The 244,267-nt window shown below is 46.0% G+C and overlaps 1 protein-coding gene across 1 annotated transcript; it reads right to left on the reverse strand.

Annotated features, from left to right (window-relative positions):
* Window positions 1-9,499: 9,499 nt before the first annotated feature.
* On the reverse strand, window positions 9,500-213,346 carry STK11 (serine/threonine kinase 11). The gene is given in 11 exon segments (XM_030218559.1): window positions 9,500-10,031; window positions 25,884-26,001; window positions 26,004-26,096; window positions 79,569-79,759; window positions 93,533-93,590; window positions 120,863-120,990; window positions 122,755-122,891; window positions 123,001-123,133; window positions 149,669-149,758; window positions 150,191-150,274; window positions 212,788-213,346. Coding segments are annotated over 10 exon segments (1,311 nt in total). The 5' UTR covers window positions 213,078-213,346; the 3' UTR covers window positions 9,500-10,031; window positions 25,884-25,894.
* Window positions 213,347-244,267: the final 30,921 nt, after the last annotated feature.

Raw genomic sequence — 244,267 nt, forward strand, 5'->3', positions numbered from 1 at the left:
CCCAGGCATTTCTAGTCCTTCTATTTCACTGTGTCACAAACTGCAGGGAATAAACACTATCTCCAGCCAATTGTATGACACCTTAGCTCCAAAAATCATAAATATTCATCAAGAGTAATAAACAGCAACTGCACCACTGGGAATGCAAATGGCGGCAAATGCATAGTTCATAAACCTTTCCCGATTATAAGTTTTTGTCCTATTCTTATAAACAGACTTTGCAGACTGTCAAAAAAGACTTTCTATGTGAAGAAAATCAGCCAAACATCTCACTTGGGGAAACTTTACAGTATTCTGTGACAGCTCACCACCTCATCCCCTCAGACTAGCCCTACTTCTCACACTACAGCCAATTCATTTTCACAGTTTTTCTCGACCAAGATTCAGAAGTTGCAATCATTTTTTTATCCCTCATCAGGCTTTTCAAGTCCAACATCTGAACAATAAAATAACAGAAGTTCAATAAGTAGCTCTTTTTCAACATTTATTTTACCATCTCCTATCACAGTTCAAAAGACTACAGGGCTCATTTTCAAAGCACTTAGACTTACAAAGTACCATAGGTTACTATCAGGCTTATTTTCGAAAGAGAAGGGCGCCCATCTTCCGACACAAATCGGGAGATGAGTGTCCTCTCAGGGTTGCCCACATCGGCATAATCGAAAGCCGATTTTGGGCGCCCTCAACTGCTTTCCATTGCGGGGATGACCAAAGTTCACGGGGGCATGTCGGCAGCGTAGTGAAGGCGGGACTGGGGCATGCTTAAGAGATGGGCGTCCTCGTCCGATAATGGAAAAAAGAAGGTGTCCCTGACGAGCACTTGGCTGACTTTACTCGGTCCATTTTTTCTTGTGACCAAGCCTCAAAAAGGTGCCTGAACTGACAAGATGACCACCGGAGGGAATCGGGGATGACCTCCCCTTACTCCCCCAGTGGTCACCAACCCCCTCCCACTCTTAAAAAAAACGTAAATTTTTTTTTTTGCCAACCTCAAATGTCATACCCAGCTCCATGACAGCAGTATGCAGGTCTTTTAGTGGGTGCAGTGCACTTCAAGCAGGCGGACCCAGGCCCATTCCCCCCCCCCCCCCTGTTACACTTGTGGTGGAAAATGTGAGTCCTTCAAAACCCACCATAAACCCACATCTAGGTTCCCCCCTTCACCCCTTAGGGCTATGGTAGTGGTGTACAGTTGTGGGGAGTGGGCTTTTGGGGGGGGTTGGGGGGCTCAGGAGCTATGCACCTGGGAGCAATTTCTGAAGTCCACTGCAGTGCCCCCTAGGGTGCCCGGTTGGTGTCCTGGCATGTGAGGGGGACCAGTGCACTACGAATGCTGGCTCCTCCCACGACCAAAGGGCTTGGATTTGGTCGTTTCTGAGATAGGCATCCTCGGTTTCCATTATCACCGAAAACCGGAGACGACCATCTCTAAGGTCAACCTAAATGTTGAGATTTGGGCGTCCCCGACCGTATTATCGAAATGAAAGATGGACGCCCATCTTGTTTCGATAATACAGGTTTCCCTGCCCCTTCACGGAGCCGTCCTGCGAGGATGGCCCCAGGAAAACATGGGCACCTCGTTTGATTATGCCCCTCCACGCAACTTTGTAAGTCTAAGTGCTTTGAAAATATGCATCATTACAAACTATCCATGTTACTACAGCTCCAAATTACCTGATTCCTGCTAAGTTTCTGAAAAGGTTCAAGGAAATTTAACTTCCATTTCTTTTTGAGATTGTCTTCAATATAGGATGATGCCTGCATTATAGAAGGAATCTGTTATCTGCCCATGGATCAGAAGTTATGTTATGTGCCACTGTTATATTTTAATTATTCATTCTTGTATCCCACTCTTATCCAAAAGCAAGTTTCAGTTCAAAGTGGCTTACAGTTTATAATTATTGAAATTAGATTGATCTGTGTGGTTTAGAATTTTCAATTAGGTGGTGTTACGTGCATTATGATTACAGAGTTATGTAGAACATCGATAACGCATATGGTTACCCATAGAATTTCTTGAAAAGGTATGTCTTTAGTTCTTTTCTGAACTGGAGATAGTTTGTGATGCTTCTCGTGATCTTGGGTATTGAGTTCCACCGTTTAGATCCCAGATAGCTAAATCCAGCTATGTAGATGGATTTGTATGTTATGTTTCTGCAGTTTGGTAGGTGAGGTAGTAGGTAGCTTCTGGTTACTGGATTTGCATTTCTTGGGGATAGTTCAATCAGGTCTAGCATGTAGTCTGGGGCCATGCTGAATAGTATTTTGAACCTAAGAGTGCTTGCTTTGATGAATAGTCTTGCCTTGATTGGGAGCCAGTATCTAATTATCGCCCAGTAGCAAATCTCCCTTTATCTAAAATATTGAATCTTTGGTGGTTGACCAATTACATGATTTTGCAGTAAAAACTTACACTCAAATCAATTAGGCTTTCATAAATCATAGAGCAGGAGATTGTACTGCTTGCCCTAACATACCTGGTGTCTGGAAGAAAAAAAAAAAAAAAGGACCAAATAACCTAAAAATGTTTTATTGCAACAGAAACTTCTGCCTGAATTTCAGACATTTCTAAGTACTTTATTTTTAAGCAGGCTGGAGCTCCAGCACATTGAGCTTGCAAAACAGTTGAGCTCTTAATTAATGAAACCCTACAGTTCACTGAGCCAACAGCTCAGTGGCATTAAAGACTTTGGGAATGTGTCAAGTTTGAAGCAGTGGCATAGCTAGACAGCCAATTGTGGGTGGGCACAAAATGAAGATCCCCAAACTCTGTCAGCTGAAGACTTCCTCCAAAGGCAACCAGAACTCCCAAGTTTGGCAGGCAGCAGCAATGTTCGTGAACCACTGATGCTGGCATCCCATGCATGCTTAGTTGTTGGTGGCTCAAGGATGATGCCACTGACTGCAGAGCTTGGTAGAAGGGAGTTCTGGCCACCTCTGGAGGAGGTCCTCATCTGGGGATGCCTGGGGATCCCCACCAGTTACAGCAAGGATTAGAGCTCCTATTAGACATGCTACGGCCCAGGTCAGAAAATAAAAGGGGGACCCTGATCCCCTCTACTCCCTGTCTTCCCTCCAATCTCCTCACTTGCCATTACTATCACACCAACAGACCCTCTCCAAATACAGAACAAGGGATCACAAATTAGAAATAAAAATATGTAGACAAAAATTGAACTGGGATCCCCATGAGAAGTTAAAATTTGGCATGTATTGCAGCACTGGAGAAATAAAAACAGCACACCATGGGCCATCACTTCAGCCCATGGCTTATTTCTATAGCCACAACTCCAACTAGAGCCTTCTGGATCTCAGCAGGCAGTCCCTTCTTCAAAATATGATTAAAAAACCACATGGGTCCCACCCACATCCCAGCATTCTCCAACGTCCTGCAACCATAATTCCTAAAGTATGAATGTGCTCACCCGGAGCCATTTTACCAAAATGACGGGTGTCCCTAAATCTGTAAGTACCCACCCTATGTCTCCCCTTACCTGGCCAAAAGTCACCCCCAATTTAGTCAGCAGAAATCTCCCCAGCAAATTAACAGGGGAGTCAGGTGCATACAAAAATTTGGCTTCTATCTGTTCACCACCTAACTAAATTCAAAGGCACAGTGTAGCTTAACTCTTGGGACTGACCTGAAAATCCTAGCGTATTAGTAGTCTCTGAGGAAAGGGGAAAAGGACATGTGTTTCTGACCTGACCCTCTGGTGGATATAGTGGCCCCAGTGTCGATCAGAAATTGAACCGGCAATGTAGCCACCCTGCCCTCCACCACTGGGTCTTCAAGCCCAATTTTCATCCTCAGAACTTGCTGGTTGATTAGTCATTGGGGATTCGGACCACCATGTGGTCCGTTCCATGGGGGTCAGAAATTCCCACCTTCCTGTGGCTGATATCCTGGTGCTTGACGTATATAATGCATTTCCTTTTTTACTGAACAAAATTCAAATACATCTGCTATGCTCATTTTCCAAAGCTAACACATCCATTTAATAAATTAAAAATAAAAATGTTTCTACCTTTGTTGTCTGGACATTTTATTTTCCATTTCCATTATGTTGGTTCCAGTTTCTCTTTTCTGCTTTCCAGTCTGTTTTGCAAAGTCTTCTTCAAGTGTCTGCTATCCATTTGTCTTTTCTCCTCTCTCCCGTCTTGTTGCATCCCCTCTCTACACCTGCCTCCAACATACTAATTGTTCCTTTTTAGCTCTTTCCTCTTTCTTTTCTGCCTTTGTCCACTCAAATTTCACCTTCTCACTCTTCTCCTTTTTATTTTTCTGCTACCTATCAAATTTCCATCTCCTTCTCTTACTCACTAGCTCTCCCATTCCCCATCTCATTCCTTTCACAGTCTTCCATTCCTTTTTATCTTTAATCTACTCTTCACCACATTTCTATCCTCCCCCTCCTGGACTCTCCCACATTATTCCATCATTCCCAGCATCTTCTTCCCTTTATCCTTCTAACCCAGAATCTTCTCCCTTTTTCTCCCCTCCCGATATCTCCCTGTCCCTTCTCTCTTCCCTCCCCTATGGTCCAACATTTCTCCTCCTCTCTTCCCTCATTCCCATTGTCCAGCATTTGTCCCTGCCACACTTCTGCCCCTGGATCCAACATCTTTCTCTTTCTGTCCCTTCCTCTCCTCCACTCCCATGTCCAAAATCTGTCTCTCCTTCCCTTGTGTCCTGAGGTCCAACATCTTCCTCCCCCCCATACAGCATCTCTTTCTCTCTCCCTTTACACCATGTCCAATATGTCTCCCTCTGCCCCCTCCATGCTCATTTCCAACATTTCTCCATCTCTCCTCCCCCCAGGCATCTCTCCCTCCCTCCTCTCCACCCATGTCCAACATTTCTCCCTCTCTTGCCCCTCGCTGCTACATGCATCTCTCCCTCCCTTCCCTCCACCCCATTTATATTTCTCCCTTTCTCAGCTCTCCACCTGTGCTGCATCTTTCTTTCTCCCCTCCACCTCTGTGTCCAACAATTTCCTCTCTCTCTTGCCTCTCTGCCCCACCCTGTGGAGCATCTCTCCTTCCCCCCTCCAACCTCATGTCCAACAATTCTCCGTCTTCCCGTCTTCCTTCCCATTGTCCAGCACTTATCTGGATCTTCCCCCCCATCTACCTTGACAAGCATCTCTCTCTTGAAAGGGTTGCCGGCAGTGATTCCTACATGCTGCCTGCCACTAATCTAGAAGCCTTCCTTTTGCCGTGTTCTTCCCAGGCAGCAGGCAGAAACAGCCAATGCATGAGAAGCACTGCCATTGCTAGCGACCCATTCAAGGGAGATACAGGACCATGACAGCCTCCATGCCAGTGCTGTCAGGGGTGCACCGCTGCTGGGTGGGCCTGGGTTGAAGGAGGACACTTTGAACACAAGTTATGAATTAACTATGGAAAAAAAAACATTATGCTAATGTCTTTTCAAAGGTCACCCTAAACATTTAAACAATTACAAAGTATTTTGAAACTATGCAAGAGGTCCTGCTTTTTACAGACACCATATATGTACTAACTCATACTGATCAAGGCAAAACTGTTTGATCTTTATGCAGCTTTCGATCTAGTGGATTCATAGTTATTGATACAAAGACAAGCTGACCGGCATCTCTGGTACTGTTTTAGAGGTTTTTTTAACATCATATTTAACAGATCAAAAGTATATGGTTTTGCATAATGTTTCTTTTTCTGCATCTTACACACCTGCTTGTGGAGTACCTCAAGGTTCCTTATTAACACCTATGCTTTTCAGTATCTTCGTGGCCCCCCCCCCTTGCTTGAATTGATCCAGTCGCTTGACCTTACAGTCTTTACATACACTGATGACTTTCAGATTTTGACAACTTTAGATCTTCAAGATACTCAAGAAATTATTTAATGATAAGCTTGAAAGGATTGCTACTTGGATGAAACTGAATATTGAAAAAAATGATAATATTCAACAGGCAAGGTCTACATGCCTATAGTCCATCAATGCTAGTATCCAGTTCCCTAAGCACATTGGTTTTGATCTTGAAAATTTTAGGCAGAATTATCTTTTAGACAGCACATCTCTCATGTTGCCAAGTAATGCGTTTTCAAACTATATGTGATTTGCTCTGTTAAATCTGTTTTCCCAAATACACATTGAGAATATTACTTCATTTTACTGCCATGGGCACTACTGATTAGTGCAACTCTCTACACAAAGTAGTCCGTTCCTCAGATCTTTGCCAACTTTGTCCTTCAGTACACAGCAGTAAAATGGCTTAAAGGCATGTATAAATGAGCTCGTTACCCCTTTGTTGACAGAAGAACATTAGCTCCCTGTGTCCCATATGATAGTATTTAAAATCCTAATTCTAGTATTTAAGATACACACTATACCAGTCTTCCACTCACTTTATCTTATCATCTTACTCCATACTTAGCTTCCAGGACTGCACTCTTCCCAGCAAAAACTTTTAGTAGTACTATTTTTTTGATATAAACATTTAGATACAGTTCAGTACTCAGTCATTAGTGTAGCAGCACCTTTGCTGTGGAATCATTTACCACAATTTTTATGAATTTGTCTTTCAAGAAAAGCCTTGAGGCTTTCTTGTTTAGAGACGCTTATGGAAACTATTAACAGTATGGCAGTGGAGGGGTTAAGATGGAGCCAGTCACAGACTTGGAACACCTGGAAGCAGCCATTTTTTTTTTTCTAAATAATTTATTGATTTAGATTTGAAATGTACTTTTTTTTCATCTTTTCTCTCTTTTATCATTTCCTTCCTATTGATAGTTTATAAATACTTGACGTTGTAAATTGCTATGACATTTTACCAAATGGCTGTATATCAAATGTTGCCACAAACTGTTCTATCCATTTTATCTCACTGCCTTACACAGTACAGGGGGGGAAAACTTGTTTTCCCCCATCTCTTCTATCTCACTGTATCACACAGTGCAGGGGATAAAGATCATCCCCAGGCATTTCTAGTCCCTCTATCTCAAGGTATCACATAGTGCAGTGAATAAACATCATTTCTAAACATTTCTTATCCCTTCTAGCTCACAGAATGACAGTGTAGGGGAGAAAACATTTGTAGCCATTTGTATTCAGAGCTCAACTGCACACCTCACCTGGATTTCCTTAGTAACAGAAAAAATGTGTGAAAAGACCACAGCAGAGCCTGTTGAACTTATGCCTCCTTTCAGTTGGTGCTATAAGCCACAGAAAGTGAATACTAGAAGTACACAGTGAAGGGCAGGGCCACTGAGAGACAAAGCCAGGGCTGGGGCAGGGCGGCTGGGCCTGGGGCCTGGGCCCCTCCCCCCAGTCTACAATTTGACAAATCAGTTTGCCCTCCGTTCACTGCATCTGCTGTCACCTTTGGTCTGTCTCTCTCCTGCTCCTAATGTGCCAGGATCCAGGTTATTACATTAACACAAGCTTTGCCATCACATGTCCTACCACCTATGTAGAGAAAGGAAGTACTTCACACAGGAGGACGCAGGACAAGGCAGGAAGAAGCCTGTGCCGGCAGAGCTGCAGTAACGTGACAACCTGGGTGCCGGCACACAGGAAGAGTGAGCAGACGCAGTAAATGACGGTCAAACTGCATTCCAACCTTCTGCCCGTGTGTCAGCCTGCCTGTCTGCCTTTCTCCGCTGGCACTGGGCCCAGGGGGAATCTCACCCCCTCTCTCATGGGCCCTGGTGAAGGGAAAAGCTGCAGGCAGCAACACAACCTATACCACAGTACTTATTATTGGGATTGGGTTTGGTGCTGCCATTTTAAATGTAGGGTTGCTGATCTTCATAAGCTACAGTGTCTATCCATCTTTTGCTATCATAACCAGAGTGAGATAGTGCCTAAGACTAAAATAGCAGAAACTCCCCTTCTACCACTTTCTTCACAGTTGACTACACATCTTAGCAGAACTGTGAAAACTATTCTATATAATGAGGCAGGGTGTGTAAAAGAAGAGAACTGCATCTACAATGGGAATGTAAAAAGATAAAACTGTATCTGACCCCCTCCCCCACTACAAATGGAAGTACAGATTTTTGAAGTAGTTAATGTGTATCCGCTGCTACTCTATCTGACAAATAAGACAGTGGTAGAGCCAACGGGGTGCTGGGGGTAGGAGGGGGAACCAGCAGTGCAAATATAGCAGGGCCCAAACAATAAAGGGGCCCTGCTTATGCCATTCTTGCAAAGTGGCAGAAGTAGGGTTACCATTTTTTGTCCTTAAAAAAAGGAGGACACTTACCCCGCCCATACCCCATTTCATGCTCTCACCCCACCCCTTTCACACCCTTGCCACGCCCCCAGTGCATTTTCCCCTCCCCTTGGTCACCCCCTCACCTCACCACCCCCTGCCCTCGTCACCACCTCTCCCCTGACTCACGATCTTCCCTGGTGGTCTACTGACTTCAGGGCAGGAAAGAGCCCCCTCTTTCCTGCCCGGCGCGCTGCTCTGCATCCTGTATGCTGCCTGTGACAGTCTCGGCGAGATTCAAAATGGCCACCGAGAATTGAGGCGGCCTCGCAAGACTTCAATTCTCGGCGGCCATTTTGAATCTCACCGAGACAGTCACAGGCAGCATACAGGATGCAGAGCAGTGCGCCGGGCAGGAAAGAAGGGGCTCTTTCCTGCCCCGGTCACTAGACCACCAGGGAAGATCATCAGTAAGGGGAGGGGAGGTCCGCCGCCCGCACGCATGTACGTCCAGAAATCCGGAGAAATGGGCAGTCTGGCCAAAACCCGTCCGGACATGTCTCAAAAAGAGGACATGTCCGGGTAAATCCGGATGTATGGTAACCCTAGGCAGAAGGAACCACATCAAGGCCTAAACATCAGTGCTCTGCCAATGAAATGAAACTCCAAAACAGACACATGGTTTCAGGGAATAAACCTGGGAGAATACCACACGGGGTTAAAAATTTACAGTAACTTCAGGACATTTCAGACTCTCTTGTCTTGACCCCAGACTTCAGGCAAAAATGGCAAGAACAGGTGGGTTTATTGATTTAAGTGTCAGCAGTTGGCTCCAGTGACTTTTGTAGCTCATTTCCATGCCATACACCGCAATCCTATTGTTTTTGTGTGTGTGTGAGAGAAAAGTGTGGCACCGAGAGTGAGCATATGAAGCTTGCACTGCTGCCTGTGCTGTACCTGTTCTATGGTGAAGCAGTGAGTGTGAGTGACTGTGTGAGTGATTTTACCGGGGATGGATGTGCAAGTGAAGCTTATACGGCTGGTGCATGTTGTTATCTCTTCACTACCAGGGATGTGTAACTTGTCTTGCTGCTACCTGTAGTGGACTGCGACATGTCTGTGTTGTATTTGTTCCATGGTGGGAGTTCTAAGTGCATGCAATTTGAACAGTTGGTGCCAGTGCTATACGTGATGTGGAAGCGGACAGAACGTAGTGAGCAAGAGGTAAAGTTCCAGCTTGCCCTCTTCTGATCTCTGTTCCCCCACCCAGCTGAAAATCTGACATGTTTTAGAACAGGAAAGGGTTAAAGCCACCTGTCATTTTTATTGTTTTTTTTTTTATAAAAATGCAATCCATTCCCTTTATTTGAGCCCTTTCCCGCCATGCAGGTTCAGTAGGGATGTAACACTGGTTTGTTCCAGTCCATATTTTTATGAGGTTCAGCTCTGTGTGCAAATATCAGTCACACTTCACTAGGTGCATCTCTAATGCAAACAGAAATCAAAAGAAAATCTGCAGAACAGGAGTCAAAAAGTGCATCCAGCCAGCCACCCATCCAGCATGTAGACCGCTTGCTGCTCTGCTCCAGCTCCAGCACCAGGGCCAGGGCCACCAGACAGCACAATCCGAAATTCGATGTACTGACTGGGGCTTCAGCAGCAGTCACACCAAGAGCTGCTCATCCCAGCATCTTCTCTCCTTCAGCCTCTGGACCCAGGCGTCTTTCCACCTCTTCCTCTCAGTCATGGCTTCCTGCACAAAGCGTCATGGGGTCCAGAAAATGGAAGATAGAGAGAACAGGATGACACAGGCTGCTCAGTAGGGTCCCAGTGAGACTACAAGAAGAGAAAAGAAAAGCCACATCAGTACTAACAGAATGATACAGGAAAATGTATGCATGCAGCCATGGCCTGCTCCCACAAAGCGCACGAGCAGGGGAACCTACAAGTGTGGGGTAGGGTTGCAAACTAGACCCAGATGTGCTCAACAGGCTTGATCCAGTCCTGGGTTTACCATATTGCATGCAGGGACTGAGCCTTGTTTTACATAGAGAATGCAATGGGAAAATCAAAACTACAAGTTCCTGCATGCAGTGGGGTAATTCTAGGAATGGCTCATCCCTATCAGGCAAATCTGAATCCAGCTAGAAACCTTAGTTGGGGGTGGGGGGGGGGGGGGGGGGGGGAGTGGTGAGGTTGGTACTGGACTAGGAGGGAACGCTGCAGAAGAGGCATGAAGTGCATCGGCTAAGCTGTGTGCATAGGTCTATAGTACTGGAATAACAGAATTCTGGTTTATTTAACAGCAGCAAAATATTTACATATATACATATTGATAAAGCATCCGTCTCAGCCCGACCAAAAACTGGAGCATGGGGGGCCCCACTGCAAGAAAAGTAGAAATCACTGCATGCAGCAGTGTTCCTGATAGACAAAGATGAGAAAGATTCAAAACATCAAACGTGCTACATTAACAGAAAAGCTGAAATTCATGTGCTCCAACAGTCAATTGCACTTAATAGCAGTGGCAGCACAAAAAATGCAGCAATCTGGAGAGAGAGAGATCAAAATGTTTCAAGCTTCATATTTGATATATTGCCAAAATAAAATCTAAGTGGTTTACTGTTCAAAATCAGAGGAATAAACAGAGAAACAGATTAAGACAGAAAAACAAGGAATAAAATGGGGTGGACTAAAAGGAAAGCAACGGAAAAGAGCATCAGGCCAGTGAAAACCACCAACTAAAATGAAAAACCACAAAAGTGGAGAAACTGGATCCACTACAAGGGGAAGCACAGAAACAGAGGAGTAGTGTGATCAACAGGACGCTTCCAAAAAACCAAGGAGACAAAGAATAAGTAGTAAAAATGTCCTTTAATAATCTAATATAATAATTTGCTGCTCCAACATTTCAATGTGTCTCACTGGGATCATAACCACCTGCTGACGTCACTCCTCCAACGTTCTCTGTCACCCCTCCCTCCCAGTTCCATGGGACCCTGGAAATGGGAGGGAGGGACAGAGGGAGGGGGGGACCCTGGAAATGGGAGGGAGGGAGGGGGACACTAGAACTCGGAGGGGGGAGGGGAGAGATGCTGCACATTGGATGGAGGGGGGCAGGGCACTGAGGATATTGCCTGCATATGGATGAATGCAGGGGAGACAGCACAATGCAGGGGAGGGAGGGGACCCTGAAACTCGGAGGGAGGGGGGACATGACCCTGGAACTCGGAGGGAGGGGGGGACGACCCTGGAACTCGGGAGGGGGAGGGGGGACGACCCTGGAACTCGGAGGGAGGGGGGCCCTGGCACACACTCATGCTCACAGACACACTTGCACCCGGTCTCTCTCTCTGTCACACACACACACACACTCGCACATTCATTCACTCTCTCTCACACAGTCACTGTCACATAACTCTCTCAAACATACACACTCCGAGGAAAACCTTGCTAGCGCCCGTTTCATTTGTGTCAGAAACGGGCCTTTTTTACTAGTAGAAAATAAGACTCGCAGGTATTTTTTGCCAAAACACGGTGCCATGTCCTCAGGAGTCTGTATATGGTAAACGCCAGTGATATTTTTATGGACACAATTCTCCTTTTAGCTTTGCTTGTGCTTTTTACCAACATATCCTGTATATCTACCAATCATTAGTCTTTTTAAAAGCTTGATTTGGTTTAGCTCCACTCACTGGTGTTTACTCTATACAGACTCCTGAGGCGAAACACAGTACCCTGTCGAGTCTTATTTCCTACTATTAAAGGACGTTTTTACTACTTATTCTTTGTCTCCTTGTTTTTTTGGAAGCGTCCTGTTGATCACCAACTAAAATGAAACAGAAAGGTTTTGAAGAGCACAACCGAGACACAGAATGGCAACCCGGGCTGATGAGAGAATATAGAGAATGCAAACAAAGTCATGCAACGGTCTGAATTATTGATGAAAGAGTTGGAAAGCAAGTTAAAAAGGAGCCAGCACCAAAGAACACCACAACATTTCACCAAAACATAGCAAGCCACTAAAATCAATCCATCAGGTAGCCAGAATTAACATAATGGCTAATAATAGGAAGAATACTTCTTCTCAACGGAGATCTAGTAACATCCTTAAAATTACAGACCCAGAACCTATCTGCAGTCTATAAGCTGCTCACTGCAATAGATGCTGACAGAACACATGATCATATAAATTCCAATAACATTATGGTGATAAGACAGAAGGGCAATACTGCCCTGATTCACCAAAACACAGTAACTGTTGAGAATGTAAATAAGTAAAAAAATAATAATAATAAATCTCCATGATATAATTATTGACCAAAATTAATACAGTACTGTGCTCTGGCTTAACATCTGTTGTCTCATTTATCAAGAGATACTGTGTTTTGGACTTTTTCTATAGGCTTGAAAATGAATCCAAATGTTAAATGGCTTCCATATTAAGAAATACAGAGTAGGATATCTGGTTTTGACAAACATTTGAGTTTCTGTGTTCTAGCTTTTCAGGGCAGAATAAGAGGAGCTTATGGAACCCAAGACCAGTTAATGCTGAATAAAGCCATCATGACCAATGTTAAGAAAAACAATTTCAGGATAGCATGGATTGACTATATGAAAGCCCTTGATAGCATCCCACACTCTTGGATCATTATTATTTATTAGGATTTATTAACCACTTTTATGAAGTGATTCATCCAATAATAAAGTGCCTTGAAATGTAGAAAAAAAAATATAGACTGAGTACACCAAGTTCACCATGGAAATGTGGCAGACCCCAGTCTATCTGGAATGGATTTGAGGCATTATGCTGGTGGCCTGTTGATGGTATTTATTTTGCGTACTGTTGAGCACCTATATCTACAATTGAGTCCCTATTTTGTGGTGTGGATCTTTCAGAAGGTATTAATACCAGATCACCTATTAGTTAATTAAGTGTATGGTGATCTGTATTGTCTAGTGGAATCAGAGGTGGGCAACCATAGTCCAAGGACCTCAACGCAGTCAGGGTTTCAAGCTTTACACAATTAATATGCATACAGTGGAAGCAGTACATGCAAATCAATCTCATGCATATTCAGTGTGGAAATCTTGAAAACCCAACTGTATTGTGGCCCTCAAGGACCACGGTTATCCACCCCCAAGACAGAACATTCTTTGGATTATCACTGATGCAGCCACTTGGCAAACATAGCCATTCTGGGTTTTATCTTTTTTTGAAATTTTAAAAATTAACTTATAAAAGACCTTTTATATCACACATTCCCTTGTGTTTTCCTTGCTGTTCTTCTCTTGTAAGAAGACTGTACATCCCTAGAGCTGAAGGAGGAATGGGCCTCGTAAAAACACATCAAATGCACAGATACTTAGCCTCAAGAGACCCAAATACACACAAAAAATGAAGTATGAAAGTAAATGTCCAGAACCTCCATTATTATGCTTGGACAAGCATTTCCATGAGTAGAAGGAACGAGTGAGAAACCACCAGCGCACCCAGGAAAGGAAGCAACTGGATTACAAAGAGAAAAATAAAAACCTGTGAAGAATTAGATCAGCAAACAAGAAAAAGCAAGTGGTGAATGCGTAAGTACAGCAGGACATGCAAAAAGCATCACTCCCGGAACAACTCACTGATCAAAACTGGACACGAACAATTAAAGAGGTGAACTGAAACCCAAGGATGACTGATGGACAGTTGCAGCCCAGGACAGTGGATTACAGATGAGATCGTTCACAGCAAGCATACAAAACACCAATACACCCAGCTCTGCCAGTGCATCACAGTCCTGCCCTACAGCACCCCCTGCTATCCAGTACTGAGATCCTCAGGCACACATACAGGTCTGCCAGTGTACCTCACTCCTGCTCTGCAGCAGCCCCTCCCATTCCATTAGCGAGACTCCCTTTCCCCCCACTGTGCACATAAGTGCCTGTGCACCTCACTTTTATCCTGCAGCACCTCCTACTGGTTCCAGAATTGACAGCCTCCACGCACAGTTGTGCCCTGTAGCCCTCCCTGCTATTCCAGTACAGACACCTTCTACATTTGCACATAACTGTCCATGCACCTCATCCACAAGTAGCAAAAAAAAAAAAAAAGTGAGAGGGAATCCTATGAAGAAACAACATAGATCCATGTTTCGCATAATGCTGTTTCAAGGTAGTCCCCTATAGGAATGGAATCATAACGATCTTATGATTCATTCCTATAGGGGACTACCTTGAAACAGCATTATGCGAAACATATCTATGTTGGTGATATCGGTCTCCACCGCATACCAACGTTGACTGCTGAAAAGCTAAGTATTAAATTTGAACTCAAAGACAGAACAGAAAAGTCTAATAGAAATGAGATAAGTAACTGCAACTATGAAAAAAAAAACTAAAAATCTTAAAAATTTGGGACTAATGAGGATTTCGTTACCGCCTCTCCTTCAAATGCTTGGTACGGTAATTTGATGTTCCTATAACAGCACCTTGTTGTCTATTACTAATAAGGTTATAACTGAATATTATTGAAGCTGAGTATATTTATGAGTAATTCAAATAGGTATGGCCATTCCATCCTATCAAATGCTTTCTCTGCATCAATAGCTACCCAGAGGGTTTTTTCACGTCTTTTAGCAATAATATCAATTAAGTTTATGTCCTGTCTAATGTTATCCCCAAGTTGCCTTCCTCGCACAAACCCGGTTTGATCACTGTGAATCAATTTAGGAGAACACTATCCGATTTGCTGGCTAGGATCTTTGCAACATTTTTCATATCAATATTTAGCAGTGCTATTGGTCTATAACAACCTGATTGACCTCCCAATTAGAAATAGAACAATGTCATCGCAAACATACCTCAATCTACACCTCCCAAACTGCAAAGGTGTCAAGTACAAAACATACTATGCATCCAGTTTCTCCTTTCTGGGTAGTCAACTTTGGAATGCTCTCCCAAGATCCATCTGAGCTATTAATAACTATTTACCTTTCAGGAAAATTTTTTTCAAGCAAGTTTACCCTAATGGACCAGCTTAATTCCACCAGATCACCTACGATACTCCTGCTAAGACGTCGACGCTTACTCTGACCCCAATGTTATACTCAATCCCTCATCTTCTTCCCTCCATCCTTTACCATTTCCCTCCCATTCTCCTTCCCTTTCACCTATCATATCCTTGTCTACCTTCCCTATTGTAGTTCATTACGTTCTTTTCACATGTCCTTTGTAATGCCTTTCATAATGTAAGTAGTTATGATCATCACAATTTATAATACTGTTCCTACATTTCCTTGTTTTTACTGTATTCTTTACCATGTAAGATGCTTTCTTTTACTATGTAAGCCGCACTGGACCTGCTGTATGTGGGAAAGAGCGGGGTACAAATGTAATAAATAAATAAATAAATATAACTAGCACATGACAATAGATATTTTTCTGGCTTCAGGAGGACAATCACATTCAGGGCCGGTTTTAGCAATTGTGGGGCCCCTAGTCCCTTGCCTAGCCACACCCCTTGCCCAATTTCACCCTGCCCCCCCATGACAATAACCTTTTAAAACTGTTTTAATTTAAGATCTATGGTCATACATGCAAAACAGAGCCTCATTAAATATGAAATAAGGGACCACAGGTCAGTCATAGAGATATGAAGGTAAAAAACTATAAACCTCAAGTCAGACTTTCATATATAGCAATACTAGAGAAACAGAAACTGAAATGCAAGATATCAGAGATACTGATTTCCCAAAGCTGACATGTTCCAATTAACACATTCAAAATAAAATACTTTTTTCTACCTTTGTAGTCTGAGCATTTTATTTTTCCATTCGATTTGATCCAAGTGTCTCTTCTGCTTTTCTGTTCTTTCCTCTTTCCAGGTCTCCTGTACATTTGACACTTCTTTCTCCATGAGACTATCTGTCCTGTCCAGGATCTCTCCTCTGTGTCCTTTTTTCTATCCTCCCACATATGTTCAGCATCTGACGTCTTGGTGTCCCCTTTCCTCAATTTATGTTTAGCATCACCCCTCTCTCTCCCTATCCTATGCTTACTCCATGCCCAGCTTCAATTCTCTGTACCCTGTCTCTCCCCTTTTTTCTTCCTTTCCTCCTGCATCCCCACCCTGGGTCCATCATTTCTCCCCTTCTCTCTCTCTCTCGTATTCCCCCCCCCCACACCCATACACACATTGTGGCATAGCTCTTGCTTTCTCTCCATGGATCTTGTGCCTCTCCTTCTGTGGTCTCTTCCCTCTGCCCCCCCTCCCTGGATCTAGCATCTTTCCTCTCTCTTCCCCTCCCCTCTAGTCCCAATGGCCAGTACACACCTCTCTCTCTAACCACACAAATGGGTTCCCATCTCCACCCCCGAGTCCAGCGCCCTTCTCCCTTGAACCCTCACTAGCGAGTCCACTCCACCTGTCACCTCCCTTGATGCTCCCATCTGACCCGATCAGTGGCAGCACTGCTGCTGTGATCATGGCAGACCGCCCCTGCTGACATCAGGATTTTCCCTGTAGGATGTCCCACCTGCGCGGAAACAGGAAGTTGAGTGATAGGAGGTGGAGCACTACAAAGGGAACACTCTATTGGCGGCCAGGGCACTGGAAGAGGCAGTCTATCACAATCACACAACCGCTGACAGCGATCAAGCCAGGAGGAAGGACCCAGGGAATCGATACACAGACTAGACCTGCCCGGGGGGGGGGGGGGGGGGGGGGGAGGTTGTGGAACAAGGTAAAGAAGCGTCACTGAACTCAGGGAAAAAAGGGAAGAGAATTGGGAAGCTGCCGAGCGGAAGATGACTGCGAAAGCAGGAATCTCCCGCTGAATGCGAGATATTTGGTCTGATGTCGGGGTCAGTAGCGCGGGGCCTCTGGGAGCGCAAGGCCTTGTGCAGCCGCACCGGTCGCCCCTGCCTAAGACCAGCCCTGTCCACATTTGCCTTATTCATAGATTTGGGAAGTTGGGCACCTTGTAGATCATCATTAAATAAATTAGCAAGCACTCCTGATACTTTATGACTCATTACTTTATAGTATTCCGTGGCAAACCCGTCTTTTCCCATTGCTTTACCAGAAGACCCTGGATCACCTGAACTACTTCTTGCTCTAAGATAGGAGAATTCAAGGTAGCATGAGCTTTGTCATCTATCTTGGGGAGACCCAATTCTTCCACGTCTGAATTTCTTCTCTGGCATAAAGTTCTGAGGTGTATAATTGTTCATAAAAACATCTAAACTCTTTAGCAATGTCTTCATGAGAAGTTTTACCCTCCCCCATTTTAGAAATTGTTCTATTAACCCACTTATTATTTCTTTGTTGCTTTTGGGTCATTTCTGTGATAGTTTTGGACTAGGGTTTCAACTGTTTTTATTTAATTGTAAGTTCTAAATGCTCTTGTTTGAGTTGTCTTTCCTATCATAATGGAATTCTGTTCTGTGTCTTTTTCATTAAAAATTTTGTTTTTTTTTGTAAACTGCCCTGACCTGTCTGTTCAGAAAGGGCAGTATAGCAAATTTTAATATACATAAACATCAAATTTGTTGCTTTTTCAGTTGCCATGCTAATAATTTCCCCGATTTATTACCAAGTTCTAAATAATTTCTTTTGGTCCTCTGCATCAGATATTTTTTCTTACTAGCATCAAGTTTGTCAGTCTTGTGCTTAAGGGTTTTTACTCGCTTCAAAAGCTTTAGTGAGGGACGTCTCTCATGCACTCGTTGAAGAAGTGCTAAACTTTCTACTAGGGCCTTTTTTGCATTTGCGCTCTCCGAGCTCTGGAGGCTTGTTAGATTAATATACCTAATAATAATAATAAAAAAAATCTTTTTTCCCATCAGTAAAGAATGATCAGGATTACAATTAAACATTAATTTTAAAAACTTGGAACCTCAACTGCCCAAGAGGGGGCAATACTGCTCTCCATCCCCATAAAGAGCAATCATAGGTTCCTACAGAAATTGGAAAAAAAAAGAGTGGTAAGAAACAACTCATGTATACATGAGAAAAAGTTATCACTCCCAAAAACCCGGCGATATATATTTAAAGTGCCATCAAGATCATAACTCACTGAAACAGCACAAAACAATTTTCAATGCAAAGGCTTTTAAGCGGTTGGAGCTGAAAAGAACATCAAAAGCAGAGTACCCAAAGACAGCTGTGCACAGCATTTCACAAAAAAAAGTTTTAAAGACTTAGCTGTTAACTTGACTGAAATCCTCTGTTAGTGTAATGAATTCTTACAAACCCACTCTTCATCCTGAAGACACTTATAAAGCTGAAGCACAGATTGTGAACTCTCCAAACATCTTCCAAGGCATATTGTTTAAGGTAGCTTTTTAAATGATTCCCCTCCCAAATTTCATCTATACCCCTTTCTTTTTGATCTGTCTAATTTCTTCAGAGTCACATTCATATCCCTCCAATAATCACATCCCCTCTCCATTTCTATTTAATAATTTTTAACAAATAAGAAATAAAAAGAACCCTTGGTACCCGCTGGAGCACAAATATTCATTAATGTAAATTCCTACTGATCAATTCTGCTCACCAACCAGACATATCTTCCCATAACATCCTTCCCAGTATCATAATCCACTAAAGGAATATTTTTATCTATATGGCAACTCCCCTTGTTTTGGAGCCGCCTGAGGAGTAGTGCATTCTAGTCCAATTTTTATCTTTTAGTTTTGCATTTCCCATGGGTCCAATCTGAGTTCTTGCAGTAGGGCGATATCCAATTGCTTATCCTGCAAACAGTTCAGTATCCACTTCCTCTTAAATCAAATTATTTACCCCTCCTCCATTCCAGGTTACCAACTTACATGAGCTTCCCACCTTTGATTTTAAGTAATAGTATTACGGAAGAAACCCAGCACAGACCAATCTACCCTGTACTTCACCTGTTCCCAATAAAAGCTTTCTCCCAAGCCTACCCCCCCCCCCCCCCCAATTCTCCTTCCACCTTAAAACTCAACCTCCTGCCTCCCCCTGGTTCCCTCAGCCACCACACCAACGTACTTTACTTCCCCCTCAGTCAATAAGTAACCACTATATGGCACCACCACCAGTCTTGAGAGTATCACAATATTAGTCTCGAAACATTGGTGCTCAATCCATAGCATCCACCGGCTTAAGCTGAGAATCCAGAATGGTAGCATCCCCATCCTCCCTCACTTTGGAGTCTGAACCAGTTCCCGCATGGGATACTTGGAATCCATCCTCCTTCTCCATTGTGTCATCCAACTGCAAAACTGTGTCCGAGGAAAGTAGAGCTGGACGGTTTTCCCCAGTCTGCTTCAGGGGAGCTTCCAACCTTGAAAACATATCTTTAGCAGCTCGATGCTTTATAGAGCGTAATCAGGTCAGAGCCTTTTGTTTAGTTCTTAAAATCCCTAGTGTAGAACTCAGATTGTACATGGTTTTGAGCTGCACTTTTTTAAATCTCACTGGTGTTGACACAGTTGGTGTCTATATTGGTTCTTTTGATTTTTTTATTTAATCCAGCGACTTAATAAAACATTTGATTTCTGGGATCAATTGAAAGAATCTGCATTTCCCTTCTTGAATTACCACCAGCTTGGCAGGGCGCCACACCACCACTTGAATTCCATGTGCTGCCAATGCTTGCTTATACTCCCAAAGGTCTGTTTCCACATAGTCACCATGCTCAGACCAGGAAAAATCCAAATATTCCAGTTTTCAAATTGACAAGTTTTAAGCTGCCTGGCCATTTTAAAAGCATAATCCACTTCAGTGAAACGAAGTAACTTTACAATGAAAGCCTGTGGTGGAAGATTAGGATTGGGCCGTGGACGCAGTTCTCCGCCCTCTCAGTCTCCTATCTCAGAGATACAGGTGATTCTGGGAAGCTCAGTATTCTATAGATGAACTGCCTGAGCTAACAGCCTTCCATTCCTTCAGGTATGCCTAAGGTTTGACCGTCTAAACACCCAGTGTACCTGAATGTAACCCTTGTGCTACTACAGAAAAAGGTGTGAGCAAAATCCAAATAAAAAAATATTCTGTTTTACCAAGTCCTCGAGCTTGCACATCAGCAGCTCAGTTGTTTATGACACACCACAACTTGCTCCATTTTTTTTGTTGTTTTACAATCGTCATACAAAGCAGAAAAAAATACAATCAGCACAATATACTAACACTTACTGTACAGGAGCAATAACAAAAAGTGCCCCTGTCTCGTAACTTAAAACCATGAATAGCTCTGCATTGACTTTTCATAAAGAGAATCCCCCTCCCCCCCACATCCCTACATATACATCCCCGCCGCACGTACACCCACATTCCATATCCTCAACATTCATCCTCCAAATCCTCTCCACCATTGCTCCATGTCTTTCTCCTGGCTCACCTCCACTGTGTGCATGTCAGCAATCTCCGTTGTAGCTGATCTCAATTCTTGAAGAATAAGTGCAAGTACATCCTCTGATTTTTCTTCTCCGGGTCTGGAAGGGTCTGCGAATCCCTCAAGGAAGCACTTCCAACAGACCTTTTTCCAACTAGAGCCCCAGGTTTCGGGGCCTTGCTCATGTATAGTTTTCTAATAGTAGGAGTGCTCTTTGTTTTAAGCACCCTCAGCATTCTAGTAGCTCCCAAGATAGTGCCTTACTCTTCCAGTCTTTTTCCAACTCCGTCGGGTGGCAGCAGCACCAAAAACCAAGGGTGAACAACAGGGGGAATGGAACAATCTTACATGGAGGTTCAACCACAAGTCAAAACATTTTTTGATATGTATTTTAATATATGATCTGATAATTTAACAAATGATCTTTGCATTGTATTATATTGTAACTTGCTTGGATTCCTTGTTGACAAACAGGTTATAAACACCAAAAATAGAACAGAATAGATGGAAAGTGTGCATACAATTTCACAGATGAGTCCTTTATCTGCATATAATAGATTCCATCTAGATTCTGGGAACCCTGAAAGAGGCAGTTCTTGACGAAACACAGATCTGTATCGAGTCAAAATGATTGTTTTCTTTTTGGTGGATATTTGCATCCATTATTGGATTTTGTGTGGATTTCTCGCAAACAGATTTGTTTGACACAATCTTGGACCCTCAGGATTTTCTTTTGGAAGGTGCCTGGTCCGCCCCTGTGCCTTTGTTTTTAACCTCACCCAGCAGCACCCTATGTTATTCTAGTACAGAGACTCTCCAATAAACTAAACTAAAGCTAAACTACACAACTTCTGCCCGTGCACCTCTTACCCTGCAACACCTCCTGCTGTTCTAATACTGAAAGCCTCCACACACACACAGCTCTGCTGATGCACCACAGTTCTGCCCAGTAGCACCTCTTGCTATTCCAGTACCGAAACCCTCCACATGTGTACATAACTCTTCCGGTGCACCTCTTATCTTGTAGCACCCCCTGCTGTTCTAATACAGAGACTCTCCAATAAACTAGACTAAAGCTGAACTACACAACCTCTGCTCATGCATCTCTCTTACCCTGTACCATCCACTCTGCATTTAACTCCCAATACTGGAACAGTAGGGGTGTGCTACAGGATGCAGAGAAGTGCACAGTGAGTGGTCTCAGTAGTAGAACAGGAAGTGCTGCAGGGTAAGAACTTGATGCATGGGCAGAGTTATATATAGAGTATGGGGGGGGGGGGGGAGAGAAGGGGTCTTGGTACTGAAATAGATTGGGATGCTGTAGGGCAGGAGTGAGGTAAACCAACAGAGCTGTGTGTGTGGAGCTCAATACTGGAACAGAAAGGGGGGCTATAGGGTAGGAGTAACATACATGGGGAGATTAGTACACATGTGAGGGGATCCCGATACTGGAATAGCAGGGAGTGTTGTAGGGTAGGAATGAGGTGCACTGGCAGAGCTGTGTGTGAATTCTCAGTATTGGAATAGCAGTGGGTTCTGTAAAGAAGTCTCATTTCTGGAGCGAGACAAAATCCCTTACATTTATATTCACCAGTTGGCACCTGACTCCACCGCCCCCCCCCCCCCCCAAAAAAAAAAAAACCATTGAAAAAAGAGGAAGAACCATTTAATCTAATAATTTTTTAGGGTTGGGGAAGGCATAAGAACTTTTTTTTTGTAGGAAGCAGTAATTGCTTTGCTATCGGCATCACTCACAACCAGGGTGAGTCACTCAGCTCATGAATTAAACATTTCCATAGAAAAATATGTATACACTTGAGAGAAATGAGTTACAACAGGCTGAGTGAGAAGAGTGCACACCTTTATTTCTCACAATTTTCTACAGTGCAGCTTTTCTTCAACAGATAAGCAAACAGACATGAGTGACAGACCCGAGTGACAGACCAGAGACTAAGAAAGGAGGGACTGAGGGAGAACAGACAGGGCAGAAGGGAAATTGGAGCACCAAGCCAGACAAGAGAGACAGAGAACAAAGGAGATAACAAGTGTGAGAAAAAAGATGGGAGGGGGAGAAGGAGCAACAGACAAGAATGAGCAAAGAGATGTGAAGGTGAAAGAGAAGGAAATTATCTGAAGATCACATACAGGGAGACAAAGATTTACCAAGGAGAGAAGGGAATCACACTCATTCTCACATTCAAGGCACATCTCACACCCAACAACACAAGAGCTGGAGGCGGAGAGGATGTGGGCGTGAAATCTAAAGGAAAGCTGTAGAGTACAAAGCTGAGGGGGAGAGAAGATTTTATACAATGACTCATCTGCTTCTTGTGGCCCAAGAGACAGAAGAAGCTCACGCTCTTATCATTCAGCTTCTGTATTTTCATCCACCCACACCAACCACGGACATCCTCTCTCTCGTCTCCCCCTCCCCCTCCAATCAGAGCTGTCCTCCCTCACACACATCAGCAGTTCAAATCCAGCCATGAATATTCAGATGTAACTCGCAATTGGGCACTCATGAGATGTAGCATCTGTACCAAATACCTGCACAGTGTCAGACAGACAAGTCCCTGCCGTCCCCAATCCTCCTGTACAGGCTAAGAGCCCGGTCCCTGCCATCCCCCTCCCCATCCCTCCTATACACCTGTACAGTCTATGAGTCCCCATCCCTCATATACACCTGTACAGGCAACAGCCCCCATTTCAGGCACTTCCACCCCAAGCCTCCTATATAGGATAAGAACCCCCCATCCCTACCATCCCACTCCCTAATCTGCTCATGAACCTATAGAGGAACCTACTTCTTCTACTGCCCATTTTCTGCCATCCGGGTACCAAAGGAGGAAAAGCTTGCCTTTTTGCAGATGAGATGAGGATAGCCACTAGAGTAGAAACCCCAGAGACAGCAGAAACCATGAGATGAGATCTATCTTGGGGTGATGGTATCTGAGGATCTCAAGGTGACAAAACAATGTGACAAGGCGGTGAATACAGCCAGAAGGATGCTAGGCTGCGCAGAAAGGGGTATAACCAGCAGAATAAAGGTGCTGTTGATGCCATGTATAAGTCATTAGTGAGGCCCCACTGAGTACTGTGTTCAGTTTTGGAGGCCATATCTTGCTAAGGATGTAAAAAGGGAAAGGGAAATGGGACTTGATATACCGCCTTTCTGAGGTTTTTGCAACTACATTCAAAGCGGTTTACATATATTCAGGTACTTATTTTTGTACCAAGATGAAGCTGTTCAGAGAAGAGAGACAAAAATGTTATGGGGTTTGCATTACAAGATGTATGAGGGAAGATTTGAGGACCTGAACATGTATACCTTGGAGGAAAGGACAGAGGGGTGTGTAATACCTTTCAAATATTTGAATGTCTGTATCGTGATCTTAAAACAAACCTTTTTCAGAAACAGGAAGGTGGCAGAACTAGAGGACACGAATTGAAGTTGCAGGAGGGCCAACTCAGAAATAATGTCAGGAAGTACTTTTTCATGGAGAGGGTGGTAGATACCTGGAATGCCCTCCCGCAGGAGGTGGAGGAGATGAAAATGGTAACGGAATACAAAAACATGTGGGATAGACACATAGGAATCTTGTATAGAAGTCATGGAACCAAAGTGGTGATTAGATGGCAACACTAGTAATTGGGAAGCAAAGCTAGTGCTGGGCAGACTCCTACTGTCTGTGCCCTGATCATGGCTGGACAGATCAGGGCCGCTGAGAAGGGGGCACAAGAGGGGCAAGATTCCCTGGGCCCGGCACCAACAAGACTTTGAAGGAGCAGAAGCTTCTTCCTGCTTGCCTGCTTCCAGGCTTGTCTCCTGCTTCTGTTTGCCAGGACCTGGATAATTGCGTTAACACAATAACCCAGGTCTTGCTACATAGGAGCAGGAGACGACAGACCAAGGGAGAGGCAGACAGGTAATGGGGCAGGGCGGTGGCCCGAATGTGTGTGTGAGGGAGGGGGCCGTCCTACCCCGGGCCTGGCTGTGTATCTTGGCAGCCTAGGACAGATTCAGCTTCAGTAGCTGGAGAACAAGGTCAGTGCCGAGCACACTGTTACGGTCTTGTGCCCTGAAAATGGCAAGTCCCATCTGTTTCAACAATAACACGTACATTCAAAATATCTACGAATCGCTAATTTTTATGGTAATGTTTTAATAATTTTTTTAAGTGCTCACAGATACAGACCGACTTTGTTTTAGATTGTCCACAGGCTACTAATCATTTCACATTTTATCTTCTATGTGTGCCATTACGTGCAACCTTATACACAAGCCCAGCTCAATAAAATGCCACTTAACATGGTCCATGTCGGGACTCTGGACCATTTAAGTTAAGTGGCATTTTATTGAGCTGGTTTTGTGTATAAGGTTGCATGTAATGGCACACATAGAAGATAAAATGTGAAATGATTAGTAGCCTGTGGACAATCTAAGACCAAGTCGGTCTGTGCTGGTCCTTAAGAAAATCTGTGAGCACTTAAAAAAATTATCAAAACATTACCATAAAAATTAGTGATTTGTAGATATTTTGAATGTAGTTATTATTGAAACAGATAGGATTTGTATAAGGTGACTTTTTGTTATCCCACAATTTCAAAATTTTTTTTCCTGAAAATGGCAAGGCCAAATCAAGATCAAGTATACAGATGTAGTATCACGTTATACCTTATGCTAGACTGGATGGATCATACAGGTCTTTTATCTGCCATCATCTACTATGCTATTATGTTTCCAGCTACTTATGCCATCCTCTCTAAATATGGTAAGATTTCTCCCCTTCCCAGCTCTAGTCCATCTCTAGTCCAAATATGACATGTGGAGGCGTATTTTCAAAGCACTTAGACTTACAAAGTTTCATAGTAACCTATGGAACTTTGTAAGTCTAAGTACTTTGAAAATGAGTCCCATAGCATATATAGACTGAAAATGAAACAGAACAGAGCTCTGCCCTTCTGCAATAATCCTCATACTAAACTTCACCTTCAAGCTAATGTCATCCGTCTGTACTCAGCAGGAGGCAGAGCTACTCTGCTACTACTCGCCAATGTTACAAGTATATTATTAGATGTGACAGGTAATGAACATCATCACCCTCCTATGCCTCAGGTACAAATTTATATTGTAAGCCCTCTAGGAAGGAACCAACGTACAGTACCTGAATTTGCATTATTGCCTTCAGATCACATTTGGAAAAGCAAGTAATTCAATGCAAGCCCTAACTTGGTCCATGCCATCTTGTTCCCAGTCCTCCAACACACCTGTACAGCGCGGAGACCGTCCCCCAGCCCCTGCTGTCTCATTCTCAATCCTTCCACATACCTGTAGTGTGCTCACTGCTGCTTGCAAGTAGAGAGCTTACGGATCTTGCTGCTGGCAGAGATGGCTTTGCGTGAGGACGAGGTACTGGCTCTCCTTTCTGCCCTGCTTTTGGTGGAAGTTGTACAGTCTCTGTGCCATTCATACACACAGGCTTGTTAGCGCCTCGGCTGCGATTTTGGGCTGTGTGTGCTGCCTCCTCTTCAGTTAACTGCCCTGCAAGGACAAGAAGGAAATAAAGGTAGATGCAAATCCTGCCATGTTTGCAGAAAGAGGACACAGTAGGACTGTTCTTCTAAATAAACTAGACAGAACACATCAAATAATGGTCAAATCTTGTAATGTAAATGTACTGTGGGAGATGCAAGTAGGAGCTCATCGAATGGCTCCTTTGTCTGGACATGCTGGATCTCGTAAAGTATTTCAGAAAAAACATTAAAGAGTGAACCGCTCAGTGTGGCTCTGACCTTTGCAGGTGGCTTCAAGCTCAGCCCATCAGGTAACAGGTATAAATATGAGACAAGCCCAAAGTGTCTGGCTGAACTCTAGGCCACACATGTGCAAGGTTTCAGAATGGCAGCAGATCACCAAAATAAAGTCTAAAAGCAACTTTATTGTTGCAAACTATTGAAGGAATAAAACACCCAACATGGCCATGTTTCACCCAGGGATGGACTGCATCAGGGGCTCACCAGAAGGAAAGTACTGAGCAGCACTTCCTTCTGGAGGTAACATTAAAAGGGCATTTAGCCACAGTCTCCCTGTAGATCAGCTCTGCATTTTGGTGATCTGATGCCATTTTGCACTCTTTCACGTTATGCAGATCATAGCTTCTTGTTTATACCCCACACGTGCAATGTACAGCAGGTGTTTCTGCGATGCTGTGTAGCCACTTGGGTCAGTGGGTCAGACTCCTATAGACAGTAAAAGCAGCAACATTGAGAGCACTCTATATGCGACTGGTATAGCCTATAGCGTTATGGACAAATAATCCCCTCTCCACTGTAAAACTGCTACCAAAATTATTTCATATTACCATTCAACCAATCTTCTCATATGAGTGTTTATCACTAACCCCAAATTATACCAAACAGGACAGATCCCCTAGTGGAAGCTTTGCATCTTTAGTTCTACGGGTACTCTATATCCATAAAACACCCCGAGTAACGGATGCAGCTTCCTGCTACTGCTCACAGTACAAAAAAATAAAAATAAAAATGCTGGGGTCATCTCAACAACAAAATTCTTTCTGCTACCACTTTGTAAAGCAACACAAAAAACATGAATACACACACATTCAGCACCTACAGTGGGGGAAATAAGTATTTGATCCCTTGCTGATTTTGTAAGTTTGCCCACTGACAAAGACATGAGCAGCCCATAATTGAAGGGTAGGTTATTGGTAACAGTGAGAGATAGCACATTACAAATTAAATCCGGAAAATCACATTGTGGAAAGTATATGAATTTATTTGCATTCGCAGAGGGAAATAAGTATTGATCCCCCACCAACCAGTAAGAGATCTGGCCCCTACAGACCAGGTAGATGCTCCCAAATCAACTCGTTACCTGCATGACAGACAGCTGTCGGCAATGGTCACCTGTATGAAAGACACCTGTCCACAGACTCAGTGAATCAGTCAGACTCTAACCTCTACAAAATGGCCAAGAGCAAGGAGCTGTCTAAGGATGTCAGGGACAAGATCATACACCTGCACAAGGCTGGAATGGGCTACAAAACCATCAGTAAGACGCTGGGCGAGAAGGAGACAACTGTTGGTGCCATAGTAAGAAAATGGAAGAAGTACAAAATGACTGTCAATCGACAAAGATCTGGGGCTCCACGCAAAATCTCACCTCGTGGGGTATCCTTGATCATGAGGAAGGTTAGAAATCAGCCTACAACTACAAGGGGGGAACTTGTCAATGATCTCAAGGCAGCTGGGACCACTGTCACCACGAAAACCATTGGTAACACATTACGACATAACAGATTGCAATCCTGCAGTGCCCGCAAGGTCCCCCTGCTCCGGAAGGCACATGTGACGGCCCGTCTGAAGTTTGCCAGTGAACACCTGGATGATGCCGAGAGTGATTGGGAGAAGGTGCTGTGGTCAGATGAGACAAAAATTGAGCTCTTGGCATGAACTCAACTCGCCGTGTTTGGAGGAAGAGAAATGCTGCCTATGACCCAAAGAACACCGTCCCCACTGTCAAGCATGGAGGTGGAAATGTTATGTTTTGGGGGTGTTTCTCTGCTAAGGGCACAGGACTACTTCACCGCATCAATGGGAGAATGGATGGGGCCATGTACCGTACAATTCTGAGTGACAACCTCCTTCCCTCCGCCAGGGCCTTAAAAATGGGTCGTGGCTGGGTCTTCCAGCACGACAATGACCCAAAACATACAGCCAAGGCAACAAAGGAGTGGCTCAGGAAGAAGCACATTAGGGTCATGGAGTGGCCTAGCCAGTCACCAGACCTTAATCTCATTGAAAACTTATGGAGGGAGCTGAAGATGCGAGTTGCCAAGCGACAGCCCAGAACTCTTAATGATTTAGAGATGATCTGCAAAGAGGAGTGGACCAAAATTCCTCCTGACATGTGTGCAAACCTCATCATCAACTACAGAAGACGTCTGACCGCTGTGCTTGCCAACAAGGGTTTTGCCACCAAGTATTAGGTCTTGTTTGCCAGAGGGATTAAATACTTATTTCCCTCTGCAGAATGCAAATAAATTCATATACTTTCCACAATGTGATTTTCCGGATTTAATTTGTGATGTGCTATCTCTCACTGTTACCAATAACCTACCCTTCAATTATGGGCTGCTCATGTCTTTGTCAGTGGGCAAACTTACAAAATCAGCAAGGGATCAAATACTTATTTCCCCCACTGTACGTAGCAAACCTGCCAAACTCAAAACCGCTACAAAAGCTGGCAATAAAAACATTTGCAAAATAGAAGGTTCTGGAAGCCAAACATATTTTTAGGTAGAAAAGTTGAAATCCATAATTTCCAGGGTAGCTTTCTCAGAAATGTTCCCCCTGCTATGCACAGGACCCAGGAGACAGGCAGAACTCTATAGTCTCAATGTATGAATGAGATAATGGTGATGGGAAGATAAATTTAGGTTGTTAGGAACCACGTAACCCTTTTGGGGAAAGGGAAGCCTATTCTCAAAGGATAGGCTCTACCTTACCCAGGGTAGAGAACCAGGCTGCTGCACTAAACTTTAAAAAGGAGAGCCATTTTTAAACTAGAACACTGCGCAAAGCCAACGGTCACTCACAAGCACATGATAAAGGGCAAACAGAGTTGAGAGACTTTGAATGATCCCTGTCAACTGCTAGACAAGTGATAGGCAATGGCAAGTTAGATGCAAACACTGATCAGACAGGCAAAGAGACATTACATCATACATCATTCTTATATTCTGCAAAACCTACGCGAGGTCCATGTGGAGCACAAAGAAAACCCGAAACATAATTCAGGAAATACAATCTAAAACAAAAAAAAATTTTACAAAAATTGGTAGTTTAGCAGCTGAAGGGTGGTACTAGTCCCTCTTTCTGCTTTTAGGTATTGAGGGGGTTTGGGGAGGGGGTGGGCCCACTGCTAGCCTACCAGGATGTCCTCGGGTGGGTGGAAGGTCAGGTCTGGCAATAGTCCCACTGGACCATCACGTTTTTATATATTTTTTGTGGGGGTGAGGGGTATTTATGTGTTTGGGGGGGGGGGAGGGCTCTTGAGCACATGCCAGGCACAATTCTCCTACGGAACTGGAAACAGCTCCCTAATGTTCAGCGCCAACATTGCGCCTAAATTTGCATGTCATTAGTGCTGACATTAGAAAGCTGTTTGCAGTGCTAACTGCATTTCCCAAATGACCCTTCATTTGCATCTACAGCACAGACAGGTGCAGAAAAACACTGGGACCGAGGGCAGTGCAAGTTAACGCAGCACAGAGCTGAAACCATGAATGACAAACTGCTTTGCATTAATAATGGCGAGGGCAGCTTTGAAGTTGTGGCTTGAGGATGATATGGCACCAGAAAATATTTCATCAACAGTGAATAAGGATTGTTTACGATTTTAGTGTTTGACTGGGACTGGGTGTTTGCTCTTTCCTACTGGCCAATGACATTCTTTTCTACTTTTTATTTTCTGTTTTATAGCAAACCGCTTCATTTTGCCTGTTAGGAAAGCAATATAGTAAATAAATAGATAAATGATAAAATGAACATTAAGGATGCTGAACTATTAACGGTTCAGTTGAGCCTCAAGTTGTTTATTTGTTATGTTAGTAAAACATATATAACCAACTTAGGTTATTAATGTCTGGCAGTTTGGGGACCTCCAAGATTCACTGCTGGATCTGTGGTGGACACATACTCCCTTTGGAGGTTATGTTAGACTACTTCTTTTTAGGAAAATCAAGAGAGGTGAAAGCAGTGGCAGATCATGTTGGTCAGCTGGAATGAACTGCCATAACCCTCATGGAAAAAAAAAACAACAACCCAAAAACAGAACACAAGAACCACCACACTCCATAGACCGCCAAGATGGAAAAGGGAAACAGAAACAGTCAAAGGGAGTGGATCTGGATACCACAGGAACTACAAGTATAGAAGAAATTTAACACACTGACCCGACAAGTGTGAGCAAGTGCAAGGTGATGCATGTGGGAAAAAAGAACCCGAATTATAGCTATGTCATGCAAGGTTCCACGTTAGGAGTTACGGACCAAAAAAGGGATCTGGGTGTCATCGTCGATAATACACTGAAACCTTCTGCTCAGTGTGCTGCTGCAGCTCAGAAAGCGAATAGAATGTTGGGTATTATTAGGAAAGGAATGGAAAACAGGTGTGAGGATGTTATAATGCTGTTATATTGCTCCATGGTGCGACCGCACCTTGAGTATTGGGTTCAATTCTGGTCGCCGCATCTCAAGAAAGATATAGTGGAACTGGAAAAGGTGCAGCGAAGGGCAACTAAAATGATAGCGGGGATGGGACGACTTCCCTATGAAGAAAGACTAAAGAGGCTAGGGCTTTTTAGCTTGGAGAAGAGACGGCTGAGGGGAGACATGATAGATAAAATAATGAGAGGAATGGAACAGGTGGATGTGAAGCGTCTGTTCACGCTTTCCAAAAATACTAGGACTAGGGGGCATGTGATGAAACTACAGTGTAGTAAATTTAAAACAAATCGGAGAAAATGTTTCTTCACCCAATGCGTAATTAAACTCTGGAATTCATTTGCCGGAGAACGTGGTGAAGGCGGTTAGCTTGGCAGAGTTTAAAAAGGGGTTAGACGGTTTCCTAAGGGAAAGTCCATAAACTGCTACTAAATGGACTTGGGAAAAATCCACAATTCCAGGAATAACATGTATAGAATGTTTATATGTTTGGGAAGCTTGCCAGGTGCCCTTGACCTGGATTGGCCGCTGTCGTGGACAGGATGCTGGGCTCGATGGACCCTTGGTCTTTTTCCAGTGTGGCATTACTTATGTACTTATGACACTGCCGTGTTTCAGCATGTGCCTGTGTCGCTATGCTGTTTAAAACACATTACAGCCATCAAATTCATAGGCCCCCTCACAATAAACTTGTCACAATGCCAATACTCACAGCACCAAAATTAATCCTTGAAAAAAAATCACCCTACTAGAAGGGAAACTGCTATACTGAGGAATGTAAAAACCGCTTCTAGAAGAGTAAATATGTATATTTCCAATAAAGGGCAATTACAATTCATTCGAGAAATGCTACAATATTTAAGAGGAGGGACAATTGTTGTTACTGTTTGGAGGGGGGGAACCAGACTTGGTTACTGGATGAGGGAATGGATAGGCAGGGGGGTAGGGAAGGGACACTGAGGAAGAGGGGGGGGGGGTCTAAAAGATATTTTACAAGAGTATGTTTATTTATTGGCCAGGAACAAAATAAGTACCTGTATATAATGTGTAAACTGCTTTGATTGTAACTACAGTAGAGGAGTGTGGTAGCCGTGTTAGTCCACTCTTAAGGTTATCAATAGAAATCAAACAAAATAAAACATGGAAAAGAAAATAAGATACCACCTTTTTTATTGGAGATAACTTAATACATTTCTTGATTAGCTTTCGAAGGTTGCCCTTCTTCGTCAGATCGGAAATAAGCAAATGTGCTAGCTGACAGTGTATATAAGTGAAAACCTTCAAGCATTACTATGACAGTCTGACAGGGTGGGAGGATGGGGGTGGGTCGGAGGTATGCATGGGGACATCAAAGCATATCATTGATATTCTAACAGGATGGGTGTGGATAGGTGAGGGGTGAGACATACAGCTTTATGGTTTATAATGGGCTAGGGTTCTCTGTTGATCACCCCACCCCTCCCCTATCCACACCCATCCTGTTAGAATATCAATGATATGCTTTGATGTCCCCATGCATACCTCCGACCCACCCCATCCTCCCACCCTGTCAGACTGTCATAGTAATGCTTGAAGGTTTTCACTTATATACACTGTCAGCTAGCACATTTGCTTATTTCCGATCTGACGAAGAAGGGCAACCTTCGAAAGCTAATCAAGAAATGTATTAAGTTATGTCCAATAAAAAAGGTATCATCTTATTTTCTTTTCCATGTTTTATTTTGTTTGATTTCTATTGTAACTACAGAAAGACGGTATATCAAATCCCATCCCCTTTCCCTATTAATGGTTCATTTATGGCAAAATGGCCACTCTTTTAGAAGAGACTATAGATATTTTTCTCACCCCAAAACTGACTACGTGCCTATAAGCCTAGATTTACTCTCCCAAGATACAAGACTATGAAATTGGCTTGTTAGCTCAGATCACGACCCAGTACATCTTAACATAAGGTGGGTGGGGTCTACCAAGAGCGTGAGGCAGGGGTCGTGGCATATGAATACTTCACTGCTGTCCACCAAGTATACTATCCTAGAACTGAAGCTCTACATTAGGGATTATTCATAATACCATGACATGGGGTAATCTGGGGTCTCTACATTGTGGGAAAACAACCAAAATGGTAGCATGGGGGCAAGATTAAAGAGAGCTCACAATGATAAGTGGATAAAGTATCACAAAGGATTTAACTAGGTTAGAAAGGGAACACAAAAGAGAAGGGGTAGGGGGCCCTCAAATCAACTGGCAGTAATGGTGCAGCTGAATAAAATATGGCAAGGGAAGCAGAACTCAAAGACGAGAAACTAGGGCAGCAATTCATGAATTACTAGCTGCACAGCTCAGAGTGATGCAAACCTAAAATGGAGGGGGGGGGGGGTGGGGGTGAGGAAGCTGTGCATTGAAGGTGGAGGAAACTTCTACGCTTTTTGTAGATGACTACAGAAACTGTATGGTCCAAAGCAGCACAGAGCTCTCTTGGTCAGATCTCGCATTTTTGTCAGTGATGCAGGGTGCACAGCTCAAGGAGCAGCAGCAAAAGTTTCTAGATACTCCTCTTGATGGGATGGAACTCTGGAAGGTGCTTAGGTCTAACCCAGCGATTCCCAAACCTGTCATGGAGGAACCCCAGCAGTCATGTTGTCAGGAGGTAGACTTGATTACCAAGGAGACAGGACAGTGTATACAAATTAATCTCATGAATATTCTTTGAGAATATCCTGAAAACCTGACTGGCCAGGGTTCTCCCGGGACAGGTTTGAAAATTACTGGTCTACCTCATCAGAGAGGACAGCAGAACAGACAGGTTTCCAGATTTCTATTAAAAATGTTGATCAATGTCATCACCAGTGATGTTAAAACTATTAATATTGTTTTGCTAACAGATGCAGCCCCATCATCCTTTACTCAAACTGTGAGGCAAGTAATGAATATAATAGGTCATGTGACCAAAGCAGACAGAGGTCAGGTACTTTTTCTGGCATTAGACGCAGAAAAGAAGGCCTTTGACAGGTGAATGGAATTTTCTGTTTTGCCCTGTTGAGGACCTCAAATTTTGGTCCTTTTTTTTTTGTCAGTCATTATGGCATTAGAAACAAGTGATTATAGCCATTTGTGAAGGGTCATCTATGTAGAGCGGTCTGTGGCAGTTGAGGTTTCATTTATTAAACTGTGTTTTGGGTAATTCCGTTTTCTTTCTTCAATGTTTTTGAACAAAATAGTTTTTTATTTACTTTGATATTTTGTTCATACAACTTTTATATTTGTGATTGTGAAGGTCCCACACAGTCAGGTTAAGTATAAATGGTAGTCAATTGGCTAGAGGTACGAGGTACAAGGCAAAGCCCCCTCTGTCTCCCCTCTTGTTCACTCTGTTGTTGGAACTCTTTGTGCAAGCCATCTGGGCTCATGGGGATATCAGAGAAACAGAAAGGGCATATGATATAAGCTGGCCTTATATGGGGATGATGCACTACTATTCTTGTAAGACCCTGAACTCTCTCTCAATGCAAGGAATACAGGCTGATATCAGAATATAAACTACATGTAGGGAAATCTATTAAGCTCCCAATAACAGCATCAGCTCTGACAGAGTCGAAATTGAGACCCTTCTACCCATTTCAGTGGCAAACAAAAATAAGGAGCGATTAAACAAGTTGGGGGTGTTTAACTGTTGTCATTAATCACTAAAATTAAACCTAGGATGTCATTGGAAATTATTATAGACTGTTATTACGATATCTCTATTATGTACGGCATGACAGATGTGGCCAACTTTTGATATGTTTATTCGTCAATAAAAAAAAATGTTTTAACAATAATCACTAGAATTAGCATGATTAAGCTGAATATTTTGCTGAGGCTGTTATTTCTTTTTGCAATGCTACTCTGCACAATTCCAGATGACTTATTTGGAACAATGTGGTTTTGCAACTGCATTCAAGCAGTTTACATAGTATATGCAGGTACTTGTTTGTAGCTGGGGAAATAGAGGGTTAAGTGCCTTGTCCAGAGTCATAAGGAGCTGCAGAGGGAATCAAACCCAGTTCTCCAGGATCAAAGTCCGCTGCACTAACCACTAGGCTACTCTCCACACCAAATAGCATTAAAAGTATTAAAATATAGCAGGGATGAAAGAAGGGGGAGGCTAACTTCTCCACCTTAAAAGAAATTACTGGATGGCCCAGCTGTGTACTGCTTACTCATAGGTACTACAGAATTTGGTTCTTCCACAAATAAAGGCTGTGCTATATAAAAGGATAGGACAACCTCAAGCTGAGTGGAAGAAGCCTTATTGGGTCAGTTTGGAACTATGGTTTCAAGCAACATAGGTATGCCGGGTTTGACCTATATACTTCTCCACTTAAGGCAATTTTATGGGATGAGACTTTAGTCCAAGGGAGATGCACCCAAGATGCTTTAAATGGATGTCTAGGAATAAGCTAGTACGAGTTCAAGACTGTATATCAAAAGGCTCAAGGAGAGATTCTGGCTAAATGCCAAGAGACACCCCTGGTTTTTTTCTTTACTACAACTTCAGCACTCTCTCAGGGTTAACTGTAAACATTTGAGCGCGCTAACTTCATTGAAGGCTATTTGCTCAAAAAAGAGATATGAGGTCTTCTTTCTAGGCTAGTGCTTCCCAATCTTTTTGTGGATTGTGACCTCATAGATTACTGCCAAATAAAATTGTTACACCCCCCCCCCCCCACCAAAGGTGCAAAATGCACCTATGGAGAACCCACCTAGATCACGACCCCTAAAGGCAGATTTTGAAACCCCATTTGGGGTTCTGACCAACAGTTTGGGTTAGCTCTTTCTAGGCTATACAAATTGGTGAATAGAAATCAGGATTAAAGATGTACACCCATACCAGCATCAGTGGAAAAGGAATAATGGAAGTGTCTGGAAAAAGGAACAATGGAAAACCGTATGGGAGAACATGGACAAAGAAACAGTGGAAAACAGTGTGGGAGAACACAAAGTCTGAATTTGCATGAATCATTTAGATATGCAGTGTAGAGAATGACACGGGGATGGGACCCGCAGTAACCGTGAGGATAGGGACAGGGACAAACTTTGTCCCCGTGACATTAGCTACTTTGAAGCTGTTAATGAACTGGATTGTTATTTATGTTTGAGTGATGCCTACAACGATATTTTGATTTTTTGGAAAAACAAGCATGCTGGCCATAACTAGCAAAATTTGCATGGGGGATCCCGTACATCCTGCTACCAACATATCTTCTAAGAAGACATCTTCTATTGCAGGAAGGACTGTGGAAGACAGGAGAGCTAGACTGAATCCTGAGTTTGTTGATGTCTTCTTATTCATCCACAGATTAAAAAACCATAACAGTGCTTCATAGGGCATATTTTTTCCCCTCTAGGGCATACAGAATGGGTTGTATTTTATACCTCTGGACATTTTAACAGTGTGAATTAGGCCTCCTTGGTGTAGTAGAAATCAGCTATTGTTGGGGTTGGAAGGGTAGAGGGTGGTGGTGGGATGAAGGAGAGTTATTATAGCCGCTCGTTATTATTGTTTTCTATTTATAATTTATACAGAACAGTTGCACAGCATATTGTTCCTTTTTATACATTAATAAAAACATTAAAATATAAAATCATAAGTGTTCAAGGCTTCTGCGGATGAGGACAGAGGCCACGGGGACGGAACAAACTTTGTCCCCGTGTCATTCTCTAACGCAGTGTAAGATTTTATTCTAGCAGAGTGTTCAAACCTCTGTTGTAGGGGCTGAGGGAGGAAGAAGGGAGACTTTAGACCTATCTGGTGGAAGTGCCACAAAATCCAGTGCCTCTGGCTTGAGGTTCATAGAGGTGAAAAAGCTGACCTTGTAAAACTACCTCTGAGCAGCACCTTGGGTTATATGGCTGAGCCACAGCTCATTGTAGTGGACAGAAAAGATATATAGATATATAGATATAGATATTTTTTTTTTGGCAGCATGTACGGTAATAGCAGCTCACTGGAGAATGATAAAGGCCCGTTAAACAGGAGGAATGGTGGGTTAAAATGTGGAAGATTATAGAAATGGAACAATATGTGGTAATAGCAAATAAAAAGGGTTATTTGAGGGGAGAAGATGAAAAGCAAAAACATATGAGAAATCAGATCCCTATAGGATGGGATGGGCAGAGAGGATCTCACACAAATATGACAAAGAAAGTTTTCCAACAACACAACACATTTAAAAGATTATAATGTTAAAATGTTTAAAGGAAATAGTCAAATTGTTGTTGGTTAGTGGCTACTTCCAATTATATACTCAGTCTACAGGAACTCGGAATGCACAGTATGGGTAAGGGTGGATGCAGCTGAGTTTTTGGAGATAGGGAGGGTCAGGAGTCTACGTAGTAGTTTCACTCGCACTCGTATGTGAATGGACATGCTGTAAATCCCAATAAAGGCAATTGTGGAGGTATGCAGAATGTGTATAATTGTTTTTCAAAAGTTAAGTAAAAATAAGTGAAAAAGAAAAGATAGTGGAATTAGAAAAGTACAGAGGACAACCAACATGATTAAGAGAATGGAATGACTAAAGAGGTTAGAGCTCTTGAACCTCGCTAAGGGGAGATATAAAATATGAGTGGAATAGAGCAGATAAACACTAAATTAATTGTCTACTACGATCTTCAGGTGCTGTCATCAGGTGGCACTAATGGTGTGGTTGCTATACCACACCTACAGGACTCCATTATTTTATTATCAACATATGGGAGCCATATCAGACTTGTGTTGGAGAGAATGTGGCACAAGGGTGATTATTTTCATATGTAAGCCTGCCCAGGTCTGGTGAAATTAGGACAATTTTGGGCAGATCTGTGAATCTTACTCCTTTTTATTGGCTGTTGGGCTGGAACTCCTCTCATATTAGGAAAGGCTAAACAGGTTAGGGCGCTTCAGCTTTGAAAAGAGACAGCTGAAGGGAGATAATTGAGGTCTATAAAATCCTGAGTGCAGTAGAATGAGTAAAAGTTAATTTTTTACTCTTTCAAAAAGTACAAAGATTAGGGGACACTCAATAAAGCTACATGGAAATAAACAAATAGGAGGAAATATTTTTCACTCAACAACTAGCTAAGCTCTGAAACTCGTTGCCCATAGGCGCCGGTATAAGAGGCTTGGAGAGGCTAAGCCTCCCCCTGCTGCAACAGAATGGATCAGCTCTGGAGTCCAGCTGCTCTGAGGGATTAAATTGTTGATTTACCTCCATCCTCACAGCAGGAGCTGCAGTGAAAGCCCTCTAGCAGTTGTAGAAATTGGTTTATGGTTTGTTTACCTTACTGCTGGGAAAGCAGGGGAGGTTGGCTGGAGGTGTCCTGGGTTGCCAGGGAGATATTTAACGAGGATGACTTCCTGACCTGCACTGAGGACAGATAGCAGCAGAACGGATACTGGGCCAGCATGAGATCAGAAAAAGTCACCAGACAACAAAGGTAGAAAAGATCATTTTATTTTCATTATAGTGTGGAATATGTCCACTTTGAGAATCAGGTGCTCAACATTAAAAGTTTATATTTATTTACTTATTTATGGCATTTTATCCCACATTAAACATGAATTAGGGTGTTTGTGTCTCTACATGAGAATTGTGATGATATGATCCCTTGTTTCATATTGTTGACGGTCTGCATTTTCCGTATGGGTGGTTTATTGGTGTATTAGGTCTGCCCTGTGTAATATTTATGGTACAGTAAGATTCAGAGTGTGTTTTTGGACAAACTTGTGCATAGTGTTTTGCACTTGAGCGATTGTGGTTAGAATATGCTTTGAGCAACCATTTTATTCTTTGACATATGATACATATCTAATATCTAAATTTAATAAAAGGTATTAATGTGACTTATTTTTATTTTTTCTGCATGTTATTAGACAATTATGGATTTAAGCTCCACCCCTAACCCCTCCCCCTTTAGCATCCCCAAACAGTTAGGCCACCGACTGCCTATGTCGTTGCCAGAGGATGTGAAACAGAAGTTAGTGTATCTGTTTAAAAAAAGGTTTGAACAAGTTCCTGGAGGAAAAGTCCATAGTCTGCTATTGAGATAGACATGGGAAAATCACTGCTTTGCCCTGGGATTGGTAGCATGGAATGCTGCTATTATTTGGGTTTCAGGTACTTGTGACCTGGCTTGGCCACCGTTGGAAACAGGATACTAGGCTGGATGGACCATTGGTCTGACCCAGTATGGCTATTCTTAGATTCTTATATAAGATGGATATGGCCTCCAAAAAGGGATAATTGTGAGATGCTCACTTATTTAATACATGCTAGAAAGCATACTATTGCTACTTTTTGGAAGACACCATCTTTGGCTCACTGGGCCACACAAGTAGCAGAGGTTATCTCTATTAAAAAATTTGATGTTTATAATAAGGTCTGGGGGAAATACTGGAAGAATCGGGAGAATGGTGCTATGATTTAATGTGGTTTTGGTATGTTTCTTCCTTTTTGTGGGAGGTGGGGTTTTCTTTGTTTAACCTATTATTTGTGCAGAAGATTATGATTTTGAAGTGCATCTTCATATAATGTGATTTGTCTGTCTTGTAAAAACAATCAATCGTCTATTCTTAAGTACAAAGTCTAAGGGACACATCATTAGGTTATTAAGGGGTTGATATTCAAAGTGATTTAAACCACACGATTAAATCGTTTGTGCAGGGCTATCCACTGATACTCAAGCCAACATAGAGGGACTGACTATACACTCATTCTGCACCTGGACTAGCTTGCTACACAAACTGTAACTCTTCGACAGTTCCTTATGCTCTTGCTTAACTATACAAAGGAACTTGTCTTGATTTTAGCTAACCATCAATTATCCCAACTAACTGTGTACCACGCATCTTGTTCCACATCATATCTGGTTCTTGGTCCCTCAGCTATATAGTAAGCCATATTGAAGAAAATCTTAGCATCATATCTACGTAGTTGAATGCTCTAATGCATGGGTTCCTAAACTTCTTCGGGCTCATGGCACCCTAGTGTCTGAGCAAATTTCCGCAGCAACCCCTCCCCCGGCCACATGGGTCTCTGCAACCCCACCCCCCCCCCCAAGCCACATGGGTCTCCTTTCCCTGCAGCCCTTCTTCCCAGAAAGTCCAGCACACCATTCCCTGCAGCCACCTCTCCTCCCATAAATCCAGCACCCTCTGCCTTCCCCAAATCCAGCATTGCTAGCTACCTTCCTTCCTGCAGGTTCAGGATCACTGCCACTTCCTTCTCCTTCCCCGCTGCCACTGCAGTGCTTGCAGCTTACATTTTGGGCCGTCCATGATTCACATAGGCAGGCACTCCAGGCCTTCCCAGTCTGCCGCATCCGGCCCTCTCTGATGGCAACTTCCTGTTGTGAGGGCCGGACGCAGCAGGGGGAAGTTCCTGTGTGAATCGCGGACAGCCTGAAAATGTAGCTGTAAGCACTACAGCAGCGGTGAGGTGAGAAGCAGGAAGCAGCAGATTCCAGACCTGCGGGACGGGAAAGTAGGGAGCGATGCTGGATTGTGGGCAGCAGGTGGTCAAGAAATGCCCCTGAGAAGTTCGCTGCAGCGCACAGTTGGGAAACACTGCTCTAATGCATGCTTATTAGGTGTATCATTGGTATTATGCTAACATTGTGTATTAGGAACGGCAACATCCTACTCACCCCCATACCAAAAGATACCAAGAAACAAACGATGATCTCACCAATTACCGCCAAGTAGCATCTATTCCACTAACAGTCAAGCTGATGGAAAGTATGGTAACCAAACAGCTTACGATTGCATACACAAATTCTCTATACATCATGAATCACAATCAGGATTTTGCCCCCACCAAGCACCGAAACAGTGTTAACCACCCTCCTGGCCAAATTCAAGCAGCAATTAGCAACAGCAATAGCATACTTCCCCTCCAATTCGACATGGTAAGCCATAACATACTATTAAGACTCCTAGACTACTTCGGGACTGGTGGATATGTACTCAGTTGGATCAAGGGTTTCCTAACCACCAGAACTATACCAGTGAAATCAAATTCAAATGTATCATTGCCATGGAAATCAGACTGTGGAGTACCTCAGGGATCACCACTATCACCGATCCTTTTCAACCTAATGACCCCATTAGCCAATCCTTATCCACTCAGGGCCTCAACCCATTATTTATGCAGACAATGTCACTATATACATCCCTTTCAAACTTGATTTGACAGAAATCTCCAACAAACTCAACCTCGGCTTGCATACCCATGAACTCATGGACAAATGCATTCCAACTAAAACTCAATACAGAGAACACACACTGCCTCATCCTGTCATCCCAATACAATACAAACATACCCACAAACTTATTCACCTCATACTATGCCCCTCCCTATTTCAGATAACCTGAAAGTCCTCGGTGTCACAATCGACAGACACCTTACACTCGAGAGTCAAGTTAACTCTACAATCAAGAAAATGTTCCACTCTATGTGGAAACTTAAAACGCATGAAACCATTCTTCCCGAGGGCAACATTTCGCAACCTGATACAATCAATGGTTCTAAGCCATGCTGACTACTGCAACGGAATTTATGCGGGATTCAATGGAACACTCATTAAGAAGCTACAGACTGCTCAAACACGGCAGCCAGACTTATATTTGGAAAATCGCGATTCGAAAGAGCCAAACCCTTCAAGAAAAAACTACACTGGCTCCCAATTAAAGAATGTATTACTTTCAAAATCTGCACACTGGTCCACAAAATTATCTATGCGATTGCCCCAGGATATATGATGACCTAACAGATCTGCCAACCAAAAACTCAACCAGATCATCACGAACATACCTAAATCTTCACCACCCTAGATGTAAAGGACTCAAGTACAAATCAATTTATGGATCCAGCTTCTTCCTATATAAAGCACAGAACTCTGGAATGTACTAACCAAAAACCGTAAAAACAACGTACAACCATTCTCAACTTCCAGAAATCTCTAAAGACCAAACCTGTTCGCAAAGGCATACCCTACTGACCCACTTAAAATGCCTGAACCCAGCAACACAATGAAGCCAAACTGGTATTGAACACGAACACTATGTACTCCTCTTCTCTGCGATTCCCTAATGTGTCTGTAACACATTTATCTTATGACAATATCATCACCGGAGGTGGCTAACGTCCTTACAGTACTATGTAAGCCACACTGAGCCTGCAAATAGGTGGGAAAATGTGGGGTACAAATGTAACAAATAAATACATAAGTATATCTGATATTTGAATTCCACTGCTGTTAAATGTGTAAATTTTTGATACTGTTTCACTGTAGTTCTATAAGATTTCAATTTACTGTTTTCAAGTTACCTCATTTATTGTATTTATGTTTATTCTTGGTTATTTTACTATTGTTATGCCATTAACAAAATTGGTGAGTTTTATGTTAAAATGTACCTGCTGTACACTACCTTGGGGGAATCTCTTCATAAAGGCGGTTAATAAGTCCCAATACATAAAATATATATTCAGCGGCACTTAACTAGTGCTGCTGAATATCAGCGCTAACCTGAAACCAGGAATTTTGTGGAATGTCCAGCGATGGAGTCGGAACATATGTGGTTAAGGGTCGATATTCAGCACTTCTCCTCCTAAGTTAATCAGACAGTTAAGTGCTAAATATTGAACTTAGGGGGTCTTTTGCAAAGTGGCAGTAAGCCCAACCGGACTACCGCTCGCTAATCCGGTGTTGCATGGCCCAAAGGAAATTGTTGGCTACTTTAAAGGTAATCAGACACAATCACCCCCAAGTCTTGCTCTTCCTTTGTACACAGAAGCACTTCACCCCCTATATTGTACCATTCACTTGTGTCACAAGAATCCAGGAATGGTACAATATAAGGGGTGAAGTACTTCTGTGTACAAAGGAAGAGCAAGACTTGGGGTGACTGATGACATTTAAAGTGGTCAAACAGGTAGAAAAAGCGACAAGTCAAGTCAGAAGGATGCTTAGAAGCAGAATGAAAGGGATGACCAACAGGAAAAAAAAAAAAGAGGTGATCCCTTGTATAAGTCTCTCGTGAGGCCCCATTTAGAGTACTGTGTGCAATTCTGAAGACCCAACCTACGTAAAGATATAAAACAAAATGGAGTCTGTCCAGAGGGCTGCTATAAACTTGGTAAGCAGTCTTGGACATAAAACATATAAGGACAAGCTTATGAACTCAACATGTATACACTGGAAGAGAGGGGATATGACAGAAACATTTTATTTCAGGGGCATTAATGTACAGGAAAGAGCCTTTTTCAAATGAAGAAAACTCTGAATGAGGGGACATACAATAAACTTAAGAAGAAATAGGCTTAGGAGCTATCTAAGAACGTATTCATTTATGGAAAGGGTGGTGGAAGCGTGGAATGGTCTCCTGGTGGAGGTTGTGGAGACGAGGACTATGTTAGAGTTAAATGGGATCCCTTAGGAAAAGGAGGAGTTAAAGGTTATGGAGGATGGGTAGACTGGATTGGCCATTTGGCCTTTATCTGCCATCATATTTCTAACACTGAAACTGCTACAGACACCAGAATATTCACCAGCTCCTGCTACCACTTCAAAGCTGCATCCAGAGTGATGTCGGATGACTCTCTGTTGCAGTCAGGACACAGCTCCTCTTTCCCTACTTCTCACAGTTCAGGGCCCCCCCCCCCCCCCCCAGAATCCCAACCACATGAGAAACAGTTTCTAATATGTGCCTTACCCCTGGACCACAAGCTGTAAAAACTAGTAAGGAGAAAATGGCTGCCTGTTAGCCCACTGCTTGGGGCCATCTTCAGTATTTGAACTGTGTGGGAACTGTCGAGTGGAGGGAGAAACTAAGCTTAATACGTATACACCAGGAGCAGAGGGACACCAGGTGAATCACTGCTGCTTCCTGATATCTATGGCTAGTGCAGAATTCTGCAATGCACAGTGGCACAGAATCCCCTCTCTCCCAATAGGTGTACATGTGGTAAAAGCAATTAGCATAGCTGAGTTTAAAAAAGGCTTGGATAAGTTCCTGGAGGAAAAAGTCCATAAACAAGATCATTCTGGAGAAAGTCACTGCTTATCCCTGGTTGGGGGCACACAGCAAAATGGAATCTTGCTACTTTTTGGGATCCTGCCAGGTACCTGTGGCCTGGGTCGCCCACTGTTGGAACAGGATGGGCTTGATGGACCTTTGCTCTGACCCAAATATGACAGTTCTTATGTTTTAGAACACCAATAACTGTTCTATGGAGAAAGCAGTTTCTCTCATTCCGGTCACACATGGAATACATTGCTCAGCACAAAACAAGTGACCACAAATCAGAAACAGGCCAGCACAAACTGAAAACTCTGCCTGAAGCGCAACACTGGAGGAATAAACAATTGCTTTCCTCCCGTACTTTGCAAACAGAAAGATATCAGAGATGACCAGGGGCAATGTGGACCAGCACCAGAACCTGGGGCTTGTTCTTGTCCTGTCAGGCTGATATTGAGCTGCCTTTTTTTTTTTTTAATTGGCTGTGGTAGTTTGGTTAAAAAAAAAAAAAAAGTTCCGAAATATTCTGCATCAGCATCCAGACTGCAGCCGACACCGAATATCTGGATGGAACGGAGAGCAGCTGTGATATTCAAACCACCTGTCCAGACAGGTAGCCAATGGAGTCAGGACGGCAGTTTTCCTGTCCCATCCGATTAGCAGTCTGAATATTTCCACAACCAGGCAACTGCCAACTCCACCCAGGTACTATCCAGATCTTTTTGCTGGAAATCACTGAACAGCCCTGGACTGAGGCTCTGAATATTGACACGTGTAATTTATTTTGCTGCTATGATTACTCATTTTCTAAAATTTTCCACTTCCTATTTTAATCACAGGCAGATAATTCTATAACAGGTTGCCCACTAAAGGTAGATGCTGATTTTGCCACCTATTTAAACCTATTTTATAAAGAAAAGCAGACACCTACTTTTCTTTATAGGATGGTAGCAAACAGCCAAATCCATGCATACATTATGACACAAACACTTATATCAGCCCTATACCTAGTGTAAATGCTGGCATCTGGATGTTAGCATGTATACATGCAAATGATGGAATTCTATACACATGTACCTGTTCCCATACTTTACCCATGCACACGACCGCAAGGATATGCCATACTTTCCATTTACATGCCTTCTGGCCACCTAAAACTAAGCTGTTCCTTATACAATTACTCCCTTTATTGTAGTAACTTAATAATACATGCCCTGCACATTAAAGTTAGCAGGAAAGGGATCAGGTAGGGATGAAAGGGAAGTTTACATCACCACTCCAATCTCGGGGTAAGATTCATAAGTTTCCAGGCATACTCTCATCCCCTACTCTGCACACACAAGTGCCACATCTTCCATCTCTTTCTGCATGTACACACACACACATATACCCCCAAGCTGGGGGGTATACCTCTTCTGGTCCCCTCTGCATACACACACACACACTCTCTCTCTCTCTCTTCTGTCTCCCCTCCTCTGCACACACATACATACACACTTGATCCCTTCTGTCCTCTTCCCCTGCAAGCATGCACACACACTGAGGGGCACTTCCGTTTCAACAAGGCAGTCATTCAGTAGCTCTGAAAATAGTTGTAGCCCTTCTTCTGCATTGCCTCTCACAGGAGCCAACCAGTGCCCATGCAGCTGAAAGTCACCTCTGCACTAGCCTCTCTCACTACTAGCCATTTCCAGACTATCCTGGCAGCCAGTGCAGACCTCAGTCAGTCAGCCATCTATCAGTGCATTATCCAGCTCCTCATGGTCTTTCTCACACACACCACTGACTAGATAGCATTTCCCCAGCCCCAGAAGCAGAGATAACATACAATGAACCAATTCTACAAGGTAGCCCATTTCTCTTCAGTCCTCAATGTCATTGACCACACCCATTCAGGTCCCTCAAAGAAAGCAAGCCCACCTACTGCAACAGAACAGCTGTGGCCTCTCTCAGTATGCAAATAATGTGCAACACACAGGGGATCACAGATGCCTTCCCATGAGTTCCTAGTCCTGCCATGACTCATACATCCTGGTGCACTTGAGGATACATGCCCAGTTCAAGAACCAAGAGATCACTGGTGGCTGGCTCATAGGTATGATGCACACGTATTGACAGACGACATCAACACAACACTAGAAGTCCATGACTGAGCCTAGCTCACACCAACAATAAGCAGGCAGCTGGGGCATCATTACCCCACCTCATGTTTCCTGGTCTCCCACCTACCCATTGTCCATTCTTTCCTCTCCTCCATCTCACATAAGTGATTGGGACTATCCACAGATGAAGTGGCTAATGACCTCCGTGATTACACCCAGCGATAAGGCTGAGAAGCAGAACAAAAAGGGCACACTGGCAAACCAGGCCCATTATCAAATGCACCTTTGGACTGCTCAAGACCCAATTCAGGTGCCTAGATCGATCCAGCTGTCTACAAACCCGAATAAGTCTGTAAGACATTCATAGCCTGCTCTAACCTGCACAACCTGGCAGTAAAGTGCAGACTACCACTTTCTGAAGGACTAGAGCCACGGAACAAGGATCAGGCACCACTAGCACACACATCAACAGCAGGGCATAAGGAACCAAATTTATATACCGCTCATGTCTGTGAAGGTATATCTTCAATATCTGACAAGCGAGATGTGTACAAAATGTATCCCACATCAATTAAGCCTTTCCTCTTTCCCACCCCCATCAGTGCTAACTCCCCAGTACCACCCGTGTGCTATGACCAAGGAATACTAAATGTGTTGTTCTAATGACCTTCATGTCCATTTTTTCTCTCTGTCCCTGAGACCACAACACAAGGAAGTGCAATGGAGGATCTCTGGAAAGACGTCCGCATGCAGTACCGGACAGCTTGGGACTGTCTCCATTATATGGACTTATTGGTTTCAGAGGTGGGCATGGGAATAGATTGGGGTGTGAGGAATGTGTTTAAACCTTTGTACGTAGTTTTAGTTGTTTGGTGAGGGGAACTGTTGCATGTGGATAGGTGTATATGGGGGAGGGGTAGCTTCTTTAAACTTCTGTATAGTTTAGCTGTTTAGTGAGGAGAAAACTGCTGTATGTAGTTGTGGGGGGGGGGGGGGGGGATGCTTTTATCCTTTTGTATCTTGCTTTTGCTGTTTGGTGAGGTAACACTGCTGCATGTGGAGGTCCTAAAGACAAGGTGGCCTGTTTCTGAATTAAGAAAGCATGGGACAGGCCTGTGGATCTCTTAGGGAAAGGAGAAGCTAGTAATTACTGATGTTGGCCAGACTGAATGGGCCATTTGGCCCTATCTGCCATCATGGTTTCTATATATGTGTGGGGGGGGGGGGGGGGGCAGGATTTAACCCTTTGAACAGTTTTAGCAGTTTGGTGATAGGTGTAGATGGGAGAGGAGCATTTATCCCTTGTATATAGTTTTACCTGTTATGATGAGGGAAATCCTGCTGTATGTTGTGGTGTGTGTGTGTGGAGGGGGGGGGGATTTTTAACCCTTTCACCAATTTTAGCAGTTTGGTGAGGGGAACCCTGCTGCATGTGGGTTGGTGTACAAAGGAGGGATGAAGAGGTCTGAGCTACAAGACTGCAGCAGATCAGTGTTCTCTAAATGACATGAAACTTTTAAACAATGTTCTGTGTACAAACAATGGAACTTGCATTGGTCACATTCACAAATGAATATGAAAGCTTTGCTCATTTGCTATCATGGGGGAGGGAGGAAGGCTGTTCTGTACTGCTTGCAGTTTAGCTGCATGCACTAGGGAGGGGGGCCTATTGGAGGTGACACCTAATTTTTCAGGCACCCTTAAGGCTATTGGGTGTCAGAGCTTGGGGTGGGGGCCCTGAGATACATGTCCTAAACTGCCTCATGGTCTCTGTGAATCTCTTCATAAAAGTGGTTAAAAAATCCCAATAAATAAATAAAATACCTCAGCTCTCACCATCAAAATCGTGGTGACCATGAGGCCCATGATGCAGTGGATGTACATGAAGGCCAGCAGCAGATCCTCTCTTAGGGACTCCAACTGCTGCTGGAATTCACCCTGGCTCATAAGCCTCATTGCCAGAACCATGGGCCTTGGGCTGGGGAGGCTGCCGGCTTCAGTGGGCCATCAGCTGCAGAGGCAACCTGGCACAGTCCAGCCCTTGCAGTTGATGTCTACCAGGCTCCCCCGTTTGCCCTTTTCGTGTTCAGATGGGCTCAAGTGGTGGCATAGGGCCGAATGAACTCCTCACCCCAGCCTCTCCTTCCTCCTTTCCCACAGGCTCCAGCGATGGAAGAGGAGAGGGCCTCCTCTTTCTCCTGCAGTTCCAGCTCTGATGTTGAGTCTCTTCCAGTTCCTCCCCATCAACCACCTTTACACATCAGTTGTGGGAGGAAGCAGCTCAGGTTAATCTTTGGTATAGAGTGCATGGCACAATTCAGCAATGCTTAGAGGGCGCAACCCTGGTTTTGATGATCTAGCCATCTACGTTCCTGTACCTCCTTCCTAGCCCTCTACCACCCATATGGGTCTGACCTGTCTCTCCCTAGGACCTCTTGCTATGCATTTATTCTCAAATTAGTGTTGCCTATATATATCAGCATAGCAGGTTTGGATACCCACATAGGCAACCAGTCTGGGGACTCAGATTGCAGAGATCAGTGATGTAACTGCCGTAAAAGAAACTCTGCTTTAGCAGACCACAAAAAAAGAGTTTGATTTTCTGTCAAAATGCCACTTTGAATGGTCTAACAGCATTTTGTTGGATTGAGTGATTATATGAGTCTCTAACGTTTGTGAACAGTGTATTTATTTACATTGAAAAACAAGGACCCCTGACACAGGCAATTACTGAAACACAGCTCTGTCAGATCAACAATAAAATGTAATAACCTGAGTGTGGCTCCAGTGACATCATTCAACTACATCACTTTGTATTTGTTTCTCTACCGGAGTTGGCGAACACCTTCATAGTACTATGTAAGCCACATTGAGCCTGCAAATAGGTTGGATACAAATGTAACAAATAAATAAATCATTATCCCTCAGCGCCTTTGCTTTTTGCTGTTTCTGTTTCCTGCAGAGCATTTTTGTTCTTCTCCTGTTTTCTCTTCCAAAAGAAAACAAGTCACATCACTGACCTCTGCAATCTGAGTCCCAGGTATCTGGGCAGAGGCTAGGCATTCACCTCAGACAGCTGAAGTGTGTAAGAAGGGGCTGGTACGCCAGAGGGTCCTACAACAGCTCTTTGGCTTTGGTGAGTTAGGAGGGAGATGACACCAGCTTTATTCCAGTATTGCTGCAGATATCTGTACAACAGTTACTCCTAGCACAGTTTCATGATCTTCCTGCACAGAGGCCAACCAGCTGCCCCGTTATCTTCAGGATCTGTGGGGGCTGGTAGGTGCTATATGGGAATGTGTACATTATGGGATGCTCCCTGCTGCTGGGGCATGCACTTGGGAGTTGGGTGATGTTTACACTCATGTCAACCAACAGAACAGATGATAGCTTGGTCTGGGAGATAACACTAATTGTTTGGTTCAGGGGGATGATGGGAGTGTGGCTTGAGAACTATACATCACAGGCAGGCCACCTAGAGCAGGTCCAGGTGTGTGGCCATGGCCGCTGTGCTGCATGTGAGCAGTGTAAATTTGTACTGGCTACATGACACTGTACTGTACCCTCTAAGGTCTGCAGCTGGGTTACACATGCTGTCAGTATCTTCCTAGCAGAGTGGCTTTGCAGGGTCTCACATAGGTGTGGAGGCTTGTTGGTAGTGTACATCCTTACCTTGCTAAGGTCTGCTAGATCTACTCCCAGACCCTTCTTACTCATGCTTGTGGGACCCTGCTACCTACAGAGGCATTTCTCATTCTGTAGCACCATGAGTGCAGGTAGCTTTCAGCTCTGAGAAACTGTGCTCACTCCTGGCCTCCAATCTTGCAGGTGCATGGCTGTGGTCGCCACCTTATGGCTGCACTGGACATTGCCAGGAAAGCCATCTACATGTCACGTGAATCCTAAGATTTATCGCTGGATGGATGACGCTGTACACCTACCACTGCACATGTATGGCCACTGTATTGGTAGCACTGCACATTATCACCTCTATACGGCTAGCACCACATGTTTATTGCTGCCACTGAATCCCAGCTCACGTTTTTCCCTGCAGGCACTACACAGGCAGCTTCTCTGGCAATGAGTCCTTGTGGCTACTGAATATTGTACATATGGGCTCAGCATACGTTTATTTATTTAGTTACATTTGTACCCTGCGCTTTCCCACTCATGGCAGGCTCAATGCGGCTTACATGGGGCAATGGAGGGTTAAGTGACTTTTGGCCAGAGTCACAAGGAGCTGCCTGTGCCTGAAGTGGGATCGAACTCAGTTCCTCAGGACCAAGTCCACCACCCTAACCACTAGGCCACTTTGCCTGTGGATCTGCTTTCTGCCCCTTTACGCCCCATCTAGATACATGTACCATGGTTGTATTTTGTGAGATCCACATCTATCTCCTATACATTTATTCCACTTGTAATAAGTCTTTGATTTGGGGGGGGGGGGGGGGGGTAGAGATAAAAATCAATCTATTTGGCACATACATGCACAACCCTAGTCTTGCACAGTATGTACCATATGCTGCAGGTTTTTGTAAACACATTCATGTTCACATGTCCATGACCTATCCAAATAACGCTGCACTTAAAACATTATTTATTAAAGTACCAATTATCTTTTTATGAATGCTATTGGTTAAAATATTTGCTATCTGACACTGTTATTTGGCAACCAAAAGAAGCAGATCACAATAAGAAAGGCTCCCTTCAAATCTTTATTCTTTTGAGGTCTGAAAATAAAACCAAACAAGCCTGACACTGGCTATGGATACAAGGGCTGCGTCAGGGGCTAGGTAATACCAAATGGGTGCAAAAACACCTCACCACCTTGGTTCAGAGCAACTCTCTCCAACAGATGGCAGAATCATTGCTGTTGGATCACTGGGTGAGACTGTCATCTGCTGGAGAAAGTTACTCTGAACCAAGGTGTGTGGTGAGGTGTTTGTCACACACCACTTACTATTACCTAGCCCCTGATGCAGAAACACGGCCAGTGTCAGGATTATTTGGTTTTAGTTTCAGAACTCACAAAAATAAGATTTGAACAGAACCTCTCTCATTGGATCTGCTCCTTTTTGTTGCCATCTTGGATTTGCAGATCGCCTGTCGTTTCCTTTGACGTTATTTGTACATATGTCCCAGTTGTTCTTTGAATTGAGACATTGTATTTGTAATTGAGTGTCCCTTCTTTATGCTTGGCCTAATATTTGTTTGTTGACTTTTATCTCAAGAAACAAATAGGAAATAAGGAAGCCTGGCCCTTAGCTCAGTCTCACTGCAAGCATTAGAGCACCATTTTAAAGGCACACATCCTTCAATTTCCCCTCCCCCGCAAAGCCCTGTACGTGGATTACAGAAGGGTCAAGCCAGCCCAGCCAGCTCCCAGTAGTGTTCTGGCTGTAGACTGGAGCCTCCAAACTGGATTAGGCTCTCCATCTGCCTGTCTAATTACTCATAAACTGAGAAGCAACTTTTAAACAGCAGGGTTGAAAGATCTCCAAGGACAGTGACTCATTCACTGCAGGCAGCAACCTTCAAATCTGAAAATGCCACTACCTGTTCTTCCAAGGACATGACCAGAAGCACCCACCCTATCCAGGACCCCATCTCCACAAAGCGTACGATACTTACCTGTAGCAGGTATTCACCGAGGACAGCAGGCTGATTGTTATCACATGTGGGTCGACGTCCGTACCAGCCCAGGAATTGACATTTTGCAAGCAAATAAAAACAAAGTTTTGCCAGAGTCTCTGGCCCGAGTGCAGCGCGCACTGTGCATGTGCGGAAGGATTTCCCACCCCTCGTGTGCACGTCTCGCAGTTAATCAAAAAGCATAAAAGAAATAAATAACAACTCAAAGGGGAGGAGGGCAGGTTTGTGAGAACAATCCGCCTGCTGTCCTCGGAGAATACCTGCTACAGGTAAATATCTTCGCTTCTCCGAGGAAAAGAGGCTGCTTGTTCTCACATGTGGGATATCCCTAGCACCCAAACAATGAACATTGGTCAATTGGGCCTCGCAAGATGAGGACAGCAAATAACATAGATTGACCTGAAACTATAAACAAAAAGGTGTGAGCAAAATCTAATAAAATAAACTAACTGACAGTGTAGCCTGGAACAGAACAAAAATGGGTCTAGGGGGGAGTTGGAGTTGGATTCTAAACCCCGAACAGATTCTGTAGCATTGACTGCCCCAAACTGACTGTTGCATCGGGTATCCTGCTGAAGGCAGTAGTGAGATGTAGCCAACTGGAGAATTGCGTTTTCCGACGGCGACTCCCCTCCTGTTGGAATCAAAGGAAACAAACAACTAGGCGGACTGTCTGAAGGGCTTTGTCCGCACCACTTTAAAAGGCCAATGCTCTCTTGCAGTCCAAGATATGCAAATTGCTTTCGCCAGGGCGGGTACGAGGACGGGGGAAAGAATGTTGGCAAGACAATAGACTGATTCAGATGGAACTCAGACACCACCTTTGGCAGAAACTTAGGGTGCTTGTGGAGGACTACTCTGTTGTGATGAAACTTGATATAAAGTGCATGCACTACCAGGGCCTAAACCTCAATGACTCTACAAGCTGAAGTAACAGCCACCCAAGAAAATGACCTTCCAGGTCAAGTACTTCAGATGGCAGGAATTCAGTGGCTCAAAAGGAGCTTTCATCAGCTGGGTGAGAACGACATTGAGATCTCATGACACTGGTAGAGATTTGAATGGGGGCTTTGACAAAAGCAAACCTCTCATGAAGCGACAACTAAAGGCTGATCAGAGATAGGCTTACACTCTACACAGCGATGATAGGCACTAATCGCACTAAGATGAACCCTTACTGAGTGGTTTGAGGCCAGACTCTGATGTGTAGAAAGTATTCAAGCAGGGTCTGTGTAGGAGAAGAAGAGGATATAGGGCCTTGCGGTCACAACAGACAGGCAACCTCCTCCATTTTGAAAGAGTAACACCTCTTCGTGGAATCTTTCTGGAAGCAAGCAGACTTGGAGGACACCCTCTGAAAGACCCAAGGAGACGAATTCTAAGCTCTCGACATCCAGGCCGTGAGAGCCAGAGACTGGAGGTTGGGATGTAGAAGCGACCCCTCGTTCTGGGTGATGAGGGTTGGAAAACATTCCAATCTCCACGGTTCCTCGGAGGACAATTCCAGAAGAAGAGGGAACCAAATCTGACACGGCAGAAGGGTGCAAATCAGGATCATGGTTCCACAGTCTTGCTTGAGTTTCAGCAAATTCTTCCCCACTGGAGATATGGGAGGATACGCATACAGAAGGGCCTGTCCCCCAATGCAGGAGAAAGGCATTTGACGCTAGTCTATTGTGGGCCTGAAGCCTGGAACAGAACTGAGGGACCTTGTGATTGATCTGAGTGGCAAAAAAACCACACTTGGAAGATCTTGCGGACTAAGCCCATGTTCAGTGACCACTCGTGAGGTTGCATAATCCTGCTCAACCTGTCGGCCAGACTGTTGTTTATGCCTGCCAGATAAGTGGCTTGGAGAAACATGCCGTGACGGCGCGCCCAAAGCCACATCTGGACGGCTTCCTGACACAGAGGGCGAGATCCAGTGCCCCCCCTGCTTGTTGGTGTAATACATGGCAACCTGATTGTCTGTCTGATTCAAAATGATTTGGTTGGATAGTCGATCTCTGAAAGCCTTTAGAGCATTCCAGATCGATCGCAATTCCAGGAGGTTGATCTGAAGCAGGGCCGCCGAGAGGGGGCCCGGCACCACCGTAGTTCGGGCCGCCCGCGTCTGTCGCTCCCGGAAGTAATTGGAACTAACCTTAAATGCCTCCTTTCACCACCTTCGCAGCAAGCAGCAACAGGGCAGGCCACTCCTTCCTTTCGTGTCCCGCCCTCGCCTGACGTAACATCCGCGAGGGCAGGGCGCGGAAGGAAGGAAGGAGAGGTCTTTCCTGCTGCTGCTTGCTGCGAAGGTGGTGAAAGAAGGCGTTTAATGTTAGTTCAGGGGCCCGGCCTGGTAGTGGGTGGAGGGGGGCCCGGCGGCGACGACGAGACTTCGGGGGGGGGGGGGCCCAGGGGCGGCCTTGTCCCGGGCCTGGATCTGGCTCTCGGCGGCCCTGATCTGAAGACCTTTTTCCTGAAAGGGCCAAGCTCCTTGAGTGTGAAGCCCTTCTACGTGAGCTCCCCACCCCAGGAGGGATGCATCAGTTGTCAGCACTTTTTATGATAGAGGAATTGGACTGGGCATCCCAAAGTCAAACTGGATCGAATCACCCACCACTGAAGAGAATTCTGAAAATTGGTGGACAGTTGGATCACATCCTCTAGATCCCCCGCAGCTTGACACCACTGGGAAGCTAGGGTCCATTGAGCTGGTCTCATGTGTAGACATGCCATGGGAGTTACATGAACTGTGGAGGCCATGTGCCCCAGGAGTTTCAACATCCGCCAAGCTGTGATCTGTTGAGACGCTCGCACTATGGACACTAGGGACAGGAGGTTGTCTGCTCTTGCGCGGGAAGATAAGCACGAGCTATCTTTGTGTTGAACAGAGCTCCAATGAATTCCAATTTCTTGAACTGGGGTGAGATGGGACTTAGAATAATTTATCACGAACCCCAGTAGCCTCTAGCATCTGAATAGTCATCCGCATGGACTGTAGCGCACCTGCCTCCGAGGTGCTCTTCACCATCCAATTGTCGAGATAAGGAACACATGCACTCCAGTCTGCGTAGCGATGCTGCGACTACCGCTAGGCATTTGTGAAGACTCTGGGCATAGACGCCAGGCCAAAGGGCAGTACACGGTACTGAAACTGCTGTGTCCCTAGCCGAAATCGAAGATACCGCCTGTGAGCTGGAAGTATCAAGATGTGTGTTTAAGCATCCTTTAAGTCCAGAGAGCACAGCCAATTGTTTTTCCTGAATCATGGGAAGAAGGGTGCCCAGTGAAACCATCCTGAACCTTTCTTCGGACTAGAAATTTGTTCAGGGCCCTTAGGTCTAGGATGGGACACATCCCCACTGTTTCTTTTGCACAAGGAAGTACCTGAAATAGACTCTCAGCCCTTCTTCCCCTGGTGGACCGGGTTCGACCGCTTGGGCCTTTAGAAGGACAGAGAGTTCCTCTGCAAGTACCTGCTTGTGCTGGGAACTGTAAGAATGAGCTCCCGGTGGGCAATATGGAGGTTTGGATTCTAGATTGAGGGTGTATCCTAACTGACTATTTGAAGCACCCACCGGTCGGTTATGAGAGGCCACCTTTGGTGAAAAAACATCAACCTCCCCCCCTACTGGCAAGTCATCCGGTATGGACCACTTTTACTGAGGCTATGCTGAACTGGAGCCAGTCAAAAGCTCGTACCTTGCTTTTGCTGGGGAGTAGAATGGGCCTTGTCGAATGATGTTGACAACGAGAGCGCTGGGGCTGAGCCTCGGCAGGCTGCCGAGAAGCAGGAGTGTACCTACGCCTAGCATAGGAATAGGGAGCACTCCTCTTCCCTCCAAAAAAAAAAACCTCCTAGATGAGGAGGTAGTAGCAGAAGACGCCTGGCAAGAGAGAGAATCCATAGCATCATTATGCTTCTTGATCTGGTCAACTAAATCCTCTACTTTCTCACCAAAAAGGTTATCCCCCCAACAAGGAACGTCCGCCATCCGCTGCTGGGACTGAATGATCCAGGTCAGAGGACACGCAGCCATGAGAGTCTGCGCATCACTATACCTTGGGCAACAATCCTGGATGCTACATCAAATGTGTTGAACGTAACCCTGGCCAAGAATTTTCAACACGCCTTCTGCTGCCTGACCACCTGGCAAAAAGGCTCGGCCTGCTCCGTAGAGAGTGCATCAACCAAGCTGGACAGTTGCCTCAGCAAGTTCCGCAAGTGGACGCTTGTGAAGAGCTGATATGTTTGGATCTTGGTGGCGAGCATAGTGGCCTGATACGTCTTCCTCCCAAAAGAGTCCAAGGTTCTAGATTCTCTGCCTGGGGGCACCGAGGCATAGTCCCCTAGTGCTCTTGGCTCTTGAGAGCACAGTCCACCACCATGGAATTGTGAGTAGCTGAGACCTCATCAATCCAGGTTCACCGATATTGGGATTCAGCTTTTTTCGGGATCACGGGATTAGACAGAGGGAACGACTAGTTTCGCATTAGGACTTCTTTCTGTACGTTATTATAAAGGAGCCACTGCAGCCTCTTTAGCAGAGAAGGATACTCCAGGACCTTGAGCATCTCAGCCCTGGCTCATCCTCAACCTCCATAAGGAAAGGAATAGCCGCAGCCATTTCCCTGACAAAGGAGGTAAAGGATAGACTCTCCGGTGGAGAAAGTCTCCTTTCTGGTGGAGTGGAAGGATCAGAGGGAATCCCATAGGACTTGTCAGAAGAAAAGAACCTGGATCTTCCTCTTCCTCCCACAACGCTCATCTTCAGTATTGGACAAGACTTCCCTCAGAGCACACCGAAACTGAGCTCGCCTCGACGCGAGGAACAACGTCCTCGATGGCGGTGCCAAGAAGTCAACCACCCGCCTGGACTGCGGTGAAGCTTCCTCCACCGAAGTTGAAGGCGCAGGTGGCACCGAGGCCGGGGACCTCACCACAGGCAAAGAACCAGATACTGCCTGCAGCAGATGGTACGGAAGGCGCAAGCACCCCTGACACCGAAGCAGACTGGTGCAGCAATCCTTCCAGAAGCTCTGGAAGCAGGGCCCTGATGCGCTCGTCGAGAGCCGCTGGACAAGGCTGCGGGGTCGGTAAAAGAGCCAGTGGCAGAATCTGTCGAGGCTTCGGGAGCAGGTATCGGCTGCCAGAAGACAACGCATCAGCACCTCCTGTATAGCGGTGGAGCGATCCTCTCGGCGCCGACGCTTCTCGGGTTGCCGATTCCCTCTACGCCCGGAGCTCCAGCACCGTGTGTCGAAGGAGAACAATGATGGTGCTTCTTCGCCTTTGCTCGGTACCGATGAGGGAAGACGTGGAATCCTCACGTCTCCTAGGGGCTGGTCCGACAAAGGCCGGTCCCAGGGGGCCTGCATAACAGGAGGCCTCGAAACAGGTGGAGACCCACTCGATGCCTCACTGCTCCCAGCACTAGTTGGTCTTTCAGCAGAAGAAAATATGACTCGAAGACTTTTCCTGGGCCAGAGAGGAGCGCAGAAAAACCACCACACCTCAACGTGAAGAAAACTGATGAGACGTGTTCATGCGACGGGCAGGAACTCAGTCCACGCGCACCAGACTCTGGCAAACTGTTTTTATTTTGCTTGCAAAATGCTGATTCCTGGGCCGACGCGGACGTCGACCCCACATGTGAGAACAAGCAGCCTGCTTGTCCTCTGAGACATACTTTTTTCCAATAGTACCCACTGTACTTCATGCCCCACTTCCTCCAACATTCTCTGCAGCAGCACCTGTGTCCCATTTCCACTAACACCCTCTCCAGCAGCACCTGACAAATCCCACACCCCATTTCCACAAATACTTACTCCAGCAGTGCCCACTGTACTCCACCTGTTTCTACCCAATACTCTCCAGCAGCACCCACTCTATCCCATGCACCATCACCACCAGCATCCACCATACCCTACACTCCATTTCCAACTAACACTCTCTCCAGCAACACCCACATACAGTCTCCACCCAACACTTTCCTCAACAGCACCCACTGTACTCTGCACAGTGTCTCTATCCAGCACTCTTTCTATCCAGCAGTGTTTCCACAAATGCTCTCTCCAGCAGCACCCACTGTACCCCACACCACATCTCTAACCTACTCTCTCTCTCTCTCTCTCGCAGCACCCACTGCACCCAGACCTCCATCTTCTTCCAGCAACACAACCAGCAGTGGCATCCTGCATATTCACCTAAAACTCTCTAGAGCACCACCACCATACCCCGTACTTAGTCTCCACTCAGCACTTTCCAATAATACCCACACAGCAGCATAGAAATAGTAACATAGTACATGACAGCAGATAAAGACCTGTACGGTCCATCCAGTCTGCCCAACAAGATAAACTCATTTACATGGTATGTGGTACTTTATATGTATACCCGAGTTTGATTTGTCCTTGCCTTTCTCAGGGCACAGACCGTAGAAGTCTGCCCAGTATTGTTCTTGTACTAAGTTCTGAGCTAACAACGAAGCCCTTCAAAATTTACAATCCAGCCCATCCCTATCTTTTCTGTCACGATCAGGGCGTAGACCGTAGAAGTCTGCCCAGCTCCTGTTTTGTTTCCAATTACTTGCGTTGACACCCAATCTCCGCTAAGATTCCACGGAACCATTCCTTCTAAACATGATTCCTTTGTGTTTATCCTACGCAGTTTGAATTCCATTACCGTTTTCATCTCCACCACCTCGATTATAGTCTCAATTATCCGATCTTTAATAATCTGACCATACAGCATATCCCCCTTCAATTTCAACAATCCCAGATCTTATTCTTCCAACCTCCTTTCTTCACACATTACAGTTTTTCAATAATCTTCAAAACTTTTAGATCTTGCCTCAGTAGTGCAAAATTGCCAAAACTTAATTTTATGGCAATTCTAAACTGCACTAAGATCCTCATCGGCTTCTATTGTTTATATATCATCTTAAAGCACTTATCTTAAATACATTCGGACTGGGGGCTCAGATGTGTCCGACATGCATGTTTCGCCTCCTGGCTGTATCAAGGACCTCCCCCTTACGCCGATCTAGCGCTAGCTTGACCCATTTATCAAAGGAACAATTGCTTCACACACTGCAAGGAAGCCATGTTTGATCTGCTGTTGGTTAGTGTTAATAAACACTTTTAAATACAGATACCCTATGCCTGTTCTTTATGAATAAAGTATGTTTTCAGTGCATTTTTAAGGGGTTACCATTGTTTTCCTGTATTATCAGATTTTTTTCATTTATCCGACAACGGCTCAGTCCCATTTACATTGGATAATCGAGGCTGTACTGTACACATTACATATTTATAAACCACATTGTTTTGCCTGTCATGCCAGAGAGTATAACAAATGAATAAACTATATGACAAAGGAAAAGACCAAACGGCCCATGAAGTCTGCCCAGCTACATCACACTACAAAGATGTGATAACTGTTTTGTTTTTTTGTACCATTTTGGACAATATGTTTGTGACAAGGAAGCTGGGGTTTATTTATTAACAATTATAAGCCAACTGTAAGCTACATGAGCAGACACTTGCAGGATATCACTCCCTATCTATGTCAGTTCTCCTCCTCTGTGATTCTCTACTGTCCTGGGTACATGAGCATAAAAAAATGTTCATTCTTAATCCAATATCTTGAATCCCTTCCATTTCCCCAGTTTCTTACAACCAAGTTTTGCAATAACTCAGCCGCCAACAAAACTAGCCTGGCCAGACAATATCTGGTCACCATAATTTTTCACCACCACCCAGGTTGTTTCTGTTGGTATAAATCCAGCTACTCATTGCCTACTTTATCACCAAGGTATTCCTTTATTTGGCCCATCGTTTTCCACCTTATTACCTCTTGTCTCTGCTATTGACACAAGAAAAGCCATGCTGAATCAAAACAAAGCTGATCAAGTTCAGCATCCTGCCTCCCAAGTCAGCCAGACTAGGGGCTAGATGCACTAAAGTCCTCAGAAGAGCCGTTCCCTTACCGATTCCATAGCGAATCGGTAGGGAACGGCCATGCATCAAGGAAATGGAATGCAAATGAGCTGCTCATTGTAGTTCACTTGCATTCTCTATTCCCTCGGAAACCAGTCGGCCGGTCGAGCATGTGCAGAGCAGCCAAGCATTATGCTGGCTGCTCTGCGCATGCCAAAGATGTCCAAAAAGGACGTCCCTGACGAGCACCTGTCAAAGCTGCGGGCCGGAGCACAAGCTGCAGCCGCCGGTACAGCTGGTGATCCCTGCCACCCACTCTCGGAAGGGTGGATTGCAGCTGACCGAGCAGACCCTTTCTCCCTTGGAACGCGCGGCTCTGGGGGCGATGGGGGGGTGAGATTTGCACCAAATTACCACCGCCGGCACCGGGACGTGCGGAGGACGTCCAAAAAAACTATTTGGATTTCCCTTTCAATTATGCCCCCCTCCAGGTCTCTCTCTGCCAATCACAGCGTGTTTAGCTGACACCGGGTGACAGCTAAATGCGCTGTGATTGGCGGGGAGAGACCTGGAGGGGGCATAATCGAAAGGGACATCCAAATAGTTTTTTTATTTGGACGTCCTCATAGAAGAACACAAAAAATCTGGGGAAAAATGTCCAATTGCTCATCAGGGCCGTCCTTTTTTTTTTTCCCCCCATGTTTCAGTGAAGGACGTCCATGTTAGGCGCTTTAGAAGGACGTCCCTGACGAGCACTTAGACGTTTTTTTTCCCCAATTTTTTTTTATCTTTACATTTATTGAAGTTTTTAGAGGCTGCACAGCCCCAAAGAGAGGTACAGACCTCCGTTAGATTTTCCACGGTTAGGCAATCGGAAAAACGGTAGTGCATCTCATTACAATACGATTTATACACATTGGGGCACTAATTTGCTCATCTGCATTCCATTTTCGTTAGCTGCTACCTTGATCAGAAAATGGCTTGGAGAAACATTTAGTGTATGCCACGGTTTACTACTTGCTCATTAATGGCTCGTTAAGTTTAGTGCATCTGGTCCTCGGTCACAAGTAGCCAGCAGATCCCAAAATATGCATACACTTACACTGCTTCTACATTGCTCCTAGTACAAAATAAGTACCTGAATATATGTAAACCCGCTTTGAATGTAGTTGCAAAAACCTCAGAGAGGCGGTATATCAAGTCCCATTTCCCTTTCCCCTCCCTAAATAAAACAAATTGAAGTGGTTTCCAGATTAGATCTATTCTCATAGCTCATTTCCAGAGACAAGAAATAGATCTCCCAAGTGTACCTGGCTAATAAATTTTTTTATGGACTTTTCCTCCAGGAACTTGTCTAACTAGGGATCGGCGGAAACATCACTAAGTGGATAAAACGTTTTATCACCACCAGATCATATCAGGTCAAATCAACCTCATCAATATCGCCTGCGTGGTCATCAAAATGCGGAGTTCCCCAAGGCTCACCTCTATCCCCGATCCTCTTCAACCTTATGATGATTCCTCTGGCCAAATCCCTATCCAAATGTGGCCTTAACCCAGTGGCGTCACGAGGGCAGCTGACACCCGGGGCGGGTCGCCGCTGCACACCCCCCCCCCCCGGGTGCAGCGCGACGCACCCTCCCCCCTCCGTAGCGCAACACCCCACCCCCCGCCCGCAAGAACATACCTGGAAGGCGGTGAGGGGCGGGTGGGAGGGTCAATCCGCCGAGAGCACGCCGCTGGGGGGGTGTCGGCGCCTCGCTGGTTCCTTGCTCTCTCTGCCCGAAACAGGAAGTAAACCTGTTCTGGGGCAGAGAGAGCAAGGAACCAGCGAGGCGCCGACACCCCCCAGCGGCGTGCACCCGGGACGGACCGCCCCACCCCTTCCTACGCCACTGCCTTAACCCCTTCATCTATGCTGATGACGTCACAATATTCATCCCTTTCCAATCCAACCTTACAGAAATCTCGGAGAAAATAATCACTGCCATGAACATCCTATCATCCTATGCCAACGCTTTCAAGATGAAATTGAACAAAGAAAAAACTCAATGCCTAATCCTTTCATCACAACACGCTACTCTACTCCCAACCACCCTGACCACCCTGACGTTACAATCCCAATATCTGACAATCTAAAAATCCTAGGAGTGACATTACGCAACCACTAACTCTGGAAACTCATACAAAAGCCACGACGACGAAGATGTTCAACATGATGTGGGTACTGAAAGAGTAAAACCATTCCTCCCACAGAAAACTTTCCGCAACCTAGTACAATCCACAGTACTAGTGGCTGGTGGTTGGGCGGCGGGGATAGTGCTGGGCAGACTTATACAGTCTGTGCCAGAGTCGGTGGCGGGACTAGTGCTGGGCAGACTTATACGGTCTGTGCCAGAGTCGGTGGTGGGAGGCAGGGATAGTGCTGGGCAGACTTATAGGGTCTCTGCCAGAGCTGGTGGTTGGGAGGCGGGGATAGGGCTAGCCAGACTTATACGGTGTGTGCACTGAAGAGGACAGTACAAATAAAAAAGTAGCACATATGAATTTATCTTCTTGGGCAGACTGGATGGACCGTGCAGGTCTTTTTCTGCCGTCAAATACTATGTTACAGTACTCATCCATGCCGACTACTGTAACAGCATCTTCATCGGTTGCAAAGCCCAAATCATGAAAAAACTCCAAACCGCCCAAAACACAGCAGCCAGACTCATTTTTGGCAAATCACGATTTGAAAGTGCAACAACCACTTCGTGAAAAACTTCACTGGCTCCCTATCAAGGAACTCATAAACTTCAAAGTCCACACAATGATCCACAAGATCCTCCATGGCGAATCTCCAAGCTACATGACCAACTTGATCAATCTTCCAGCCAGGAATGGGTCCAAATCCTCACGTAAATATCTCAATCTTCATCTCCCCAATTGCAAAGGCCTCAAATACAAAACCTACTATGCACCCAACTTCTCCGTTATAGGCAGCCAACTCTGGAACGCAATACCTCGACACATCCGAACCACCAACGAACACCTACCCTTCCAAAAGCTGCTGAAAACTTACCTCTTCAAACAAGCTTACCCAAACAACTCAACTTAATTCTCGAACTTAAGCCACACTGAACCCGCAAAAGATGGGAAAATGTGCGATACAAATGCAATAAATAAATAAAAATAACTAAAAATCCACGCCAATAGCACTACCCATATTCCAATCCTCTCCCCCACATCTCTCCCTACTGTCCTACTCTTTATAACTAGATCATCTCTTGATACTCTGTACCATACTTTGTGCTACCTCAGTGATACTTCGTACCATACCTGTACCATACTTGGTCATCTCTGTGATACTTGTACCATACCTTGTAAGCCGCACTGAACCTGCTATCGAGCGGGAAAGAGCGGGGTATAAATGCTATAAATAATCTTCTGAATCCAGCCATACCCTCTGGAAACAAATTCTATAAGCATTGTGAGATGTATATCCTTATTTATGTTTTAAACTGATTATAGGTGTGTTATGTTTATGGGTCATGTAATGCTGCCTCTGACACGGGCATTTAGGATACTAAAACATGTTCAAACTTTAGATGGTAATATGCTCAATAACACTTGGTCATACCTTTTAACAGACAAAGTCCCTTTTTAAAAAAAATAAAGTACATATTTCCATATGGCTACTGGCTTATGTGGCTGCTTTTTTTTTTTTTTTTTTTTTGGGGGGGGGGGGGGGGGGGGGATTTGTGGACTGATGCAGTTGTTTAATGAATCAGAACACGGTGGTTTAATAAGTAGCCAAAAAGAGGCAATAATCTCAAATGGCTGTATATCATAAGTACATGCCATAATGGGAAAGACCAAAGGTCCATCAAGCCCAGCATCCTGTTTCCAACAGTGGCTAATCCAGGTCATAAATACCTGGCAAGATCCCAAAAATGTACAAAACATTTTATACTGCTTATCCCAGAAATAGTGGATTTTCCCCAAGTCCATTTAATAACGATCTATGGACTTTTCCTTTAGGAAGCTGTCCAACCTTTTTAAAACTCCGCTAAGCTAATTGCCTTTACCACATTCTCTGACAACGAATTCCAGAGTTTAATTACACGTTGAGTGAAGAAAAATTTTCTCAGATTCGTTTTAAATTTACTACATTGTAGCTTCATTGCATGCCCCCTAGTCCTAGTATTTTGGAAAGCTGTGAACAGACTCTTCACATCTACCTGTTCAATTCCACTCATTTTATAGACCTCTATCATATCTCCCCTCTCAGCCGCCTTTTCTCCAAGCTAAAGAGCCCTAGCCGCTTTAGCCTTTCCTCATAGGGAAGTCCATCCCATCCCCTTTATCATTTTCGTCGCCCTTCTCTGCACCTTTTCTAATTCCACTATATCTTGAGATGCGGCGACCAGAGTTGAACACAATATTCGAGGTGAAGTCGCACCATGGAGCGATACAAAGGCATTATAATATAGTAACATAGTAACATAGTAGGTGACGGCAGAAAAAGACCTGCACGGTCCATCCAGTCTGCCCAACAAGATGACTCATATGTGCTACTTTTTGAGTATACCCTACTTTGATTTGTACCAGCCCCGCCTCCCACCACCGGCTCTGGCACAGACTGTATAAGTCTGCCCAGCACTATCCCCGCCTCCCAACCACCAGTCCCGCCTCCCACCACAGCTCTGGCACAGACCATATAAGTCTGCCCAGCACTATCCCAGCCTCCCTACCACCAGCTCTGGCACAGACCATATAAGTCTGCCCAGCACTATCCCCGCCCCCCACCACCGGCTCTGCCACCCAATCTCGGCTAAGCTCCTAATATCCTCATTTTTGTTTTCCATTCCTTTCCTAATAATACCTAACATTCTATTTGCTTTCTTAGCCGCAGCAGCACACTGAGCAGAAGGTTTCAACGTATCATCAAGACGACACCTAGATCCCTTTTTTGGTCCGTGACTTCTAACGTGGAACCTTGCATTACGTATATATATATTTCGGGTTCATCTTGTCCACATGCATCACTTTGCACTTGTTCACATTAAACGTCATCTGCCATTTAGAGGCCAAGTCTCCTAGTCTCGTAAGGTCCTCTTGTAATTTTTCACAACCCTCTGGCGATTTAACGACTTTGAATAACTTTGTGTTGTCAGCAAATTTAATTACCTCTCTAGTACTCCCATCTCTAGGTCATTTATAAATATGTTAAAAAGCAGCGGGTCCCAGCACAGAGCCTGGGGAACCCCACTAACTACCCTTCTCCATTGAGAATACTGACCATTTAACCCTACTCTCTGTTTTCTACCTTTTAACCAGTTTTTAATTCACAATAGAACACTACCTCCTATCCCACGACTCTCCAATTTCCTCTGGAGTCTTTCATGAGGTACTTTGTCAAATGCCTTCTGAAAATCCAGATACACAATATCAACCGGCTCCCCTTTTAGCCACGTTTGTTCACCCCTTCAAAGAAATGTAGTTAGACTGGTGAGGCAAGATTTCCCTTCACTAAATCCATGTTGACTTTGTCTCATTAATCCATGCTTTTGAATATGCTCTGTAATTTTGTTCTTAATAATAGTCTCTACCATTTTGCCCGGCACCAACGTCAGACTCACTGGTCTATAATTTCCCGGATCTCCCCTGGAACCTTTTTTAAAAATCGGCGTTACATTGGCCACCCTCCAATCTTCCGGTACCTCGCTCGATTTAAGGATAAATTACATATTTCTAATAGCTCTGCAAGCTCATTTTTCAGTTCTATCAGTACTCTGAGATGAATACCAATCCGGTCCAGGAGATTTGCTACTCTTCAGTTGTAGAACTGACCCATTACATCCTCCAGGTTTACAGAGAATTCATTAAGTTTCTCCGACTCGTCAGCTTCGAATACCATTTCGGCACCAGTATCCCACCCCAAATCTTCCTCGGTGAAGACTGAAACAAAAAATTCATTTAATCTCTCCGCTACGGCTTTGTCTTCCCTGACCGCCCCCTTTCACTCCTCTGTCATCTAGCGGGCCAACTGATTCTTTTGCTGGCTTCCTGCTTTTAATATACCTAAAAAAATTTTACTATGTGTTTTTGCCTCAAACGCAATCTTTTTTTTTTAGAAGTCCCTCTTAGCTTTCCTTATCAGCGCTTTGCATTTGACTTGACATTCCTTATGCTGTTTCTTATTATTTTCAGTCGGTTCCTTCTTCCATTTTCTGAAGGACTATCAAATACTGATGAATAAATGGCCACAATACATTAGGACTGGAGGGTGGCCAATATAGTGTCAGTTTTTAAAAGGTCTCCCCATGGTATGGTCCAAGAAACTATAATTTCCATTGAGCCAGACGTTGGTGCTTGATAAAATGGTGAAGCTGTACTTAAAAAAAAAAAAAAAAAAAAAAGATAGATATAGATTTAGGGGAATAAATCTTAGGCAAGTCTTCTTTTACCAATTAGTTAGATTTTTTTTTTTAAAGGTGTAAATAGTGATCTGGTTTACAATAGTGTATTTGGATTTTTCTCCACAGACAAGCAGGACTATAGAACTCACACGCAAATTACCGTAACCGGCGGAGACCCAGAGCGGATACTGCCCAGCATTTTTAGCTTCTGGAAGCTTCATGCTTTGAGTGAAGACTAGCCTGTGTCATTCAGGTCTACAGCCTGAAGCAGCTGGAGTTTAATACCTTGCGAAACATGGTCGGTGTAGGCAGTGAATCTGGAGACCTGATTTAAAAGCTAAGTATCTAAACAACTTTTAATTATTTTGAAAATATGTGTGAGAGTTAGTAAGTTGTTCACAGAATAAGTAGCCTGATATAAAAGTTTTCTTTGACCGATGAGGAAACAGGCGAGTCATGAGCAGTTTGCTCATGTGAAGAGAGTCCTCGCTGATATGGATAAAAGTTTACTGAATGAGTGCTGAGCAACTTCCTTTTACCAACAACCCTGAGAAGACTTTTCCCTTTCCGCTGCTGTCCTGGTTATCCTGGCTTCCCCTTTTAATGTGTCCTGGTTATCTTGGCTTCCCCTTTTAATGTGTCCTGGTTATCTTGGCTTCCCCTTTTAATGTGTCCTGGTTATCTTGGCTTCCCCTTTTAATGTCCTGTCCTGCTTCTTTCAGCTTTACCTCAAGTCTGCCCTGGGCTTCTTTTCTATTCAATTTTTCAGCCACTTCCTTGGTAAACCAAACCAACCTTTCCTCTCTTATTTACATTTCTTAGTGCCTTCTAGTTTAGTCCATAAAACATTTCCTTCAAGGAGCTTCTGAAGGTCATGTACTGTAACATCTTTCCATGAAAAAGAGCATTATAACCTATGAAGAATTCAACATTTTCTAGAATCAACATAACTACAAGATTTTTATAACATCAGTAACAAAACTCGTACAAAGAGACATGCTGAAAAGCAAATGTTTGAATGAACAGAAATAGGAGACATTCAACCGCTTTGACTGTAACCATAGAAAGGAGGTATAGCAAATGCCATCCCCTTTCCGTTTCTAAAGATGCACTCAGAAATGCAAGTATATAGTACATGTACATATGTGCAAAGAAGGAAGAATCTTTGTCAAGTCTTCCTTCTTTGCACATATGACCACCCTTAGACCACCCTTGTGCTTTATTCCTTGCCATCTGGCTCTCAGCTGGACTTCATCCTCTGCTCTATCTTCTTTACTCTTGCACACTGCTCTTCCTAGTAATTCCCTTTCCACTTTCTGCAAAGGAGAAATAGTGTTTCTCTAAAACCTCTGGAGCTGAAAATTGTGTACTCTCCTCCTCCATACAAATCTTGCTCTGCAGGTTCTAAGAGTTTAATGAGGACACACTGTCCAGATTCACTGCCACTTCCTATGGGTCTGGTTAGTGCAGCTGAAGGGTGTACAGCAGCAAGGAGGGTGGCTGAGATGTGCAGTATTGGATTCAAGAGGACAGCATTGCAACTGAAATATGTATACCAGCAGGGAGAAGAATGGGGTGATGGGGGAGGGATGCAGTACTGGATTCCAGGGACAGCTCTGCAGTTGAAGCATGTATACCAGCAGGGGTGGGGTAGGGTGGGGTAGGGGGCAGAAGATAGTATTGATTCCTGGGACAACTCTGCAAGCTGGAGTGGGATTGGGAATATAGGGTACTGGATTCTAGGGATAGCTTTTCTATGGTTCTCCATAATTTGCTTTCTCATCTTATCCTTATTTTCTTAGCTCGTGATTTAGATTGGACAAGAGGAACAGTGTCCTTTCCTGGCAGAGTTAAATAAAACTTTACAGGGGGCTGCTTAGCATTGAAGAGACCTCTTTAATGTAAACAAATGCTCAGAACATTACAAACAGAAGTGTGAAATGAACAAAAATAAACAAATTAAAAAAAAAAAAAAAAAAAAAGCAAAACAAAACAAAATAAATACCACACCAGGCAATGGCACAGCTTCTTAGTCAGGTACAGAGATCCCATTCAGTCAGATATTAAGCCTAGCCTCACATGGTGTGGGCTTACAGGGCCCTATAGTTACCAACCCAGTCTAGTCACATGACATTCAGGTACAGGAGCCCAGAGTAAGATACCCAGTATAGTCTAATGACACTCACTGGCAAGAGGTTTGGGATGAGATAGACCAACCCTCTTCCCCCCCCCCCCCCCCCCCCTCCAATATCTAAGACAGTGGTATTATAGGGCCTAGAGTTTACATCCAGTCTAGCTAGCAGTACAATGCTTCTCCATTGTGCTGAAACCTGTGGTACCTCTGTTTATTCTCTCTCTCTCAATTCAGGATGTGTCATGATGTGAAGCATGTCTGGTGTCTCACTGGTATAGTGAAACCCTTTAGCAGGGTCTGCTAACATAGGAGGAGGAGGGATAGACAGGGGCTTGTTTTACAATATCAGAACTAGGCACACTAAGTGCACAGAGGAACTGCACTATAAGAATGCTTCCAGGGCAGAACAGATGCTGTCTGCTCATGCTAAAGCCAGACAAGCATTGGGGTGCTGGGCTGCCTTCATCTTCCTGTTAATGAAGAAGCAGACAACAGACTCATTTAATGTTATGGGAACAGTATCCCTAGAATTAAATTTGATGGCAAGTTTAAGACCCTTCATCTTCCTGTGAGATCTCTCCCTTTGCTACAGCAGACAGCAAGCTCTTTTCCCTTGCTATAGCTGACCGTAGGCTTTCTCTCTTGCTACAGCAGACTGTGGGCTCTCTCTTCTCTCTGTGCCCTGTCTCTGTCTCATCCTGTAGAACACCTGAAAGGTGTCAAGGAAAGTAGAAAAGCAAATAAAAAGCATTAGAAGCAGATCCTGAGACATAACAACAGACTATTACAGGGTCTGCAGGGTAAAGTGAATTCTCCATGGACAGTCAGGAAGAGTCAGCCACATTCTGGTGTTGTCATTATGGCCAAATGAGCTCTTGAGTTCAGAAAAACCTAGAAAGGTCTTTCTAAGCATGTGTTAGACACCCACCACCAAAGTGCCCACCCATTTCCTCTACTATCTGGCCTGTCAGAGAGATCTTCCTGCTCTCCTCTGTTCCCTAGAACCACTTTTCCTCTTCTACCTTGCTTTTGTCTTTTTTTTTTTTTTTTGTCTTCCCAACTCTTCTCTCTCACACTCTGGTCCCTAATGCCTTTCTCTGGATAAAGGATGCAGCAATGCTTTGGCCATGCATGTCCTCAGACTCCTTGCTTGCAGCGAAAATCAGGCAGAGGGAAATCCCAGAAACAGGTGCTGCCATGGAGCCCATAAGATCAGGAAGCACCTGTGTGCCAAAGTACTGGCACCCTGCTGCCAAACATCAGCACAGACTGGGAAACAGCTAAGCACAATGGTGCTGTCAAGATTCTGCACTTCACTACATGGAGGAAAGTTGAATCATTGGCACTAATCACCCTTAAAGCACTAGTTTATGGAGACATGCAAACCTGAATGGTACTCAATTCAGTGCCAAGGACTTTGAAGGAGAGGAGCTTTCTACTTTGTGGTATGGATGGTCCGAGGTATGGGGAGTGGGGATCTGCACCAGTACTCAAAAGTGGGGGCATACACAAGCCTGCTGCACAATCTTCCAAGTCCAGGCAAGCTCCTTTATGGAGCACTTCTACTACTGCAGTGCATCAATCATCAGGTTCCACGGAACCAACTCACTGCCACCAGATTCTCCATTGTGCTAATGTTGAACAGCTCCTTGAAAGGTAAGGCCTTGACCCTAACCACACAAATTAGCAGCTTAAGGCCCGTCTCAGTGGTGCTCACTGCACTGGCAGGCCATTCTTTCCATCACTCCAGACAGCATTTCAGTACAGACACTGCTACTCAAACCATCAGTGCCAAATCCACATTCCTGTGTAGGCTGCAGAGCCTCTTGCACCTCTCAGCACAGGGTTCAGGAACCCAGACCACAAGTTAAATCAGAAGCTACCTCCAGCTGTAGCAGTTACAGCCAATCCCCAAATTGTTATTAAAAAATTTTAAAATAATCCTATTTGCAGCATCCTGGTTTCTGTTTCCCAGTTGTGTGCTTTGCGCTCCTCAACCAAATATTTCTGTTTCTGCCATGGATCAAAATAAGAGGAAGCCTAAGGCAGACTGCCTTCTGAAGAGAGATGGCCATCAGTTTACATCCAATTCTGCTAAAACCACAAGAACCTTGAGCTCTGTATCATGCCTCCAACTACACTTAGTCCAATTACCTGTGCCAGCACATGCCAATAAATTTAGACCTATTTCCTCGTACCGCTGTACAGGAATATGTCAGCATTGCGCATGAGCGGCTCTGTGCTGTTTCTTTCAACCATCTTCTGTCTTAACCCTAAACAATTTTTCCTCTTTTTCCACAATGTCCTGGAAAGGGATGTACGAGGAGGCTACTCTTCAGAAGAGATGGCCACTCACTCTCTCCTGCTCTAAAGCAACCACAAGAACAAGCAAGCGGCATCAGGCCAAGGTCCATCAATCCCTGCATGATGCCCTCCACAATGTTTGATCCTGCATCATAAGCCCCGACAGGCCAAGAACCCCCCCCCCCCCCCCCCCCCAAAAAAAAAAAAAAAAAAACCTAATGCCATTGGGAGGAGCTGAGAAATATCAACTGTTCTGAAATGTAGCTGGATTCAGCAAAACACAAGGACAACAAGGGAATTTAAGTAAAAATTAAATTTCACACCCACACAATTCAAAGAAACAGACCCAGAATCCACAGCAAAGCTCACACATCACAACAAATGGATGCACAGCTCTCACGCCAGATACATTCCCTAGAGTTTTCAGTCCCTTCTAGGAGTATATGCAAGTAAGGTCCCCAAATCCAGCACCAAGAAGGGGGTTAGCATATGCAGTACTCTCCAACCCAGTGAAGTCGCAGACTATCTACACATCACCATTCCATTTTTTCATTCCTTCTCACACACATCATTCACACATCTCAGTTTACAACTCCTCTTATAATATTTGGCAAAGAGGTCTCCACCAGTTCACATACCGCTGCTTGCTTCACTCCCAGTCCACCATAAAACTGTTAAACCATTTGTCTCCTCAAAAAATGTTCACCAACTTCAGGTAAGGGACCACATTTTGGTCACCTGCACATTTGTGGTTGATGGTCCAATGAGGAACATGCTCCTGTTTCAGACACCTGCCCTGCCCCTGTGGTTACAACAAAAAGTCCTTACTTGTCCCCTTTGGGGAAAATATCTGGTTTCGGGGAAAATATCTGGTTTCGGGCAAAGGGACCACCAAACGTGCATATATCGCCATGTCTCTCTAGATCACTTTCTTGCCTCATAGCCACAGTCACTTTGCTGACGATCTCAAAGATCTACAATCCCAATACAAGTGCCGCATATATTGCATATGGACTCACCTCTTTCATTCTACCATGCAGTCCTCCTTCAGGCAGAATGCCTCCACCAACAATCATTCCGTTGCTTTCCAATCTCACCAATCCTTATGACTTTTTTTTCAAGATTTCACAAACAAAGAGCCCTATTATCCTTAGTTTTCTATTGACCAAGGCAACTCTCCTTTTCCCTCTCTCTGAGACCAAGAAGTGAAATCAGCAGGTCCCTACAACTCTACACTTTACTTTTCACCAAAAAGCCTGAACCATGATACAGAGCAATAGGTAAATATACCCACCCAGATACTGGAAAAAACCATTACACTCAAGTCTAAGGGTCTACTATCTTCTATAATTCACCTAGCAAAAACTAATTATCTTGCAAAGGAAACATTTGACTTGCAGGTCCCATGCTTTCTAAGTGGATAAGCTTTTCTCTTCAGTACTTCCAAGCATTCACACAGCATTTATTTGCTTCAGTGCCATCCCTGGCCTTCACGACCCAACAGATTCAGTTTCCTCTCCATCACCTGCTATTAAAATCAGGGCTTCCTACACAAATATGGTCCTTTCCTCTATAAAGCGAATGCTACATACCTGTAGAAGGTATTCTCCGAGGACAGCAGGCTGATTGTTCTCACTGATGGGTGACGTCCACGGCAGCCCCTCCAATCGGAATCTTCACTAGCAAAGTCCTTTGCTAGCCCTCGCGCGCCCGCGCGCACCGCGCATGCGCGGCCGTCTTCCCGCCCGAAACCGGCTCGAGCCGGCCAGTCCAGTATGTAGCAAGACAAACTCTTAAGGGAAGACACAACTCCAAAGGGGAGGCGGGCGGGTTTGTGAGAACAATCAGCCTGCTGTCCTCGGAGAATACCTTCTACAGGTATGTAGCATTCGCTTTCTCCGAGGACAAGCAGGCTGCTTGTTCTCACTGATGGGGTATCCCTAGCCCCAGGCTCACTCAAAACAACAACCATGGTCAATTGGGCCTCGCAACGGCGAGGACATAACAGAAATTGACCTAAAAAAATTTACCAACTAACTGAGAGTGTAGCCTGGAACAGAACAAACAGGGCCCTCGGGGGGTGGAGTTGGATCCTAAAGCCCAAACAGGTTCTGAAGAACTGACTGCCCGAACCCGACTGTCGCGTCGGGTATCCTGCTGCAGGCAGTAATGGGATGTGAATGTGTGGACAGAAGCCCACGTCGCAGCTTTGCAAATTTCTTCAATGGAGGCTGACTTCAAGTGGGCTACCGACGCAGCCATGGCTCTAACATTATGAGCCGTGACATGACCCTCAAGAGCCAGCCCCGCCTGGGCGTAAGTGAAGGAAATGCAATCTGCTAGCCAATTGGAATGGTGCGTTTCCCTACAGCCACTCCCCTCCTATTGGGATCAAAAGAAACAAACAATTGGGCGGACTGTCTGTGGGGCTGTGTCCGCTCCAGGTAGAAGGCCAATGCTCTCTTGCAGTCCAATGTGTGCAGCTGACGTTCAGCAGGGCAGGAATGAGGACGGGGAAAGAATGTTGGCAAGACAATTGACTGGTTCAGATGGAACTCCGACACGACCTTTGGCAGGAACTTAGGGTGAGTGCGGAGGACTACTCTGTTATGATGAAATTTGGTGTAAGGGGCCTGGGCTACCAGGGCCTGAAGCTCACTGACTCTACGAGCTGAAGTAACTGCCACCAAGAAAATGACCTTCCAGGTCAAGTACTTCAGATGGCAGGAATTCAGTGGCTCAAAAGGAGGTTTCATCAGCTGGGTGAGAACGACATTGAGATCCCATGACACTGTAGGAGGCTTGACAGGGGGCTTTGACAAAGCAAACCTCTCATGAAGCGAACAACTAAAGGCTGTCCTGAGATCGGCTTACCTTCCACTTGGTAATGGTATGCACTGATTGCACTAAGATGAACCCTTACGGAGTTGGTCTTAAGACCAGACTCAGACAAGTGCAGAAGGTATTCAAGCAGGGTCTGTGTAGGACAAGAGCGAGGATCTAGGGCCTTGCTGTCACACCCAGACGGCAAACCTCCTCCAATGAAAGAAGTAACTTCTCTTAGTGGAGTCTTTCCTGGAAGCAAGCAAGATACGGGAGACACCCTCTGGCAGACCCAAAGAGGCAAAATCTACGCCCTCAACATCCAGGCCGTGAGAGCCAGGGACCGGAGGTTGGGATGCAGAAGAGCCCCTTCGTCCTGCGTGATGAGGGTCGGAAAACACTCCAATCTCCACGGTTCTTCGGAGGATAACTCCAGAAGAAGAGGGAACCAGATCTGACGCGGCCAAAAAGGAGCAATCAGGATCATGGTGCCTCGGTCTTGCTTGAGTTTCAACAAAGTCTTCCCCACCAGAGGAATGGGAGGATAAGCATACAGCAGGCCCTCCCCCCAATCGAGGAGGAAGGCATCCGACGCCAGTCTGCCGGTGGCCTGAAGCCTGGAACAGAACTGAGGGACTTTGTGGTTTGCTCGAGATGCGAAGAGATCCACCAAGGGGGTGCCCCACGCTTGGAAGATCTGGCGCACCACCTCGGGAGCTGAGCGACCACTCGTGAGGTTGCATAATCCTGCTCAATCTGTCGGCCAGACTGTTGTTTACGCCTGCCAGATATGTGGCTTGGAGCACCATGCCGTACCGGCGAGCCCAGGTCCACATGCTGACGGCTTCCTGACACAGGGGGCGAGATCCGGTGCCCCCCTGCTTGTTTACATAGTACATGGCAACCTGGTTGTCTGTCTGAATTTGAATAATTTGGTGGGATAGCCGATCTCTGAAAGCCTTCAGAGCGTTCCAGATCGCTCGTAACTCCAGAAGATTGATCTGTAGATCGCGTTCTTGGAGGGACCAGCTTCCTTGGGTGTGAAGCCCATCGACATGAGCTCCCCATCCCAGGAGAGACGCATCCGTGGTCAGCACTTTTTGTGGCTGAGGAATTTGGAAGGGACGTCCCAGAGTCAAATTGGTCCAAATCGTCCACCAATACAGGGATTCGAGAAAACTCGTGGACAGGTGGATCACGTCTAGACCTCCAGCGGCCTGATACCACTGGGAGGCTAGGGTCCATTGAGCAGATCTCATGTGAAGGCGGGCCATGGGAGTCACGTGAACTGTGGAGGCCATATGCCCCAGCAATCTCAACATCTGCCGAGCTGTGATCTGCTGGGACGCCCGCACCCGGGAGACGAGGGACAACAAGTTGTTGGCTCTCGTCTCTGGGAGATAGGCGCGAGCCGTCGAGAATCCAGCAGGGCTCCTATGAATTCGAGGTTCTGCACTGGAAGAAGATGGGACTTTGGGTAATTTATCCACAAACCCCAGTAGCTCCAGAAGGCGAATAGTCATCTGCATGGACTGCAGGGCTCCTGCCTCGGACGTGTTCTTTACCAGCCAATCGTCGAGATATGGGAACACGTGTACTCCCAGCCTGCGAAGTGCCGCTGCTACCACAGCTAGGCACTTTGTGAACACCCTGGGCGCAGAGGCGAGCCCAAGGGTAGCACACAGTAATGGAAGTGGCGTCGTGCCCAACTGAAATCGCAGATACTGTCTGTGAGCTGGCAGTATCGGGATATGTGTGTAGGCATCCTTCAAGTCCAGAGAGCATAGCCAATCGTTTTGCTGAATCATGGGGAGAAGGGTGCCCAGGGAAAGCATCCTGAACTTTTCTTTTACGAGATATTTGTTCAGGGCCCTTAGGTCTAGGATGGGACGCATCCCCCCTGTTTTCTTTTCCACAAGGAAGTACCTGGAATAGAATCCCAGCCCTTCTTGCCCGGATGGCACGGGCTCGACCGCATTGGCGCTGAGAAGGGCGGAGTGTTCCTCTGCAAGTACCCTCTTGTGCTGGAAGCTGTAAGACTGAGCTCCCGGTGGACAATTTGGAGGTTTTGAGGTCAAATTGAGGGTGTACCCCTGCCGGACTATTTGCAGAACCCACTGATCGGAGGTTATGAGAGGCCACCTTCGGTGAAAAGCTTTCAACCTCCCTCCGACCGGCAGGTCGCCCGGCACGGACACTTGGATGTCGGCTATGCTCTGCTGGAGCCAGTCAAAAGCTCGCCCCTTGCTTTTGCTGGGGCGCCGCGGGGCCTTGCTGAGTCGCACGCTGCTGACGAGAGCGAGCGCGCTGGGGCTTAGCCTGGGCCGCAGGCTGTCGGGGAAGGAGGATTGTACCTACGCTTGCCAGAAGAGTAGGGAACAGTCTTTCTTCCCCCGAAAAATCGTCTACCTGTAGAGGTAGAAGCTGAAGGCTGCCGGCGGGCGAATTTGTCGAATGCGGTGTCCCGCTGGTGGAGAGACTCTACCACCTGTTCGACTTTTTCGCCAAAAATGTTGTCCGCACGGCAAGGCGAGTCCGCAATCCGCTGCTGGATTCTATTCTCCAGGTCGGCGGCGCGCAGCCATGAGAGCCTGCGCATCACCACACCTTGAGCAGCGGCCCTGGACGCAACATCAAAAGTGTCATAAACTCCTCTGGCCAGGAATTTTCTGCACGCCTTCAGCTGCCTGACCACCTCCTGAAAAGGCTTGGCTTGCTCAGGGGGAAGAGCATCAACCAAGCCCGCCAACTGCCGCACATTGTTCCGCATGTGTATGCTCGTGTAGAGCTGGTAAGACTGGATCTTGGACACGAGCATAGAGGAATGGTAGGCCTTCCTCCCAAAGGAGTCTAAGGTTCTAGCGTCCTTGCCCGGGGGCGCCGAAGCATGTTCCCTAGAACTCTTAGCCTTCTTTAGGGCCAAATCCACAACTCCAGAGTCGTGAGGCAACTGAGTGCGCATCAGCTCTGGTCCCCATGGATCCGGTACTGGGACTCGATCTTCTTGGGAATGTGGGGATTAGTTAAGGGTTTCGTCCAGTTCGCAAGCAATGTCTTTTTTAGGACATGGTGCAAGGGAACGGTGGACGCTTCCTTAGGTGGAGAAGGATAGTCCAGGAGCTCAAACATTTCAGCCCTGGGCTCGTCCTCCACAACCACCGGGAAGGGGATGGCCGTAGACATCTCCCGGACAAAGGAAGCAAAAGACAGACTCTCGGGAGGAGAAAGCTGTCTTTCAGGAGAGGGAGTGGGATCAGAAGGAAGACCCTCAGACTCCTCGTCAGAGAAATATCTAGGATCTTCCTCTTCCTCCCACGAGGCCTCACCCTCGGTGTCAGACACAAGTTCACGAACCTGTGTCTGCAACCTCGCCCTGCTCGACTCAGTGGAGCCACATCCACGATGGGGGCGTCGAGAGGTAGACTCCCTCGCCCGCATCGGCGAAGCTCCCTCCGCCGACGTAGTCGGGGAGCCTTCCTGGGAGGTGGCCGCTGCCGGTACCGCACGCGGGTACCGACGTCGGGGACCTCAACCTGGGCGATGGGCCAGCCGGCGCCACGCTCGACGGTACCGGAGGCGCAAGCACCGCCGGTACCGGAGGGGTAGGGCGCAACAGCTCTCCCAGAATCTCTGGGAGAACGGCCCGGAGGCTCTCGTTTAGAGCGGCTGCAGAGAAAGGCTGTGAGGTCGATGCAGGCGTCGACGTCAGGACCTGTTCCGGGCGAGGAGGCTGTTCCGGGCAGAGTGGAGCGCATCGACACCTCTTGGACAGAGGGTGAGCGGTCCTCTCGGTGCCGATGCCTGCTGGGTGCCGAATCCCTCGGCGACCCAGAGCTCTCGGTGCCGACGCGGGGAGGAGACCGGTGTCGATGCTTCTTCGACTTCTTCCGAAGCATGTCACCGGAGCTCCCCGGCACCGACGAGGAGGACGTAGAATCCATCCGTCGCTTCCTTGGGGCCGAGGCCGAAGAAGGTCGGTCTCGGGGGGGCTGTACCGCAGGAGCCCTCAGGGTGGGAGGAGACCCACCCGAAGGCTCACCGCCACCAGCAGGGGAATGGACAGCCCTCACCTGCACTCCTGACGATGCACCACCGTCCGACGACATCAGCAGACGAGGTCCCGGTACCACCGACGTCGATGCAGCTATCCGATGTCTCGGCGCCGATGCAGAGGCCCGATGCCTCGATGCACTCGATGCAAGGGCGGCCGAGGAAGATGGTCTGGACGCTGACGACGTCGATGCACTCGAAGATCCCGGTGCCGATGCCGACGAAGAGCCCGAGAACAAAACGTTCCACTGGGCTAGTCTCGCTACCTGAGTCCGCCTTTGAAGCAGGGAACACAGACTACAGTTCTGAGGGCGGTGCTCGGCCCCCAGACACTGAAGACACGACGAGTGTCGATCAGTGAGCGAGATAACCCGGGCGCACTGGGTGCACTTCTTGAAGCCGCTGGAAGGCTTCGATGTCATGGGCGGAAAAATCACGCCGGCGAAATCAAAGTCCGAAATGACGGAAAAAGAGCACCAAAAACTTTAGAGGGAGAAAATCTCGACCGAGGCCGAAAAGAGGCCTACCCCGACGACGAAAGAAAACTTATCGGGGCCAAAAGCTGGAAATACGGGGAGGATTGAAACGAAACCCGGTGGAGGGGTTCCGGAGCACTTCCCGAGTACAAGGAAAGCTTTTATGAAGAAAAAACACGTTCAACAATATGGACGCGCGAGGTCGACTCTCCGGGGCTCGACACGGCAAAAATACGACCGTACCGAGTGCGGACAAAAGAAGACTGGCCGGCTCGAGCCGGTTTCGGGCGGGAAGACGGCCGCGCGGGCGCGCGAGGGCTAGCAAAGGACTTTGCTAGTGAAGATTCCGATTGGAGGGGCTGCCGTGGACGTCACCCATCAGTGAGAACAAGCAGCCTGCTTGTCCTCGGAGAACCCTATTTACTGTATCATGCACCTCTGCAATTTGGACCAGCAAGCTTTAAAATAGGAGTACCTTATGCTTCATGCACTGTATGTCAGCTGGACAGTGTGGTTGGTTGAATGCTGATCTGAAGCACTTGCTGTTGGCAGCCAAGGGGTTGGTCTTCATCCTTTGATAACAATTATCATATTTCTTTTCTGGTTTATGGTGCTGCTTTCTCACCAACTCCACACATCTTACAATAATATAGAGCTGAATCCCTATACTGCTGAAACAGCTTTAAAGGAGCCCTCACCTTCCATCTCAATGAAATCACACACTTCTGGAAGTCTCCAGTTGGTGTCCCTCTGGCCTTGTCATATCAAGCTACTCTCTTTGCTATCTGGCTTCTGGGATGCATTTCTTCTCCACTTACAAGCAGGAAAGATGGACATCAAAAACCCACCAAAATCTGAGCATACCCCAAACAGCAAAGGAGTTCTCATCTCTCATTTAGAAGTAACCAAACACCATATGGATCTTCTGAACTCATCTGCCCCCTATAATTCAAATTCCCTGGTCACTGCCATAGCCTGTACTTTCAATAACTGGATCCTGGAATGTATTTATTCTCCGCCTACAAGCAGATGGGCTGCTCCTGTGACAACGGTCCTGCATTCTTGCCCCCTATGATTCAAATTCCCTGGTCACTACCATAGCTTACTGTACTTTCGATAACTGGATCCTGGAATGTATTTATTCTGTGACTACAAGCAAACAAGCTGCTCCTGTGACAACGGTCCTGCATTCTTGTCATAGACATATCACCGATCCTGGCATTGTCCTGAAGTCGTGCCTCCAGCAGTTCTCTTAATTCAATAGTAGACACACTGGTCATCATCGTCATCATTTAATCTCGTGTTTGGCCTCCTCTTAGCACAGCATACTACATTTGCTGTAAAGGGTGAACACACACTTGCTTACATAAGACTGTTTGGCTGACTCATCTTGCTTGTCCATAGAAAAAAAAGAGAGGTTACTTACATGTAATGGTGCAGTCTCCATGGCCAGCAGAATAAGTCAGCCACATGAATCTGCCCAACTTCTCCCTTATGATAAACCTGCATACAGCTGGAGAATGCATTAGAGAGGAAATGGGTGGGCATGATGGTTGTGCGGGGGGGGGGGGGGGGGGGGGGGGGGGGGTTGCTAACAATGCTCAGAAATGTATATCTAAACTTTTCTGAGCTTTAGGAAAGCTAATCCATCCATGGTGCCATCAGATGATATCACCACCAGTGTGCAGATGAGTTATCCTGCTGTCCATGAAAAACTCCGTTACAGGTAAGTAATCTCACTAAAACCACAAGTATTAATTATTTTTGCTACAAGTTACTTTACATGTATAAGAGCTGGGTATGGCGAGTGTAAAGGATGAGAGCAGAGCATGCAGGCAGGCCTACATGCTCCCTGCTTACCTGGTACTGTGAAGTTCTGAGTGTAAATGATCTCATCTTCTATGTTGTACAAGTCCTCATCATCCTCACTGTAGCCATGGAGATCCTCCAGGTAAGGCACCACCGTCATACTGCGCCACCTGTCCTTTGTGTCTGGACTGGGGGGGATGGGCACCCATGGTTCCGTCTGCGGGTGCTTCTTACGAAACCAGCTGCAAAAGAAAAGAGAAGAGTACCAGTACGGCCCAAGACACCACCTGCCAGAGGTACCCATGCCCATTCATATGGCACCACAATCAGCTGATCTAGTATTCTCTGCCCTATCCAAAGGGCTGACAGAACTGCTGGGGTGGGGGAAGAGATTTTTTTTTTTAAGTCAGTAGCTAGAAGGAACCAGAGGCAGATTTCTAGTGGAACACCCTATCCCATGCCTGCTGTCCTCAAAGGCCAGCTCATCCCTGCACCATGATTTTGTACCCATGGACATTTCAGAAAAGGCAAAGAACATGCACATGTACCCTTTGTAAACTAACAGTATAAAGTAATTCCTCTGAACCTTGCACCTAGAAGGGAACTAGAGCACTGCCCCAGAGCTAGATACAACAAAATACCTCAAAAGGTATAAATAAAGCAAAAGGAGGAAAAAGTGGAACAAGAGGCCATGATGGAAGGCTCAGGAATGGGGGATGGATGCCGTGGAGACAAAAGTCTGAGCCCTCATTCCTGAGCCCTCATTATGAAAGGATGGTCTGACAGCAATTTAAGAGAAAGTAAATACAACATCCTAGGGGCAAGCTGTATTAATGCATTTTTACCTATCCAGTCTATGAGAAACACTATATACATCTGTTCCATCTACATGTTCCTTATTTTCCATCATAGTCTGTATTTTTTTTTTTTTTAACTCATAGCCTCCCTCCCCTCACAGCACATCAAATATAGAAGGAATGAGCCTTGTGAACCACATGCGTATACACCACCCACGCACTATTCTCCAGACATAAAAGCCTATTAAGATGACAGTACTAGAGAAAGCTTCACACAGCAAAACACTGCAGGACTACCAGAATTTAAAATACCAAACCTCTGGCACTGCTGCTTCCTACCACCCTACACCAATACGGCCAGGAGCTATTCAACTGTAATGCGCAACCCACTCTGGTGTTTTGTTGTTTCTATCAGTCTGGCTAGGAGGTCCCTAGTCAGGTTGCCTAGTTACCCCCAAGGATATGACCCAGCTGCCAGCCACATAATTTTATTACTGCTTATCAGGTGTTCTCATATCTAATCCCACACACAGAATGATCAGAGCCCTCGAGCGCGTGAAAGAACGCACAAGAGGGCTCTGAACGCAACTAGCATGCAAATGCATGCTAAACAGGGCTAAACATGATCAGCGGCCAGCGCGCCAAAGATTGGGTCGCTGGCTGTGGCAAACCCTACACCAGCTCCGAGCTGGCGTTAGGGTTTGCAGATCATTGGGGAGGAATGGTGAGCCCTGTCCAGCATGCATTTGCATGCTGGTAGGCCCCAATTCCCCCCAAGAGCAAACCTGCCAGCGACAGGGGGCTGGAGGTCTGGCGGACCTCCGGTCCCCCCCCCCAGGTCAGGGGGGGCTGCAGATCCGGTGGGTCTCCAGCCCCCCCCTAAATCCCCCAGCAAAAGGTTCCTGGTGGCCTAGTGGGTGACCAACCAAACCCCCCCCCCCCCCCGGACTTCCGGCCCCCCCCCCCCCCCCCAGGTTTAGGGAGGGCTGAAGATCCGGTGGGTCTCCAGTCCACTCCTAGTCCTCCACCAAGGGGTCCCTGGTGGTCCAGTCCTCCCTACCTCCCACCTACCCCCCCCCCCCCGCAAAATGGGGGTGCCCAGCCCTGCCCAGTGGGACCACCAGGGACCCCTTGCTGGGGGACTGGAGACCCACTGGATCTCCAGCCCTCCCTGAAACTGGGGGGGGGGGGGGGGGGGGGGGGATCATCAGGGGGGACCACAGGTCCAGCGGACCTCCAGCCCCCCTGTCGCTGGGGGGGGGGGGGGGGGGGGGCGGGGTTGGTGGTCGCCCACTAGGCCACCAGGGACCCTTTGCTGGGGAAGTTGGGGGGGGGGGCTGGAGACCCACCGGAACTCCAGCCCTCTCTGAACCTTGGGGGGGGGGGGGGGGGCGGTATCGTCGGAGGGACCTCCATCCCCTGTGTTTGACAGATTTGGGCTTTTGACAGCCTAGACCTGTCAAACAAGTGCGGGAGGATTGTGCTGTGCTCAGGCACAATTCTCCCACACTTCTATCCCATGATCAGAGATAATTGCATGCAAATTTAAGCACGCAATTATCTCTGATCATAGGTCTAATAACGCCCCGCGCTGTTCCAGCACTATTTTTGGCGCGCTTGTTTGGAACAGTGCGGGGTTTTGATCATCTGTCTGTGAGCTCCTTAGCTCTTTAAGAAGGGGCAGAAATGGCTAGCCCTGTCCCATGGGACTGACTACACAATTTTGTGCAAAGCAAGGCAAGGACACACCCCAGTCCTCTGCTGCCCTCAGGGTCCTGCAGACACAAGTGCTCCTGGTCTCATTATCATCTCCTGCAATCCAATCATCTATACACATTCAGAGACACAAGTCTGGGGAAAAGGCAAGAGAGTTTCTATGGAAACTGAACTACTGCAGTTTATAAGCATTAAAAGCCTTCAGTAGAGGCCAATCGCATTTCATTTTCGGTTTTGGTTACAGCAGAGAAACTGATCCAAAACCCTTTTTCTGCCCCCTGTAAGTTTGGGTCGAAAGGTTATTACATTTTTAGGGCATATTTCAGTTTCGGCAGATAATGACAGTGTGTTGTTCTCAGTGGAAGCCAAAACTCAGTGCTTTGTTCTATTTGTCTCTCTCCTTCCCCCTGAACAGGATTGCAGTCCCCTTCCCAGATCACCCCTCCCCTGAGTGCCTCATTATCCACTGCCCCCCCCCCCCCCCCCCCCCCCCCCCATTTTACAATCTGTGGTGGTTTAAGAATGTAGTTGGGGCAGGAGCAATCCCAGTTACTTCTGCCCATTCCAATTGTGCTCTCAAAATGGCTGCCATGACCACAGCATCACTCCTTTCCTGACTACACCACTAGACTACCAGGAATTGTAAAATGGTGCTGTAGGGTGGAGGCTACTCTTTGTTTTCTTTTTTTTGTACTGCAATTGCAAGTAATGCAGTTATGATCTTGCACAATAGGTTATGTGGTAAATAGAGTATTCCAAATAAATGCTTTGATATGAAATTTTAGCAGGAATTTAAATCTTTAAATGTCAGGTTCTCAGATTCAGAGCCCGCGGGGCTGGGCTCTGGAGCAAACGTGAGCCCTTGGGCTGCTGACGAGGAGCGACAGCAGCAGGCAAAACCCACCAACCAACGCTGGGTAAGCACCACCGGCAGGGACTGCAGGCACTGCCCAGCGAACCGGAACACAAGGACTGGAATCCACCCGGACTGGAGGACCCAGGACTGGAACACTGGACTGCAATCCCCAGACTGGAGGACACAGGACTGGAACCACACACCGGACCAGAACACACTGGACTGGAGCGCACCAGACTGGAACACACTGGACTGGAGCACACTGGACTGGTCCGCACAGCTTCACCTGCACTTAGCTACTAAGCCCCCCAGGAGTTGAGCTCCTGGGTTCGAGTAGCCGACAGGACTTACTGGATACCGGATGACATAGGGACCAGGACTGGAAACAGAAGTGCTCCTAACCCTAAACTGATCTACGTGCTCCCAAGCCCTAAACCAGCAGGAGTGTTCCTAACAGTAAACTGACAAAAGGACTTCTAAGCCCTATACTAAACAGGAGCTCCGAAGCCCTGCTCCAGAAAGGGACTTCCTAAGCCCTAAACTAACAGAGCAGGGAACTAAACACAAAGCTAACACAGGTGCTACTAAGCACCAAGCTACAAGCAGAGCTCTACACTAATATGCTAAACACAAAACTAACAAGCTACCTAAGCACTGCTCTAGCAAGCTAGATACAACTAACACGGTGCTTCCCAAGCACTACTCTAGCAAGCAACCAGAAGAGCTCCTAGCACTAAAAGGGAAGACAGGGGAGCCACAAGGAAAAAGAAGGGAAGCTAACACATAAGTCAAAAGTGATTCTAAATCACCAAACACCAACAGCAAAGACTGCAATGCTCCCAATAGCACAAACACCAGAAGTACTTCTAACAGCGAACTCTGCAGTGTTCCTAACACCACCAAACCCTGAAGTACTTCTATCAGCAACAGAGCTTCCAAAGCCCTACACATAGCAATGCTTCCAACACCAAGAGGGAAAAGCAGGGGAACCATAAGGGAAAAGCAGGAAAGCCAAACACACAGTCACCAGTGCACACTGCACTAACTCTAACCTGGCCCTTAACAAAAGCAAGCAGGGAAACTAGACACAAAGTCAGAAGTGCACACTGCACTACCCTACCTAAAGCAAACACCACTGTTGCAAAGGCTCTGAAGGAAACAACACCACTTCCTTATCAAGGCCCTCCCTGATGATGTCACACTCCCTAGACCTAGGCAAAAGCACACTGACCCAGAGAGGCCCAACCCACACCAATGCAACACTGTGAAGCACTTGAAGCCAGTACACCCAAAGAGAGGTAGAGCAACTCAGGCAACACACACACAGGTGCAGTATAGTGAAACAATTAGAGCCATGCTGCTGGAAGCTGCCAGCTCAGAAAGGACAGAGAAAAGAAACAGAAGCCAGCTAAGAAGCTGACCCCCAGGAAAGAGGTAAGTTTGAGAGGGGTTCAGACCCCAATCATAACATTAAATTTGGAATAATTTAATAAATGATTGCTTCTTGCTGCATCTGGTCCAAGAACCAACAAGAGGGGGAGCTATTTTAGATCTAGTCCTTCTAGTCTATCTTTATTAATTTTAAAATTATGTTAGTTACAAGATATACAGGAAATTCTTGAACAATCTTGAACATAACAAGAAACAATAAATCTGAGAAGAACAACAGCAGCATATATTATATATCAAAGCAGATTAAGAGTTACATGGGTTGAGAAGACATCAGGATGAGTTGTCAACATTTTTTTAAATAATGAGAAAGTGCAGACCACTTCTTAGAAACTCTAGATGAGAGAGCAGATTTTTTAGCAATGTACATTTCAAATTTATATGTAGAACATATTAAAATTCCACCAATGATCACAGTGCTCCAAATGTAGGGACCTCCAAGAGGCAAATATAGATCTTAGTGCGATATCAATCAGAGTAGTAAGCAAGTTACAATCATGTTCATTTAAAGAAGTTATGAAACAGATACCTTTATATAAAATATGCTTAAAAGTCAAAGGTACTGAAATTTTGAGTATATTGCAGACAGTTTTCCAAACTGTGGAACAAAAGCATTGTAATTTAGAACATTCAAACAGCAATCAAACCAATCTTTTGGTTACAGGACCAACATAATTTGGTATAGGAAGGATCAATAAAGTGAGAACGTATGAGGGTCCAATGTGCCCTATGCATAAAAAAGTATGAGGACTGAGATATTGAAGAGGACCTAGTTGATTTAAATAATGAGGTCCAGATATGTTCCCAATCAGATTCAGAAACAGGACCTGCAATATCCTCTTCCCACAATTTACGTAGCCCAAAAAAAGTTTAGGGGATGATAAATATTTGAAGGATTTATAAAGGTATGAGGCTGTGTATCCAATACTATGTAAAGTGGAACATATGTTAAATCAGGTGAAGGAGACAAGAAGTGAAAGAAATGTTACTTTTCTTTAAAGCTGACTAACTGAAGCCATTGAAAAACATGGAATCAATCTGAAATGTAGATTGCATTTCTGCAAATGTTTTCCACGTTTAAAATGAAGTAATAATGGAACCTAAATCCCATATATTTAAAGATTGCCAATTAGACCATGAGATTGTTTTTTTTTTTCATCATTAAGCACTGAAGGGTTATTCCATAAAGAGTAAAAGGTAGATTTAGCCAAGGTACTTTACTTAAACATGACTCTTGTTCTTTAAAGTAAATGTGCTCTTAATAACTGGATTATCAAAAGAGGATTTGGGGTCGGAGCATTCCAATAATTCTGTTGAGGGATAGGGGTTTAAAAAGTAAAGATTCAAAAATCATCCATCAAGGGTGGGATAGAGGGTCTGAAGGAAAAATCCACTCCAGAGTGTCTGAGAATAAAGGCTTTATGATAAAGAAATAAATCAGGAAAATTTACCCCACCATGAGATTTCAAGGCAACGTCAAAAGTGTCATAAGCACCCCTGGACAGGAATTTACGACACGCCTTCAGCTGCCTGACCACCTCCTGAAAAGGCTTGGCCTGCTCTGAAGGGAGCTGATCGACCAAGTCCACCAGTTGCTTCACATTATTCCGCATATGAATGCTCGTGTAGAGCTGGTAGGACTGGATCTTGGCCGCGAGCATAGCGGAATGATAGGCCTTCCTCCCAAAAGAGGCGTAATCCCTAGAACTCTTGGCTCTCTTGAGAGCGGAATCCACAATCCCAGAGTCATGAGGAAACTGGGTCTTCATCAACTCCGGGTCCCCGTGAATCCAGTACTGGGACTCAACTTTTTTTAGGGATGGTGTGATTAGTTAATGGCTTCATCCAGTTCGCCATCAATGTCTGCTTAAGGACATTATGTAGAGGAACAGTGGATGACTCCTTAGGTGGTGAAGGATAGTCCAGGACCTCGAACATCTCAGCCCGGGGCTCATCCTCAGTGACCACTGGGAAGGGAATGGCCGTAGACATTTCCCAGACAAAAGACGAGAAAGACAAACTCTCGGGGGGAGAAAGCTTTCTCTCTGGCGAAGGGGTAGGATCAGAAGGGAGACCACAAGACTCCTCATCCAAGAAATATCTTGGGTCTTCCTCTACCTCCCACGAGGCCTCTCCCTCGATATCAGACACGATCTCTCGGACCGCAATCTGAAGCCCGGCCCGTCTCAACGCCGAGGAGCGATGTCCTCGATGACAGTGTCGAGAAGTAGACTCCCGTGCCGACGGCGATGAAGCTCCTTCCACCGACGGGGAAACCACTTGGGTGGCCGCTGATGCCAACACCGCAAGCGGCACCGACGCCGAAGGCCTCACCACAGATGGGGAGCCAGCCGCCGCATCTATTGACGGTACCGTAGGCACAAGCACCGCCGGTACTGGAAAAGGCAGTTGCAGCAGCCTTTCCAGGATCCCTGGAAGAATGGCTTGAGGCGCTCGTCAAGAGTGGCTGTGGAGAAAGGCTGGGGAGTCGGTGCAGGAGTCGAAGCCCGAATCTGCTGAGGCGGTGGAGGCGGTACTGGGCTGTCCGTAGTTCATATCGACACCTCCTGAATGGAGGGTGAGTGGTCCTCCCGGTGTTGACACTTCATGGGTGCCAAATCCTTCGGCGTCCCAGAGCTCTCGGTACCGTGACGGGAGGGCGACAGATGACGGTGCTTCTTCGCCTTCGCTCGAAGCACGGTCTCGGTACCCCCCCGGTACAGACGAGGAAGACGTGGAATCCAAATGTCTCCTCGGGGTCGGGTCCGAAGAGGGTTGGTCCCGATGGGCCTGCACCGCAGGAGCCCTCGAGGCAGGTGGAGACCCACTCGATGGCCCACTGCTGCCAGCGTGAGATGAGCGTGAGATGGTCTCTGGACAGCCATTACCTGCATTCCGGACGTTGATGCACTGTCCGGTGCCGACATCGACACCGCCGATCTCAGTACCGCTGCCGACGTCAATGCCGAAGAACTGGGCGAAACGTGGAACAGGCGCTCCCACTGAGCTAATCTCGACGCTTGAGTCTGCTTTTTAAGACCGCGGCACAAAGTACAAGCGTCGGGGCGATGACTGACCCCAACACACTGAATACACGAAGCGTGTGGATCAGTGACTGAGATTGCCTGGCTGCACCGAGTGCACTTCTTGAAGCCGCTGGCGATCTTCGATGACATTGACGGAAAAATCGCGGTGGCAAAATCAAAAGATGCGATGGCGCCAAAAAAGGGGAAAAAACAAAAACCCCACACGAGCAGCTTACAGGGCCGCACACGAAAAGAAAACAAAAAAAACTTCCGACAAACTAGAATAGGAAGGTGAAGTCGTCTTTTTTTTTTTTTTTTTTTTTTTAAGAGCAAGCGAGCGGACTCGCAAAAAACGAAGAACAGGGGAAAAAAGCGAAAAATCGCAAAGGGCTCTCTCCTGAGGCGCAAAGTGACCGTAAAACAGCCGCCCTGACCGCGGGGAAAAAAATGACTGAGGGGCATGTTCGCGCGACGGGCGGGAAGACGGCCACGCATGCGCGGTGCGCGTACTCGTACACACGAGGGCTCTAGCAAACTTTGTTGCTAGGAAGAATTCCGGACCTGGGGCTGCCGTCGGACGTCAACCCATCAGTGAGAACAAGCAGCCTGCTTGCCCTTGGAGAAAAATGATTTACACAAATGATCTGGAAATCAGAACGAGTGAGGTGCTTAAATCTGCAGATGACACAAAACTATTCAAGTTGTCAAAACACATGTGGATTGTGAAAAATTGGAGGAAGACCTTAGGAAACTGGAAGACCAGGCATCCAAATGGCAGATGAAATTTAATACAGACAAATGCAAAGTGATGCACAATTGGGAAGAACAAATCATAGTTACCTGATGCTAGGATCCACCTTAGAAGTTAGCACTCAATAAAAACATCCAAGTATCATTGTAGACAATACAATGAAATCTACAGCCCAGTGTATGGCGGTGGCAGCAGCAGCAGCAGCAAACAAAAAAGCAGACAGGATGCTAGGAATTATTAGGAAAGGGATACAAATAAGACCAAGAATATTATGTCTCTATATCGCTTCATGGTACAACCTCACCTTGAGTATTGCATTCAGTTCTGGATGCAGTATCTCAAAAAAAGATATAGCAAAATTAGAAAAGGTTCAAAGAAGAGTGACCAAAATGATAAAGGGGATGGAACTCCTTTCATATGAGGAAAGGCTAAAGGGGATGGGACTTTATATACCACCTTTCTGTGGTTACAATCAAAGTGGTTTACATATTATATACAGGTACTTATTTCGTGCCTGGGGCAATAAGAGATTAGGGCTCTTCAACTTGGAAAAAGAGATGGCTGGGTGGGGGGGGGGGGGGGGGACGTATGATTGAGGTCTGTAAAAGTGAATCAACTTTTCACTCTTTCAAAAAGTACAAAGACCAGGAGCAGTGGCGTAGTGAGGGGGGGGGGGGGGGGGGCTGCCACCCAGGGCAGTTCGCCGTTGCACCCCCCCCCCCCCGGTTGCAGCACGACATAACCCCCCCCTTGGCGCATCGACACCCCCCCCCCGACCCAGTGCCCACCCTCTTCCGTCTAACCAGCTCCCTACCTTTAAAAAAAATATCAGAATCCGAAGCGAGGCGCAGCGCCTCACACCTGCATGTAAAAGAAATGTGCACCGTCTCATCGGGCCTTCCCTCGCTCTGTTTGTCCCGCCCTCCGCTGACGCAACTTCCTATTTCCGCAAGGGCGGGACAGAGCGAGAGAAGGCCTGATGAGATGGTGCACACTTCTTTTACGTGCAGGTGCGAGGCGCTGCGCCTCGCTTCGGATTCGATATTTTTTTAAAGGTAGGGAGCTGGTTGGACGGAGGAGGGTGGGCACTGTGGGGGGGGGGGGTGTCGATGCGCCGAGAGGGGAGGAGCTGGCAGGGAGCACCCCCCCTCCGAGCTGACACCCGGGGCGGACCCCCCCTCCCTTGCTACGCCACTGACCAGGAGACACTCAATGAAATTACATGGAAATTCAAGGAGGAATATTTTTTCACAAAGAATAGTTAAGATCTGGAACTCACTGCCGGAAGATGTGGTAACAGTGGTCAGCATATCTAGGTTTAAAAAAAGTCTTTATGTAGAGGATATTTTGGAGGTAAAATACGGTCTTTCATTATTTAAATTATTATTTGGAGGTAAAATACAGTCTTTTGTTATGGACTGGATACTGTGGGCTTAGCAGAGGTATGATGAAGACTGCAAGCTCTGACAATCCCCAGCAGCCTTACTGATCCACATTCACACAACCAAATAAGTTTCCAGTTTCAGCTGAAACCAGGTGGCGAGTGTCCACTACACTTTCGGTTTTGACCTAAAACTTTCAGACAGTTTCATTTTCAGACTAAACTGAAAAAAAAAAAAAAAAAAAAAAAAAAGGAGTTTCATTTGGCCTCTAGTCGTCAGTAATGAGCTGTCCAGGTACAACATCAGACACTGGGGAAACAGGGATCATCTCAGTTATAACAGACACAGGAAAGACACCCAGTGATATGACCTTCACTGTAACACACAGTTCTGCCAGTGCACTGACCCTCATATACACACACAGCTCTGTCAGTGCACCTCACTACAGCTATGCCAGTGCACAGACCCTCATATATGTTTATTAAAATTTATATACCACCAAGCCAATTGTGGATCTAAGCAGTTTACAATAATAGTAATTACATAAATAGAAAAGAACTGCAGAAAAATGATAGAAAAGACTTAACAATCAGATCCAAAACATACATTCTATTGTTACCTGCATCGTACCTCTCAGGAAACCTAATATACCTTATCCTTCTCACATACAGCTCTGCCAGCACACCTCACTTCTGCTATTTCAGTACCAAGACCCTCATATACATACACAGTACTGCAGCGCACCTCACTCATGCCCTGCATTTCCACACTATGCATGACAGATTTGGGACCTACAAAGATCATTCAGCTATCCTCAGGTTATGCATTCTGAAAATTATCAGTTAAACCAGACACTGGGTTCAGTTATCAAATGGGTTGTGGGTTTTCTGGCATAAGGCGATTTCATGCTTTCTGAAGAAAAAAAAAAAAAAAACATGTCTGCTCTGCCTACATGGCGTCTCTGAGCAAAATATACCTTTTATTCCCCTGAAATCAGAAAATGCTGACCCAAACCCTTCTGCCAGGGAAAAGGAATTTGAATAAAGTTATAAATCAGGAGAGGGAAGGAGAGACTAACTAGCTCAGATACCCAGCAGCTAACAACATAAAAGTGAGGACACCCACAGTCACATCTAAGGCTACAGGAAAGAACCCCCACTCTTTCCTTCCTGCACACTGGGCTGACAAAAGTCCATGCAGAATCTCATTTCCCAGGACAGCAAGCTGTCCTAATAATGCATAGTCTGTGCTTGACAGCTATTGACATATAACAAAAGGCAGAATGACAGGGAAGAGAGAAACCTCAATGGTCTAACTGCAGGGGAGGATAAGGGAAAGAAACGGGGGGGGGGGGGGGGGAAATGATGTCTGGGAAATAACACAATTAAAGAACACTTTTCCAAAACTCATTCAGTACATTTTTTCTCAGTTTTGAGTTATGCAATTAATTTTGTTCATCAAAGAAAGATTTATTGTAAGTTTATTCCTGTGCCAAAACACATTAAGTCTAAAGTATTTTAATTAATTTTGTGTGGAGTACTGTAGGCGAAACTCACTCAGTACAAAAGCTGCTACCTATTTTCAGAGCCGCGGGTGGGGGGGGGGGGGGGGGGGCAAGATTCCCCCGCTCCCCCGGGCCCAGCCTCCAAGGGGGGATCCAGTGCTGACAGCCTAGGTGACATGCCAGTGTCTTTTCCTTCCTTCCAATCTCACCCCCATGTCCTCTATTTCCCTGGAGTCATTGAATAGCAGGCAGCAATGAACAACAGAGAATGCTCTGCTGGCCATGGGTCCTTCTTCCCACTGCATCCTACCTATGTGGAAACAGGAAGTTATTTCACAGGAGGTGGAATAATTGACCTAACAAACCATGTAAATTACATGCTACAAAATGGACTCTTCCCAAAAGAAAAAGGAAAAATCTTACTCACCCCAATTCCTAAAGACACAAAGAAAAACTTAAGCGAAATTACCAACTACAGGCCAGTAGCATCCATACCACTAACAACCAAGATAACCGAAGGAATGGTAACCAAACAACTCACAAACTATCTAAACAAACACTCAATACTGCATGATGCCCAATCCGGATTCCGGTCAAACCATAGCACAGAAACGGTACTAGTCATCCTTATGACCAAATTTAAACAAATAATAGCAACCGGGAACAATATACTCCTCCTACAATTTGACATGTCAAGCGCCTTCGACATGGTCGACCACGAAATCCTACTACACATACTTGAATACTTCGGCATTGGAGGAAATGTCCTGAACTGGCTCAAGGGGTTCCTAACCCTGCGCTCGTATCAAGTTACATCACACTCAACCACGTCCAAGGCATGGACACCTGAATGTGGAGTTCCACAAGGATCACCTCTCTCACCAACTATTTTCAACCTAATGATGATCCCTTTAGCAAAACTCCTATCAAACCATAACCTCAACCCACATATATACGCCGATGATGTGACAATATACATCCCTTTCAAACAAGACATCAAAGAAATCTTCAACGAAATCAATCAAAGTCTACTACTACTACACATCATGAACACATGGGCAGACACATTCCATCTGAAATTAAATACTGAAAAAACTCAATGCCTGGTACTCACCTCCCAATACAACACTAACAAATTCAAAGTGATAAATACACCAAACCTAAACCTTCCAATCTCAAAAACGCTAAAAATCCTTGGTGTCACTATCGACCGCCACATAACACTTGAAACCCATGCAAACAACACAACTAAGAAGATGTTCTACTGCATGTGGAAACTGAAAAGGATAAGACCATTCTTCCCAAGATTCGTCTTTCGTAACCTAGTACAATCCCTCATCCTCAGCCATCTGGATTACTGCAACTCATTATACGCAGGCTGCAAAGAGCAAACACTGAGGAAACTTCAAACAGCCCAGAACACAGCAGCCAGACTCATCTTCGGAAAACCAAAGTATGAAAGGGCAACACCACTACGAGAAAAACTACACTGGCTTCCACTTAAGGAACGCATCACTTTTAAGGTATGCACACTAGTCCACAAGATCATTCACGGCGAAGCCCCAGCCTACATGTCCGAGTTGATTGACTTACCACCCAGAAATGCTAGGAGATCTTCCCGAACATACCTCAACCTCCATTTCCCTACTTGCAAGGGCGTGAAATACAAGACGCTACACGCGTCAACCTTTTCTCACACGAGCACGCAGCTTTGGAGCACACTGCCACGCAACTTAAGAGCGATCCACGAACAAGCATCCTTCCGCAGACTACTGAAGACCCATCTAACTGAAGACCCATCTATTTGAATCAATTTACGGAAAGAACCAAAACACATAGAGTCCACACTCACTGTTCATCAATGCATCATACATCCACTTATGATCTCCCATCCCCTATAACTCAACACTACTCATACACTTACTCACAGAAATATGTACACCATATGCCTTTGTGTCTTAACACTGCCCTTAAGCCTCATGTTGACATCCCATTGTGATATTCCTAATGATAATTCGATTATCTCGCATAATTTGTACAATATAACCCATAACCAAGTTATAACAAAAGTATTTTCATTATTCTTATCTTATTGTAAGCCACACTGAGCCCGCAAAGAGGTGGGAAAATGTGGGATATAAATAAATAAATAAATGTGGCACCTGTTAGTCAATGACTGTAGGCAGGTAGAGGATTTGGGGGGGGGGAGAGGGGTTAACATTTTTTTTTGCCCAGGGCCTGGATATGTCTCTTGGCAGCCCTGCCTATTTTTCTCAAAACTGCTGTTGATGGACTGAGCTTTTTCAACTGCTGTTCCATAGACCCAACCTGAGAGGCATCTGTCTCTAGGAGGCACTCTGAGACAGTGCGCAGATGAGCTAAGTGCACAAAGCACCCAGAGATGGATATAAAGGGAGAATCTGCAGTGCTGATCCTGGGAGATGTTTTCAGGCTCACAGTTACCACCTTTGGTTTTAAACAGGATGAAAATATCTATAAAATAATGAGAAAATCTAATCTTACAAGACACTTACTTGTGCTCTCTGATCTGCTGGATTGAAAACCTCTTTGCTGGATCATATGCAAGCATTCCTTAAAAAAAAAAAAAAAAAAAAAAGTTTTATATAGCCTCTGACTCATAGCATCACAATCCAAACTACTAGAACAAGGCACCTGTAAAAGACCAAAACACTTAGGGCCTGATGCACAAAGGCAGCCGTAAAATATGGCTACCTCGGTAAAATTGTGAGAGGCACAAACAGCGAAGAGATCACATGCAAATAAGCTGCACAGATCCCCCTTTGTGCTTCAGTTGCTGTTTGCAACTGTGAGCTGTCAAATGAATTTGACAACTCCTGATGCAGACCCGACCATACAGACACCCCCCTGCACCCCCAAGGAACAAATACTTGGTGTTCCAGTGGACCCCTTACTCCTCTCCTACCCACACGAAGAAAGGCCCTGGTAGTCTAGTGACTCCCAACCCCCCCCACCACCACCCCCTTCCCAGCCCCCCAAAACAACAATGGTCCTGTTGGTCTGGTTACCCCTCCCCTCCCCCCATACCTGTAAAACTGCTGTTTCCTTCCTACCGCCCTGCTTCACCTATTCCTCCTTCCATGGAGGCTCAATACTGACCCTAAAAGTTGTTAACAGCCCTATGATGAACCCTTCTCCCCCAATACCCATATCTTTCCACTTGCTCCCTCACATGACCCCCCTCCCAATACCACAACTCTCCCCTTTCACCCTGAGATGGACCCTGATACCCACACACGCCTTTTGTGCCCTCATGTGAACCCCCCCCCCCCCCCCCATACCCAGACCTTTCCCCTCATGCCGAGGTGGACTCCGATACACACCTCTCCTCTCTCCAAGAACAGTGTAGTAAGGTTTTACCATGAGAACCATAACTAAACTTCCATTACCTGTTCTGCCTTAATGTTTGCTATGTGACAGCAGCAGTATGAAGGCACAACAGGCACTCATTTTCATATTTAAATATCGAGATAAGCAGTTACACTTCCAATTAAAGCCCAATTAGTCCAAGATATTCCTCACAACTGGGTGATAATGCAGATCTGAAAGAGCCCCACAAAGTGCACAGATAGCACACAATCTTATTTTTAAATAATACTGTATATGAGAAATCTACAGGTACATATTCACATTCTTAAACCTTTAAGACTTCAATACAGTTTTCCTTAACACACGTTTAAAAACCCTTTTTTTTTTTTTAAACGTAAAATTACCGTTAATTACCAAGTCAGCAAGGAAAAGGGAGAGGGAAAGAGTAAGTACAGAAGAATGTAAGCCCTCTCTCCATATTCAAAATCTACTAAATACATGGCCAAATCTTTACCCATCTTTAAACATAAACATCTTCTATGAACAAGAGCCTAAACTATAGCTTAGTGTGAAATTGTGTGGTGCTATAGCAGAGGAGATCCAGGATGGGAAACAGTTTCTCTGTGAAATGCACAAGGAATCACAGGAGGGTAATGTGCTTGGTTTCTACTACTACTACTACTATTTAGCATTTCTATAGCGCTACAAGGCATACGCAGCGCTGCACAAACATAGAAGAAAGACAGTCCCTGCTCAAAGAGCTTACAATCTAATAGACAGCCCCGAGGTTATTTTGTAATTTATTCTAAGTATTTGAAAGAGAAACTCCACAGTAGCAAGGCATCATCCAAGGGTTAGGGAGTGAAGAAGAGGAATTCTGCTTCATTGTTTTGCCCCAAACATGTCAACCTCCCCGTGCCTGTGGCCACTGAACCAAACAGCACAGTGCTAAACTTAGCTGGCAGAGGCCACCAAATTAAATCATGGGCTCTGAATCATCGCTTCTTAGAAGCATCACACCTTAGGCCAGCTCTCTCTTCTGCCAAGTTATTCTGAGCAGCAACAAGGATAAAAACATAACCATGACATATAATAAGAGACAGAGGAGGAAAGGAAACATTGTCTTACCTGATAATGTTCTTTCCTTTAGCCATAGCAGACTATCAAGAGACTTGTGGGTTATGACCATTTACCAGCAGGTGGAGATAAAGAGTACCAAACTGAACTCTGTCACATAGAATGGTATGCTACTTGGTCAGTCAGTATTTCTCGTACCAAAGCAGAAGTAATAAGGCAAACATTTCTCACCGCAAGAAACCTAAGCAGAGAAACAGACAAATGATAGTGTCAATTCTGTGAAAGAGTGGGACTCTGATTTGTCTGCAGTGACTAAAAGAAAGAAAATCATCAGGTAAAAATTTTCCTTCCTCATCATCAACAGAAGACAAATCCAGAGACTTGTGGGATGTAGCAAAGCAGTCCATAAGTAGGGTGGGAACCAGACACAGCCGCGGAAAGAACCAATGCCACAAAGGATGCCTCAGACCTTGCCAAAACCATCAACCGACATGGTCTGGAAAACATGTGTCACAAGGACCATGTAGGGGCCCTTCATAGAGAATGAAGAGGAGACATGCCCAGAGGACATACGCACAAGCAATAGGCACTCAACTCCAGAAAGCTATGGCTGCACATAAGGCTGCACTGCCCCAACTGCGGCGCACTAATAGCAGGAAGGGAGACTACACCCAGACATCCACTGGTGGCCTGAAGGCATCAGAAAGGCCCATAGCAACTGCGATATAAAGCAGCAGATGGAAACTACCAGGATGATTTTCCTCTCAAAGAATGAAGGAAACAACGGCTGATTAATGGAAATGGAAATGTGGATACTGCCACAGGCAACAATGGTGGGACTGTGCCAAGAGTCACCCTTGATTCAGACACACAGAACTCTGCGGCACGTCTCATATTCCGCCAAAACCGATTTACTCATATCACCCCTCTCCTCAGGTCACTTCACTGGCTTCCAATCAGATACCGCATTCAATTCAAGCTTCTCCTTCTTACCTACAAATGCATTCAGTCTGCTGCCCCTCACTACCTCTCCTCCCTCATCTACCCCTATGTTTCCGCCTGTAACCTCCGTTCACAGGACAAATCCTTCCTCTCTGTACCCTTCTCCAACACCGCCAACTCTAGGCTCCGCTCATTCTGCCTCGCCTCACCCTATGCTTGGAACAACCTTCCTGAGCCCTTACGCCAAGCCCCCTCCCTGCCCATCTTCAAGTCTTTGCTTAAAACCCACCACTTCAATGCTGCATTCGGCACCTAACTCTTACCGTTCACTAAATCCAGACTGCCCCAATTTGACCGCCCCTATTGGACTGTCTGTTCACTTGTCTCTTAGATTGTAAGCTCCTTGAGCAGGGACCGTCACTCTATGTTAAATTGTACAGCACTGCGTAACCCTAGTAGCGCTTTAGAAATGTTAAGTAGTAGTAGTAGATCTGCACAGAAGACTGTGGAGGAGTAACCTAATGGTTAGTGCATCAGGCTTCGATCCTAGCAATCTGGGTTCAATTCTCCTTATGACCTTAGACATAAGACAAGCATCACCACATTGGGACAGACCAAAGGTCCATCTAGCCCAGCACCCTGTCTCCGACAGTGGCCAATCCAGGTCACAATCACCTGACAAGATCCACGGAGCAAGCATTTTGTACTGCTTGTCCCAGGAATAGTAGATTTTTCCCTGCGTTCCTTTAACAACACTCTATGGCCTTTTCCTTCAGGAAGCCATCCAAACCTTTCTTAAACTCTGCTAAGCTTGGGCAAGTTACTTAACCCTCCATTGCCCCAGGTGCAAAAATCTTAGATTGTGAGCCCTCTAGGGACAGAGAAAGTACCTGCATATAATGTGTACAGTGCTGCGTATGTCTAATAGTACTACAGAAATGATTAGTATTAGTAGATTTGAAATTAGTGAAGGAACCAAGCAAAAAAATGCCAAGCTGCAGTCATGATGACCAGAGATGGAGCCAGTTCGAGCCTGAAGGCACACAGGAGAACTCTGACAAAAGATGGGGAGGATCCTGTTGCACAACAGGGCTGAAGCACAAGATAAGGTAAGACTGCACCCCAGGCTCGGAACCAAACAAAACCCTATAGACATAGGATAAGCTGAAACACTTCGCCAGCTAGCAATATTTCACACAGAAGGGGCCAAGCTGTGCACTACAGAACACCAGCTAGAACAGATTCCCCAACAAAGTGGGAAAGTCAGAGATGACAAGGATGAGACCAGTCTGAGAGTCAGATATGGAACAGTGTCAAAGCTGCTGGGCATGTTCAGAAACGGGTGCCCTTCCAGCTCCATGACAGCACAGTATTCCACATCCAGAGATGAAGCTGTACCCAGATCCAGAGCTGAACTCCAGAGCAAGACAAGGAGCAGTGCTCTGTAATCAGAGTTGGAACAAACTATTAACTGACATTTTGGAAAATTCAGAAGTTATAGATAGAGTTATTATTAGTGACTTTCGTCTTTGATTTAGATAGGAACAATGTTTTGAAATTGTATTTCCGATACATGGTTGATAGTTTTTTGGGTTCAAAGATGCATATATTTCCTGACACATCAAGGGAATCGCAGACTGGGAGGTGTGAGGTCTTGGCTTTTAAGCCAGGAATCATTGCCCTAGGTGGGACCTTCCTAGCGCGATTCCCTTGTAAGTGTTTTATTTCCTTATTACTTATTTGTTTGAACCTAAGAAATTATAAGAGTTTGTGGAAACAGATGAAGAATCCTCTGCAGCAACTTCCTTCAGTTACCACTGTACTGGCTGCAATAACCGATTAACCTTCCTCCCTCAGAAAATGTGAAGTGTAAAATTAACCATTTTGAGTTTTTCTTATTTTCTTTGATTGTTTTCCTGATCTTAGATCTTCCAATTGTGGACAATTATGTAAATATATATTGTTGAGAGAAAATGTTTTCCTTTTTATATTAATTTCTGTATTTCCTTACATTTATGTGATAAATGTGAATGTAATTAAGTAAAATGATAAATAAAATAAAAAAAAAAAAAGAGTTGGAACAAACTACACATCCAGAGAAATCTTTAGACAACTCCAAGAATGACGCTATGAGGCATAACCAGAGGAAGAAGGCAATCCACTTCCTTAAATGAAGCCTCACCTCAGAGATGGAGTTGGGCATATATGCAGAGGAGCCGCCATGCCCCAAAACCCATAAGGAAGCTGTGTCCCACAGAGATGGTGCCAATGGAGACAACTGTACTTGAGTGATACAGAAGAAGCAGAGATGAAGCCATGCTCTGCACCCCGAGATATTGCTATGATCCATATTCATAGATGGAGCCTTGCTGATTATCCCAGACAGAGCTACACTCTCCACTGCCCCAGATGGAACAGTGTACTAAATTCAGATACGGAGCTGCGTCCAGTCATCAGAAATGGGACTGTGCCCCATAAAAGAAGCCTCTGCCACCAGGCACAGGCAGCCATGTTCAGAGTGCCCCCCGCTCCCACTCCCCCTTCACTCTCTCCTCAATCACTGGCTGACTACTTCCGCGACAAGGTGCAAAAGATCAACCTTGAGTTCACTACCAAGCCACCACCTCCTCTTCAGCCTCTAGCCCCATCCATCCAACAACCAACCAACCATGGCCTCTTTCTCCTCCTTTCCTGAGATCACCGAGGATGAAACCTCCCGCCTTCTTTCCTCCTTGAAATGCACCACCTGTTCCTCCGATCCCATCCCCACCAACCTACTTAACACCATCTCTCATACTGTCACCCCCTCCATCTGTCGCATCCTTAACCTTTCTCTCTCCACTGCAACTGTCCCTGACACCTTCAAGCACGCCGTAGTCACACCACTCCTAAAAAAAAACATCACTTGACCCTACCTGCCCCTCCAACTACTGCCCCATCTCTCTCCTACCCTTCCTCTCCAAAATACTTGAGCGCGCCATTCACAGTCGCTACCTTGATTTTCTCTCCTCTCATGCCATCCTCGATTCACTTCAATCCGGTTTTCGCCCTCTACACTCGACAGAAATAGCACTCTCTAAAGTCTGCAACGACCTGCTCCTCGCCAAATCCAGAGGCCACTATTCCATCCTCATCCTCCTCGATCTATCCGCTGCGTTTGACACTGTCAATCATGATTTACTTCTTGCCACACTGTCCTCTTTTGGGTTCCAAGGCTCTGTCCTCTCCTGGTTCTCCTCTTATCTCTCCCACCGCACCTTCAGGGTACACTCTCATGGATCTTCCTCCACTCCCATCCTGCTATCTGTTGGAGTTCCCCAGGGATCTGTCCTTGGACCCCTTCTCTTCTCAATCTACACCTCTTCCCTAGGCTCACTGATCTCATCTCATAGTTTTCAGTATCATCTTTATGCTGATGACACCCAGCTATATCTCTCCACACCAGTCATCACCGCGGAGACCCAGGCCAAGGTATCGGCCTGCTTATCCGACATTGCTGCCTGGATGTCCAACCGCCACCTGAAGCTGAACATGTCCAAAACCGAGCTCCTCGTCTTTCCACCTAAACCCACTTCTCCTCTTCATTCTCTATCTCAGTTGATAACACCCACATCCTCCCCGTCCCATCTGCCCGCAACCTCGGAGTCATCTTCGACTCCTCCCTCTCCTTCTCTGCGCATATCCAACAGACTGCCAAGACCTGTCGCTTCTTCCTCTTCAACATCAGCAAAATTCGCCCCTTCCTCTCTGAGCACACCACACGAACTCTCGTCCACGCTCTCATTACCTCTCCCCTTGACTACTGCAACTTACTCCTCACCGGCCTCCCACTTAGCCATCTATCCCCCCTTCAATCCATTCAGAACGCTGCCGCATGTCTTATATTCCGCCAGAACCAATATACTCATATCACCCCTCTCCTCAAGTCACTTCATTGGCTTCCGATCAGATACCGCATACAATTCAAGCTTCTCCTCCTTACCTACAAATGCACCCGGTCTGCGGCTCCTCACTACCTCTCTACCCTCATCTCCCCCTATGTTCCCGCCCGTAACCTCCGCTCTCAGGACAAATCCCTCCTTTCAGTACCCTTCTCCACCACTGCCAACTCCAGGCTCCGCTCATTCTGCCTTGCCTCACCCTATGCCTGGAACAATCTTCCTCAACCCCTATGCCAAGCCCCCTCCCTACTCATCTTCAAAATCTCTGCTTAAAACTCACCTCTTCAATGCTGCTTTCGGTACCTAACCTTTCGAGAAATATAGTATGCCCTATCAGATTGACTCTACACTTGTCTTTTAGATTGTACACTTGTCTTTAGGTTGTACACCTGTCTTTTAGATTGTAAGCTCCTTGAGCAGGGACTGTCCTTCCATGTTAAATTGTACAGCGCTGCGTAACCCTAATAGCGCTTTAGAAATGTTAAGTAATAGTAGTAGTAGAGTCAGGACTAGGGCTGTATTCCACAGAAAAAAAGGAGGGGTTTCCTCCCCATTCAGATATGGAACCATTCCAATCGACAGAGAAGAAACTGGGAACAGCATCCCAAGACAGAACTGAACCAAGACTATGAGTGAACTATGCTAAATATGTTGATGTGGCCCCCAGGTGCAGCCAGAACTGTGTTCCACAGTCAAATACTGAGCAGTGCAGCATGTGGAAAGGGGAAAACTGTGCTGGACAGACATTGATGGAGCCACGCTCCACATGTACCAACAGAAAAAGCTCAACAGCCATAAAAGAGCCAAATTCTGTCCATGAACTAGCCAAGCAGCCATAGCCGTGCACTGAGGCAAAGGCCACCAACAGCCACAGGAAATGCCAGATGACAACACAGCTACAGTTGCTAACAGTGAAGGAGTGCCTATAGAAGCAAAAAGACAAACACCACCACCTGCCCAGCGGGAGAGAAGGCACTCGAGACAGCAAGAACCTGACAATATGCACTGGGCAGTGAGGCCAGGCACACTGTGTAGCCCCCAACATGAGGGTCTCAGAACAGTGGTCATGAAGAGACTGGTGAAGGTGCCGCAAACGGTCTTCCACCAATCAGCAGCAAAAAAAAACAGAAGGCTGCAACCTGTCAGGTGCCCAGGGGGAATCCTACCCAGAGCCTACTTCATAGTGCAAGCGCTAAATAATCTGAATGTAACGGCCCCAAGATGGCTAAAGGCACAGAGAGCTGCAAGGTAGAAATGCTGCCATATGCTGAAGTCAAAGTCTGTGAATGCAGTTGGGAGTTGAAGGCCGACAATGCCACAAGGGACCGAAAAACAGGTCAGACAACTGGGAGTCTAAAGCTCCCGACACCACATGGGATTGCCGCCTTAGGGAGGCCATGCTGGGATGGCCGATGTGCCCAGAAGGTGGTCGCTGCAACAGCTCACCACTAGCGGCTCATGTGGATATGGGCTGCCAGCATCCCTTGCATCAGAGAGAAGAAAAAAGGCCATGACTCAGGAAGAAGGAAAAAAAAAACCAAAAACCACAGTCCAAGTGGCATAGAGCTACAGCTACCAAAACAAGGAATCCTGCAATCCAATACCTGGAGTAAATGCAGCAGAGGGCAGTAAAAGCCCCTGCAAGCACTGATATAAGTCAAAGGCTGCCTACACAGTTGGGAAAGTACACAGCTGGGAAAGAGCAGGCCAGGCAACTGTGAGGAGAGGCTGCCCCTTAGCTCGAGGCAAGAAGGAAATGTACCCCCCCCCCCCCCAGGAAAAGAGGACAGCCCACACCAGCATAACCAAGGCCTCAGAAAGAGAAGTGAGCTGCAGACTGAAAATGCAACCAGGAGTGGCCTGGAGAAGGCTGCAAAGGCAGCTCAGAAGCAGCATGGTCAAAGCTTTTTCTATGTGGGAATTCACCGTGCGAGGAGCCAAGACCCAAAATCACAAAGGCAGACAAAAAACCTCAGTCAATCAAGGGAACTACTGCTGCCCGCAACAGCCTGAAAGCTGCGAAGAGATAAGAGGAGAAAAAGCAATCCATTCTTGCAGCCTGTGACACAGACTGTCAGGAGTCCGGAGTAGTGAGCCCTTGGGCCACTGCCAGTGACCGGCAGCAGCAGGTGTACCACCCAAACAGGAAGCGAGGCTGAACACAGACAGGCTGGTACAAGCAGGACCAGAACCGGATTCTGGAACGGGCTTGGCTGGAACCGGATGCTGGAACGGACTTGGCTTGGCTGGAACCTTATCCTGGAACGAGCTTGGCTGGAACCGAATTCAGGATTCTCAAACAGGCTTGGCTGGAACCGGATTCAGGATTCTCAAACAGGCTTGGCTGGAACAGGATTCAGGATTCTCAAACAGGCTTGGCTGGAACAGGATTCAGGATTCTCAAACAGGCTTGGCTGGAATGGAAGCTGAAAGCAGACAGGGTTGGAACAAACAGTGGAGGAACTGAAGCTGAAGACAAACAGGGCAGACACAAGCAGGATTAGAATTGAAGCTGAAGGCTTGCAGGGCTGGAACAAGCAGGGTTGGAGTAGAAGTTGAAGACTGGCAAGACAAGAACTAGCAGGGCTGGAACTGCAACAAAACCTCATCTGAAGCCCTCTGTTGCAAAGGCAAGCCTGAAAGTTCCCAGGTGCTTAATAAAGGCAATTACAGATGAGATCACAAGTAACAGTGAGACTTGGCAGCAAAAATACCAGAGCACGGTTTGGCTGCAAGAACACCACAGCGAGGCTTGGCAGCAGGAACACCAGGGCGAGGCTTGGTTGCAAGAGCACCAAAGTGAGGCTTGGCTGCAAGAACCCCAAAGCAAGTCTGGAATGCTGGAACATCAGAATAGGACTGGAATGAATGGGAAACAGGAAGAACACAGTCCATAGCAGCCATAGGGCCTGGTCACCAGGAGGCGAGGTGAGTGTACGCATGGGATACAGACACAACCGTGACAGCCTGTGACTAAAATGGCTGCCAACTGAAGAGAGGTACTGTAAAAAAGTACGTCAAAATCACTCCTGCGCTGCCCCAATAGTACTGTCCCAAAAACATAGCTAAACCCCCACACAGGCTGCCCAAAAATAAAGCGTACCGCCACTGGCGCACTAACACGACAGAGAATGAAAGCCCACATTCACAATTTTGACTGCTTTATCAGTACCCATAGGCTTCAACTTTGATCAGGTGGCTGAATCCAAACTGCAGACACACCCCCTCCCCTCCAGAATGCCATATAAGCAGAAATCTGCTCTCTTCCAGCATTATTTTCCCCCCAGTTCTGTAAGGAGAAAGAAGAAGGAAGAAAAGACATGGAAGGGGAGGGGGGGGGGGGGGGGGAAGGAAAGACATGGAAGGGGAGGGGGGGAGGGAACTGGCTCCACCAGGTGCACCCCAAGTCAGGTACTTCTACAGGCCCAGACACCCCAAGCTCAAATGAACCAAGGAACCTGGAATAAGAGCCACAAAAGCAGGAGAAACCAGGAGCTTGTGAGATATTGCCCACTGGCTGCTGGAGATACAGAAAACTGACTGACCAAAGAACATTACTGTCCTATGTGGCAGAGTTCAATTTGGTACTCGCTATTTCCACCTGTTGGTAGATGTCATAACCCACAAGTCTCTGGATTCATCTGCTGCTGACCAGGAAACAAATATATTCACATACAGAAGAGACCGAGAGAGGCATATACACCTACTAAATGGAAAGAGACATCACACCCCTAAACTAAAAAGGGGACCAAAACAGATATACACAAACCGGTAAGGAAAAAAAAAAGTGACACATGCACCAAGGGCTTAACCATCTGGATCAGGTGGTCTCCTAGAGTGGCAAACAGCAGCCATTCAAACCTCAAAGAGCCATCCAGAGCTACTTTTATCAGCAGGATTATTTTCAAACTGCCAATTTCCCTGAGTAAGAGCTTATGGAAATTCTCCTTATCATGCATATTTTATACATATACAAAGTAAAAACTTAAACAGTATGCTTCTACTTATTAATTTTTACAAGATTGCTGTGGGAGGGTAGGGCTGGGGTCATCATAATTGCTAACAATCTCAGGAAGGAAGGGTGGGCTAATGTTTGAAAGTTAATTGAGGGGGGCAAAAGGCTAAAGGTTTGTCTAGGATAATACCTTTGACTGACCCTGTATACCCCCCCCCCCCTTAAAGGGGAGAATTTGTGCAAGACATTTCCTTATACTGAAAAAGGGAGACATGCCCCCACTCCCACACTAAAAGGAGAGAGGGAATGGGAAAGAGGGACATACACACTAATTCTGGACTCTGCTGTTGACAAGAACCCTGTTTTCATTACCACTGAGACTTGTGGAACAAATAAAACCTGGTAATCTATAATAACCCTTGTGTCTACTGTGGATATCTGAGTATCCAATATCAAGACCCCAATGGACAAAAAGGGCGACCAGTAAGCCAACAAACTGTGGTCTTACCTGGATTTAAGACTAGCCAATGTTGCTGAAGCCCAAGTAGGTACTGACTTCAAGCAGACTTGTAAAGGGGCGAAATCAATCTTATCCTAATCAACGGAGACAAAATACTAGCTATCCTGACCTCCCTTAATCTGGCTAACAATCTATGGATTAATAAGATCAAATGCAGCCAATAGATCTAAAGAAACTGCTAAACAAAAGAAAAACCTGTAACATCAAGCTTTGCATGAACATCACCAACTACTGATAACGATATAACTGTATCCATGCTACGATTAGAACAGAAACCCGGTGGTCAAGGATGAAACACTACAACTTGCTCAGTATGAGCAGATAACCGAGTATGCACTAGAGAGCTGCACGGGACGGGGATTCCCATGGGTATGGAAGAAGTTGCCATGGGATGCCTTGCCTTGATTTTCTCTCCTCACATGCTATTCTTGACCCATTACAATCTGGTTTTCGCCCTCTCCACTCAACCGAAACTGTGCTTACTAAAGTCTCCAATGACCTGTTACTGGCTAAATCCAGAGGTCAATATTCCATCCTCATTCTTCTTGATCTTTCCGCTGCTTTTGACACTGTCGATCACAGCATACTTCTCGATACCCTGTCCTCACTTGGATTCCAGGGCTCTGTCCTTTCCTGGTTCTCTTCCTACCTCTCCCTCCGCACCTTTAGTGTTCACTCTGGTGGATCCTCTTCTACTTCTATCCCTCTGCCTGTCGGCGTACCTCAGGGTTCTGTTCTTGGTCTCCTCCTCTTTTCTATCTACACTTCTTCCCTTGGTTCATTAATCTCATCCCATGGCTTTTCCTACCATCTCTATGCTGACTACTCCCAAATCTACCTTTCTACCCCTGATATCTCACCTTGCATCCAAACCAAAGTTTCAGCGTGCTTGTCTGACATTGCTGCCTGGATGTCTCAACGCCACCTGAAATTAAATATGACCAAAACCGAGCTTCTCATTTCCCCCCCCAAACCCACCTCCCCGCTCCCCCGTTTTCTATTTCTGTTGATGGCTCTCTCATTCTCCCTGTCTCCTCAGCTCGAAACCTTGGGGTCATCTTTGACTCTTCTCTCTCCTTCTCTGCTCATATCCAGCAGACCGCCAAGACCTGTCGTTTCTTTCTTTACAACATACGTAAAATCCGCCCCTTTCTTTCCGAGCACTCTACCAAAACCCTCATCCACACCCTTGTCACCTCTCGTTTAGACTACTGCAATCTGCTTCTTGCTGGCCTCCCACTTAGTCACCTCTCCCCCCTCCAGTCGGTTCAAAACTCTGCTGCCCGTCTCGTCTTCCGCCAGGGTTGCTTTACTTATACTACCCCTCTCCTCAAGACCCTTCACTGGCTCCCTATCCGTTTTCGCATCCTGTTCAAACTTCTACTACTAACCTATAAATGTATTCACTCTGCTGCTCCCCAGTATCTCTCCACACTCGTCCTTCCCTACACCCCTTCCCGTGCACTCCGCTCCATGGATAAATCCTTCTTATCTGTTCCCTTCTCCACTACTGCCAACTCCAGACTTCGCGCCTTCTGTCTCGCTGCACCCTACGCCTGGAATAAACTTCCTGAGGCCCTACGTCTTGCCCCATCCTTGGCCACCTTTAAATCTAGACTGAAAGCCCACCTCTTTAACATTGCTTCTGACTCGTAACCACTTGTAACCACTCGCCTCCACCTACCCTCCTCTCTTCCTTCCCGTTCACATTAATTGATTTGATTTGCTTACTTTATTTATTTTTTGTCTATTAGATTGTAAGCTCTTTGAGCAGGGACTGTCTTTCTTCTATGTTTGTGCAGCGCTGCGTATGCCTTGTAGCGCTATAGAAATGCTAAATAGTAGTAGTAGTAGTAGATTCCCACAGAAATGAAAGACGTTGCAGTGGGATTCCAATGGGGATGGAAGAAGTATCGTGGAACTCCCATAGGAGTGTTGTCAAAAATCTCTGGAGACTCCAGAATGAGGCTTGGAATGCCCAGAGGGGCAGCTAAATACCAGACAGACTTAAAATACTAAATGGTTGAATAGTGAACATAATAATAAAAAAAAAAAAAAACTACGGGAGGCTGGTGGGGTTGGGAGGAAAGAGGCCTGTGAGCAAGTAAATAAACAGTTGACACCTTCGGGTATGCATGGGGATGGAATGGATCTAAGTGGATACGGGTGGGTATGGGTTTGATTCCATTGGAGATGAGCAGAGAAGGGCGAAATTTCTGTCCCCATGCAACTTTCTAGCATGTTTGACACAGGTCAATAATGAAAGGGGAACAAAAAAATAAACATTTATAAACGGGTAAACCACCTGGTATAATTTGATAATTTTCTATTATTTAATGTTATGCCGAAAGGAGAAAAGAAAAAGGAGGGTCCGTACAGCTTCCACAAATAGCCAGAGCATAAAACAAAGGAGGAAGGGAAGAACAGTCCAAACAACCAGGCAAACGAGAGGTAAGAGCTTCTAAAATATTTGCCCAAAGGTAGTAGTCCGCAGTGTAGTAAAGAGGTAACCGAAGTGACCCTACACGGGTCATGATTTGGCTAAAAAGCCTTCCTCAGATTGCCTTGTAACGTACAGAAGGAATCTTGGACTAAATACATCAAGTTCCTCATGAAAATGTGACAACTATATGCCATCTGAAGTAGGAATGGCACATTCATCTTCATAACAACTATGTTTTGTCAGTCTGGTACTAAACCCACCGAGTGTGTTATTAACTCACTGGAAAGCAAAACACCTGGAAAATATTGGCTCAGTACTTTAAAATGGAGTAAATCCATACAATCCTCCAAAATACAAAAACCTACTATCAAAGATAAGCTAAATGTATGATTTGCGTACGTTATTTTTATTAGACGCTCAGAAGTAAAGCCCTTAAAAGCTTATTTCTTTCAACGGGCAAAATATTCCTCATTGATCCAATTAAAAAAAAAATAAGCTTCACAGTGCATATCTTCAAATCATTACTTCTCAATGACATGACCAAATAGTGTTGTCTTATGGTGGTATTTTGAACTGTCTGAAGGTGCTTAAGCAGAGAGAGATTGATCCCAGAATATACTTTATTATAATAATGTAGTCTTGAGAAAATAAGAGCATAAAGCAAAGTCAGCTGAGAGAGACCATCCACGTAATATGCACCATGCAAAACCAGTACAAAGCCAAAAAATTGCTCATCAATACTGCACTGACTTGGCAATCAAAGGGAAAGTTGACGATCAAGGATGATACCTAAGTACCTAAAATGATTAATGAGAGAACATGTCTGCAAATACTACTGACTGAAATCGATTTTGAAAAGCACTTTAACAGTGTGGAATAAGATACAAGCCATCAAACTGCTTGCAATTCCTGCACTCACACTGTGTGGAATTGCAGAATGGCCTCAAAGACCTTGAAAAACTGGATGCAATTCCTGCACTCACACTGTGTGGAATTGCAGAATGGCCTCAAAGACCTTGAAAAACTGGATGCAAGAACGAAAAAACTCTGCCATGGCCATGAAGTAATATGCAAGAAGCAGTGGTATGCACAATATCTGCATAAAAGTGTTGAAGAAGTAGAGCAACTATCATAGGTCTCCCAGCATATGGTACCTAACAAAAAAGCCCAAATACTCAAAAAGTGTTGAAGTACCAAAGTGAACAGCCACAGTCACTCCGTCCTTAAACTTAGAGAGAAGGCCTGAGTGACAATTCACTAGCACATAGAGGAAAGAAGTAACAATTTGCAATTAAAAAACAAACAAAAAAAAAAACCACAATTCTTTAAGAATGAGATCAGTAAACAAAGAAAAATGATTACACACAATAATACAACAGGAACTACAGAGTTACTTCAGAAACCCCAAGCAGATCAAAACCAGACACAGAGACTAAAAGTTATAGCACAGTACAGTAAACTACAGACAAGATGGTTCTTGACCACAATGACTAACTGGAGGGGACACAAAGATGGCGCATACCAGACAAGCTCAGTGTAGGGGCTGAAAGTAGTTTGTAAGCATTTTACAATAAGCGTAAGACAAAGAAGGCTGAGAAGGCTAGCATTCCAAGCATCATGCAGGCTAGACCCTAAACATCTTGAAATCCTCCGTCCTGTCCTTAAAGATTTAAGCATGTGATGTATGGCTGCAGAGCATGCCCTAAAGGGCATGGACTGTCCCTTAAGAGCTCTGCTGGACAGAACTGGAGTGTGCTGGACTCTTAGCAACCCCCCCCCCTCCTAAAAAAAATCCTGCCAAATTTATTTCAGTGCATTTATACCCCCCATTTTGCCACAGTGTTGCGGCCCCAAAGCGGCTTACAATGAACTAATTGAAAATAAATAAAAACAAATACATTGCAGTTACATTTTAGTAAATTAGAGTGGGAAAACAGGGAAGAAAGGGAAAAGATAAAGGGAGACAGAGATGACCGACGAAAGTCCAGCAAAATGATCCCCATTCCGGAACGCTGCAGGGCCCAGGTGTAACAAATGAAGCTGGAGACGGACAACCAAGGCGACAGAGTCATCAGAGCAGGGAACAAGATGGCAGACCAACGGTCATCCTCCGCAGCCTCAACCATCGGGGCACTCCAGCCAGGGACCACCACCACTGCAATTCCATCAATTCGGCCGAAGAAGAGCCAGGAAATTAATCCTGCCGGCTGCCAGAAGATCGCGAAGGCAGCAAACAGTCCAACAGTTAAGATGACGGGGAGGAGACAACAGCAGGGCATCCGGAAGACAGCAGTCGAGCAGCAGCGCCAGGAGCTCCAGCAGAGCGCCGCGGGCAGCCCCGCCAAGCAGTGGCGAAACTGGCAGCTTGACCGGATCAAGAGGAGCCCGAAACAATGAGATCGCGAGCCTGCACTGAAGCAGCCCCGCAGACGCCCCGACAAAGCGGGAATTCTGTACGCTGACTCAGAGCAAATGAATATATGGTTCTCTTATTTTCGTATGTCTGCCATGAGAAAGCAGAAGATAAAGCCCCATGAAATTTCTGCTTGGTCTCTGGGTATTAAGGGCCTGATGAACTAGCATTTTCTCCCTGTGTCTGTTCCTGCGCTTGTCACCTCCTCTCGTCCAGCTCAGGAAGGGATGGATATGTTATCTTTGAGCTCAGTGGAACAAATGCCTTTACCATTGCCAGCTGCATCTCCCTTGGTTATATCTGATTTAACTGTGGATGGTGCCTTCACCCACATGACTGTTTTCTTCTATTCCCTTGGCTGTTGTATTGGCTACTTCTCAGAAATATTGTGGGTTTGGACTCTACCGAAAATATACCAATTTCCTTATCTGATATTTTACAAGCTATTAATGGACCAGAGAGAGTACACTCTGCAATCCAGTTCAGTTATGCTCTTTTTCAAAGAAGGCAGTAACCACATTTACTAATGTTGAGTCTAGTTTGAATATATGTGCGCATCATCTGTTCATGTCATTCAACTTCTTCCATTAGGGATTCATCATCCCTGCATTTTATTTATTCCTTAATTCTAAACTTTCTATACTTCCTTGACTGTCAAGCAGGGCAAAGTGGTTTACAATCTAACAAAAAGAGGAAAAGAACTACAATAAAAATAGGAAAGAAAGAAAAACAAACAAACATTCAACATCACTAACACCTGAGCCAAAACCTCCTCCTCCTCCCCCTCCCAATTCAAAGTAGCTGGTGGCATATGTCTGTTCAAAAAGCCAGGTCTTCAGCAACGATTTAAACTTTAAGGAGAGTTCACTATGCAAGGAATTCCACAACGATGGTGTAACAAAAAAAGAAAGCACTATACTGAGTGCTTTCCATCTGGGTCACACGAGGCCCAGGCAGATTCAAACGATGGTCATTTAGAGATCTCAGAACCCACATTGGTGAGTGAAAAATTGTCAGTGTAGAAAGGTATAGTTGAGTGCCCTGACAGAAAGCTCAGAAAGCCAAATGAAGAATTTTGAATTCAATACAAAAACTGATAGGTAACCAATGATGACTTTTTAAGTACAACAAAAAAGTGGTATGTCTTGTGCAGGTGGCAAAGAAGGCTGATAGCCATGTTTTGAAGCATCTGAAGTCGTTCAAGCACAGATTTAGATATTCCTAAATAAATGCTATTACAGTAATCAAGACTGGTCATGAACAGTGCTAGAATCAAAGAGTGAAAGGCCGCATGATTAAAAAAAAAAAAAAAGTACATACAGTACATAGCTGTCACTGAAGGAAGAAACCAGTCCTGAATGGTCGCCTAGATCAGCCCCTACACTTTCCTGCTTTTTATTAGCACCATCCAACATCATCCATACAATTACCTGTTTAATCTTGCCTGCGATTCTGAGTGATCTCCTTGGCAGCCATGAGCAAGGCTCCATCGTCTGGGCATAAGGAAGGGGCACACCGGCCAGCTCGCCAGTCTGGTAAAGGCTCGCATCGCCACCTGTCACTGGTACCCCCTTCTCCTTCTGACTCGGTTATATCTTTGGCCAACGTGCATGCACCGCCATTAAAATGGGGCTTCTCAAAGACTCTGCAGCAATACCTGGCATATATTCGGGCTGAAATAAAAAAAACTAACAAAATAATTCTAGACCGGATTGACGCCATTAGTGTAGATCTTCGAAAATTTGGGGGCGGGGGGTGCGTAGAAGATTTGGAGGACCAGGCTGAGGAACACTCAGAACAGCTGACTCATGCAGACTCCAGCTTCCTTCAGCTCACGGTGCAAATGGATGATTTTCAATACAAAATGGACAATTTGGAGAACTGGGGGCACCGGAAGAATTCAGTGTGTCCCAGAATTGGGCAACTCAGAATGACTCCACTATTGTTTGCCTTCTCTGTGAGAAATTGCTGGGAGAGAATGCTGGAATAGAAGAAACTGCACTGGAGAGAGCACACAGAGCTCTGCAGAACAAGCAGAAAACCAGCCTATAGACATGGTCCGATTTGTCAAGTTCAATGACAAGGAACATCTTTTACATAGGGCCCGGCAGATTTCTAGTGTGGAATACAACAAAGTGAAGATTATGGTATCCCAGGACTTGTCTCAGTTTACACTGTCGTGGAGACGAGGAATGAAACCGGTGTTAGACTTTATCAAGGGAAAGGTTTGCGTATTGCTGAGCTCTTCCTTTTGCTCTTTGTTTTGCTGTTCAGGGAAAGTTGCACAGGGCTTGTCAGCTGGCAGAAGCTTGGAAGATTCTGCAAAAAGCTGGTATCACGACTTCTCCAACGCCTCCAGCTGTGGTAGCTCCTGTAACTACAGCACAACTTCAGCAGTGGCAGTGAGTATCTACCAAGAACAAGAATTCTAAGCCTGATTGTTTTCTTTCCCTTTACCAGTTGCCTGTCTGGTGTTTGCTCTGAGTAGCTGAGGATTTTAATGAAATGTTGGGCATTTGAGTGAGCTTATTTGGGAACATTTCTTTAGTACAATTCACCTTTTTCTGGAATGCATAGTGGGAGGTCAGGTGGGCTGTTATGGAGGGTGGGAGGTGGGTGAGTGTGGGGATGGTTTAGGTGGTGTATTTGGTGCTGTGGGTTAGGTTATTTATTTCCCATTCAGAGGTCCTTGTGGATGTCTGTTTGGTGGTGGTGGAAGGGGAAGAAGGGGGACGGGGTGGGTGTAGGTGGAACTTGGGTAGGGGACTTCTTTCTACGCTGATGTCATTGGGTCTACATTAATGCCTTATTAGCTGCACTTTTGTATTACTGTTTTACCGTGTGTACTAATTTGAAAGTTTTAACTTACAATGTCAAGGGACTAAACTCGCCACAGAAATGCCTCAAGTTGTTTAAAGAGGTTCTGCATTTTGGACCTAGTGGTGTTTCTGCAAGAGACCCACTTCAAAAGAGAACATGAGAGATTCCTATCTCATCCACAATATCCTCATGTGTACTGTTTCTCTGCGGGTGATGGCTCTAAGAAGCCTGGAGTCGGTATTCTGCTTCACTCTTCCCATCAGGTACAAGTTGTTCAAATAAGAGACTCAGTTGGTCGATTCTTGCTCTTGAATCTGCCTCTTGATAATTTGGCTGTAACATCTGCATCTGTTTATGCCCCAAATGAGTCACAGGAGGGGTTTTTTTGACACTCTTCATTCGGTCTTTCTATACTATACCACTGGTCACATAGTAAGAGGGGACTTTAACACTACTCTCCATCCAGCCATTGACCGATCCAGCTCCCCTGTGGCTAACGACTACGACTTCCAAGGCTTTTGTTGATCTTGCCCGGGATCTAGGTTTGTGCGATCCACGGCATCTGCAGCCTATGGTTCATGATTATACTTTTTACTTCCACTCTCATGAGTCTTACTCTCAGATTGACTATGTCTTAGCGGACACTTGTTTAGTGAAGGGGAGGGGGTTACATCAGCTATAGGCCTTTTCACTATCCCAGACCACGCACCTGTTTGGGCTATCACTACCTCCCTTTGTGAAGAGGACAAAGAGAAGATATGGACCCTGAACACTACTCTGTTGAGGGAGAAGGAGATTGTGGCGGGCTACAGGACTATATTTCAGACTACTTGGAAGTTAATTTACATTCGGTCTCTTCTTTAGGGGTGGTATGGCACACTTTAAAGGCCATATCCTGGGGTTATTTCCTGCAGAAAGCTAGTCACAGGGCACGTACTCAATGTGCGGCGGTGGCCAAGAGCCTTTCTCCTCTTTGTTGTTTGGAAGAGAATCAGTTTTGCGGGAAATACAGGCAACCTTTTGCACTTAGATAGTATTTATTCGGACCAGCTCCAATTTTTGTCACCTTAATCAACAAAATCACTATGATCATAGTAATAAACCGGGTTGCTCCCTGGCTCTTAAATTCAGACAGCAGAAGGTAGATCGCACTATTCTTAAAGTAGGGGATGGTGTCGCGAAATGCCTAGCCACCTGCCTGGGGTTACCCCATGGCCACTTAGAGAGTCTATCCCCAGTCAGCTCGTGCCACTTGTGCTCTACACTAGCGCCCTACCCCCACCAACTGGGTTACAACCGCCTCTGGGCGAGTCTCCCACTCTCCAATTATCCCGTGATTTCTAAGTTACTGGAGCCACACTCCCAGTGGTCTCAGAGTTCCCAGAAAGCATTCACAGAACCAACACGCAAAGCACCAGGATTCTTTACCAGTCCAGACAAGCAGAACAAACAAATTGTGTTTATTCTCATAAAAATATTGAGCAGTGGAACAAAAATGTACAAACAGTAACGGGCTTAAAACACACTGTTTCTTCACAGATGGCAAGGACAATTTTTTTTTTTACTAAATCTCATAAGATTTGCCAATGTACTCAAGCTTTTTATCAGTCTTTATATACAGCAGACTCCTCCATTTCTCCTGAGGCTATTGATACTTATCCATCGGCTCACTCACTTCCTACTTTGACTCCGGCCCAATGTCCATGTCTTGAGAGGCCTATTACTCTAGAAGAGGTTCATAAGGTCAAACAGCTCCCAACAGGTAAATCTCCAGGGCTCGGTGGCTTTCCTAATGAGTTCTATTAAGCATTTGCCAGCGAACTGGCCCCCTTAACAGTCCTCCTTAATGAGATTTGTGTTTGGTTCATACTTTCAGGGTTGGATCCAGACTCTTTATGCATCCCCCAGGGCTTGGGTCCGTATCAGTGGGGGTAATTCTTCTATGTTCCCCTTGACCAGGGGTACTCAGCAGGCTTGCCCCTTGTCACCTATGGTTTTTGCCCTGGTCATGGAACCTAAAGTTATATGTGCCAACCCAAATATTTCAGGTGTTGACATGGGGGGGGGGGGGGGGGGGGTCGAGAATATAAGTTGACATTATTTCCTGACAATGTCTTGCTCTCCTTGACTAAGCTGTTGAGCTCTTTCTCTAACCTTCTACACGTCCTAAATGAATATTCTTCCGTTTTGGAGTTTAAACTTAATATGCGCAAGATGGAAGTTCAGGCGCTTGGAATTCCCTTACAATTGAAGATGTCACTTCAACATACATTTCCATTTCATTGGGTCTCCAAGGGGCTTAAATATCTTGGGGTTGTCTTGGTGACTCTTTTTTTGTGCCTGTTTTCAGCAAAATATCCCCCCATCACCACCATGAGTGACATAATCGAGATTTAGAATGCTGGGACCACTCAGAGCTCTCGTGGTTGGTCAGATTGCTACGCTGAAAATGAATATTCTTCCTCATCTGATATACCTTTTTCAAGTTCTCCCTCTTCAGTTATCTCAGAGTTTCCTTTCTGGTTTACAGAATCGTTTGAACCACTATTTGGCATAGAAAGCACCCCCGCTTGCCTCGCTCTCTTCTGTATATATATTCTAGGAAGGGTGGTCTGACTCTGGGTGTACCTAATGTTGTACGGTACTATCTAGTTGCACAGGCATGGGCAGCTCTATAGTGGTTTCAGGCTTATTCACAAACTGTGGGTACATCTGAACAGATTGCTGTGGTACCTCCTCCCCTCCATTCCATCATGTGGCTTCCGCATAAACATCACAGACTACCACTCGGCATCTGTCCTTCTGTACACACCATCTTTTATTATTGGGATGGGTTGATTTCCAAGCCTGATCTAGTGGTCTCTCGTTTAACACCTATAGCTTTTAATCCACTTTTTCCTCTGGGACTTGTCCCAGAGCCCATTATTTGTTGGGCTTTGCTGGGTCTCAACACTTGGGGTCAGTTGTTCAAGGATGACGCTTTGAAACCTTTTGCTACTTTGGCTGCAGAGTATCCGATCTTACCCCATGAGCAGTTTGCGTATATTCAGATCAAGCATTTTCTATCTTCTTCAGCTATTAATGCACAGATAGAGAGGACTTGTTTCTCGAAGATTTCTGTGAAGATTCTAGGGGAACGAGAGGCCTTATTTTCTGTTCTATAAATTTCAACAGACTCGTGTCCGTCCATCGTGCCTACATCACCTCTAGTGGCAGGGTGAATTGGGGATAACTATTCGTGATGATGACTGGAATCTCAGAGTAGGCTTCCTTGAAGGTTTCTATTTCAGTTCCCTTAAAGGAGAATGCTGTAACGGTTCTATATATATGATATCTGACCCCCTGCCCCTTTCCATCAAATGTTCCCTGCTGTACCTTCTTTGTGTTGGGAGAGGCTGCAGGGAGCAGGGTACCATGGGTCACCTATGGTGGTCTTGTATTAAGGCGAAGGCCTACTGGAAAACTATACAATACTGCTTACAGCACTGGTTGGCCTGACCGATCCAGTGGTCGCCAATTTTCTTCCTAAGAAGCCTCCTGGTTTGTCCAAATCACAGACCTTACTGGTGCATCATGCTACGTCCGTGACGAGGGTGACAATGACTGCTCATTGGAAACAACCCACTGTTCCTCCTCTAGTCAAGTGGTTGAATAAACTTAGGTACGTTTGCGAAATGGAGAAACTTTGGGCAGTCTGATACCACAAACTTGCAAAATGGGAGGCAATATGAGAACCCTTCCTGAGGTCTTGCTCTTATTGACTCAGCGTGGTTTGTTATGACTCAATTGACATCAGACCTTGTGTGTGTGTGTGTGTGTGGGGGGGGGGGGTTCACTGAAAGAGGGGTTCAACGGGTTCTGGGGTATTTTCCATACCATGAAAACAACTTAAAATGTTAGCGTTTTGTTTTGTTCAATACTGTAGTATAGTTGCTGAATTCCATATATTACAATTAGGGGAGCGTAGCTTGTTTTTTTTTTTTTTTTTTCACTTTATTGCTCTTAATTGTGACTGTGCTTTCTCTTGCTTGTAATACTGTCTTTCCTGATTGGATGTATTTTTGCCTTGGTTTCAGTTCTTAATAAAGCCTTCTTGAAATTAAAAAAAAATAATAATAATAATAAATTCAGGGCTTCAAACTTACATATTTTGAATTTTATATTTACTACACTTCTATTCCCTTAAATTCTCTTTAGAAAATATTTAAAGGAGATTTTGATTTTGGAAAATGTAGAATTTGCTTTGTTGAATTATTATTATGTATTTTCTAAGCATCAAGTCCTTCCTTAAGGGGGAGGGGTGAAAACTGACATGGAAATATTAATGCCTCAGGAGACTCTGAATCTTACAAAATTTCTGGAGGATTCACAAGATAATATTTCTGCTATAGCAACATTGTGTGCAAGTTTGACATCTGATAAGGACAAAATTTTGGTGACGAAATCCCATTAAAAAATATATTCTGTGTTTTGTGAGGCTAGAGTTCAAATTTTCCCAGATGTTGCAAGAGCTACACAAATGCAAAGGAAAGCATTTTTGCTTTTTAAAAAGGCAAGTTGCTGCATTTGGGGCTACAATTTTCGTAACGTTTCTCTGCATCATTGCTTTTTCCAATAAGAAGTATATTTTTGCTGATCCAGCGCAGCTGTAGCAGCTCTTGATGAACTCTGAGAAAATGGAGTAACTGAAGCTTCTTGAATTAGGGGATTTATGACTTTAGTACAAATTATGTTAGGTGTTCTTCTTTCTCCTCTTGTTTTCCTCTACTGCTTGCTATTTATGTTGTGCGCTCTCATGCCTTCTCTTCTGTGTTGAATGTAAAAAATTTGAAATTGAAAAAAAAGAGAAACAAAGATGGTTCACAGCCAGTATATATATATAAAAAAAATGGTAAACAGACAAGTACAGATTCTAAGCAAAGAACTCAGTCACTAATGAACAATGTGCCGATGTCAGAGGCCTGTATACAGAAAGGCACAATAAAGTAGCATGTCTCATCCACTGGAAACTGTGGAGACACTAACATCTCTGTAGCAGAAAAACACTGGGATCACACAATCCTGGCAGAACTGTAGAAAACGAAAAAGCACAAGAATGTCATTGCTAACAAAATGTCAATACTGAGTGATTATTATAGACCCGATGAATAGTGTGTAACTTGACATTCAGACCCAGTGATGGTGACAGATTTCTAGTTTTTAGTGTACTAGAAGCCTAATAGGCCTACTAGGTAAGTGCCTGCATTTCTGCTGCCTTTAAACCATAACTAGTTGCATATATTACACACAAGATCATGTATGGTGAAGCTCCAGAATATATGCTCAATCTCATTGATCTACCATCTAGAAATGCCATATTATCTGCTAGGTCCTACCTCATTCTCCATTTTCCAACCTGCAGGAATGTTAAATACAAGACTCTTTTTGCATCATCATCCTTCCCTTATGTCAGTCCGAAATATTGGAATGTCCTACCAAAACAACTTAAGGAGCTCGCCGACCACCAACTGTTCAAGAAGTCCTTAAAGATGTTCTTATTCAACAAGGCTTACTCCATTGGTAACTCCAATGCTTAACCTCTCCCACTTGCCGTCACTTCACCCCTGTCATTTACCCTGTGTTGTCCCCTGTTCCAACCCCTCCCGTCACTTTCTGTTTCTGGGCCATCATTGTCTTGTTTTGTATCCACTTGATTTATTGTAAGCCACATTGCGCCTGCTCATGTGGGTAAATGTGGGGTAGAAATGTACTAAAATAAATAAATAAATAAATAACATTTTTGCTTTTGAATGTGCAAGCTGGGGGGCTCAGGAGTTACATTTATAAACCTACAAAAATGAAAGCAGTTATTACAGACCAAGCACAATCCTGGGTCTTAACCCTCCATTGCCCCATGTAAGCCGCATTGAGCCTGCCATGAGTGGGAAAGCACGGGGTACAAATGTAACAAAACAAAAAAAAAACTAGTCCCAATTACGGTTGCAGGACTTCCATTGTGCTCAAAATGAGAATGTCATTATGGTGACATGGGACTTGAAAGACCTACACATTTCTGGAAGCAAATTTTTTAAAGGGAGATGCCAGCTGGAGGTTCCCTTTGAAAATTAAAGTGCTGGAGCTGTAGGTACCCCAGTACATACAAGTTCTGCATGTGTGGCAGGTTCAAAATTCAGTCACTGGGCATCGCTTTCCAAATCTGTCCTTCTTCCTTCATCCTGCAACCACACACTGACTCTGAAAACAAAAAAGAGTGGGCCATTTCCAACCCAGATAAAATTATTCCAAAATTATCCTCTAAAGTAAAATAGTTTTTATGATACCCTTCATCCCATTTACCTGAGTTCTTTGAGCTCTGTCTTTCCCTTAGTAGAGGGGCAGGAGAAGGAAAACATCAACCCAAAAATGGGGAATAGAGGGGCACAGAGAGGTGAGCTGGCAGTCAGAGATTACCATCTTTTTAGCTCAGACAGGAGATTATAAAACAGAAAATCTGACACACTAAATATAAATTTGGAGTGTCTGCTGGGGTTTGTATGAGGGATTCTGTTCCTGAGCTCCCAGTCTAGCTCATGATACCAAGGACTGTTTGTAACTATAATACTTTGTACTTGATAAATTGGTTACTGAAAAATCAATCTTCTATTTAAATGTTCTGTTTATTCTGAGGTATTGCCTTGTGAAACTAACAATCTTCTCCAGGATCTAGATATTGCAATTTACCTCTGCTTATTCAGTTCCACACTTGGCTGTTTGTAATTAGTTGAATTCTGAAGACAAGGACAAGGGTGAGTGGATACAGGCTTCTGAACTATTGGCAGTCCAATTTTGACCATATTAAAATAAAGCAAGAACTCACTGTAACCATCTTACTAGAGAAGCTCTAAGTGCCTGTCCGAGAAGCTGACAGGTGGAGGATGTGACTCACATTCACGGAAAAACTGCCAACAACCCAAAAAGCACTCAATGGTACTGCCATAGGATGATGAACAAAAACTGTCAGAGGGGCTTACAGAAAAAGGAAAGGAAAGAAAAAAAGAGGCACAAAGGAAATTCAGTGAAGAAAAGGTAGGCCAGGATCCAGCATAGAAGCAGTCAGTGAAGAAAAGGTAGGCCAGGATCCAGCATAGAAGCAGTTAGAGCAGAAGGAAGCTGGGAAACAGACATGGAGCGAACAGGGGTGGCCCAGCCACTAGGCAGATTAGACAGACAGCTAGGGAATCGGCAAATAGCCACAGCAGTCAAAGTACAATATACACATGATGCTCAAGTGTGCATTTTTACAGCATAGTTCTGGGATGAGTGATGTTGTGGTAATCACGATTATAAAAGCTAAAGGATTACCTAGAGTACCTAATACCCTTACACCAGCTCTGGAAGAAAGACAGCACAAACAATCAGTTTCTCAGTCAGTAGAGGTCATGACAGCTTACTCTTCCACACACACAGTTCAGCACTGCAGTCGCAGGGGTCCTTGTACCAAGCCATGGGGTGCTCAGATTCTGCCTTCATGTTTCAAAGCCACATGGTAGAATCCTGAACCATTTCAGCATGTATCCTGATGTGCTTCAAAAATAGCATCCCTGGTAATGGATCCTGTTACCCAAGCCCTTAGCTGCATTGCTGCCAGAGCACCAAAACTAGGCTTTTCACAAGCAGCCAAAAAACAAACAAAAAAAAAACCCCTAATGCTGGGAATAAATCCTCTTAATGCAGTGATCAATACTGAGAGATTAGATTAGAGGAGAGTAAAACAGAGTAGGTTTTAGGTCAGCACTAGTTTCACAGAATGCATTTTTTTTCCTCACTATGAAGCAACACTCTAATGTGTACCACCAGTGCCACCTACTGCACTACAATAGCACCACAGATATGAAAGACCATCTACCATAGGCAGAGTCTTCTGGAACTTGCGTTTAGCTCATAAAAATAGAGACAGGGAGTCCGGTTCCCCCCCCCCCCCCCCCCCCCCCCCCCCCCCCCCCCCCCCCAAATCTCAAAGGAATTTACTCAGATAACCGAACAGTTTCCTGGGAAAAACCCTGGGCTAAAAACTGCCCTGTGCTCAGCAGCTAAATGTAGCACAGAGAACAAGGCAGTGGTCAGGAAATAGAGGGGGGGGGGGGGGGGGGGAAAGGAACTGCAGAGGACTTCATCTTGTGGTAAAACAGGTATTAAGTCTGACCTGAATTTTCGGAGGGAAATTCCACAGAAAGCAGGATATGCAAGCTGATTTTCAAAAGGAAACTGATTACCTGGGCTGCTTAAAAATTGATTTTGGATTCATGAGCTGTTGCCATATGCCCCTATCCCTCGGACTACAGCTACATACAAACATTCTATGATTTATTACAGCTCTGTTCAGTGGACCCATTCCCTCAACCCTTCCCTGTGCAAAGCCCACTCACCTCTCAGGAGGTTGGAGAGGAGGGGACCACAGTCCTCTGGAATTCCATAATCTCCTTTCCCAATGTTTTCAAATAATTTATAGATGTTATCCCCCTCAAATGGGTACAGACCTGTGGTGATATTGTATCTTAAAATAAGAGGGGGGGGGGGAGAGATAGAGAAAAATGAGAAAGAATGCACAAAAAACAAAAGGTAATGCAGCACATGGGTAACTGCGCAAGCAGTAAACACTAGCAGAAGGTAAGACTTCCAAGAAGCCACAGGCCTCCAGGGCCAGATGCACAAAGCTTATCTTGCTATTAACGTTTGCTTTAAACTGGTTCTAGCCAGTCTAAAGCAAACGTTTAGGTAGCTAGGAATGCGCAAAGGGGTTTTCTGTGGCTCTAACGTGTGCTGTTAGCAGCCACCAAGAACCCCATGCAAATACATTCTAATGAGCAAATTCATAATCTAATGTGTATTCCACGGGATGCACAGCTCTAGAGCAGCCCTAATTTAGCAAGGAAATTTTAAGGCTGCCCTGGAGCTGTCAGAGAGCAGAGAAGCACAAGTAGGAAGCAATAAAAGACTGCCTTCTTGTGCTTCATACCTCTCACCTCCTAGCGCTACCCTCCCCCTTGAATTTTTTTTTTTTTTTTAATTTCCCTGGTTGTCCAATGGACCACAACACCCTCCCTGGCATTTTGTTACTTCTCTGGTGGTCCAGTAGACCCTGACCTCCCCCCCCCCCCCCCCAATCTTTTTTTAAACTTTTCTCTGGTGGTCCAGTTGGCCATGACCCCCCCCCCCCCCCCCAATGACCCTGGAACATCAGAACCTTTTTTAAAAATTTTCCCTGGTGGTCCAGTGGACCAAACCCCATCCCCTGTGCAGGCAACACACCCCTCCCTCCCACTCTTCCCTGTATCTTTTACAACAAGGTGGAGGCGGGAGGGCAGGAGCAACGAATCCTCCCTCGGGCCTGCCCGGAACAAAATGGTGGCACCCAGACCCTGCCCAGTGCATTCTGGGATGAACTGGGCAGGGCTAAACAGCATGAGTTTTTTTCCCTTATATGGTATTTAGCCCTGAACCAGTGCATCCCAGAATGCACAGGGAAGGCCTGGGTGCTGCCATTTTGTTCCAGGCAGGCGTGAGACAGGAGGGAGGAGCCGTTGCTGCCCTCCTACCTCCACCATATTGTAAAGGTACAGGGAGGGAGTCAGGTGCGGAAGGGTGTATGCCTGCGAAGGGGAAGGGGTTTGGTCCACTGGACCACCAGGGAAAGTTTAAAATAAGGTGGGGGGGGGGGGGGGGTCAGGGCCCACAGGAACACTAGGGTAAATTTTAAAAAATAATTAAAAAAAAAAAAAAAAAAAAAAAAAAAAAAGAGAGGTGGAGGTCCAGTGCATCAGAGCTGTCAAATGGATTTGATAGCAGTGTCAAATCCATTTGACAGCTCGAACTCGCAAACAGCGAGGATGCACAAAGGGGGATCCATGCAGCTCATTTGCATGCAATCCCCTTTGTGCATTGCTGGCTGTTAGCAATTCCCTAGATTTTAGCAAGGCAGCTGTATTTTACGGCTGTCTTTGTGCATTGGGGCCTCAGTTGCCTTGCCAGACATGCATTGCTTTACTGTCTACCCCTTGGGGAAGGCTACTGGGCAGTATGAACTGTCTACACATCACCTCCCGCACAAATTCCTGACATCTCCATGGAAGTGCAGAGCCAGCCTAGACTGCGCCAATAAATGCCACGCAGGGTGTTTGAGGAAAATTGGAATATGATGCATGCATGTGCTTTCAGACTATCATGAGATGGAGAGCAATATAAAGGACAAACCATCAGGCCCAGAATACATGGCAAAAAGACCATAGTCTCAATCAGAATATTGCTGCCTGACACTCACAACGTCACTCCTGCTGACCAGATGTCCACCTTAAACCCTGAAAAGGTGTCCAAACCATTGGCAATTTCTGGGGGTTGGAATGCAGGTGAACCTTGGCTTGTCCTACACGTGTCATCCTCTGCAAATGGGTGCAAGGCCTGGAGGAGAGAGAGGAACTCAGATCAGAAAAAGTCAAACTAGCAAATGGCCAGCAAAAAAATAAAGAGCTGAATAGGGGCAGGGACAGAACTTGTTTATCACACAAACCTCTGCTACTCCCAAGTCAGATATTTTCAGTGTTGTGTTGGTCGTTAGCAGAAGATTTCCAGGTTTTATATCCTTGTGCACAATGCCTTGGCTGTGTAAGTATTCTAAACCATCCATAAGCTGACAGAAGTACCTATACAGACAGAAAGAGTCAGAGATATGGCGTGAAGAAACTTACCAAGATTGCACTCTACCTGTGGCCAAGGAGAGGCACAAGAAAATTTGTTTGGCTCTCAATTCTATTGCTTTTTAGGCCTACTATTTCTCCTTGCTTCTTTAGGTTTCAGCTTAACCGGGATTAGTCTTTACTATACTATGTCACCGTAAACTTGCATCCAGAATCATATGGAGATTATGTCTTACCTGATAATTTGCTTTCCATTAGTCCTTCCCCCTATTCCAGAACCTGTGGGACAGTTGTGTCCATCAACCAGCAGGTAAAGATGGAGAACTGAAAACTAAGCTAAGCTGAGACATCTCTCTCTTGGCACCCAGTACAGCTCCTCAGTATTTACGTAAGCAAGCAGTAAGGATAAACTCTGAATAAACACAACAATCTTAAACAACTCATTTACCTAACACTAACTAGACAAGCAAACATGCGTGAACCTTTCTCATCTCTGGACAACTTGTACAGAATAAACGATAATGCAGGAAATGCCATGCAATGTAACGACCTTTATTTGAGCCATTACTTCGCACCGACTAAATATCTCAGAAACCACGGGCAGGCCTCTGGAATAGTAGGAAGAACTAATAGAAAAAAAAAATGGATCAGGCAAGACCTAATTTCTCCTTCCATTACATAGCTTCCCACTATTCTAGAACCTGTGGAATATTAGAAAGCAAACCCTAGAATGGGTGGGTAGGATCCTGGCATCACCGTCCTGAGGACTTAAGTCCCAAAGCCGTCTTCTGAACGCGCTGCGATGTCCACCCTGTAGTGCTTGGTAAAAGTATGCAGCATCGACCACATCACCACCTTGAAAAGATCCATAGACAGTAAGGTAGTCTACACCCAGGACATCATTGTACGCCTTGAAGAATGAGCCCATTTTCCCACAAGCAAATAATATGGTACAATACTCTCCTTCAGCCATCTAACAATTGAGGGCAAGCCTCTGCTTACCAAAAAGCACAGTCTGTTCAATTTGCGAAACCCATTAGCGACTTACAAATATCTAATGAGGGCTCTACACACAGCGAGAAACTTGAAGGAAGAATGCTGAGCCAATTCGTCCGCTCTGCGGACAGAAACTCCACAGACAGGTTGAGATGAAATGCTGATACCATTTTTTGGAAGAATAGAAGGGCCTGTGCAGAGGGAGACCCCCCCTACCTCCGAAAAGCAAAAGGAAGGGATTTCATCAAGGGACAGCCTGCAATGCGATCCTTTTCAACATGCGTTTTATCATGGACCAAGGAGGGAAGACATATAGTAAGATGCGTCTCTGGCCAGGGCTGCATTAGGGCATCAATCCCAGTTCCTTCCAATGGCTGAAAAACTTGGGCATTTTGGCATTCCTTTTTCTCGTCATCAAGTCTAGAAGCAGAGAACTCCATCAGTCCAGTCCATTATCAGATGAAAACCCTGGCTGGATAGTTCCCATTCTCCTGGGACCGCCTACTGAAAAGGTTCACCTGCACATTCAAGGACCCAGCATTATGAGCTGCCGGCAAGTAGAGAAATTTTTCTCCACCAAATTCATAAGGCCACCTCCAGTGCCATCAGATGGTTGCAGGTCCCGCCTTGCTTGCTGATATAAGCCACCACCATCGAACTGTCATAGAAAACTCAGACTGGGGTCCCACCAGAAAAGTGAGCGAAGTCGCTAAGACATTCTGCACTGCCCCGAGGTTCAAGCAATTTATCGACCACCGAGGCTCCTGTTCTGTCCAGTTGCCCTGTGCCAGATGGAACTTGTATTGGGTTCCCCAACCTAACTTGTTGGTTTCTGTCATCACTACCCACTGTGTTGTCAGAAAGGGAGCTCTGATGGTGAAATTTCTGGGTGACAACCAACACTGTACACTCCATCTGGCAACTAGCATCCAAGAAAGGTCATACTTCTGTGACATAGGAGACAAGTGTCTAAGAAGAGAATCCTATAATGACCACATATGAGCCCTTACCATGGAACCACTTCCATTGACACTGTCATTGATCCCAGACCCTGGGCATGCCTTGACCAAGAAGACAAATCTGTTGAACAAGCTTCGACTTCCTGTGTTCCATGAGGAAGATCCTCTCCGTTGCTGTGTCGAATAGAACACCCAGATACTCCATGTCTGCGATGGAGTTAGTCTGCTCTTCTTGAAATTGATCACCTAATGCAACAACTGCAGAAGACAGACAACTCTGGCCATTGTCACCACACTGTCTAAACAGAACGATGCACAAATGAGCCAGTCGTCGAGTTACAGGTGAACTCTGATTCTCTAGCACCGAAGAAAGGCCGCTACCACCACCATAACTTTAGTAAACGTTCTTGGTGCCATGGCAAGACCGAAGGGCAAAACCATGAACTGGAAATGACAGCCCAGCACCGCAAAATGGAGAAACCTCTGATGTGAAGGCCATCTGGGTATATGCAAGTACGCCTCCTTGAGATTGAGGGTGGTGAGAATTCTTCAGCTTGAACTGAGGCTATGACTGCTCTTAGTGTTTCCATGCAAAAGCGGGGCACACAGAGGTAGCGGTTTAGAATTTTGAGATCTAAGTCTTGATGAAACTTGCCTTCCTTCTTTGGGACAATGAAGTAGACCAAGTATCTGCCTTGTTCAGCCTAGGGAACTGGAACAATGGTCCGGAGTACCAGCAAGGAATATGATGGCCTGAACCTTAACCACCTCGGTTCCTTTTTGACAAGGAGACTGCAAGAAGAGAGGAGCAATCGGCCAGATGAACTCCAACTTGTAACCTTCTGTAAGAATATCCAGAACCCACTGGTCCAACGTGATTTTTGCCCATACCTTCCAAAAGTCCTGAAGACATCCTCCCACTGGAGGAAGAGAAGAGTGGACCAGTCTCGCATCATTGTAAAGCTCTGGAGTCATTAGGTGTCCTAGCTGAGGACTTCCTGTCTGCATGAAAGGAAGACTGACGTGCCTGAAAGCAGGACTTCTGACCAAACTGCTGATGACTAGGCCAGTACCATCTACTACCTCGAAACTGAGATAGAGCGCCCCCCCCCCCCCCCCCCCCCCGCTACAAACAGATAACAGAAAGTTTCAGCTTATCCTCCAGCAACCATTGTGGCTTAGTTTCCCCCACTTCTTTCACCAAGTTAGTGAGATCGTCTCCAAATAACCACTTACCCTGGAAAGAGCAGTTGGCAACTATTTGCGGCATTGGGCAGCGGATCATTTAGTTAATGTGCCGTGACAGCCAAAGATGTACTGCAGCCCGTAACATGGCATAAATAGCATCCGCCAAATAGGCCATCTCCGCTTCCAGCTGAGCATTATGGCGTCCATCTTGTGTTGCAGACTGCTGTCGCCACTTCAGGCATGCTCTAGCCATGAATGAGCTGCAGACTATTGCAACTTGCTTCTCACAGGTCTCCCACTTAGCCATCCCTCTCCTCTTCAATCTGTTCAAAATTCTGCTGCACGACTAATATTCTGCCAGGGTCGTTATGCTCATATTAACCCTCTCTTCAAGTCACTTCACTGGCTTTCTATCCGTTTCCGTATACAGTTCAAACTCCTCTTACTGACCTACAAGTGCATTCACTCTGCAGCTCTTCAGTACCTCTCCACTCTCCTCTCTCCCTACATTCCTCCCCGGGAACTCCGTTCACTGGTTAAATCTCTATTATCTGCACCCTTCTCCTCCACCGCTAACTCTAGACTCCGTTCTTTTTATCTTGCTGCACCATATGCCTGGAATAGACTTCCTGAGCCGGTACGTCAAGCTCCATCTCTGGCCGTCTTCAAATCTAAGCTAAAAGCCCACCTTTTTGATGCTGCTTTTAACTCCTAACCCTTACTCACTTGTTCAGAACCCTTATTTTATCATCCTCACCTTAATATTCCCTTATCTCGTTTGTCCTGTTTGTCTGTTCTAATTAAATTGTAAGCTCTGTCGAGCAGGGACTGTCTCTTCATGTTCAAGTGTACAGCGCTGCGTACGTCTAGTAGCACTATAGAAATGATAAGTAGTAGTAGTAGTAGTAGCATACTGTCGCTTGAAGGTCCAAAGAAGCCACTTCAAAGGCTTGTTTCAGCAAGCCTTCTAGCATTCTATCCTGTAGGTCATTAGGGCAATGCTCCCTTCCAATAGCAAGGTGGTCTTCTTAGTCACTGCTATAACAAAGGAGTCCACCCTGGGAAGCTGTAATTTCTCTTTCTTCTCCTGAACCAGCAGGCAGAGGCGAGCCCTGGCTCTTCCCACTCTTAGCCTGCATCCGGCGAGACCCATTCTGCTGTAATCAGGTCTTGAATGTCTGGATATATCAGGAAGGCTTTAGAAGGACCTCTAAGCACACTCATGATTGACGGAGATGGAACTCCTGATGCTGAAGCGGAAGGCTCCTCAATGGAAAGCACCGTCAATGCCTCACAAATAAGAGTATCAAGGTCCGCTTTATGAAACATCCTCAGTATTTTCAGGTCATCCCCTCCTAAGGAGGGAGCTTTCCCTCTTCCAATGGCTCCTTCAATTAATAAACTGAGGCCACATCAGATATTGAGGGAGAAGCAGAGATAGACCTCCAGGAGAAAGATGAGTCTAAATGAGATCTCTTAGAAGCTGGAGGGGCAATGGAGCGAGAAACTGAAGCACCTTGCAGCAACTCTGAGTGTCCCTGCTTCAGTAAATAGACCTCTGGTGTAAGAGCAATATAAACTCTGGAGAAAACAAAGACCCGATGCAGCTGAATGCTCTGTTGGGCCCTGAGGTTATAAAATGGTGGCTGTGCTCTCCATGTGATCAGAAGCTGTTCCTCACTGCCAGTCGACCCTCGTGTTCTCCTGCAACAAACTGCGTACCAGCCCTACCGAAGACACCAAAGTCCCCAGTGTAATTGGATGCTGCAACAAATCTGCCAACTATTTCCCCCACATCCCATGGGATTCCCGGCTTGCACACACTGCAATACCCCAACTCCGGCCAGTAGGTCCCACAGTGGGGAAAACCGCTTAACTGCCTCTGCGGCAATCACAATCCACCCCCAACTGGCACAAGCGCCGAGTCAGGACCCCTCTCCTGCATCAAGTAGAACTTGTAGCCCTCCAAGCAGTTCAAAAAAATCGGTCTTACCACTGACTGCTGCTCCCCCCCCCCCCCCCCCCCCCAAGCTCATAGTCTCCACAAGTCTTAACCTTGATGAGAGAGTATCAGACCTGATACTTTGTCCCATACTCTCCAGTAAACCTTTTTTTCCTTTCTTTGATTTTTATTTTTTTACTTTTACTTTTATTTTATTTTATTCTTTTTAAGGTTTTTGTGCTGGAAAAGGAGATCTTCACAGGAAACAGGGGACAGGTGAAGGGAAGGAAGAAGAAAATAAATTTTCAGGGCATCAGAGACAGGGATCTGAAGACTCCAGATGATTCTGTAGACTCGAGCCACTCAAAGCTCAACTGGACCAGGAGCAAATCACTCAGAACCAGAAGTTGAAAAGTGTGTCCATCTGAGGCAGTGGGCAATGAATAATTCTGAGAAATCATATGAAGGGTTAATTCTGTTAAAAGCTTGGTATTTGAATTGAATTCTTATTTCAAATTTCAACTCTTTACTCTGCAAGTAGTGAAGGAATGCAGGCTGGAGTTAATTACTAGAACTCTAGCTGTCGAGCAAAAGGGTTAAAAAGGTCAGAGACAGGAATTTCTTTCACCCTGGTGAATGATGAAAGCTGGCTCAACATCTGTACATTATTAGGCATACTGAATAGTTTTGTAAGCAGGCAGTTTGTTTAGGATTAAATTGAACACTGCTTAGAAGGAAATAGTTAGAGTCTAAATAATTCTAGATATAAATGAGTTAGATTTTAGAAGTTCTTGCTTATAAGGAATACTGATTCTGTGTATTTTAGAATATGTTCTATTCTCTGTAATTTCTATGTAGAATACCTTTTTAAATCTAATGTTACTCTCTGCTGTATTTTCTAAGCAAGGACTGCAGTGAAGAGGTCAAACATGTGGTTTGACTTATCTGCAGTTCTGGCTGGTTCAATGTATAAGCTGATAGGTGAAAGAGGTCAGGACTAGTCAGCTCTCTTCTCCTTGATTAATTGTAGGTAAATGTAGAAATGGTCCTGAATGCCATTAAGTAAGATTGGCTTTTGACCTCTTTAATGAATGCCAGAGTTCAGCTAGCAGGTAGTATGAAGCTGATTAGGAATATGAGAAATCAATCATAATAACATGTAAGAGACTGGAGACCAAATGTCTGGTGTAAGGGGCCCCAGGTCACAGGTCAGTTTAGGATGTCTGGAACCTATGTAACTGATATTTTTAAAGTAATGATTGGTTGAGGCCAGGTAACCAATCTATTCCTTAACCAATTGGAGAGTAAGGGGGGGCAAGGCTAGGAGGGGGATAGAACAGTATTTAAGTAGGAGCAGAAGCAGTTTACGTCAGAAGAAAGGAAGGAGAGCTGAAAGAAAGCTGGAAGACAACAGGAGAGAAAGAGAGCAGAAGGAACAGACAGAAGAGAAGAGAGCTGAAGAGGACAGACAAAAGCCATAACATCCAGAGAGCTGAGAGAGAGAGAAGAGAGCTAGAACTGATGTTCTACTTTGTTTGCTGGCAAATAAAGAAGATTTCTCCCTCATTCTGGTGTGTGCTGTCTGACTCCTGAAGTATCACAAATTCCTATCTCAATTCCTGCAACAATTCTTGGTGGCAGCGGTGGGATGAATCCTGCATTAATCCCAGCACCCAACTGACTGGAGAACATTCGCCGGGTATGTATTCTGTATTTTGTATTGTAATTCTAGCTAGAAAATTGTAAATCAGCCCCTCAAAGAAAATTGAGGAAGGAGAGCCTGATCAACTCTCAGCGAAGGCCCTAGTACCTTCTAGTCGTGGGGACTAGAAGCGAAACCGCTTGAGCTTATCTGTATCTGAGAAATCTGAAATTGTTGGGTGGGATTTTCTGTATGGAATGTGTGATGCGTGAATGTTAAAAGAGTGGGGACCCCTTACCGCAAATCCAAAAACTCCCTCCCTTTTGTGTGTTGTAACTGTAAGCATTATGGGTGGGACATCATCTAGACAAATTGCTACCCCCCTAGATTGTATGCTTAAGAACTTTAAAAAAGGATTTTTAATTAATGACTATGGACAGACTTTAAGCTCAAGTACTTTAAGAACCTTGTGTGAAGTTGAGTGGCCATCTATGGGAGTGGGGTGGCCCCCTAGTGGCAGCTTAGATATTGAAGTAATCCGGAAGGTCTACAGCATAGTTGTAGGAGAACCAGAATATTCTGAACAACTCCCTTATATAGATTCCTGGGACAGCCTTGTGACTGACCCTCCCTCGTGGTTGAAAACTTATATGGGATCCCCAGTAAAATTCATGTTAGGCCAAGTTCAAAGAAAGATTAGAAAATCTAAACTAGAAGAGGGAAAGAGCCCCAGGAAGCCTACCACCCAATCGGTGGCTTCCGCCCCTACCCTGTCTGAGAAACCCATACTCTCTGATGACCCCTCAGACCTTGAGCCACCACCTTATGGCCCATTGTTGGGGTTCCGTGCCACCCCCAGAGATCCACGCCGCCCAGCCCAAGCCTCTCCAGCACAGGCTTCTCCGGATAGTTCTTCCCCTCCTGTGCAAAACCTGCCACACCCTAGGTTGGACTTTTCACCCAGTCTCTACCCTTCTGTGCCACATCCTCTCCTGTTAACCTCTGAAGACCCGCTTTGGGTTCCACTCCCTGACTCCTCAACTCCTGACAGCCCAGCCTCTCCCTCTAATACCCCTACCCATTCATTAGGGGCCCGGCATCCCTTTCAATGGACTGAATCACCTGTGACCACCTCTCAGTCTATGAGTACCCCTCCCCATCCCTCAGGGGTTCAACCTACCTCCACTGAATGGGTTAGACCCGCTGCAATTACTTTTGAGCATGATAGGAGGGTAGCTCCTAGCTCTACCTCAGGTTCCATTCCCACCTCCTCGAGAGTTCTGCCACTCCGACAGGTAACCATCACTCGACCGGATCCTAATAATGAGGGTCAGGTTATACAGGCACAGGCCTATCAGTATGTACCCTTCACAACCACCGATCTCCTGAATTGGAAGACGCATTACCCCTCTTATACTGAAAAGCCTCAGGCAGTGGTGGACCTAGTGACTAGCATTATGGTCACCCATAACCCAACCTGGACTGATTGTCAACAACTTCTCCTGACCCTCTTCACAACTGAGGAGAGGCGGAAGATTTTGCAAAATGCTGAGGCCATCACGCGAGAGCGTGTCCCCGGGGGGACACAGGATCCAGAGGGATGGGTTAGAGCTCGGTTTCCTCGCGCAGCTCCAGCTTGGGATCCAAATGATGGGCAGCACTATGAACTGTTGTCTGGCTATTGCCGGGACTTACTGGAAGGTATGAGGAAAGGCATAAAGAGGCCCATTAATCTAGCAAAGGTCTCTGAAATTCTCCAAGGGGCAACTGAATCCCCTGGGGCCTTTCTAGAGCGACTAATTGAAGCCTACAGAACATACACCCCATTTGACCCTGAAGCCCTAGAAAACCAGAGAATGGTGAATAGCGCATTGGTGGCCCAGAGTATGCCAGATATCCGGAAGAAGTTGCAGCGTCAAGAGGGATTCGCAGGGATGAATACCACCCAGCTAATTGAGATCGCAACCAAGGTTTTCATTAATAGAGATCAGGAGGTGCGCCGAGAGGCTGACCGGAAGATGCAGAAGAAGGCCGACCTTTTAGCGACAGCCATTACTAATTCCACCCTTAACCGAGGTCGACCTCTAGCTAATGGGAAGCCAAAGTGGGATCCCGGACCACCAGCCAGGCCCCGAGATTCCTTCAATCAATCCCGGCCAAGGGGGGAGAATCCCAGACCAAGATTGGAGAGGGATCAGTGTGCCTATTGTAAGGAAAGAGGGCACTGGAAAGATGAATGCCCCCAGAGGCGCCAGGGACTGAGAAGGGGACCAGGAGATCGAGGAAGCCGAGGCCGAGTTCGAGAGGGAAGATATGAGCCTCCTGAATCTGACATCATCGGGATAGCCGAGATGGCAGAATGGGACGAATAGGACAGACCGGGTTCCTACAAACTGGGCTCCCAGGAACCTATGGTCAAGTTAACTATAGGGAGCCGCTCAATTCCATTCATGATTGATACAGGAGCTGAACATTCTGTTGTGACGGAGCGATTAGCGCCTGTGTCTGGAAAAACTGTCCGAGTGGTGGGAGCCACGGGGGTGCAGAACCGGAGGCCCTTTCCTGACGACCCGTAGATGCCAATTAGGCTCACACACAGTCACTCATGAATTCCTGTATATGCCAGACTGTCCAATCCCTTTGTTAGGCCGAGACCTGCTGTCCAAGCTTAGGGCCCAAATTTCCTTTGATTCTGATGGCCAGACTTCAGTCTCCTTTCGGCCCCCGATATCCAGCCCTAAGGGTATATTGAGTTTCTGCTGCCCTCTTGAAGAAGAATGGCGGCTGCATCAATCGCAGGGCCAAGTTGACCTACCCCTGGCAGACAGCTTTCAGGTCAGTGGGGTATGGGCAGAAGATAATCCCCCAGGGTTGGCCCGAAATATTCCTCCTGTCCATGTAGACTTACTTCCAAATGCCCGGCCAATCCATCTTCGCCAATACCCAATTCCCAGAAAGGCTCTGGAAGGGATCCAAGCACATTTGAATCGTCTGTTATCCTATGGAATTATTCGTCCTTGCCAGTCTCCATGGAATACGCCATTGTTGCCAGTTCAGAAGCCAGGGACTGAGGATTACCGGCCAGTCCAAGACTTACGAGTGGTCAACAAATCCACTATTTCATTACACCCTGTAGTGCCTAATCCATATGTCCTGTTAGGATTGATACCTTCTGGAGCTACCCATTTCACGACACTAGACCTAAAAGATGCCTTCTTTTGTATTCGGGTGGCCCCCGCCAGTCAATTGCTTTTTGCCTTTCAATGGGAAAACCCAGTAACAGGAAGGAAGCTTCAGTATACATGGACCCGCCTGCCACAGGGGTTCAAGAATTCCCCCACTATTTTTGGGACAGCCCTAGGGCAAGACCTTAAGACTTTTAAATCTGAGCCTTCCAGGCGAGTTTTACTCCAGTATGTAGATGACCTCCTGATTGCAGCAGTGACCCAGGAAGAGTGTTTTGAGGCTACTAGAGAATTGCTGGAGCTACTCTTGGATGCAGGCTATAAGGTCTCACGCTCAAAGGCCCAACTTTGTCAGTCAGAAGTGAAGTATCTGGGCTTCTGTATTTCCCAGGGAAGTCGGAGACTGGATGCTAGTAGGAAGCAAGCAGTTGCTGCAATTCCCCAACCCAAGTCCAGAAGAGAAGTTAGGGAATTTCTGGGAGCAGCCGGATTCTGCAGAATTTGGATTCCAAATTTTGCACTGATGGCGAAACCCCTTTACCAAGCCACAAAGGGGGGTGAAAAGGAACCATTTGAATGGGGACCTACTGCTCAACAATCCTTCATTGCTATAAAGAAAGCCCTACTCCAAGCCCCTGCGTTAGGCCTTCCTGATGTGGAGAAACCTTTCTCATTGTATGTCCACGAGCGACAGGGGGTTGCTCTGGGTGTGCTGACCCAGATGATGGGATCCTGGCAGAGGCCTGTTGCATACCTGTCTAAACAGCTGGATGGAGTGGCTAAAGGATGGCCAGCCTGCATGAGGGCCATTGCAGCAACAGCCTTACTGGTCCAGGAAGCTGATAAGTTGACTTTGGGGCAAGAACTGGTTGTTAAAGTCCCCCATGCAGTTCTCACCCTCATGGAGTATAAGGGCAACCACTGGTTTACAAATAACCGCATGGTTAAGTACCAAGCTAGCTTATGTGAGAATCCACGGATACACCTGGAAACAGTGGCTACATTCAATCCTGCTACTCTTTTGCCAGCATCTGAGGGACCACCGGATCATGACTGTATCCAAACCATGGATGAAGTGTACTCTAGTCGACCAGATCTTAAAGATGTTCCGTGGAGGGACCCAGATGTAATTTATTTCACAGATGGAAGCAGTTATGTGGAGAACTCTAAGCGATTGGCAGGCTATGCTGTGGTGACAGAAGACAAGGTGATAGAAGCAAGAGCCCTGCCCCAAGGAACTTCAGCCCAGAAAGCAGAACTTGTGGCCCTCATACGAGCTCTGGAGCTAGCAGCAGGACTGGTAACCAACATTTATACTGATTCCAAGTATGCCTTCACAACTCTACATGCTCATGGAGCTTTGTATAAGGAAAAGGGACTCATAAATGCTGCAGGCCAACCTGTTAAGTATGGACCTGAAATACTTCAGCTGCTAGAGGCTGTGTGGGCCCCTAAGAAGGTAGCTGTTATTCATTGTAGGGGACACCAAAGAATAGATACTCCAGTGGCCCGAGGGAACCGCCATGCTGATCGGGTGGCCAAGGAAGCTGCTCGAGGACCCCCAGCAAGTACTGTGATTCCCCTGTTCCAAATCCGATTGCAAGAATGGACGCCTATGTATACCCAAATGGAAGAGAAATGGGCTCAAGAGGAAGGTGCAGTAAGGAGACCTGATGGCTGGTTACATCTCCCTGATACCAGAGTTCTGGTGCCACGCCACCTAGCTTGGCCTGTAGTGTCTCAAGCTCATGACCTATCACACTTAGGGAAAACAGCACTAGCCCGCCTACTCAATCGAGTAGTGGTGCTGGAAGGATTGGATAGTCTGGTTGCCACTGCCTCTGCCCGATGTACTCTCTGTGCCCAGAATAATGCTCGTCAGGGACCCCGTATTCCACCAGGAGTTCAGTCTAGAGGACTAACACCCTTTGAGTCCCTAGTTATAGACTTCACAGAAATGCCCAGGAGCGGTAGGCTCCGATATCTCTTGGTCATGGTCTGTACCTTTTCTGGGTGGGTGGAAGCATATCCTACAGTTACTGAGAAAGCCACAGAAGTAGCTCGAGCTCTCCTTAGGGATGTCATCCCCAGGTATGGATTGCCCCTTGCCATAGGTTCAGATAATGGTCCCGCCTTTGTGGAAGCTACACTTCAGGCCCTGTCCCGCGCATTGCGCATTACCTGGAAATTGCATTGTGCCTATCGTCCCCAGAGTTCATGGCAGGTTGAGCGGGCAAACAGAACCTTGAAAAATAGCCTAGCAAAGATTTGTCAGGAAACCCAATTGAAATGGCCACAGGCATTGCCACTAGCCCTCTTCCGCCTCCGATGCACCCCAACTAAAGGAACAGCCCTCTCTCCCTTTGAAATTGTGTATGGGAAGCCCCCAGCCATTTTACAGGGAATTAAGGGAGACATAGGGATTTTAGGGTCTGCCCAGGTGCAGGAGCAGGTAGCCCTCTTGGGAAAGATAATTTCTGAGCTTCAGTCTTATGTGAGAGAAATAAACCCTGTCCCCTTCCAGGCTCAGGTACATTCCTTCCTGCCAGGGGATAGAGTTTGGGTGAAAGATTGGAGGCTTCAGCCTCTGGGGCCCCGATGGAAAGGACCTTTTACTGTTTTGCTTTCTACCCCTGCAGCTGTGAAGGTCGCAGGGATTACTCCATGGGTCCATTGGTCTCGAATTAAGTCTGCTGACCAGACTGAGCCCAGCACGGATCAGATGGAGCCTAGACAGTGGAGAGCAGAAAGAGATCCAGCGGAGCCATTGAAGTTGCGCCTGACCCGAACCAAAGAATCTACTAGCTGAAAAGAAGGGTCAACTGCATACTGCAGGAGCGGCTGAACTTCGGCTTCATACTGAGACTCTTTCTTGCCCAGATTCTGGCTTTCTTGGAATTTGAAAGCTTGATCCTTATCAGTTGAGGGTCTATCCCAACTGGTATAAGAACTCAAAGACTGAGAACACTATATGAGAGTAATCTGTGATTAGCACAGACTGTTGAAATATTATTGTTTAATTAGTTTGCTGTATTTGTTTTAGATTAGGAAGAAAGAAAATGTTAGTAGTTTGGATGCTTTTGTTGTTTTCTACTCCTTGCCTCCTTGTTCCTAATACCCCAACTCGCTCCAACCTTTGGTTACACTCAGTCCAGGAACTAATTAGTCAGGCAAAGATTACTTCCCCTTGTATTGTGTGTTCCCGATTTTCTCCTTATACTACAGATGTCCCAGCTGTTCCTGTTCCTGTGCAACTCCCAGCTCTTATACCTCCCTACTTTTCGAGTTCAGGTCCTTGGAGCCAGGATTATACTTGGTGGTCCTTTTATAATGCTACTTCCCCCTCTGACTCTTCTCTAAGGCCAGTTTTTACGTCTCCCTATCCAGCTTCTGGAGTGTTTTGTTTAACAAGAAGCATCTCAACTGTTCTTCCCATTCCCTGTAACTATACTAATGTTCTCCCAGAAAAAGGAGAATCTGTGTGGGTAGTTTCTCCAGGTACTCCTATGTGCCCTACTACCATACCTGTAGATTATGACCCAGGTGATTATCTGGCTCCTAAGCGTACCACTGAGAAGACTATAGTGTCCAAGCTTATTTTCTACTTTCATAAGTCCCCGGGGTATGAAGAGTTACTAACAAATGAGCAGCCTGTCACAATTGGGGATTGGCGCCTATGGTGTGCAAAGTCTCCATTTCGTCTTCGTTCCCCCTGGGATAGGGGCTCGCATTATGGGCATCCTAAGTACCCTGTCCAGCCTGAGCCAACATTTATTGGGAACTTTCCTCACCCTCTCCTTGGTCATTACTGGCTCTGTGATAATGTCCTCCACATGATTCTTCCCTCCACATATGATTTTTGTGTATTGGTAACCTTGAATTATTTTCCTAAAGTTATTCCTCTCAAGCCACTATCCCCGCACCGCTCTAAGCGAGAGGCTTTGTCCTTACCTTCCTCCGTTGCCACAGAGGATGAGGCGATTGAATTAGCCCTCCAGTATATTAATTCTACTTATCCTCTGACTAAAAAGAGACTTGTAGCCCTTTCTGCCACAGCCTGGATTCCAATTGGAGGCCCGGTAGCGGGTATTACTGAACTAGGTATGGCTACCCGGAGACTTCAGTCCCTACTTCATGTTTTAGTTCATGAGCTGAATGTGGTAGTCAATGCATTGCAGGATCAAATTAATGAATTAAGTATAGTTTCTCGGTATAATCGTATGGGCCTTGACTATCTCTTTGCAGCCCAGGGTGGTCTCTGCACAGTGTTAAATTCTTCAGAGTGCTGTACTATTGTCATAAATAGGACGCATGTAGTTAGGCATGCCATGGATAAAGTCCTACAGTTGGCTAGCCTTAATGTGGAGGATTACCGAGGAGGATTAGACCTTACCTCCTGGTGGTGGTCATTGACCTCCTGGATACGTCCTTTGTTCATTTCCCTAATAGTCTTAGTTTTAGCAGGGTTTTTGTTTTGTTTCCTGGCCTCATGTGCTTCGGCAGTATGCCGTCGGACCTTAACAAGTAGGGTAATGGTGGTTCATAAGTCTATTCCTAATTAGGATCACTATAATCTCCAGAGTTTGAGTTGTGAGACTTATCTCTGCATAAGCTGATTTTAGTCTCAAAGGGGGGAATGAGGCAGTGGGCAAAGAATAATTCTGAGAAATCATATGAAGGGTTAATTCTGTTAAAAGCTTGGTATTTGAATTGAATTCTTATTTCAAATTTCAACTCTTTGCAAGTAGTGAAGGAATGCAGGCTGAAGTTAATTACTAGAACTCTAGCTGTCGAGCAAAAGGGTTAAAAAGGTCAGAGACAGGAATTTCTTTCACCCTGGTGAATGATGAAAGCTGGCTCAACATCTGTACATTATTAGGCATACTGAATAGTTTTGTAAGCAGGCAGTTTGTTTAGGATTAAATTGAACACTGCTTAGAAGGAAATAGTTAGAGTCTAAATAATTCTAGATATAAATGAGTTAGATTTTAGAAGTTCTTGCTTATAAGGAATACTGATTCTGTGTATTTTAGAATATGTTCTATTCTCTGTAATTTCTATGTAGAATACCTTTTTAAATCTAATGTTACTCTCTGCTGTATTTTCTAAGCAAGGACTGCAGTGAAGAGGTCAAACATGTGGTTTGACTTATCTGCAGTTCTGGCTGGTTCAATGTATAAGCTGATAGGTGAAAGAGGTCAGGACTAGTCAGCTCTCTTCTCCTTGATTAATTGTAGGTAAATGTAGAAATGGTCCTGAATGCCATTAAGTAAGATTGGCTTTTGACCTCTTTAATGAATGCCAGAGTTCAGCTAGCAGGTAGTATGAAGCTGATTAGGAATATGAGAAATCAATCATAATAACATGTAAGAGACTGGAGACCAAATGTCTGGTGTAAGGGGCCCCAGGTCACAGGTCAGTTTAGGATGTCTGGAACCTATGTAACTGATATTTTTAAAGTAATGATTGGTTGAGGCCAGGTAACCAATCTATTCCTTAACCAATTGGAGAGTAAGGGGGGGCAAGGCTAGGAGGGGGATAGAACAGTATTTAAGTAGGAGCAGAAGCAGTTTACGTCAGAAGAAAGGAAGGAGAGCTGAAAGAAAGCTGGAAGACAACAGGAGAGAAAGAGAGCAGAAGGAACAGACAGAAGAGAAGAGAGCTGAAGAGGACAGACAAAAGCCATAACATCCAGAGAGCTGAGAGAGAGAGAAGAGAGCTAGAACTGATGTTCTACTTTGTTTGCTGGCAAATAAAGAAGATTTCTCCCTCATTCTGGTGTGTGCTGTCTGACTCCTGAAGTATCACAAATTCCTATCTCAATTCCTGCAACACATCCACCTGCTAGAAATAGAAAATACCGAGGAGCTGATGCCAAGAGAAATATGTCTCAGCTCAGTTTTCAGTTCTCTACCTCCAACAACTGCTGGTTGATTCACACAACTATCCCACAGGTTCTGGAATAGTGGGAAGCTATGTAATGGAAGAAGCTTTTCCCTCCCAACCGAACTAACCCATCACAATAAGAGACCTCAACCAAGGTTAAACTGAAGCTCCTTCCAGAATATGGCTAATGTGCACCTCAAATTTGGCCACTAGGTATCCATGATTAGCACATGCGCACTACCTTGGCTGGCCCAAAAAGGAAAGAATAGTCAACACATTCTTGTATCTGACGATGCTGCAAAATTTAGTTTAAATGTATATTCACACGTCATGTCGTCTTATAACCAATGCAATTTATTATGGACATCACAATAAAGATTATAATCAAGGCATTTTGATGGTTCATGCTTGGCCATTCAGATGCAATATACGTAAATACCTAAAGTTTATCACGTAAGTTCATATGAGATCAGCATTTGGCATCTGGGTGTTCTAACAACCTGTATGCTTTTTACAATCATTTCCATTTTTCACTCACTTTAATTTTTTTATTTAGGTACATGCTGTTTGTGCTGGTTTTTTATACATATTTTTATTCTGATATGCAAATTATAAGTATTAAATATTTTACATACTTTTTGCATTTTTTTTTATTTCTTGATATTTAATTTTTTATGTTTCTTATTCTTCACCGTTTTAAATGGTATAACAATTTATTTTCAAATTACTTTTCATTTTTTGAATGGCATAACGGAATGTTTTTTGTTTTGTAGTTCTTTTTTAAAAAGATACAGACTAGGTACGTGTCCTTTTATAATTTCATGTCATTATCATTTCATGATTTTATTCAATTTTTCATAAATTAAATTTGGTTTTCACATATATATACACGTTTGGTTTGCATAAGTGCCCTTTCTTTGCTGTTAACGCATATTTATATGTACTTACATACTTTAAAAAAAATGTATATATATTGGGAGGTCACGTGATGAGCTGAGGGAGGAAGTCGCAGCTTTCATCTCTCTACGGTTTCCCCTCTGCTTTCGCGCCGCTAACGGCTAATTGCAGCAGCGAAATCGCCCCAAAATCGGTGTGCTAACTAGGAGCAGCCTATGGATACATTTGTGACCCGAGAAACGAGAGCAACCCCAGCAAAAACGGCAAAAAAAGGAGCAGACAAACCGCGAGGCTCGGGAGATTCCAAGATGGCGTCGAGCGCGGCAAAGACCCACCTCCGCAGTTCCACCCGATGCAGCTACAACAAATCACAGAAGCAGTCAAGTCGGCACTTGAGCCACAGCTTACCAAAATCTCCAAACGACTTGAGATAGTCAAAATGCTGTTAGGAGAGACAACACGTCGCACGGGGGAGCTGGAGGTACGGGTGTCCGAATTGGAAGACACAGCTCAGGGCAGAGAGGGCCTACTCACGGAGCTCCAAAACCAACTAAAGCAACAGGTGCAGCACCTGGATGACTTGGAGAACAGATCAAGGCGGGCCAACCTACACCTGATCGGCATCCCGGAGTCGGTGCAGGACCGGCAATTGCCTGCACAATTGGAGCGCTGGCTAAAGTAGGAGTTCGCTTTATCTGATAGTATTGGACCCTTGTGCTTGGAAAGAGCGCATAGATTGGGACGCAGGGTCACCGGCAACAGGCCTCGAGCTGTGATCATAAAGGTCCATAATTTTCTCCACAAGGAAGAAATACTGAGAGGAGCGAGGGCGAAATGGGACACTCTAACATTTGATGGAGTGGGAGTTAAAATCTTTCAGGATTATTCTGTTGCCCTACAAGCACGCAGGAAGGCTTATGGGCCATTGTGTCGACACTTGGTTGAGAAAAAACAGAGATTTATGCTACTTTATCCGGCACAGTTGAAAGTCTTAATGGAGGGTGGATGGAAAACATTCCAATCTCCTGAAGAAGCAAAAAAGATGTTGCAGGATTCTCCAGTACCAAGCCCTGGACAACCGGACTGAGGAGTGATGATAACATGCCAACAATTAGAAGTTGAGCTTTGTTAAGGCTATGTAACATTTTCTGTGGAGGGCAGAATGTACACGGTTGAATGTAAGTATGACTTGATTGACCATGTGTGTATGGGGCAAGAATGAGTAGGCGTGGAGGGCGGGGGGGCCCCTTATCACTAGTGACCTGTACTCTCCATGTAGCAGAAGCTGTGTTGGGAGACTGAGTGGTTAAAGGGGGAGGAAGAGGGGGGGGAGGGGGGAGGGAGGTTGGAGGGGTCAAATGGGTGGAAATAGTGGAAGGAAGTATGGAAGTGGGAGAAGAACTTATGGGAGATTGAAGAGTGCAGAAAGGGAGGCTCAGAGGAACAACGTATGGGTGAGGATGCTTCGGGGAGAGGCTGGGCCCTCGGAGCTACATAATGAATGAATGAAGTGGGCATGGGAACTTATGGCAACAAATGAAGATTGGGAAATCAACTCTTAAAATATTATCTTGGAATGTGGCGGGGATAACGTCGCCAATCAGGCGCTATAAGATCTTGTCACAGTTGAAGGCGCATGGAGCTACCATCGCTTGTCTCCAAGAGACCAAGCTCTCAGATAGTGAGCATGTGAAATTGTGCCAAAGGTGGGTGGGGGAATGTCATTATTCTTCTTCCGGGAAACGTAGGAATGGGGTGGTTGTCCTCATAAAAAAGGGAGTGTCCTGCCAGACCAAACTTGTGTGTAAGGACTCTGATGGGCGAGTGTTGTTACTTCATGTAAATTACCAGGGAACAAAATTTTACTTATGCACAGTATATGGGCCCAATACATTCTCTCCCCCCTTTTTTCAACAATTGGTGGCATTGGGCTTGCAACACACAGACGCCCCGTGGGTGTGGGCCGGGAATTTTAATCAAGTAATGGACCCTGCATTGGATAGATCCTCACCCCGAGCGGTAGCGGCGGTTGGGGGAGGGAGAGGCCTGCCAGCTATGTGTAACTCCCTAAGGTTGGTTGACCCTTGGAGATTGTTGCATCCTACGACGCGGGATTATACTCATCAATCCAGGGTCCATCAATCGTGGTCCCGCATTGATTACATATTATTGACAAACTCTTGGTTTTTTTAGGACGTGCAAGGTATTCATTGGTCCCACAGAGATTTCCGACCATTCTCTGATTGGGATAGAGTTGACCGTTGGCACGGGAGAGCCTGCGGCGAGTTCCTGGCGATTCCCTTCGCACTTATATCAAGACTGACAATTCATAAAGCACATTAGAACTCGATGGCAATTTTATGTAGAGACTAATGAGCCCTCTTGCACATCACCAACCTTGTTTTGGGAAGCCTCCAAGGCGGTACTCCGCGGTGAGGTTATTGCATTCATGAGTGCACGAGCCAAACGGCTAGCAGCAGGCATTATGCGATTAGAGTCAGCTTATAAGATTGCAAAAAGACAACATATAGTTAACCCATCTAGAGAACACCAGGAAAGAGTAGCAACTGCCCTGGCGGCGTTAAATTCTGTGATCCATGAAAAATATAAGGGACAATTGTTTGCTAGGCAACTAAACTTTCAGAGATTTGGCAATAAGGCGGGAAGATTACTGGCACAAGTAGCAAGAGCAAAAACCTCGCGGACTTACATCTCCCATATCACTGCAGATGCTGGAAACTACATCACGCAACCAGCAGAGATAGCAAAGGTTTTTAAAGACTATTTCCAGGGAATTTGTTCTCAGAGCGGAGAACCCCAGTCACCTTTTATAGATGATTACCTAGAAGATGCGGGTATGCCGCGCTTAGAACAAAGAGTAAAAGAACAACTGTCATTACCTATAAGAGCATAGGAGCTCCAAAAGGCCATAAAATCCCTTCCGCTTCGGTCGGACCCTGGCCCGGATGGGTTTTCGGGCGAGTACTACAAAATGTTGGGCTCGGAAGTGATGGGGCCCCTTGTGTCGTACTATGAGGCGGTGATAGATCGTGGTTTCTTTTCCCGAAGCCTGGCAAGCCTCAGGACCAAGTAGAATCTTACAAGCCAATCTCATTGCTCAATGTTGATATTAAACTTTTAGCAAAAGTATTGGCTGAGAGATTGGCGCAGCATTTGCCGTCCTTAATTGGTGAACACCAAGTGGGCTTTGTCCGAGGGCGCCAGGCGACGGTCAATGTGCGTAAAGTCCTTTTATCCATGGCACATGGTCACAACACTAAGACACAGCTATTATTGTTGAGTTTGGATGCTGAAAAAACATTTGATAAAGTGCAGTGGAGCTACCTTTTTAAAGTGCTACAATGGGTAGGGCTGGAGGGCTGGTTTATGGAAGCGATTGCGGCCTTGTATGCCAGCCCCTCAGCACGCATAGTGACGAACGGAACTGTATCTGCAACATTCCGGTTGCAGAGAGGGACAAGACAGGGTTGCCCACTCTCCCCGCTATTGTTTTTGCTGTACCTAGAGCCTTTGCTCCGCACACTTATGAAAGATCCAGACGTTGCGGGGATCACCATGCCGACACAGGTGCAGACGATATCCTCTTGACTTTGACACGACCTAAGAAATCGGTGCAGCACTTATTGGCGATCTTAGATGAATTTAGTTTTCTCACAGGCTTTTCCCTCAACTTTCAAAAATCTGTTGCTCTTCCACTACAAGCTGAGATCCGGGCGGGGTGGGCGGGCCAGTTCCCCTTTCAGTGGGAGCAATCCCAGATTAAGTATTTGGGGGTTTATATCCCCATAAACCTGTCAGAGATATATACACAAAACACTGTACCGTTAAAACAGCAGTCCACGAAACTTCTGCAGAGATGGCAGGCACTCCCGATTACTATGCTGGGCCGCATAGCTCTTTATAATATGGTTTTGTTTCCTAAATGGACCTATGTGTTGCAGATGCTCCCCCTTTTATTACGACTTAAGGAGGGAAAGTGGCTGCGGAAAAAATTGAATCACTTCATATGGCAGGGGAAGAGGGCCCGCTTACCACTCTCCAAAGTTATGATGCCCCGAGCGAAGGGGGGGTTAGGATTATTGGACCTTAGACTTTTTTCCATGGCTAGCAGTATGAGGCATTTATCAGATTGGTTTCGCAATACCCACTACTTTTCTTGCACCACTGCAGAAACCAAGCTTTTGGGGGAAATTCACTTTTCATACTGGTTACATGCGCCCTCAATAGACATGACACAACTGGGACCACGCAAGTGTATATTGGGCCCGCTACGTACTACCTGGAAGAGGCTTGGTCGTTTAAAATTGCTGGACTCCTCTGTCTCGGTGCTTTTGCCGCTCCAGGGAAATCTAGCCTTCCCGGTGGGGAGTTCATCACTTAACTTCCGGAGGTGGGCCGAAGCGGGAATCAAGTATTTGTTCCATGTGGTTACTGAACAAGGGAATTTGAAACCATTTGAAGTTTTGAAAGAGGAGTATGGGCTGAATGGGAATGACTGGTTTGCATATGTAGAGTTGAAACATTATGTAAGTTCATTGCCCTCAGCTTCCCTGACTGCTGAATCTTTGGAAAGACTCAATGAACTATTGGGATTAGATGCGCAATTAAGAGTGCCGTTGAGCTATTTCCATCGCCATCTGAGAGAAGCACTTGAGCCTCTGGATCATCGAGTAGTAACCCAGGCTTGGAATAAGGAACTACAGCTGCACCTCCCGCCAGAACATATAGGAGCATGCCTTAAAACGCTGTATACAATCACAGACAATGCGGCCTGGTGGGAATTACAATATAAGTTTTTACTTCGGTTACACATTTCACCTCACAGAGCATATAGAGCAACGCTCCGGAAGTCAGATTCTTGCCCAAAATGCGGAGGAGCCAATGCGCATTTGGGACACACGTACTGGAGCTGTCCCAGAGTCAAAATGTTTTGGACTGAATTAAACAACCATGTGTCTCAGCTCTGGAAAACGACATGGAAATCTTCTCCGAGGCAGCTGTTTGATTTATTTGGACTACAAAGCCCAGCTCGAACAGGATTTAAAAGCTTTTTGAAGCGTACAATGGTGATGGTAAAGCGAGTCATTTTGCAATTATGGTTAGCGGCGGACCGCCCGACCATATCCCACTGGAGATCAGCTATGATTCAAGCCTGTGCACTTGAGAAGACAAGAATCCAGGACTTGGCCTCTAAAAAGAGGCGAACAGTTCTGTAATATTTGGTCTCCCTTTTGGGACTCTCTCACTCCGGTAGCACGAAGCAAGATATTGAATTGTTAACATAGATAGGATACTGCCTGATAAGGAATAGGTAGGGGGGGAAGGTAGGGGATAGGGGAGGGGGAGATAGGCTGGGATAGACTTTAAAAGCATGCAAGCCAGACACTGTCTTTCTTTTGTATTGCATTGTTTCATCTTGATTGTAAATTGACTAAGTTTGGATTGCAATAAATAAGATTTAAAAAAAAAAATGTATATATTTTTTTATGTTAAGATGTGTGTTATCGTATTAGATCATTATATTAGTATATAGATAAATGCATCTTATATGATTTATATGTTGGTTTTTATTTATATTTATTTTTATGTAATTCTATTAATATGGAGTTGAATTCCGAAAGCAATTTTTATTATTGATGATTCATGTCTATGCTTCACATGTATATTTTATATGTTTATGTTTTCTAATTTTTAATATTGTACATGATTTGGGTATAATTTATGATTTAATATGTTTGTTTATTCTAGCCCCTGACGCAGCCCTTTGTTGGGCGAAACACATCCTGTGTTGGGCATTTGTCTTGTATACAGTATCCTATATAATAAAAACCAACCTCAACGTTCTGAAGCTGACTCCATGGCTTCAGTGAAGGGTTTGAAGCTTCTGAAGCTCAGGCTCCATCTCTGTAAGCTCCGCCCTCGAGTACTTCCAGGTTCGTCACAAGCAGAAGTGACCAACCACATGAGGTTTCTCGGCTTCAGAATGTTGGAGGTGCATTCTATTAAATAGGATTGGTCAGTTCCTTGAAGCACAGCCAGAACTCACCGTCCTGCACAGTAACGCACAGACACCAGAGAGAGAGGGGGGGGCCTGACACCAGAGAGGGAGGGGGGGGGGGGAAGGTATCTCTGTCACACACACACTCTCTCTCACAGTCAATGTCTTTCTCTCTCTCACACACTGTCTCTCACACTGTATCACATTCACTCTCTATGTATCACACAGTCACTCACACACTCTCTTGGTCTCATACACTCAGTCTCACAGAGAGTCTGTGTCTCACACACTCTCTCTCGCACACATTGTATCTGTGTGAAACACACTCTCTCTCACACACTGTGACTCACATACGCACTTGCACACACTCTCATTCTCTCACACACACTCTCTCTCACAGACACACACACACACTCGCACATACACTCACTCAAACATACACACTCCGAGGAAAACCTTGCTAGTGCCCGTTTCATTTGTGTGAGAAACAGGCCTTTTTTACTAGTCTTGAATAAAATGCTTTTTTGATGTTATATTGATCTGCTGGCTTATTCTCCGCCAAAAAGGAAAGGACAGGACTGGTCTAGTCCAAGAACCAGACTGGGGTCCTCTGTATGACCTTGCACAGTATTTGCCACTGATCTGATTCTTGGCTGCCATTTTCTATTTACAAAAGGACCAAAATAATTTTCTCTCCAAATTTTGTTTAAAAAGTTGTTAATGTGGAACACAAAGTAATTAGAGGTGTTGTTTCAACTATTCTTCCTGATCTTGTAGGTGCAAAGAGAACTGTCATTAGGTGGTAATCTTAGATCCTTCCATACCTTATAGGCATCATTTCAGGGATGACCAAGTGACACTTTATACAGCTTCACTTGATCTGTCAACAGTGGCCTTTTCGGAACAGACACGATTTTACTACTTATTTGCTTGTAAGTCAACCATATTGTTTACATATTACATACAGGTATAGTACTTCTATTAGCAAGGCTGACAGTTCTCTTTTGCTCCCCCACCTGCTGCAAGGGCAGACAAGTGTATCAGTTCTCTGTTAAGATTAGCTTATAGTTCATGACTGCTACATCTCCTTTTATTTTGGTCTTCTGAAAAGAATTTGAAGTGGCTCCAACTAAAATAATGGTGGGAGCCAATTTTTGCTATCCCATCATGCTAGTTCTAAGTTGCACTGTATTAAACGAGACCAAGGTATTTGGAAGAGCTTGTAATGTGGTACCATCCTGAGAGGACTTTCAAATCCTCCCATTATGTACCACCAGCAGTACTGTCCAACCCCAAGCTGATTGAAACCAAACAGCTTATCATTATGCACAGCATAAGTTAGATATTTCACTAAAGATAAACCACTTGCCCATAAGGACAAACATCAAAGCAGGTTTATCTTTAACAGATACTACAGTTGATATTTGTATTCTGCTTTTATGCAGTTCTACATGCAAGATGTTATTTGTATTATGCTTTCTATTTATTTGTACTTTGCACCAAGTGTTTAAAGAAAAACAAGACATAAGGGGCAAAATCTATTAACTTGCATTAATATATGCATTAATATATGTTATTGTTACTAATCACATACTAGTAAATACACCTCACTGACAAATAACAGGGCCTGTTAAATAGCATGCACTAAAGTGCAATAATGCAGAATAGTAAATCTAGCCCTACATTTGATGAAAAGTTATCAATGCAAATATCCAACTGAAATAATTAGATAGCAGATACCCTGAAGTTAAGGGGAGGGAAACAGCCCCTTGTAACATGGAAACATAGGAATATACTGGAGGATGCCGAGTCCAGGGTTAGACAGACCCTCAAAGATGCTGGAAAGCAAGATTTCAGCAGAAAGCGAAATAAAGTCAAGTCTACCAGCAGGGCACACAAGAACTCAGGCCCAGATGCACAAAACTTTAACGACCCTTTAACGAGGAAATTTTAAACCGTAGCATGCATTAAAGGCCTTTTTCCCGACGAAGCTAGCAGCTAACGAATCGGAATACAAACGAGTAACTACCATTGTAATGTGGACGATTCGGGATGCACTAACCATACCGACGATTGCACCGAATCATTTACCACGATATATTTTACATGTGGTCAGAGCTGTCCTTAAGGCCTGAGCTGTCAGACAGGCCGCTACTCCCCACTCCCCCCTGCAGCATACAAATCCAAGCTGGCATGTTTAAAAGTGAGATTAAATAAAAACGCTACCGCAGTACTTCCTAGGCTTCCCCCTGCATCCATAGAAAACTAAAAACAAAAATCGAAATAGGATCGGGAGGGGGCAAGGGCGCTTGTCAGGAGCGTCCTGTATGGACGGTCTTGCCCCCCCCCTGCTCCCCGCTTCCCCCTGCACGAAAAATTGAAATTTTAGCAGCCCCGTTCCCCCTCCCTTCCTATTCCTCTCTCTCTTCTCTGCCAAAGCTCCGCCTCCCGTCATCCTCCGCCCCCGCCACCCCCCCTGAGGTCGTCGCCGCCGCTCCCCCTCCACCGGGACCCCCCTCCGCATTACCGGGCCCGCGCAGCGCCTCTCACCTCTGTCTGAAGGCGCTGCACGGGTAGGACGAAGATCTGTTTGTCGCCGAGTCTTCATGACGTCTCTCCTTCCCTGGCCTAGGCCCACCCCCATCACCTGCTGCAACAATCCTCGTACTTATGCTATGTGTGGTCACCTTTCTACCTTCTTCAATGTGTAATTAGTATGAATTCCTTTTTTTTTTTGGGGGGGGGGGGGGTTGTCATGTGTCAACAATAGCATTTGTCTTGCTGAGGTTTGATCTAGATTTTATACAATGATGTCATTATGTGAAGATATTCAGCAAGCCTTGGTGAGAATATATTCTCTCCCCCTCCAAAATATGTTGTAGCTCACCAGCAGTGCTGCTGAATTTAAAGCAAACTTCATCAAAGAGCAATGACCTCCCTGCCCCTGACCAGCCCAGGCCCTCCACAGGGGAAGTATGCCTGCATCTGACATCGAGCCACTGGGCTGATCTGGCTGGGCTCTGCATCCTTAAGATGATCGCTCTTAACCAGGCACACTGGGAGCGCTCTTTCAGGAGCTTAAAAATAGCTCTAAAGGTTTTCTTGGAATTTTCCAATTTCAGATCTCTAAGAATGGCCACTAGAGGATCTTGTCTGAAGATGATTTTGGTATGGCACACTGGATTCTGAGAAACAGGGAAGTGTGTCTGTCTACACATACCCTTTCAAAATTACTTGGATTCTCCACCACCTATCTGAAAAAGATGCAAAAGGGCTAGATGCGTTTTCTGGAAACTCCAGCTCCGCACTCCTAGAACTAAGCAAGATCCTTTAACTGAATGAGTACTGTCACTCCACCAGTTTCAAGCACACTATGTAAAATGCTCTTGTGGAATACAGAGTTTAAAGATGTTGGTAAACTAGTAGCAATGATTCATGGAGATCTTCTGCAGTACATATAAATGACTAGTAAAAAAGCCCCGTTTCTGATGCAAATGAAACGGGGGCTAGCAATGTTTTCTTCTGTGTGCATGTGGGAGTGTGTGTGTCCCTGCCCTCTGGCCTCTCTCCCCTCCCCCCTCTGAGTCCTTCACTGTTACAGAGCCAGCGATTTGATTTCGTACTCTGCTGTTTTCCTTCACTGACTGTGTTACAGAGAGGGCGGGGCAGACACTCATAGGGAAACCAGATATCTCGCCCCCTTCACACTTCCGGCTGGAGGCTTCATAGAATGTTGGTGTTGCTTTTTATATAGAGAGATTAGTATCGTCATATGCTTCAAATAAGAGCCTTTGGATATAAAAGAAGAAAGTCACAGCAGCACTTACCCATGAGCCTGATAAACAGGAAATCTTTTCTCTGGGACACTGTCCAGCATCTCCTGCATCCCACACACACAATACTCCATCACCATATACGTGAGCATGTCGTTAAGGAAAGAACCCTCGAAAGAGTACTGTACAAATGCTAAAAGGACCCTGGGGGAATGGAAACAAATCCCCCCCCCCCCCTCCTTCAGTGTTATTTGCCATGATATGGATAGTCAGGTAGAGAACCTCCCCACTTACCCCATAGCCTTGTAGAGAACCTCCCCACTTACCCCAGATCCTGCATTCCTACTTTGCCTATGTTCTGTATAATTTCCTGTCTCCATTTATAGTCTAAGCTCTTCTGGGAAGGAGTCCTGTGATCCTACGATACCAGACTAAAGAGGCACCTGAGTGTCCAGCTGAACCTCCTGTATGCAAGAGCCATAGCTGAGAAGAGGGCACATATCCACAGAAAGACAACTATTCCAGAACAGCTCCTGTAAGAAAAAGAACCCCAAGCCTGGTAATAACAAAGGATATATCTTCTGTTTTTCCTCATTATATAACACATCTACCAACTGGATGACGTTTCGATGTCGTAATCGCCTCAGCAGCTGGATCTCCCTGCAAGGGAAGAAAGGGACAAACTGCAAGCATCAGTGAGTTTTTGGCAGAGCCTAAGAGAAAGGTTTTATAAAGAGGCAGGTGAGATCATGAGCAAGACACTGAGCCTTGCTGAAAAATGTTCTCTTTGACACTGTATGGCACAGTGCAAAGCCTTTGTGCATTAGTCATTTGCCTACAGGGAACATCTAACAGAGAGCAGGTGTCCCTTACAACTCCTTCTCTTCATAGTCTACCCACCCCCAAGGACATTGTGCTTCAGGTCACCCCTCCCATCCCCTAAATGCCCCCTCTCCTACATGGAGCAGGAATGCCATAAATCTACCCCCTCCACAATAGAAAGCAGGTGTGTCCCAAACCCCCCTCCCCAGAGAACAGTAGTCAGAATACTTGACGACACATTACAAATTAGAATCAGATGGCTTAAGGATGATAATCCCATCTAGCCCAGTGTTTACTACTACTGCTTCTTCTTTCTATAGCACTACTATATGTACACAGTACTGTACAAACACATAAGAGAATACCTGCTCAACAGAGCTTACAATCTATTCAAGCCTGAGAAAAAGGACAAATAAGAGATTAGGAAGTCTCTTATGGGAATGATTTAAAACACAGGTATTAAAACAGGCAAATAAGGGGGTAACAGTTAAAAAGCAGCCTCATAAAGGAAATATGATCTATTGGCTCAGGAAGCCAAATCTAGGCAATGTGAAAGGAACAGAGTCTGGTGCTGACAGAGGACACAAATATGTATTACTTACCTAATGAATGGTATTCCCAAGAGGGGTGTAGGGAGAAATAAAGGAGCTACAGAATGAATGTACTTAAAGTCAGTAAAAGGAGTCTGAACTGTAAATAGAAACGGATAGAGTCAAAGAAGGAGAAGAGTTATGCGAGTGTAATGGCACAGACTGAGGATAAATCGGGTACCAGAATTTTAACAGATTGAAAGGGAAAGAGACGGTTCACTGGGAGACCTGTGAGGAGCAAGTTGCAGTATTCCAAGTGAGAAGTGATGACAGCATGGATACAGATTTTGGTAGTGTGTTCAGAAATGGATGAATTTTGGTGATGTTACAAAGAAAGAAACTACAGGTTTTAGCAATCTGTTAGATATGTGAAGAAAGAGGAGCTAAAAGATGATCCCAATGTTACAAGATGAAGAGAGACAATTGAGGAAGAGGAGAGGTGGGTCTAGGAGGAAAAATAAGCAGGTCTGTATGGGAAAATTAGGTTCTTACCTTGGTAATTTTCTTTCCTTTAGTCATAGCAGATGAAGCCATTACGTATGGGTTGTGTCCATCAACCAACAGGGGGAGATAGAGAGCACTCAACTTTTCACAGTGCCTCATGGCCAGCCAGCTCCACTGCCTCTTCAGTATGGCAAACCGCAATGGGAATAACATGAACTTTCCTCACAGCGAACGATGGCCCCTTAACAAGGGCATGAACTCAAAAGGAGGGAATGAACACATCCTCCTGGAGGGAATAAACTTGTCCTCCTTATTGTATAACTGGAGGGGATACACACAACCTCCTGGAGGGAATAAGCTCATCCTCCAAAACATAAACTGGAGGGAATGGACTCATCCTCCTATAAGTGAACATGAATCCTGAAGACTGTTTTCCAACTTTCTCCCAAGGAAGGAACTTCAGGAAACAAGAACAGAACCTGAAACAGATTCACATCATACAGACAATCATACAGGGAGGGCTCATGGCTTCATCTGCTATGACTAAAGGAAAGAAAATTACCAAGGTAAGAACCCAATTTTCCCTTCCTTGTCATCAAGCAGATGAAGCCATTACGTATGGGATGTAACAAAGCAATCCCTATTTAGGGTGGGAACAGGTCACACCATGCGCTAGCACTTGTGCTCCAAAACGCGCATCCCTCCTAGCAGCCACATCCAGTCTAATGTCGGGCAAAAGAGAGCTTAGAAGCCCATGTTGCTGCACTGCATATCTCTTGACGAGAAGGTGCTCCAGTTTCAGCCCAAGAGGAAGAAATCGCTCTGGTAGAATGCGCCTTAAAGGCTACAGGCGGAGACCGGCCGGCAAGCAGATAAGCTGAAAAGATAGTTTCTTTGAGCCAGCGGGCAATAGTGGCTTTAGACGCTGGAGACCCTCTGTGAGGACCTGATAGCAAAACAAACAGATGATCATAGATCCTGAAAGAGATAGTAACTCGCAGATACTGCAGCAGAGTCCTGCGCACATCCAACAGGTGCAACTGCCCAAAAGATTCTGGAAACTCCTCCTTACCAAAGGAGGGCAAGAAAAAAGGCTGGTTTAGGTGAAACGCTGAAACCACCTTAGGAATGAAGGAAGGCACGGTCTGAACCGTGATCCCGGACTCTGAGAATTGCAGAAATGGGTCTCTACAGGACAGCGCATGGAGCTCTGACACCCGTCTCGCTGAAGTAATGGCCACAAGAAAAACGGCCTTTAGTGTCAAATCTTTCTCCGATGCTCGCCGAAGCGGCTCAAAAGGAGAAGCCTGCAGGGCCTTCAAAACTAGCCCCAGGTTCCAAGCTGGACAGGGTGCTCACACGGAAGGCTGGAGTACCCCACTAAGAAACTGTGCCACATCTGGATGAGCAGCTAAAGACACGCCTTCAACCTTACCAGAAAGGGAGGCCAATGCTGCCACTTGCACCCGCAGGGAATTATAGGCCAAGCCTATTTGTACACCATCCTGCAAAAAGTCCAGAATCGGCGAGACAGGAGCCCGCATGGGTGTGATCGCTTGTGAAGCACACCAAGACTCAAACTGGCACCAAATCCTGGCATAAGCCACGGAAGTGGAACGCTTGCGGGCCTGCAGGAGAGTGGAAATGACTGTGTTTGAATAGCCTTTGTCCCTCAATTGCGCCCTCTCAATCGCCATGCCGTAAGACCAAAGCGGCAGGCGTCCTCCATGGCTACCAGGCCCTGTGACAACAGGTTCGGTACCAGAGGTAAAGGAAGGGGAGCCTCTACTAGCATCTGTCAGATGTCCGCATACCAAGGCCTCCTGGGCCAATCCGGGGCGATAAGGACCACTTCTCCTGGGTGCAGCCGAATCCGCAGGAGCACGCGCCCTATCAAGGGCCACGGAGAGAACACATATAGTAGGCCCGGAGGCCAGGGCTGAGTCAAGGCATCCGACCCTGCCGAGCGAGGATCTCTCCCGTCTGCTGAAGAAGCATGGGACTTTGGCATTTGAACTTGTCGCCATAAGATCCATCACGGGCTTGCCCCATTTGGCACATATCTGCAGGAATACTTTGTCTGCTAGTTCCCATTCTGCTGGATCGATCTGATGCCTGCTTAGATAATCAGCTTGCACGTTGCTCTGACCTGCAATGTGAGCTGCCGACAGAAACTGAAGATGCAGCTCGGCCCTGTGGCAAATCTGTTCGGCCTGCGCAGCCAGTGCTCTGCACTGAGTGCCGCCTTGTCGATTTATGTAGGCCACTGCTGTCGTGTTGTCCGACATCACTCTGACAGCCAATCCTTCCAGGGTCACTTGAAAGGCCAGAAGCGCCTGAAACACCGCTTTCAACTCCAGGCGGTTGATGGACCAGTCCTTCAGGCTGGCATCTGTCACTACTAGACACCAATCGGGGAGCGCCAGCGGCATTCCTCGCCGCAGCATGCTGTCTGAGAGCCACCACTCCATGCTGAGTCGGGCCGCAGGGAGCCAAGAAAGTCTGCATTGATAATCCTGAGAAACTAGAGACCATCTTTAAAGTAGGGCATACTGTAGAGGTCTCAGATGCGCTCTCGCCCAGGGCACCACTACCAATGTGGCTGTCATCGATCCCAGCAGCTGGACAATGTCCCAAGCTCGCGGGCGGGGCATCCTCAGGAGGGTTCTGTTCTTGGTCCCCTCCTCTTTTCTATCTACACTTCTTCCCTTGGTTCATTAATCTCATCCCATGGCTTTTCCTACCACCTCTATGCTGATGACTCCCAAATCTACCTTTCTACCCCTGATATCTCACCTTGCATCCAAACCAAAGTTTCAGCGTGCTTGTCTGACATTGCTGCCTGGATGTCTCAACGCCACCTGAAATTAAATATGACCAAAACCGAGCTTCTCATTTTCCCCCCCAAACCCACCTCCCCGCTCCCCCCATTTTCTATTTCTGTTGATGGCTCTCTCATTCTCCCTGTCTCCTCAGCTCGAAACCTTGGGGTCATCTTTGACTCTTCTCTCTCCTTCTCTGCTCATATCCAGCAGACCGCCAAGACCTGTCGTTTCTTTCTTTACAACATCCGTAAAATCCGCCCCTTTCTTTCCGAGCACTCTACCAAAACCCTCATCCACACCCTTGTCACCTCTCGTTTAGACTACTGCAATCTGCTTCTTGCTGGCCTCCCACTTAGTCACCTCTCCCCTCTCCAGTCAGTTCAAAACTCTGCTGCCCATCTCATCTTCCGCCAGGGTCGCTTTACTCATACTACCCCTCTCCTCAAGACCCTTCACTGGCTCCCTATCCGTTTTCGCATCCTGTTCAAACTTCTTCTACTAACCTATAAATGTACTCACTCTGCTGCTCCCCAGTATCTCTCCACACTCGTCCTTCCCTACACCCCTTCCCGTGCACTCCGCTCCATGGATAAATCCTTCTTATCTGTTCCCTTCTCCACTACTGCCAACTCCAGACTTCGCGCCTTCTGTCTCGCTGCACCCTACGCCTGGAATAAACTTCCTGAGCCCCTACGTCTTGCCCCATCCTTGGCCACCTTTAAATCTAGACTGAAAACCCACCTCTTTGACATTGCTTTTGACTCGTAACCACTTGTAACCACTCGCCTCCACCTACCCCCTCCTCTCTTCCTTCCCGTTCACATTAATTGATTTGATTTGCTTACTTTATTTATTTTTTGTCTATTAGATTGTAAGCTCTTTGAGCAGGGACTGTCTTTCTTCTATGTTTGTACAGCGCTGCGTATGCCTTGTAGCGCTATAGAAATGCTAAATAGTAGTAGTAGTAGTAGTAGTAGCAGACTGACCTGATTCTGAAGCTTGCACCGCCTTAGCTCGGGTAGGTATACATAGCCCTAGTCTGTGTCAAACCTGGCCCCCAAATATTCTAGAGATTGCGAGGGGGTCAGGTGACTTTTGGCCATATTGACAACCCAGCCTAGAGATTGAAGTACTGAGACCACTCTGGCTGTAGCTTGATAGCTCTCTGTTACAGAGTCTGCTCTGATGAGCCAGTCGTCTAGGTAAGGTGAACCCCGATACCTTCTGGCCAGAGCAAAGCAGCTACTACCACCATTACCTTCGAAAAGGTTTGGGGAGCTGTGGCGAGGCCAAAAGGCAAGGCCCGGAACTGGAAATGTTTTCCCAACACCGCAAACCTCAGAAACTTCTGGTGCGGGGGCCAAATTGGTAAGTGCAAGTAAGCTTCTTTCAGGTCTAGAGACGTGAGAAACTCTCCTGGCTGTACCGCAGCAATGACGGAGCGCAGGGTTTCCATGTGGAAATGCGCACTCTCAGGGACTTGTTTAATTCTTTTGTCCAGAATAGGGCGAAAAGACCCACCTTTTCGCGGCACCACAAAGTAGATGGAGTATCGACCATAGCCGTGTTCGGCGGGAGGTACTAGGACACGGCCCCTAACTGAATCAGACCTTGCAAAGTCTCCTCTACCGCCGCCCGTTTGGCGGCAGAACCGCATCGGGACTCCACAAACACGTCTCTTACTGGGGCGTTGAATTCTATTCTGTAGCCATCTCTGATCAGGTCCAGAACCCACTGATCTGAGGAAATATTGGCCCACTCCTCGGCAAAGAGGGAAAGACGTCCTCCGATGACAGGAAGCGAGGAGGGGACCGGCGCACCATCATTGAGAGGGTCAACCCTGAACTTCAGGCCTAGAGCCGGTGGCTGCGGAACGCTTGTCCGAGCTTAAGGAGTTCCTCTGCTGAAAAACGGGTACGAGAAGTGAACCCAGCAGAACGCCCCGGGCGGTACCTTCTAGCTTCACGGAAGCGAGGTCTAAGAGGAGTGGACCGCCTGGCCCTTGGAGGAAGGCCTCGGCCTATCTTCGGGCACGCGCTGGGATTTAGGATCTCCCAGGCCTTTAACAATTTTTTTTTTCCAACTCCTTACCAAATAGAAGGCCTTGAAAGGGCAACTTCACCAACTTTTGCTTAGAGGCCATGTCCGCTGCCCAATGTCGTAGCCAAATAAGACAGCGAGCCGCCACTGCTACTGCCATTTGTTTAGCCGAAGCTCTGACAATATCATAAAGGGCATCAGCCAAAAAGGACAAGGCCGACTCCAGCCACGGAGTCACATCCGAGAAGGGCTCCGCTCCATCTCCGGGCTGTTCCACTGCCTGTTGCAACCACGCCAGGCAGGCTCTTGCAGCATAACAACTGCATGCAGACGCCCGAACAGTAAGACCTGCAATTTCAAAGGACCGTTTAAGTGCTGCTTCCAGCCTACGGTCTTGTATATCCTTCAGGGCAACTCCTCCTTCCACAGGGAGGGTAGGTTCTCTTTGTCACCACAGTGGCTAGGGCATCTACTTTAGGCATTGCAAAGCGAGCCAAATGCTCCTCACGCAGAGGGTATAATTGCCCCATAGCCCTGGAAACTTTCAAAGGTCCCTCGGGGTCAGCCCACTGAGCGGAAATAAGCTCTTGGATGGAGTCATGCAAAGGAAAGGCTCGAGCAGGCTTTTTGGTACTAGCCATCCTAGGATTCACAGAGGAGGCCGTGCCACTGTCAGGCTCTTCAATAGAAAGGACCTGTAGGGCATCTGAAATAAGTGCTGGCAGCTCATCACGGTGGAAAATCCTTACCACGGAGGGATCATCCAGATCCTGTGGTAATTCTGCACCTGACTCTGGCTCCTCAGACCATGAAGGCCTGCCAGAACTCTCCGAATCCTCACAGCCCGACCACAGGGGGGAAAAAGGAGGTGCACCACAATCTGAAAGGGAATTAGCCCTTCTACGCTTTTCTTTATGCCAATTATCAGGGAAAATAGCCTCAGCGGGCAGTCACAGGCCAGAATCCACCGGGGGGGGGGGGGGGGGGGGGAACAATAGAAGGGGCCTCAGATGACCCTTGAGGGAGAGCTCTTTTCAGCATGTATGCTTTATGAAATAACAACACAAAATCAGGGGAGAAAAACTCGCCCTGGGCACCCAGATCCCGTCCAGGGCTAGCCACTCCCTAAATAGCCTCAATTCTAAGTCCCCCCCCCCCCCCCCCCCCCCGGGCTCAGGGCTCTCCGTCTCTACGGAGGCCGCGCCATGCGGAGAATTCAAAATGGCGTCCGCTGCCAGCTCTGAGCGGGAAGTATCATCGCTTGCCATGCTCGGGCCGGCTCTTACACCTGTACAGCACAATTTACAGAGCCCCGCTGCTGATTTGCGCTTGCCACACCGGGAACAGCGCTTTACATTCTCTGCAGCCATCGCCGAAAACGGCGGGGAAAATTCAAAATGGCGGTTTCGCGCCAAAAACGCCCCGATTGCGGGCCCACCCCGGAGGAGTTAGAAAACACTCTTACCTCACCGGACCGAGTATCACAGCTCCGGTCCCATAGAAGAATCAAAGGAAAACCTCTGTTCCATTTTTTTTTTTTTTTTTTTTTTTTTAACGCTGTGAGGAAAGCAGAGGTAATAAGAACTCTGGAGGCTCAGATGAGTGGGAAAGGCAGGGAAAGGCGAACCAATGTGCCTGCATCCACCGAGTGGGAAAGGACAGGGAAAAGCAAGCTAATATGTCCACATCCATGGGGGCATGGGTAAGGCAGGGAAAGGGCTAACCTATGTGCCTTCAAAGTGAAGCTGCTATAGCCTCTAACACTCCGGCTAACAACTGGCAAGCCAGGAGCCACCCCCAGGCAGATTTTTGATGGAGCTCGAAGAAGCTGCAGCCACCCTGCTTGGAGAGATAGAGAATACTGACGAGGCAGTGGAGCTGGCTGGCCATGAGGCACTGTGAAACGTTGAGTGTTCTCTATCTCCCCCTGCTGGTTGATGGACACAACCCATACGTAATGGCTTCATCTGCTTGATGACAAGGAATGGCCATATTCAGTTTCAGATGATAGTGGGACATCCATGCAGCAATGTCAGTAAAGAAGGTTGATATCAGGGCCTAGATTCCTGGTGAAATTTGTGTGTGGAGAGGTAGATCTGACAGAGTCATCAACATATATATGGTACTGATAACCACAGGAAGAGATCAGAGCACAAAGGGAACAAGTATAGAGAGAAGAGAAAAGGTCCCAAGACAGAGCCCCTAGATACAGTGATAGATAGTGGCATAGCAGTGAAGAATCCACCAGAGAATATAGTAAAAGTGCAATGAGAGACAGAAGATAACCAAAACAGATCAGAACCCCAAAATTCAAGTGAGAACAGTGTATCAAGGAGTAGGTGGTGATTAACAGTCAAAAGCAGCAGATAGGACAAGAAGAATGAGGACTAAGTAAAGACCACTGGATCTGGCCAGGAACAAGACGTGGGAGACACTGGCATGGGTTGTTTCTATAAGATACAGAAAGCAAAAACCAGACTGGGGTGAATCAAGAATAGCTGAGATGAGAACGTTAAGGTTGAGGTAGCGAACAGTGCACTCAAGTAGTTTGGATGAAAAAGAGTGAGATGGGATGATAGTTGAAAGGGCAAGTAGAGTCCAGTGAAGATTTTTTTTTTTTTAAGAATGGTGTAATAGCATATTTGAAGGCATCAGGAACAGTTGGCAGTGAAAATTAATAGTTGGAGGAAGAGAGAGATAGGAGAGAACCACAGCAGGGGAGATAGACGTGAGTAGATGAGAGGGAATGGGATTAGAGGAACAGATAGCAACATCAGAAGGTAAGCAGTTTCCTCTTCTGTGATTTTTGAAAAGGAAGAAAGGGTTTTGCACGGGTTGAAGGAAGGTTGTGAAAATGAAATGGAGGAAAGAGAGAAGGAGGTGACCTGGCAGAGTAAAGGGGGGGGGGGGATGGATGTGGAGGCACTTTCAGGAGCGAGTTCAATGTGACAAAAAGATGGCGAGAGTCTGAGGTAAGGGAGTTTAACAAATGGACATAGTACTCTTGTTTGGCAAGTGCAAGAGCCGACTGAAGGCACTGCCATTGGAGGTATATCAAAATTAAATAAACTTGGTCAGACTGAAGGAAGAAAGCATAAAGGCTCAACAACAGAAAACAGGGTTGAAGTCAAAATGGCTGGTGAGGTGAAAAAGCAGAGGATAGGCAGTGTGCTCTTGAGATATGCAATGGTTTGAAACAAATAAAACTGGGGAGTCAACATCAGGAAGAGAAAGTGCAGCAGAACCACAAGAAACAGAAAGAAAATACAAACCTATGGGGATGATATATGTTGTGCACTTTCTGGCAAGTGGCTGGATGGTGCACAGGGTAGCAGAAGCAGAGGCCTGAATAGGTCAGGGTGGCGCTGGATGGAACATACAGATGGTCTGCAAACCTCCCCACCACCTGGCAAGCAGCTGGAATAAAGTGTAAGGTAGGGGGAGTTACCTTCTCCTGGAGAACACTTAACAGGCAGGACTCTCAGGATTATCACAATTAATATGCATGAAATATTTGCACACAGTGAATGTCCACTGTAAGCAGGTTCAGTAGGTATTTTTCTTTCCCTGGAGGGTTTACAATCTAAGTTTATACCTGAGGTAATGGAAAGTTAAGTGACTTGCCCAAGTTCATAAGGAACTGCAGCGGACTTTGAACCTGGATCCTCTAGTTCTCGGCCCACTGCTCTAACCATTAGAACAAGTTTGCCCAAGTTCAGTCCTCAAGTGCTACAAGCAAACCAGATTTTCAGAATATCCCTAATGAATATGCATGAGAAAAAATTGCATGCCCATTACATCCATAAGCAGATTTCTCATGCATATTCATTAGGGATACCCTAAAAAACCTAGTCTGCTTGCAGCCCTCAAAGACTGATCTTGGACATGCCTGCATTACAGCAATTCCTCCATTCTTCACTTTGTAACTAGGAATCATCCATACTTATCCCAGGCTATATCCATTCCTCCCCACAGCCAATGCATTCTCTGTGCTCATCCCAGGCTTTACTGCACTGTTACCATTTCTGTCTCCATGACCTCGACTGGAAGACTGACTTCCCTGAAGGAGTTATGTTCCAATGTTGGTCCTAAATCCCACATTCTCATACCAGGACCTCTTGCCCTAAACAGTGAGGCAGGCTATAAATAAATGCAGTGTAATGAAATGAAATAAAACATTTATTCGTCTGAAAGAGGTGCATCACTTATACCTCCAAGGTATTTTAATGTCTCCCTCCTCTTGAGTATACAGATTAACGTACTTCACTGCTAACATCTGCTCAACCTCAAGTCAAAGCGCAGGAGATTTCTTTAGGGCATTTCTGATTTTTAGTAAACAAATTCTCTTTCAAGTCATTCCATGTCTACTTTTAGCACTGCAATAAAATCACATCTTTTTCCTCCATAAAATAAAATGAAGCCAGTGCTCATTGAGCTGTACCTGGCAGCTTATTCAAGCACAAATCTCTGTCATTGCCAATACCAACTGTACTTCTGCAGTAGGGGAGGGGTCAAATCCCCAAGAATACACACAAAATGTCTGTTCTCAGATTAGAGAGAGAACAACATTTCCAGAGACTCCTCTTAACAGGCTTGAAGCCACATTAGAGACTTACTCTGCTGTTTTCTTCATCCCAGATCAGTGCTTACCAATCTTTTTGTGGCCATGACTCCCATGATCAAAGTCAAATAAAAATGTCACACCCCCTGGGGGTGCAGAACAATGATGCAAATATGGACAGTCAACCCAGGTCACAACCCTAAATGCAGATTTTGTGACATTTAGAAACGTGGCCCACAGCTTGGGAAGCTCTGCCCCAGAATTTTCTGCATGCCATAGAAGAACTCCTGTTTGTTAACAAGTTGACCCATGAGAAACACCCCTTTAGATTACCAGAGGAAACCTGCTGAGGGAATCTGTGAGGTGCCTCACAATCTGCATTATTCTCCCACCATCCTTCAGTGTGACACCCAGGTTCTCCCCGAACCACTCATGCCTCCATTCCTGTCACCTGCCAGGTGACGTGTGTCATATTTCATCTCCACAAGTTTATATTTTTCCTTCTCCTATTTCCTATGGATCTATTACATTTTTTTCTTTCTAATGCTAATTCTTCCCGATCTTATTCCCTGTCTCAAACCACTATATACCCCAACACCACACTGCCCACTTTCTACTTTCATCAAGCCAGCCATTTTGTTTTCTACTTTCTCCTTAGCTTTCAAGCTTCAATGTGTTCTCTTTATTCAATATCTCCATTCTTTCCGAGCACATCTCATCTTCGTCCCTGTCATACATTCCCTACTCTTCCTGCTCCTTCTCCCCTTTTCTATAGGGTATATCAATCCCAGTCTACCAGGGATAGCAATACCAAGCCTGACCCTCTAAAAGCAACTCACCACCAACTAAGCACATCAAACCACAACCTCTCCAACCTTATTCCTATTCCTCTCCTTCCTATCTCTTCTCTCCCTTTCCCATGTGCCCTATGTAATGTCCCATTTGTCTCCTACAAGGTTTGCCTAAACTTACAAACCATCTTAAATACTTTGTAACTTCTAACAGAGACTTGGCTTTTCCCTCAATGTTCCACTTCAGTTGCTGTCTTCTGTCATGGGAGGCTACCCCTTTTCTCTCATACACCTTACCTGAATGGCCACAGCAGTAATATTAGGCAGCTACTCTCCCCTAGTTGTAGATTTCAAATCTATTCTACCAGCTCTGTCTCACTGCTTTTCTTCCTTTGAAGTCCAAACCATCCACTTATTCATTCTATTACCTCTCCAGGTAGCTGTCATTTAATCAATATAGACTGGGTAAATATAACATCGGGACATGCTAGACAGGTACAATTCCTTGATAAAATCAAGGACAGCTTTATGGAGCAGCTGGTGCAGGAGCCGAAGAGAGAAGGAAAAATTCTAGACTTGGTCCTTAGTGGAGCGCATGATCTGGTGAGGGACGTTATGGTACTGGGACCGCTTGATAACAGTGATCATATGATCAGTTTTGATATCAACCTTGAAGTAACTATACACAGGAAGTCAAATGCGTTAGCGTTTAACTTTAAAAAAGGAGACTATGATAAAATGAGAAGAACGGTGGAAAAAAAAAAAAAAAAAAAAAAAAAAACTTAGGGGGACAACTGAGAGGGTAAAAACTTTACAACAGGCATGGACGCTGTTCAAAAATACCATCCTGGAGGCCCAGGCCAAACATATTCCACAAATTAGAAAAGAAAGACGGAACTCCAAAAGATAGCCGGCGTGGTTGAAAAGTGAGGTGAAGGAAGCTATTAGGGCTAAAAGAAATGCCTTCAGAAAATGGAAGAAGGAACCGTCTGAAAATAACAAGCAGCAGCATAAGGAGCATCAAAGCAAATGCAAAGGCGCAGATAAAGAAGGCCAAGAGGGATTACGAAAAAAAAGATAGCATTAGAGGCAAAAAAGCATAGTAAAAAATTTTTCGGTATATTAAAAGCAGGAAGCCGGCAAAAGAATCGGTTGGGCCGCTGGATGACCAAGGGGTAAAAGGGGCGATCAAGGAAGACAAAGACGTAGCGGAGAGATTGAATGAATTCTTTGCTTCGGTCTTCACCGAGGAAGATTTGGGTGGGATACCGGTGTCTGAAATGATATTTCAAGCGGACGAGTCGGAGAAACTTACTGACTTCACGGTAAACCTGGAGGACGTAATGGGGCAGCTCAGCAAACTGAAGAGCAGCAAATCTCCTGGACCGGATGGTATTCATCCTAGCGTACTGATAGAACTGAAAAATGAGCTTGCGGAGCTACTGCTAGTGATATGCAATTTATCCTTAAAATCGAGCGTGGTACCGGAAGATTGGAGGGTGGCCAATATAACGTCCATTTTTAAAAAAGGTTCCAGGGGAGATCCGGCAAATTATAGACCGGTGAGTCTGACATCGGTGCCGGGGAAAATGGTAGATGCTATTATTAAAAACAAAATTACAGAGCACATCCGAGGACATGGATTACTGAGACCGAGTCAGCACAGCTTTTGTGTGGGGAAATCTTGCCTGACCAATTTACTTCAATTCTTTGAAGGAGTAAACAAACATGTGGACAAAGGGGAGCCGGTTGATATTGTGTATCTGGATTTTCAAAAGGTGTTTGACAAGGTACCTCATGAAAGACTACAGAGGAAATTGGAGGGTCATGGGATAGGAGGAAATGTCCTATTGTGGATTAAAAACTAGTTGAAGGACAGGAAACAGAGTGGGGTTAAATGGGCAGTATTCACAATGGAGAAGGGTAGTTAGTGGGGTTCCTCAGGGGTCTGTGCTAGGACCGCTGCTATTTAATATATTTATAAATGATTTAGAGATGGGAGTAACTAGCGAGGTAATTAAATTTGCTGATGACACAAAGTTATTCAAAGTCGTTAACTAGCGACAGGATTGTGAAAAATTACAAGAGGACCTTATGAGACTGGGAGACTGGGCGGCTAGATGACAGATGACGTTTAATGTGAGCAAGTGCAAGGTGATGCATGTGGGAAAAAAGAACCCGAATTATAGCTACGTCATGCAAGGTTCCACGTTAGGAGTTACGGACCAAGAAAGGGATCTGGGTATCGTCGTCGATAATACACTGAAACCTTCTGCTCAGTGTGCTGCTGCGGCTAGGAAAGCGAATAGAACGTTGGGTATTATTAGGAAAGGTATGGAAAACAGGTGTGAGGATGTTATAATGCCGTTATTTATTCCAGTGCATTTATACCCCGCATTTTGCCACAGTGTTGCGGCCCCAAAGCGGCTTACAATGAACTAATTGAAAATAAATAAAAACAAATACATTGCAGTTATTTTAGTAAATTAGAGTGGGAAAACAGGGAAGAAAGGGAAAAAAGAAAGGGAGACAGAGATGACCGACGAAAGTCCAGCAAAATGATCCCCATTCTGGAACGCTGCAGGGCCCAGGTGTAACAAATGAAGCTGGAGGCGGACAACCAAGGCGACGGAGTCATCAGAGCAGGGAACAAGATGGCGGACCAACAGTCATCCTCCGCAGCTTCAACCATCAGGGCACTCCAGCCAGGGACCACCACCACTGCAATTCCATCAATTTGGCCGAAGAAGAGCCAGGAAATTAATCCTGCCAGCTGCCAGAAGATCGCGAAGGCAGCAAACAGTCCAACAGTTAAGATGACAAGCTGGAGGGGAGGAGACAACAACAGGGCATCCGGAAGACAGCAGTGCCAGGAGCTCCAGCAGAGCGCTGTGGGCAGCCCCGCCAAGCAGCGGCGAAACCGGCAGCTTGACCGGATCAAGAGGAGCCCGAAACAATGAGATTGCCGGCCTAGCGAACATCCTGCACCGAACCGGCCCCGCAGACGCCCCGACAAAGCGGGAATTCTGCACACTGACTCCGAAGCAGCAGAAGAGAAGACAACCGGTCGCCCACGAAGTTGCTAGCGCCAAAACACAGGCAGCAAGAGGAGTCCTAGATGTAAGCGGACCCCCAGGATCAAAGTCGGACCAGTGCCTAGCCAGACCACGGGCAAGCTCCACGACGAGGCCAGGAGCCGATAGATCGTCTGCCCGTTAGTCGGCGACCATCTTGCTTTTTATATCGCTCCATGGTGCGTCCGCACCTTGAGTATTGTGTTCAATTCTGGTCGCCGCATCTCAAGAAAGATATAATGGAATTGGAAAAGGTGCAGCGAAGGGCAACTAAAATGATAGCGGGGATGGGATGACTTCCCTATGAAGAAAGACTAAGGAGGCTAGGGCTTTTCAGCTAGGAGAAGAGACGGCTGAGGGGAGACATGATAGAGGTATATAAAATAATGAGTGAAGTGGAACAGGTGGATGTGAAGCGTCTGTTCACGCTTTCCAAAAATACTAGGACTAGGGGGCATGCGATGAAACTACAGTGTAGTAAATTTAAAACAAATCGGAGAAAAATTTTCTACACCCAACGCGTTAACTCTGGAATTCGTTGCCGGAGAACATGGTGAAGGCGGTTAGCTTGGCAGAGTTTAAAAAGGGGTTAGACGGTTTCCTAAAGGACAAGTCCATAAACCGCTCCTAAATGGACTTGGGAAAAATCCATAATTCCGGGAATAACATGTATAGAATGTTTGTACATTTGGGAAGCTTGCCAGGTGCCCTTGGCCTGGATTGGCCGCTGTCGTGGACAGGATGCTGGGCTCGATGGACCCTTGGTCTTTTCCCAGTGTGGCATTACTTATGTAGTTAACGAATCCCTCTTCCTTTTACACTGACTTGACTCCTGGTTTTCATTCTCTCATTTATAACCTGCCTATTAACCCTTTCTCTATTCTCGACATCTTTAACTTTCATACTAATGACTCTTCTGACTCTTGTGCCTCTAAGTTTCTTGCTTTAACCTCCATCTATGGTCTGCTATTACTATTCAGCAGCACCTCAATCTTGTCTTCTCCAACTGCCCACTCATTTTTCCAGCTCAGTTCTTCCCCTCTGTCCATCACCTGATAACTTTCATATTTAAAATCAGTCTCCCTCTCAAGTGTCATCCAATCACCACCAACAAATTTAGGAATCTTCAAGCTACTGACCTTTGCTGTCTACCAATGTTTCACTTCTTGCTCTCATCCACTATGTTATCCACATGTCAGTGAGGCCCATCTCTTCCTATAATACTATTCTCTCCTTTGTGGTGGACACTCTCGCTCCTCCCATTCACCTTTCTATAAGGTGTATCATAGCTCAGCCTTGGCCAACTTCCAGAATCTGCTACCTACATGTCTGTGCCCATTCTGCTGAGCACCTTTGGCTAAAATCCTATACAGACTTCATATATTTCAAATTCTTGCCAACTTCCTTCCAAGTCTGCTCTTGCACTTGCCAAACAAACTCCTCTGTCTCAAACCTGAACTTCTTTTTACAACACTGAACTGCCTCCTGAAAGTGTCTCCACCTTCACCCCCCCCCCCCCCCCCCCGCCTTTCACAATCTGCCCAGACTAAGGCTGAGTTACATGACAAAGTTGGTCTTGAATTTTCTGCCAGGACAATGCCATCCCACCATTCCCCACATCATTCTCACAACCTTCCTTAAACCCTTTTGTCGCTCTTTCTTCTTTTTCTAAAATCACAGAAGAGGAAACTTCTCTTCTCATTCTAGCTCCACCTCCTCTACTGTCAGCCCTTCTATCTATCATATCCTCAATGTAAGCGTGGGACAGGCACATGGGATCTCTACGGGAAAGGAGGAGATGGTGGTTACTGTGGATATGCAGACTGGATGGGCCAATTGGCTCCTATCTGCCATCATGTTTCTACCACTTCCTGCTACAATTGTTTCTGCCACCTTTCAACATGGCTGTGATTAAATTATTCCTCAACAGAACTTCACTTGACCCTACCTGCCCTGCCAACTATTAAACTATCTCATTCCTCTCTTTCACAACCAAACTACTTGAATGGGCCATTCACCACTGTCTTGACTATTTTTCATCTCAAGTTATTCTTGATCTACTACAATCTAGCTTTCGACCTCTAAATTCTTGTGAAACAGCACTTGCTAAATTAGTCAGGTCTGGCCAGGAACAAAGAACCTTTACTCAATCCTCATCCTCCTTAATCTAATTGCTACTTTCAACACTGCTGATCACCTATATAAGCTGTCCTCGCTTGGATTTCGGGGCTCTGTTCTCTCATGGGTTTTTTTCCTCATCTCTCCTATCACATTTTTAGTGTACATCAAAGGTTCTCAGCCAAGTCATAAGTACACACCAAGCCAGTCTGGTTTTCAAGATATCCACAATGAATTTGCATGAGAAAAATTTGTATGCACCGCCTCCACTGTTTGCAAATCTCATATACATATTCATTGTGGGTATCCTGAAAATCTGACTGGCTGAGCATGTTCCAAGGTCTAAGTTGAGAACCCCTGGTGCACGCTCTAGTGGATCCTCCTCCACTGCTATCACGTTATCAATGGGTATCAGAGACGGGAGCCGAAGTCTCAAGTACCGTGTGCTCAACCATACCTTCTCCCCTAGCAGGAACGTGGGAGCTGCTTGTCTCTTGCGATCAAAGGTCTCCTTAGCTTTGGCCGCTGCCCGTCTCAATTGCTCCTGGACCTTCCTCCAGGCTCCTTGGAGAGAACTGACAGTTGATTGGACCTGAGGCGGAATCTCTGCTGGTGGGATAGGTGGAGGCGAGGATGCCGCCCGTAGACGGTGTAGAAAGACGATGTCTATGAGGCAGAATACAGACTGTTGTATGTGAACTCGGCCCATGGTAATAGAGTAGTCCAGTCATCCTGACGTTGATTAGTGTATACCCGTAAAAAGGCCTTCAGGGTCTGGTTTACCTGCTCTACTATGCCATTGGTCTGCGAATGGTATGCTGACAAGAACAGAGTGGTTACCCCAAAAGCAGAGCACAAAGCCCTCCAAAAGCGAGAGGTGAATTGTGAGCCCCGGTCGCTGATGATCCTCTGTGGCAGTCCATGAAGCCGGAAGATATGCGTGATGAAGTTGGGCCGCAAGGATGGCAGCAGTGGGTAGAGACCTCATAGGAACAAAATGGGCCATTCGGGAGAACTGGTCAATTACCACCCATATGACTGTGTTGCCCTGAGAGGGAGGCAGGTCCGTGCTGAAGTCCATGGACAGGTCCTGCCAGGGTTGTTGAACTACGGGCATGGGCTGCATCAGTACCTATGGCTTGTGGTGTGAAGACTTGTTGCGGGCGCACACCGGGCAGGTGGATACATACTGGAGGACATCCTGCGCCATCCGGGGCCACCAATAAGACCGAGAGATTAGGTGTAAGGTCTTATGGAACCCAAAATAGCCTGCAAACTCGGACGTGTGTCCCCAGCGCAGCACCCTCCTTCGGAGATGAGCAGGAACGGCCTTCTTACAGGGTACACTGGCCTCGGGAATGGAGGGAATACAGGCCGGATTCAGCAGAGGATGGGGTTCCTCCCGGTCCTCGGGAGCCTCAAAACTTCGGGATAAGGCATCCGCCTGGATGTTCTTCTCTGCCGGCTGGAAGATCAGGCGGAAGTCAAACCGGGCAAAAAACAGAGACCACCGGGCCTGGCGAGGGTTCAGTCTGGTAGCATTCTGCAAGTAAAGGAGGTTCTTGTGATCTGTAATCACCATGACAGGATGCGCTGCTCCCTCCAATAAGTAGCACCACTCCTGGAAAGCCAGTTTGAGGGCCAAGAGTTCCCGGTCTCCCACCGTATAGTTCCGCACCGCCGGGGTGAACTTGCGTGAGAAAAAGAAGCAGGGATGCTTCTTTCCGGACGTAAGGGTCTGAGAAAGTACTGCTCCAGCCCCTAGAGAAGAGGCGTCCACCTCCACCAGGAAAGGCTTGGTTGGGTCCGGGCTGTGGAGTACTGGGGCAGAGAGAAAAGCGGTCTTCAAGGTGGAGAAAGTGGCAAAGGCCTCTGGGGTCCAATTCTTCACGTCAGCCCCCTTTCTAGTGAGAGCCGTCAAGGGAGCTGTGATCAGAGAGTAGTCACGGATAAATTGCCTATAGTAATTGGCAAACCCGAGGAATCTCTGTAAAGCCCGAAGACCCTGGGGTACCGGCCAGTTGCAGATCGACTTCAGCTTATCTGGGTCCATCTGCAGCCCGGTGGACTAGACAATGTACCCCAGAAAAGGAAGTGTATGCTGGTGGAAAGAGCACTTTCCAACTTGGCGTACAAACGGTGCTCCCTGAGTCGCTGTAACACAGTGCGAAAGTGGGTGATGTGTTGCAGCAGGGAGGACGAGAAGATGATCAGGATGTCATCAAGGTACACTATGACGGAGAGGTATAACAGGTCCTGGAAGATGTAATTCACAAACTTCTGGAACACCGCAGGGGCACTGCAGAGGCCGAACAGCATCACCAAATATTCAAAATGCCCTTCGTGTGTATTAAACGCCGTCTTCCACTAGTCATCCTCCTTAATCCGCACCAGATTGTAGGCTCCTCGCAAGTCTAATTTTGTGAAGGCTCCTTGTAACCGGTCAAAGAACTCTGGGATGAGTGGAAGCGGGTACTGGTTCTTAACGGTGATCTTGTTTAGGCCCCGGTAGTCGATGCAGGGGTGAAGGGACCCGTCCTTCTTGGACACTAAGAAGAACCAGGCCCCTGCTGGCGAGGTAGAGGACCGAATGAACCCCTCAAGTAGGTTCTCCTGGACATAGGCTCGCATGGCCCGAGACTCTTCCTGGGATAAGGTGTACAGACGCCCCCTGGGCGGGCTGGGTCCTAGAAGCAGGTCGATCGCGCAGTCGAAAGGCCGATGAGGAGGAAGCGTGTCAGCCGCCTGCGCACTAAATAAGTCCAAGAAATCCTGATATTCTTCAGGAAGCCCAGGCGATCTCCCCTGCGGAGTCTGGAGCTAGATGGAGCAGATGGGAATGGGTGGCTTGACCGGCCGGAGGCAGTGCTGGAAGCGCTGGGAACCCCATTGCCCGATCTCCCGGTACCAGTCAATAACCGGGGCGTGGAGGTGAAGCCAGAGTAGACCGAGGATCACCGGGTGAATGGCTCGGGAGAGCACCAGGAGCTGGATATCTTCTTGATGCAGCGCCCACACTCGCATACACAGGGGCGAAATGATCCGGGTGATGGACCGGGGAAGCCTGTCTCCCTGGAAGGAAGTGACCCAGAGGACCGATTGGCAAGGCACAGTAGAGCCTCCCAACCGGGACAGGAAGTCAGCATCGATGAAATTCCCCCCCCCCCCCCCGGAGTCCAGCAAGACCATCATCTGAGCCTGGAATCTTTGGTTGGTGCCTGAACCAAAATGACCACCGCCGGAGAGAGGAATCGGGGATCGGGACGTGCAAGGACATCCAAATCAAAACTATTTGGACATCCCTTTTGATTATGCCCCTCCAGGTCTCTCTCAGCCAATCACAGCGCGTTTAGCTGTCACCGGTGTCAATATTCATTATTTTGCCCATTACTTCACATTGACTAAACATCTCAGAAACCTCGGGCTGCCCTCTAGAATAGTGGAAAGAACTAACTGAATAAAATTTATCAGCTAAGACGTAATATCTCCTTCCATTACATAGCTTCCCACTATTCCAGAACCTGTGGTATGTTTAAAAGCAATCCCTAGAGTGGGTGGAATCCTGGTACCACTGCTCTGAGGACTGAAGCCTCAAAATTGGCTTCCAAGCGTGCTGCAACATCCACCCTGTAATGCTCAGGAAAGGTATGCAGCATCGACCATGTTGCCGCCTTGTAAATATCTGCTGGAGACAGTAAGTCAACGACCAGGATGTTGCTGTACACCTCATAGAATGAGCCCACAAAGCCTAAGGAGCCTGCTTCCCTGCAAACAAATAAGTTGATGCAATAATCTCCTTCAGCCATTTAGCAATTATGGGCTTGGAAGCCATGAAGCTAAGTCTCCGTTTACTAAAAAGCACAGAATGTCCGATTTCCAAAGCTCATTCACGATTTCCAGATATATAATGAGGACTCTATGCACAGCGAGAAGCTTGAAGGAAGAACAATGAGCCAATTCGTCCTCTCTGCGAAAGGATGGAAGCTCCACAGGTTGGCTGAGATGAAATGCTGATACTATCTTCAGAAGAAGTAAGAAACTATGTGACTCCCCCCCCCCCCCCAACCTCTGAGAAGCAGAGAAAGGTATCCCGACAAGAGAGCCTGATGCTCTGAAACCCTGTGTGTCGACACAACAGCCACAAAGTACACCGTCTTTAGAATAAGATCGTGCAAGGAGGCTTCTGAAGAGACTGAAGGACTAAAGTAAATTAAGGTTCCATTCTGGGCACAGAGTATGAAAGGGATGCTGCAAATGGCCCGCTTCCTGCAAGAATCAAATGATATAAGAAACATTTTCTGTAGTCGGCCCCTAAAAAAGGCCAAAGCTGCAATCTGAATATTTTGAGAACTCAAAGCCAAACGTTTTGGAAGCCTGCCTGCAGAAATGCTAGGATGTGCGCATCCAAGCAGAAAAAGTAAAAACTCCAATCTCAAAACACCAGCCCTTGAACATCTTCCACACCCTTGCATACACCATGAACGTAGAGCATTTCTGAGCCTAAAGCAAGGTGAGTACAGACTTTGCTTGACAAACCAGGGCTACAAGAATTGTTTGACCCAAGTGCAATACGATCCTTTTCAACACGTTGTCTACCATGGGTCAAAGAGGAAGACATATAGTAGATGTCTCCAGCAAGGGCTGCAGTAAAGTATCAATCCCCATTAAGCCTAGTTCTTTCCAACAGCTGAAGAACTTGGGAACTTTGGCATTGTTTCATCGCCATCAAATCCAGAAGCAAAGAACCCCATCGGTCAACTATCAGCTGAAAACTCTGACAGGATAGTTCCCATTCTCCCATGTCAAAAGAGTACCTGCTGAGGTAAGTCCACCTCCCCATTCAAGGAACCAGTGATGCGAGTCACTGCCAAACAGAGATTTTCTCCACCTAGCTCATGAGCGAGGTCACCTTCACAGCCATCGAACAGCTGCAGGATAAGTCTTGCTTGCTGACACAAGCGACTGCCGTCAGACTATCTAAGAAACCTCAGACCGGGGCACCTACCAGAAAGAGAGCAAAGTCACACTGCCCTGAGCTCCAAGCAACTTAACCACTGGAAGCCCTGTGCTAGATGGAACTTGTAATGAGCTTCCCAACCCAACTTGCTGGCATCAGTTGTCATCACCTCCCACTGTGTTATAGGAAAGGGAGCTCTGATTTATCAAATCTCTGGACGACAACCACCACTAAATAATCCACCTGGCAATCAGTGTCCAAAGAATTTGAAGGTCATACTTCTATGACACCGGAGACCAATGGCTGAGAAGAGACTCCTGTAAAGGCCGCATATGAGTCCTTGCCCATGGCACCACTTCCATTGTCGCCATCACTGACCCCAGAACCTGGACGTAGAGCCAGACCCTGGGCTTGCCATGACTGAGAAGACAAATGTGTTGAAACAGCTTTGACCTCCTGTGAGAAAGATCCTCTCCAGTGCTGTGGCAAATAGAATGCCCAGATACTCCAGAGTATGCTGTTCTCCAAATTAATCACCCACCCCAACGACTACAGAATATGGACAACTGTCTGCCACCACTATGCTGTTTGGATAAGATGACGCACGAATGAGCCAGTCAAGATATGGGTCAACTCCGATTCCCTGGCGCCAAAGGAAGACTGCCACCACCACCACCACCATAACCTTGGTAAATGTTCTTGGTACCATGGAAAGACTGAAAGGCAAAGCCCTGAACCGGAAGTGACTGCTCAGCACCACTGGAGTGGAGGAGTGGCCTAGTGGTTAGGGTGGCGGACTTTGGTCCTGGGGAACCGAGTTCGATTCCCACTTCAGGCACAGGCAGCTCCTTGTGACTCTGGGCAAGTCACTTAACCCTCCATTGCCCCATGTAAGCCGCATTGAGCCTGCCATGAGTGGGAAAGCGCGGGGTACAAATGTAACAAAAAAAAAAAAACGTAGAAACCTTTGATATGGTGGCCATATGGGTACATGCAAGTACACCTCCTTGAGATGGAGGGCAGTGAGAAATTCTCCCGCTTGAACCAGGGCTATGACTGCTCTTAGTGTTTCCATGCAAAAGCATGACACTCTGAGGCAATGGTTTAGACCGTTCAGATTTAAGACTAGATGAAAGGTGCCTTCCTTCCACGGGACAATGAAATAAACAAGTATCTGCCTTGTCCCTGTTTGGCCTGGAGAACTGGAACAATGGCCCAGAGCACCAGAAGGGATCTACGGAAGCCTGAAACTTGACTGCCTTGGTTCCCTTTCAACAAGGAGGCTGCAAGAAGAGAGAAGCAACTGGAAAGAAGAACTCCAGCTTGTAACTTTCTGTAAGAATATCCAGAACCCACTGGTCTAACGTGATTTTGTCCCAGTCCTCCTGAAACTCCTAAAGACATCCTCCCACTAGAGGAAGAGAAGAGTGGATCAGCCTCGCATCGTTGCAAAGCTCAGGTTGCATTAGGCACCCTAGCTGACTGAGATGACTTCTTGTCCGCACAAAAGACAGATTGGCATGCCTGAAAAGTGAAACTTCTGAGCATATTGCTGAAGACAATGCTGGTACCATCTGTCATCTCGAAAAAGAGACTGAGAGCCCCCTGAAAGCTGATGACCAGATGCTTTCGGCTTATCCTATGACTATCACTGAGGCTTACTTTTCCCCAGTTCTTTCAACCAAGTTACTGAGATCTTATCCAAATAGTCACTTGCTGCATCCACTGCCCAATGCCGCAACCAGAGTTGCCGACATGCCGTGACAGCCAAAAACCATACTGTGGGCTATAACCCGTTAACATGTCATAAATAGCATCCACTTCTCAGCTACTGGTCTCCAGTGTCATACAACTATTACCTTAATCTTCCTTGGACCCCGACTGCCAACCCTGCTTACAGCTGGTTGTTATAGCTCCCATCTTGTATCTGCAAAATGCTGATGCCACAAACGAGCAGCACAATGTCACTAGAAGGCCCAAACAGGCCACACTTTACAGTAAAGGGTATGATACATACCTGTAGCAGTTGTTCTCCGAGGACAGCAGGCTGATTGTTCTCACGACTGGGTTGACGTCCGCGGCAGCCCCCACCAACCGGAAGAAGCTTCGCGGGACGGTCGGCACGCAGGGCACGCCCACCGCGCATGCGCGGCCGTCTTCCCGCCCGTGCGCGACCGCTCCCGCCAGTTGAATGACTAGCAAAAGATGAAACACACAACTCCAAAGGGGAGGAGGGAGGGTAGGTGAGAACAATCAGCCTGCTGTCCTCGGAGAACAACTGCTACAGGTATGTATCATACCCTTTCTCCGAGGACAAGCAGGCTGCTTGTTCTCACGACTGGGGTATCCCTAGCTCTCAGGCTCACTCAAAACAAGAACCCAGGTCAATTGAACCTCGCAACGGCGAGGGAACAACAGAAATTGACCTACGAAGAACAACTAACTGAGAGTGCAGCCTGACCAGAATAAATTCGGGTCCTGGAGGGTGGAGTTGGATTTACACCCCAAACAGATTCTGCAGCACCGACTGCCCGAACCGACTGTCGCGTCGGGTATCCTGCTGGAGGCAGTAATGAGATGTGAATGTGTGGACAGATGACCACGTCGCAGCCTTGCAGATCTCTTCAATAGTGGCTGACTTCAAGTGGGCCACCGACGCTGCCATGGCTCTGACACTATGAGCCGTGACATGACCCTCAAGAGTCAGCCCAGCCTGGGCGTAAGTGAAGGAAATGCAGTCTGCTAGCCAATTGGAGATGGTGCGTTTCCCGACAGCGACCCCTAGCCTGTTAGGGTCGAAAGAAATAAACAATTGGGCGGACTGTCTGTTGGGCTGTGTCCGCTCCAAGTAGAAGGCCAATGCTCTCTTGCAGTCCAATGTGTGCAACTGACGTTCAGCAGGGCGGGTATGCGGCCTGGGGAAGAATGTTGGCAAGACAATTGACTGGTTAAGATGGAACTCCGACACCACCTTCGGCAGGAACTTTGGGTGGGTGCGGAGCACTACTCTGTTGTGATGAAATTTGGTATATGGAGCATGAGCTACCAGGGCTTGAAGCTCACTGACCCTACGAGCTGAAGTAACTGCCACCAAGAAAATGACCTTCCAGGTCAAGTACTTCAGATGGCAGGTATTCAGTGGCTCAAAAGGAGGTTTCATCAGCTGGGTGAGGACGACGTTGAGATCCCATGACACAGTAGGAGGCTTGATAGGGGGCTTTGACAAAAGCAAACCTCTCATGAATCGAACGACTAAAGGCTCTCCAGAGATGGCTTTACCTTCCACACGATAATGGTAAGCACTAATCGCACTAAGGTGATTCCTTACTGAGTTGGTCTTGAGGCCAGACTCTGATAAGTGCAGAAGGTATTCAAGCAGGTTCTGTGCAGGGCAAGAACGAGGTTCTAGGGCCTTGCTCTCACACCAAACGACAAACCTCCTCCACTTGAAAAAGTAACTCTTTTTAGTGGAATCCTTCCTAGAGGCAAGCAAGACCCGGGAGACACCCTCAGACAGACCCAACGCAGCGAAGTCTACGCCCTCAACATCCAGGCCGTGAGAGCCAGGGATTGAAGGTTGGGGTGCAGCAATGCTCCGTCGTTCTGCGAAATGAGAGTCGGAAAACACTCCAATCTCCACGGTTCTTCGGAGGACAACTCCAGAAGAAGAGGGAACCAGATCTGACGGGGCCAAAAGGGCGCTATCAGAATCATGGTGCCGCGGTCTTGCTTGAGCTTCAGTAAGGTCTTCCCCACCAAAGGTATGGGAGGATAAGCATACAGGAGGCCGGTCCCCCAATGAAGGAGAAAGGCATCTGACGCTAGCCTGCCGTGTGTCTGAAGCCTGGAACAGAACAGAGGCAGCTTGTGGTTGGTCTGAGAGGCGAAAAGATCCACCGAGGGGGTGCCCCACTCTCGGAAGATCTTGCGTACCACTCTGGAATGGAGCGACCACTCGTGCGGTTGCATGACTCTGCTCAGTCTGTCGGCCAGACTGTTGTTTACGCCTGCCAGGTACGTGGCTTGGAGAAGCATGCCGAAGCGACACGCCCAACGCCACATACCGACGGCTTCCTGACACAGGGGGCGAGATCCGGTGCCCCCCTGCTTGTTGACGTAATACATTGCAACCTGATTGTCTGTCCGAATTTGGATAATTTGGCAGGACAGCCGATCTCTGAAAGCCTTCAGTGCGTTCCAGATCGCTCGGAGCTCCAGGAGGTTGATCTGCAGATCCTTTTCCTGGAGGGACCACAGACCCTGGGTGTGAAGCCCATCGACATGGGCTCCCCACCCCAGGCGGGATGCATCCGTCGTCAGCACTTTCGTGGGCTGCGGAATTTGGAATGGACGTCCCAGGGTCAAATTGGTCCGTATGGTCCACCAGAGCAGTGAAGTGCGGCAACTGGTGGAGAGGCGGATGACATCCTCTAGATTCCCGGTGGCTTGGAACCACTGGGAAGCTAGGGTCCGTTGAGCAGATCTCATGTGAAGACGAGCCATGGGAGTCACATGAACTGTGGAGGCCATATGACCCAGAAGTCTCAACATCTGCCGAGCTGTGATCTGCTGAGACGCTCTGGTCTGCGAAGCCAGGGCCAAGAGATTGGTGGCCCTCGCTTCGGGAAGGTAGGCCTGAACCGTCTGGGAATTCAGCAGCGCTCCTATGAATTCCAGAGACTGAGTTGGCTGGAGATGGGACTTTGGGTAATTTATCACAAACCCCAGCAGCTCCAGAAGTTGAATAGTGCACTGCATGGACCGGAGGGCTCCTGCCTTCGAGGTGTTCTTGACCAGCCAATCGTCGAGATATGGGAACACGTGCACTCCCAGCTTGCGTAGGTAGGCCGCTACCACCACGAGGCACTTTGTAAACACTCGTGGGGCAGAGGCGAGCCCAAAGGGCAGCACACAATACTGAAAGTGCCGTGCGCCCAGGCGGAATCTGAGATACTGTCTGTGAGCTGGCAGTATCGGGATGTGAGTGTATGCGTCCTTTAAATCCAGGGAACATAGCCAATCGTTTTTCTGAATCATTGGCAGAAGGGTGCCCAAGGAAAGCATCCTGAACTTTTCTTTGACCAGGAATTTGTTCAGGCCTCTCAGGTCTAGGATGGGACGCATCCCCCCAGTTTTCTTTTCCACAAGGAAGTACCTGGAATAGAATCCCTGCCCTTCCTGCCCGGGTGGTACGGGCTCGACCGCATTGGCGCTGAGAAGGGCGGAGAGTTCCTCTGCAAGTACCTGCTTGTGATGGGAGCTGAAAGACTGAGCTCCCGGAGGACAATTTGGAGGCAGGGAGGTCAAATTCAGGGCGTATCCGCACCGCACTATTTGGAGAACCCACTGGTCGGAGGTTATGAGAGGCCACCTTTGGTGAAAGAATTTTAACCTCCCTCCGACCGGCAGGTCGTCCGGTACGGACACTTGTAGGGCGGCTATGTTCCCGTGGATCCAGTCAAAAGCCCGTCCCCGGCTTTTGCTGTGGAGGCGCAGGGGGCTGCTTAGGCGCACGCTGTTGACGGGAACGAGCGCGCTGGGGCTGTCCCTGTGCCTGACGAGGCCTTCGGGCCGGCTGGTTGTACCTACGCTTCGCAAAAGAATAGGGTGCAGCCTGCCGAGCCCGGGAAAAACGCCCGCCCGCGGGGGCGGGTGCTGAAGGCGCCCGGTGGGAGAGCTTGTCGAGAGCGGTTTCCCGCTGATGCAGTTGGTCAACCATCTGCTCGACCTTCTCGCCAAAAATATTATCCCCCCGGCAAGGGACGTCAGCCAGTCTCTGCTGGGTGCGGTTGTCCAGGTCAGAGGCACGCAGCCATGAGAGCCTGCGCATCACTATACCTTGGGCCGCAGCACGAGATGCCACGTCACAGGTGTCAAAAATCCCCCTGGACAGGAACTTTCTGCACGCCTTCAGCTGCCTGACCACCTCCTGATATGGCCTGGACTGCTCCGGCGGGAGCTTATCGACCAGGTCCGCCAGCTGTTGCACATTGGTCCGCATGTGGATGCTCATATAGAGCAGGTAAGATTGGATGCGGGTCACGAGCATGGAGGATTGGTAGGCCTTCCTCCCAAATGAGTCCAGAGTGCGAGACTCCCGCCCCGGGGGCGCCGAGGCGGTATCCCTCGAACTCCGTGCCCTCTTGAGAGCAGAATCCACGACCGCTGAGTCATGGGGCAACTGGGGCCGCATGAGCTCTGGGTCAGAGTGGATCCTGTACTGGGACTCTGCTTTCTTGGGAATGGTGGGGTTAGTTAGTGGTCGCACCCAGTTCCGAAGCAGCGTCTCCTTCAGGACATTGTGCAGCGGTACCGTGGAGGACTCTCTAGGTGGTGATGGATAGTCGAGGACCTCGAGCATCTCGGCCCTCGGCTCTTCCACAGAGACCACGGGAAAGGGAATGCTTATAGACATATCCCGCACAAAGGAGGCAAAGGAGAGACTCTCAGGAGGTGAGAGCTTCCTCTCCGGTGACGGCGTGGGGTCCGAGGGAAGGCCCGTAGACTCCTCTGAGGAGAAATATCTCGGGTCTTCCTCTTCCCCCCACGAGTCCTCATCCTCGGTATCGGACATTAGCTCATGTAGCTGAGTCCGGTACCGGGCCCGGCTCGACGTCGAGGCACCGAGGTCTCGGTGTCGTCGAGCGGTGGACTCCCGCGCCGGCGGGGACGGAGCTCCCTCCATCGACGTCGACGGGGACTCCACCTGCGTGGCGGTCGAGACCGGCACCGCAAGCGGCGGCGGTGTCGACAGCCCCGGCGCCGGGCTAGAGCTCGCCGGCGCCACAGTCATCGGCGCCGGGGGCGCAAGCACCCCCGACGCCGGCACAGCCTGGCGCATCAGCCCTTCCAGGATCCCCGGAAGGATGGCTCTGAGGCACTCGTCCAGGCCCGCTGCCGGGAAAGGCGGTGGGGCCGGTAAGGGTGTCGGTGCCAGAAGCTGCTGGGGGCCAGGAGACGGCACCGAGGTGCCGGAACCCCGACGCGTCGGTACCTCCACCACCGACGGAGATCTCTCCTCTCTGCGATGACGCTTCGGCGTCGACTCCCCTTCAGGGTGCACCGAGGGCTCCCGGTGACGGCGCTTCTTATCTTTTTTCCGGTGCACGTCACCGGCGCCGGAGGGCATGGAGGAGGAGGAGGTCGATCCCCCTCGGTCTCGAGGTACCGGGTCCGACAGGGTTCGGTCCCGTGGCTCACGAGCTGAGGGAGTGACCGGGGCCGACAGCCCACGCGGCCTCTCAACCCCACTCTCACCGGCGGACCGGCGGGCCGACGGGACCTGTTCTCCTGGGGTCGCTGCCATCGGTGCCGATGTCTCGGGCATCGATACCGGTACCGAAGATCCGGCCTTCGATACCGATGCCTTCGAGGTCGACGTCGAGGGGCCGGCGCAAGTTCCGAAAAGACGGTCCCGCAGAACTTGCCTCGCAACCTGAGTCCGTTTCCGGAGACCGAGACACAGCGCGCACGACTTGAGATTGTGCTCCGGCCCGAGGCACTGGAGGCACCAAGCGTGGGTGTCGGTCTGCGAGATCGGCCGGCCGCAGCGACCACACTTTTTAAATCCACTCGGGACCTTCGAGGACATCGACGGAAAAATCGCGTCGGCGAAGTCAAAGTCAGCAATGGTGGCTAAAATCACACCACGAAAAAACTAGCCGACCGAGCGGCCACTAGGCCGCAACGAGGCGTCCCCGCTGGAAGCGAGGGAAAAGGGGAGCGCGTGCTCCACACGCGCGAAAATCTTTTTTTTTTTTTTTTTTTTAACAATACGAAGAAAGAAAGAAAGAAAGAGGAACCGAACGGGTCAAAGCAACGATCCGCGTAAACGCGGTCGAAAAATCCGGCGGCTGAACGGAGAGAGAGGCAATTGCACAACTCTCTCCAGTCGCGGAAAAAAAGTAACTGGCGGGAGCGGTCGCGCACGGGCGGGAAGACGGCCGCGCATGCGCGGTGGGCGTGCCCTGCGTGCCGACCGTCCCGCGAAGCTTCTTCCGGTTGGTGGGGGCTGCCGCGGACGTCAACCCAGTCGTGAGAACAAGCAGCCTGCTTGTCCTCGGAGAAACCTCTTTCCTCCCCCCTCCCTTTCTTTTACAGTTGTGCTGGAAAAGAGAGCTCCACAGTAAACAGGGGAGAGGTGAAGGGAGGAAAGAAGTACATTTGTGAGGCACCACAGACAGGGATCTGAAGACCTCCAAATAAGACTCTCAGACACAAGCCACTCACAAAGCTCAACTGGGACCAGTTAACCAACTGGACCATGAGCAAATCACTCTGAACCAGATACTGAAAAGTGTGTCCATCCACTACCTGGAGATAGAGAACATACTGAAGAGTTGGCCTAGATGCCAAAAGAGATGTCTCAGCTCAGTTTTCAGTTCTATCTCCACCTGCTGGTTGATTCAAACAACTATCCCACAGATTCTGGAATAGTTGGAAGCTATGTAATAGAAGAGAGGAAAGGATAAAGTTTCTTCTTTAGCACTTACAGTGGGGGAAATAAGTATTTGATCCCTTGCTGATTTTGTAAGTTTGCCCACTGACAAAGACATGAGCAGCCCATAATTGAAGGGTAGGTTATTGGTAACAGTGAGAGATAGCACATCACAAATTAAATCCGGAAAATCACATTGTGGAAAGTATATGAATTTATTTGCATTCTGCAGAGGGAAATAAGTATTTGATCCCCACCAACCAGTAAGAGATCTGGCCCCTACAGACCAGGTAGATGCTCCAAATCAACTCGTTACCTGCATGACAGACAGCTGTCGGCAATGGTCACCTGTATGAAAGACACCTGTCCACAGACTCAGTGAATCAGTCAGACTCTAACCTCTACAAAATGGCCAAGAGCAAGGAGCTGTCTAAGGATGTCAGGGACAAGATCATACACCTGCACAAGGCTGGAATGGGCTACAAAACCATCAGTAAGACGCTGGGCGAGAAGGAGACAACTGTTGGTGCCATAGTAAGAAAATGGAAGAAGTACAAAATGACTGTCAATCGACAAAGATCTGGGGCTCCACGCAAAATCTCACCTCATGGGGTATCCTTGATCATGAGGAAGGTTAGAAATCAGCCTACAACTACAAGGGGGGAACTTGTCAATGATCTCAAGGCAGCTGGGACCACTGTCACCACGAAAACCATTGGTAACACATTACGACATAACGGATTGCAATCCTGCAGTGCCCGCAAGGTCCCCCTGCTCCGGAAGGCACATGTGACGGCCCGTCTGAAGTTTGCCAGTGAACACCTGGATGATGCCGAGAGTGATTGGGAGAAGGTGCTGTGGTCAGATGAGACAAAAATTGAGCTCTTTGGCATGAACTCAACTCGCCGTGTTTGGAGGAAGAGAAATGCTGCCTATGACCCAAAGAACACCGTCCCCACTGTCAAGCATGGAGGTGGAAATGTTATGTTTTGGGGGTGTTTCTCTGCTAAGGGCACAGGACTACTTCACCGCATCAATGGGAGAATGGATGGGGCCATGTACCGTACAATTCTGAGTGACAACCTCCTTCCCTCCGCCAGGGCCTTAAAAATGGGTCGTGGCTGGGTCTTCCAGCACGACAATGACCCAAAACATACAGCCAAGGCAACAAAGGAGTGGCTCAGGAAGAAGCACATTAGGGTCATGGAGTGGCCTAGCCAGTCACCAGACCTTAATCCCATTGAAAACTTATGGAGGGAGCTGAAGCTGCGAGTTGCCAAGCGACAGCCCAGAACTCTTAATGATTTAGAGATGATCTGCAAAGAGGAGTGGACCAAAATTCCTCCTGACATGTGTGCAAACCTCATCATCAACTACAGAAGACGTCTGACCGCTGTGCTTGCCAACAAGGGTTTTGCCACCAAGTATTAGGTCTTGTTTGCCAGAGGGATTAAATACTTATTTCCCTCTGCAGAATGCAAATAAATTCATATACTTTCCACAATGTGATTTTCCGGATTTAATTTGTGATGTGCTATCTCTCACTGTTACCAATAACCTACCCTTCAATTATGGGCTGCTCATGTCTTTGTCAGTGGGCAAACTTACAAAATCAGCAAGGGATCAAATACTTATTTCCCCCACTGTATTAGATATCAGCCTATATCTGGAGTGGGTCAGGGACTAGGGACTACTACTGCTACTACTAAACACTTCTAAAGCGCTACTAGGGTTACGCAGCGCTGTACAGTTTAACAAAGAAGGACAGTCCCTGCTCAAAGCAGCTTACAATCTAATGGACAAAATGTGCAGTCAAATAAATTGGGGCAGTCTAGATTTCTTGAATAGAGGTATAATGGTTAGTTGCCAAAGGCAACATTGAAGAGGTGGGCTTTGAGCAAGGATTTGAAGATGGGCAGGGAGGGGGCTTGGCGTATGGGCTCAGGAAGTTTATTCCAAGCATAGGGAGAGGCGAGGCAGAAAGGGCGGAGCCTGGAATTGGCGGTGGTGGAGAAGAGTACAGAGAGGAGGGATTTGTCCTGTGAGTGAAGGGTTCGGGTAGGAGTGTAAGGGGAGATAAGGGTAGAGAGGTAATTAGGGGCTGCAGATTGAGTGCATTTGTAGGTTAGTAGGAGAAGCTTGACCTGTATGCGGTACCTGATCGGAAGCCAGTGAAGTGACTTGAGGAGAGGGGTGATATGAGCATATCGATCCAGGCGGAAGATAAGACGTGCAGCAGAGTTCTGAACAGATTGAAGGGGGGATAGATGGCTAAGTGGGAGGTCAGCGAGGAGTAGGTTGCAGTAATCAAGGCCAGAGCAAGGTTTAATTCACTTTAAATAAATTACTGAATGTGGGTGAAATGCTTACATTCGATGAACTATGGGAGCCATATCACCTTGAAGATGGGGGCTTCTTTCTTTGTTTGCAAATTAAGCACTATATGATTACACAGGGTGGCTGAAAGTGGATTCTGAGGAGACAGAGCACTTAGAAAATTTGTGGTTAGCTTTGGGAAAGTTAAAGGGTCCTGTATATACACTGTATAAGTACTTGAGGAGGAGAAAGTTTACAAGATGTAAGTTTATATGCTTATGGGAAAGGGATTTGGAGGTAGCATTGAGCAATGCGGAATGGAAGCAGTGTTTCCTCTAAGCTGTGAGCACACACACAGGTTAGAAAGGGAGCACCCATGCCTAGCAACTGCATGGACAAAAGTTTTGCTGGTTTTCTTTATTGTGAACATAGGCTATTCCATTCATGTCAAGTCAAGGCTGAAAGCTTCCACGTAACACGTTTTTCATGTGCACATGGGCCAGCAAAAATTAGAGAGAAAACTGAATGGAAATAGATAAATCAGAGAAATACAAGAGGCCTCTGTGTACTGATTAGAGAAAATGCCTATAAAGTTGTCACTCATTTTACTTCTGGCAAGTTGAAAGCTATATACCCAGAAGCTATCTCAGATATATGCTGGAGATGTGATAAAAAAAGTTCCTTGTTCTTTTCTACAATTGGTGGACCTGCAGTAGTTCGAAAAAACGGAAGCTGGTTTGGAGGGCCCAAGTCAAGGGAACCCCAAGTTGTATTTGCTGGGACTGAGTATTAAAAGAGAGGCTGAGTGGCAATGAAGGCCTAGGTGTATGTGTTTAGCATCTGCCAAGTATGAAATTGCAGCTAACTAAAAGCAGTCCAGGGGACCTACAACACAAGCATAAAAGTCACTACAATCCCTTGGGTGAAGAATGGCCCATTTAAACAGCATTACTGAGCTGGACGAGTGGGTGGGGATAGGGAGAGGAAGGAGCAACAGGGTGCGCCCCAATGAATCATTTTTCAGTTATAGTAAAAATTTAACTAAATAGCAATGGAAACAAACTGTTAGAGTGGCTATTCTGAAAATATTTGCAATCACCAAAACTCTGGTTAAGTTTTTGGTGTAAACTTCCCATGATCTCAGAGGCCATATTTAGCCGACAGGTCGCAGGTTTAACAGGAACTTTTGGGTTACTGCTTGTATTTATGTGATTTTTATATGTCCTGTTTACGGTACTTATGTATGCGATATAAGCTTCAATAAAAATATACCAACACAAAAATATTGCTCCAAAGTCTATTCTCAAAGGAAACTCCAAAGCGAATGCTACATACCTGTAGAAGGTATTCTCAGAGGACAGCAGGCTGATTGTTCTCACTGATGGGTGACGTCCACGGCAGCCCCTCCAATCGGAACACTTTCTAGCAAAGTCCTTTGCTAGTCCTCGCGCGCCGATGCGCATGCGCGGCCGTCTTCCCGCCCGAACCGGCTCGTGCCGGCCAGTCTCATATGTAGCAAGACAAAGAGAAGGGAAGACACAACTCCAAAGGGGAGGCGGGCGGGTTTGTGAGAACAATCAGCCTGCTGTCCTCGGAGAATACCTTCTACAGGTATGTAGCATTCGCTTTCTCCGAGGACAAGCAGGCTGCTTGTTCTCACTGATGGGGTATCCCTAGCCCCCAGGCTCACTCAAAACAATAACCATGGTCAATTGGGCCTCGCAACGGCGAGGACATAACTGAGATTGACCTAAAAAATTTACCAACTAACAGAGTGCAGCCTGGAACAGAACAAACATGGGCCTAGGGGGGTGGAGTTGGATTCTAAACCCCGAACAGATTCTGAAGCACTGACTGCCCGAACCGACTGTTGCGTCGGGTATCCTGCTGCAGGCAGTAATGAGATGTGAATGTGTGGACAGATGACCACGTCGCAGCTTTGCAAACCTCTTCAATAGTGGCTGACTTCAAGTGGGCTACCGACGCTGCCATGGCTCTAACATTATGAGCCGTGACATGACCCTCAAGAGCCAGCCCAGCCTGGGCGTAAGTGAAGAAAATGCAATCTGCTAGCCAATTGGATATGGTGCGTTTTCCCACAGCCACTCCCCTCCTGTTGGGATCAAAAAAAACAAACAATTGGGCGGACTGTCTGTTCGGCCGTGTCCGCTCCAGATAGAAGGTCAATGCTCTCTTGCAGTCCAATGTGTGCTGCTGACGTTCAGCAGGGCAGGAATGAGGACAGGGAAAGAATGTTGGCAAGACAATTGACTGGTTCAGATGGAACTCCGACACAACCTTTGGTAAGAACTTAGGGTGAGTGCGGAGGACTACTCTGTTATGATGAAATTTGGTGTAAGGGGCCTGGGCTACCAGGGCCTGAAGCTCACTGATTCTACGAGCTGAAGTAACTGCCACCAAGAAAATGACCTTCCAGGTCAAGTACTTCAGATGGCAGGAATTCAGTGGCTCAAAAGGAGGTTTCATCAGCTGGGTGAGAACGACAGTGAGATCCCATGACACTGTAGGAGGCTTGACAGGGGGCTTTGACAAAAGCAAACCTCTCATGAAGCGAACAACTAAAGGCTGTCCTGAGATCGGCTTACCTTCCACACGGTAATGGTATGCACTGATTGCACTAAGGTGAACCCTTACAGAGTTGGTCTTGAGACCAGACTCAGACAGGTGCAGAAGGTATTCAAGCAGGGTCTGTGTAGGACAAGAGCGAGGATCTAGGGCCTTGCTGTCACACCAGACGGCAAACCTCCTCCATAGAAAGAAGTAACTCCTCTTAGTGGAATCTTTCCTGGAAGCAAGCAAGATGCGGGAGACACCCTCTGACAGACCCAAAGAGGCAAAGTCTACGCTCTCAACATCCAGGCCGTGAGAGCCAGGGACCGGAGGTTGGGATGCAGAAGCGCCCCTTCGTCCTGTGTGATGAGGGTCGGAAAACACTCCAATCTCCACGGTTCTTCGGAGGACAACTCCAGAAGAAGAGGGAACCAGATCTGACGCGGCCAAAAAGGAGCAATCAGAATCATGGTGCCTCGGTCTTGCTTGAGTTTCAACAAAGTCTTCCCCACCAGAGGTATGGGAGGATAAGCATACAGCAGACCCTCCCCCCAGTCCAGGAGGAAGGCATCCGATGCCAGTCTGCCGTGGGCCTGAAGCCTGGAACAGAACTGAGGGACTTTGTGGTTGGCTCCAGATGCGAAGAGATCTACCAAGGGGGTGCCCCACACCTGGAAGATCTGTCGCACTACACGGGAATTGAGCGACCACTCATGAGGTTGCATAATCCTGCTCGACCTGTCGGCCAGACTGTTTTTACGCCTGCCAGATATGTGGCTTGGAGCACCATGCCGTGACGACGAGCCCAGAGCCACATGCTGACGGCTTCCTGACACAGGGGGTGAGATCCGGTGCCCCCCTGCTTCTTGATGTAATACATGGCAACCTGGTTGTCTGTCTGAATTTGGATAATTTGGTGGGACAGCCGATCTCTGAAAGCCTTCAGAGCGTTCCAGATCGCTCGTAGCTCCAGAAGATTGATCTGCAGATCGCGTTCCTGGAGGGACCAGCATCCTTGGGTGTGAAGCCCATCAACATGAGCTCCCCACCCCAGGAGAGACGCATCCGTGGTCAGCACTTTTTGTGGCTGAGGAATTTGGAAAGGACGTCCCAGAGTCAAATTGGACCAAATCGTCCACCAATACAGGGATTTGAGAAAACTCGTGGACAGGTGGACCACGTCTTCTAGATCCCCAGCAGCCTGAAACCACTGGGAAGCTAGGGTCCATTGAGCAGATCTCATGTGAAGGCGGGCCATAGGAGTCACATGAACTGTGGAGGCCACGTGGCCCAGCAATCTCAACATCTGCCGAGCTGTGATCTGCTGGGACGCTCGCACCCGCGAGACGAGGGACAACAAGTTGTTGGCTCTCGTCTCTGGGAGATAGGCGCGAGCCGTCCGAGAATCCAGCAGAGCTCCTATGAATTCGAGTTTCTGTACTGGGAGAAGATGGGACTTTGGATAATTTATCACAAACCCCAGTAGCTCCAGGAGGCGAAGTCATCTGCATGGACTGCAGGGCTCCTGCCTCGGATGTGTTCTTCACCAGCCAATCGTCGAGATATGGGAACACGTGTACCCCCAGTCTGCGAAGTGCCGCTGCTACTACAGCCAAGCACTTCGTGAACACTCTGGGCGCAGAGGCGAGCTCAAAGGGTAGCACACAGTACTGGAAGTGACGTGTGCCCAGCTGAAATCGCAGATACTGTCTGTGAGCTGGCAGTATCGGGATGTGCGTGTAGGCGTCCTTCAAGTCCAGAGAGCATAGCCAATCATTTTCCTGAATCATGGGGAGAAGGGTGCCCAGGGAAAGCATCCTGAACTTTTCTTTGACCAGATATTTGTTCAGGGCCCTTAGGTCTAGGATGGGACGCATCCCCCGTTTTCTTTTCCACAAGGAAGTACCTGGAATAGAATCCCAGCCCTTCTTGCCCGGATGGCACGGGCTCGACCGCATTGGCGCTGAGAAGGGCGGAGAGTTCTTTTGCAAGTACCTGCTTGTGTTGGAAGCTGTAAGACTGAGCTCCCGGTGGACAATTTGGAGGTTTTGAGGCCAAATTGAGGGTGTATCCTTGCCGGACTATTTGGAGAACCCACTGATCGGAGGTTATGAGAGGCCACCTTTGGAGAACAGCTTTCAACCTCCCTCCGACTGGCAGGTCGCCCGGCACTGACACTTGGATGTCGGCTATGCTCTGCTGGAGCCAGTCAAAAGTTCGTCCCTTGCTTTTGCTGGGGAGCCAAGGGGCCTTGCTGAGTCGCACGCTGCTGACGAGAGCGAGCGCGCTGGGGCTTAGCCTGGGCCGCAGGCTGTCGAGAAGGAGGATTGTACCTACGCTTGCCAGAAGAGTAGGGAACAGTCTTCCTTCCCCCAAAAAATCTTCTACCTGTAGAGGTAGAGGCTGAAGGCTGCATGCAGGAGAATTTGTCGAAAGCGGTGTCCCGCTGGTGGAGCTGCTCTACCACCTGCTCGACTTTCTCTCCAAAAATATTATCCGCACGGCAAGGCGAGTCCACAATCCGCTGCTGGATTCTATTCTCCAGGTCGGAGGCACGCAGCCATGAGAGTCTGCGCATCACCACACCTTGAGCAGCGGCCCTGGACGCAACATCAAAGGTGTCATACACCCCTCTGGCCAGGAATTTTCTGCACGCCTTCAGCTGCCTGACCACCTCCTGAAATGGCTTGGCTTGCTCAGGGGGGAGCTTGTCCACCAAGCCCGCCAACTGCCGCACATTGTTCCGCATGTGTATGCTCGTGTAGAGCTGGTAGGACTGAATTTTGGCCACGAGCATAGAAGAATGGTAGGCCTTCCTCCCAAAGGAGTCCAAGGTTCTAGAGTCCTTGCCCGGGGGCGCCGAAGCATGCTCCCTAGAACTCTTGGCCTTCTTTAGGGCCAAATCCACAACTCCAGAGTCGTGAGGCAACTGAGTGCGCATCAGCTCTGGGTCCCCATGGATCCGGTACTGGGACTCGATCTTCTTGGGAATGTGGGGATTAGTTAGAGGCTTGGTCCAGTTTGCCAGCAATGTCTTTTTGAGGACATGATGCATGGGTACAGTGGACGCTTCCTTAGGTGGAGAAGGATAGTCCAGGAGCTCAAACATTTCAGCCCTGGGCTCGTCCTCCACAACCACCGGGAAGGGGATGGCCGTAGACATCTCCCGGACAAAGGAAGCGAAAGACAGGCTCTCAGGAGGAGAAAGCTGCCTTTCAGGAGAGGGAGTGGGATCAGAAGGAAGACCCTCAGACTCCTCGTCAGAGAAATATCTGATGTCCTCTTCCTCTTCCCACGAGGCCTCACCATCGGTGTCAGACACAAGTTCACGGACCTGTGTCTGCAGCCGTGCCCGGCTCGACTCCGTGGAACCACGGCCACGGTGGGAGCGTCGAGAGGTAGACTCCCTCGCCCGCACCGGTGAAGCTCCCTCCGCCGACGTAGTCGGGGAGCCTTCCTGGGAGGCTACCGCAGTCGGTACTGCAAGCGGCACCGATGTCGGAGACCTCACCCCGGGCAATGGGCCAGCCGGCGCCTCGCTCGACGGTACCGGAGGCGCAAGCACCCCCGGTACCGGAGGGGTAGGGCGCAACAGCTCTCCCAGGACCTCTGGGAGAACGGCCCGGAGGCTCTCGTGCAGAGCGGCTGTGGAAAAAGACATGGAAGCCGATGCAGGAGTCGATGTCAGAACCTGTTCCGGGCTGTCCAAAGGGGAGCGCACCGACACCTCTTGAACAGAGGGCGAGCGGTCCTCTCGGTGCCGATGCCTACTGGGTGCCGACTCCCTCGGCGACCCAGAGCTCTCGGTGCCGACATGGGAAGGGGACCGGTGACAATGCTTCTTCGACTTTTTGGGACGAAGCATGTCACCGGAGCTTCCCGGCACCGACGAGGAGGACGTAGAATCCAGTCGTCTCTTCCTCGGGGCCGAGGCCGAAGGAGGTCGGTCTCGGGGGGGCTGTACCGCAGGAGCCCTCAGGGTAGGGGAGACCCACCCGAAGGCTCACCGCCACCAGCAGGGGAATGGACAGCCCTCACCTGCACTCCAGACGAAGCACCACCGTCCGACGACATCAGCAGACGAGGAGGTCTCGATACCACCGACGGCGACGCAGCCCTCCGATGTCGCCCCGATGCAGAGGGTCGATGCCTCGATGCACTCGGGGGCGAGGATGAAGGTCCAGGCGCCGACGACGTCGAAGCAGTCGATACTCCCGGTGCCGATGCCGACGAAGAGCCCGAGAACAAAACGTTCCACTGGGCTAATCTCGCTACCTGAGTCCGCTTTTGCAAAAGAGAACACAGACTACAGGCCTGCGGGCGGTGCCCAGCCTCCAGACACTGAAGACACGACGCGTGCCTGTCAGTGAGCGAGATTACCCGGGCGCACTGGGTGCACTTCTTGAAGCCGCTGGAAGACTTCGATGTCATGGGCGGAAAAATCGCGCCGGCGAGATCAAAACTCGAAATGGCGAAAATGGCACCACAAAAAGAGGGGGAAGAAAACTTCGAACCGAGGCCTAAATAGGGCCTACCCCGACAACGAAAGAAAACTTACCGGGGCAAAACTAGAAGTACAGGAAGGGAGCAGACCGAAATGGTCTCCTTCCGACACTCATTTTTTTTTTTTTTTTTTTTAAGCGAAGTCGAAAAACAACGCGCGAGGTCAACTTTCGGGGCGCGAACAGCGAAACACGACCGTACCGAGCGCGGACAAAAGAAGACTGGCCGGCATGAGCCGGTTCGGGCGGGAAGACGGCCGCGCATGCGCGGTGCGCATCGGCGCACGAGGACTAGCAAAGGACTTTGCTAGAAAGTGTCCCGATTGGAGGGGCTGCCGTGGACGTCACCCATCAGTGAGAACAAGCAGCCTGCTTGTCCTCGGAGAATTCCTGTTTGAGGGCTGAGAAGTTAAAGGCTTGGGACTAGAACCCATATCTGCAGTTATATGGTTCTGTGCTATACTATCACATTTCCAGACTGAGCATTATAAAATAGGGGAATCCATGGCTATCCATAAAGAGGTCACTGTACCAAATGAGGAACCACTGCAAATAAGCACCTCTCCACCTCAGCACACAGCTGTGTGTGCAAACAGCAATGGAATGGAAGCAGAGCTTAAAATATAGAACACAGAGTGTAGAGAGATATAAATATATTCTGTCTATATGCAACCAAGGGAAGCTTTTAAATATGCCTACATATGTAATCCTCTCTGAGCAGGCACCAGCTCCCTGCACACAATATCCTGAAGCATGCAACACTGTGATTCATCAGGATGGAGAATGCAGCTCCTTTATCACTGCTCTCTCCCAGCTTCACTGTTGTGTATCCATCAGAACCATATGGGCAGCCAGTGTCCCAGCACCACATTTGTACTAACTGCATGTGTGGTTTTTGAACTGTACATCAACAACAAAAACCCCAAAGTGAAAACTTTGGTAAAACAACCAAAAAGATGACAAATGAAAAAAAAAACACATTACTTCTCTTTGGAATCCAGGGCAGTGAGGTCTTTGCTCCAAACTGTGACCCTAAGTAATTCAAAGGTTTAAAATTAATCTACACCTCAGGGTGACCCCCTTGCTGCTTCCTCCTTCAGAATCCATATGCATGCTCTGCCAAGCACTGGCAGGACTGCTATCATGCTACCATCTCTGGCAAGCTCCCAGCTCCACACATTCCTCAGTTTTCTGAATCAGTCTGAGGTGAAACACAGTAACAAAAGTCTGTGACATTTAACCCAGCTCAGGGAGTAGAACTGCAGCAATTCCCTCAGCCCCACAACTGATCAGATCCAGGGAGCTCTTAATCACACTAAAGGAGACAAGGCAAGGCTTGCCACATTTTGGCCCTATATTAAGTAGAGAGTTTTCCATAAGATTTTTTTTTTTTTGCCCATTCTAAACCTTTCTGAAGCACTTCAAAAGACACAGTCATGCAAGGACCAAAACCTACTGGATTGGTATAAATAGGAGCACCACCTACTCCCCCACAGCTCCCCTCTGGGCCCCCCTTCCCCCCCCCCCCCCACACCATCTGCTTTCTTACAGCTTCTCCCACCTCTCTGAATGCCATCCTGCTCCCCCATAGCCCCCTTCCTGTCTGTACTGCAGCCTATCCCTACAGCCCCTCATCTCTCTACGCACCTGTGAACATTACTCAAGTCTTTCAACAGACTGCAAATCATTTGTGATTGTACATCTTTCTTTCCATGGCAGTTTATCCCCTCTCTCAAGTCACTGGGAGAGAAAGGGAAGGAAGGGCCTGCTATTACCTCTACCTTCTGTGCCATGAAGAAGCTCACACGAAAGATCAGAACAATAGGTCAAAATGAACGCCTATTGGGAAACAGCAAGAATTTAGTGAGGAAAATGTACCATCATGCATTTAATTACTTATTAACCAGAGGTTTAACTTTAGACAAACAGCTAGCACAGCTTAAAAAAAGAAAACATGGGACTTGTTCTCCATTCAAGTACATTAGAAGGCATCTTAATCATGAATCACAGCATTTATAACTACTCCATCCCAATTAAAATTGGTTCAAAGCGAGAGGAAGTGACGTCATCAGACCGCATGGACGCTTGAGAGTGAAGCTCCCGCGATCCCACGGAGAAAACGAGCGATAAACCGGAGTCCACAGGGGCTGGAAAGTCAAAAAACAGCTAGGGGAGTACCCAAAAAAGCAGAGCAATAGCACCATATGAGCGCAGCTCGAAAATCGGCGGACCTCTCGCGATTTGCTTTCTCCGGTGGTGCGGTAGCGGCTAAAAACAAAATGGCGGAGGTTCGGAAACCGAGAGACTCGGTAAATGGAGAAAAATCCAAACTTTCAGAGCAACTGGTGGAACAGCCGAAAGATAAGATATCTGATAAGGGAGAGTCTCCAAATATACAAACCTGGCTGCAAGATATTAGCGCGGACCTGAAAGCCCTACGGGCCGAAGTGGCGACGCTGGGAACTGACTTACGAGGAGAGATACGGGAGTTGGGCTCGCGTCTTGAGGATACAGAGTCCCAGGTAGAAGTCCATAGCGAAACGCTGGGAGCACTGGATCACCAGATTTCGGAGATGCAGGGTGAGCAACAACAACTACTGGACAAACTTGAGGACTTAGAAAATAGGGGCCGCCGCAGCAATCTGAGATTTCGCGGCATTCCGGAAACCCCTACTTATCAAAATTGTGAACAAGTAATCCAAAAAGTAGTTTGTGAATTGTTATTGGCAAGCGGAGAAGTTATGGAACCGGAATCGGTGCATTTAGACCGAGTGCACAGGGCGCTAGGTACTGGGCGCAATAATACACCTAAGGACATTATTGCTTGTTTTTCCAACTACAAGTTAAAGGAAAAGGTGTTGAATACGGCGCGCCAGACTCAGGAATTTAAGTGGGACTCATATGCCGTTGAAATATATCAAGACTTGGCAGCAGCTACTCTCAGACGCAGAGGAGAACTAAAGCCCTTCACCAGACACCTGAGAGACCTTAAAATACAATACAGATGGAAACATCCGTTTGCACTAGTCTTTTACAAAGATGGGAAACAACACCAAATAAGATCAATTTCTGAGGCCCGAGTGATTTGCCCAGAGGCTGTGGAGCCAGAAGCCCGGACAGAGGCAGACCCGAACAGAAAGATCAACCAACGCTCTCTCCCACCAAAATGGCAGAGAGTAGGAAAAGGCCATAAAAGGCTACAACGTCAACGATCTACTACACAGATTACATGAACTAACTAAAATACAGGTGGTGAGACTGTTACTTTTATCACAAATAGTGTTAATGTTGGTTTCAGATACTGCACATGTTAAGCAACTCTCCAGCCTTGGACGCAAGGTAGTTTGAGATATGTGTTACTTAAGGGATACGTGGGAAGCAGAAACGCGGTTCCTTCCTCACACTTAAACACTTACTGGTATATTCAGGGGTGTTCTGTAGGAAATTGGGGTTGATGTGGGAGGGGGGAGGGGTGTATATGTGGGAGAAGGGGATGGGAGGGAAGGGAATTGGTATGAAGCAAGATGACCATAAGCAGAGGGATGATGTCCAGTGTGTAGGCAGGGGCTTAAAATGGCACCTAAAATATTAAGTACTAATGGGAGACATTAAGTGTATGCTACTCAATGTACGAGGGCTAAATGTGCCTAGGAAGCGGCAATTGCTGTTTAGAGAGATGCAGAGGCTCAAAATAGATATAGGTCTGGTACAGGAGACTCATCTTAAAGCCCGATATGAATATCTGTGCAAACATAAGCAATATCCTTCTATATTCTTTGCTTCTAGTATTGACAACACGAAAAGTAAAGGAGTGCTGATAGCATTCCACGGGTCTAAACCCTGGGAGGTCAAGAAGGTGGTTAAGGATAAAGGGGGGAGGTATTTGTTAATTGTTTTTGCACTGGCAGGCAGAGTATATACTTTGATAAATGTATATGGTCCCAACACAAACCAAGGAGATTTCTTTGCAGAGCTAGATAAGGTACTCACGAGAAATATCGAAGGGTCCCTACTGATAGGAGGGGATTTTAATCTTACCCTCAATCCAACATTAGACAATACCTCTACTGACACAAACTATGCCAGACAAGATAGGCGGAAATTCCATGACTTTATAACACGCTGGCAATTAACAGACTACTGGAGACGCGAGAACCCTACACAGCGTGCTTACACTCACTTTTCTGCAGTACACCACTCCTCCTCCAGAATTGATATGTGGCTAGGTGATACCTCAATGTTGAATATAGTGGGGGACCATCTTATTTATCCATGCACTTGGTCGGATCATTCCACAGTGCTTTTACAGCTTAAGGGACAGGGACATGTCAGACGGCAACATAATTGGCGCTTAGATGACGCCTTGCTGACTGACCCCAATATTGTTAACCAATTGGAGCAACACATTAAAGATTATATTTTTTTCAACGACAACGGGGAGGTGTCCCCCACTACTGTCTGGGAAGGTTTTAAAGCAGTGGTGCGAGGTCACCTGATAGCCCTGCGGTCTCAGGCATGGAAGACACGCTGTGCCAAGGAGACCGAGCTACGCCAGCAGTTAGTACAGACGGAGACGCTTATGCAACAGGAGACTGTTCAGAACCCCTCGAGCATTAGGCTGCGGGCGACAGACCTCCGCAACCAATTGCACGAATTAGAATTAGCAGATGTGGCAGAAAAACTACTAAGAGCGCGTCAATCGCACTTTGAATTTGGCAATAAGCCTAGCAGGCTCTTGGCCCACAAACTAAAACAACAGGTTAGCAGGAACCTGATAGGGGGTATACGAGACGCGGGGGGAACTGTGCATTCTGACCCTGAATTTCTTGAAGTGGCGTTCAGGGAATATTACATGGAGCTATATAGATCAGAATCTGAAGGTGGGATGGAAGAGGTTACAAATTTTCTGGCAGGCATTGAGCTACCTAGGCTCCCTGAGGTCCTAGACAACACCCTAGGGGCCCCTATTATGTTAGAAGAGGTGGAGCAGACGATTAAAGGTTTATCCCCTAATAAGGCCCCGGGTCCTGACGGATATACGAACAAATTCTATAAAATGTTTGGGAAATTAATAGCCCCCCTTTTAGTCAAGGTATTCAATTCGATAGATGAGACTACGGGTCTGCCACCGACATGGAATTTGGCGACGATCACGGTCCTGCCTAAACCGGGCAAGGACCCTCAGCTATGCAGCTCATACAGGCCTATTTCACTATTAGGAGTAGACTATAAGATATTTTCAAAAATTATGGCCACTAGACTGCAGAAATATCTCCCACTGCTCATACATGAAGACCAGGCAGGGTTTGTGCAAAATCGCCAGACCTTTGATAATATAAGGCGTACTTTGCAAGTGTTACAAGGGGCACAAATAACTAAAACCCCGCTATGTATATTATCCCTAGACGCAGAAAAAGCTTTCGATCGGGTCAGCTGGCCATTTCTCTTTGCGATTCTGGAGAAGGCTGGTATAGGAGGGCGATTTGCAGAGTGGCTGCAAATAATATATAAGACCCCAACAGCAGCGGTACGGATAAACGGGACTTTAACTCGCCCCTTTTCCCTTTATAGAGGTACTAGACAAGGATGCGCGCTATCCCCCTTGCTGTTTGCTCTGGTGATGGAGCCGCTGGCAGCCAGGATTAGAGCAAACTTGAACATACAGGGCCTAAAGGGAGGGGGGATTGAAACCAAAATACTCCTGTTTGCAGATGACATCCTATTAATCCTTAAGGATCCCCTGACAGCTTTTCCAATTATTGGGGAAGAAATCTTAGCCTATGGGGCAGTATCAGGATTTAAAATTAACTTCAATAAATCAGAGGCACTCGATATACATTTACCCAGTGCGCAGTTAGAGTTGCTGAAGGCACAGTTCCCATATAAATGGGCTCGTAAATACATTAGATACCTAGGGGTTAATATACCTCGTCAATTAGAAGATATTTTTGACACCAATTTTCCTCATAAAATGCGAGAGATCTTTCAGGAACTGGAGAGGTGGGAGGGCTTGACCCTGTCATGGGCGGGCAGGGTTAATGCCATTAAGATGATAGTTCTCCCAAAGCTGTTATACTTGTTTATGGCCCTACCTATTGCCATACCAGATACCTTTTTCAGGGGTTTACAGGGTAGAGTGTTCTCGTTTATCTGGAGGAGGAGGCCACCACGGGTTAGACGAGAGGTGATGTACCAATTTAGAGACAGAGGAGGGATGGGGGTTCCTTCCTTCTATACATACTATATAGCTGCACACCTGCGAATTTTGGCTATCTGGCTGAGGGATGCAGGAAAAATTTGGACATGTATAGAACAGAGCTGGCTGGAACCCTATCCGCTCAGAGCAGTACCATGGTTGCCAAAGCACACACTCAGAGAGCTTACCAAAAGGAGTCCCCCAATTCTCCAGTGGCCATTACAAACTTGGTGTAAGATACGGGAGCAATTTTTCCCAGAGCGGAAATACTTTAAACACTCATTTCTTAGATTTGCCCCCCAGTTTGGACCAGGAGTAGTGGATTTGGCTTATAGAGACTGGGAGGACATGGGTCTTTGCGAATTGGGGCAGATGTGTGAGGAAGGTCAGGTTCCTTCTTTCCAAGACCTATGTCAGGAGCATGAGCTTTCCCCTCTGCAAGCTTTTCAGTATTACCAGGCACGAGACTTTATACGTCGCAGAGCCTTGGAAGAGCTTAATCTAACAGAAACACAACTGGAGAAGGGATTGATGGGTGGTGGAGGAAGAGGGGGTATTTCCAGAATATACAAAGCGTTGTTGGCCCGCACCCACCCGGTAGAATTCTACACACAAAGATGGGAGCGAGCAATGGAGAACACATATGAGCCACTACAATGGGTTAGAGCGTTTAGGTCCCTGCTTAGAGTGTCAATATCCAGTGCAATGGTAGAAAACGGACACAAGATATTATATAGTTGGTATTATACGCCCAGCCACTTGTTCAAGATATACCACTCGGGATCAGCTCTTTGTTGGCGGGACTGTGGTGAGGTAGGGGATATGCAGCACATATGGTGGTCTTGCGTACATGCCCGCCGATACTGGGAAAAAATTGTGGACTTTGTGCATTTGGTAACTGCTACAAAATACCAGCTGAAAATAGACTATTGTCTCCTACATTTTCGCCCGCCAGAGGCCAAAAAACATATCCACCAATTTGCTACGCAGGTGTTTGTCGCTGGCAAGCTGGTGCTGGCGGCATCATGGAAGCGACCTCGGCTACCAGAATTCCCGGCCGTGTTGGAAAAACTGAAACACATCCAACTGATGTCGAAGCTCACTGCACTACGCAATGGACACATAATACAACATCAGAGAATATGGGAATTATATAATACCTGGTCATCTGCTAACGCAAGCCAATAAAGACACATAATACTTAGCTCAAGAGGGGAAGGGGGAGGGGAGGGTGGGAGAGTCAGGGGACCTGGGACATGGTTAATACTTATTGTTAATAATTATAGCAGTTAAGCTTTCAGAAGAGTTACTCAGTTACAAGTACCTGTTGATGACATTTGTTTGATGGTATTGACTCTGTATGGCAATGAAAAATGACTAAATAAAAATAAAGCTGAAAAAAAAAAAAAAAATTGGTTCAAAGCGATTTACAGCAAAATACATAAAAACAAAAGGAATGATTTGTCAAATTTTTCAGTATAACTCATACTATTCCAGATGCTTCTGCAAAAGAATTTACAAAATAACGAAAATGAAGATTGTTGTTTAACAAAGGGTACAGCCTGGTATAAAAGAAGAATGCTCAAAAACGTTTTTGTAACTAACACCCTTATAAAGAAGGGAAAGACAGCAGACACAGATTATTCAAATTGAGAAGTTGGTTAACAAGACAAGAAGTAAATCTGTTATACAAACTGCAGCAATACCAAAATAGAGCTCATTTAAAAAAACAAAAAAACAAAACAAGAGATCTCGAATTTAACCCTAGCTCTAACAGGCAGCCAATGATGAGATCTGAATAATGGAGTAACATGCTCATAAGAACATAACAGTAGCCATACTAGGTCAGACCAGTGGTCCATCTAGCCCAGTATCTTGTTTCCAAACAGTGACCAAGCCAGGTCACAAGTACTTGGCAGAAACCCAATTAGTAGCAACATTCCATGCTACCAATCCTGGGGCAAGCAGTCTGTCTCAATAGCAAACTACAGACTTTTCCTACAGGAACTTGTCCAAAACCTTTTGTAAACCCAGATATGTTAACCGCTGTTACCACATCCTCCAGCAAAGAATTCCAGAGCTTAACTATTTGTTAAGTGAAAAAAATATTTTCTCCTATTAGTATTTCCATGGAACTTTCTTGAGTGTCCCCTAGTTGTTGCGCTTTTGGAATGAGTAAAATACACTACTCAGGATTTTGTAGACCTCTATCACATCTCCCCTCATCCGTCTCTTTTCCAAGCTAAAAAGTCCTAACCTCTTTAGCCTTTCCTCATACGAGAGGCGCTTCATCTCCTTTAACATTTTGGTCACTCTTCTTTAAAGCTTTTCTAATTTCACTATATCTTTTTTGAGATACGGCGACCAGAGCTGAATGCAATACTCAAGGTGCGGACGCACCAAGGGGCACTACGGAGGCATTATAGTATTTTCGGTCTTATTCACCATCCCTTTCCTAATGATTCCTAGTATCCTGTTTGCTTTTTTGGCCGCCGCCACACACTGAGCAGAAGATTTCAGCGTATTATCTACGACGACACCTAGATCTTTTTCTTGAGTGCTGACCCTCAAGGTGGACCCTAGTATCAGGTAGCTATGATTTTGATTATTCTTTCCAATGTGTATTACCTTTCATCTGCCATTTGGATGCCCAATCTTCCAATTTCCTAAGGTTTTCCTGCAATATTTTACAGTCCGCACGTGTTTTAACAACCTCGATTAGTTCTGCGTCATCTGCAAATTTAATCCCTTATTCGTCATTCCACTTTCCATATCATTCATAAATATGTTAAATAGCACTGGTCCCAGTACTGATCCCTGTGGCATTCCACTGTTCACCGTCCTCCATTGAGAGAAATTACCATTTAACCCTACCCTCTGTTTTCTGTCCAATAACCAATTCGTAATTCACACTAGAGCCTTGATTCCTATCCCATGACTTCATTTTCTCAGGAGTCTCTCATGAGGAAGTTTATCAAAAGCTTTCTGAATGTCTAGATACACTACATCAACCGGCTCACCTTTATCCACATGTTTATTCAGGCCTTCAAAGAAATGAAGCAAATCTTGATAATCCATAAATCATTCTGGCTGCTGAATTCTGGAGAAGCTGTATCCTCCTCTGCAGCAGTTTAGCAAATTCCAGCTAAAATAGAATTACAGTAATCCAAATGGGTCACACTCGAGCTCTGAACCAATATAGAAGTGTTCTTTCACAAAGAGTGATCAAATAGTGCAATCAAAGTTTTTTCTACAGGTAATTCACCTAAGCCTCGGATTCTAAAATGAATCAAACCTTGGAAGTTTGATGAACAATCAGAAAAGATACAATTGGAAGTGGATGGTTACCTGGCAATACCTCGGAATGCATACCAAACCACAGTACATTAGTCTTATTGGTAGAGGATCATACTATATTATCAGCTCCTCTTCCATGCATAGGCCTAAACCACAGCAAGATGTGGTAGCAGGGCTTAATTGCAAAAACTCCACTTCCATGTTATCTACAGAAACCCACAATAAGTGCTGTAAAGCACTGCTAGAAGCCTACAATAAGAGCTGTAAGACCCAGCTAGTTTCTGCCCAATTTATCTCCTAGTGCAACGACATTGACCTCTGTGGATTTCGCGAGTCCGTTCCATTACAACTAGAGACCATCAGTCTGCGTAAGGAATGGGGATAATGTTTTACAGTAACTTTAAACACCTGGATAAAATGCTTTTCACAAAGTTAAAAACAGCTGGCAGAAGACCAAGAAATTGGGTGATAGGTCATTAAAATAAAAAAAAAAGTATCCTTTTAAGACACAGACATGGACCCTCCTCCTCTGGAAAGTTCTAAGTATGTGTCAGGTTTAAATCTCTCTAGGTTGGATCCTGGGAGTCTGAGCAGAGGATGTGGTATCATGGGCTCTACAAAACAGCCTTCTCGGTAAGGCCCATGGGCCGGATGGTTTCAGAGTAGACATCCATGTTCAATGCCATAGTAGCAGCAGGTTGGGTGCCTAAGTTGCAGCAGCTGGCCCAGATAATTGTTTTGCCAAAGCCAGGTCACAACTTGAGGAAGGTATACACCAGTCTCCTTGCTTAAATATGAGGCCAAACTGTTTGCCAAAGTTTTAGCAAATTGTTTGGCCCAAGTTCTCCCAGATTGGGTTTAGGAGCCTCAAATGGACTTTGTACAAGGCCTTAGTGTTACTAAGAATGTGTGAAAGATTCTTACTGTATTGGAGCTGGTGCATGGTCAGTCTACCCCATCCCATGCTAAACAGTTTTAGAAGCATATGGATTAAATGGATTTTTTCAAGTCACAATATGTGCTTTATACGCTGCTCCTCAAGCTCGAATTTGGTAAACAGCTTACTCTCCTCCCCCTTCTCCATACATTGAGGTACACGACAGGGATGACATTAATTGCTCCTATTGTTTCTTCTCGATTTGGATCCTTTGATTCAAGACATCCAAAGAAACCCTGATATACAGGGATTCACATTAGGCACGAACACCTTTAAAATAGCAGTTTTTGCTGATGACTTGCTGGCGCATGTGATAAATCTACTCGCATCAGTTGTAGAATTGTTGGAATGTATATCCGAATATGGCAATTTTTCAGGCTTCTAAGCTAAATTTAGATAAATCTAATGCTATGCCAAGGGAGGAGGCACAGAGATGAGGCTGGCGAGGACCCTTTGGCAGACAGATCCTTTCGATACCTAGAAGTATTGTTGTCTATGGAGATGGAAAGTATCTACCGCTTGAATGTGGATAGGCTGTTACAGGACACTAAACTTCAACTGGAAAAATTGAGTCATTTACGTCTATCATTCATGGGTACGATTAATCTGTTTAAAATGGTGATTTTTTTTCCTCGTTGGCTCTATGTGTTTATTTTTATTTTATTAGGATTTATTTACTGCCTTTTTGAAGGAATTCACGCAAGGCGGTGTACAATAAGAATAGATCAAACATGAGCAATAGACAATTACGGCAGTAAAAATATTCAAAAACAATACAAAGCATGGCATGGTATACTATTTACAATGTCAACGATATATAATAGAACACTAGTATAGGTGATAGCGAAGGGTAAAGCAAAGACATAACATATAGAGGGTAAGAAGTAGGAAGAGTTAGAAAGTAAGGTGATTTAAAGAAAGTTGCACAATTGGTTAAATGTTATCTTAGCTAGGGTAGGAGTGGGTAAACTTTACCAGTTTGCCTACTGCGGAAAGATTTGCAGTTGATCACAATGCAGGAAGTTTTATGGGGTGGGAATAAATCAAAAATGTGTATGGATTATCTTTATGATACTTGGTCACAAGGAGGTTTAGACTTAGAGGCATATTTTCAAAGCACTTTGGGAGGCTAAGTTCCATAGGTTTCTATGGAACTTTGGGAGGCTAAGTGCTTTGAAAATGAGCTTGTTACTCTGTCTTAAACGTTATAATCAAGTCCATTTATTAAGGCATCTTCGGGATTGGTATTGGTTTCCGATCAGTTTATACCAGTACAATGGGAGCATGCTTTGTTGGCTCCATGGCATCTAAATTTTTTTATTGCATGCCCGAATGGGGAGTTTGCCAGTGACCTGCCGTACAAGTATTTTACTTCAACCTTTATGAAGCATCTGGAGAGAACTTAAAAATTTTTTGAATCAAAATCCTAATGTTAGTGATTTGTTGCCATGTAGGGGAAATGCTGATTTTCTACCAGGATTGGATTCGGGGCTCTTTAAAAGATGGTCTGACTTAGGAATTACTTTGCTTGAGCATCTCTAATAAGGAGGGCAGATTATATTATTTTTTGGAATTACAACAAAGACTTTCTTTAACTCAGAAAGATTATTTTGCTTATATGCAATTCCATCATTACTGTACGATCTCAGGTCAGTCAGCTTTATGCACAGGTTTGGGTCAAAGGCTCCAGGAATTTTTAAAGAGAGACATTTTTGGACAAGTCTCAGTGTCTGAGCTGCAAAAAGCTTTTCTCTCTTCCCCCTCCACGGGATTATGGTCCCCTAAAAGCATGGAGTAGAAATACTGGATACAGTCTGGAGGGAGCGGCCTTTCCTAAATAAAGGCTATTCCATAGCATGAGTGGAGGAGTAGCCTAATAGTTAGTGCAGCAGTCTTTGACCCTGGGGAACTGGCTTTGATTCCCACTGCAGCTACTACTACTACTACTCATCATTTCTATAGCGCTACTAGACGTATGCAGCGCTGTACACCTGAACATGAAGAGACAGTCCCTGCTTGACAGAGCTTATAATCTAATTAGGACAGAAAACAAGAGATAAGGGAATATTAAAGTGAGGATGATGAAATAAGGGTTCTGAACAAGTGCATAAGGGTTAGGAACTCCTTGTGACTCTGTGCAAGTCACTGAACCCTCCATTGCCCCAGGTACAAATAAGTACCTGTATATAATATGTAAACTGCTTTTAGTCTGCTATTGAGACAGACATGGGAAGCATGTAGTATGGAATTTGTAATAAGGAGTGTAGCCTCGATTTGGGTTTCTGCCAGGTTCTTGTGACCTGGCTTGGCCACTGTTTGGAAAAACAGAATACTCGGCTAGATGGACCATTGGTTCGACCCAGTATGGCTACTCTTATATTCTTATGTATGTTCAGCAGATTTTTAGTGCTGAACTCCAAGCGTGTCAATACCAAATCCTTCGCAGTGTATATGTGTCACAGCTACAGGCCTCTAGAGTGGGATGGGTGCCTACTGTACAACGCACCAAGTGTTAGCAGTGGGACAACACTTTCTTTCATGCTTTTTGGGGATGTAGCAATATCCAGGCTTTTTGGAGAGCAATTCATAGATGCCAGGGGACTATTTTTGAATAACGAGTGGTCTTCTCTTGTAAGGGCGTCTTGTTAATGAAATGGGAAGCTTATGGGATTCATGATAAAGCCTCTCGTTTATTTCTTAGTAAGGCCTATGCATTGGGAAAGAAAAATATCCCTACTTACTGGATGCAGGATATGTCTCCTTTTTGGTTTTGGAGAAACAGATTACATGCTATAATGTTATGGGAGGCGCATGATGCATCTGGTGTCCAAAGAAGACAAAAAGCTTTTCTGTCAGTTTGGAACCATTATCTTCACACAGTTTAACATAAGGCAAGAAATGCAGTACTAAGCAAACTCCAGTGCATATCATGACTTGTTTTTCATCTACCAAGTGTCTTGCAGGGGCTCTCTGCCTGGGGAACAGAAGGCCGGGGGGGGGGGGGGGGGTATATATCGATGGCTTGGAGTCATAAGAGTCCAGGCAACAGGCCATCATTATTGCTGTGGTATTGGATTGTTCAAAAATTGAGATCACGAGTGTTCTTGTTATTTCTGCATTAGGGTGCTATGATTATTTTTATATCACTATTTGTTATTCTGCATAGTCCTATTGTTCAGCAGTGTACTGTATTATATTTTTGATTATGAATAAAAACCATTTAAACTTAAAAAGTGGAGCACAGAACCTAATGAAAAAGACAGGAAGAAGCATAAAGACTGGAAAATATGAACAAGAGAGCAGAGACTTACTAAGGAGGCAGAAGCCACTGATGAAAGCTTTCAACCACATTAAAAAAAAAACAACAAAAACAACAACCTGTGAGGGAGTCCAATCACCAACTGCATATTTAAGGAGGATAAGGATAAGGCCATTTCGAAAAATTCAATTAATTCTTTGTTTCTGTTTTCACTAAGAAGGATGTCAAGGAGATACTCACTTTGTGGATGATGAATCAGAATGGAAACAAATTACTATAGATCTGGAACAGCAAACTGAAAAAGCTGGATGAATGGAATGCCCTCCCAGAAGAGGCCATAGCGGTGAAAAAATTATGAAATTTACCAAGGTGTGGGATCAACAGAGGTTGGAAACAAGGGAATTAAACACTTCTGTCGTGAAATTAATTTTTGCACTTTTAAAAAAAGAAAGGGGGGGGAATTTGTTGCTTATACAGAGCAGCAACTACAAACCCTAATTAAAGGCACAGAAGTGGTAATTTGAATGGATCAGCTGTTACAATCTTATTCCCACATCTCCCTCCCTAACCTCCCTAACATAACTACAATTGTCATTTATGCACTGCAAGGCCAGCTGCCTTGAAGTTCTAAATGAGTTTCTATGGCCTGCCATTCAAACACTTTATCAGGCAAAAGTATTCAGTTAGACTTTCTAATCAGGTGAGCCTTAAAGATGCTCAGAAACTCCTCTGGTTCATCCCTCTGTTCAGGTCCCAGCAAGTTCCGCTTAAGTTGTTATAGGAATTTTTCACCTCTTCCAAGACCTCCAGCAGTTTTACTGTGCCTCCCTGTGTAACTTGTAGTGAGCAGGACAGAGAAGCGTGCATTTGATTTAAAAGAAGAAGAAAGAAAAAAAAAAAAAAAAAAAAGAGTAGAGGCTAGTGCATATTGTCACAAAAGCTTTCCTTTGTGCCACAACTTTCACCAAACAGTTCTGAAAACAAAGTAACTTTCTACCTTGATATGTTAAGGATTTCCCCTACCAGATGGCTTGTAAGATATGCACAAAGTTCAAAATTTTGCAGATGACTACCTGTGGTCTGTCTCCTCCAAGCCTTTGCAGCCCGCCTCTATGCGCTCTCTCTATGCAAAGGGGCCTCCAATGACTGCTCGACTGCAGTGCCTGCCTCAGCCAAGATTTAAGGAACCCCCCTAGTTCCTTCTCAGCAATAGATTCCAGAAGGCCAACAAAATCTTAAATTACTCCTCCAAGCACAATTTCCTAGATCTTCCAATCCGTCCTCCAACAGGGTTATTTTAATATAGGCGTGATCGTGTGTTTCTTCCACACTTTTCATCTTCTCTTCTAGCACCCCCATACACTGCAAACATTCAGTAAACACATACCCAAGGTCCTCCATTCTCTCGGGTACTAAGTCCAGTTTCTCCACTATGGGCTGTAGCCTCCTATGCAATGCCAACTTGATTGCGGTGATCACTTTGGCTGTAATTTTTGCAGCCTAAGCCAAGGTCATGGTGGTCTCTAGGAGGCCATGGGGAAATGGCATCTTTGTTTCTGGCATTTTACTACTACTACTTATTTCTAAAGCGCTACTAGACGTATGCAGCGCTGTACACTTGAACATGAAGAGACAGTTCCTGCTAGACAGAGTTTTCAATCTAATTTTCCTCTCTCAGCCCCTGAGCTGCAGCCTTGCCGACATACTCTCCCTGTAACCCCGAAAGACCACCACTGCCAAAGTTCTCACAGCTTTGTGCAATTTTTTCCACTGGAGTTGGTTTGATAGGTGCACTAGGAGCAGGGGAATTCATGTAGGATTGGGGAGATGCAGCTTTCAACAACTACTTCCCACCACAGCTTCACCAGAAGTACAGCAGTTACAATCTATTCAACCTATTGGACTAGATTAGAAAGTAATTTTTTGTCCACATCTGCCATCATCTACTATGCTAAATAGTAGCAAACCATAAGGGCATGACTGTATTTACTCCAGAATTCAAAAGGAGCTCAAATATGAAGCTTCACACCTATCGGGTAATCTGTACCAAAAGATCTAGAGGCTAGCCAGTGTAAGAAATTTTTAAAAAGGGCTCAAGAAACTATAAACTGGTGAACCTGATTATCAGTGTTGGATAAAATGATGAAAGCCACTGCAAACAAAATTACTGGATATGTGGATAAGCATGGTTTAATGGGGGAAGAGACAGCATGGATTTAGGAAAGGGACGTTGTGCTCACTAGAAGTCTTTCAAGGTACAACTAAGCATGTTGATAAAGGTCAATACTCTATTTGGATTTTAAGGAAGCATCTGATAAATTCCCTCATGAAAGATTCCTCAAGCAAATAAAGTCATGAGATAGGAGGCAATGCCTCACTATAGGCTGTGAACTAATTAAAGAGTCAAGAAGCAAAGTTTCCCCACTGGAGAAACATAAATAGCCAAGTGCCCCAGGGATCTGTACCGGGACCAATACTGCTTAACGATCCAGAAAATTAAGCTGTGGAGTTTGTTGCTGGTGGTTCAGGCTACTATAGCAGTTAAAAAGTGCTTGAAGAAGTTTGTGAAGGTAGGTCTATTAAGGAGGGATAGCCAGCCAGCCAGCCATGGGGACTGCCACCTCTTATGCTTTACTTCTGTAGACCATGAGCGAGTGAGTTTGCTGAAGACTGTTTTAATGTCATTTTGAATGGTGTAGCAGTAATGTGTTGGATCAACAGATTATAATGAGATATTAAGATTTGTGAATACATTTCGTTTACTCACATTAAAAACAAGAATCCCTGCCGCAGCCACTTGCCAAAACACGGTTGTGTTGAGTCAATAATAAAATTAATAACCAGTGTGTGGCTCCAGTGACATTATTATTCCCCTGGCCGTCTCCACTTTTTTTTAGGATCAATGGACATGACACTACTCCTTATGCTCATCCCATGCTCTTTCAAATTTTGTTATTATTTTCATCCTCACCTCCTACACTAGGAGGCTGTTCAGTATATTTATCACCATTTTGGCAAGAAATACTTCGCTGCGCTCAAGTCCATCCTTTCAGAGCCTCATACTATGATCATTTATTCATAAAAGTTCTTGCCTTGAAAGAGGATTGTCCGGGGGAGGGGGGGGGCAATGTTTACAAATGGGTTAGTTTTATGCATACTATGACAGTAAGGATCCTCACTCCTAAGGCTCTCAAATTTACTGAGAACGCTCACCATAGCATTTGCATTGTGCCAAAGAGAGCGTCCTTCGGGATTTCATAAAATATAATGCATATAAACAACTTATCCTTTCACCCAGTATAATTTGGCACAAAAAAAAACAAACACTTATATATTCCCCATTTTCTTGATCTCCCAACTACATTTCTTGATATTTAAGGATCTTTTCTCTTCACACAATTCACAAAATAGTCACATTGTGAGCCCTCACTGGGAAAGCATGGATAACTCTGAAGAAAAAGAAAATAAAGGGAGAAAATCTTCCCCTTAAATTCCAAATGTGCATCGGGGGAGGGAAGCTAGGCTGTTGGGAAAAATATAGAAGGCTTGTTAGTAAAAACATTTTAAAAGTGCATGCTCCAAGCACTGCAAAGAGGCGCATTTCGCTGAAGTGAGTGGGTGGGATGTTAATATGTAAATGCACAATGTAGGATTGTGTAGGTGGCAACATTGGTTGTTCTGGGGAGGGGAATGTGGGACTAAATGCAAGTGCAAATGGTTCACCAGCCCCTTCCTTTCCCCCCACTCCAATCTCTTTTCTTCCTCTTCGCAGTGCTCTTTTCTGGCCATCCCTATCTTCAGAGGGTGCAACCTTGCAGGCTTTTGATTTTTCCATACAACGTGTCAAACAGGTCCTCCCTATCTTCCCTTATCTTCTTTCAGCCCCTTGCCTCTCCTCTTTTCCATTTTGCTTCTCACTCCACCCCCTTCTATCTTACCTTTCTATCCAGACATCTTAAGCAACAGGAGCTGGATATTCCCACTGCAAATTGATTCTGCAAGGCCACAGCTTTGGTACAATGACATACCATCAGGTGTCCCCAATCCTTCTGGAAGAAACCTGCCCTTTTCTACCATGTCATTGTACCATGCAGTGTCACTTCCTCAAGCTGATGTCTCCTCCAGTTATCAGGCAGCAGCCTGCTCTCCCTGCCACCCTATCACCCAGCTCCTTCTTTCTTCAAGTAACAATCCACTCTCCCCATCATTTCCCTGCCAGCCCTTCTATTGCTCAGATTGTGGGAATTGGCCTCCCCGCTACTTGCTGCTCTAGCTCCTGAAATTCTCATCTACATATACATTTGTGCATGCACACACAGAGTGAGGGACTCGTTCTCTGTAACACATGCTTTCACTTTTTGCAAAAATGGGTCTAAAAATGTTTCTGTGAATTGTTAAGTCTGTCTTACACCCAAATTTTCTCTTCTTCCTCTTTCTATCTCCATGGATAAAAAAATCACCCTCCCTGTACCCTCAGCCGCATCCATGGCGTTATCTTCAATTCATCTTTCTCTTCCTCCGCACACCCACAGCAATGCTAAAAAGAACCCAGTAATTTCTTAGTAACATAGCAGATGATGAGAGACAAGAATCAACTGACCTATCCAATCTGCTCAGTAAGATCTGGAGTTGAGACAATTACTTGTCTTTCTAAAGTTCAAGACAAATTACAATCCAAATCAACTATATGTTATTTTTACTGTATTTAGTATTACATGTGAGCTGCCCTTTAATATATGCTCAGAATCAGAAAAAAAAACATACAAATTTTTCAGTTGTCTTTACCTCCAGTTTTCTACCTCCCTGCATAGATAGGCATAGAACACCAACCTTTCCTACTCCCAATGTCTTTACTGAAACTCTTAACCCCTTTCCTACCACTGTACGTCCTTTACAACACCAGCAGAATTCAGCCATTCATTTTTAACACATTACAAAATACTCCCATCCACTCTCTCTTTACCAGGGTTGTGGAGTCAGAGTTGTGGAGTTAAGAGTTGGTAAAAATATACCAACTCCAGCTTCAAAATAAAAACATAATATATGGGAAAGTTATCATTTTATAACTTCCATATATTTACCAGTACCTTCGATCCAGTACAAATATATATATCAGTACTTTAGACCCACAACAAACAATTTAAAGCCCAATATTAGTAGGAGTTGGACAGTAGAAAAATAGAGAAGTTAGTGAAAGGTTTGGTGTACCAACTTCACAGCCCTGCTCTTTACCCTTTACATGACAAACATCTCTTCATTTTCTATTCAGAAGTCAGCTGCATGACTTATTTTCCTTCACTGTCACTATGACCACATTACCTCCCTTTTTCAAGTTAGTTCAAGCTTCTCCTACAAATATATTCACACTGCTGCTCATTACCTCTTTGCTCCTCATTCACTGAGCAAACTAAGTCTCCATTTCAGAGGTTGTTGCAACGGTACCAAAAATTAATCCTGTAATCTGCTTTCTGGTTAACTTCTCAATAGTATCAAACCATAAGGTTCTTTTTTGTGTGGATTTTTAGATGTCTCACTTTGTGTTTGGGTTCTACCTGTGAAATTAAAATGTGCTAGTGTACGACTGATTTAAAGAAGTGAAGTGCTGATGCAGGCAACTAATTACCGCCCAATTTCAAACTTTATATTTTCAGGCAAGATAACTGCACAACCCGTTCATATACAAAGTACCCAATTTTCTGGATAGGTTTGCCATCTTAGACAATATCAACCTAGTTTTAAGCAGCAACATAATGCTGAGGCTCTTAGTCTTGATGACTGGCCTACCATTCTGTGGCCTGGAAAAGCCCCAAACTGCTTATTTGTGTATGTTTTTGGATGTGTCTAACATTCAATTTAGTCTGCCATAGAAGATTGCTTCAAAGTTTGATATCAGGTGGGAGGGGGATTTAGCAACATACACACTGATCCAGGGGGTATAAGAATCAAAGCCTTCAGTTACCTGAGGATGAATGGTACGAAATCAGTAGCTGAGATAGTAGAGAATTTGGAGAGGGGGTATCTATTATATTACCGACAGTTTGTTAGTGGTTTTATTCATACTGAGATTTTTTTTTTTTATAAAAAATTGTTTGAAGTTAAGTTTAACATTGGTATCACAGGTTCAGTTTTGGCATGGGGTTCCTCATCTTTACCTTAGCAGTTGCAATCCAAGGTTTTGGAGTGGTATGAAATGCCCTGTGAAGCGCTATAGTGTTCTGCCCTTTCAACTGATTTAATTATTCTTGCTGTGCACCACTCTGGATGATCAAATCTGAAGATCTTAAGATGGCCAAACAGGTAGAAAAATTGATTGAAATGTCAGAAGAATGCTTGGTGCACAGAAAAAAAAAAGAGATAGCAGGAAAAAGGCGTCAATAATGCCTATGTGTAAATCTCTGGTGAGACCCCATTTAGAGTGCTGTGTACAAATCTAGAGACCGCACCTTCAAAAAGATATAAACAGGATGGAGTCGGTCCAGGCAGCTGCTACTAAAATACACGGCTGCCGTCAAAACACATAGGGACAAATTTAAACATACTCTGGAAGAAAGACAGGAAAGGGGAGATATGATAGAGATGTTTAAATACCTCTATTACATAAATGCACAGGAGGCAAAGATTCTTTCAATTGAAAGGAAGTACAGGAATGAGGGGATAACAGTGAAAGGGGATAGACTTTAGGAGTAATTTAAGAAAACATTTCTTTTTGGAAGGAGTGGTGGATATATGGTACAGCCTTCCGGTAGTGGTGGTAGAAACAAAGACTATCTGAATTCAAGAAAGCATGGGGCACATACAGCATATGTCCAAGGGGGTGGAAGAGATAGCAAAAATTAGAAGCCAGTGTGGATGGGCGAATTGGATAAGCCATATGGTTTTTATCCACCATTATTTTCTATGTAAAAGTAATTTAACAAATAAATAAATATTTGGCCCCACTGTGTAATCTACTGCAGGATTTGACTTGCAATTTTAGGATTTACACTGATGACATCCTGCTTCTTTGCTCCTTTTTCAATCAACACTCATTTTTGTTCAATTAAATTTATACACAAATTTGGCAAGATATGGATTTTTTTTTCTTTTAGCATGAGCTAGCATTAAAGCTTATTAAATGAGAGATAATGGCTTGTTGTTTACAACCTAACTATAACTTTCCTTCTGTCATTACTGCTGTAGGTTATTTGATCACTATTAGTTTGGAAATTATTTCTTGGCATTACTCGATGATAAACTAACCATGCATCTGAATGTCAAAACAATATTTCATAATATCTTCTTTTGATATCACCTGTTTAATTGTGATGATTTTCAAGTGGGTTCAGGCTATGATAGTATCAATAGTGAACTACTATAAATCTTTGTAGGATTGCCCAATGCAACATGGAAAGTACTACAGATGGCAGTTAATGCAGCAGCTCGCCTTATTACTGCTCTGTGTTGCTATTACCCGTTCTAATTAAGCTACGCTGGCTTCCTACTAAGCAGCATATTTTGTTGAAACTATTCTGGATTATTTTTAAAACTGTGAGGCAGTTAAACCCTTCTGATTATCTGTTTTGCTACAAATACAGAATTCAGATTGAACAAGATCAATTGGTTATTACTCCTGTTCACTTTGCTTGTCACTCCTCTACTTGTGCATATATTTTTTCTGAGGTTGGTATCTAAAGCTGGACTAATTTACTTTTTGAGTAGACAGTAGATAACTGCTATATGTTGTTGTGATATTTGTTTGACCTTTATATGCTACTGTAGTTTTGTTACTCCTTAAAAGAACATTTAAACATCATGAATAGATAAATATTTTATGTGCTTGTTTTGATTGTCTTTCATGTTATGAATATATTTTTACAACTGTTAATACACTTTTACAACCTGAGAAGCAGAGAAATGAACAGGCTATAAATTACATTTCCATCATAATAAATACACTTTCTGAAATCTGTGTCTCCATCTGAGCTGAATTGGGGGGGGGGGGGAATGCAGAACTGTGTCCTGCATTTGTGTAATACAGTGTCCATCTTACAGCATCATACAGCAACTTCTGCATGGACAGGGAAAGGGGCAGAGAGGCACTAGAGGAGCACCATAGGGAAAGTAAAAAGAGCAGCACTAAAGAAAAGCCACAGGAAAGGGACGGAGGAGCACCATGAGGAAAGCTACATCTCTTCCCCATCTAACTTGAAATCCTAATCTAGTAAGAGAACATCTGAAAAAATTATGTCTCTTTAACCCACGTAAGGAAAACAAAAATGTGTAGGTACTTTACAAATTCTGGGGCAAACCTAATAAAGTGTGATGGGCTTTGCAAATCACTTAGCATTTAGTGCACAGTGTAGGGGCACTCTAGATTGTGGGCAAAGCCTTGCATAGACAGTGCACAGTACACTTAAATTCCATAAAAATGGGGCAATTAACCATTCAAAGATACAGAGAAGTGCACGGATCAAATGGCTGGGTGCAACATTGGGGCTATAATTAATTGGTTTTTTTAAGGAATTCATGCAAGGAGGTGTATAGCAAGAGTAAGTCAAATATAAGCAATAGATAATTACAGCAGTAAAAATATTCATATAAAGGAAGGTCTAACGAGGAATAAAAGCTTAGCCTGTTCTTCTGTGGTCAGCATTAGTGAGGATTTCATCTTTTTACTGCAAGCATACAGGAACTACAACTATTTTATAGATTCCATAAAGAGCATGCATTTAAAATTAAAAAAAAATAAACATAAAAATCAAAAGAGTATGCATGCACAAAGCACAACTGCTGGACATGGGTCCACATCCAACTCCAGGTGCTGATTTATACATAGATCTGCACGTGTGCTGGAATGCTTTTCTGTGCATAAATATTGGTATTGCAATAGTATTCCAACAAATGCAGATGTATGTGAATATAACTCTGAATGCCAATACTTTTCCTGTGTGTGTGCATGTGCATTCAATGTGCTCTCCCATTTTTGTGCAGACTCATGTGTATATGCATTCAATGTGCTCTCCCATTTTTGCAAATGTTTGGTGTTATGCTTGCTTTAGGAAGCCATGCACTAAGCATTAGTGCAAGGTTAGTTTATTAGAAACTCTGTTTACCCAGTTGTTAACTGGCCCTAGATTTGACCAACAGATTGATTTAGTCCTGGGTTAACCAACAGCATGCAGGAACTTGCATTAGGGAATGTCACAGGCGTAGTCTTGTTTTCCTTAAGAGAATGCAATAGAGACATTAAAACTACAAGTCCCTACATGCAGTGTGGTAAATTCAAAAGTGGATGAACCTGCTGGGCAAACCTGGAGCCAGTGGGGAATCGGGGAACTACGTCCGCCCTGACTTGAGCCCTGGACACTTTTAGGGCGAGTACGGTGAGAGGGGGGAAGTAATTGCTAGATGGATTTAGATGTCACTGCTGCGGCCCCAGCTCTCCACCCAGACTCACTTTTTCACGTTGGCCTCCCCGTTGGGGATCCGGCGGAGCTTTTTCTTCTTGAGGATTTTGACGGCTCTCCTACAGAGAGTTTCCGAGTCCAACATTTCCTTCACCTTCCCGTAGGAGCCCTCCCCCAGCAGGTCTCCCATCAGATACTTGCCGATCAGCTTCGCTCGCTTGCGCCGAGGCTGGTAGATGACCTCGGTGGAGTCGATGCGATGGATAAATGTGTCCATGCCCACAGAGATAAGCTCACTGTTGGGAAAGAAGTCCAGCTCTTGCGCCTCCTCTTCGTCCATGCTCTGCGCTCCTGTGATACACTGACGGCCTGCTGCGCGGAGACGGGGCCGCTCACAACTCCTCGGCGCGACCACTCATGGCTGGCTGGCTCCCTGCCCTCAGCGCTCGGCCAGGGGCGCCCTCCGCGCCCGGCACATGCTGTCAGGGCAGGGGCCCTGCGGGAAAGGCAGTGGCAACCGCTCAATACCCGCGTCTAGCCCGCCCTCTCTCAGCTCCCGGCTCCACTACCAGGCTGCCGCCATCTTGTTTACCTCCTGCCCCCTCCCGCCTCTCTCCGGCTTCGCTTGCGGCTCATGACGCAAACACGCCTACCACGCAACTACTGTCCCACGAGATACTATTTTGAACTTTTACTGGCTGGACCCGTCGACGTGCCGCACGTCATCAAAACCCCGCCTTCCTCCTATCAACTCTATGATTGGCTGACTACTTGACAGCAAGATTCGAGAGGCGGAGCGTTACAGTCGCTTGTTATCCATTGGCTCCTCGTATACTTTCGGCTCTCTAGTAGGGTCCCGCCCTCTGTCATCGGTCACACAACGTGATTGGACAGTCGACTGTCATTCCCGGGAGCTTGCTGGCGGATACATTGTTTTGGGCTGCTCCAGCTTGCACGCTGCATTTTTAACCGTTTAAGGAAAGCCTGGCTTAGGCCCCTCCTCCTGGTGGGAGGAGCGCCTGTCACTGTTTCTGGTCGGGCCCTTCCTCTTGTTGAAAGGGCTCTCTATTTATGGGGCCTGGCTTGGCCCTTTGGGGGTTCTATGCTACCACTGGGGAACAGTAGCCCCCGCCCCACATTCAAGGGTCCATTTTCCAAACTGCTTGTTGGGCAGATTGGATGTACCGTGCGGGTTTTACTGTGTTAAAATGGCTTACCGCAGGACACGCTCAGGCATCTTACGGTGTCTTGGACCTGCGCATCCATACGCTAACAGAGCCGGATTAAGACATATTCAAACTAAGCATGTGCCTAGGGCCCAAAAGTTTAAGGGGGCCCTGGAAGATGTGATCGAGATTCAGGTAGCTAGGATTGCCAATTGGTTGGGGTTTGTTTTTTTTTCAGGATTGTACAAAAATTGTAAACTACCTGTGTAAAGCCAGAATGAATAGTGGTGTGCGAACATTTTCCAGAGTTTATCCCACTACAAATCTTTAATCCGTCCCCCCCCCCCTCCCCCCTACATTGCAGAAGCTGTGCTAATGGGAACGCTTCTAGAGTCACAGGAAGGAGGAGCTGAGCAGCAAGGCTGAGAGGGGAAGCTGTGCGGTGCTTTGTACAGGGTCTTCGGAGAGAATCAGTGGTATTGAGTGTTCTGAGAGAGAGGAAGGGAGTGTTGAAAATGAATAAGACTGAAGGGTCCGCTGTCACCTGAGAAAAGAACTGGCATTTATTTAGTTTTATATGATGGTGGAAGTACATGATGAGCAGCAGGATGGCACTAGGAACGAGAGAGAGAGTGCATTCACATGTTTCTGTGCCTCTGAGGGCAGTCTCATATAAATAAAGCATCCCTTTGAAAATCTGGGCTGGAATTGAGTTCACTGGAGTGGAGGAGTAGCCTAATGGTTAATGCAGTGAGCTGAGATCCTGGGGAATTGGGTTTTGTAAATTTTAAAGGCTCTCTTTGCGTCCCACTGCAGCTCCTTGTGACTCTGGGCTTGTTACTTAATCTTCTATTGCCCCAGGTACACCCCCCCCCCCCCAAAAAAAAAAAAAAACTTAGATTGTGAGCCCATTACCTGCATATAACAAGTACAACACTGTGTATATCTAGTAGTGTTATAAAAATTATTAGTTAAGGAACGTTTTTGTAGCCCTGGGGGAATTTACCCTGTAAACTATTAAATTACTTGGGCAAATTCCTTTCAACACTGTCCTAATACTGCCTCCACTCTGCCTATATTCTTTCAGAAGCATTACAAAAAAAAGCTAAATATGTTATTGTGCTTTTTCTATTTGTGAACCTGTTTTCACATATATAAAACTTTGTGAACTTATACCTGGACACATGGTCCTTAAATCTCACTCCTTCAGGGAGATCACCTTCAGAATCTCTGATTTGTACCAGAGGCAGTGGAGAGTGAAAATTACTTGCTCAGCTTCTCTGTTCTTGGCATCTCTGCAGCAGTGGGCTAAGTTACCCATCTCCATGAGGAAAACTTCTTGGCCAGTTCTGTTTTTGAACTTAATCTAATTCAGTGTTATTTGTCGTTCCTGATACCACCAATTTAAACCTGCACTTCCAGTCCCATAATGTACCAGGATAGGGTTGCAAAAATCCAGAACTGGCTCAATATTTATCCTGAAAGTGGGTGGCCTAGTGGCAGTGGCGTACCTAGGGTAGTTGACACCCGGGCCCGGTCATTTTTTAACACCCCCCCCCCCCCCAAATCCAGTACTAGGCATACCGAGAATACAAAACACTCAGGACCTATAGAGCAATTCTACCATACCATACCATAAGCAGTAATTTCTACGAGTCACACAAGGAAAAGGAAAGCATCTTAAACACTACAGTGAACACTAGAACATCAATTCACCTATTGTAAAACAAAAACAGACAGATTAGTATAGATCGTCTGCACAGTCAATGCCAACCGAAAGCCATGTCTTTTTCACAAACACAGATACACCCTAATCCACTATAGAATAAGTAATCATAAACTTTCTATTTAGACAAAAATTAAACTGAACCCCCGATGCCAGACTCTGCATACAATGCAACACCACAGAAACAGAAAATGTCCCCTAGTACTGTGCAAAATATAAAGACAGCAGATGTAAATTTGAAAAAACTATCAAATAACAATCACCACTTTACAAATTAACAAATAGAAATAAAACAAATACAGAAAATAAAATAATACCATTTTACTGGACTAATACATTTAGCTTCCAGAGGCCAAAATCTCCTTCCTCAGGTCAGTACAGTATAGTGCTGTTACAGTATCTTATCCTGACCTGAGGAAGGGGGTTTTGTTCTCTGAAAGTTAAGTCAAAATGTATTAAAATTAGTCCAATAAAAAGATTACCTTATTTACATGTTCTATTTATAAACAACACAGCTACAATACTATATCCTAAAGCAAAATAATAAAAATATATATTTACAGTTTGCTGTCTCTGGTTTCTGCTTTTCTCATCTTCTTTTCACTGTCTTCCTTCCATCCAGGATCTGTCTTTGCTCTCTCTCTGCCATCCAGTGTCTGCCCTCTTTCTCTCTGCCCCTTCCATCCACTGTCTGCCCTCTCTCTCCCTTCCATTCACCATTTGCCCCAGTCTGCCCTCTTTCTCTTTCCCCCTTCCACCCACCATCTGCCCTTTCTCTCTGCCCCTTCAAGCCGTCTGCCCTCCCTCTCCCATCCATCCAGGGTCTGCCCTCCCTCACGCTCCCCACTTCCATCCAGGGTCTGTTGTCCCCTCTCTCTGCCCCCCCTTTTCAGCCCCCAGTTCCACCTGCCCCTACTTCCAGCCCCAGCCCACATCTCCCACATGCCCCCCTTTTCAGCCCCACTATCCCACCAGTCCCCAACCCTTTTCTCCCATCAGTCCTGAGCTTCAGCCCCCAGCCACTTCTCCCTGTCCCCTTTTCAGCCCCTAGTTTCAACCCCAGCCCTTTTCTCTCACCAGTCCTGAGCTTCAGCCCCAGCCAGTTCTCCCTGCCCCCTTTAAAGCCCCCAGTTTTAGCCCCTGCCCCGTTTCAGCCCACAGTTCCAGCACTAGCCCCCTTATCCCAAATACCCTCCTTTTCAGCCCCCAGTTCCAGCCCCCTTCATCCACCACATGCTTTTCATCCCCCCTTTTCAGTCCCAGACCCATTCTCCCACCTGCCCCAGGCATGGACCCATTCTCCCTCCTGCCCCCTTGTCAGACCCCAGTTCCAGCTTCAGACCCCTTCTTCCCTCTGAGCACCCCCACCCCTCCCCAATCCCCTTCTCCCCTCTGAGCACCCCTCTCAGCTCCCCCACCCCTCCCCAGTTCCCTTCTGAGAACCCCTCTGAGCTCCCCCCACCCCTCCCCAGTTCCCTTCTCCCCTCTGCGAACCCCTCTGAGCTCCCCCACCCCCCCCCAAATTCCCTTCTCCCCTCTGCGAACCCCTCTGAGCTCCCCCCACCCCTCCCCAATTCCCTTCTCCCCTCTGAGCCCCCCCCCTCCATGGAGAGCGACAGAGCCCTCTTCTCCTGCCACCACCCTGCGTTTTTTTTTAAATCCATGCAGCGACGCAGGCAGCGCCTCGTGTCTGCCCTGCTGTGTGCTTTGAAAAAAGAAAATCACTTCGCTGGCGTCGGGTCGGCCTTCTCTCGCTACCTATGTCCCGCCCTCGAGGAAATAGGAAGTTACCTCAAAAGTGGGCGGGACATAGCGAGAGAAGGCCGGCCCGATGCCAGCGAAGCGATTTTCCTTTTTTCAAAGCACACAGCAGGGCAGACACAAGGCGCTGCCTGCGTCCCTCGCTGAATGGATTTAAAAACAAAAAACGCAGGGTGGTGGCAGGAAACGGCGGAGCACCCCCCCTACCCGCCGACACACAGGGCGGACCGCCCCCACCGCCCCCCCCCCCCCCTTGGTACGCCACTGCCTAGTGGTTAGGGTGGTGGACTTTGGTCCTGGGGAACTGAGGAACTGAGTTCAATTCCCACTTCAGGCACAGGCAGCTCCTTGTGACTCTGGGCAAGTCACTTAACCCTCCATTGCCCCAGGTATATCATATGTAAGCCGCATTGAACCTGCCATGAGTGGGAAAGCGCAGGGTACAAATGTAACAAAACAAATAATAACTTGGCAGCTCTTCACCTCTCCATTAAGCTTCCATTGAAAGCACATGCTTGCATAGCCCCTGTGCTCACTTACAAACTATTATGCTATCGTACCCACAGCTAGACTGTGCACTTTTCACCACTACTTTTGGAGAAGTGAAATGATGATGGGAGAAGGGGGCCCTGGTAAGGGGGACCACAAATATAGTATTAATCTGGCCATGTATGCTAAAAAAATATTGTTGTAAAATAATTTGTATTATATTCAATCCATAGCAATTAAATAAACACATCATAAGCCACCTATGCCTATCCTAAGAGACACCAAATAGTCTTTTCCTGAGAGCGGCAACATAATGTTCTGATAAACCAGAAAGATTCATACACAATATTACCCCACACACCTACCATCCCCCCGTCCCTTCTAAAAATATTTACAATTTTTTTGGGGGAGGGGCGTGATGGGGGGGAGTGTAGACCTTTCTGCACTAAAACATCTACATTACAGTGTGTTAACTGATTAGCACATAAGCCCTTACTGCCTACAAAATAGGTGTTGGTAAGGGCTCATGTGCTAATATTTTTTAAATGGCCATGCACTAATGGCATTAATTTAAAAATTAGCACAATCGGCCATTTTCTGGCTCCAGTAAAAGGCCTTAGTACTCCCTTATGCAGGGCTTTCCTGCGCACTAAGACCATTTTTTACCGCAGCTTAGTAAAAGGACTCTTACACATCTTAGGTCTTCATTTACTAAAATACATTAACACACATTAAGGTATATACAAATGAGTAAAGGCTACATTCAAAATACAACAATAAAAGCATTTATTCAAATACAGAAAACAAACATCAAAGCATCTCTTCACTGCACTGCACTGCACTGCACACTCCTCTAAACCTAATCATATAAGGCAGTTTGAACTCAATACCCTGTTCCTAACAACTATATATCTTCTGAAAGACAGAAAATCAGTCCATAGCATATAAATTCTGTTCCACAGTCTATCAAATAAGATTTCAATTGCTGACCATCAGCGTCAAACACAGTTGGATAAAGTCCCTCTCCTTACAGAGTAATTCAGCAGGCACAAGCTCCAATTGAGTTCTTGAAAAGGTTGTTCACAGTTTGTTTCCGAGAGAGCGCTTCATTCCCAAAGGACCTTAGGCCAAAAGGAACAGGGAAGAACTACAATATCATCAAACAATAGAGGGTAAAGGAAAACACGGTAGGGTATCACAATGTGGTCCAGTGCAAAACCCATACCCAGTAATCAACCAAAAGCATCCACAAAAAGAAAGATCTTGCGGTAGGCCTTAAATTGAGACAGAGAGGGAAGGAGTTTGAGGGCAGGTGGTAGTTGATTCCAGAGGTGATGGGCCTGCACTGAAAAAAAAAATAGTGTCAGATGGTTGCAGTGAAAATGTAATGAAAAGAGGGAACAACAAGAAAGTCCTGCTGTGAGGATCACAAAGTCCTGGTGGGACAATAGGGAATCAGGAGACATGAAAGAAAAGAAGGTTCATTAGTGGAATGGATTTTGTACAAACCTTTTTTTTGTTTCCAAAGCCTACAGCATAACAAACACTGTTGCAAAATAACTCTCCTCTCGTGTGTCTGGGCAAAAAACTCTTTATTTGGGAGTCAATCCCCTTCTTATATACTCTATGAATATTCATGGATATTACATGTATTATCATTACTATTGGTTACATTTTGCTTACACAACCATGATCATGCATTGCTTACAAGAACAACTCTACATGAACAGCTCGTGAACCTGCTCAGGAATGTACAAACATCACCTGCTATTCTGCTACTTTCTCAGGAAAGAACAAAAACATCACATGCTAGATTCTCAGGAATATACAAAACATCATCTGCTGCCTGTATCCAAATACATTCTATCTACATCTCCACCTTTTTTTTTTTTTTTTTTAATGAAATCTCCGTGGTGTGCCAGCTGGAGATGGAGGTGGAGATGTTTGTAATAGCTTATAAACATATTGAGCAGAGTGACGTGTTGGAGCGAATGGACGAGGAAAACATAAAGAAAAAAGGTTAGGAATGCATTGTATACAACAGCAAAAAATAGTGAAAACAAAAATACCAATGACTAAATACTGGATAATAGGGCGGAGCCAGGTCCAAGGGATCCATTGCCACAATTGATCCCATACATCAGAGAGTAGGTTATTATGAATAGTAATATGAGTAGTTAAATTCCGTAGGAAAGCTAATTGTTTGTCAATGGCCTTTGAATTGTCAGATAAATTAAAACAGCACATGTCCTGAAACTCTTCGCAACCATGATGGTTAAGTAATAAAAGATAATCAATGGCTGCTCGATTTTGTAAAACTCCATGACGTAATTGCTGTTGCTCAGCATTAAGTAAACTAATAGCAGTGGAGGTTGCATTGATTGATTTAATTGCCCAACAGGCTAATTCACGAATATTTTTTGCATTTGCCGCTGCCAATGCAGGGACACCTATTAATGAAAATGCAAGTGCCAGATATTCAGTTTGACTCAGAAATTTAACATTATCATTGCAATTGGCAGCAAGGGTCATACGCTTGGATCGCATATGTGAGGAGTTAGAAAATAAAATATGTTTACTGGGAAGTACCATAGTGAGTCGACTTAGACAGCATGTAGTACCATCAGATATATTAGCTGGAATATAATTAAAGGTATACATTCCACATGACCAAAACCAGCCAGGGGGTAAATGAGTAAATTTATAAATATATGAAACATTTTCGTAGGAGCTACAATTTAACAAAGTTGGTCCAAAATTAACACAATTTGATCGGGTACAATTAACCATACGAGCACATGTCATATTGATACTAGCTATTTGATTGGTTCTCACATGCATTGCCAAAGTAGGCGGCAACAGGGTTTGTGTTCCCCAATTATGGTATTCATAAGAAGCATTTCGATAGGATGAATTAACAGGAAGCTGTGAATAAAACCAAGTATCATTTTGCATATCTTTAGGATCATGACATACTGGAATCAGGCAAGTTGCCAAAACTTCTCCAACTGCCTTTTGATGAGAAAGACAGAAATCAGTTTGGTTCAGTGAAATTGCAAACGCTTCCCAAATATTTTTTGTGGGAAGTAATTGTGACTGTCCACAAGGTATGTACAAACAACAACACAGTAGAAGCAATGTAATGGAATTAGCATTAAGCGCTGCAATAATAGCCACTACGAAGTTATCATCAGTCTTTTCAATATGAGCTTTTTCTAAAGTCTCTGTAGCTTGTTGACTCAAGGCTTTAATTTGTCCCCAAGTAACAGGAGCATTAGGTTGACGAGTCACTGACCGTTTGCGTGTTTGCATCTGCGGTCCTTGAAGGGTGAGTGTGAAATTGGGAATTGGGTTGTGAAGACCTTGATGCCACGACATGAGGTTTCACCCACTTTGCTGGAATCCACACCGGGCCAGAATCTGTTTGAACAGCAGCGTAACCACGACCCCAGGTAAGGAGAGGCACAGGGGAACTCCACTGATCAGAAGGTAGTTGTCGGTATATGACCAAAGGACGAGATAAAGGTGGGGCAGGAGTACGAAAATGTTGTTCAAATCTGGAAGAAAAAGTTTTTGTAGCAGGATTATTGATGAGATTGAGATGATTCAGTGTGTAAAGGATTTGTGCTAAGCATTCATCAATGCTTACTCTATGACGGAGAATACCGTCTTTTTTTGTAGTCAGATTACTTAAAGCAGTTTTCAGTGTGCGATTAGCACGTTCAACAATAGCTTGACCAGTGGAGTTATAGGGGATACCAAAAAGGTGCTCAATATGCCAGAGGGTCAGGAACTCCTGTAAGGAGGTGGAAGTATAAGCAGGGGCATTGTCTGTCTTGAGAGTTTTAGGAACACCCATGACCGCAAAAGCTTGGAGAAGATGAGAGCGGACATGAGATGTAGTTTCCCCTTTTTGTGCAGTGACCCACAAAAATCCAGAATGAGTATCAACAACCACATGAAGCTTAGACCATTGACCAAAAGTGGGAAAGTGAGTAACGTCCATTTGCCAGAGGCTATTAACTTCCAGACCACGAGGATTAACTCCAGGAAAAAAGGTAGTAGGAGCTGAAAAGGAACATTGTGGACAATTTTTGATAATAGCTCTAGCTTCTTCTAAAGAAATTTGAAACTGGCGAGCTAGGCTAGGTGCATTTTGATGATGAAGTTCATGACTGCAGTGTGCTGTGGAGAAAAAATGAAGATGGCGATCCGCTCGAGCATTCCCTTCAGACAGACCACCAGGAAAAGGTTGATGACTGCGGATATGACCTATAAAGAGAGAAGAAAGGCGATTCTCCAAGTAACCTTGGAGGGTTAACAGTAAAGCATAAAAAGAGGCATCCATTTTGAATGATACATAACTGTCGGGCATGCGACGGACAAGATTAGCACAATATTGACTGTCAACAATAAGATTCAGTGGTTGATCTGAAAATAAAGAAAGAGCCAGGATGATGGCAGCAAGCTCTGAACGTTGAGCAGAGGTTTGTGGAGAGGAATTGAAAAAAAAACAATCCTTCAGATCTATAATAGCTAATTGATAATCATAAGGAATCAAATTAGGATTTGGAATACCACATTGTAACGGGCCCATTGGTTCTAAAATCGCATTAATAGCTCGTAGGTCATGTAAAAATCTCCATTTTCCGGATTTTTTTCTTGATCACAAATACCGGAGTATTATATGGAGAATTGGTAGGCTCAATGTGATTTAATTGTAATTGTTCTTCCACCAATTGATGTAAAATCAACAGTTTTTCTCTGGTAATCGGCCACTGCTCTACCCAAACAGGTTTGTCAGTTTTCCATTCCAAAGGAAGAGAAAAAGACATATTTATGAACTGTTAATCAGGTAGGATCAATGATGCATCTAATTGTTCCAAAAGGTCACGACCCCATAAATTAAAGGGTACTTGTAAAATACAGGGCTTAATATGTCCTAGAACCTTGGTATCGTTAGGATATGTAATAGATAACCATTGAGAACTTTGGGAGGCTGACTGAGTTCCCCCTATTCCTGTCACATGTGAAGTATCTTCAATGGGCCATTCCACAGGCCATTGTTTATAAGCTATGACAGAAACATCCGCCCCGGTATCTAATATACCAACAAAGGGCTTTTGTTGCAATAAAAATTGAGCAGTGGGTCGTGCATTAGAAACCGGTTTTAAAACTGCACTTACCTGTCGCGTAGATCCAAAGCCCCCTGTACGAGAGACAGTAGAAGGAATAGGTGCTGTAAAATATGGTAAAATAATTAATTGTGCCCACGAGTCCCCGGGAGAAATTGTTAAAGGTGATGAGGACCATACTTGAATTTTAACAATGCCTGTGTAATCAGCATCAATAACTCCAGGGATAACATGAATACCTGCCTTCGATGCAGAGGAGCGAGGTAATACTAAACCTACAGTAGCCGCTGGAATGGGTCCTTTAAAGGTAGTATTATATACCAAAACTTCATGAGGTAAGATGGCAGTTTTACATTCCGCTGCAATAAGGTCAATTCCTGCACTACCTTGTGTAGCAGTAGTACTATGAGCAAAAGACCCTTGCACTCCCTTTGGACCGAGGTTAGGAGTTAACCCGGAGCAAAGTTTTTTGGGGGTGGCGGTGTGGAATTAATTGGATTAGAGCGACATTGATTGGCCCAATGATATCCTTTTTGACATCGAGGACATTTTCGAGAAGGTCGTGAAGGTCCTTTTGCAAAGTTGGCACCCCCTCCTGGGGCTCTACACTGAGCTCGAAAATGTCCTGGTTTCTTACAATTAAAACACGTCCCCTGTGGCTTATTACCTTTTTGTATAGCTCCTGCTAACAAATTCATAGAATAACCATGAGTCCCCACATCTGCACATGCGCTCAATAAATCTGCTAAAGTAATTCCTGGGCGATGAGCTACAGTCTGCAATGCCTTTTTGCAATCTGAATTTGCATTTTCTTGGGCTAATTTAATCAATAACTCTGTTTGCGCATCAAGATTATCAATTTGCCTAGTTACAGCTTCCTGCAATCGATTAACAAATTGAAGGTAAGATTCGGTTGCACCCTGTTTAATTGATGCAAAAGATTTTGTTGGTTTATTCCCTTCTGGTGTTCTTTTAAATGCTCGCAAGATACAAGTGCCTATGGCTTGAAAACAGGTATCGTTTTGTTGAATTTGCATATCAAGGGTTGAAAATGGTCCCGATCCATAAATTTGATCAGGCACCAAATTAGTCCCAGTGATAAGTTGTGCTGCTTGCTTATATTCATTATCCCACACTACATATTGCGCAGGAGTTAACAGCATACGGAAAAGGTCTTTCCAATCTTTTGGAGTCATTAAGTAACCGTTACTAATCCCTTCTATCATGCCTTGAACAAATGAACTTTTTAAACCTGATTCTACGATAGCTCTACGTAATTCTCTCAAAACTTGATAAGGTAGAGCAGTCCATTCTGCATGATGTGTTTCGTTCCCTGCCTCTATTGTTGTAGTTCTAGTAACTGGGTATAAATTAGGATTAGGTTCCGAATTATCCCATAGATCATCGTTCCAAATGAATTCACCATTTTTTCGTGCTTGCTGTATACCTAATTGAATTAAACTAGGTCGTTCTACGCTCTTTGGTGTTTTGGTAATAATAACGCTATCATTAGCGTTGTTGTTTTGGATATTTTCAATTGGTTTATTAGGGGTAGTAGTAGTAAAGTCAGGAGTTTTGTTTTGCTCTTCCCTTCCCATATCGGTGGCCAGCCGACAAGAAGGAGGAGAAGGTGTAGGTCCAAGAGTCGCGGGAGGTAAAAGAGACCAGGTCTTGCCTGGCAATTTGTTGGATATATTTTCGTTAGTAATGCCTGTCAATCCAGAAGAGAGAATTACTATAATAGAATATATCTCTCTCCAAGTCAATAATATAGGAGTCGAAACTCTAGGCTCTAAACGAAACTGCTGCCCTATCTTTTCCCATGTTTGAGGATCGAATGATCCCTTCTCTGGATACCAGGGACATTGACAAACTATTTCCTCAATTAAACGCTCTATATCTTTAAGAGTTATTGGATTTCGGGAGGAACCATATCTTTGCGTTATAGTATATAGCTCCTGTGCATGTTGTTTATGTGATGATGTTAAATTTCCCCCCATACTTACAGTGTTCCGTAGAAGGAATGGCGCGCTGACTGTTCCAGTCGTAGTAAGTACGTCACGTTTTCACCGATCACGTCGGGGATCACCAGATGTTGCAAAATAACTCTCCTCTCGTGTGTCTGGGCAAAAAACTCTTTATTTGGGAGTCAATCCCCTTCTTATATACTCTATGAATATTCATGGATATTACATGTATTATCATTACTATTGGTTACATTTTGCTTACACAACCATGATCATGCATTGCTTACAAGAACAACTCTACATGAACAGCTCGTGAACCTGCTCAGGAATGTACAAACATCACCTGCTATTCTGCTACTTTCTCAGGAAAGAACAAAAACATCACATGCTAGATTCTCAGGAATATACAAAACATCATCTGCTGCCTGTATCCAAATACATTCTATCTACAAAACACTCCTACTATATGCTCCTAACTAGCCACAGAATCATCTCCTCACCCTCATCTCATACTATATACTCTCTTGAAATACCTCTTCTTCTCCCATATAGAGTTACTCTAGATTGCGCTCACAGAACTGCATTCAAATGTATTCAACCAATGCCCTACCTATCACACAGTATCCAGCATAAGTCCCTCAGATGATATAAACAGCACTGAACTCCAAACAGGGGATTTTAGCGGTGTATAAGATCTGAATTTAATTGAATTGAAGTTTGAAAGTAATAGGATATGTGAGCAGTAACCAGTGGCTAGCTTTGAGAAGGAGAGTAACATATTCAGCAATGTCAGGAAATATGTTTCCACAAAAAAAGGTGGTGGATACCTGGAATGCCTTCCCAGGGAGGTTAGGAAGACAAAACTGGTGATGGAATTCAAGAATGCATGGTTCTAGATTGTAAGCTCTTTGAGCAGGGACTGTCTTTTTGTGTATGGTGTACAGCGCTGCGTATGCCTTGTAGCGCTATAGAAATTATAAATAGTAGTAGTAGTAATAAACAGAGAGAAATGCTATATAGAAAAAGGATGGCATCCAATTAAAGCAAAACTTTAATGACCTCATAACTGGAGTGAGCTTTGACAGCAGCTTCAGAAGTTGTGAAGTAAGACCAATGCTGAGCAGACTTCTATGGTCTGGGTCCCACAAATGTCAAAAATAGATTAGGATCAAGGCTGAACTGGACTTCAATGGCAACTTCAGTAGTTGGGAAGTAGGACATTTAAAACAAATCTGAAAAAATGTTTCTTCACTCAACATGTAATTAAACACTGAAATTCGTTCCAGAGAATGTGGTAAAGGCAGTTAGCGGGGTTTTAAAAAGGTCTGGATAGCTTCCTAAAGGAAAAGGCCTTAGACCATTATTAAATTGACTTGGGGAAAACCCACTGTTATTTCTGGGATAAGCAGCATAAAATGTATTGAACTTTTCGGGATCGTGCCAGGTATTTGTGACTTGGATTGGCCACTGTTGGAAACAGGATGCTGGGCTTGATGGACCTTTGGTCTGTCCCAATGTGGCAATACTTATGTATGTACGACATGTGCCAGGCAGACTTCTGTAGTCTTTGTCCGAAAAAATTACAAGGAGAGACAGAGATTAATGAAGAAGTCAAACCTGTGCAAAGTGCGAGAGTCAACTCTGGCCACCTTGTTGGGCAGACTGATTAATGGACCATACAGGTCTTTATCTGCCAATATTTACATTTTCTATGTTAATTGAAGAAGGATGCTATATTGGAGAGACAGGTTAGATTCCAAAGACAAAAATCGAATTACACAGACACCATATTAAACACCCGAGATTCATTCTTGTCATGGTATGCGCAAAACTAATCCATTAGGACAAATTGCCCTGAGAGACTAACCAGGGTGAAACTTCTGTGCAAGAGACCATATTAAATACCTGAGATTCATTCTTGCATTGGTATGCGCAAAACTTATCCATTTGGAGAAATTGCCCCAAAAGACTAACCAGGGTGACACTTCTTTGTAAGGCCAGAGCACTGTGTCAATGACTTTATGATGAGAATACTAAAAGGCCATTTTTTTTAAATCCAGGAATGTAAGACCTTTGAAGTTAAAATGATTAAGGGGTCCTTTTACCAAACTGCAGTAAAAAGTGGCCTTAGCATGTCCTTACATGGGTCATTCCCACTCGTTAAGGTCGCTGGGGTAAACGATTTTTTTAATTTTCCATATTAATGGCCATGTGCTAATTTTCCCATTAGTGTGTGAGCCCCTATCACCACCTATTGTGTAGGCAGTAGAGACTAATGTATTCTTTATTTACTTTATTTGTTGATTTATTTGGTACACTTGATATATCACTTAATGATCCTTAACAGGCAACTAAATGGTTTACATAATAAAAATACGGGCCAAAGCTGGGGGGGGGTTGGTGGAAGGGGGGAGTGAGGACTAGAAAACATGATAGCTTCACACTTAGCAGTGTTAAGGAAAAGGCCATTATCCTTAAGCCAGGAAGAGATGACAGAGACAGGAATTCAATGTAGAGAGGGAGCAGGAGGATTGGAGACACAAAAAAGGGTCTGGATATCATCCACATAGCAAAAAGGAAGACAGCCCTATTCTTGAATAACCATGAGGAGAGGAGCCAGGAAGATGTTGAACAGAGTCAGTGAAAGTATAGAGCCTTGGAGAACACCAGAGTTAATGGAGAAGAGGGGAAGCGAACTGAGCGATATGCAAGTTGGAAAGTGCAGTTGGAGAGATAGCTAGAGAGCCATGAAAGGACTGAACCAGAGATACCAATAGAACGAAGGTGCTGGAGAAGAAGGGAGTGGTCCACCAAATTGAAGGCTGAAGAAAGATCAAGGGAAACCACGATAACAGAAAAATGGTGATCTAGTGCAACTCAAACAGTGTCATAGAGAGTCAGAAGAAGAGTTTCTGTGCTATGATTGACACGAAAACCAGACTGAAGTGGATGAAGAAAGACTAAGGAGGCTAGGGTTTTTCAGCTTGGAGAAGAGACGGCTGAGAGGAGACATGATAGAGGTATATAAAATAATGAGTGGAGTGGAACAGGTGGATGTGAAGCGTCTGTTCATGCTTTCCAAAAATACTAGGACTAGGGGGCATGCGATGAAACTACAGTGTAGTAAATTTAAAACAAATCGGAGAACATTATCCTTCACCCAATGCATAATTAAACTCTGGAATTCGTTGCCGGAGAACGTGGTGAAGGCGGTTAGCTTGGCAGAATTTAAAAAGGGGTTAGACGGTTTCCTAAAGGACAAGTCCATAAACCACTACTAAATGGGAAAAATCCACAATTCCAGGAATAACATGTATAGAATGTTTGTACGTTTGGGAAGATTGCCAGGTGCCCTTGGCCTGGATTGGCCGCTGTCGTGGACAGGATGCTGGGCTCGATGGACCCTTGGTCTTTTCCCAATGTGGCATTACTTATGTACTTATGTACTTATTAGTGCTTTTGATAAATGAGCCAAGCTGAAAAATAACAAGCTTATCCAAGATCTTGCTAAAGAATGGTGATCAAGCTTATCCAAGATCTTGCTAAAGAATGGTAGGTTGTAAATTGGGCGGAAATTAGCAGGAAGAGAAGGGTCCAAATTAAATTTTGTAAGAAAAGGCATAACTAAAGTGTCCATCCAAGATTAGGGAACAGTCCCAGTATGAAGACAGGCCTGGAGAAGTAGAAGGTCAGGGAGAGAGCAAGTCTTTTTACCAAGAAAGCAGGCCATGGGTCCAGAATCTTCATGTTCAAGTGTACAGTGCTACGTACGTCTAGTAGCGCTAAAGAAATGATAGTAGTAGTAGTAGTAGAATGGAAGAGGATGGGTTGAGAGACTTGATGGTTTTAAAAAGAGCAGGAGCTGTGAGTGAATCAGCAAAAGAATCAGTTGGACCACTAGATGACCGAAGGGTGAAAGGGGCACTCAGAAGACAAAGCCATAGAAGAGGGATTAAATTAATAATTTGCTTTGGTCTTCACCGAGGAAGATTTGGGAGAAATACTGGTGCCAGAAAAGATATTCAGAGCTGATGAGTCAGAGAAGCTGAATTAAATCTCTATAAACCTGGAAGATGTAATGGCACAATTTGACAAATTGAAGAGTAGCAAATTGCCTGGACCGGATGGTATTCATTCCAGATTGCTGATGGAATTGAGGGGTGAACTTGCATAACTGTTGTTGGTGATATGTGGTTTGTCTTTGAAGTCGAGCATGATGCCGGAGGATTGGAGGGTGGCCAATGTAGCGCCAAGTTTTGAAGGAGGTTCCAGAGGTTATCCAGGAATTGTGGACCGGTGGGCCTGGCGTCGGTGCAGATCATGTTCAAGGGCATGGATTGATGAGATGGAGCCAGTGTGGATTTGGTGGTGGTGGGGAGTCTGTTGCATTTCTTTGAAGGGGTGAGCAAACATGTGGATGGGGGTGGGCCGGTCAGTGTTGTGTATCTGGATTTTCAGAGGACATTTGGCAGGTGCCTCATGGGAGACTCCAGGGGAGATCGGAGAGTCATGGGATGGGAGGTGGTGTGCTGTTGTGGATTGGAAACTGGTTGAAGGATGTGGAACAGAGAATGGGGATAGGTGGTCTGTGTTCTTGGTGGAGAGGGGTGGATGGTGGGGTTCTCCGGGGGTCTGTGCTGGGACTGTTGCTTTTTGGCATATTTGTGGATGATCTGGAGATGGGAGTAACTGGTGAGGTTGTTGCATTTGCTGACAGCATGGGGTTGTTCAGGGTTGTTAGGTCGCGGGAGAATTGTGGGGGAGCAAGACTGGGAGGCTGGGCGTCCAGATAGCAGATGACTTTTGGTGTGAGCTGGTGCAGGGTGATGGATGTGGGAGGAAGGAGCCTGAACTATGGCTGCGTGGTGCAGGGTTACACGTTGGGGGGTCACTGACCAGGACGGGGATCTGGGTGTCGTCATTGATGGAGCGTTGAAACCCTCTGCTCAGTGTGCAGTGACAGCTGGGAAGGCGAAAAGGGTGTTGGATATTATTAGGAAGGGAGTGGAAGACGGGAATGGGGATGTTTTAGTGCCTTTGTATCACTCCATGCTGCAGCCGCACCTCGAATACTGTGTGCAGTTCTGGTCACCAGGGCCGGTTTTAGGCAGGGGCGACAAGAGCGGTCGCACAGGGCCTCGCGCCTCCAGGGGCCCCACGGCGCTTCCTGTCACTCCCTGACATTAATCCTCAGCTGCTTTATATGGTGTCTTATTTTGGCACCTTAATTTGGAGCCTAAGTTGGGGGCTCTTTCACAAAGGCACGTAGACGCCTACGCGCATCCAACACGCATCAAATTGGCACTACTGCCCGGCTACTGTGGATAATTCCATTTCTTACACACATCCAAACACGAGGTAGAAAAAAATTTCTATTTTCTACTGCGTGGCGCTTACCTGGCAGTAATCGGCAGTTTATGCATGCTGACTCTTATTACCTGGTTAGCGCATGAGACCTTACTGCTAAGTCGATGGGTGGCGGTAAGGTCTGAGCCCGAAAATGGATGCACATTGGTTTTAATTTTGCCGCACATCCATGTTCAGGCACAAAAAAAATGCCTTTTTTCTAGGTGTGCCTAGAAAATGGACCTGCGCGCATCCAAGCCACATGCCTACGCCAGCGCAGGCCACTTATAAGTATGCCTTAGTAAAAGGGCCCCCTGGTGCCTTATTTCAGCACCTTATTTGGTGCCTCAATAAGGTGCCTAAATAAGGCGCCAAATTAGGTGACACACTAACCCCCGGATTCTATTTAGCGTGCCTAAAGTTGTGCGTGATGATTTTGTGCGCAAATCTAGGCATATTTTATAATCATACATGTAGATTAATTGTTTTAGCAAGCTGTTAAGCGTTGTTAGCAGCTCTTAACAAGCAATAAAGAGCACTAATTGTCAAAAATTAGAATTTACGCATGCACATTGCTAAGCATATTCTTTAATGTAATGCGACTAATTCTAACAGGCAAAAACAGGTGTGGTTAGGGGGCATGGAAATGGGCATTTTGTGGACGTTCCAAAATCTACACACGTTGTTATAAAATATGGGCCAGTGCGCGTAAATCTACACGCAGGGATTTACACCAGCTTTTAATTGGAATAAATGAGCATGCGTAGATTCAGTCGCATTAGCTACGCCTAAGCATATTCTAAATACTGCACATAAATCTATCTAAGCCTGCACTGGCATCTATTCAGGACTGGCTGGGGTGAGTTTTTAATAATTCTAACACTAAAAATCTAATATTAATCTTACAATGCAGGAGTTAAATCAAGGTTTGCATATTAAGTTTTACAATGTTGGGTCTGTGTCATGCCACAGTTGGTCTCTGCTTTCCTTTCTGTCCTGCTAGAGGGCTTTGGACAATCAAGATGAGGCTTTCTGACAAACTGGGAATTTAGGGGATTTCCAGAGAGGACACAGCAGGAAGCTGGCGCTTATGCTGTCAGAAGGTGGCTGAGCCCTGCACTGTATCTTCCTCCTCCCCTCAGCAAGGCAGTGGATGTGGCTGTCCAGAAACCCAAGCAGAACTTCAGAGGGAAGTGAGAGCAGGGCTTGAGAGTGGGGTGTGCAAGTACTTCCCAATTTGGGAAGAGGCAGATTTCAGTGCTTGAGATTCAAAGGTGGGTCCAACAGAAGTTCAGAATTACTACAAACTGCATGGTTGGCAAACTCGAGAGGTCAGTTCTGGTTTTATAACTCCCATTGCAAAGCAACTGTACTATCAAAACCTGTAATCATCTCTAAACTGTGGCATTGACATGGCCAGCAGGGACCTTAGCAAAATGCACCCCAAGTTTCTTGGACACTGACACTGAGCAGTTCTATGTTACTCCATTAAGGTCATATCTTCCCTCTTTACCCATGCCTGGCTTAAGAAGGAGTTCAAGTTCAGAGGGACACTATACAGAAAAAAAGGATGAAATCCAGTTGAAGCAAAACTGAAATTACTTCATACCAGAAGTGAGCTTTGACAACAGCATAGAACATGGGAAGTAATACCAATGCTTCTACAGTCTGGGTCCTGTACATTGGAAAAACAGATCAGTGAATAGTGGAGTGCCGCAGTGATCTGTACTGGGACCGATGCTACTTAACATATTTATAAATGACCTGGAAAACAGAATGACAAGTGAGGTGATTAAATTTGCAGATGACACAAAACTATTCAAAGTTGTCAAAACACATGCGGATTGTGAAAAATTGCAGGAAGACCTTAGGAAACTGGAAGACTGAGCATCCAAATGGCAGATGAAATTTAGCATGGAGAAATGCAAAGTGATGCACATTGGGAAGAATAATCGGAATCATAGTTACCTGATGCTAAGGTCCACCTTAGGAGTCAGCACTCAAAAAAAGATCTACGTGTCATTGTATACAATACGGTAAAATTTTCTGTCCAGTGTGTGGCAAACAGGATGCTAACAATTATTAGGAAAGGGCAGGGCCACCGAGAGACTGGGCCTGGCCTGGAGCAAGGCCACCCCCGGGGCCCCGCTCCGAGGTCATCATTGCCACCACCCCCCCCCCAGGCCGCCGCAGTCTCCACCTGCCCCCCTCCGTCCGCCGCCGGGCCCCCTGCATTGAAATCATCACAGCGCCTCACCTGTCACCTCGCTCTGTGACTGAAAGCGCAGCCAGCAGCAGCAGATTGGATTCACCTCCCTTCAGGCCTTCCCTCCCTGTGTCCCGCCCTTGCGGACGAGGGCGAGACACAGGGAGGGAAGTCCTGAAGGGAGGTGAATCCGATCTGCTGCTGCTGGCTGTGCTTTCAATCACGGAGTGAGGTGACAGGTGAGGTGCTGGGTTGACTTCAATGCGGGGGGCCCGGTGGCAGATGGTCAACGGAGCCGAGGGCGGGTGAGATCGGGGCTTGCAGTGTCAGGCCCGGGGAATTTTCCCCCCCCCCTCTTGGCGGCCCTGTGAAAGTGATGCAAAATAAGACCAAGAATATTATCGCTCCATGGTGCGGCCCCCACCTTGAGTATTGCGTTCAGTTCTGGTCACCGTATCTCATAAAAGATTTGCAGGCTAATTTTCACAAGAGAAAAATGTCCAAAAAGTGACAAAACTTCGACGTTTTGAGCTAGACCTGTTTTTATAATTATTAGCTGCAGTGGGAATTGAGCCCACTACCCCAGGATCAAAGTCCGCTGCAGTAACCACTAGACGACTCCTCCACTTCACACAAAGAGGTGCCCTTATTCCCCCAGTGGTCACTAACCCCCTCCCACCCCAAAAATGAATGAAGAATATCATAACCGGGTGGGTAGATGTGGGACAGTATCGGACTATCAACTTCTGTGAGCCATGTTTCTGAGATAAACAGAAAGCCCTGATCTGAAAATTCTAACAGATCCCTGAGTAATAGAGCCTTGTTCCCTACAGACCTGGTGTTGATATACATGGTGGGACAGGAGTGAGCTGAGACTTGTGTTCAAAGGGGAGAATTGTTTGGATAATTGCAAAAGGTAGCAAGGTTGTTTAGGCTGTCAAATGTTAGCCATTTGGTTCTGGTCTGTAACCATAGTAGTGTTCTGACGGTATGTATTGACATTGTGTAGCAGATATCTGACATTATAATTAGGGTGTTTCTTAGTGCAGGGTTTTCTAGATGGGTTATAGATTATGGGGCTAAAATTAGTCACTAAATTATGTGGTAGGTTGCTGGTTGACGCACTCAAAAGGGCTAAGGGCGTCAGGTTAAGACATGATAATCCTACCTCGGATGGTCTTACCTTAAATTTTTCTGTTTTCCTCCTTAAACTATGCCCAAAAGGAAGGGAAAGACGAGGGGAGGTAAAAGCTCCTTACACTCCACGATACCTCCTCGAGGGCAAATTCAGATTATGGATTTCACTGTCTCCGTCGCTAATTTGGGCGCCCTGCTAGCCGAGGCAGAGAGGAGCCTTGGCCAGGAAAGTGAATTATCACTTAGCCCAAGAAGCCCGCGTTTGCCCCGTGTAGCAGGAAGTGACGCCGGAGGAAGTCCTGTCCAGCAGCCCGAATTCGAAGCTGCGGTCTTGGGGAAGGAGCACTCCCTCGACGCTACGCTGTTCCCGCCGAGTTTTTCCGGCGAAGACCCGAGCCAAACATCCACCCCTAGGAGTAGGGGCAGCATGGATAACATCCAGGTGGAAGCCCGAACCGCACAGGAGATGGCGGATCGACAGCTGGGACCTGCATTGCAACTCCTACCCCTAGAGAAGCCATCTAAGGTGACGTTGGAGTCTTTGTGGGGGGCGATGGAATCTTTGCATAAAATATGTTTAACTTTTGTTTCTAGCTCTCAAGCTAACACTTTAAAGATAGAATCTTTACAGAACAATTTGGCTTCTCAAGCTAGTAATTTAAAGCAATGTGAGACTACCATCTCTTCATTGAAAGAACAAGAATGTAAACTGTTCCAAAATGCGGACTTGATGCACAGGAAGATTGAAAATCTAGAAAATGGGGCTAGAAATTTAAATTTGAGGTTTTTGAACTTTCCCTTTGTAAAATACACCTCATTAAGAGACATGTTTCATAAGTTGCTGAAGGAAACTTTCAATTATTCTGATACAAACTTCCCCCCAATACAAAAACTTTATATGATTCCTGCTCGAGCACCTAAGGAAAAAGATAATGAGCTTACTGAAAAAGTTTTGGAACATTTAGATGTATCCGCGTTGCTCGAGCAATCACAAGAAGTGGTTGAGTATAGATCCACTTTGTTGGTATCTTTTGTTTTTTTGGCGGATAAGGAAGCTATCTTGAGGCAATATCTGAGACAAACCTCTTCTATGGTTTCTCTGGGGGAACGATTCCAACTATTTCCAGATGTATCGAGAACCACACAGGAACGGAGGAAAAAATTCCTGATGATGAGACAAGAGACAGTACAGATAGGAGCTAAGTTCCAGCTCCGATTTCCTTGCAAATGTGTAGTTTCTTATGAAAATAAGACTTATCATTTCTTTGAGCCTTTGCAACTTCGTTCATTTTTTAATGCAAAGCTGCCTAACCCGCCATAAGGATCCAATAGAGCGGACTGTATGTGTTTATTAGTGACAACCTGATGCCATACTTGTATTATAATTTTATATTTCTTTGTTAAATATCCTTATCCTCTTGTAAGGTTTCATTTCAGTCTCCCTAAGTAGAGGACTATGAAGACTAATAGTTTCCTATGGGATTCTCCCAAATAATGATTACTGTTATTGACATTATTGTGTTATTTCTTGACAAAGCTTTGCTTTGGTATGTAATTTATAAGTTATAAATAAATAAATAAAAAAAGGGCTAAGCAAATCCATATGAGCCACTTCATAGTGATAGCTTTTGGAGCTAGTTTAAGTCAGTTGGGCTTAGCATCTTTATCAGTCCTAAATGTGTGCTGTTAAAGACTTCAGAATGGAGGTAGATACCATTGATGGTGAGGAGAGGTCATGGTGTCTCAGGTACTCATAAGGTGGGGAGATGTGAATGTGCTGATGCTAGTTCAAAATGATGCTATTATTCGGTATAATTAGTTAGGGGTCCTCATTTAAGCTGCCATTCTTCCATAGTCAGTCGTGTTATGGAGTTGTTAATTTCCTTCCTTTGCTGTTTGAAGTGTGGTTATAAGTACAGAGCTGAGCAGGACAGGTATTTATAAGACAATGGAGAGAATTGACCTTTTTAGGCTGCCATTCTTCCATAGTCAGTCGTGCAGACCACAGTATATCTCTCATAGTTACAAATCCAGATAGTTCTCTTATTCAAATTGCAGGATTGGAATTATTGCAGGCAATGGAGAGAGGAGGAGGTGGTGATCTGAGCAGTTGGGTATTTGTAAGGGGTGTCATTGACCTTAAGCACACCTTGGAATGTAGCCGGGAAAACACTAATACAGTGTGTTTTGAGTATTGCAATCAAATGCTTCCAGCAATAGAGAAACAAATGGCAGTTCTTAGCACCTTCTATGTGAATTTCTTTGGAGACTTAATGCAGAGGAGGTTGATGGCTAACTTTAGTTTTAAGGAATCTAACAGATTCAGACATTTAGAAATAGTTAAAATAAAACTTTAACTCATGGATTGTAGGTATGCACTTTATAGTCTTGACACAGTAGAAAACAGTACAAAATGTGTAATGGAGATCCTTTATAAAAGTAGTGGGTAATTCTCTTCAAGTTGCCTAAAGTTAGGTGCCGAGATGATCTATTTTGCCAATTACACACATAATTGACTTTCTATAATACTAACAAGTCCGTAGTTACTTGTTTAACATTGGGTGTGAGTACATACAAATCTATGTAAGCCACATTGAGCCTGCAAATAGGTGGAGGAATGTGGGATACAAATGCAATAAAATAAAATAAATAAATAAAATACTTAGGCTAGCGTAAATGCTCATGTCTAACTGCTGTTAATTAGACACATATTCTATAAGCCTGCCTTTGACCTGCCCATGTCTCTCCCAAGTTCATGCCCTTGCCCCCCTTTGAAGTTGTGTGCTATGGATTTGGGGTGCTCGATTTGTAGAATACTATTTAAGGGCCTTTTTTTACTAAACCTTGCTAGCAATTTTGGGCGCGACAAAGCCGACAAAGACCGTAGGATGTTAAGCAGGATTTATTTGTGAGTAACATGGTATGTGATACTTCATATGTATACCTGAGTTTGATTTATCTCTGCCTTTTTCAGAGCACAGACCATAAAAGTCTTCTCAGTACTGTACCTCTTATCAGTTCCCTCCAAGTGCCACGTCTGTCTTGCTTCCATTCGGACTAGAGTACCCTCTCACAGTCCAGGAGTAGCTCTTTACTCTCTCCCTCTCTCAAAGGAATACTCAGCACATCAAGAAGTTGTGATTTTTTTTTTAATACAAACTTTACTGAACTCTGCAGTGGCAGTAAATCCAAACCTCAAATTCTTTATATACAGTCAGCATTTGATTTAAGAGGTTTCTTGTTTCAACTCCAGCCAAGACTATTTGATACAGTCTTATCCACTACAAGACATTTCTCTTTTCCATGATCCAGAACTATGTACAGATTTACACTAGAGACTTGCACGGGAACAGGGTTCACAGGAATCCCGCAGAACCAGTGGTGTTCCCGTGGGGACTAAAGCAGTTCTGCGGGGTTACTTTGGGGATGGAAGCCATTCCTGCAGGGTTACCATGGGGGTGGAAGCCGTTCCTGCAGCCAGGGAAGGAAACAGTTCCTGTGGAGTTCCCGTGGAAGTGTACGCTGCACTTGTGTCAGTCTCTCACTTACCGAGTACCAAGTTCTTTGAGTGCTGTCTCCTCCTCCTCTTTGTTTTAACAGCACAGATGTGGAAAGTCTCCATTAAGGAGGGGGTAGAGACAAAATGGAAGTTATAAAAAACCTAAACCTAAATGGCTGCATGTGTGTGGATGTGTTGAGTGACGCTTAGTTAGTGACTCCGGCTGTGATGTACTAGGGCCGATACTGGGCAGACTTGTATGATCTGTGTCTCATTTATGGCAATCTGGTTTAGGATGGGCTGGAAAGGGTTTAGACAGCAACTTTAGTGGCTGGAACATGAGGACAGTGCTGGACAGACTTTTACGGTCTGTTTCCCGCAAATGAGAAGACAAATAGGCTGGAGTGAGCTTCAATGACAACTCCAGCAGTTGGAACATAAGTATAGGGCCGGGTGGACTTCTATGGTCTATGTCTCAGAAACGCCAAGGAAAGACCATAATTAAGTATATAATATCACGTTCATTGTTGATTTAATTATGAATTGATAATGAGTGTGACTATTGAGCAGACTGGACCATTCAGGTTTTTATCTGCTGTCACTTACTATGTTACTATTAATCCTCTCTGCTCCTGAGCTGATGTGCAGACCTCAGCTCAAGCATCAGATGTCACCTGACCTACTGGCGCGTGCATGTGGCGACCTCTCAGCGCACAGTGGCAGTGAATCAGAGACAAGTCTTATATATGCGCACCAAGTCTTCCTTGCTTGCAGTGCTGCAGCTCGAACCCAGGGAGAGACTCAGAGAACCAACCGGAATTTTTTTTGTGTACCATTAAATTCTTGCAGGGATGGGTGGGGATAGATAATATTCCTGTCCCCATGTGTCACGTCTGTGGCCGTGACCACCCTCAGACTTACCTCATTTCTGGGGGCCAGCGGCTGTGCTGGCTTCTCTCTGTGTTTGTGTTAGTCTTGTCTCTGTCCTGGTGTGCTGGCTGCTTCCAGCATGAACCTGATTGCTTCACTAGACCTCACCTGTGTGGGCTATGCCTCTCTAGGGTGCCAGCTTCCAAGATGGCTCCTGCTTGTCTTTCCTGTGGGCTCACTTCCTATGTGTGTCAAGCCTCTCTTTGGGGTCAAGGTACTTCCTGCTTCTGTCCTGCTGCTGGTGACCTCATCAGTGAGAGCCATCATAAGGAAGTGCTGTGCTGGCATTCTGGGCCTTTGCATAAGGGTTATGCTCTTAGGCCAGGTCAGGTTAGTAAGTGTCTGCTGCACTACTGCTTAGCCTCTCTCTGGGTTCCAGCCCAGCTTCTTTCTGTGTTTGTGTCGCGTCCGCAGCTCCCTCCGGCTCCTCCGCCGAGGGGGGCGGGAGCCGGCGTCCACTTCGGCGAGGGTCAACGATCCGGAAGCCGCAGCGGGGAGCCGGGGCCTGCCGCGGTGATGGCCGCCCAATCCGGGGCTGAGGTCAGAGGCCAGCGATTGCGGTTGCCAGTCTCGCGGTCGCCGGCTGTGGGGGCGGTGTTTGCACTGCGGGAGGAGGTGGTGCCGAGGCGCGATGGCCGGCGTCCTCGTCTCTCCCGGGCGCGGGGGTCCGGAGCTCCGCCTCTGAGGTGCTGGATTGGGCAGACAGAGCCAATCAGAAGGGCTCTGTCAATAGCCAGGTTCGGGTTGGTAGGCTATACCTGCGGGGGCGGGGCGGCTGATGCGGAACAGTACTTAAGGAAGAGAACTGAGTTAGAACTTTGCTTCAGGTTCTGTTCCCGAGGCCCGTTTCCATTTTGTTCCTGTGTTCCTCTGTGTTTCGTATTCCTCTGGTTTTGACCTCTGGACTGTTCCTGGTTTTTTCCCTGCTCGCTGCCTGCCTCGACCTCTTGCCGGATCTTGACTTCGTTGTCTGCTGCCTGCCCTGAACTTTGACTGTTATTGGATGTTCTCGTTCTCCATCTGCCCTCTGCTCTCCTGGTCCCTGTCTGGGTCAGCTTGGCACCCCGCGGTTCCTGAAGTCCCGTTGACCGCCTGCAGCTGGGGGCTCAACCCTTGGTGAACGGCGGTCGCCGCGGGTGAAGACTTGGGGTTGCACGGCTGTTCTTTAAGGTCCCTCGGGGCCTTACGGGACCTAAGGGCTCACCGTCCTTGCACACAAGACAGGAACCTGAAGCCATGAGCTCGCCTACGCAACCCGATCTACGGGACCTGGCTAAAGTTCTCCAGCAGCAGCAGGAGCAGTTGAACGCCCTGTCGGGGGCCCCTACAGAACGTATGCTCTCAGTTATCCTCGGTCCAGGTACAGAACCAGGCCGCTGCGGTCCACCAGGTCGCCGCAGCGGCTCCCCGTCCGGGAGGGTCCTTCCCGGGACCTCGGTTCCCTGAGCCTGCACGGTTTGATGGTGTTCCCGGAAGCTGCCGGGGTTTCCTCAACCAGTGCAACTTATACTTCAAGATGCAACCAGAGGCTTTTGCATCAGACCAGATAAAAGTGGCCTATGTTATTTCCTTGCTTACGGGATGGGCCCTAGCTTGGGCGTCCCCGTTATGTGAACAGCAGGATCCGCTCTTGGACAACTATGCGGAGTTCCAACGCCGCTTCCGCATGGTGTTTGATCTTCCAGGAAGGCCGTCTTCCGCCGCGTCCGAGCTGCTGCGGATTCAACAGGGTGAAGGGACCGTGGCAGACTATGCTATTCGGTTTCGGACTTTGACAACTGAGTTGCGCTGGAATCAGGAGTCCCTATCTGCAATTTTCCTGGAGGGACTTCAGGATCGAATCAAGGACGAGCTGGCCGTTTTCAGGAAAGGGCTAGAGCCCGAGCGGATCAGCGGAAGGGACCCAGGTGTGGGTCTCGGTCTAGTCGGGGATCGTCCCCCCCCCATGGCTCCAGAGAACCCAGGGAGACCTCTGAAGAACCTATGGTTATCGGCCGCCAACAACTGACTCCGTCTGAAAGGACTCAACGTCTTCGGGGCGGTCTTTGCCTGTATTGTGGCGAGGCTGGTCATTTCATTCGCACTTGCCCCGCACGGCCGGGAAACGCCACTCCCAAGGCGCCCTGAGGGGAGGGGTCTTGGGGCACTCTACTCCCCTACCCGACCATCTGATAACTCTTCCGGTGACTCTGCGGTGGCAGGAGACGATGGTTCACACCCGTGCCCTCTTGGATTCCGTGGCCGGGGGGAACTTCATTTGTCAGGAACTCTTGCGGCAGATGAGATGGCCCACGCTGCCCTACCGACCTGCTATGCAAGTGACATCCATCCAGGGTACAGCGTTACCCCAGCCTATCACGGAGGTGACTCCATTTTTGGGGCTTCAGGTGGGGGAGGATCACCGTGAGGAGGCTCAATTTCTGATCTTACCCCGCACCATTCATCCTGTGGTATTGGGCCTGCCCTGGTTACGGCGCCACACTCCTGTAATAGACTGGACTTTAGGGAAAATACAGGCCTGGGGTAGCGCCTGCACTGAGGCCTGTTTAAAGGGCCGGGAATCCAGCTGTCCCGCGGTAATAGCCACCCCTAGAGCTGTGTCACTGTCAAGCTGCCCTGCCAGAGGAGTACCGGGAGTTTGCGGATGTGTTTAGTCCCGTGGAAGCGGATGTACTACCGCCTCATCGATCTTTTGATTGTGCTATTAATTTGATGGCTGACAAAATGCCACCACGGGGCCGTCTCTATACACTGTCCCGGGAGGAATCGAAGGTCATGCAAGCTTATATCCGGGAGAATCTCCAGAAAGGATTCATCCGTCCCTCCACGTCCCCTGCCGGGGCAGGATTTTTTTTTGTGACCAAGAAAGATGGCTCTTTGAGGCCCTGTATTGACTACCGGGGCCTAAATGCCATCACCGTGAAAGACCGATACCCTCTGCCCCTTATTCCAGAGTTGTTTGATCGGCTGTAGGGGGCCCAGATCTTCACCAAGTTGGATCTCCGTGGGGCCTACAACTTGGTCCGTATCCGGCAGGGGGACGAATGGAAGACTGCATTTAATACGCATGAAGGACACTTCGAGTACCGGGTGATGCCCTTTGGCCTGTGCAATGCTCCCGCGGTGTTCCAGAGGTTCATAAACTTCGCTCTAGAGGACCTGCTTTACGCTACGGTAATTGTTTACCTGGATGACATCCTGATCTTTTCCAAAGATCCCCTGGAGCACGTGACCCACGTTCGAACTGTGCTTCAGCGCCTACGACAATTTCGCCTGTTTGCCAAGCTCAGCAAATGCTCCTTTCATCAGCAGTCTCTGCCCTTTCTGGGACATATTCTGTTACCGGGAGGTCTGCAAATGGATCCAGATAAGCTCCGCGCTATCCGGGAGTGGCCTCAACCCCAGGGCCTGAAGGCGCTGCAACGGTTCCTGGGGTTTGCGAATTACTATCGCCAATTTATTCCGCACTATTCGCAATTGACAGCTCCACTAACAGCGCTCACTAAGAAGCATGCGGATGTCTGGAACTGGCCAGCCGAGGCGCAAGCAGCCTTTGACCTATTGAAGAAAGCCTTTGCATCTGCTCCCATTCTTCAGGCTCCGGATCCTGACAAGCCCTTTGTGGTAGAGGTGGACGCTTCTGCTCTGGGTGCCGGGGCAGTCCTCTCTCAAGTTAACGCCAAGGGCCGGCGTCAACCTTGCTTCTTCTTCTCCTGAAAGTTCTCCCCAGCGGAACGCAATTACACTGTGGGAGACAGAGAACTGCTAGCCTTGAAGTTAGCTCTGCAAGAGTGGAGACATTTGCTGGAGGGGGCGGAGCACCGGTTTACGGTAATTACTGACCATAAGAATCTTTTGTATCTGCAGGAGGCCCAAAGGCTGAATCCGCGGCAAGCCCGCTGGTCGCTGTTCTTCGCCTGGTTCCGGTTTCAACTTGTCTTCCGGTCCGCTGCTCAGAATACCCCTGCAGACTCCCTCTCTCGAGCTTTTGAAGCTTCAGAGGACATTGAAGAGCCTCATCCTATGTTGGACCCAGTCTGTCTCAGTGCGGCCCCGGGAGGGGTCACTCCGTTGCGGAAGCTTGTGCCTCCACAGGACCGAGGTAAAGTAATGCGTTGGGGACATTCTTCTGTATGGGCCGGACACTTTGGGTTCCAAAAGACCCTCCGTCTGATTTCTCGACAGTACCAGTGGCCTCATATGAGGCAAGATATCCTTCAGTTTGTCACGACCTGCCCTACCTGTGCCCGGACCAAGTCTGTGGTGGGGCGCCCCTGGGGAGAGCTGCAGCCTTTGCCCGTCCCTGCAGCCCCCTGGGAGGAATTGTCTATGGATTTCATAATGGACCTTCCTTGCTCTCAGGGGCACACCGTGATCTGGGTTGTGGTAGACCGGTTCTCCCGGTATGGCACATTTCGTTCCCCTGCTAGGGCTTCCGTCGGCAGCACTGCTAGCCCAACAGTTCATCCAACATATTTTCCGACTCCATGGGCTACCAGCCAGGATCATCAGTGACCGTGGAGCCCAGTTTACTTCACGATTCTGGAGAGCCCTGTGTTCTGCTCTGGGGGTTGTTACTCATTTCTCCTCTGCCTACCATCCACAGACCAACGGAATGGTTGAACGGATTAACCAAACGTTGAAGGGGTTCTTGCGGGCCTTTGTCAACAAGCGGCAAGACAACTGGGCATCCCTTCTTCCATGGGCCGAGTTCGCCTATAACCACAGTGAACATTCGGCCTCTGGGCAATCTCCGTTCTTCTTGGTATATGGGCAACACCTGCGGCTTCCATCACCCATTCCCTCTGATTCCTCTACGCCCATGGTTACCCGAACCCTGGCGGACCTGCAGGAAGTCTGGAATATGGCCCAAGAGCAACTACAGAGAGTGGCCGCCAAGTACAAGTCGTTTGCTGACCGACACCGGCGTCCCGCCCCGGTATTGCAACCAGGGCAAAAGGTATGGTTAAGCACGAAATACCTAAGGCTCCGGGTACCCTCTCGGAGGTTGGGGCCACGGTACATCGGGCCGTTTGCTATCCAATCTCGGATCGGAGCTGTGACATACCGCCTGCGGCTACCTAGTACTCTACGGATCCATAATGCCTTCCATATTTCTCTGCTGAAGAGTTTCCGGGGGTCCAAATGGCATCCACAGAAATGAGAGTCAGTTGTTCCGGAGGCTGACCCCAATCCTGAATACGAGGTGGAAGAAATCATTGACTCCAAGAGGCGTCGGGGAAAGCTGCTCTACCTGTTATCATGGAAGCATTTCGGTCCCGAAGACAATTCCTGGGAACCGGCTACCAATGTACATGCCCCGGAGTTGGTAAGGACCTTACATGAGCGATATCCTCATAAACCTGGCCCCAGGAGGAGGGGGGCATCCGGGGGGGATACTGTCGCGTCCGCAGCTCCCTCTGGCTCCTCCACCGCGGGGGGCGGGAGCCGGCGTCCACTTCGGCGAGGGTCAACGATCCGGAAGCCGCAGTGGGGAGCCGGGGCCCGCCGCGGTGATGGCCGCCCAATCCGGGGCCGAGGTCAGAGGCCGGCGATTGCGGCCGCCAGTCTCGCGGTCGCCGGCTGTGGGGGCGGTGTTTGCACTGCGGGAGGAGGCGGTGCTGAGGCGCGATGGCCGGCGTCCTCGTCTCTCCCGGGCGTGGGGGTCCGGAGCTCCGCCTCTGAGGTGCTGGATTGGGCAGACAGAGCCAATCAGAAGGGCTCTGTCAATAGCCAGGATCGGGTTGGTCGGCTATACCTGCGGGGGCGGGGCGGCTGATGCTGAACAGTACTTAAGGAAGAGAACTGAGTTAGAACTTTGCTTCAGGTTCTGTTCCCGAGGCCCGTTTCCATTTTGTTCCTGTGTTCCTCTGTGTTTCGTGTTCCTCTGGTTTTGACCTCTGGACTGTTCCTGGTTTTTTCCCTGCTCGCTACCTGCCTCGACCTCTTGCCGGATCTTGACTTCGTTGTCTGCTGCCTGCCCTGAACTTTGACTGTTATTGGATGTTCTCGTTCTCCATCTGCCCTCTGCTCTCCTGGTCCCTGTCCGGGTCAGCTTAGCACCCCGCGGTTCCTGAAGTCCCGTTGACCGCCTGCAGCTGGGGGCTCAACCCTTGGTGAACGGCGGTCGCCGCAGGTGAAGACTTGGGGTTGCACGGCTGTTCTTTA

This window comes from Microcaecilia unicolor, chromosome 11 (assembly GCF_901765095.1).
Source record: "Microcaecilia unicolor chromosome 11, aMicUni1.1, whole genome shotgun sequence".
NCBI lineage: Eukaryota > Metazoa > Chordata > Amphibia > Gymnophiona > Siphonopidae > Microcaecilia > Microcaecilia unicolor.